Source organism: Pinus tabuliformis, chromosome 7 (assembly GCF_031772625.1).
Source record: "Pinus tabuliformis cultivar Carrire ecotype Pingquan chromosome 7, CPIR1, whole genome shotgun sequence".
Lineage (NCBI taxonomy): Eukaryota > Viridiplantae > Streptophyta > Pinopsida > Pinales > Pinaceae > Pinus > Pinus tabuliformis.
Window position 1 is genome coordinate 1,182,615,065 of NC_142293.1, and position 245,714 is coordinate 1,182,860,778.

The 245,714-nt window shown below is 39.2% G+C and overlaps 1 protein-coding gene across 1 annotated transcript; it reads left to right on the plus strand.

Annotated features, from left to right (window-relative positions):
* Positions 1–10,786: 10,786 nt before the first annotated feature.
* Positions 10,787–219,834, plus strand: LOC149251672 (uncharacterized). The gene is made up of 6 exons (XM_089453963.1): positions 10,787–11,224; positions 46,953–47,048; positions 112,121–112,224; positions 180,573–180,730; positions 180,844–181,032; positions 219,707–219,834. Exons 1-6 carry the CDS (start codon positions 11,072–11,074, stop codon positions 219,832–219,834), a joined length of 828 nt encoding a protein of 275 aa, XP_089310089.1. The 5' UTR covers positions 10,787–11,071.
* Positions 219,835–245,714: the final 25,880 nt, after the last annotated feature.

A 245,714-nucleotide genomic window follows, 5' to 3' on the forward strand; every position in this document is an offset into this window, starting at 1 on the left:
ACTCTTTTCATATGATTGATATGAGAAAATGGGAAAAATAATAGGTGTGACAATAGGAACAATAGAAGAAAATAGTTTCAGATTGATTGCAATGAAGATTGTTTGTAATTGACTATATTATTAGTACTCACATTTTATATCTATCAAAATTGTTACATTGAGACTTTGCACTCAAAATTTGTATTTCATCATTGAAGCTACTAACAGTCTCTCTCATCTCAACAAACTAAGGTAACTAAGCAAATTTTAAATTAAATTGACCAAATTAATCTTAAACATATTTAGCATATTTAAAGTGATCAAAATAATTAGATGTTCAACAAATTTTGTATGACCGCACATGACTGAACGAACCTAGATCCATCTTAACAACGGATCTATCAAGCGCCAAGAGGGATCATATCTCTCGAGGTGCAAACCTTTCCTCAAGTTTTGCACTCAACAAATAGGTTTGCACCTTGAGATATGATCCCTCTCGGCGCTTGATAGATCCGGTGTTAAGATGGATATAGGGGTTAATAACTCATATATATAATCAAACATACTTAAATTCTTAATAATTATTATTTCACTATAAATATATTGTACTATTTCTTTTTTTATATACGTTGATAAATTATCTTTTTTTGATCAAGTAAGAGTAGGACCTTCTATTAAACATAATACATAATTTACATGAAGCCACACCCACTTTGCGAGAGTTCCAAAATCAGTAGGGCAGGCAAAAATGTAACCACTCACCCAAACCAAGAGAAGCCATAAGAAACCCTGCACTCCTTGGACGACGAGTCCACCAATCAAGGCCCACGGATCGAGGCCCACAAAAAGCTACTAGTGTCCCACCGAGGGTCCACAAGGGACCCCACAACGGACCACCCAAAAAACTAACTTCCGGACTCGACGAAAGCTATAGGCTTAGTCCTCTAAACTTTTTCGGGTCCGAAACTTTCGAAAAACTTGCACGAATAAATCACCACTGTTGACTACTCCCCTCAGATCCAATGACCATCACGGATATCGGGTAGCCGAGAAGCGCGAGGGTTAGCCATCCGATGAGGGCGGTTTTCTCTCTCCTCTCGCCTCAACGTGTCACATGATGAGTGGAATCGAGGGCCAACTTCAAAAAACTAGAAACCATTCGGACCCCGCCCGATATACCACTTGTGGTATTGAATCCGTTGTTTCGTGGAAAAGCAATTACGTTCTGTCGCCAAGCGATGACCGTTAGACCAATCTTGCGGGCAAACTCTGAGTCAGTACCTTCACCATCCAACCGAAAGTGATCAGATCTTTGGAAAACCGCCAAGACCAAAGATGGTCAGACGGTTTAGGGTTCACCATCCTCCCTCCTGTCTCCTGAATCCTTTCAATATGTCCTGTTCATCCATAGTTCCATATATTTGGTTTCCAGATAGAGACAATCCTCCTGCAATTTTCCTGTAGGTAACGAATCCCAAGCATACCGAGAATCCCTATCCCTATTGGTCACTCCTTCATTCGCCAACCGATCCGCTAACATGTTTGCTTTCCTTTTCACATGGACAAATCTGACAGTTTTAAGGGTTTGCAGGTGGGAGTGGATACAGTGAAAGACCTGCAGGAGTTTCCAATGCTTCGACACTTTATCTGGAGAAGTTCCATTGCATATTTTCTTGGCCGCTCTAATGATCAATTCTGAATCTGCTTCAATGATAACATTATGTGAATCTGACTCCACCAGGATTTCCAAGCATTGCTCTAATGCCAGGAGCTCAGCCATGTTATTAGTGACCTTCCCCAAGTGGCCATGGAAAATTTTCTTTGTTTTCCCTGATAATCTCTTATGGCACCCACAAAGCCATCTAAACCTGGGTTGCCCTTAGAAGCTCCATCGATGTTAACCTTGAAGAAACCATAAGGAGGAGGCTTCCAACTGCTGGCCCCTGTATTTATTAAGCTCACTCCCTTTATTATTCCTTGAGGACTTATGGACTGGAGACCCAACTGAAGTATAATATTCTCCTCTTGAGGCAGAGGAGGATCCTTAGGAAGTGTCCTCAATAAGCTTCTTACTGTGTCTTTAAGCTGCCTTAGAATTTGATCAATTATATATTGGGGCTCGCGAGTTTTTTCTTTGAAGATCCGTTTGTTGCGCTCTTTCCAAACATTCCAAATGACAAAGCCTAGAACCAGAATACAGGCTTTGTTAATAATATCATTCCCTGAGAAGTTCTTCCTCCAGTTTTTCAAAGTGTTGGATATATTGAGACTATCCCTATCAGTTTGTCTGAAGATTGAGGCCACCCAGTCCCACACCCTAGATGTAAAAGTGCAGAGGTTGAGAAGGTGTTCAATCATTCCTCATGTGAGCCACAGAGGTGACATTTGGAAGGGCCAATGAAGCCTTTCTTTAGGAGATTTTCCCAAGTTAAGATCTTCCTTTGATGCACTAGCCAAATGAATAACTTTATTTTCATCCAGTGGGGGTTTTGCCAGAGCTTCTTCCAGACTTGATCAATATTCACAAAGTTAAATCCTGTGACTTCCTGTTTTGCCTCTTTGAGGTTAAAGTTACCTTCATTATTCTTTCCCCATATTAATTGGTCAGGTGAGGAGGAAACCAGTATCCTTCTATGCTCTAAGTCCTGGGTGAGAGCATCTGCCTTGGCCTTCAGAGGATTCTCATCACTGTAACCTAGATCCTTCCATTTCCTCCATTTTTCATTATTCCTTCCCTAGTCCCATAAATCTTTTACCAAAACCAAACCTTTGCTGTCTGTGTCACTCTTGAGAGCTGCCAAGTCATTCCTATACAGGTTGGGTTCCTGTTGCCAGCTGTCCTCCCAAAATCGAGCAAGGTCCCCTACTCGGATTTCCCAGAAACAGTGTTTCTGAACAATGCTTTTATTCTCCCAGGCAAGGTTCCAAATGTGGGAGCCCCTGATTTGTCCTGACATTCTAATGTGATCCTTCTCCTACCAATATTTGGCATACTTTTGTTTCCAAAGCTTAGCGCAAGGGGCATTCGACTCCTTGATCCATCTCCACCAAAGCTTAGCTCCCGAAACTCTGCTTAGAGTCTCAGGATCATGCAACCCCAAGCCGCCATGGCTTTTGGGCTTGCAGAGCTTGTCCCAGGCTACTAAAGCCCACTTCTTTTTCTCTTCCCCTCTGCCCCACAGAAAGTCCCTTTGAATGCTCCTCATCTGATGCTTAATACCTTGAGGAGCAGGGAGAGTTGAAAACATGAAAATGGGAATGGCCAGCAAGACTGCCTGAGTGAGCACCAGGTGCCCTACTAAATTTAAAGACTTGCATGTCCATTTTCTAACCTTGTCCTAAAGTTTATTTAAAATTGGTTCCCACACTTTCTTGCTTAGAGGTTTGTTAGTAAGAGGAATGCTAAGATATTTGGAAGGTAACTGCTCCCTTTGAAAACCAAGAATTCTGGTAATATTTCTCAGAATAGAAATATTAGTGTTAAAGAAAAATACTTTGGACTTGTTAAGGCTTACCTATGTTCCAGCTGCCATAACAAATTCGTTTAAGATATTTTTGATTGCTCTGGATTCCCTGACTGTGGGTATGCACTGCAACATTGTATCATCCACAAATTATTGATGAGTGTTTTTCGCTCCATCCGAGGTGAGCTTGATACCCTGGATTCGACCTTCAGCATTTGCCATTTTGATTGCCCTACCTAGCCCTTCCATCATGAGGACGAAGAGGAAAGGTGAGAGCGGATCTCCTTGTCTGAGTCCTCTAGAGGGTGTGAAGGTTCTTGATGGAGCTCCATTGAGCAGTATGGAAAAACTGGTCGTCGTAACTAGTGCCATAACCCATCTTATCCAATTTTGGTCAAAGCCATAGGCTTTTATAATTTCTCTTATATAAGACCAGCTTAGTTTATCATAGGCTTTCACTAGGTCCAACTGAATGATCATACCCGCTTGTTTGTTGCTTTTGAGTGAGTGTACCACCTCATGCGCTTGGATGATATTGTTGAGAATTTGTCTTCCTTCCACATAGCCTGTTTGCTCTTCCGAGATGAGAGAAGGTAGAAGGGGCTTGAGTCTATTTCTATCACTTTGGAAATGATTTTATACACCACATTACATATAGCTATGGGTCGAAAACCATCCAGAGTCATGGCATTTTCCTGCTTAGGGATTAAAGCTATGAAGGAAGCATTAAGAGCCTTCAGAACCTTTTTGGATTTTCTCGAGTCTTCCACAACCTCGAGGATATCCTGTTTGACTATTTCCCAGCAGGCTTTGAAGAAGTCTACATTGAATCCATCTGGGCCTGGTGCTTTTCCACTTTGCATTTCATTAATCACCTCACTGACCTCCTCTTCCGAACTAGCCTGTTAAGATTGTGGTTGTCCTCTCTGGTAACCAGCTTAGGGATATACTGGGTGAAATGATCAATGAACCTGGTTCTATCCTCCATTGGATCCTTTGCAATATTTAAGAAGTGTTGTACCAAGATCGATGACAAGCTCAATGCCTTGAGAATCTTTGATCTTTGTGATTTTGTTGTGTGCCCTGTGAGCCATAGTGGATTTATGAAAGAACTTTGTATTTCTTTCTCCCTCTTTAATCCATTGAATCCTAGATTTTTACCTCCAAAAGATTTCCTCTTGTAAGCATCTATCCTCCCATTCTTCCTGCAAAGATTCAGTTAGTTTTTGCCTCTCTTCGATGAAGCCCTCTATGATGTTGATCTGATTAATTTCCTGGAGCTTCCGCTCAATTTCTCTTTTGGCCTTGAAGATATCGCCAAATTCCTTTTTTTTCCAAGCTTTAAGTTTGGATTTAATGTGTTTAAGTTTCTGCTGGAGCATGAACATTTTAGTGCCCTGAATGTTCAACTCCTCTCTCCACCATTTATCAATGTTACTAGTGAATTTAGGGTGTGAGAGCCAGGCATTTTCGAACCTGAAAGGTCTATTTCTTGGAGTGCCCATGAAGGTAGCTTCTAGCTGTACTGGCCAATGATCCAAACCTCCAAAGGGCAGAATGGAAGCTGTCATGGCTGGTCCTGTGAGGAGGAGATCCTCTGAAACAATAAATCTATCAAGTTTGGAAGCCACTTGAGAAGCCCCTCCCCTTTTATTGTTCCATGTGAAGGTTCCATTTATTATTTCAGTGTCCACTAGTCCCATGTTCATAATGAAGTCCTGGAAGGCTATGGAGTCTCTACCTAGCTGTCTAGTGCCTCCTTTTTTTCTTCTGAAAGAGATCTTATCATATTGAAATCTCTTGCAACGATCCAAGGCATATTGGGATGTCTTGCTCTTAGATCCTCCATGGAGGTGAGTAGCTTGAGTTTATATGCTTGCTTTTGAGGTCCATAAACATTTGTAATCATATATATATCTTATTATCACCTACAGGTTGACACACCAAAGACAGAAGCATCCAGGATTCCAAATTTCTATGGATCCCACATCATGAGAATCCCTCCCGCCGAGTTATTTTCCTTAACCTCTAGATACTCATACTTGATTAACCATTTATTATGAACTTCTCTTATTTTATCCATCGAACATTTTGTCTCCTGAATAAAAACCATGTTTGGTTTTTCTTCTTTCGTTCTGTTACTTAGATTCCTTTGTTTCCTTCTACTCCCTATACCTCTGATATTCCAGGTTGTGAGCTTCATTAAGAAAGGTTAGTAAAGGAATAGCTGGTGAGATCTTTCATCTTACCTGAGTTAATTAATAGTTTTCCACATTTTTTTAGCAACTCATTCTGTCTTTTTCTTCCTGAGTTCTTTGGAGATTATGCCTGTGAATTCTCCATCATTTTGACCCCACTTGGCTCCTGGCTTTCATGGTTTCTTTTGACACCAGTTCCCTTCGATTGTGATCTCCATAGAAAGAGCTGTTGTACTCTGTCATAATCTTCTTTTGGCAGGGAGTCCACTCCTATGTTCTTTCCTTGTTCCAGAAATTTCTCTAGATCTAGATTTTCCCTATCTAGAATCTCCTGTAGTTCATGGTCCTCCGTTCCTGCCTCACTTGGAGTCATCTCATGGTCCCTACTGATCTCCATGCAGCTTGGTAGATCATCCTTTTGCTGGTTGTTTACTGTGATATCCTCCATTTCAACTTCCTTATCCTGCTCCTTGGTTACGTTCTCCATGTCCTGGACTGTCTCCATGTTCTCCTCTACTTCCTCTAGGATTTTGAAACTGTTGTGTCTTGTGTGTTTGTCCTCATTGATCTTCTTGTGTGGACGTTTACCCCCTTTCCCTTTGCCCCCAACCTTGGTGAAACCCTCGTGATCTCTATCCAAAGTAGTTTTCCCATTGCCTTCCATATTGTTTGTTGGGTAGTCTCTGAATAGATGGCCATGTTCATGAAATTTACGACACCTAAATGGTATGTGCTCATAGTCCACAGTTTGCACCCATTCTTCATCATATACCTCTAAAATTATCGCTTCTGGAAGGGCTCCAGATAGGTCCATTTCCACACATATTCGGGCGAAGGAGGTATATTTTCCTTTCAGGGTTGCCTCTGAGATCTTTAGAAAATGCCCCAGCTTGTTGCCTATGGTTTTCAAAGATTCTGGTAGCCAATAATCCAGAGGAAGGGAGTATAGTCTAATCCAAACTAGTACTGATGTGAATGTCTCACGTTCCGGGACAAAGTTCATCATCCATGGCCGCATGTAGAGTCCTGCCGCAACATAGAAATAAGGCCCCCCTTTGAACACTTTGTCTTTGTCCTCTAGGCTTGTGAACACCACCGTGAAGAAGACCTTAGAATCTAGATGTAAATGTATTTCTCCCTTTGGCTTCCAATGGCTCCTGATCCAGACATGTAACGCCCTCTTCGTCGGCCATAACCCCATGAACTTGCATATGATCGCATGTTCTGTCATATGGTCCCTGTTAGGTCCCTATACTACTAGTGTAACCCCTTATTGTTATTAGTACAACCCACTTATTATATTGATGTACCCATGTAGTGCCCATATTGTTACTATTGTGCCCCATAGAAACCCACTATTGTTATTATTGTGCCCTTACATTATTATTGTTATGTCGGCTCTGATTATGTTATGACCCCTTAGACTCCTATATATAGAAAGGAGGTCTTTTCATTTGTATCATCCAAGAATTGTTCATTTATGTAATGTAAAGGAGGTTGCCCCCTCGAAGAGGCTGAATTCTAAGGCATTGATCTATCTTTTCTATCTTTTCTTGAGCTGGTTTCATAACATTTGGTATTAGAGCTTTGGATTCTAGGGTTTCGCTGCTCCAAACAGGTCATCGTGGAATTTTCGCTATAACTTTTTTCTACGACGTTTCAGAAGCTAAAAAAAAAACCCATTTGAGAAAAAATCGCGCGAAATCTCGAGTCTGAATTTCAGAGCTTTTTGCGCTATATTTGCGGAGATATGATCTGAGGAAGTTGGTCTTTTTACAGACTCCTGAATTACATTCCAAACGGGTGACCTGGGGAAAATCGTCATAACTTTCTCTCTGAGCATCAGATTGAAATTTCGTAAGAAGGTACAGAAAGAGGACGGACTGTTGTTTATTGCATATATTTTTTAGAGCCAAAGGTCGAAACAGTGACACGTGGCACTTCATACAAGTTCGCTCTTCTGGAAAGGTCTATAACCAGGTCATCTTGCGAGATTGTGCATAACTCTTTCTTGGAGAATCCAATTTGGATCAGACTGGTGGCATTAGAAAGAGGACATAGAGGGCTACTACATGTCGCAATTTCATAACTTAAAGATCCGAAAGTACAGAGTTACAATCGTTTCAAGATCAAGCTCCTAAAATCAAGAAAAAGCAAGATGAGGAAGTTTGATGGCAAGGATTCGGTAAATTGGATACTTCGGATGGAGCAATATTTTGATCTACATGGTGAACCATTGCTACAAAAGGTATGTATTGCATCTTCATATTTAGAACCAGACCAATTTTTATGGTATGAAGGGCTTTGTTCTCGTAAACAACTTGTTACGTGGTCAATTTTCACGAAAGAAATGATAGCACATTATGAGGATACAAAGAGAAACACCTTCTTTGGAGCAACACCACAACAATTGGAAAGAGTAAAAGGGCTTTGTGACATAGTGGAAAGCAAAATTATGGAAACCAAGAAGCATACCCCTCACAACTATAAAGATGGAAGTGTTGTTTCTCCTAGCTTTCCACAACCTACCAGGGTTACACCACAACAATTGGAAGAAAAAAGAGAAAAAGGGCTTTGTTACAATTGTGATAGCAAATGCACTAAAGGTTATAAGTGTGCTGAGAAGAAATTATTTTACATAGAATATGAAGAGGAGGAAAAAAAAGATCAAGAAACATCAAAAGAAGAAGATATACGCCAGGACCCCACCCCAGAGAAAGAAGAAATGAATCAGACGATATCTTGTAAAGCATTGGCAAGAATTACTACTCCTCAAACTCTCAAGATAGAAGGACATATCAAGAAGAAAAAGGTGCAAGAAGTGAAAGATCACATCGAGAAAGAAGAAATGAATCCAACCATATCTTGTAATTCATTGGTCGAAATTACCACTCCTCAAACTATCAAGATAGAAGGACATATCAAGAAGAAAAATGTTCAAGAAGTGAAAGATCACATCAAGCATCAAGAAATGAATCCGACCATATCTTGTAAAGGATTGGAAGAAATTACCACTCTTCAAACTCTAGAGATAGAAGGACATATCATGAAGAAAAAGGTTCAAGCAGTGAAAGATCACATCAAGCATCAACAACAAGTTCTCCAACATTTAAAGGATAACGCCACTTCGGTGCAAAATCAAATGAAACAACAGGTAGATCAACATTGTAGTGAAAAATGTTTTGATGTAGGTGATTGGGTATTTTTATTGCTACATCTCAAGCAAGCTATTTATGAGAAGGAAATGTTGGCAATACTACATGCACTTAAAAAATGGTGACCTTACCGAATGGGAAGACTCTTCAAGGATGAGGATGTGGAAGCATTGTTTTGTGCTATTTCTATTATCCGACCAGATTGGATAAATGAAGCAAGGGATGAATGGAAGAAGGACAAAGAAGTATGGCCACTTATTCAAAAGTTGCAAAAGATCCCAATTCAAACAATATTGCCAAAAATTAAAGAGGAAGGAAAAATCATATTGGAACCTAGAGCAGTCACAGAAACAAGAACCCAACAGCTACAAAATCCATCAATTTCAGAGTATCTCATCAAGTGGAAGAACTTACCCGCTGAAGATTCCACATGGGAGGACAAGAATTTTATACATAAGCATCAAGAACTACTCAAGCGTTGAGGACAACGCTTTTTGAAGGAGAGGGGCATGTTAGGTCCCTATACTATAAGTGTAACCCCTTATTGTTATTAGTACAACCCACTTATTATATTGATGTACCCATGTAGTGCCCATATTGTTACTATTGTGCCCCATAGAAGCCCACTATTGTTATTATTGTGCCCTTACATTATTATTGTTATGTCGGCTCTGATTATGTTATGATCCCTTAGACTCCTATATATAGAAAGGAGGTCTTTTCATTTGTATCATCCAAGAATTGTTCATTTGTGTATTGTAAAGGAGGTTCCCCCTCGAAGAGGCTGAATTCTAAGGTGTTGATCTCTATTTTCTATCTTTTTGTGAGATGGTTTCATAACAGTCCCTATGCGCTTGTAACGTTGGATCACTCAATATGACCAGGGAATAATGCTCGACTTGGGTTTATAGACTCTCGTAGTCCTTGTGGAAGTCATTTTTTTACTGCTGCCTCCATTCTCCTTTTCTTTACTGGTTTGCTGTTGATTCTCTCCCTGATCTTGAAGTTCGTTTCTACCAAATGTTCCCTTGCCTCTTCCTTCTGAAACCATTTCCAACAATTTTTTGAGATGCTTCCCTCCTGCATCCTTACCTCCCTCTGTGACTACCTCACTGTAGGAGGGAGTGACACTCCCCCCTTCGCGTTCCGCCATGGAACCCTAAGACAAAACCCTAACGCCAACTCCAACCCTAGCTCTAGCCGCAGCTCTTGTGAGAGGGAATCATGAACATTCTATACATTGATAAATTATCTCTAATATGATTTTTCCAAAAAGATTTCCTAACACATAAGATATGAATCACAAAAAACTATATATATATATATATTTTTTTTCATTAACATATATAAATCTTTTTTAAATTTGCTATAATTTAAAAATTGCATTATTATCTCTCTCACAACATGGTATTAAGTATTCTATGTTGCTTTGACTTGCTTATGGTATTAAGTATTCCCTCTTGCTTTGACTTGCGTATTAGTTTGTGTTTGACTAAATTATTTTTGCTATTTATCCATAGTATTACATTATGATTCAATTTTTGTTATTTATTATTATTTAAATTTATTTATTTGTAAAGTGATATAGTTGTAGTCTAATTTTTTGTTTTAGATTTATTTCTTTTTTATTTAACTTTTTTATCTATTATTATTTCCATTTTCATGAATTTTGATTTTTTTTTTCCATATTAAAATTCATTATGATTATATTTTTTTTTAATATATATATATATATATATATATATATTAATAAAATAAAATAATATATATTTATATATTAATTAATTATATTAAAATTTGGTGATGATATTTAACAATATAATATTTAATTAATTATTTTATTTTTGTGATGAATTTTTTTATCTTTATTATTATTTAATTTAATTAAACTATATTTAACCTAAGCTATTTATATTTTGATTCCGGTTAAAACAACTCTTAATTAGTGTGAAAATTGATAGAGATCATGAGGAAACCGTAGCGGGAGGGATACGAGTGGGGCCTCCCGGGAAGGGGCAGCTCCACCATCATTGCTTTGCTGTCCCAACTTGTACTCGGTACTCTGTTATTAATACCAACATTGTTATAATAACTTTAAGTCCCCGAACCGATTCGCGGGGGCTTGGTCGTTTTGGTGTGTGCCGGGTCCGTCTGTCAGAGGCAGTGGAGCGGATCTGGACAGAAAAGGGGATCCACGTATTCAATTAGGAAACTCTCCTGTAAATGTGTTCTGCGACTTGTTTATTCATCGGCTACTCTCGTACAGAAGGATTGAATGGAATTGGGATATACCGGGGAAAACAGCGAAATGTCTGTCATTAAGTTTGCTGTGATGAAGCTCATGAAGAAAGATACGGAAAATCCCGATTTTTTCTACGAAATTCGGCCTGATTGCGATGACATTCCCAAAACTCGTTTCAAACCCAAGGTGCACTCTTCGAATCCAGCACATTTTTCGTATCTATTTATTATAACGTTGGAGGGCAGGTAGAGGGAATCTCTGAAATTTTCTAGATATTGGTTGTATTAGAAGCTAGAATCACACAAGCTTAGCTTGACATATTTCATAGTGCAAATGGGCTTTGATGAGCGTGAGAATTCATTTGAATCTTTGTATGGTGACCAAAATTGATTTGAATCTTTGTATGATAACGATAATTGATTTGAATTTTTTTATGGTGGTGTGGTGTGGTGTGTGTATATTTTTTATGATTAGAGGCTACAAACCAAATATCTGAACCAACTCTGCCAAATCCATGTCTCCATTGTGTTAATAGCCACGTAGTATGGTTGTATAATTACTCTGGTTGATGCATATCTAGTGTTTCCAGTACAATGCGTATGCTGTCATAGCAAACAGATCTCAAGTGCTGGACAGAAAACTTTCTTGCATATATAAAAAGTTTGGATTTTGTCACAGCCAGATACAATTATTTGATAAAGTATTTCCAAACATAACAGTGAAACTATTTGCAATGACATTATTAAATCTTTCTGAAATTTGAAGCTTTCTAGTTTTGCCCAGAGGCATATCCTATAGCCAAGATAGGGGAATCGGGATCCATCAACACTTTGTGTTTATGCGTTTGTAAAATTATGGGGCACTCGAAGTTAGTATTATTGAAGGAAAACCTCATGTAATCCCCCCTCTTTTTTCTAGATTAACTGGTGGGAAAGTGGCTGCTGAACTGCCAGCCACAATAGGAACTGGTAACCTCGAGGAGCTTTACTGGATTTGGACCTGTAACATATGGCCTCCCCATTGGCAACATTAATGGGGAACATGCCTTCGGTGTATGGTTCAATTGGTTGAGCCAACCCTTGGGGATAATAATACTAATTATATATGAATATCAGTCAATTGAGCTACTCCATCTTAATCAAAAACTTGATCCCTTTGGCACGTAATAGATCCGGGCTTAAGATGTATCTGCACTAGGATTGAGAATTGTGTTGTGATAAAACTGTTTCACTAGAGGAGTGATGCTAGCTGTGCATTTTTTTAATATGTCACTTTGGTAATTTGATCTGAGAGTCTGAAAGTCTGCCAGATCAAGAAATCTCATCCCATGAGATTCTTGAATTTGATAACGGTTATTTGACATTCATAGCAAGTTAATTTAATGTTAATGGTTGATCAAAGTACATATTTTACATGTCACATCGGAATTATGAGATGAACCATAACTGAAATCTAGAAGTCTTAAGAAAGGATGGGAATTATCACATGGAATAAAAGCAAATATATTATTGCTCATTTTGTGTGCCTACAGTTTGCTGTTTTGCCTATGTGAAAAGCTTCAGGAAACATCCACACTGACACTTTGAGCGATACTGCCTCCCGGTCTTTTTCTCTTTCCACAGAATTTCCATCAATTACGTGAATTGACATACAACTGTGCTAAATGGATGATAGAAAAACCAGCTTTATGGGATGCATTAAATGTTTAGGTCAGTATTTCATCATGCACTGTTGTCAGTATTGTTAATAGGTTTTCTCCATGTTGTCAGTATTGTTAATGGGTTTTCTCCATGTTGTCAGTATTGTTAATGGGTTTTCTCCATTATGGCTGAAAATTGCGTGCAATGCCGTGGGTTTTATTCCAAGTGCGACAGACAATGAATGACATTAATAGCAAATAGGAGTGGTGAGTCTTCTCAGGACAGAGCAGGCAAAAGTTAAAACCATCAGCTAGGTGGCTACATTTACCAGAGATCAAATTTTAGAGAAAAAATGTTTGATATTTATTCCTGTAGAGATGAATAACACCAGAAGAGCAGGGAAACCATGAATTTTGATGCCAGATTGCTAGAGATTTCCTGTTCATTAGTCGCAGTGTACTACACAGGGTTTTACATGGTAGGTTGTCAGATTAATTTACTGCTCATCCCTGGTCTTTCTTTTTGTGCAGACCTATTTATTTGTTGTAATTAGTTAGCATGAAAAAAGCTTTGGGTATTCGTTCTAAGCAGTTCTACCTAGTGGAAGTTGGTTATTTTCTTTAAAATTCAAGTCACATAAAAAGGAATCCCTTGGCCTGAAATCTATTCAGGAAATGTAGTTATCAAACTCCAGATTTTGTTAAAATGCACGGAGTGAAATTTAGCAGTCTTTTTTCATTGAAATGATAGATCGGCCAAGCAATAAAATAGGGATGAATAAAATACTTGCATACTATTTACGAGATTTTATCCCCAATAAATCGAGTTGCAGTCATTTGGTAGTGGGTTTCTTTTCTGAGAGCTTCTTGCTAAAGTGCTGATATTGTGTCTTTGATGTCTAATAGGGTTTTGATAGATAGGTGATTCTTTTGTTGCTGGTTAAAAGTCCATGGGTGGATTTGGAGCTCTCCTTGAGTTGGTCACATTTGACATTTAGAAACTAATGTTAATTGAGCATGCATAAGATCTCAAATTATGTCTTAGAATTCCAACATAATTTGTGTACTTGAGGGCGTGGGAAAATTCACACACTTTGGTTCAAAGGTTCCATAATTTATAAATTATTTCATGTTAGTTTTTGGGCTTACTCCGAAATTGTTGACAACATGCTTGAGGGTGCTTCATGTGATGTGGAGTGCATGGTGTCTTGACTATCTTTGGTTATACCTTAGTAGACATACACATTGGAGATGGCTTACTCATGGAATTTTGCACCTTGACTTGATGCCTACGTGGTGCACTTCCTTAGGAGGTTGGAGACTTGTGTGACATGGTGACATTGACCTACATGGAGTAGGAGCATTGGGCATTTAGGAGGAGGGTGTAGAGCCTTAGGTGCACGGGATCACATGTTGGATGCTTGGCTTGATGAGTGTTCATGGAGGTGTGCTAGACTTGGAGGAGCACATTAATAAGAGGTAGAGTTGGAGCATTTGAGGCCTTTGGAGAGATGCATTGGACCCTTCGTGTGGAGCGCTTATAGTGGGACCCTTTATTGATGGATGTGCATACCATGGAGCTTTCTAGGGAGGGGAGTCTTTTCATTCATCACATCACCTTACAAGAGCTAGAGTTAACTTGTCTCTTTCATTAGTACTTCTTCATTGTACTTTGCACTCTTGTCTTGTGCACTAGGGTTCTTGTTGATGCAAGCAAGGTGTTAGGATTAGGGTTTACCCTAAGAAGACAAGGGAAGCTTGGTTTGGGAGAATCCCTACAGGAGCAAAGAGAGCATTTGTTCTTGTGGTTCTTTTGAGAGGAGAAGGCTAGGGTTTTGTTGCTCTTGTGCACTTGCGTGATGCAAGTGTAGGTGCCAAAGAGGACTTGTCATTTTGAAATCTTGCTAGTTGTGGATTTTTGGTGGAGTGACCAACTTTGTTTGGGAGAGGTTCCTAGCTAGGAGGGGTTGGTGGCTAAGGTTTTGTAAGATACCCCCTTGGAATATCCCAAATTTTCCCACTGATTTTCTGAGTTTTGTTGAGTTTGTTTTTGAGGTGTTTCGTCAAACACTTTGCATGCTAATGGCTGTAGGTGTGTATTTGTATTTTTATTTTAAATAAAATGAACACAGTAGCACAAATTCACCATGAAAGTACTCCAATCCAACAGAACATGATTTATATTAAACTCAGAGAGGGGTACATACCACTGATAAGTATATGCCAACAATATAAAAGGAAATAAATAATGAATACCAGCAGGTGCATATAGAGCTGTAGATGACTGATAGGAAGTCTAGTGAGATACCAGCATTACAATAATCTTCAACAGTGACACCAGAATGTACTCTGCTCCCGCAATACAACACATGTAAACCAGGAGATGCCTCTTTACGTACAAGAAGTTTACTAGGCCAATAGAACAGGGAAACTCGTTTCTCATAGACAGCAAATTGACCTCCCAAGACTGGCTGTAACTCGTACTCAGGACACAACGAACTCAGCCCATGAACAGATCTCTGATAATTGCTAACTCGGTCAGCAAGAGATAACTGTCTCGGCCTCTGATGATGGCAAAACTTTCGCCCACAGAGTGACAGTCAACTTGGCCCTCTAACAGTACAGAACTTGACCCCCTTCTTAGTGCTGCTTTTGTCCAACAAGATGAAGCAAACTTGGCCCCTTTTCAGCAGTGGTAAACTCAGCCTCTTCAGCAGCGGGAGTTTTGGTCCTTATACCAGTCAACTTGGCCAACAAACACAAGAATATCTCGGCCCCCTTTTTTAATGAAACTCGACCTCTGGTGCAAGCAAAAACTCGGCCCCTCCTTCCCCAACTCGTTCCACAGATTTAGCTTGGTAACTCAGCCTGTAAGAGATATATAGAATGGGCAAACAAGCAACCCTAAGGCCGTCATTTCCCTTTTATTTATGTTAAATACTTGACCATTCAATCATCAATGAAATTTTTCTGATCAAACATACATCAAGGAGTTTATTTAATGCCAAGTACTCAACTACTTGCCAATGGCTAGACTACTGAAGCCAATGAATGAAAAACTGTTCCATAAAGTTGAAAGTGTCCCCACTTTCTCACACAAATGCGGGACTGTGGTGAACCACTCAGCTTGAGTTGGAAGGTGACCTTGTTGTCCCCACCAGATAAGAGAGCTTTGTGCCAAGACAAAACGAATGTGTGTTCCATGTCAAATAACATTTCTTTAGGCAGTGGACATTGCAAATTTGGAATGTTGCAAGAGGGATGAGATAAGGCATACCACTTCAGGTTGTTGACATTAATGACCAGATGGATGCCTCACTATGTTGAAGATCTAATTCAAATGCATTTTGGCTGACTTGGCAAATAACTGTATACTGACCATATCAGAGAGGATGGATCATATGCTGTTGTTGGCCCTTGAAAAGTTGAAATGCTGCTTAGGCAATGAAGCTAGACTTTATCCCCAACTATGAACTTTATACTTGACCTGCACTTGTTCAAGAGCATGTTGAGCTTGGTTGTGGATCTGTTGTTAGGTGTCTAAAAAGGAAGAAGCATGCTGCTGATCCTTTTATTGGTGAGGTGAAGCCTGGAGAGGAACATGACTAGTATCTCGTAAGGCATAACAAGCTAAAAATTTAAAAACCATAACATAGTTTGAAAGGAGAATGGAACATAGAAATGTGAACAACCCTATTATGGCTATGTTGTACAATGTGCAAATACTATCCCACCATTTATGCTTACGGTAGAATATGCAAAGGACATGAATGAGTTTGTGGTTGACCATCTCAGTTTGGCCATTCATTTGGGAGTGAAAGGTGGTGAAACTTATAGTTCACAACATCACAAATGGCAAACCGTTTTTCTAAAATCACTTAGGAACCAAGAGTTGTGATTAGAGATGATGGTGAGGAGGAGGCCAAGATGTGCCAAGACATGAGTGAAAAACAAATTGGTAGCTTTTTGATCCCGTTCTCCCTAGGCAGTGAATAAATATTGCTATCTGGGAAAAGTGGCATACGATAACAAAGATAACATTATCTTGGCAGGTGGTCATAGGGAGTCTATTGATAAAATCTGTGGAAATGGATTGCTAGGGCCTTGTTGGAATGGACAACAGTTGTGAGAGACTAAGCTTACAATTGGCAGATTTTGACATACTACAAAGATTGCAAATATGGAGGAAGGGAAGCACCTGTTTTTTCATGGTAGGCGAAAATAATAATGTTGCATATGATGTAAGGTTTTGGTAACACCAAAGTTACCACCATAGGTGGAAGCACATGTCTTCATGCAGAGGAGAAGTCTATCTTTTGTAGTAGGCACCCACAATTGTTTCAATTTCTATAACTAGACATCTCCAGTGGAGAAATCTAAAACTGATGGTTGGTTTACCTTGGTCAAAGATTGCAAATTTTTTAACATACGGCCAAAATAATGATCAAAAGAGTATTGCTGTTTCCATTGTTCATAAGACAAGAACCCTGATGTTGAGGATGGCGAGCACAAGATAAGTGCCCATTGTCACTGAGAGGAGGACGAATGAGAAATTATGCAGTTTTATTAGTGATGCTCGTTATCGATTGATTTAGTGGCCTTGACAAGGTACTTTCAAGGTGCTAAGGCGGTGCAACACAGGATAAGTGCCCATTGTCACCTTGGCACAAATCCACACTCTTTAAACCTAACTCCTACTAAAGGCTATGGGAGGCTTCCCTATTCTACACAAGAAAGATTTCACCAAGATAAGTAGACCATTGCCTAAATATATTTTTTGTGGAGAAGGTAGAAGTTAATGAACTATTTTTCCTATCTGGAAATAAAATTTACTACAGAAAATAATGCAGACCAGTGAACAAAATATCACACAAACCTCTAAATATTTAGCTTTGATATCGCTAAGAGGATGGGTGATGAATATCCTTACCAACAACAAGATGAATTTGTTGTTTTTCCCTTGGATAAGGGCTTGTAAGAGAAATTCCGTGCTGTTTTGTACTTTCAGACCTGCAAACTGTCAAAAAAACACAAAAAACCAGCAAGTTCAAATGTCTAATGAGGCCACTCACAAGTGTAAAATTACACAAGATCAATAGAGCTTAGGTGGCAAGTTAATAACAATAATAATTGCCTAGAACTTCAATTTTTTAAGCAAAATTAGAGTTTCTAGCAATATAGAAACCACTTATAGAAAATAGGGGTCAAATCCCCCTTAGGGTCAAAACCCAGAAAAATATTCCAGCAAGAAAATTAACCTTATAATGGATGGAATATGTTTATTTTTACTTTAGAAAAACTAATGATATGCTATGTAATTAAATCTGTAATGAAACATTTGATAAAGGGGTTCTTTGTTAAAAATATTTACTTGGACAAGCTCTTTGTATGGATTTTTTCACCGGATCTATTGAAAGTGTGGCTGTAACAAACTGCAGATCCGTGAAACTCTTGCAATACCCTCATGAAATATATAATTTAAGAGCAGAAAACTAGAGGGTAAAATATCTTTGGCTATAAAATAGATCTAATGTTAAAACCCCAATGATCTACTTGCTTGTAAGATAAAAATTCAAGCATTAGCTAGTATAAGAAGGAGGAAAATATTTTTGTATTTTTTTATAAAATATAAAATAAAAGAGATTTATTTATTTTTAAATAAGATGGTTGCTGTAGTGAGGCTTACCTTGTTGAAATGTGTAACTAGGTTCGGTCTTCATAATGCCTATTGTAATCATGATTTTATGTATTAGATGAAAAGATATATATTTTTATTATTATTATTTTCATTTTTGATGCATGGGTTTCATGCTCAAGGTAAATTTATTTGTAGGTCAAGCACCCAATGAGTGCTTCTGGGTTTGCCATAGAGTTATGAAGTCAAAAGTGTTGGGTCCCTATAATACTAGTGATTACCCCATTACTATTTTAGTTATACCCCTTATTTATATTGTTCTGCCCCTATTACCCTCATATTGTTATTTCTGTGCCTCATAGAATCCCTCTATTGTTATTTTTGTGGCTTTATATTATTATTGTTAGGTCGGCTGGATTATATTGTGACTCCTTAGACTCCTATATATAGAAATGAGGTTTTGTCATTTGTATCATCCAAGAATTGTTCATTTATGTAATGTAAAGGAGGTTGCCCCCTCGAAGAGGCTGAATTCTAAGGCGTGGATCTCTCTTTTCTATCTTTTTGTGAGCTGGTTTCATAACATTTGGTATCAGAGCTTTGGATTCTAGGGTTTCGCTGCTCCAAACAGGTCATCATGGCATTTTCGCTATAACTTTTTTTCTGTGACGTTTCAGAAGTCGCAAAAAAAACCCATTTGAGACAAAATCGCACTGAACCTTGGGTCCGGATTTCAGAGCTTTTCGCGCGATATTTGTGGAGATATGATCTGAGGAAGTTGGTCTTTTTGCAGACTCCTGAATTACATTCAAAACAGGTGACCTGGGGAAAATCGTCATAACTTTCTCTCTGGGGATGGATTGAAATTTCGTAAGAAGGTACAGAAAGAGGACGGACTGTAGTTTCTTGTATGTGTGTTTCAGATTCAAAGGTTGAAACAGTGACTCGTGGTACGTCGTACAAGTTCGCTCTACTGAACCAGTCTAAAAGCAAGTCACTGTGGGAGATTTCACATAACTCTTCCTTGGAGAATCCAATTTGGCTCAGACTTGTGGCATTGGAAAGAGGACGCAGAAGGCTACTACAGGTAGCAATTTCAGAACTGGATGATCCGAAATTACAGAGATACATCAGATTCAATATCAGGCTTCTATAAAGTGAAAAAAGGTGTGTAGTTTTTTTTAATTTTTGTGTAAGCTTGGTTTAACGAAATTCAAAGGGCATAGTAAAGCATTATTATCGGTAACTGATGCCCCGAGGAAAGAAAATGCAAACACCTAGTAAGGAACCTGAAAGCTCTAGCATGACTCATGAAGAAGAGGAAGAAATGCTACATGATATATCAAAATTACAAGAACAAGTGCAACAAATGTCACGCTCACAAAAGCTAACAGAAGCTAAGATAAGTGGCGTGGAATCTAAGATAAATGGCATGGAATCTAAGATAAAGGGCATGGAAGCTAAGATGGATGATTTGAAGATAGATTTGAAGAGAGACATAGCAGATTTGAAGATAGATTTGAAGACAGACATGGAAGAATTGAAGAAGTTGCTACAAGAAAAGGTCACTAATGGTGAAAAGGTAGTAAAGGAAACTCATGATGAGAACAAAAGAAATGTTAATCATGATTCCATAGACGCTAATGTTGGATCGAAGAATCACCATATTCCAAAAATCGATATGAGGAAGTTTGATGGCAAGGATCCCGCCACATGGATATTACAGATGGAGCAATTCTTCGATCTCAATAATGTGCAAAACGCACAAAAGGTACGTATGGCAACTGTATATTTGGAACCAAATCAGTTTGTATGGTATCAATGGCTTTGCTCTCGTAAACAATTTATCACTTGGGCAATTTTTACGGAAGAATTGATAGCACATTATGAGATACAAAAAGCAACACTTTTTTTAGCCAATTGATAAGTCTCAAACAAAAGGGTTCAATAATGGAGCACATTGAGGAGTTCCAAAAATTGAACATAAGGGTAAAAGATATTCCAGAGGAGCATAGGATTGATGTGTTCATAGGGTCTTTAAAGGATAATATCCAACATGATGTTCGCCTTTGGGAACCTGATTCATTAGAGAAGGCATTCAGGTTAGCAAGAAAAATGGAAAGCAAAATTATGGCAACTAGGAAGCATACCACTCACAACTATAAAGACGGAAGTGTTGTTGCCCCTAGTCTTCCACAACCTATAAGGTTGACACCACAACAATTGGAAGAAAAAAGAGCAAAAGGGCTTTGTTACAGTTGTGATAGCAAATACACTAAAGGTCATAAGTGTGCTGAGAAGAAATTATTCTACATAGATTGTGAAGAGGAAGAAGAAAAGGAGCAAGAAAGGTCAAAAGAAGAAGATATACTCCAGGAACAAAGCCTAGATGAAGAACAAATAAATCCGACCATATCTTGTAATGCATTGGCGGGAATTACCACTCCTCAAACCATCAAGATAGAAGGACAAATCAAGAAGAAAAAGGTAATAGTGTTGATTGATTCAGGAAGCACCCACAATTTTATTCATTGTAGGGTAGCAAAAGAATTGAATTGCTTCCTATATCCAGCACCAGAGTGTCAAGTGATGATTGCAAATGGAGGAACAATAAATTGCTCTGGAAAGTGCCATAATATCAAGCTATCCATGGGAGAATATGTATTGACTAGCCCAATGCTTTCCATTCCAATGGGAGGTGCTGATGTTGTACTAGGAGTCCAATGGCTACAATCCTTGGGTACAATAGCTTTTAATTTTCAAGAACTTTTCATCAAATTTTCTACGGAAGGAAAGGAAGTTGAATTAAGGGGTATTGCAGGGAAACCAGGAAAGATAATCAGCTCTAATGGTATGACAAAGCTTCTAAAAAAGGAGCAAAGAGGTGTAATTGCACAATTATGTTCGCTAGATGTTTCCACATTGGAATCATCTATTTCTCCAGATCTCCAAAAAGTCTTGGACAATCATTCCAAGGTATTTGAGACTCCCAAAGGTCTCCCACCTATGCGTGATCATGATCATGCTATTCATCTGATTCCAGGAAGTGTTCCTCCAAACATCAGGCCGTACAGATATCCCTATGTCCAAAAAAGTGAAATTGAACGTATGGTTGCAGAAATGCTAGAGGCTGGTATAATTCAACCGAGTCAAAGTTCTTTCTCAGCTCCAGTAGTATTGGTGCACAAGAAGGATGGATCATGGCGCATGTGTCCGGATTATAGGGAGCTCAACAAGCTCACTATTAAAGATAAGTTCCCCATTCCTGTTATTGATGAATTACTGGATGAATTGCATGGATCAATTTACTTCACCAAGTTGGATCTTCGTTCGGGATATCATCAAATCAGAATGAAGATTGAAGACATTCCGAAAACGTAATTTAGAACTCATGAGGGTCATTATGAATTTTTGGTCATGCCTTTTGGCCTTACCAATGCACCTTCAACATTTCAAGGTTTGATGAATTCAATTTTCAAACCATTCCTTAGAAAATTTGTGTTAGTATTTTTTGATGATATACTAATCTACAACAAGTCTTGGAAGGATCATGTTGAACATGTTGACAGGGTGCTACAACTATTGGAGGAGAAACAATTATATGCAAAAAGATCCAAATGTTTCTTTGGAGTCCAGGAGGTGGAATATTTGGGTCATATTGTATCTCATGAAGGAGTTAAGGTAGACCCTAGCAAAATTAAAGCCATTAAGGAATGGAAAATCCCCACATCCATAAAGCATCTGCGAGGATTTCTTGGGTTGACAGGGTATTATCGCAAGTTTGTTAAGAATTATGGGAGAATAGCAGCACCTCTAACAACATTATTGAAGAAAGATTCATTTTCATGGACTCCGGAAGCAACAAAGGCCTTTGAACATCTTAAAGAGGCAATGTGCCAAGCACCGGTCTTAGCTACACCGGACTTCACAAAAACCTTTATTGTGGAATGTGATGCTTCAGGAAATGGAATTGGTGCTGTTCTAATGCAAGATGAAAGACCCATTGCTTTTGAAAGTCGTCCAATCAAGGGAAAGTTTTTAAGCAAAGCTATTTATGAGAAGGAAATGTTGGCAATACTCCATGCACTTAAGAAATGGCGACCCTACCTAATGGGAAGACACTTCAAGGTAAAAACGGATCATGATAGCCTTAAATACTTTTTAGAACAAAGATTATCCTCTGAAGAGCAACAAAAGTGGGTCACAAAGATGTTGGGTTATGACTTTGAAATCATCTACAAAAAAGGGAAGCAAAATGTGGTGGCAGATGCACTCTCAAGAAAGGATGAGGATGTGGAAGCATTGTTGTGTGCCATTTCTATTATCCAACCAGATTGGATAAACGAAGCAAGGGAGGAATGGAAGAATGACGAAGAAGTGTGGGCACTTATTCGAAAGCTACAACAAGATTCCAGTACTTCTGATACATTTAGCTGGCAAAATGATTCGTTATGGTACAAAGATCGCTTATACCTCTGTAAGAATTCCCAGCTAAAACAAAAGATTCTTATGGAATTGCACACTTCTCCCTTAGGAGGGCACTCAGGATTTTTAAAAACTTACCACAGGGTTAAGAAGGAATTTTTTTGGGATGGCCTTAAATCAGATATTCAAAAGTTTGTGGCGGAATGTTTGGTTTGCCAGCAAAATAAAGTTGAAACAATTAAGACACCGGGTCTATTACAACCTTTATCCATTCCAAGCCAACGTTGGGAGGAGGTTTCAATGGATTTTATCACAGGTTTACCCAAGTCTGAGGGAAAGAGTGTCATCATGGTGGTAGTTGACAGACTTACCAAGTATGCACACTTTTGTGCATTATCACATCCATTTAAAGCCAGTACAGTTTCTACTGCATTTATGGAAACAATTCAAAAGCTACATGGAAACCCAAAGATTATTGTAAGTGACAGAGATCCCATTTTCACTGGAAATTTTTGGACAAAATTATTTTCTTGTCTTGGTACTCAGTTAGCTCATAGCTCATCTTATCATCCTCAATCTGATGGGCAAACTGAGATAGTAAACAAATGTTTGGAAGGATATCTTCGTTGCTTTGTATCTGATAAACAGACACAATGGGTCAAATGGTTGCCTCTGGCTGAATGGTGGTATAACACTTCCTTCCATACAGCAACAAAAATGACCCCATTTATGGCACTTTATGGGTATCAACCACCATCCATCACATCATATTTAAGAGAAAATTCTAAGGTTCAGGCAGTGGAACATCACATCGAACATCAACAACAAGTCCTCCAACTCTTAAAGGATAACCTCGTGTTGGCACAAAATAGAATGAAACAACAGGCAGATCAACATCGCAGTGAAAGAAGTTTTGATGTAGGTGATTGGGTATTCCTACGGCTACAACCATATAAGCAAATGTCCCTAAAGCAAGCTAAGAAGGATAATAAATTATCACCAAAGTATTATGGTCCGTACAAGGTGTTGCAAAAGATTGGTACTATGGCATACAAATTGGAGCTTCCTGCAGCTTCTCGATTGCACCCAGTTTTCCATGTTTCATGTTTAAAGAAGGTTATAGGTGACAAGCTCCCAATTCAAACAATATTGCCAGAACTTGACGAGGAAGGAAAAATTATATTGGAACCGGAAGCAGTCACAGAAACAAGAACTCGACAGCTACGAAATCGATCAATTTCAGAGTATCTTATCAAGTGGAAGAACTTATCCGCTGAAGATTCCACATGGGAGGATGAGAATTTTATGCAGAAGTATCCAGAACTACTCAAGCGTTGAGGACAACACTTTTTTGAAGGAGAGGGGCATGTTGGGTCCCTATAATACTAGTGATTACCCCATTACTATTGTAGTTATACCCCTTATTTATATTGTTGTGCCCCTATTACCCCTATATTGTTATTTCTGTGCCCCATAGAATCCCTCTATTGTTATTTTTGTGGCTTTATATTATTATTGTTAGGTCGGCTGGATTATATTGTGACTCCTTAGACTCCTATATATAGAAAGGAGGTTTTGTCATTTGTATCATCCAAGAATTGTTCATTTATGTAATGTAAAGGAGGTTGCCCCTTCGAAGAGGCTGAATTCTAAGGCGTGGATCTCTCTTTTCTATCTTTTTGTGAGCTGGTTTCATAACAAAAAGAGTCATTGTCATACATGTAAGACCCCTTTGGGCATCTTGTATTACGTAAAAGAAATTTATTTGAGTCATAAAAGACCCTCCAAGACCTTGTCAATGAGCTGCAACAAGTCAATCTAAATGAAAGATCAAGTCGGCCTCATGGAGGCATTTCGTATCCCTGGAAAGCCTATATATAAGAGGCATTTGACCTCATTTGGAGCACACATTTAGCACATACGAAGAAGCAAGAAAAAGAGTTCGATCTTAAAAAGGAAGAAGTCCAAAGGCAAGCAAAGTTCAAGAAGAAAGCTAGAATCAAAGGTTTTGGGTTTCTCTCTCTCTCTCTCTCTCTCTTAGGTGCAATGAAATTCTGAAGAGTTGTTGGAAGTTGAAGTTGCTAGAAAGTAGCTGGTACAAAATTGCTAGAAAGTTGTTGGGGTTCGAAGTTGCTGGGGTTGAAGTTATTGCTGAAAAGTCAAAGTTTATTGTTGTAAGCTGCACAAGGAAAGCTCATCAAGAAGGAAGGTTGACTTGGTGGTGGAGGGGTCTTTGTCAAGGGTCTTAGGTCTTGGAATTCATCATTTGAAGATTCTATAAGAAGAGAAGAATTCTTGTGGGTTTTCCTCTCAAAAGGAGAGGTTTTGGCCTTGGCTAGCAACCTACATTTTGTGGCCTCTTGTCTCTTTGATCTTCATTGTTTGGTAGCTGTTTGATGATAGAAAACACAATAATAATCAAGTTAAAAAAGAAGCTAATCAAGTTAAGTAAAAAGACATCACAAGCAATTATCAAAATAAGATAAATCACCTAATCTAGTTGCCCCTAGATTTATCAACATGGTATCAGAGCTAAGGTGACAAGTCAAGAAGAGGCAACTTGAAGATCACGTCATTGAAGAAGGATACATAAGGGCTGAGCACAAGGAAATCATTAAAGAGGACTAAGAAGCACCAAGGAGGAGTACTCATCTCAAAAGATCACATCATCATAAGGAGAAGAAGACCTCAATGACCCTACCTCCACTTAAAGAAAGAAGGACTACACATTTGAAGCATCTTGAAGTCTCCATATTCTATTGTTCTATATTCCAAGGAAGCAAGAAGAAGCATTGCCATCATCATCAAAGAAATCAAGGTGATCTCCCTCTCTTTGAAGAAAGGATCACATCTCAAGCATATTTGAAGAAAGACATCTCCAGAAGAAGTATTGTCATCTTCAAGGAAGCAAAACATCATTAATCATCATAAAAAACCAAGAAGGCATCAAGTTGAAGATATCATCATCATAGGAGCATCTTCACTTGACAAGTAAGTATCTCTATATTATCGCTGAATCTACTATCAAAATTACTTCATTCTACAAAGAAAGCATTAAACAGGTTGGATCATCAAATTTCCTTGCATGGAAAAAGGGGATATATTTGATCCTCATAGAGAATGAATTTATTGGACAAGTTAAGGGTCCAATCTCCAAACCATCACAAGAGGAAACTCAAACACTATCAAAGTATATGAAAGGGGAAATAAGGGCTCAAAGAATCCTCAAAATCAATCAAGGATTCCCTCATTCCTTATGTAGCAAAGTTGAAGGAATCGAAAAAAATCTATGATAAGATGGTAGAATTGCTCTCTGTAAGCACTGTAGGAGAAATTATATCATTGAGAACCGAACTATTCAAAATGAAGGTATCAAAGGAAGAAGGGATAGGCTCATACCTTATGAGGGTGTCACAAATAAGAGATCAACTACAAGAATTAGGAGAAATAATGTCCGATAAAGAAATGACCATCGTGGTGCTCAATGCACTACCTGATGAATGGGATAACTTTGTATCAAGTATCTATGGTCATTATTCAGTGAACTTTGGTCATTATGTAAGATTGAAGAAACTAGGTTGAAGGCAAAGAGCAATGTTGGATCAAATGAACAAGTTCAAGCATATGCTGCCATGGCCAGGAGAAAAGGAAAGTTTGGAAAGTTTGATCCTTGGAAAAAGAAGAAGATCAATATGTCAAAAATACAATGCTATGAGTGTAATGAATATGGGCACTTTAAAAGGAATTGTCCCAAACTCAAGAAGGACAACAAGAAGAGAAAGGAAAGAAATGAAGCCCATGTTACCGAAGAAATGGAAGAATCGGAAAAGAAGAAATCAAAGGAGGAGGAAGTGAAAGATCTCTACTATGATTGAGATAATCTCCTTCACTTAGTTGTTTTCAGTTATAGAAAACATCACAAGTATGATAGGATGCATTATAGCAGGATAGAGATGACATCATCATAGAAGCATGGAAGGATAACTGAAGTAGAAAGTCTACATGGTTGTAGCAATCATCCCGATAGAAAGAAAGTAGCTCATGGCATCTCCATTGAAAGCATATAAGGACAACCGAAGTAGCAATCTATATGGTTGGAGAAAGTCATGTAGCAAGATAGAAGATAAAGAAAACATCATACATCATCATCATCAAAAAGGAGCATTTGCAAAATAGGGATCATCTAAGATCCTCCACTAGAATCTTTATAAGAAGGTTCACTTCTACTTGGAAGAAGCAAGTGTCTCGCTGATAATCTACGATCCACCTTGTGTGGGATCCAATGATAAGGTATGATGATGAAGATGTGCAACATGTTGAGTTGCTTGAAGTACTTTCATCTTCAAACAAGAAAAAGGAAGTTGTTAGAAGGAAGTCTAGATGATTAAAAGAAGGAAAAGGTATGTATATATTTGATAGATAAAGTCATGTCATCATATGGTTGCAGATAGAATGGGTAGAATGCTCTATCTCATGAGCATGATAAAAGAAGAATGAACTCTTCCTTTAGAAAGATGCATGAAGGCATGTAGACAAGGTGCCTTGAACTCTTCTACATATTGATAAGATGAAATCAACGCTTGACAATCATGGTTCCTATGTTGAAGAACCATGTAAAGAAGATCTTGAGGAAAGCAATATGTGAAGAAAGAAATGAGAGTTTGTGAAAGATGCAACTATAGTCATGTAAGATAAGTGATCAACATCTGATAACAAGAAGGATTAACTATGAGATCTCCATGAAGAAGGTATGAAGACTTTGATAGGTATGTTGGAGAAAGAGAACCTTGGTAATGAATGTCTTGGAGATGGATTCATATATGTGCAGGATGTTGATGTTGCAAGAAGATGATGTCATGATGAAAGACCATCATAAAAAGGAAACTTTGATTTGATGTTCATTTTGATTTTTGAAAACATTTGGATGGGTTGTTACAGGGCTATCAAAAGAGGGTTGTAGAAGTCACCTACAACTAACATTCAAGAGATTGGATGAAAGATCCTAAAAAGAAACATGATGGAAGAGGTAGTTGTATAAAGGAAAGCCAGATGTGGACTAGAAGATCACTTTCCGATGAAGAAAAGGGTGACATGACCATTGGTTCAACACTATGGTTCGCTGAAGGAAAGTGATGAAGAAGATGGTCGATGCCCTACGAAGAAGATCTGGAAGATGAAGGCTCCATGATGAAGACGTTGGAGTTCATGACATCGAAAAGAGGATCCCTACAAGCAGCGGATAGTACCACCAGTATAGATCCATCTTAACCATGGATCTACCAAGAGCCGAGATAGATCAAATCTCATCGTATGCAAACCTCTTTTTGGAATGCAAAACTTGAAAAAAGGTTTACACGTCAAGAGATTTAAGCCCTTTTAGTGCTTGATAAATCCGGTGATTTTCTGTCTCTCTCCATATAGACCAAGTGTAATTTTTCATTGTTTAAATTGTATCTTTGAATAATTTATTATTATTAATATTTTATATTAGAAATTGAATGAGTTACACTTTTTCCTCTTATTAAGAAGTAACTTAATAATTTTACTTTTAATTACTTTTTCCTTTCAAGCATTGAAATATTTTAGTAAGGTAAACATTATAACACACATAGTACACACACAGATACACACACACATATATATATTGAAATATATTAGTTAATGTGGATATTTAAACAGTTTATTTATAAGAGAAATATCATTGTTTTTTAATTTTAATTACTTTATCTCTGTAAAATTATATTATTTGACATAGAGATCGAAATATTTTATTTATTATTAGAAAGAGTGAAAGTGAAGTACAAAGAACCAAGTGACCACAATGAAAATGTGATTATTAATGCTTTATAACTCGTTTAATTAAAACTAACCAAATATGTATAATCATTTATGTTTTTTATTATAGTTGACAATGTTTTTTCATTTAAAGTATTTTTTAAAGGACACGTGTCAACTCCAAGTTGATCACAGATTGAATTACGCATCGCACTCATACTGGATTGTAGAATGAGCCTCTTGGGTGAATGATCTCCACCAAAGAGTAGAGAGTTGCGGTTGAAAACAAGTCCCTCGTTGAAACTTGAGAGGGAACTTGGGCAAGTCTTTGGTTTAGAGGGAGCTTGAGTACATTTTTTTATAGAAATGAGTATATCCTCCCTAGTTGAGAGGGAGAGATAGAAACATCATTCTTTTCTTCATGTTATGAAGAATGGAGGATTGGGTAAGCCTCTGGTTTTTGATACTCTTTGAGGATGTGGTAGGGCATCCAATAGGTAAGAGTAGTCGAAGAGGAAATTCCTTGAGGATGTGTTATTCCAAGATAGGAATTGTCCTAAAAGGACATACCTTGTGAACATCCGGGTGGGGTATGTGCCTTAAGAGATAATGGTGATGGTGTCTATCAATCATTGTCTCACCAACATTGTGCTCTGATCTTGTGGAGAGATAGAGCTGCTAGTCACGACCTTGCTATGTAACAATGCTGGTTGGTATGATGAGATGCAATGAGATAAGTTGAAATAATAGCTTATAAGATGGTTTACCAATCCGACTCTTCTTATGGATTATGAATACCTCCCTAGTTAAGAGGGAGTGTTGAAATGTGTAACTAGGTTCGGTCTTCATAATGTCTATTGTAATCATGATTTTATGTATTTGATGAAAAGAGAAAAATAAATTTATTATTTTCATTCTTGATGCATGGGTTTCATGTAGGTAATTATATTTGTAGGTAAAGCACCCATTGAGTGCTTCTAGGTTTGTCATAGAATTATGAAGTCAAAAGAGTCATTGTCATACATGTAAGACCCCTTTGGGCATCTTGTATTATGTAAAAGAAATTTATTTGAGTCATAAAAGACCCTCCAAGACCTTGTCAACGAGCTGCAACAAGTTAGCCTAAATGAAAGATCAAGTCGGCCTCATGGAGGCAATTCATACCCCTGGAAAACCTATATATAAGAGGCATTCAACCTCATTTGGAGCACACATCCAACACACACGAAGAAGCAGGAAAAAGAGTTCAATCTTAAAAAGGAGGAAGTCCTAAGGCAAGAAAAGTTCAAGAAGCTAGAATTGAAGTTTTTGGGTCTCCTTTGTTGATTTCTGGTAGCATTGGATGTGCTCTAAGGCTCAAAATTTGTAGGGAGGCTAGGACCCAGAAATCGTTTTGGGAAATTCTGCCCGGAGAGAGTTTTATTAAAATAATTAATTATTTTTAATGAATGCCTAAGTCTAAACTTAGGAAATAAAAATAATTAAAAGGTATTAATAAAACTGGGTGTGAATCTTCTAGAAATAGACAGAGATCGAGTCAATATGTTCTGAGTCATTAATTAGAATTTAATTTGGGCCGTTGATTACTCAACAAAAAGATTATAAGGACTTCGATGGACATTTGGAAGACACATCGAGTGAGATCAAGAGATCGATTACTCAAGGGAGCAGCGCATCAGTTGCCAGAGAAGTCGTCGAGGAGATTTCTTGCAGTGAGGGGCAGGGATAGTTTTCTAGTTGGAAAGTTTCCTGATTTGGGGATATATTGCAGAGAAGGTAGAGAGAGATCCAGAAGAAGCAGTGCAGAGCTTTAGAGGGAATCTGACATTTAGCTGGGAAGTCGAGTTCCAGAGCTAGAAGCCGGGGTGTGAGATCAGAGGGCCAAAGGAACGAAGTTCCAGACAACGGAAGATCCATGGAAGAGGTGGCGCAAACCCCAGAGAGGCTGACGCAGATCTATGTAGGCTGCGCAGAGCCAACATGGGGCCAACCATCCAGGGCCTGGATCAGTGTCGGTTCACCAGTGATAGTGTGAGGTATTTCTTTCTAATTTTTCTGCCAGTCAGATTCTCTGTATCAGATAGGTAGTATGGCATCCAAAGATTGTATTCAGAAACTACTGCATAATAATACAAACCTTCAGCTGCTGCACTGGTTTTCCCGCATTGGGTTTTTCCGGGGACATTTGTCCAAAAGCAACGGTGTCAATTATGTGTGTGGTTATTTCTTCTTGCTCAGTGGTTGTTTTTGCATATAATTTAATTAGTGAAGGTTGCAGTCGTATTTACTTAGATATTCTAAATTTCTAAGTGAAATGTCTTAATTAGATTTAATTAACCAATTTTAATTATTCTTCTAACTTAGGGAAATGGGTTAATTAATCAGGATTAATTGAGACAAATCAATTTTGCTCTAGAGACTTCTAGAAGATTGATTTTTAGAAGTCAAGATGATATTAGTCATCGATTGGAGTTAGATCATGGCCGTTGATTTGTCAACGAGAGATTATAAGAGGAGAGAGATGGGGCCTCTAGAAATCATTCAAACAAGCAGATTTGCAGAGATAGCAAAGGCACAGTGATAACGTGGGAGACACAAGTAATAGAGATCAACAATGATTGAGATCATTTTTTCGGAGAGGGATTCTTCATAGTGATTTCCAAAATCTCAGTGACAAAGGGAGATAGATTAATTTGCAGAGACCGAGTTTTTCCAGCTAGTGCGAATTGGTTCAGTAAGGCCGAGTTTCCAAAGCAAGTGTGAATTTGCCAGTGTGATCGATTTGCACAGGAGAGGCTGAGTTTACCAATGAAGTTCAAAATTCTAGTGGAGGCCGAGTTATTTTCCTAGAGAGTGCGAGTTTCCAGAGAGATTGAGTTACTTGTTGCAAACACACCAGTTGGATCGATTCAAGGTCACAGAGAGGGGCCAAGTCGTTTCCAGGAGGTCGAATCAGTTTGCAAAAGTGAAGAAATTAATTTGTTGGAGCTTTGCTAGTGAAAGGTAAGCAGTTTCACCAGTTGGATTGATTCAGGGTCACAGAGAGGGGCCAAGTTGTCTCCGGGAGGTCGAATAAGTTTGCAAAAGTGAAGAAATTAATTTGTTGGAGCTTTGCTAGTGAAAGGTAAGCAGTTTCACCAGTTGGATCGATTCAGGGTCACAGAGAGGGGCCAAGTTGTCTCCAGGAGGTCGAATCAGTTTGCAAAAGTGAAGAAATTAATTTGTTGGAGCTTCACTAGTGAAAGGCAAGCAGTTTATGTAATTCTCAATCTGCTAAAGAAATAAAATAAACCCTCATCTGCAGAATTGGTGGGTTTTTCCAGGGACTATTTGGTCTAAAAATATTGGTGTCCAATATTTTGTGTGTGCAAAAGGGTGACATAGAAGTCAAATAGAAGCTAAAGGTGATGTGACAAGCATGAGGGTCCCACCAAACAAGAAACAACTCAGGTCAAAGTCAAAGGGGCGCATGTTGAGCTCATGAGATGTATGTATGGCCAAAGTTTCAATTTTTTATTTAGTCGAATGCTATGGAATATAGGTGCAAAGGTAAAGTTAGTGAGTGGGAGTGGACCCCACTCACTTTCCATAGTATATGCATAAGTCATCAAAGGGAAAATTAAAGTGCACATGCCAAAATAAATTAAAAAAACTCTACGTACAACTAGCAAAGGATAATACGCACATGCAAAAGTAAGTCTCCACGCAAGCAACAAAGATCCGCACAGATCCCAGTGAATGGTCAAGGTGATACGCTGTCAAAGGAATATTAATTTGGTGAGATTTTTTTTCCACTATACAGAAGGCTCACGCAGGCATATTAGACAGTCGCTGTTACATCCACTTGTACACTTGAATTTTCACAAAGGAACAACTCTAAATTTGTGGGATTATGTCTTATGTCTTCCTTTTACCAACCCAACATTACACTAGGTAGGGAGTTGAGATAATGCAAAGATCTCCAGGGTCTACACAACAGTCAGTGAGAAAAGAATGTGCCAGTTAACAACTCAACGCTGCTAGTCACCTACAGCCAGTACGCTGCCCATGAGATAGTCCATGCAAAGATTGAGGAATGATGTATGTTTGCATGGGACAGTCATCTTTGCCACTTGTGATTTGACCTTGTCATTGGGATTGTCATTCCTTTGCCACTTCTTGACGCATTTTTTCATTGGGATTTCCTCCCAAATTTGTATAAAGAGACCCATTGGGCTCTCATTCTTCATTAATGTTATGAGCTATTGGGCTCGAGGAAACTCTACTATTTTGTACACTTGTATTTTGCTAATAAAACAAAGACTTTGGGGTATCATTGGTGGTGTTAGCTTGGCTATCTTGAGGTGATTTCTTTCCATACTATTGTTATTGTGCTTCAATTTCTTATGCATTTGGTTCTTGTTAGATTCTATTGCCATTTGTTGTGCAAGCTACTTTGCATATATATTTGATTTGGAGTAGTATTCTAGGAGTGAGATTGCTAATTGATTTTTGGAGGAATCTTTAGTTTATTTCACCCACTGTTTTGCTTTAACTCCTTTTGTAAGCTAATATTTATCTCCAAGTGTGTAGGAAAATTTTGTTTGAATTGTGTGTAGGAATCCTTTTTGGGCATGGGAAAAGCCTCAAATAGACCAATTCACTCCCGGATTCAAAATTGCTCAAGACCCATTGATTTTCACTTCAAGACTTTCATCTAAAGAGAAGCAAGAGGGGAGTTCTCTTTCTCATTATCTACTTGAATCATTTATAAATATAAATTTCATACTTCTTTTGAATCTAGAGCTTTCAAAGATTACATAAGCTAATTAAGAGCAATTTTCTATAATAGACAAATATGGGGTTTCACTTCCATCACATAGTTTGGTTTCTTGTATATTAGTGTGTATTGTATTTTGTCTTTTTTGCATGCTCTCTCCAATAACATTCCTTTTGTTTTGCAGCCCATAACTGAAGTATTTGCTAACTCATCTTGTGACAGGTTTTGAGGAGCAATTTCTTGAGACTTCTAACAAGTGTTTACAAGACCTTTCACACACGTGGAGATCCAATATCAAGGGGCCCATGAGCACTTTCTATAGGGCTGAGTTTGCTTGAGGACAACTGCAAAAAATTGCTAGGCCGTGGGCCCATTTGAGGCTGATTTCTCTCTTTGTAATTTTTAGATTTAAGGAGGTTCCATTGGCTATTGTTGTTGCCAAGTTTAACAAGGAGGTTCTAGCTTCTATAGTTCCTACTTTGTAAAAGCTTCTCCTTCATCTTTTTGGCAACCTTCTAAATATTTTCTCCTCATTGTAACATCTAATAAAACTTCTGCTTTTCTTGTGGGATCTTGAGAATTTACCCGTGTCATCCCTCCTCCTCATTTAGAGGGAGGACTTTTCTTGCGTGGATTGACTTGCATTTCTATTTTAGTTCATTTGCATGCTCTTTTGGTTCACTAATCTAACTCACATAGCATCTGCATTTACTCTCATTTCAACTTGCCTTATATCTCTTAAGTATTTGAATATTGCAACTTATTACATTTCATGCACTTTTTTTGGAGCAAGCAAATACTTTTAAGTCTATTTGGCAAGTTTAATTTAACAATTTGTTTCTTTGGAGTACATTGCCTCATTATGTGATGTCATTATATGCTTGTTGCTTTGATCATGCATCCTACATTTTGAAACACTTTACTTTGAAGCAATTGACAATCTAGCAAATCATTTCATTCACTTACAAACAAACATTTCACTTTGGGCTACATTCCAATTGGCCTAGTTTCATTTACTTAGCATTTTTGGCTTACATGACTTATTGATACATGCTTCATTGTCAACTTGTGCTTAAGTATATTATTCATTGGTACATCTTTTTGAGGTATTTACTTGGAGAAAACTTGCAAATTTTGGTCATTTATGAAGCTTGTAATTACATGCCATTTACTTTTGCAAAGCTGGTGAGTAATGTTGGGAATAATTGAGGTCATTAATGCAATCATATTTTGAGCAATTGATTCATTTATTTTGAGGCATTTGTACTTTCCTTTGCAAACACTAATATCATCCAAGCATTTTATTTTAGGCATTTTAGTTTTAGATCTTGCACATCTAAAATTTACCTCCAAGCATAAACTTGGTTGTATAAAAATAATAGGGTCAAGATTTTCCTTAAAAAATCTTCCAATTGGTAAAGAGTAAGGTAAAATGTGTGACTCTGCTGTTATGAAGGTGACTTTCTCCCCTTGTAGGAATGAAGACACACATGGCTTGTAATTATCAGGGGAGGAGTATTGTTGATGAAGACACGTTCTTCTTCAGCCTCTCTTCCTTCCATTCACCTCAATATTTACCCTTTAGTTTAAAAATTTACCAAGGTAATTGCATCTAACTTTAGCTAAGTTGCATATCTTTCAAACTCGTTTACTTTAGAGCATTTTTTAACTTACTTGCAAGTTTACTTATCTCATGTACTTGTCTTGGTGAATAACTCACTATCCATTGAAGTTATCATTTTTGTTGTTGAGTATCTCATTTAGCAACTACAACTTCTTCTGCAAGTAATACTTTGGTTCATCTAATTTCATTTGCAATGCATTGCCCTTCAAATTGCTGTGTTTATGCTTATATTCAATGATAGTATCTTTACTTGAGCATCTATTTAAAGTGCAATTTGTATCTTGCAAATTGGTATTTTTTCATATAACATTGATTTGTTTTGCAGGACTACTTATCATCTCATTTTGAATATATATTTGAACAAGTCTTTACTATTTCTTTGAAACAATCATTAAGGGATCATTAAGGGATTGGTTTACATGTTTTTCTATTGAATGTTGTGTTGATTATTGGATCCATATCTTACATTGCTCATTATATTCACTAAGCTGGCTCATAATTTTGAAGTAGTCCCTTTAACTTAAGATCTCCTAACATTATTTCATTTAACCTTTCTTTAGGGATCACCCCCCTTAGTTTTAACTAGGGGAGATTTTTAACGAAGAGAGTTGGGAATTAGTGACAACCCCATCTCTTAGGGTGCTACCAAGTCACACCTTGTGGGGTTGAGGATTTTTCCCACACTAACCTAGTTGTTCAAGCAAGGCGACAACAATTTTTTGGCGCTGTTGCGTGGACAAGTCCTTTTGTACCTGGAATACGACTAACTTCCAGTTCTTGCATTTTGGATTTTTAGAGTTAGATTCCTGTTCAAGTGGCGACTCCACTTGTTTCATTTTCTACAAAAAATTCTGCTAGAAGTTTTCTTCTTGTAGACTTCTTGTTAATCTTGGACAAGAGCCTCTCTCTGGTGTCCATCTGCTCTTCCAGGGTCAAGTGAGCATGACATCATGAATGATTTGCTTGCCCCTTGTGATTTTACTGACATTCTAGGCCATTTGAATTTTATTCCAGATGAAGCCATTGAGGCTATTGAAGAGTTGCCTAGTTTTCTAGGTAACAATGCCATTAGGACCGAGACTCAGCTTAGGAATTTCCACATTTGTGTGAGCAAATGGTGCCATGATATTAACAATGAGGACATTAAAATGAAACTTTCATCTTTTCATTAGATGGCGATGCTTTGGATTGGTTCATAGACTTAACTGCGAACAATTTTGGTTCTCTAGAGTCAATCATTGATGCCTTTGAAGAAAAATATGGAGTAAAGAGAGATCAAAGCGAAAGCTCAAGCAAATGAAAATGATAAGGTTCTCATCAAGGAGTTGACTCAAATAATTAAGGATATGCAACTCAACCAAGCTCAACTCATTAAAGCCATGGAAGTCAACCATTCTAATTAGGTGACCTCTATTTAAAATCATTTGATTACATTCGAAGCAAACTAGGTTCAAGTAATTAAGAACATGGAACTCGATTAAACAAGATTAATAGTAGATGATGCAAAGGAAATGAGTACCATGGAGGTTAATTATTCTAATCAAATGGCTGCTCTTCAAAACAAGTTGCTTGCCATGGAAGAAAAACAAGTACAATTAATCAACACCATGGAAACAAATCATGCCAAGGAAACAAGTGTTATGAAGGCTAATCAGATCACTTTTCAGAGTAGGTTGGAGTAAATGGCAAGATTACAGGTACATGAATTTCAGCGTAAGACAAATGATGAATGGGAAAAGTACAAAGAAACAAATCATAAGCCTCCCAATCCACTGAAGCAATCTTCATCTTATTATGAGGAGGTCATTTATTCCATTGAAAAATGGGTAATTGAAGGCGACCTGGATAGAAAGGAAACTGAGGGGAATCAGGTTAATACTTATGAGATTGATCCATCACCCATGTCAAAGTGGATGCAAAATAGAAAAAGACAGGTCACAAAAGTCTTAGATATTTCAAATTTTCCATATGAGCATTTTCAAGACAAGACATAAGAGTTTACTTCGATCACATCAACATCAACATCATGGTCTATTAAGAAGAAAAGAAAAAACAGAAAGGATTTGGTAAATCTAATGACCATATACAACACAGTGTTGGGATGGGTCAAACTCCTAAGATATTCCAAATTGGACAGGGCACATAAGAAAAATAGTCCATGGATCTACCTGAAAGTAAGCAGGTTCTCAGCATGAACTTCATTGAGGACAACTAATGCCATGGGGCATCTTTGTATAGTATTTCTAACTCTTCTCCTTGTCATTTGTTTTAGATTTTATTTTCTGCTATTAGATTAGTTACTATTTCATGTCATTAGAGTAGTTTTGTTTCAACATGTTAAATTAATGTTTGATTTTAGTACTTGATTTCATATGATGATTTCTGGAGTGGACACTACTGATATATGCTTTTGTTGGATGCAAATTCCAGGTCCTTGCATGCTATCACTTCCTATCTAGCACGCATCCCCATGTGGAGCTAAATGTTGACCACTAAAGTTGCACTTATTTTTTTTTGAAAACTCCATGTCCAAGGATATGTCATAGGCTTCATGTACCATCAGAGTTTAGATATCATTAGAATTTTTTTAACTCTTAACTTCTTCTTCTCATTTTCTTCTATGTTGTACTCAGATTCTGCAAGCCTTGTGGAGATGATGTAAAATGATGCTAGTGTGATGAATTGAGTCATGTAACAAGCCTGGATAACTTGGGACGTTGTCGTCAAGTGAGTTTACTTTGAGAGGTTTCTTTTACTTGGTTAATTATTAGGTACTTTCGAGGACTTAATAATTAATTGAGTTCTTTCCTCCAAGCATAACCCTAAAGCTAGAGTGTGGCTTGATGGCGAGGCCTTGGGTGAGTTCTACTGTCTAGAGTCATTGTATATTACCATGCTAGATCACTCAAAAAATTTCACGAAATCTGACTAGGTCTAAGTAGGATTTTTTAATAATTAAAAATATCTTGTAAAACGAGATTTTTTTAATTATTTTCTATGTAATGATGTAAATAAGTGGTCCTGGGAAATGTCTTGGGTGTGTGATTACTCGAAATTCATCCTATGAGACCCAACATTATCCTAGGACCCACTTTGAGGGTCATAAAACAACTTTGTAGTCCCTAAAAATCCAATTTTCCTAATGCCAGTGGAAAAAACGAGGAAAAAAAAAATAATCGGATTTTTTTGTTTTATTTTTTAATTCTTCCCCAAAGTAAAAAAAGGGGTCAAAAAGGGTGACATGGAAGTCAAATAGAAGCTAAAGGTGATGTGGCAAGCATGTGGGGCCCACCAAAGAAGACACAACTCAAGTCAAAGTCAAAGGGGCCCACGTTGAGCCCATGAGATGTACGTATGGCCAAAGTTTCAACATTTGATTTAATTGAATGTTATGGAATATAGATGGAAAGTTAAAGTTAGTGAATTGGAGTGGACACTACTCACTTTCCATAGTATATGCATGTGTCACTAAAGGGAAAATTAAAGTGCACATGCCAAAATAAATTTAAAAAACTCTACGTATAGCTAGCAAAGGATAATACGCACATGCAAAACTAAGTCTCCACGCAGGCAATAGAGATCCATGCAGAGCCTAGTCAATGGTCTAGGAGGTACGTTGTCAAAAGGAATATCAATTTGGTGAGATTTTTTTGTCCACTATACAGAAGGCTCACACAGGCATATTAGACAATCGCTGTTATAGCCACTTGTACACTGGAATTTTCACAAAGGAACAACTCTAATTAGTGGGATCATGTCTCCCTTTCACCAACCCAACATTACACTTAGTAGGGAGTTGAGATAATACATAGATATCAAGTGTCTACGCAATAGTCAGTGAGAAAGGAATGTGCCAGTTAATAGCTCAACACTGCCAGTCACCTACAACCAATACACTGCCCAAGAGATAGCCCATGCAAAAATTGAGGAATGAAGTATGTTTGCATGGGACAATCATCTTTGCTACTTGTGATTTGACCTTGGCATTGGGATTGTCAATCCTTTGCCACTTGTTGATGCATTTTTTCATTGTGATTTCCTCCCAATTTTGTATAAAGAGACCCATTGGGCTCTCATTCTTCATTCATGTTATGAGCTATTGGGTTGCATTTTGCTAATAAAACAAAGACTTTGAGGTATCATTGGTGGTGTTATCTTGACTATTTTGATGTGATTTCTTTCCATACTAATGTTATTGTGCTTCAATTTCTTATGCATTTGGTTCTTGTTAGCTTCGATTGTCATTTGTTGTGGATCTATATGTGCAATCTACCTTGCATATATATTTGATTTAGAGTAGTATTCTAGGAGTGAGGTTGCTAATTGATTTTTAGAGGAATCTTTAGTTTATTTCACCCATTGTGTTGCTCTAAGTCCTTTTGTAAGCTAATATTTGTCTCCAAGTGTGTAGGATTTTTTTTTGATTTGTGTAGGAATCCTTTTTGGGCATGGGAGAAGCCTCAAATAGACTAAGTCACTTTCGGATTCAAGATTTCTCAAGACCCATCGATTTTCACATCAAGGCTTTCTTCTAAAATGAAGCAAGAGGTGAGTCCTCTTTCCCATTATCTACTTGAATCATTTATAAATTTAAATTTCACACTTCTTTTGAATCTAGAGCTTTCAAAGATTACATAAGTTAACGAAGAGCAATTCTCTAGACTAAACAAGTGTGAGGTTTCACTCCCATCACTTGGTTTGGTTTTTTGTATATTAGTGTATATTGTATTTTGTCTTCTTCTGCAGTTATGAATGGGGCTTTGCCCCCTTGTAGGAATGAAGGCACACATGATTTGTAAGGATTAGGGGAAGGGTATCGTTAACAAAGACAAGTGCTTCTTTAGTCTCTCTTCCTCGTAGTCTTCCCAATGTTTACCCCTTGGTAAGAGGTTGAAAGGAGAATCTCTCACCTAGAATAGGCATTTAGTTTAAAATTTTACCTAGATAATTGCATCTAACTTTAGCTATGTTGCATATCATTATAACTCATTTACTTTAGAGCATTTTTCAACTTACTTGCAAGTGTACTTATCTCATGTAGTTGTCTTGGTGAATAACCTCACTATCCATTGAAGTTATCATTTTTGTTGTTGGGTATCCCATTTAGAAAGTACAACATCTTCTTTTGCTAGTATACTTTGGTTTATCTAATTTCATATGCAAGTGAGGCAACAACATGCTTTATTTAGTTTGTCTGATTAAACCGAGAATCCAAAATAATGTTGAATGTGGGAGTTTTACCACACAATTGAATACCTTTATTTTAAAGTCTCAAAGATAGGTTACTAGCCTTATGGAACTTAGGAGGTTGGCCCCTTGTCACTTCACTAATTTTGCTCTGTACTTGAGACTGAGGAAAAGGTTGCTAGCCAAGGGGGCTTTCCTTATTGATTATCAAATTTACTTCATGTAGAAATGGGCGGAGGTAATGAGAACCTAGAAAAAATGAATATGAATAAGAAAAAGATGTTGGGTTTGGTGTGATAAGTGAAAGCGAGTCTAGTGCCTTCTCTATTTGGGCTATGGAATGATTTAAAAAATTTCAAGAGTGCAAATCAAGGACTTTAAGTAGTCAAGTGGCATGCCATACAACTCCTTAACTTGTTTCAACAATTGATTTTTCGTGGTTAAATCTTACAAAGATGTGATAGAGAGGGCCTGTTTGCATTCACAACTCAAAACAATAACGAATGTGACCCCTACCCAAAGATAACCTACAAATATACCTGATGAAGAGATATAGAGTGCATAATGTGTTTATTAGTAAAACAAATGATACAAAAGGAAGATGAGGCTTTATTATTTCCTTTGTCCTTCATATTTCTGCAAAAATTAGTCTTTGATGGTGTCTCCTAGAACATATATCCACACATATAGAAAGTAACATAAATAAAACTAAATACTTACATATAGAAGATGCCTTATCCTTCAAAATTTGGAGTTAGGTTGCTCACAAATTCTTCCATTAATTAGTAAAATTCAATCCAAGTTTCAAATGGAGAGAGATTAGATAGGTTTTAGCTCTCATACTCCTCATACAATAAAATATTGTTTGCTTTCCTAAATCCATTGATTCTCCAAGGAATAATAACAAGATATTACATTTCTAACCCCCTCAACAAACTTCTTTCTTGAAGTAGAAGTCGTTGAGATCCACTTTTATCTCTAGAAGAAATTATAAAATAGTCATTCTCCACAAGGAAAACAATATAATAGTACTCTCATCCTAACTAGCTCATTGATAAAGTTTCAAGAATAATAAACTAATGAGTTAGTTAAGGTGCTTCTCCAAAAATAACTAAAAGTCTTTGCCTCCGCAAATGTGCCATTAACTTCGAAGGTAAATATTTATCTAATGTAAGTAACATTACACCCCCTATTATCATGTTCTTTGCACGCCATATATTATGGATAAAAAGGGAGTGACCCATCAATATAATAAAGAAACACCTTGCCATGTGATCTCTACGATTTGGTCATGTTCTTTTGGGGCCTTTTGACTTTATGCCCAAGGTGGCTATTACCCAAATAAGAGTTCCATGATCAATCAATGTCTTCAAATTTTAAAAGTTGGCTTCATGCAATCAATGGTGATTCCACAGAGTAAAATGACAGTTCTTGATATTATCTAGAATATGAAACAACAATCTCCATACATTACTTTGACCAAGCCAAAAAAATTGACTAATGCAATGGTCCCTCTAATCCATTGATTCGGCTTGGTAGCCAAGGAAAGTATCTTGATTTGGCAACTTTATCCATATAATTGTGGACCCCAACATATTACATGAAGCAAATAGAATATGACTAGTGGCTCCATACCAACTTGTTTTTTTTATAAAATTGGCCCCATGTGCCACGTTTATAGAATGAAATGCTTGCTTGATGCTATGATCAATCAACCTCTTCAAATTTTAAGTGTGTCTTCATGCAATCAATGGCGGTTCCATAGAATAGAATGATGGTTCTTGATATGGGCTAGAATGCACAACAACAATCCCCATACAATACTTTGACCGAGCCTAGAAAATCGACTGGATGCAATGGTCCCTCTAATCCTTTGATATGGCTTGGCGGCTAAGGAAAACAACTTGATTTGACAACTTTATCCATGTAATTGTGGACACAAGGTATAACATGATGTAAATAGAATATGGCTAGTGGCTTCATACCAACTCAGTTTTTTATAAAAGCAGCCCCATGTGCCACATTTATCTAATGAAACGCTTTCTCAATGCCATATCATTTGAATTTCGAGCCAACGTAAGGAAAGAGAATGACCCTTGGGAAGGTGATTCCATTCTTTACAATGGACTTAGGCTATCTCATGGCGACTTTGTATGATGTAGTGGTTGACATGTCTTACAATAGGAGGACCCACGATTTATCCAATATAAAATGCCATAGTTGTAGGTTGTCTTCCCATGGCCCCCTCAAATATATTATGCTTTAGAATGAATGAGTTAGCTACTAGTTACAACCCATAACTCCTCCACTAACCCATCAAATGAATTGATAAAAGTTTTTAATAAAATATTATTTCCTCACCTCCACATATATTCCAAGGTTTTGCTCCATGGAAAGGTATGAGTGAGGAAATGAAATGGGATACAAAGGGGGCCATCCATTTAGGACGATATCATTTCACTTTTTGGCCATTTGCATGGTATAATTTGGTGCTTAGGCGAGTGATATGGAAAGGGTTTCCCTTTTATAACATAACCTTTAACATGTCTTTATCATAGTTAAAGTGCATAAGGGGGTGGTCCCATCCTAAGATATGATTTCTAACCTTTCATTATGCCTTCACAGTGGTCAAATTGGAAAAAGGGGATGGCCCTTTGAAACAAACCATAACTATCTATCTAAGCATTAAATGTAACCACGAAGAGCAAAGCTATGCATTGAGTTCAACTGCAATAGAAAACACTAAAGAAATCATGCATCACCGCCATGATGAAGATAATCCACAACCACAATCTCCAAGCAAAAAATGGAAGTTATGTATCATCACCTCATTAGTGTCCCTTTAATTTACCCTTGCAATGGTGTCATGTGATGAAATCACATTTTTTCGCTCAATGCCAATATGAGGGGTAACATAGCGTTATAGAGTGTAGTTTGTGACGAAAAGGATATAGGCAATTACATGATCATGTTAGAGGACAAAATTGCTAGTACAAGCTTTGGTTATCATGACCCTTCTTCCTCTTTAGAACACATTATTTTTTGATTCATCGACACTTGTAGATCAAGATTTGGGGCATGAAATACTTATTTTTCTCAGTAATCATGTTGAAAATGATGATTAAGTGGCTTTATAGGTTGAAAGGAGACATCGTTTCCTAATAAGAGTAATATTTGTAGCAAAAAGGGGGCAGCAGTCAATGTTGTTATTTCAAAATAACATGTTGAAAGAGTAATACTAATAACAACTATTGTTCAATCTGGACCTCAAGCAAGAAGGTAAGAAAAATGGGTATTTTTTGAGTAGTAAAGATAACAAGAAGAATTTCTAGGTCAGACACCTATCGAGGATGTTTTTGAGTTGGATTTTGCATGCGAGACTACTTGGGGCTATTGTGACCGTATCAGCGGTACATAGAGGATTTATTTGTGGAAAAGGATCATACTTTTTCTCTTTCTTTTTTGGAAAATTATTGTAGAGAACGACCATCAAAATATGTGCTCTTTTTAATCGATCAACATGCTCTTGAGTATTATGTATTGGGTATATCACATGATTGGTTATGCTTCTCCTCTAAGCATGAGTGGTCGCACAATGTTTCATGCCTCCATGATTTGTTATTTTAGTCATTTGATTATGATGAGTGTTCAGGTTCTTTTTTGAGTGAATTTGAGAATTTGAGCATATGAGTGACATCAAGGCCATAAAAAAAGAGAAAAAGAAAAATAAAAGGAAAAGAAGATAGTTCAAATTATTAGGATAGGTCAGTTCAGTTGTTCCCTTTTTAAGCTATTAGGTAGGTTGAGCCATTCTTTGTGCTTTTCTTTACAAGTCAAAGTTCATTTTTTGATATGAAGTTTTAAATTATTTCCCAGTGTTTGCTTTGATGTGGGTCAAGTTGAGTTTTAGGGGTGTTTATAGGTCATTAGTTTTCCATTTGGATTGTGAGTTTTCAATTTATTGAGTCATGTCTTTGCTTGGCGTTGGCTAAAAAAACTGAATTATTGCAAGTAAATCATGAATCATATTCTGATATATTTCTCATTTAGTTATTTCATGTTAGAAAAGGATAGTTTGGGATCCAAAGTTTCATGCTTGGTCTTTTGTATCATTGGTTATGTATTTAGTTTGAGTTTGAAGAGGTCGATTCATGTTGAGGATCGATACTTTGAACTTCAATCACATCAGTTACTTATTTGTAACATCCATATATGTGCTTGTTGGAGCGATTTATTATCACTTTCCTTCTAGTGGGCTTCCCCTATCAACTATGACACATCTTGCTCTTAGAAGCTCAGTGTCTTAGTGATTGCAAGCCTTATTAGTTATCCACCTTGCATTTAGCAAAGTTCGTTATCATTGGGCTTTGAATGGATAATTCCTATTATTGTTTGGCATTAGAACATTCATTCATAATGATAGGGTTGTACTCATATCTTGGGGCCCATAGGCATTAGTGGTAGGATACGTCGTGTCTAGCAAGGATTGACCTTAATAGTCCTTGACTAGATGGTTTCACCCATGGTTGATAGTGACTTTTTATTCACTCAGGAGAATTTGTACATGGCCATAGGCATTAGTGGTAGGATACGTCGTGTCTAGCAAGGATTGACCTTAATAGTCCTTGACTAGATGGTTTCACCCATGGTTGATAGTGACTTTTTATTCACTCAGGAGAATTTGTACATGGCTGGATTATAGGTTGTAGGTTGCAGTTTCTTTGGGCATTCTTAGCGTCACTTCGTTCATATATTTGAATCTAGTCCATGGAAGGCCTTGATGTTATAGAGATTTATCTTACAAGTTTGATTCATTGACAATTTTGGGATTCTCAACATTCCGTAGGGGATAATGTAATCTAGATGGATCCACTATTAACACTTGATTTGACCTTATAAATCCAGGTGCTAATTTACAGTTCTTTCTTAATGAAAGTCATTTGGGGGTGCTAATTGTTATAGAGTTCACTATTTGGTATTAATGGTTTGTCAGTAAATTACGAGGTCTATTGATTAGCTGGTCCATTGACACAACATTTGTTGAACTTGTAACTATGGTCAATCTTCATAATGTATATTTGGTCACTTGATGTACTTGTATTTATCATTGTAAAGCATATTTTAAATGTTAGAGTCAAAAGAAAATTTATTTTGAGTCAAAGTCCATTGTGACTTTTCAAAGAAGAAAAATTGAATTTTTGAATTGTAATTTTTGGCTCCAAAAGTTGTTAAGTTGGCCTCTCTCTAAGTCAAGTTGGCCCTGGCAGAATACACACCCATTCAGCCAAGACAGATCACTATATAAAGACAGTTCAACCTCCAATTGGGCAATTCACATCTCTCTCACAAGATAGTTTTTGGAAAGCAAGTGAAGGAAGGGAAGGACAAATAAGATGAAGAGGAAGACAAATTGGTTCTCTTTCTCTCTTTCATCAACTCATACGTGTGGATGTAGTATCTCTCTCTTGGTTTGCAGTTTTTCTGGGCTGCAGGGGCCAAAATTCTAGGGCAACTTGCAGCTGCAAGGAGGCCAGAATTTCTGGGTCAAATAAGGCAGAGCAAATTTTTGGATCAAATTGGGTGGCTTGACTTGGAGGGGAAGACCGGGTTTGACCATAGTTTTTGGGTGGCTTGATTGATTAAATATTTATTGTCTACTGCATAAACACCTTGTTGAATTTGTAACTATGGTTGGTCTTCATAATGTATATTTGGTCACTTGATGTACTTGTATTTTTTACTGTAAAGCATATTTTAAATGCTAGAGTCAAAAGAAAATTTATTTTTAGTCAATGTTCCATTGCAACCTTTTAAAGAAGAAAATTTGAATTTTGGATTGTAATTTTTGGCTCCAAAAGTTGCAAGTCGGCCTCCCTCCCAGTCAAGTCGGCCCAGACAAAAGGCACATCCCTTTGGCTAAGGAAAATCATTGTATAAAGGTAACTTGACCTCATTCTTCCACCACCAATTTACACTCTTTCAAGAAGACAAGTTCTGGGCATCTTAGCAAAGATCAAGAAGGACAACAAAGATGAAAAGAAGGATGAATTAGCTCTCTTCCTCTCTCTCTCTCAAGCTCTCACACGTGGATAAATTATCTCTCTTCTGGTTCACATATTTTTGCCCCATTTAGCAGAGCTGATTTGTACCTTGGGAATACCACTGTCCAAATTTGTCAAAACTTTGTTCATCCTCCAAATTTTGATAACAAAGTGAGTTTTTCTTTGTGAGTATCACAGATTTTTTATGTATGAAACATATCTTTTTAAGCTTTCATGTGTCATTGATTTCAATCTTGACAGTCTTTGAGTGATAGACCTTAGATTATCTTCTGCCATATTCACTTTCTATTGTTTTCTGTTTCTTTCTGTTTCTCTTTGACTCCATAAAAGGCACTGATTACGTATTGAAATATTTGGCTTTTGCATTTAAAACAAGTTTTTATATCAAAACATCAAATGCTGCATCTTAGGCAATGGCTGGTCAAAATTTTACATATCATCTTTTGAAATTTTACGTAGCTAGAGATTGTGAATTGAAAGTTACTTTTAGTGGTGTTGCAATCCATTGGGTTATTTATACGATACAGTGTGTATGATTAACCTGAAAGCTAACTTAAATGGTGATGAATCATGTCTGAGATTGGTTTTCTTATGATTTAATGTTTTTCACAATTGTTCACAATTTATTATTGACCGAGTGCATCATTTTTATGGTTTCTATGGGACCATAAGTAGTCTACAAACTAGATAACTGCGGACATTGATCTATTACCTAGTAATTACCATTTTATGCTGCCCTTAATTCTAATTTGTAGTTTGTTCTTACGCGGTTAGATGACTTTTTGATGACTGATGACTGATTATGTAGGCTGGAAAAACACTCAGTGAACGTAAGTGGCGTTCTGCATTTAGCGAAGAAGGCTACCTTGACATTGGAAAAGTCCTGTCTCGAATTCAGCGAGGGGTAAGATTAGTCTTTTTATTATCTTTCAAACCATGCTCTGCACTGGACTACATTTATACTGATTTTATAGGTAAGCATGTTTGTTGATTAATCACTGCTTCCACCTTTCTAATTTCCGAGTTTTTATTTTATTTATTACACTCTAACTTGACCAGGCATAAAATGGCTTGAGGTGAACAGAATGTTGGGAATCAGGGTTATTCATATATTTGAAGTGTCTATAGAAGGTTTTAATAGTAAATACCTGTCTCTTATAATCGCTATATATCCTTTGGCAAACAACGAAATGCTGTCTTGCTATAAATATCAAATTTGTCTCAGAAACCTGGCACTAAAGTAGATCATTCGATCTATTTTGGAATCAGGAATATCATTAGCAAATCACAAGACAAGAATGGTGCATGCACTTGAGAAATGGACCAAACTTATGTGAGACAGACTTGAGCTGCACTTGCTGTCTATCATCATGATTACAAATGAAGATTTAAGGATCTTTATAAGCAACAGTGAAAGCGACATGATCTAGTTCACTATTGTCAGTACCATTACAACCAGCGTCCAGTTCATGGCCATCATCGAAGCGATCTATTAATCCATAATTTTCAATGGACTTCTCAACTTAAAATTGCTTTACTAAGTTGGAAGGGAATTGCAAGCATTATAAAGTTTCTGTGGAGAGCAGATCTGCACATTTTTATCCCCATTTGATCTCTCTTACTAGTGTGGGTGAGATAGATGTCCTTCAATGTATTTCACATAATGAAGCTTCCTAAGATAAGCTGAATATCTGCATGGCAGGCTTCTCCAATTCAAGAGAAGCACCATTATATTTCCAGAGTAGTTGGATGCAACCATCTGCTTTATGTATTAATAATAGCATCACGCAAATACCAACACCATAATCTATTAGCTTCCGCCATCTGCACCATAAGAGCTGTTGATGTTTACATACAATGAGATGTCTTCTCAAGTTTAGCCAAACTTCATTAGGAACTGAGCTTCTTATTGTTTCAAAACTTAAATAAACCTCCCTAAATCTCCTCATTCTCATTGTGGCCTGCTTACTAATTTATGATCTAAGTGATATTTAACTCGAAGTAAGGCTGGTGCAAAAAAATTGAACTTTGTCCACAATTCGCGAACATGCTTGCATTCATCTTTAAGACTCCATATTTTTGTTTTTGATTTCTTATTTTATTCCATTCTTGCTTCTTGTAGACAAATGCTATGGAGCTTTATCTCCATTAAATTGTTCTTAGAATTGGATAAGGGTATCACACACATTCTTTGTAGCTTCTTCCCAACTTGAATAACCTTGTATACTGCATTCATTTTGAAAATAACTATTTTCAAAAATTTTGGAGTCTGTGCATTCATCCTTAAAACATTAATTTTTGCAACATAATTCAGTTGTCTTCTTTCACAACTAAAAGAAATAGCTGAGAATCTTGTTTCACCAACCAAGGGATACTTATATTTTGGTAAATTTACAATGCAGATTTGTGAAGTGATGGGTGAACATGAACGTAGTGTGAGAATTATAGCTTGGACAGCAACTTCTGCACATGTTTAATGTGAACATGTGAGAAGTAGATCGAGATATTTTTGAAAAGTAATTCTATTCTTGGAAAAAGTAATTTTATTTTGTAATTCACATTAGTAAAAGGAAAGTGGTAGCCTTATATTTAGCAGTTGAGTCTAAAATTTTATCTCATGCATGACTTAGACGATGAGAAATCTTAAAAATTGATTCTCTGCTAAAAAGATAAAGATAGAGGCTGCACTAAATAAATAAAAATAGGGCAAGGTAGATGCTTTCAACACAATTGAACAGTTGTAGAAAGGGAGAGAAAGCAGGTAGTGAGGAAAGAGATGTTTCTAGCAGCATGCAATCCTGTATAATAGTTCCATACAGCCATACAAAAGTTTGTACAGCTGTACCTACTGTGACGTACAGATCAGTACAGTCATATGTACAGTATCACATCTCACATGGATAGTCTGTATAGGTTGTCCTGGAGGTCGTATAACAGTTTTTTACTGTTTCTGATTTTTTTCAACTGGTTGTACAAGATCAGTTTAGAGAATTCTTTTGGTATTCATGCAGTGTTGTTTTGAAGCGAGCAAAGTTCCTTCTTCAGATTAATTACTCCAGAAGACTTGAAATATGAAGTTATCCATTGAGGATATAAATATTATATTTTAAATATATGAATAAGAATGATGATACAATGAGAGTGGGAGGCTTGCTTATATACCAAGCAGGTGTCTCTTCATGGAGAGTCATGTTTCATTTAGACATGACTCTTCAACCTAATTACTAATTAACTAATCATTATGTATGTTTATTATCATTTACATTATTTTATATTATTTCCTATATATTTGTTCATAACATTGCCTTCCTTCTCAAAAAGCTTTGTCCTCAAAGCTTGTCGATGAAAAAGGCTTGATCTCTTCTTCGGGTTCGAATGTCTTTTCGTCTCGGAACAGTCATATGATCTTCTAATTGACAAACAAAATTGTCGCACTGAGAAGGGATCAGACCATTCTAGATTAATCTTCTGCGGAATATTCTAATCATTGGTATTTTGTAACGACTTGTCATCATAGGACTGGTCACTGGATTGAGGTTACATCACTCTTCTCTGGAACATCAGTTTGTTGTTTCTATTTTGAATGGTCCCGATATGTAGCATGGTTGAGTTGTCTACTCTCATGATTCGGATCAGTGATCAAATTTGAAGGGCAGGTCTTAATTTCATTTAGAAGGGCACATATTCAGGTTGCACTTCTATAATGAAAAGCATAAAAAAAAAGAGCAATTCAATTGACAACAGTAAATTATTTTCAAATTTCTTTTTATTTTTTCACAGGAGAATGGTGGAACAACCACCCCATGGATGTTGCGTATAAGGCAGATCTGATATGAGCCGCAACTAATATATCGGATGCATTTACCATTAATGGATAAAGAGGAGACCTATATTCCTGCTCCAGTTCAGATAAGGATTAATTTTGTAGGAAATTTTTGCGACTAGAACGTTCAAGCCAATATACAAGTAGCTCAATCAAATTTAAGTTTATTGCATGAATGAAAAAATTCAGTAAAATTCTAAACAGGTTGAGGATTCAACAAAAGAGTGTACAAAGGTGTATATGTTTTTGGTATTTCCTTTTTTAATATGAAAACATACCAGGAATTGGGAATCCGCAAACAAATCAAATCCAGTATGTTAGGAACCCTGTTGAATGCTCTCCTCTCCAAGCATAAATCGTGCTTAAACCTTGCTTGACAGGCGTTTGTTGAATGATGAATCTATGCTCCTCTCCAGCTTAAATCGTCGTCAAACCTTGCTTTGGGCAGCCTTCAGGCACAACCCAGTGAAATTACAGACCTAATACATGGCCCATATTGACATCTAGTTGCTATCAATTGAAACTACCAAATGTAATGGTATCAAAGGGTAATTATGACATAATAATTAATAAGAACTTCCATCATATGCACAATTAGAAAAAACAACTCAAAAAGAAACTGTTGTTTTTGAAATGAGAGCAACTCAGAAATTGCCAAATGTAATGGTATCAAAAGGTAATTGTGACATAATAATTAATAAGAACTTGCATCATATGCACAATTAGAAAAAACAACTCAAAAGGAAACTGTTGTTTTTGAAATGGGAGTTTCTCAAATGGGATTTAAGTTTTAACATGAAAATAAATTTACAAATTCAACATTCCTAAAATTCTAATTTCAGAAAAAATGAAATTTAAAAAGAAGGTTGACAATTTGAGAGCACTTTTAAAAAAATTTTAAGATATTATTCCAATTTTTTTTTTAAATGACAAAAATCAATTTTTAAATTTTTTTTGACTGGTAAAATTTTCTCCCTACTTCTCTGACATGCCAGAGACCCTTTGAAGGGCTCTGATGTGTTCAATTTTGATCCCTGATTCGGATGTCGATAGTGAACTTTTTTGGTTTGATTTTCCCTTATTAAGTGTGTGAATTTTTTTTTATTTTTTTTATTTACTTTAGGTGACAATGTTGTTGAGTTGGTTACTGAATCTTTACTTGGGGTGTTTATCATCTGAAATGCAACATCTAAGTGCGTCTTTTCTTCAACTAGTTTTCATTCTTCTTGAGTTATGATATTCACTGGATCGGTATTCGTTCCTTTACCTTCAACTTGGACTGACGACTTCGACATTTCTTTTGTGATAAGTTCTTCTAACTTATTTTCCAATGAGTTCCTATCATCCTTAAGTTTTTTAATTTGAGTGAGTAGACTTCGATTATGGTTTCTGAGACGTAAAAGTTCCTCATTTTCTGAGTCGACTTTATTTTGGTTATCAAGCTTCTCAGTTTTTAAACACTTGATTTGTTCTAATAAGCTTCGGTTAAGGTTCTTTATGCATAAACTTTCCTCTTCTTTTCCTAATAGATTTTCATTGAGTTTCTTTTTAGAAATTTCCTTTTCTTGTTCTAATTGGTGTTTCTTAGCTTTACATTTTCTTACTTGTGTAAGCAGCTTTTGATTATGCTCCTTTAAACATGAATTTTCCTTATTTTTGTTGGATATGACTTCTTCAAGCTCTTTCTGCTTCTTCGATACTATTTTTGGATTCTCTTGAAAAATTAATTTTGAAATATCCTTAAGATCTTTTACTGAAGGCATTATCAATTTTGATTTCGTTGTCATGTCTTGGAACATGACCATCTTCTTCTTGTAAGGGAACATCAAGAATTTGTTTTCTGTGTTTAAAATGAACGTACCTAATTCCTTGAACCAAGGTCGACTGAGAATTATGTCAACCTCTTTGTCAAGCATAGTTATGACACAGAATTGAGATACGTACTCATAATGATCAATTGTCACTTGTAAATCATTAATTTCATATTCTTTTCTGCCAAAAAAATCCTCTTGTTCCCCTATATTTGGCTTTAGAATTAATAGTTGATTTGCCAAATTAATATTAATGTAATTAACTTCAATGTTTAGATTAATGGCGATGTTAATCTCTTTTTTTTTGGTAGGTAAGCACCCACGGGGGATTTGAACCAGTGACATATACAAGGAGTGCCGTAATAGTGCACCCATTCACCGTCAATCCAAAGCTCCGTGGGCTATTATCTCTTTCCTTTGGATAACACCCTTTTAATGTAAATAATTTAAAAGTTACAATTGGAATACTTTTATAGGAGAATCTTCTTTCTTTTATTTTCGAATTAGACTCCTTTTTTTTTGAGGCAAATGAACTACTTTTGTATTCGTTGATGAGATTTAACGTTTAATAATAACCCTTTATTACTTCTAATTACAACAAATGGAACCTTATTATTTCTAATTACCTCAAATGGAACCTTAGGGTGTATTATCTTATTAAATTTCACCTAATATATATATTTTTTACTTCAAATGGAATACTTAAGGTGTATAGGACAAAGGAGCATTATCCTAGAGTGGGGGTTTTATTATGAGACTTATATAGTATCGATTTGCACAAGATTTAATGTTTTGGAGTAATTATTTGTAGTTAATTAACACTAATTAGTATGTATACTTTTCGATTTAGTATTTGAAGGGCGTGATTCTTTGTTATATGATGTGACCTCTCAGTTCCCCACAACAATGATTACTCGACAACAATTTGATGACAATTTCTCAGTCGATAAATGTACAACGAGATTAATCTCTATACAGAATGTGGCCATTGTGGACGACGACTTTCCCACTGGTTGATAACACAATTCTCGAATTCAGATTTGTAGACAACTATCGAGCTGGAATCTTTAACGGCTGCACCAAATTCACTTGAGAATGTCGAGGAACTTATTTAATATTTGAACCCCTGACTTGTGCCCACGGTAGTTCGTAGTTACAGGTGTAGACGAATGCACATTGATAAGGATCTACAATGAATATTGCTAAATGTCAGCGATGACAATGTTCTAGTGGCTATGGCGGCAACAACCAACAAGTAAAATGGTTAAAGGGTCGTGCGGTGGTGTTTGGAGTGCTGCATCGATATCTATCAAGCGACCAATCGGACAGTCGAGCGGCGGTAGAGGTGGCGGCGGCTTTGAGTGTTGGGTATCTTATGGTTGCAGTTACCAGAGCAGCTGAAGGCTGATGACGTGCAGAGGTTCCGCTAAGGTCCTGTGTCTGTTTGTCTCGTCCAGTTGCGGTGGCTCAGGCAGCTGCAGCTTAGGCATTTGTTACTCGTGCCGACCAGGTAAAGTGCGTTTCTTTTTACTTGATTTTTGTTTTGTTTTGGTTTTTAATATATAAATTTTAATATATATTTTTTGCTATATAAATTTTTTATCTTATTTTTAATATATATATTCTTTACTATATTATTTTTTTATACTTTATATTTATATATATATATATATATATTTTAAATTTTTAATTCAATATATAATTTTGTATTTTATATTTTTTTTAATGATTTTTTTCAATGGCCAAAGGCCAACTGGCAAATCAGCAACGGAGAAATTCCAAACGTGTAGCGAAACGCTTCAATCTCAACGGCAACAATGTTGACGAAACCCTGATGGCCAAAGGCCTGGATCAGAGAGCCTGGTTCTGTGCAGTGGTTAGGCAGCCAGAGGATTGAACCGCTTTGATACCAAATGAAGCGAACAAAGTTCCTTCTTCAGATTAATTACTCTAGAGGACTTGGAATATGAAGTTATCCATTGAGGATATAAATATTGTATTTTAAATATATGAATAAGAATGATGATACAATGAGAGTGAGAGGCTTGCTTATATACCAAGCAGGTGTCTCTTCATGGAGAGTCATGTCTCATTTAGACATGACTCTTCAACCTAATTACTAGTTAACTAATCATTATTTATGATTATTATCATTTACATTATTTTACATTATTTCTTATGTATTTATTTATAACATGTTTTTTGGATAGTGTGTGGATGTTTTCTTGTGAGTTTTTTGAAGGAATGAAAAGCTGATATGAAAGATTAATTACATATGCGTTGGAAATTAATTTGTATGCTTTTGCTGTCTAAGTTCTAGATATTATGTGATTGATGTTGTGGTCTGAAATTTGATTTGAACATTTATTAAATTCAACAATCTACTCGTTTGATTGAGATCATAAGGACATTGGTCTCCTAGGGTTTGAAATTTTCACATGGTATTAGAACTTGATCTCTGATTGAGATTATTAGGGATTTGTAGTAGTAAATCTATTACTTGGAAGGATTAGCGGAGTGAGACTTTTGAAGTTTTTTGATTTGGGAGTTTGGGCAATAGAGCTCATATATGGAAGCACGTCTCTCGTGTGAGGACAGATCGGATGCTGCCTCGATTTCTTTAGCATGAAAGGTTAGGGTTACATTCTTACTAAAAGAGAAAGATCTCTGGGATATTGTCAAGGGTGTTATGACTCTACCTACAGGTCTATAACAATGTTTTAAAAATTAGCCGGACCGAATCAGAATCAGCTGCGCTGATCGAGCCGGACCCCTAGCCAGGCCGACTCGGTACAAAAACCGGTTCGGTGGTCAGTCTGTCACCGAACCGGTCACCGACTCAGTCGGTTCGGTAATAGATCCACTGACTTTGCCGAGTCTGACTTAAACCAGCCGAGCCGGTCAAACATGGCCAACGACATTTTTTTGGAGGGAATTTGGCTTTAGGTTTTCCTGAAGCCCATCTAATCTCTCCCAAGCCTATAAAAGCTACCCAACCCCCTCACATTTCCTCACAGCTATCTCATTGAATTTGTGTGAGAATTTGTGAAGAGTTGTGGAGTTGGTTTTTGAGCAGCAGTGAGGGGTCTTGGGCAATCATTGGAGCAAAAATGAGGAGCTTCTTGGGCAGCCATTGGATTAGCATTGAGGAGTTAGTTTGTTGGAGCAGCATTGAGGAGGCTAGAGTTTGGAGGTATTTTTTTTCACTTCTAAAATTTGCCTTTGTTTGTGTGTTTTCTTCTTTGCAAATCCGGAAATTGAAAAGAGTAATTTTTGTAAAAGAAATGAACATTGAAGAGTTGTTTTTTTCAGTTCTTTTCATTTTCAGATTTGTTTCCTTTCATGTCCAAGTCCAAATATCAGAAAATGACTCCTAGAATGAAAGATGCTGCTTGGGCATATGCTGAGATGATTGATAATCAAATGCATTGCAAATTTTGTCATAGAAGAATTAAGGGAGGTGTAGGGGGCATTCATAGGTTGAAACAACACTTCGTTCGTATTAGAGGCAAAATTGCTCCATGTGTAGCACCATCAAAACAAATTGGGGAGATTAGGAAGGAGTTGATAGTAAAATTTGAGAAGTTTGAGGAAGAAAAAGCTAGGCAAAAAGAGATAGAGGCTAAAATTGGGGGGAGTATAAAACACATGATGGCTGCCAACCCCAATTTTGATTATGAGGGCTCTTCATCTATCCCTTGCATTGATGCATCCAACCCCTTTTGCTATGTTCCTCCCTCTTTGGAGTCTATTCAAGAAAAGGGTAAGGGTAAAATGAAAAAGAAGGGTGATATCAAAAGTTATTTCACACCCTCCTCTCCCTTTGATGTTGAAATTTGATGACTAAAATGTTTACAGTGATCCCAACCTAGTTTTAATTTCACCTTATCACTGCTATTCAATTAAATGCCCTTTCCCATAAATATACATTCAACATATAGAATTCTGGAAATGAAATTTTCAGATTAAAACACACAGGACTGTCAACACATGCTGAAAATAAATATGGACATAAACAGCCCAACGACACACATAAAAATACACACAGATTTTTGGTCAACTTAGACCCAGGCAAAACCCCTTCAATATTCCCTGGGGAAAACCTGTCAGAGAGTTCTTCAAATTTATTTATCTTTCAAGTTCAGGAAAAATACATTTGCAGACAAAACAAAACAAGAAAATACAACTTATCTCTTCAGCCCAAAACTCCTTGCAAACTGTGCCCACTTTGCCTTGATTTCCATGCCCACTTGGAGCTCAAAATATGTACTGTACAAATATGACTGTAGGGACTGTACTGTACTGATTCCGTATAGACTGTACGGATTTCCGTACCGCTATACAGACTGTATGGATTTTTTGTTTATATTCCTCAAAAACTTCTCTCGAACGACGTGTAGCTCACAACATTAAACGCTGTTCGTACTATACCTTATGCTATTTTCTATGCCTCGATTTTCGTGCCCAGAAATCACTCCTTCAACTCGCTGCAACAAATTTCTCCTTCAAAACTTTTCTCCAGCTTTCAGCCTCCTTTCTCCAATCTGCCAATGAAGAATGAATGCAGTCTCTCTTTTCTTTTCCCCCTATTGTTTCCCTAAATGACTTTTGGGCAACCCTAAGATCTAATGTCTCAGATTCATTTAGATCAAGGGATGAGAATAAATGTGCATTTAATTCTCACTTTCTATTTTTTAACTCACCCATTAAATAAAGTACCCACATTGTACTTTATGTCTAAAGTCACTTTTCACTTTATAATTTAACATTGACTTTACCACTTATAAAGTCACACTTAGGAAAAGAATTATTTTGCACACTTTTCCCTAGGTAGAGACTAACCCAAGGGAAACCACTTGTCCAAGGTACATTAAAAATCAACACTCCCTATTACTGAGGAAAGTGTTTCTCACCACACCCATCTTGCCCCTGAAATGGACATGCTTGCCTCTTGGCAAGGACTTCGTGAGAACATCGACCACTTGCTCATCTGTTGATAAATACTCCAGCTTCACTACCCTCTTCTGAACATAGCCTCTGATGAAATAATATTTGATGTCAATGTGTTTTGACCTGTCTTGAAACACCGAATTCTCCGTGAGTTTAATGCAACTTTGACTATCATAGTCAATAACCATCGGTCTCAACTCCTAATCAAATAGGCCATACAACAACTTGCGAAGCCAAATGGCCTTACAACTAGCCTAGCTAGCAACCATATACTCAGCCTCAGAAGAGCTCAAAGAAATTGACTTTTGCTTTCGACTGAATGACAACACAACTGTTGAACCCAATATGAAGCAACACCTTGAAGTGCTTTTCCCTTCAGAAAGACAGCTTGCCCAATCTGCATCGTGTGCAACCTGCCAACCTCACTCCATCTCCCCGCCTATAGTCCAGACCATAATCAACAGTCCCTTGCACGTAGCGAAGAATTTGCTTTGCAGCTACCCAATGCACCCTCCTGGGCTCAACCATGAATTGGCTAAGTGTGTTCACTGCAAAGCATATATCTGGCCTAGCGTTGACTAGATACATCAAGGATCCAATAAGCTGCCTATACAATGTGGGATCCACCAAACTAGAATTTGAAGCATGAAGCTTCTTCCAATTGGTGATCATAGGTATAAACATGGGTCTATAGTTTGCCATGTGAAATTTGCTCAACACATCCACAACATATTGCCCCTGCCCCAGAAAGATATGCCCCTCCTCCCGCCACACCTCAAGCCCCAAAAAGTAATGCATCAACCCAATGTCCTTCATCTTGAACTCCATAGCAAGATCCTCCTTGCAACCACTAATCAGTCTCTTTGCCCCAATAATGAACAAGTCATCAACACACAACACAAGAATGAGCGGACCATCCCCTACAACAATGTAGTATAGGTTCGGATCTGCATCACTCTTCGTGAAACCCATATGCTGTAAGTAAGTATCAATCCTCGAATACTGAGCTCTCAGAGCTTGCTTAAGTTCGTAGAGTGCTTGCCTCAATCGGCATACATGGGTCTCCCGCCCAAGTACCTCAAAGCCCTCTGGCTGCTCAACATACACCTCCTCCTCTATAACTCCGTTCAGAAATGCGGTCTTCACATCCATCTGATGGATTTTCCAACCCATTTCTGCAGCAATAGAAATAAGGGACCAGATAGAAGTGTACCGAGCTACGAGAGCGAAGGTCTTGTCATAGTCAACTCCCTCTATCTGTGAGAATGCTCTAGCCACAAACCTCGCCTTGAACTTCTCAATGTTACCATTTGCAACATGCTTGATCTTGTAGAGCCACCTGGAAGTCACAACTGACTTGCCCTCAGGCCTAGGCACTACTTCCCAGACATTGTTCTTAATGATAGAGGCATACTCCTCCACCATAGCCTCTCTCCATATCTCCTGGCTGGCGGCCTCCTCATAGCTAGTAGGCTCAAAGTCAACAATGCTGGTAGCCTTGGCTACATAATTGCAAAACCGCTAAGGTGGCACACTCTCCTTGTTCACCCTCTTCGGAAGACCAACGGGCTCCGCTTACTTCAAGGTGTCTTGAAGCCACTTGGGCCTCCTCTTCCCTAAAGAAGCTTCCCCATAGGGAATCTCATCCTCTGCGCCCCAGTCTGGTGAACCTGAAGGTCTGCCACCTGACCCTGGTGTGTTTGTACCAACACTTGTGCTCGAAGTACCTATATTGGCACCTGTGCCTCTGTTAGCTGAAGTGCCATGTGAACTCTGTACCAGTGGACTCCCTAAAGAAGTGCTCGGTGAACTTGCCACTAGTGCCCCAGATGTCACTGACACTGAAGTACCTTCTGAACCAGTCGATCCAAAACCCAGAGGTCTTGCTCCCTATACCTAACCTCCTTGCTGAGGAGAAGTCTGTCACTCTCTCTCATCATACGCCCATGATCTCCGATATGCCCTCTCCTCCTTGAACTTCACATCCCTCCTAATCACCACTCTCCATTTAGAAGGAATGAAGATCCGATAGGCCTTCGAAGTTTCACTTTAACCCATAAAGATACCCTTCTCTGCCATGGGTTCCATCTTCGTCCTCTGCTCCTTGGGGATATAAGAATATGTGAGACATCCAAAGATACGAAGATGTCCCACGCGAGGCTTCTCTCCAGTGAAAGCCTCCTCCGGAGTCATATTCCCCGATACTCTGTGAGGACTCCTGTTTTGAAGATAAACATCAGTATTGCAGGCCTCAGCCCACAAAAACAAATGCAACCCCTGATCATGAATCATCGCTCTAGTAGCCCCAACAATAGTTCTGTTCTTCCTTTCAGACACCCCATTCTGCTGGTGGTTGTAAGGAACCGTGAACTCTCTCCTAATGCCCTCTTGTGCACAGAAGTTAGAAAACCCACCATCGGTGTACTCACCATCATTGTTTGACCTCAAGACTTGAATCTTCCTACCGGTCTGCTTTTCCATAAGAACTTTGAACTCTTTAAAGCTACTGAAGACCTCACCCTTGGTCTTCAGGAAATATATCGAAGTTCTCCTAGAGTAGTCATCAATGAGTATAACATAATACTCATAACCACCCAAAGACATATGAGACATATGACCACTAACATCAATATGAATCAAGTCTAGCATACCTGTAGATCTACTGTCCCTTGTTGGGAATGGTAACTTGGTGTACTTGCCCAAAGCACATCCTTTGCAGACCTCGTAATGCTCGACACTAAAATCAGGAACTCTAGTAGTGGTCTCCCTCAGTACTCTCGAAGCTCCATGACGCATATGCACCATCCCCCGATGCCATAACTTGCACAAGTCTTTACTGCTGGTGGTACTAGTGTTAGTGCTACTAGATGTGTTACTCACCAATGCTCCTGCCGACTGAAAACTGAACCTGTATAGTTTCCCAGAGCAGACTCCAATCACTTTGGCCAAAGTGATGGAAGCTCCCATGGGATGCATCAATACCTACCCTCCTGAGAAAGTGACGTCAAACCCCTTCTCCATAGAAGACGTTGAAATCAAGTTCTTCTTCATCCCCGGAACATACAAAACATCCATGACCTTCAAAGGAGGCAAAGACTCCCTCTCAAAGGTCATAGTGCCCACACCAACAACTCTCACTGTGCGGTCATCTCCTAGTACAATCTCAATATCAAGTGCCCACTCTGCAAGCTTTGAAAATAACTCTCGTGCACTTGTCATATGGTGGGAAGCCCCGCTGTCTATGTACCACACATCGAATGATGTACTCCTAAATGTAGAAGTAATAAATTCAAAATCCTGGTCAAACTGTGAAGCAAACTGCTCTACCTCGCTGAAGCTGCAATACCCTTCTTCCCCTTGTTCTTCCTCTCAAGAGTCAGGACACGTAGCAGCATAGTGTCCCATATTCTGACATTCCCAACATCTAACTTTGGACATATTTGTATCTGTTAAATTATGGTATGTTCTATGCTTAGAGCAGTTTACTACTTTTCTTCTTATTAGCCACAGATTAGCAATCACATATATATTAAGTAAATTGCAGATAGAACATTAAATGATCAACAGAAAACAAGCCAAGACAAGAGACACAAGATGTGGCGGCGAGCTAGGGACAAACCCCAATGCGGGGAAACCCTTTGATCAAATCTTCTTTTATCTTCAATAGTTCAGCAGAGAGAAATAGTACAAAATCAGAATTCTGTAATTTTATATCGGCAGCATCAAACCCTAGATCAACAAAGTCAAACTTGGTCAAATGAGTTGAAATTGACCTCCAATATGCTTGGTCAATTTTCGGTCAACTAGCCCTCGAATAGCCTGAAGAAACATCTCTTGAACAACCCCAAAAACACAGTCAAATTGTTGTTGGCTGAAATCAACTTGCTGCCCAAAACTAGGGCAGTCAATGTTGGTCAAACCCATGGACGGATTGCCTCGATTTTTGTGCCAAAATCTGCGGCTTGCCTAGGAGAAGCAACCACACCAAAAGCGCACCCTTGATGAGTCAACGCTTGGTCAACACAGGTCAAAGATGCCTTCAGCTGCCTCAGTCAAACTCGGTCAACGCATTCAACAATTTCTGCGTCATCTTTTAGCCTGCGTCTTCTTGCTTCCCACGTGTGAGAGATCCTCTTCCTTGTGTGTACCCAATCATACAAGGAGAGAGAGAAGAATGAGAGATGATGAGATGATTTGAAATGAATCAATCTTGCTTGTATTTATATGATTTGTGCCACACATTTAGTCGCTGGCCAACCTTGACCATTTGTCAAGTAACTAAAAATAAATTCATATCTCCATAAATACTTGTCGGAATCGGATGATTTTTAGATCAATCCTACACCTCTCGATAAGAGGAATCTAGGAAAAATATCAGCTGTCATAAATGAGGTGACCCACATGGAGTTTGGTCCTAGTTGCCAATTATAACACTCCCTCTCAACTAGGGAGAACTCCATCTGCAATCCGTTTGCTCTGCTCGAACTATGAAGAAGAAGAAATGATCGAGGATGTATCATACCATCCTCCACTGACCCGAAGTCAGTCTCAGAGTGTCATACCACTTTCATTTATCCCAGATCAGTACCATTGATCCTAGATCAATGGAGGTCATCCTAGCATAGGGAGTATGGTAGATACAACGATGCGTCCATCGTTAGTACTACTAATGGTCCCTAACCCTATTTCCCTACTCATTGATCAGATGTGAGGTACTTCCCACGAGTCCCAGACTGCATGGGTAGGATGCCTCGACAGGAGAACTGATCATCCTGTCCACAGGAGAAAGAATCATCCTGTCCAATAGTTTCCACGAAGAACTAATCATCCGGGCCCACAGGAGAACTAATCATCCTGTTCCATAGTCGCCAGGGAGAACTAATCTTGGCCCATAGGAGAACTAATCATCCTGTCCTAGAATCGCCACGGAGAACTAATCATCTTGGCCCACAGGAGAACTAATCATCATGTCCTATAGTCGCTACGGAGAACTAATCATCCTGGCCCACAGGAGAACTAATCATCCTGTCCTACAGTCACCACGGGGTGTCACAGGGGAAGGTTGAACCTTTCACCTTGTACATAGTGCACCACCAGGGGATGGTGAGTTGCCCTGTGGTTGCATGTCGCTCCAAGAAGTACCTCGCGCCCCCCTGGAGCTCCCAGAGCTCAATACATCATACTCGACCCTCATAAGAGGGTCTCTGAACGATACCAAGTTGTTCTCGAAAAGTCAAGAATTTGACCTTTCCCAGGGGCTACATCAAAATGTCGGCGACCTGTTCATCTGTACTGATATGTTGGAGCCTTATTGCTCCCCGCTGCACCATATCCCGAATATAGTGGTACCAGATATTGATATGCTTGGAGTGATCATGAAATACGAGATTCTACAATAAACGAATCTCGCTCTGGTTGTCACACAGGATCACGATGGTATCCAATGTAAATCCAAACAGCTTACTGAAGAGCTTTTGCAACTAGACCGCCTCACAAGAGGCGATACTAGTAGCAATATACTCTGCCTTGGCGGTGCTCAAAGCCACCGACTTTTGCTTCCTGCTCATCCAGGATATCGAGGCAGATCCCAAAGAGAAACAACCCCCGGAAGTGCTTTTTCGGTCCACCACACTGCCTGCCCAATCAGCATCGATATATCCATGTAGTCTCACATCTCCGACAGTGTATCTCAACCCATGAGTGATTGTGCCACAAAGATATCTGAACAGATTCTTGGCACCAATCTAATGTGAGTGGTGAGGCTCAACCATATGTTGACTCAACGTGTTGACTGCAAAACATATATCCTGACGAGAGTTCACTAAGAACATCAATGCTCCAATGAGTTGACGATACTTGGTAGCATTTCGTAAAACAGGTCCAGCAGCACTACTACTTAACTTCTTGAAGTCAAGCTCCATCGGGTTAGTGACGGGCTTGTAGTCCACCATATTAAATCTCTCCAATATCTTCACTACATATGTTCCTTGAGATAGGAAAATCTCCTCTAGCTTCTGCTAGACTTCTAGTCCTAGGAAATAATGCATCAGTCCTAGATCCTTCATCTCAAATTCAGAAGCCAACTCCCTCTTACATTTGTGAATGAGAGGGTCTGCACCTGTTAGAAAGAGGTCGTCAACGTACAACACCAGTATGAGAGGATTGTCATCTTCAACCTTAAAGTCTAGTGAATCCCAGCTTCATCAAGTAGCTATCGATCCTCTCATACCACGCTCGGAGTGCTTGCTTCAGCCCATAGATGGCCTTCTTCAACCTGCACACATGAGATTCTCGATCATGAATCTCAAATCTTTCGAGTTGCTCCACATAGACCTCTTCTTTGACCGAACCATGCAAGAACGCGGTCTTGACATCCATCTAATGTAGGTTCCATCCTTGCGAAGTAGCAAGGGCTATGATCAAGCAGATGGTGGTATATTGGGAAACAAGTGCAAATATCTTGTCATAGTCTATACCTTACATCTGAGAGAAGCCACGAGCGACAAAACGAGCCTTATACTTTTTCGTACTTCCATCAACTACATGCTTTATCTTGTAAAGCCATTTCGAAGTGACAACTGCTTTGTCCTGGGGTTTGGGGACCACATCCCAGACATCGTTTTTCATGATGGACTCATATTCCTCAGTCATAGCATCCTTCCATACTTGATGCTTGACAGCTTTTGTGAATGACGAAGGCTCATTTTGGATGATCGTGCTCATGATGATCAAGTATCCTTGATACCTGGTCGGCTTCTTACTTTCCCGGAAGGTTCCCCTGGGTGCTATGTGCCCTTCAGCATCATCAAGTGTCCCCCTAAGCCATGAAGGCCTCTTCCTAGAAGAGGAAGGCTCTTGCGGAGGGGGATCAATAGGATCCATAGGTTCTTCCACATCGGGCATCGTCTCATCTTCCTTTTCCTTTGGTTCCCTGGTGTCAGCTTCTTTAGATCCCCTTTGAGTAGGAAGATTGTCAACTTTGCTAAGAGCCATATCTTCGTCAAAGGTGACATCATGGCTAATCTCGATTTCCCTTTGACCAGCCACATAGATTCTATAGCCCTTAGTGTTTTCGCTATAGCCCACGAAGATTCCTTTCTTTCCAGATGCACCCAATTTATTCCTCTTCTCCTTCGGCACATGAAAATATACCGGACTTCCAAAAATTTTAAAATGAGATATGTCAGGTTTCTTACCAGTGAACATCCCTTCGGGAGTCTTAGAACTCAATGCTTGATGAGGGCATCCGTTTTGCACATATACGGCGGTATTCGCAGCTTCGGCCCATAGAAACTTCGGAAGCCTTTGATCGTGAAGCATAGCATGGACGGCTTCCACAGTCGTACGATTCTTCCTTCCCGCCACACCATTATGCTCAAGAGTATATGGTGTTGTAGTCTCCCTCTTAATGCCAGGCTCCAGCCTCTTTGCAAAAGTCATGGAACTCATTGGATTCATACTTAGTCCCATTATCGGTCCTTAAGATCTTGATCTTCTTTTCGGTTTGATTCTCGATCAAGGTTTTGAAGTGACGAAACAAAGTGAACACTTCATCCTTCTTTTTCAAGAAGTATATCCAAGACTTGCGAGAATAATCATCTGTAAAAGTGAGGTAATATAAATATCCTCCCAAAGAGTTCACATGCATCATACTAGATATGTCTTAGTGAACCAACTGCAATATATCAGAGGTCTTGCTTTGGCTTGAGGGGAATGGTCCCCTTTTGAGCTTTCCTTCGGCACATCCAGGACATACACCTTCTTGCTCTACTTGGAACTCGGGCATCCTTGTCACCATTTGTCTTGCAATGGGTAGAGCTTTATAATGAAGGTGAGCAAACCTCCGATGCCATAGTTCGGACTGAAGTGATGTGTCACAAGACATGACACCCAACGGACTTCCTCCGACCTGATATAATGAATCGACTCGAAATCCAAGAGTGAAAGCTTCCTTAAAATTCTTTTTCCATACACGTACCTTGCCATCGATGAAGGTTACCTTGTAGCCTTTGTCCTCCGTTGCCGAAACGGACACCAGGTTCTTTTTGAGATCAGGTACATATATGATTTCTTGCAAATGAATTATATTACCTTGATTCAATTGAAGAGTGACATTCCCTACACCTTTCATGGGATATTTTGCATTGTCCCCAAGAGCAATTTCCAGGTTGGTTTCCTTTTCTATCAGATTGGAGAGAGCTTCTTTGTAACCAGTGAAGTGCCTTGAGGCACCACTATTAATAAGCCAAATTCCCAGTGAGTCCAGGGGAGCAATAGTAGAGAGGGTCACTGGTAGACAATATTCATCTTGCTTATTGTTAACAACATTAGATTCTTACTTGGAGTTTCTTGCCTTCTTGAAGGGTTGTCCTCTTCCTTGATTTGCAACGTTTCTTTTACCTTTGCCATTGGACCTGCCATTCCTTTAATTGCCTTGAGAGTGATTTTGGTCACTGTCATGGTGTGAGTCCCTTTTTTTAGGGCACTCCCTCACATAGTGGCCATTTAGTTGCAATTATGACATCGCCCTTTTCTTCCACCCTTAGGTCCAGCCTTTCCTTTGGATTTAGCCCCAGAATTGTTTCTTCTTTGAGCATGAGAAGAAAAGGCAGAGGGATGTCCTTTAAGTGCGGGCATTTTTTGCTCTTCCATCCTTGTCTCTTCTTGAATACATCTAGCCATCAATTCCTCAAATTCTGGGATGGCATTATCATTGAGAAGAGTAGTCCAGTCTATTGTAGATTTCCATGAAGGTTGGTAGCTCGGAAACATAGGCCACTAGGCGCTTGTTGATAGAGTCTCGAATGATCTTCCTTGCTTTGACTTCTCCCTTGGACCACTTTCTTTTGGCAGTAGCGGATGCATTTGATGGAGGCGCAACAATATTGCCTCTCACATGGTCCAACACTTCCTGATCTTCTAAATTCAGATCGAGAGACATCTTCCATCCGTGATAGTCAAACTTCTCATGGAGCTTGTCTTTGGCGGGGAAAAGTGTTGAGGACCCCATGAAGTTTTTAGGATAGCCTTGCCAACCTTCTCTTCGGTGATTGCTCTTGCTCTTGCTCTTGCTTGGGCTTTGTCTTCACCTCAGCTCTGATACCATGTTAAATTATGGTATGTTCTATGCTTAGAGCAGTTTACTACTTTTCTTCTTATTAGTCACAGATTAGCAATCACATATATATTAAGTAAAGTGCAGATAGAATATTAAACGATCAACAGAAAACAAGCCAAGACAAGAGACATAAGATGTGGCGGCTAGCTAGGGACAAACCCCAATGCGGCGAAACCCTTTGATCAAATCTTCTTTTATCTTCAATAGAGAAATACTACAAAATCAGAATTCTGTAATTTTATATCAGCAGCAGTAAACCCTAGATCAGCAAAGTCAAACTTGGTCAAATGAGTTGAAATTGATCTCCAATATGCTTGGTCAATTTCCGGTCAACTAGCCCTTGAACAACCTGAAGAAACAGCCCTTGAACAGCCCCAAAAACACAATCAAACTATTGTTGACTGAAGTCAACTTGCTGCCCAAAACTAGGGCAGTCAATGCTAATCAAACCTATGGACAGATTGCCTTGATTTTTGTGCCAAAATTTGCAGCCTGCCTAGGAGAGGCAGCCACACCAAAACTGCACCCTTGATGAGTTAACGTTTGGTCAACGCAGGTCAAAGATGCCTTCAGCTGCCTTAGTGAAACTCGGTCAAAGCAATCAACAATTTCTGCGTCCTCTTTCAGCGTGCATCTTCTTGCTTCCCACGTGTGAGAGATCCTCTTCCTTGTGTATATCCAATCATACAAGGAGAGTGAGAAGAATAAGAGTTGATGAAATGATTTGAAATGAATCAATCTCACTTGTATTTATATGATTTGTGCCACACATTTAGTTGCTGGCCAACCTTGACAATTTGTCAAGTAATTACAAATAAATTCATATCTCCATAAATACTTGTCGGAATTGGATGATCTTTAGATCAATCCAACACCTCTCGACAAGAGGAATCTAGGAAAAATATCAGCTGTCATAAATGGGGTGACCCACATGGAGTTTGGCACTAGTTGCCAATTATAACAATATCTTTCTTCTTCTTCTTCTCCTTTCCCTTAGCCTGATGAGTCCTCTTTCTTAGCCTTCCCTTTGTTCTTCCCCCTGGATGTCAAGACTACATCCTCCTCATCTGCTATCTTCACCCAACCACTGCCAGTCTTCCGTATCTCATGTTGCACACAATCATCCCAGAATCTGTCCCAATGGGGAATATTCTCCCTAGAGGTAACAACATCTCCAAAGACCTCCCAAGACTTAGGAAGTCCTGCTACAACTATCCTGACTAACTTTGTGGGTGCATCTGCCTCACCAATAGCAGTCAAATCATCACTTACCTGTTTGACCCTACCAAGATAATGAACTACACTTTCAGCCTTTGTCATCCTAATGTTCTTCAATTGTTCTTTGAGTACCATCTTCCTGCTCTCATTGGTATTCTGATAGAGAGTGGTTAGAGCTATCCACATCTGATATGCATATGTGTTTTCTCTCACCTGAGGAACCACATGATCCTTCAGACTGTTCATCAAAATCCTTTTTGCCTTTGCATTATTTTTTGTGAATTCAACAAGTTCATCTGCAGCAGTAGGAGGTACAACCACTTGCCGCACTATGTCCCAAACTTCTGCCTCCTCAAACACTGTCTGAATTCTGTCCTTCCAAACGGCATAGTTGGATATCCGATCCAGTCTGTGCTCTATCCTTAAGAACATGGCCATGACTGCTATCCAAAATTTACAAAACCAAGAAAATGGAGAAATGAACTTTCCAGAACACCTTGCTGTCCCAAAAGTTTAGTTTGTGTGAAATTTCACCTTGCTGTCCCAAAATATCAGTTTGCTGCCCAAAAATTTAGCTTCTTGTCCAAACCACTGTTTTCTGTCCCAAACTACTATTTGTTGTTCAAATTGCTATTTTCAGCTTGTAACTCTAATACCATGTTGAAATCTGATGACTAAAATGTTTCGTACAATCCCAACCCGGTTTTAATTTCACCTTTTCATTCCCATTCAGTTAAATTCCCTTTCCCATAAACATACATTCAACATATAGAATTTTGGAAATGAAATTTGTAGATTAAAACACATGGGATTGTCAACACATGCTGAAAATAAATATGAACATAAACAGACCAGAAACACACATAAAAATACACACAGAATTTTGGTCAACTTAGACTTAGGCAAAACCCTTTCAATCTTCTCTAGGGAAAACCTGTTAGAGAGCTCTTCAAATTTATTTATCTTTCAAGTTCAGGAAAAATACATTTGCAGACAAAACAAAACAACAAAATACAACTTAACTCTTCTGCGCAAAACTCTTTGAAAACCATGCCCACTTTGCCTCGATTTCCATGTCCACTTGAAGATGAAAATGTGTACTTTATGGATACGACTACGGATTCTGTATGGACTGTACAAATTTCCGTACCGCTATACGATTTTTTTTTTCCAATTTTTTTCTCAAAAGCTTCTCTTGAATGACGTGCAACTCACAACATTAAATGCTGTTCATACTGCACCTTTTGCTGTCTTCTATGCCTCGATTTTTGTGCCCAGCTTTGCCCAGAAATCACTCCTTCAGCTCGCTGCAACAAATTTCTCCTTTAGAACTTTTTTCCAGCTCTCAGCCTCATTTCTCCAATCTGCTCATGAAGAATGAATGCAGTTTCTCTTTTCTTTTCCCCCTTTTGTTTCTCTAAATGAGTTTAGGGCAACCCTAAGATTTAATGGCTTAGATTCATTTAGATTGAGGGATAAGAATAAATGTGAATTTAATTCTCACTTTCTATTTTTTAACTCACCCATTAAATAAAGTACCCACATTGTACTTTTTGTCTAAAGTCACTTTTCACTTTATAATTTAACATTGACTTTACCACTTATAAAGTCACTTTCACTTTATAAAGTCATACTCAGGAAAATAATTATTTTGGACACTTTTCCCTAGGTAGAGACTAACCCAAGGGAAACCACTTGTCCAAGGTACATTAAAAATCAACATCTGATAGTGCACATGGTCCTCAAGCTAATAGAGGTCAAATGCAACCCACTTTAGATGACCATTGGAAGAAAGAATTGAGAGAAACTGCTTGTGATTACATAGCTAGATGGTGGTATGATGCTATACCTCCTTCAATGCTTCTCGTTCACCATATTATGAACCTATGTTTGATGCCATGTTTGTTGCTGGAAAGGGCTTTAAAGGCCCTACTATGCATGAGTTAAGGGGTTCTCTTTTGCAAAAAGAGGTTTTGTCCATTGATGAATATTTGAAAGATTTCAAAAGATCATGGGCAAAAACAGGATGTCCCATCATGTAAGATGGATGGACTGATCAAAGGAACTGTACCATCATAAACTTTCTTATTTTTTGCCCACAGGGAACCATGTTTATAAAATAAGTTGATGCATTAGATAAGGTGAAAGATGCACACTTCTTGTTTCAACTTTTGAATCAGGTTGTTGAAGAGGTGGGGGTGGCTAATGTTGTTAAAATCATCACAGATAATGCCTTTAACTATGTTCTTGCTGGTAAAATGTTAGAGGGAAAACACAAAACCATCTTTTGGATCCCATGTGCCGCACATTGCATAGACCTCATGCTTGAGGATATTGGTAAAATAGATTGGGTTAAGAACACTGTAGAGCATGCCAAAAGCATAACAAAATCTATCTACAATCACTCATGGATTTTGAACTTGATGAGGAAACACACAGGGGGCAGGGATATTATTAGGCTTGCCATCACTAGATTTGCAACTCATTTTTTTGACATTACAATCTGTGCTTTCCCAACATAGAAACTTGCAAAGGGTGTTTTCCAGTGATGAATTTAATGAATGTCAATGGTCTCGCAAACAAGATGGCAAAGATGTGAGAAATAAAGTTAATGAAGAAATATTTTGGAAAAAGACAACAAAGATTGTGAAGGTTGTTGAGCCACTGGTTAAGGTGTTGTGGTTGGTGGATTGGGAAAGATTGGCTATGGGCTTCATTTATGAGGCTATGGATCAATTAAAGGAGCAAATAAAGGCAACATATAAGGATAGAGTGGCTAAGTATGGGCCCATTTGGGAAATCATTGATCAATGATGGAACAATCAACTCCATCTCCCTATACATGCAATTGGATTTTTTTTGAATCCAAGGTATCATTATAAAGCTCTTGAGGCAAAACCTTTGACTAGGGAGAGGTTAGAGATGGATTGATTGACTGCATTGACCGCATGGTCTTTAAGGAGAGTGACTAGCTGGAGATACATCGACAAATCACTTGTTTGAGCAGAGCCACAGGTACCTTTGGCAAGAACCTAGCAAGGATTGCAAGGGAAGTGGATGAGCCAGGTAAACAAACAATTTCAATTTTCAAATTCTTATTTTGTTAAATTGTTTATAATTTGAAGGTTGGATATAATTTGTTGAGCTAACTCATTACACAACTATGTTTTTTGCAGCACAATGGTGGGAGGCATTTGGTAGCCATTGTCCTCAATTGTAGAAGTTTGCAATCCGTATTTTGAGTCAAACTTGTAGTGCTACTGGGTGTGAGCGCAATTGGTTTGTCTTTGAGAGGATTCACACAAAGAAGAGAAACCGTTTGGAACAAAAATGGTTAAATGATCTAGTCTATGTCCAATACAATCTCCGTCTAAGATGCAACTAATTGCTGAGCAAAAAACTTGATATAGATCCCATTGTGTTGGAAGATATTGATCCAACATCAGATTGGGCGGTGGAGAGTCATCGAACAGAGTTTGTTTCTGATGAGGGTATTGGGCTTGATTTGGATTTACAAATGGGGCATTAGTTGAACAAAATGTTCAGTTGAATGCAGATCCACTAGTACTAGGCCCAACCCCAAGTCCTCCAGTTGCAGGCACTTCCTCTACTCAGCCACGATGGAAGCGCATATCTCGTCTATCACAGTGTGCAGCGACTGTGCCTGCTAGTGCTACTAATTTTACAGTTGCAGTTGGAGATGGTGATGAGGAGGAGGAGCCATGGGTTTCCTTGTCTGATTCTAATTCAAAGTCTGAGCCAGATGATGTTGGCTTCTCTAGAAGTAGCCAGTAGTATTGGTGACTAGTCATGTTTTACTTTTGTTGTAGAGGCCATTTAGAGCCTCTTTGGTTATGCGTTTTTGTTTTGATTTCTATATCATGTATGTATTGGATAGTGCACTGGGTGCCATTTTGATATAATGGATATATGCATGAGCCTACTTTGATCATATGTTGTTTTCTCTCTATATTCTAATGCTTTGTGTTTGGAAACATGAATGAAAATCTTTAAAATTATGTTTTTTCATAAAAAAATAAATATTTAATGTATTTTTTACAACAACCGAGTCGATACTGAGTCGGAGTCGGAGTCGACCCTTGGCCGGTTTTGAACCCAAGTCAGAGTTTTAAAACATTGGTTTATAGGAGTTGGTAGCTCAGAACAAAATGGAAGTGAAGGTTAGGTGGATGATCTTGGATGCCATAAAGGACCATCTAATTCCTCATGTATTCGAGAGAAGAATAAGGTGAAGGAGATGTTCGATGCCTTAGTTATCAGTGTTCCATAATGACGTGTTCCCTAGGGTGGGGGATGCTCTCCATGTTTCCCAAGCTCCAGGGATGGGGGGACGCTTGGGGAAACGTTTCCCCAAGGTGGGGGGTGTGTTTCCCCGAAAGGGGTGGTTGTCGGTGTCACGCCTCAAAATGGGTTGGATGTATCCTTTGAATTTTGCTTGAAAACAATAATTTATGAGTGGGTAAACCTAATATTCAACTCTAAGGCCCTATTAATGCTATGTTATTAGTGGTAATTAAATTTTTAACATTATCATTATTTGTTTTAGGGGGTTTAAAAGTGGTTCCAACCCCATTGGATTTCACATGGAGAAAGTAGAATTTTAGATCCCACTCAAAATCTAGCAGACTTTACAATTTTCAGGATTTTAGGATTGGGGGATTGCAACATTTCCATTGGGTTCTATGATGTATGAGGGTATGAAAGTAGCATTTAGTCAACAACACTAGGCCATCTATGTACCTCGAAGTTGGTGGCATTCATCATTGAACTCCTTTGTCATGACCCTAGTAAAAAATGTGCCTATCACTCAAACAAATTATTGATTTGACATCTAAAATTTTTCTATTTTATTTTAATTCTCAGAGGGTGATACTGATGATGAGGATCCTAATATAGGTGATGTTTTTGATAATATTTAGGTCTTTGTTGTAGTATGATTTTTTTGGACTATAGAGGCCATCTAGAGCCTCTTTGTTGATGTATTTTTGATTCGAAGATGGATTGGACTTGGTGTTATATTGGTTATATGCATCCTTGCTATGTATATGAGAAACTTCACATATTTTTTATATAATGGTTTTGGGTTCATACGATTCCCAATTTTGCGGTCAACCAGTTTGATGACTAGTTAGGTTTTGATAACATTGGTTCATGTCGATTGTTCATTTTCGGTTTTAAATCTTGAGTCTTGAGTCTGGATTTTAATGACATTAGATTGTGTCTTTGACATACCACTTTTTATTATTTTTGAGTGAGGAATTTTAATTTACTATTCCAGTCATTGGACTTTAGTATCTAATAATCTACTATTTTGCTTGGTACTAATCAAATTCTAAAATAATGAATGAGGAATTTAAATCAATGTATACAATATTCTACTATTTCTATTTCATTGAATCATTTATGATGTATGGATCAATGTATTTCATTATTGAATTTGAATTGGAATCATGTTTATATATATATTTTGTAAGGTCCCCATCTGCTTAGGAGACACAAGGGGATGATTATGCTAGCCTAATTAAGTTCCCGTAGGCTAGAACAAGGAAATTAATCAAGGGAACACAATTTTCCTAGGAAAAAACCTTATAAAAGCTAAAAGGGAAAAGGGAACATGGATCTTCGGTTAACAAAAAGTCACTTTTCAATCATAAAGTGAAAAAACCCTCTAGAGTCTAAAGTGACTTCATTAAAATAGAGGGCAGAAAGGTGGCAAGAAAGTCAAGTGAGCTATAAAAAAGGAAAATGATGAGTCTCTCCTCATTTTTGCATTTGCTCACTTGAAAATTAGAATTTTGGAGAGCTCTTGCGGAAGAGATTAGGGTTTTTGGAAACTTTCACCCTGGTTGCTGGTGTTTTGGTGTTGAAATTATACACCCTAGTTAGTATTGGAGTGGAATCACTCAGATTTTGACATTGAGCTTCATTGTTGATGGAAAAGAAGACAAAAGCATAAATGGAGTAAGTTTTAAAAGTGTTATCAGTTGATTTTATGATTTGACTTTGGATCTTCTAGATTCTCATATAGGCTGAGTTTCTACCCTTACAAGAGGCCGAGTTTGTTGCACGAAGTCACTGTTCTATGAGGTCGAGTTCTATGATTCCAAGGGATAGTGAGTTTTGTTCTAAAAGGCTGAGTTTTGCTTGCAAGAGGGGCCAAGTTCATCTCTGTGTTGCTGGCCGAATTTGCACCTTTATTTGAGGGCTGACTCTGACCTTTTGGGGTCGAGTTTCACCTATTAAAGGAGGCCGGGAGCCTCTTCCTTTCCTAGCCAAGTTAACTGCGAGAGTTAGTCTGTTTGTGGGGCTGAGTTTTCTTGTTTGCTGGTCGGGTTCACTGCTGAAGAATATCTCTGTCCATGGATAGCTGAGATCTGATATTAGGGGTTGAGTTTGCTACGGAGCTGAGTCACTGTTGAAGGAGGCTAAATCCTGTGCTTTGTGGTTGAGCTGGACTCTTATACACAAAAGACAAATTTCAGAGTTATTTATATCAGATTTGGAGCTAAGCAATTGCTGGTATTATTGCTGAAGGAGAACATACATTGTTGTAGCTTACCTGAGTTATTTCCAGAGGAATCACAATTATGTGGCTGTAACAATTATCTATCAGTGGTATGTACACTTTTGGAATTTAATAAAGTTAGTCACTGCTGTTTATATTATCTCTTAGGCACTATTTGGTACTATGTATGCTTATATGAAATAAATTACAAAAAGTGCATCTACAACCATATGTATACAAATTGTTTGACAAAATACCACAATGATAAACTCAATAAAACTCAGAAATTTTAGTGGTATTTTCGAGATATTCCTAGGGGGTATCTTACAGTGGTATCAAAGCATGGTCTTGGACAATTGTGTGGTTTGAAGGGCAGTTTATTATTGAAAAATTATAGTTCCAGTCAATATTTTCAAAAGAGAAATTTATTGATTAAAGAATGGTCATGTATTTGTCAAAAGAAAATTGTAAAAGACATTTTTCATGGCCTTGAAAGAGGAAAAGAATAATTTCAATTAATATTTATTGGTTTATTACCCCACATGTGCTGAAGATGGCCTCTCCAAGATTAAGTCAGCCTGCCCAAGCGACACATATTCGCATGGACGAATCGCTATGAATAAAGCCTATTTGCTCTCCTCCAACACACAGTTTAGATCTCTCTATAGCTCTGCGGAACACTTCAGATCTGAGGCACATTATCCCTATAAATTCTTGCGGACCTGAGGCAATATACTCTCTATGGAACAATGCGGGTCTATGGCCTATATATTGTTGGAAAATGTAACTAGGTTTGGTCTTCATAATTATTCTTGTACTTGTATCATTATGTAAAAAGCAAAAAGAAGAAAAAAAGATTTTTATTTTATTTTATTTCATTAGATAAACATGTTCTTCATGCTTCAAGGATTCATTGAGTCAAAGTCCTATTTGGACTTCTTAAGGAAAAAGAAAAAGAATTAAAAAAAATACAATTTTGGTCAATTCACCTCAAGAAATGAAGTTGGTCCTCTTGGATGTCAAGTCGGCTCACTGAAAGGATGTCTTTTCTTATATGAGAACAACTATATATTGGCATGCGTCCTCCAATTTGGCAAGCAATTCGGTGATTTCTGTGATGCATTCTGAGGCAAGGGATATGCGAAGTTCAGAGGATATATTCCTGTGAGGAAAGGTGAGTTTTTTTTGAGGCCATATGTCTGCAAAAGAATGCGAGTTTCCTGGACTATATATCTGAGATAATGTGAGGCTTTCTGTGAAAGATAATTTGAGATGATGCGCTTTTCTATGGGAGATAATCTTGATAATGCGAGCTCTCTGTGGGTGTTGATCTGAAAATTCAGAGGGATTAACTCGGCTTCTTGAAGGTTGGGTTCTTGTATCAGTCTTGGGTCTTGGGTATCTCGTTTTTGATCTGATTCCATAAGAAGAGGATATTTTCTGGGTTTTCCCCTTGTGGGGGTATCTTCCCTAGCTTGGAGGCTATATCTTGTGTCTCTTGTTCTTTGTGATTTTCATATTTTTGCATTTTGGTATTTGCTTGATGAAAGGAAGAACACAAATGTAATAATAATAAGCCAACAATAATTTCACAAGTAATTATCAAGTAAGAGAAATCTTCACTTTTATCTGCCCATTGATTTCTCAAAATATATCTGTGGAACCTTGTGGATCTGACGCAATATACTCTCTATGGAACAGTGCGTTTTTGTGGCCTATATATCTATGGAACGGTGAACCTTGTGAACCTAAGGCAATATATTGTCTATGGAACAATGTGGGTTTGTGGAACCTTTCGGACCTGTGGCACAATATTTATGTGGAACCATGCGGACCTATGGCTCATTATCTCTTTAGCCTTTAGCATATGTGAGGGTTTGTAGCACATATCTCTGTGGATATGTGAAGGTTGTTACAGGGTTGACTTGGAATTTTTGGGAGGTCATCTTGATCGTCAGTATTTCTCTATGTAATCTTGTCAAAGATATGTTGTTTTGATGTACAAATTGGATTGAATTGGACATTCACTCGTAAGGAAAGGTTGCTGGGTTTTCCCCTTTGGGTTTTTCCCTAGTCATTGACCAAAATTCTGGTGTCTGTTGTTTATTGTCTTCTGTGATATTTACTGCTCTATGGATCTTATGGTTAATGGTTGTAATTTTCATGTATAACTGCTTAATGATTGGAATGTTCTAAAAGAAGTCAAATTGTATCGTTGGAAGTAGTTATCAGTTTGTAAATTGTTCTAGTTTTGTATGCTACTAGAAAATTCAAACATCGAATCAGAGGTAAGGTGAAAAGAGCAGTTTTAGTTCAAGAACTCTTTGCATATGAAGCTGAGTCAACGTCCCCCTCTATGTTCAGGCTGAAGTCCTAAAATATCAGAACCCCAGAGACCAAGAAGATTGCGAAAGGCTGGAATACTATAAGGTCAAATATCATCTTAGGAGATCTGTTGTAGAAGTTTTTTCTATGACTCAAGTCTTAAAGCATCGATCCACAAGACCTCTACAATGATTGAGTAGCCTTAGGAGATTTGAAGAGCTCCAGATTGTATCCAAAAAATTTGCCCAAACTTCTTGTTTTGGTCAATTTTTTAGAGGCAATTTTGAGGACATAAAGATGTGCAAGCTTCTGTGGCTAGAATCGAAAATCTCAGAATGTTATATCTCAGATTGACCTTTGTATAGGGGACCGAGATCTCCATAGCCAACTAGATTTGATTGTTGTGATTATCAAAAGGAAGAATCATTAAAGAAGATATATTGGGCAATCTTGAACTTAGAAGGTGTTTTGTCCAAGGCCGAATGATCTTAAAGGTGACCGAGACTGTGCATCTAGAGACTCTGTTATCTTTAATGGTCTCTCCTTGTTATGTCTAATAAGACTGACCTATTAGAAGATGCTAATACTCATTGCCAAGAAGAACACTTCACAGAAACCAAAGTTACTGGGTAGACTTCAAGAATAAAAATGTCGTTAGTGGAATGGAATTAGTTGGTTCAGTCATAAACAAAGCCAATGAAGTTTGATTGCACTGCCAAATCTCTAAGTTTGAAAATCTACAAGTCATGTTGAGACATGTTGTGATTCAACTTCGATAAACAAGGTTGATGATGTAAAGGTAGAAAAATTACTTGATGGTCCTGAATATTCCTTTGCTAGGGTGTGTAAATATTCTGGGCTTACAGTGAAGAAAAGGATCGAAGCCCTAGTCCAAGATCGAAGATTCTCTTCTCATTGCATTTATGAAAAGGATAAAAAATTGGAATTGAAGATAGGCTTTGAACAAACCACAAAATATATGATTTGAAGCTTAATATGTTTCAGATCTGATAGGCCAAAAATCTCAAAATTTAGAGGCCGAAATACCTCAGGAATCACTTGGTGAAATAAATTGAGAAACATCAGTCTTATGACAAAGGTCGAGCATCATTTGTTGAGCAAAAATTGTTGTCCTGTGGTATATCACTGAAATGAAGGTCGAGATTTTTGAAGCATATTCCTATGACAAGGTTTGAGTTCTCTTGTGATGAAAAGTCTAGTGATCTAATGCAAATTCTGGATGAAAGGAGCCTGCCTTCAAGTCACAGAAACTTTTTGATCGTGCAGACTCTAACCAATATGTTACAAGTGGACTTATTGTGGACAAGTGAAAGGAACCCTGATGAGCAGTTTAGAAGTGATTGTTCTTCCTTGGCTGAAGAATTTGAATCATACCTCAGTGAAATCCTTGTGAAATCCTTGAAGAAAAATGATATTTGCGAATTCTTTTGAGAAGCTGATCCATTGTAACTGTGGAGCTTGCAGCCAAAGGAAGACGAGCTTATTTGTATGCCTGATTTATCTTTGTGACATGCACAAGTCTTGTCAACAAGTAGATGAGTTCGAGAAGTCTTCCAATATGCCACAAGACTCTTAATTGTCTCCCTAAATTGAATATCTTGATCTATTCACAAGCTAAGGACAAAATTCTTTGCCAGGAGCCAACCTGATATCCCTCTGAATATTTCACAAGGGTCAAGTCCTCCTTCAAGTTTTGAAAGCAAAAGGCATTCTCAAGAAGATGAGCTCGTTAAGATTTGAAGAAAGCTTGTATGCAAGAATCGAATCTTTGAAGATCTGAAGTGACAAGTATCAATTTTTTTTGGAAAAACTTTCCTTGGAAATTGTCACAAAGAATTCTTTGCACTGGAAAGATACATTTCATGTACAATTGCATGAAGAGGCCATGTCCTCTTTCAAATTTAAGCACTAAAATATCTTTCAAGATAGATGTGCAATTGGTAGAACTCATGTGTTTAAGTTGAAAGGCTCGAATTCAGTAATACTGAAGCAATACTCAAGTATTTGAATATTGGAATGATGAAATTTATTGCTACGATGTTGTTGAAGAAGTCAAGCTATTTTGACTTAAGATGATTGATGACAAAATGTTAGATTGAGGGTTTGTAAACCCTAGTATGCAAATGGGTTTGAACAAGAAAGCTCTAGGGTCTTTGGATAAAACCCTAGGATTGGACGTTTACGCTAAAAGAAGAAATCCTAGCTCCTGCAAGAAAGACATGATGATGATGATGGGGACGAGGTTGATTTGCAAGTTATTGGGCATTTCTGCTAAAATAAGAAACCCTAGCTCCTGCAAGAAAGACATCATGATGATGATGAAGACGAGGTTGATTTGCAAGTTGGATGCAAGAAGGCTAAGATCAAGAGGGAGCCGACATGTTCTTAAAAGATAAGTATTTTGTATTTCTCTTTCTTGTTTATTGCTATTGTTGTTTCTATCAGTCTCTTGTCTTTGTATATCTTGCTTGGTTGTGATTGTTTCTTCCATGCCCTACTAGTGAGGATTGTAGGTACATGATGAATGCTGCCACAGTTATAGCCGCGGAGGGAAAAAATGGAAGAACTAAGCAAAGATAATGGAAACAAGACTTGTGTTGAGCTATGAACTCAGAGGGAGCAAATTTGATCTATGCCGAAAAGAAGTAAGTTGTGACTTCCAAGATGAAGATGGCTAGAAGTACCAAGCGAAGGATTACCTTAGTAAGAGGGAGAAGAATATGAAGTTAGACACCTTGTGTATGGTACTTTCGAATTAATGGTTGTTTAGAACGATATCAATCTGTTGCTAGAGATGAGCCTGTGATTTTGATGATCTATTTTTGACTGGGGCTGAGGACCTCTTTGTCTAGTGTAAGAGGGAGCTAATTGAAGGATCTTGGTCTAATGCATTACTATCGGGGATTGAAAGTGTGGTATAAGCCTGTTGAAATCTTTGTTGAGATCCTTCAGAAATTTGGCATGATGGACTGCAAGTCCATGGACACTTCCATGATAACAAATTTGAAGAAGCTGCGAGACTTTGTTGTTGAATTGTTTTGCTCATTGAACTATCTGTTGCATGGCTTTGCATATTCTGATTTGGTTGGATGTTCTAAAGACAAGAAGAGCACTTTTGGATGCCATCTTAGCCTGGATATCATGGACAAGTATTGTGCAGATCTCTATTGCATAGCACGACTGAAGATGAATATATAGATTATTGTTCAGCCTGTTGTGAAGCAGTTTGTCTTTGAAAGTTGTTTGTTGGTGTGTTTGATAAGGTGTTGGAGTCAATCGTGATATATTCTAAGTTATGTAAAGCTTTCTGAGAATTTGTTTTTTCATGACAGGTCGAAGCACATTGAGATCAAATGTCACTATATTCGAAATATTTTGCAAAGAGGAGCTACGAGGCTTGAATACATTGATGAGCAAGTCGTTGATGATTTGACAAAGCTACTATCCTAGATGAAGTTTGTTTGCTTTTGAGAGAAACTTGTAATAATTGAGAATTCCTCACTTGGAGAGAGGAAGCATTGATTGTATAGCATCATGAATCTTCCTTCGGCTTGGTTGAGAGACCATGGTTTATGGTTGGGATGATTGTTTTGGTAACTCCCTTGGGTCATTTAGTTTGATCAAGAAACCTTATGGTTGGGGAGGTTGGCTCTGAGGCTTGTATTGATCCCTTAGGTCATTGTGTTTGGCCAAGAGACCAATGGGCTTGGTCGAGGACACTAATTTTGAGTACTCTCCCTTGGGTCATTGCATTGAATGAGAGACGATATGGTTGGGGAGATTGACCCTTTTTGACATCAAGATCAGAATTCCTCCCTTGGGTCGTGGACTGAGAGACTATATAGTTGGGGAGTTTGATATTGAGATAGGATTCCTGCATTAGGTCATTGAGCTTGACCGAGAGACTGTTGCTTATGGTTGGGGAGATGGACCCTGTGTACTCTCTTAGGTCATTGAGTTTGGCCGGGAGACCCTTGGTATGGTTGGAGAGTTTTATTCTGATTACTCCCTTGAGTCATTGTGTTTAACTGAGAGACCAGTATGCTGGTCAGGGAGATTGATGTTGTGTTCTCTCTCTTGGGTCATTGATTTTGACTCAGAGATCAGTGGGATGGTTGGAGAGATTGACTTTGATCACTGTCTTGGATCATTGAGATTGATTGAGAAACCATTTCATATGGTCAGAGAGTTTTGCCTCATAAACGATATGGTTTGATTCCATTGTCAATTGGGTTCTGACATTGATGCCATTGGTTTTGGCTTGTGGGATGAACTTGATGCTATGAACCTTTCCTTATGATGATACTTGTACATCTGATCTCTTCCTTAGGTCATTTACCGAGAGGCTAGTGGATTGGTCGAGAAGATTGATCTTGAGAGAGAATGAAAATACCTCCTTAGCTAAGAGGGAGTGTAGAAAAATTATAGCCACGGTTGGTATTTTCAAAAGATAAATGTATTGTTTCAAGCATGATCATGTATTTGTCAAAAGAAGGCCTTGAAAATGGAAAAGAAAAATTTGAATTTATATCTATTGGTTTATTACCCCACAAGTGCTCAAGTTGGCCTCTCCAAGATCAAGTCAACCTACCAAAGAGACACATCTATTCACATGGACGAATCACAATAAATAGAGCCTATTCCTTGTCTTCCAACACACACTTCGGATCTCTCTATAGCTTTGTGGAACACTTAGGATCTGAGGCACAGTAGCCCCGTGGAACCTTGCAGACCTGAGGCAAGATACTCTTTGTGGAACAATGCGGGTATGTGGCCTATATATCTATGGAACCTTGCGAACCTAAGGCAATATACTCTCTGTAGAAAGCAATGTTTTACAACTCGGACTCGGACTCCGACTCGGCCGAGGATCGACTCCGACTCGGTAATGACTCGGCCGGCTCGATTTCAATGACTCGGTCGTTGTAAAAAATACATTAAATATTTATTTTTTTTATAAAAAAACATAATTTTAAATATTTTAAACATAATTTTAAAGATTTTCATTCAAGTTTCCAAACACACAACATTATAATATACATGGAAGACAACATATGATCAAAGTAGGCTCATGAACCAATCCATTATATCAAAATGGTACCCAATGGCAATAGTAAATACATAGTCAACTGTAGTCTGTCATACATGATCAAAGACTCAAGAGTCAAAACAAAATACAAATAACCAAGGAGGCTAGTAGCTACTGCCAGAGGAGCCAAGATCATCTCGACCAATCTCTGGATCATCATCATCAGAGTCAGACAAGGGGCCCCATGGCTCCTCCTCATCATCATCGTCTCCAACTGCAACTGTAGAAGTGGTGCCAGTACCACTAGGCTGTGCAGCAGATGCAAGCTGAGATAGAGTACAAATGCGGCTGCGCTTCTGTCGTGGCTGAGCAGAGGAAGGCGAAGCACCTACAACTGGAGTCCTACTAGCTGGCTGTGAGACTGAGGCTGGTGGATCGGGATCTGCATTCAACTGAACAGGCTGCAGTGGATGTTGAACATCAAGTTGATCAATCTCAAGATCCTCATCAGGATCAAACTCTGGTAGACGACTCTCCACTACCCAATCTGATGTTGGATCAATGTCTTCCAACACAATGGGATCTGAATCAGGTCTTTTGTTCAGCAATTGGTTCCGTCTGAGCCGAAGGTTGTATTGGACAAAAACTAGATCATTCAACCGTTTTTGCTCCAAACGGTTTCTCTTCTTTGTGTGAATCCTCTCAAAGACAGACCAATTGCGCTCACACCCAGATGCACTGCAAGTTTGACTCAAAATACGAATTGCAAACCTTTGCAATTCAGGGCACTGGCCACCAAAGGCCTCCCACCATTGTGCTGCAAAAAACATAGGAGTGTAATGAATTATGAGTTAGATGAAGGCTGAAGCTCAACAAAATTACAAATTATATCTAACTTTCAAATTATAAATGATTTAACAAACTTTAATAAAAAAAGTAAAACCATTAAGAAATTGAAAATTGAAATTTTTGTTTACCTGGCTCATCTGCTTCTCTTGCAATCTTTGCTAGGTTCTTCCCAAAGGTACCTGTTGCATTGTTGAAGGATGTGACCTGCTGATGTATCAGCAGTTGATCAGACTCCGATGGGACCATGCGCTCAATGCAATCAACCAGTCCATCTCTGACCTCCCCCCTCAAAGCTCCTGACTCCTTAGCTTTATAATGATACTGTGGGTTCAAAAAATACCCAGCTGCATGTATAGGGCGATGGAGTTGATTGTTCCATCTTTCATCAATGATTGCCCAAATGGGCCCATACTTTGCCACTCTATCCTTGTATGCTGTCTTTATTTGCTCCTTTGCTTGATCCATAGCCTCATAAATGAAGCCCATAGCCAACCTTTCCCCATCCACCAACCGCAACACCTTAACTAGTGGCTCAGCAAGCTTCACAATCTCTGCTGCCTTTCTCCAAAAAGTTTCATCATGGACTTTCCTTTTCAATTCTCTGCCTTCTGGTTTGTTAGACCAACTGCTTTGATTCCATTCATCACTGGAAAACATCTTTTGCAAGTTTCTATGTTGGGAAAGCATAGATTGCAATGTCAAAAAATGTGTAGCAAATCTAGTGATGGCAGGCCTAATAATATCCTTGCCTCCAGTGTGTTTCCTCATGAGACTCAAAACCAGTGTATGATTGTAGATAAATTTTGTTATGCTTTTGGCATTATCTACAGTGTTTCTGACCCAATCTAATTTTCCAATATCCTCAAGCATGACGTCTATGCAATGTGCAGCGCATGGGGTCCAAAAGATGGTCTTGTGTTTTTCCTCTAACAGTCTACCAGCAAGAACATAGTTAGAGGCATTGTCTGTGATGATTTGAACAACATTAGCCACCCCCACATCCTCAATAACCTCATCCAATAGCTGAAACAACGAGTGGCCATCTTTTACCTTATCAGATGCATCAACTAATTTTAAAAACATGGTTCCCTGTGGGCAGAAGACAAGAAAGTTTATGATGGTACGGTTTCTTTGATCAGTCCATCCATCTGACATGATGGTACACCCTGTTCTTGCCCATGATTCCTTGAAATCTTGCAAATACTCATTAATTGATTGAATTTCTTTCTGCAAACGAAACCCCCTTAGCTCTTGCATAGTAGGGCCTTTGAAGCCTTTTCCAGCAGCATGTATGGTCTCAAACATAGGCTCATAATATGGTGAACGAGCAGCATTAAAGGGGATATCAACATCATACCACCATCTAGCTATGTAGTCACAAGCAGTCTCCCTCAATTCTTTCTTCCAATGGTCATCTAAAGTGGGCTGAGCAAGACCTTTACTAATACTAACTTCAGGACCATGTGCATCTGATGGAGAGGAGCCTGAGTGAGTGAAAAAAATTTTGATAGTCCCATCACCCTTCATTCTACCCTTTCCCTTATCTTGAACAGAAGCAAAAGAGGGAGGAACATAACGGAAAGGGTTTGATGCATCAGTTTGAGGGATAGAGGAAGAACCCTCAAACTCATAGTGGGGGTTGGCAGCCATCCTTCTTTGTATCTCCCTCTTCCTCCCAATTTCAGCCTGTATCTCTTTTTGCCTAGTCTTTTCTTCTTTAAATTTTTCAAAGCTTTCCAGCAAATTCTTTCTAATCTCCCCAATTTGATCAGAGGGACATGCAGTAATATTGCCTTTAATCCCTGCCAAGTGTTGTTTCAGCCTATGAATCCCCCCAGGACCTGACTTAATTTTCCTATGGCAAAACTTGCAACACATCTCACTATCAACCATTTCAACATATGCCCAAGCAGGATCTTTTGCTCTAGGTGCCATTTTTTGACTAGGAAAACAATCTGAAAATGAAAAAAAAAAATAAAATTGATTCAATGTTCATTTATTTGACTAAAAACACTCTCTAAGTTATCTTGATATGCACCTAAAATTTACTAAGTAAAAACAGATTTATAGAGGTGGAAAAAAATACCTCCAGGCACAAACTGCCTCCTCAAGCTTGCTCCAAGAATCAGCTCCTCAATGCTGCTCCAAATGGCTGCCCAAGAAGCTCCTCACTCCAGCTACAATGCTCCTCCAAGACTCCTCACTGCTGCTCCAAAACAAGCTCAAGAACTGCTCACTAACTCTCAAAGAAGACTCTCACTCAAATGCATAAGACTGCTGTGAGTGAAATGAGAGCATTTGGCTGTCTTAAATAGAGTTTGGGAGGGGGAAATGGACCCCAAAAGCATTTAACAATATTCCATTACCCTTTGGAATCCACAAACCCTACTTAACTTTACCAAATATCAGCAAAAAAATGAATTTTTTTTATAAAAACCGCTGCCCAGCCGTCCTTTCCATGACTCGGCCGAGTCAATACGGACCCGGCCGGGTTGACCGAGTCAGCTATGACTCGGCCGAGTCATTGGATGACTCGGCCGAGTCATAGCTGACTCGGTCAGCCGAGCCGGGTCATGGGCCGGGTCATTGAGCTGGCTATTGAAACGGTCCGAAACGGCCGTTTCGGTTTCAACTCGGCCGTTTCGTAAAACAGTGGTAGAAAGTGTTGAAATTTGGTACCGGAGGACAGGTGGTTCCCTTAGGCTTTGATCTTTGGCCTAGGGAAAAGTGTCCAAAAGAATTTAATTTTTCTCCTAAAGTAACTTTATAATTTTTATAAAGTTAAATCTAATTTAAAAGTGACTTTAAGTGATAAAGTTACTAAGTCTAATTTTAAAGTGACTTTTATAAAGTCAATGAAAAATTAGAAAGGAAAAGTGACTTTGGAAATAAATGACTAAGTGGGTCTTTATTAAAGTGGGGTGAATTAAAAAATAGAAAGTGAGATTTAAATGAGCATTTAATCTCAGCCATTGATCTAAATCTATTTCAGCCATTGGATTTAGGGATCACCCAAAAGTCACTTAGGGTTGGGTTAAGGGAGGAAAAGGAGGAAAAGATCATTAATTCTTTCATGAGCAGATTGAGAGAAGGAGAGCAAGAGAGCAAGGGAGATTTCTGGACAGCTGAAAGCGGAGTTTCAGCAGCTGAAAGCGGAGTTTCAGCAAAGCGGAGTTTCAGCAGCTGAAAGCGGAGTTACAGCAAAGCGGAGTTTCAGCAGCTGAAAGCGGAGTTTCAGCAGCTGAAAGCGGAGTTTCAGCAGCCGAAAGCGGAGTTTCAGCAGCCGAAAGCGGTGTATCAGCAACAGCCGCGGTGTAACAGCGACAGCCGCGGTGTAACAGCAACAGCTGCGGAGTATCAGCAGCTGTGTATCAGCAACGGTGTAACAGCAACAGCTGCGGAGTATCAGCAGCTGTGTATCAGCAACGGTGTAACAGCAACGGTGTAACAATAGCTGAGAGCGGTGTAACAGCAACGGTGTTTCAGCAAGGCTGAGATAAGTTGTAAAAGTCTGTTTGTTGATTTTTGTTTGCTGAACATTTCTCCTACTGTAAAAAGGCATTTTCCAAAAATAAAGAAGAGCTCGCAAACTGGTTTTCCCCAAGAGTTGTAGGGGGTTTTTCCAGGGTCAAGTTGACAAAAAATCTCAGTGTTTAAATGTGTTTTAATGGCTGTTTATTACTGCTGATTTTTATTTCTGCAATTTCCAGCATTCTGTAAAATTTCCAGAATTTGTGTTTTCAGCAATATTTATTTTTTCCAGCTTGTTGAATGTATGGTTATGGGAAAGGGCATTTAACTATATGGGAGAGATAAGGAGAAACTGAAAACCGGGGTAGGAAATGAGAAATTTCTACATGGTATCAGAGCTTGAGTGCTGAAGGGCAGTTTGGGACAGCAAAAGGAAAAATTACAGTTGCTGATTTTTCACTCAGAAAATTCCAGCAAGCTGATTTTTTTCATAGACAGCAGTTTTATCTTTACTACAGCAGTGCTATTTTTCAGTTTTAGGACAGCAGGATGTCATTGGGATTGAGGGTGGAGGATAGGTTGGATGGGCATATAAATTACAGCATTTGGAAGAAGAGAATGCAGAGTATCTTTGAGGAGGCAGAAGTCTGGGATATCATGGTGCATACCACACAGAACCCTGTTGTTGTGCCTACTGATGCTACTCAGTTGGCTGCTTATAATAAAAAGAACAACAAGGGTAAGAGGCTGATTCTAGATGGAATCAAAGACCATTGCATTCCTCATGTGAGAGGAAAGAGCAATGCCCATGAGATGTGGACAACATTGTCCAATCTCTACCAGAGTACCAATGAGAACCGGAAGATGGTCCTGAAGGAGAAGTTGAAGAACATTAAGATGGGTAATGATAGTGCAGCTGGATATCTCACAAAGATTACTAATGTGAGAGATGAGTTGGCAGCGATTGGAGAGGCCATTTCACCCACTGAGTTGGTGCGGATTGCAGTGAATGGCCTCCCCCGTTCATGGTTGAACTTTGCTGATGGGGTTTGTGCACGTGAGACCCTTCCCACATGGGAGAGGTTTTGGGATGATTGCATTCAGACAGAGATCAGGAAAGGACAGCTTGGGGCAGCCAAGCCAGTTGAGCAGGATGAGGACGTAGCACTGGTGGCAGGAGGCAAGAAAGGCAAAGGGAAGAAGCAGGCTTCCACAAGCGGTGGTGGGGGCAAAGGCAAAGGTAAAGGTAAACAGGGGAACACACAGAAGGACTATTCCAAGGTGAAGTGTTGGAATTGTCAGAAGATGGGACACTATGCAGTTGTGTGTCTGGAGAAGAAGAAGAAGAAGGGGAAGAACCAGGACGTGGCAGCTTCAGCAGAGATTGAGGACTTTGTAGGTCGTTTTGACCGAGAGTTTGCGTTCACTACGTGTGAGTCCTCTAGTGCAGGATCACCTGCCACATAGGTTCAGAGGGAGCATGCTTTTCCCTCGATTAGTGGAGCAGCTTCAGGTATCTGGTATGTGGACAGTGGGGCTTCACGTCATATGACAGGAGTCCGTGAGTACTTCTCAGAGCTTTCAGAGAGTGGCACTGATATTGAGGTAGTACTCGGTGATGACAGAGTTGTTAGAGTAGTCGGGGTGGGGACAGTGACATTTCAGAGGGAGTCCAAACCTCCCTTGAAGGTGTCAGAGATTCTTTATGTGCCAGGGATGAGGAAGAACCTCATATCCGTCTCAGCTTTGGAGGACAGAGGATATGAGGTACTGTTCAGGGGAGGACAGTTGTTGATGTATCCTAGGGGCACTCCAGCTGATTCAGCTAGAGTGATAGGTGTACGCCATGCAACGGTGTACAAGTTTGCATTCCAGCCCCTTTTGGTATTGAGCAGTAGTACTGACAGCAGAGCTAGCAGTTCTGAGCTGTGTGAGATTTGGCACCGCAGGATGGGACATATGTATCATGGAGCCTTGAGGACATTGCGGGAGATCACTACAGGTGTGCCAGATTTCAGTACTGATAACTTTGATACTTGCAGAGGTTGTGCGATGGGAAAATTTGCCAAATCCCCTTTTCCCAGCAGTGACAGCAGAGCGACGGGGATACTTGATTTGATTCATTCCGATGTGAGCGGTCGGATGTCTCATGTTTCCTTGAGTGGATATGAGTACTATGTTGTATTCATTGATGATCACTCCAGGAGGACCTGGATTTATTTCTTGAAGACCAAGAGTGAGGTCTTCAAGCGGTTTCAGGAGTTTAGAGCTCTTGTGGAGACACAGACAGGTCGAAAGATCAAGTCCTTGAGGTCGGACAATGGAGGAGAGTACACCCTTGGAGAGTTTGTTGACTATTGTGCAGAGGCAGGCATTAGGAGGGAGTTCACTGTTCCTTACAACCCCCAGCAGAACGGGGTTGCGGAGAGGAAGAACAGATCCATCATAGGGGCTGCCAAAGCCATGTTACATGATCAGGGGTTGCCATTGTTTTTGTGGGCAGAGGCCTGCAACACAGCTGTTTACTTGCAGAACAGGAGTCCGCATCGTGCCTTGGGGCACATGACTCCGGAGGAGGCTTTCTCTGGGAAGAAGCCTGATATTGGTCATCTTCATATCTTTGGATGCACTACATACTCCTATATACCCAAGGAGAAGAGGACCAAACTAGAGCCCACCGCAGAGAAGGGTATCTTTGTGGGCTACAGTGAGACCTCAAAGGCCTTTCGGATTTACATTCCTGCACAGAGGAGAGTTGTTGTCAGACGGGATGTGAAGTTCGAGGAGGACAGGGCCTTTAGGAGGTAATGGGAGTTAGAGTATCTGGATCAGCCAGACCCTCAGCAGCAGTTGAGTCAGTTGCAGGGATCCAGTGGGCAGGGATCAGGAGGATTCGGAGGTACATCTATGAGGATGTCAGGTCCGTTAGTGAGTAGTGGCTCACCGAGCCAGAAGGGTGGTGCTCCGAGCAGCATGCAGAGCAGTTCACTAGGGAGTCCATTGATGGACAGTTCACACGGTGCCTCAGCTTCTACAGGTTCAGGTGCAGGCAGGAGGACAACCGACAGATAGTCAGGAGTTCAGGCTACTGATGGTGATGAGGAGGAGGAGTTTCATTCTCCTATGGGAGAAGCATGCTCAGGGAAGAGAAAGCCCAAGTGGCTTCAGGACACCTTGAGAGATGCCACATCTGTTGCTGAGCCGAAGAGGCCGGTCAGAGAGAGTAGACCACCTGAGAGGTTTTGTAGCTATATGGCGATGGTTACCAGCATTCTTGACTCTGAGCCTTCTAGCTATGAGGAGGCAGCTAGCCAGTAGGTCTGGAGAGAGGCCATGCAGGAGGAGTATTCTTCTATCATGAAGAATGATGTTTGGGAGGTGGTGCCGAGGCCTGAGGGCAAATCCGTGGTTACTTCCAGATGGCTTTACAAGGTAAAGCATGCTGCAGATGGCAGCATTGAGAAATTCAAAGCAAGGTTTGTGGCTAGAGGGTTCTCCCAGGTAGAGGGAGTTGATTATGAGGAGACCTTCGCTCCCGTGGCTCGATATACTTCGATACGCTCCATTATATCGATAACAGCAGAGATGGGTTGGAAGATCCACCAGATGGATGTGAAGACCGCATTTCTCAATGGATTCATACAGGAGGAGGTGTACATTGAGCAGCCACAGGGCTTTGAGGTGCATGGGAAGGAGTCCCATGTGTGCAGACTGAAGAAGGCCCTTTATGGCCTGAAGCAAGCTCCCAGAGCTTGGTACTCCAGGATAGATACATATTTGCAGGGGATGGGTTTCACAAAGAGTGAGGCAGATCCGAACCTTTACTTTATTGTGATTGGTGAGGAGCCTCTCATTCTGGTGCTGTATGTGGGTGACTTGGTCATTACAGGTGCAGAGAGACTCATAGAGCACTGCAAGAGAGATCTTGCGGCGGAGTTTGAGATGAAGGACATCGGCTTGATGCATTACTTTTTGGGTTTGGAGGTGTGGCAGGAGGAGGGGCATTTCTTCCTGGGGCAGGGGAAGTATATTGTGGACATCCTTAGCAGATTCCACATGGAGGATTGTAGACCCATGTCGACACCGATGATCACCAACTGGAAGAAGCTTCATGCTTCGGATTCCGAGTTGGTGGATCCCACATTGTACAGGCAGCTGATTGGTTCCTTGATGTATTTGGTCAACACTAGACCAGATATCTGTTTTGCAGTCAACACGATGAGTCAGTTTATGTGTGAGCCTAGGAAGGTTCACTGGGTGGCTGCAAAACACATTTTGCGGTACTTGCAGGGGACAGTGGATTATGGTCTGGACTACAGGCAGGGAGATGGAGTGAGATTGGCAGGATACACTGATTCTGATTGGGCAGGTTGTGCTTCTGATAGGAAGAGCACTTCAGGGTGCTGTTTTGGGTTGGGTTCAGCAGTAGTGTCATGGTTCAGCCGGAAGCAGCAGTCAGTAGCACTGAGTTCAGCGGAAGCAGAGTATATGGCAGCCAGTCTAGCTAGTTGTGAGGCTATCTGGCTTCGCAAGATGTTGAGACCTTCAGTGATTTACTGTGATAATCAGAGTTGCATTAAACTCATGGAGAATCCAATATTTCATGACAGGTCAAAGCATATCGAGATCAGATATCATTTCATCAGAGACTATGTTCAGAAGGGAGCTGTGAAGCTTGAGTATATTTCCACTGATGAGCAAGTTGCAGATATTCTTACCAAAGCCTTACCACGGGGCAAGCATGTCTACTTCAGAGACAAGATGGGTGTGGTGAGGAACACCTTCCTCGGTAAGAGGGAGTGTTGAAATTTGGTACCGGAGGACAGGTGGTTCCCTTAGGCTTTGATCTTTGGCCTAGGGAAAAGTGTCCAAAAGAATTTAATTTTTCTCCTAAAGTAACTTTATAATTTTTATAAAGTTAAATCTAATTTAAAAGTGACTTTAAGTGATAAAGTTACTAAGCCTAATTTTAAAGTGACTTTTATAAAGTCAATGAAAAATTAGAAAGGAAAAGTGACTTTGGAAATAAATGACTAAGTGGGTCTTTATTAAAGTGGGGTGAATTAAAAAATAGAAAGTGAGATTTAAATGAACATTTAATCTCAGCGATTGATCTAAATCTATTTCAGCCATTGGATTTAGGGATCACCCAAAAGTCACTTAGGGTTGGGTTAAGGGAGGAAAAGGAGGAAAATATCATTAATTCTTTCATGAGCAGATTAAGAGAAGGAGAGCAAGAGAGCAAGGGAGATTTCTGGACAGCTGAAAGCGGAGTTTCAGCAGCTGAAAGCGGAGTTACAACAAAGCGGAGTTTCAGCAGCTGAAAGCGGAGTTTCAGCAGCCGAAAGCGGTGTATCAGCAACAGCCGCGGTGTAACAGCAACAACCGCGGTGTAACAACAACAGCCGCGGTGTAACAGCAACAACCGCGGTGTAACAGCAACAGCCGCGATGTAACAGCAACAGCTGCGGAGTATCAACAGCTGTGTATCAGCAACGGTGTAACAGCAACGGTGTAACAGCAGCTGAGAGCGGTGTAACAGCAACGGTGTTTCAGCAAGGCTGAGATAAGTTGTAAAAGTCTGTTTGTTGATTTTTGTTTGCTGAACATTTCTCCTACTGTAATAAGGCATTTTCCAGAAATAAAGAAGAGCTTTCAAACTGGTTTTCCCCAAGAGTTGTAGGGGGTTTTTCCAGGGTCAAGTTGACCAAAAATCTCAGTGTTTAAATGTGTTTTAATGGCTGTTTATTACTGCTGATTTTTATTTCTGCAATTTCCAGCATTCTGTAAAATTTCCAGAATTTGTGTTTTCAGCAATATTTATTTTTCCAGCTTGTTGAATGTATGGTTATGGGAAAGGACATTTAACTATATGGGAGAAATAAGGATAAACTGAAAACCGGGGTGGGAAATGAGAAATTTCTACAAAAGTGCGGGTCTGTGGCCTATATATCTATGGAGCCTTGCAGATCTGAAGAAATATACTCTTTGCGGAACAATGCAAGTTTGTGGCCTAGAACTCTGTGGAACCATTCAAACCCGAGGCACAATATTTCTGTGGAACCATACAGACCTATGTCTCATTATCTCTGTAACATATGTGAGGGTTTGTGGCACATATCTCTGTGGATATGCGAAGGTTGTTAGAGGGCTGACTTGGCACTTGTGGGAGGTCATCTTGATGGCCAGTATTTGTCTATGTAATCTTGTCAAATATATGTTATTTTGATGTACAAATTGGATTGAATTGGACATTTTCTCATAAGGAAAGGTTGTTGGATTTTGCCTTTTGGGGTTTTTCCTTGGTCATTGACCAAAATTCTGGTGTCTCTTGTTTATTGTCTTCAGTGATCTTTATTGCTCTATGGATCTTAATGTTAATGGCTGAAATTTTCATGTATAACTGCTTAATGATTGGAATGTTCTAAAAGAAGTCAAATTGTATCATTGGAAATAATTATTGGTTTGAAAATTTCTCTACCCTTGTATGTTACTAGAAAATCAAATTTATAACAACAATTGATGAGTTTTGAAGACCACCCATACACCACCTATAAGAGACACTACAAGGTCAGAGAACCCACTCCAATCTCAGAGGAAGAAGAAATTCCCGAAAAAGAAGAGGAGGAAGAAGTATAGTCTGAAAAGGGTGAGACAATCATGGGAGATAGAGAGAACCAAGAATTCAATAGTTTGGTTGGCATCTTGAATGATCTGGCCAAGGGCCAAAAGGTGATGATGGAGTTGATGGGGAAGTTAGCCAATAACACAATAAGGGAACACCAAAAGAAACATCCCATTCATAGTGAAGGGTCTAATAGTGGAGAAGGCTGCCATGCATGCACAACCCTGCAAAGCCACCCTCACATATACAAGAAGTCGTCTAGACTCACTTTGCCACAATTTTTAAATGAGACAATTGTCGACCAAGTGGAAGTGGAGCAGGTTGATTAGGATTAGCCTTTTGGGGCATATTTGGTGGAATATAGGACGCAGGGGCTAGATTTTGAAGCTGCCATAACTTTCACAGATTTCTTCAACCTCAAGATGGTAAACAAGCCTAAAGGAGCTAAGAGGGATATGGTGCAGAACCAAGAGCTACAGAAAACATAGGCGAAAGTGTCTCTCTCATGTTTTGATGGATCCTCATAATGTTTAGCGTGATCATGGGTTCAAAAGCTGGACATATGTTTCTAGCTCAATCAGATGACAGAGACAAATGCCATTAAGTTGGCTACCCTACATTTGGATGGTGAGGCCCATGAATGGTGGTACCATGGGTTAGTGACTTTGGGTCATGCTAGCATAACCACATACGAGGAGTTTACACAAAAGCTCATTGAATGCTTTGACAAGAAGGACCCAAAGATTCATTTTAGAGAGTTGGCATAGACTAGCTATCCATAGAAATATATCTTAGAATTTCAAAGGCTGGCAGTGATGGTCACTGACATATTTGATGCATGGTTGGTGATGTTGTTTGTTGAGGGGCTATCTAAGCCTCTGCATGGTTGGGTTAAGGCTTATAAGCCTACCACTCTACAGGATGCAATCAGTAGGGCTAGAGACATGCAGGATGCTACTCCTAGAAGCAAATTTCTTCCCAAATCATCTTTCCCCCAGAAGAACAAAGAAGTTAAAACCTTCCAAAATGAGTTGACTGGGCAACCAAAGATGGATGAGGAGACTTGGAAAGAATTTAGGAGGAAAGAGCTATGTTTCAGCTGTCAGGAGCCTTGGTCACTAGGGCACAAATGTGTAGGGAAGGAAAAGGCAGGCAAGGCCCATTACATTGAGGTCTACTTAGATAGTGACAATGATGAGGAGGATGAGGAGTCGAGACTGGGACAAATATTGGAGTAGGGACATCATGCAATAGGTGAGGATACATCATAGGTTGGGGCTAAAGGCCCTATTATTGCATCCATGTCAATACTTCCTAGATAACCCACCTTCTATATCATAGGGTTCTATTGGGACAAAAGATGACAGTGTTGATTGATAGTGGGGCTTCCCACAACTTTATAGATGCAACAATGGTGGATTGGAGGGAGATTCCGACAAAGGAGTTTGATGGCTTCACAATAGTCATATCGGGTGGTCATTAGATGGATTGCACTGGATGAGTCCCCAAACTAAAGATAACCATGGGGAATTACACATTGATAGATGACTTCTTTGTCGTGGATTTACTAGATACCAATGTGTTACATGGAGTTTAGTGGAAAAAAGGTAGTTTTGTGAGCCATGCATTAATATCCACCCAAGATAGTGTCATCCCACATGGAGGCAATGTTGCGGCATGGGGACATAGAATGGGCAATTGAGTGTTATATTTATGACAGGAAGCCACCAGATCAACCTCGACAGTATCCAGAGGATATCTAGGCATTGCTCCAAAAACATCAAAAGGTATTTGGCGATATTCCTACAGGTAGACCACCAAGTAGAGGATTTGAGCATGTCAAACTGATGTTACTTCTCCTACTTGTTAATCCATACAAGTTATTTACTGCGTTCTACTGTAAATATTGAAGGAAATACAACTGCAACATTCACTAATTAAAATAATATGTCGAAACAAGAAACTGAATAGGAAAAGATACACCATAATGACACCGTTATTTTTGTACAAATGTGTTGATTTTGGTAGCATAAGATGTGCTCTAAGTTTGAAATTTTGCAAGGAGGCTTGGGCACATGTATTCCATAGAACCCATAAAGCATTTTGGGAAATTCCACCCGGAGATAGTTTTATTAAAATAATTAATTATTTTTAATGGGACCGTAAGTCTAAACTTAGGAAATTAAAATAATTAATGGGTATTAATCTAACTGTGGGTGTAACTTCTAGAAGAAGACGATGATCAAGCAGAATTGATCTTAGCCATTGATTAGCTTCTAATCTGGGCCGTTGAATGTCAATGAGAAGATTATTTAAGGAGGCTTGAGGGTCATTTGGAAGACACACAGAGAGAGTTCAAAAGATCGAATTTCTGAAGTAGAGTAATTGCCAAAGAGAAATTCAAAGCGAGCTTTTGTAGTGAGGGGCAGTGATAGTATCTGAAGGGAAATCCTTCTCGGTCGGAGAACCAAGAACCAGAGGGGATGACACAGAGCTACGCAGAGGCAACACACGCTGACACAGAGGCAATGCAGAAGCTAAAAGGAAGTCTGAGAATTTGTTGGGGAGATCGATTTCTGAGCTGGAAGTTGGGGTGTGAGATCGGGAGGCAGAAATCGAAGTTCCTGCGCTACAGATTGATTAGATGGAGGAGTGACGCTGTTCCTCGAAGGGTTGACGCTGAGTTGACACAGACACTGCATAGAGGGAGTGCAAAGGTAGCCAAAAGTAGCCAAGGGCAGTTATTCAAGAGCTGGATCAACTAGGATTTCTAGTGATAGTGTGAGGTAATCTCACAGATCTCTCCATCAGTGATATTCTTTGTAACTGGACTGCCGGGAAGGCATCCAGAAGTTGTATTCAGATTTACTACTGCATAATAATGAAACCCTTAGATCCGGGGACATTTGTCCAAAAATAACGGTGTTATTGTGTTGTACTTTCTTTCTTGCTTAGTTTCTTGTTTTCGCATATAATTTAATTAAGTTAAGGCTGTAGTGTATGTATTTCGATATTTGCCGTAGGAAACTGCAAGTAATTTGTTTAAAGGAATTTAACCAATAGGAGAAATATCATTAGTTGCTGCAGTAGGGATTCTAGATTTAGGAATTTTCACAAAAACTCCCTGGAAAAACCCAATGTGGGGAAACCGATACAACAGATCTGAAGGTTTTTATTATCAAGTAGTAGTTATTTCTGAATACAAACTTTGGATGCCTTGTTGGCAATCCAGTACAGAGAATATCACTTGACAAAAGAAATTAGTGATATTACCTCACTCTACATTGCAAGCCCCGGTTGATCTCACAACTGAACCAATGAGTTCCCGACTACCTCTACGCTGCCCTTACAAAGTCACTGCGTGGGCTTGCATCACTTCCTTTGAGGCACTGTGTCACCTCTATGTTGGATCAATTTGCTCTCTGGAGCTTCGACTTGAACCCTCCTGGCTCAGAACGTCAAACCCCCAACAAAATCTCGGACTTCTACTTGGAAGGCACTGCATTGCTCTGTGTGAGCCCTTCCTGGCTCTGTGTCACCCTCACTGGGCAATGGGCTGCCTCCTCTGCGTCTTTCGTTGCTTCTCTACTGCGTATTATTGGCTCCGTAGAAGATTCTCTAGCCAAAACTATCTCTGCCCCTTTGCATGATCACCGCGAAATCACTGCGCTGCTCTCTGGCTCAGCAATTCGATCTGACTGATCAAATCTTGGTGTGTTTTCCAAATGACCCTCAAGCCTCTTTAAATAATCTTCTTGTTGACATTCAATGACCTAGATTAGAAACTAATCAGTGGCTAAGATCATTTTTTCTTGATCGTCGTCTTCTTCTAGAAGTTACACCCACAGTTAGATTAATACCCATTAATTATTTTAATTTCCTAAGTTTAGACTTAGGGATCCATTAAAAATAATTAATTATTTTAATAAAACTGTCTTCAGGTGGAATTTCCCAAAAGGCTTTCTGGGTTCTTTGGAATACATGTGCCCAAGCCTCCCTGCAAAATTTGAGACTTAGGGCACATCCGATGCTACCAGAAATCAACAGTTCGGGTAGTCATAACCACCCCTACTGTCATCCCAAGGTATACAAGGACAAGATTGAAAGGACCATTAAAGAATTGTTGCGGTTGGGCAGCATTCGTCCTAATTCTAGTCCCTTTACTTCTTCGGTGGTGTTTTCCAAGCCGAAAGATAACACCTTGAGCATGTGTATTGATTATTGGGCACTTAATAAGAGAACAATAAAGAACTAGTATCCAATTTCGAGGATTGATGAGTTGATGGATGAATTGAAGGGAGCCAAATACTTCTTGAAGATAGATCTTCACTTTGGCTACCATTAGATAAGAGTTCAAGAACGAGATCTCTTAAAGACTGCTTTCCGGTCCCATTATGGGCACTTTGAGTTTTTGGCTGTGCCATTTGGGCTAACCAATGCTCCCGTTACATTTTAGCCTTGCATGAACCATGTGTTCAATAAACAATTGTAGATGCATTTATTGGTTGTCTTTGATGACATACTCATTTACCGCAGGACTTGGGAGGATCATTCGAGGCATTGGACAAGGTTTTTGGAATTTTGGAAGGGCAACAACTCTATGCAAAAGAGTCTTGTTACCGCTCAATCTAGCAAGGGTCCTAGGAGACTTTCCAAAGAGGCAACTACTAGACCAAGTGACAACAATGGGACAAGGATCCACTGTCACCTTAGGAAATTTCCCCTGCTCTTTACGGACTTTCACCGATGGGAGGAGTCCCGATATAGAGGAAATCATGAGGATAAGTCAATGATAGGATGTAATGTGATTCCTAAGGCCCATTCATAAGAGAGACTCAAATAATAGGCTTGCTTGCTTTAGAAGCAAGGTGAGGGGCTCTCTAAGAAAGGCTCAAGGGAGGTTTAGGCCTAGGGATTAGAGGTATTCCTTAACAAAGGATGTCCTAGACCTAAGGCTCTTTGGGGAATAGAAGGACCTCTCTTAAGGTCTTGTGAGGTAACAAGCATATGAAAGGTTGGGACCACAAGAGAGACCTAGAAGACCCAAGCAAGGCCTAGGGTTTATGATGATCATCAACAATAGGACTAGGTCAAGCAAGGATGAGAGGAAAGGGTCAAGAGAGATTAAATTCCTTTGAGTTTTCAAGCAAATAGACCCTTTGTAATGCGCTAAACTAAGGATACCTAGACCAAAATGGATTTGGGACAAGGGCTTGGTGTTTCTCACAAACCGACCGTGGGATTGGCTTGAAACTTGGAGGGCGAGTGGGAGACACCCCAACGTAGTTCCTTGCCAACTTGCTCTGCAAATTGATAGCTCAGAAGGAATTTGTTGGATGCTCTAGCTAGGTAGTCTAGAGTTAAGGAAGAAAAATTATAAAAAAGGGAAAAATTTAGAGTGATCATCAAGGATTGAGACCAGTGCCTAGCCAATTGTGGAGAATGGAGTCAAAGTGAAATTGATTTAGGATTTTCGCTCTTTCAAGGAGTCCTCCAACTTTGCATGCCCTAGAGATGCAACAACTAGGTTACAAGAGAAATTTATACTTCTTTAGACAAATTAATGGAGTTTCAAGGTGAAAGGTATTAACCCACCCCTAGGAATAGTTTGATCTTCTTGCCAAGATGAGTAATATATACAACGAGCCAAAGTGGTATGTGTTTATGAATTTCGCATCAATAATTAGGTGACAAACATAATCCAAGCATAACATTCCATACATTAGACAAAATCATGAAAAATATCACATAAGAAAGCACTTACATGACAAAAATATTATATCCATCCATTTGATTTGCAATAATGAAGCTCCAAGACAAGATAGCAAGCTTCCAAACATCAAAATGCATCAATTAACATCTAATTCATCCAACAATGGAAGCCAGAAACAAAGTCAGACCACAAAAATGATCAACTAAAAAATAGATAATACAACCCATGTCCATCCATGTGAATCCAAACCATTATACACTGTTATGTCCCTATAATACGAGTGTGACACCTATATTTTTATTGTTATGCCCCATAGAAGCCCACTATTGTTATTGTTGTGCCCTTCCATTATTATTTTTATGTAGGCCCTAATTATATTTAGGCTCCTATATATACCAAGGAGGTCTTGTCATTTGAATCATCAGAGAATTGTTCATTTATGTGATGTAAAAGGAGGTTGCCCCCTTGAAGTGGCTTATTATCAAGTTATTGATCTATCTTTTCTTATGTTTCTACGTTTTTTTTGATCTGAGTACATAACATTTGGTATCAAAGCTCTTAATCCTAGGGTTTTGTTGCTTCAAACTGGCCATTGTGGCATTTTTGCTATAACTTTTTTTTTCCATGAAGCTTTAGACCGTGAATTTTTTCCCACATCAAGGCGAAGTTTTGGTGAACATTTGGTTAAAGTTTCAAACACAAGTTTGCTATATTTTTAGAGATATGGTCAAAGGAAGTTAGGGCTTCTATATGTTCCAAAATTCATTCTGAAATAGGTGTCCCAGAGAAAATCGTCATAACTTTCTAGTCAAGCATTGGATTTGATTTCTTTAAAAAGTGATTGTAAGTGCATGAAATGTAGTTTTTCGGCTAGAAGTTTCAAGGCTGAAGGTTGAAACCGTGACACGTGGCAACGCTTACAAGTTCGCTATACTAAACCAATCCATAATAAGGTCATTGTGGGAGATTTGGCATAACTTCATTTCAAAGAATCCAATCTCAGTCCAACTTGTAGGGGTGGAAAGAAGACATAGGGAGCTATTTTAGGACAAAATTTTAGATCTTGGGAGGCCGAAATCACCGTGATACAACAATTTCAAGGTTGGCAATATCAACAAGCTCAAAATCAAGCTCTTAAAAACAAAAAAGGTGTGTATTTTTAAAATTTCATAACTTTTGTTTGAAAAAATCAATTTGAAGTGATTCAAAGGGCGTATTGAAGCATAAATATCATTAATTGGTTCCAAAATGACTCGCAAACAAAAAAATGATACACTTTAAGCCCCTAAAAAGCTCTACAATGATGTATGAAGAAGAGGAAGAAATGCAACATGATATATCAAAATTATGGGACCAAGTGCAACAAATCTTGCTCTCACAAAGAGCAACTAAAAATGAACTAGAAGCAATGATGAACGTTAAGATGTGTAATGTCCCCAATTTTTGGTTTGTCTTGTGGGGAGATTAGGAGGGATTTCTAGAGCTTATGTTAGCCAGGTCACAGGAGCAGGATTTCTAGAGCTTATGTTTCTCCCCACAGAAACATAGGAAGCTTTCAATCATGAATCATGTCTTTGGCTACTTGCAAGATAGTTTTGTTTTTCCTCCTAGTGACTCCGTTTTGTTGAGGGTTTTATGGAACAATGACCTCCCTCTTAATCCCAACCTCTCTACAGAAGTCTTTGAACTCATACGAAGTATATTCTCCTCCATTGTCTGTCCTCAGGATCTTGATCTTCTTTCCTATTTTATTTTCCACAAGAGCCTTGAAATCCCTGAACATGTCGAAAACCTGATCCTTGGTTGTCAAGTAGAAGATCCAAGTTTTGTGAGAGCAGTCATCGACAAAGATTGCATAGTACAAGTATTCTCCAAGATATTTCACCGTCATGGGCCCACAAAGGTCAAATTGAATTAAATGAAGAATCTCCTTATATTTGTTGCTGCTAGAAGGGAATGGTCCCTTGACATTTCTCCCACTAGCACATCCCAGGCATACACCTTCATGATGAATCTGCATCCTGGGTATCTCTGTAACCATCTTGCTTACAATAGGCAAAGCTTTTTAATGAAGGTGAGAAAATGCACAGTGCCAAAGTTTACATTGATTTGTACTATCTTGGACCAATGCTTGAATTGGCCGTCCACAAACTTTGTATAGGCCATCATCCCTGACACCCATTGTGAAGGCTGCCCTCATGCTAGAATTCCTTGGCCAAGCAAGGACTTTTCCATCAATGAATGCAACTCTAAACCCCTTTTCTTCTATGGCAAATATGGAGAAAAGATTCTTCTTTAGGCTTTGGCACATACAACACATCTTGTAGAAGAATAGTTTGACCATAATTCAAATGAAAAGAAGCAGAGCCAGTCCCTTTGACATCATGAGTAGAATTATCCCCAAGTAAAATTTTCAAATTGGACTCCTCAACCAAATTTGAGAGGACTTCATGATACCTAGTGAAATGTCTAGATGCTCCATTATCCACCAGCCAACTATCAATGCTATCCGAAGAAGAGCTAGAAAGAGCAGCAACAAGAACATATTCAGATTGAGAATTTGCAACATTATTAGCATACCTTGTATTTCTAGTCCTCTTTTGAGGGCATTGGGTCTCTTCAACACTTGTATGGGCAGCAGGATCTCTTCCTCTCCTTCTATCGTTGAAGTTGTTGTTTTTGCTGCTGGAGGGCCTTTGAGCATTTCTTCTATTATGGCAATCTCGAGCCATGTGACCAAATTTGTGACACCTGAAGCATTGGACTTTAGAGAAGTCCCTTCTATTATTATTGAATGGTGGAGCGGGCTTCTTTGGCTTCCCTTTAAAAGATCTTCCTTTTCCTTTCTTCACATTGGTTGCAAAAGTTGTAGGTTCTCCTTCATCTTGTTTTTGAATTCTCCCTCTTGAAATGAGCTTGGATTCCTCTTGAGTACAAGAGCCCAAGAGTTTATCAAATGAAGGAGGCTCCTTTCTGCTACTAATGCCTGAAAGGAATGACTTCCAAAACATGGGGAGCCCACCAAGGGTCATTTGCACACATTCTCTTTCAAGAACCATTTCTCGTTTTTTGGCAGTTTATAACACTTGTTTGGGGTATGATGGCACACGTTTTTCTTGCTGGAGTTATTGGCTCCCTTACTCTGTGTTTTTCCACACTTGGCAACAAATTTGTATCACACGTGACACAACACTCTCTATAAGATACGCTGGCCAGCTTTACCTGTCTTCACTGTTACACTCAAATTCGTTGGACACTTGGGCATATACCCTAGCCACTTAGCAATTCGTTTTTGCCTTGGGATTCTCACCACATTTGCCACTTGTTGGTTGAATTTACATTGGGATTTGCTCCCTTTTCTTGTATAAATAAGCCTTTTGGGCTCATTGTTGCCCATGGTTGGAAGCTCTATTCGTGGGTATACTCTGTCAAAATACTTTTGTATTCAATAATATTGAAAAGACTTTGGAGGCCTCTTGGCTTGTCTTGTGGTGAATAATATTTGGCTTATGAGGTAACCTTGTTGATGTTGATGTGTTTGTTTTTATGATTCTTTCCTTTTGCTTTTGTTTTGCATCTAAGCCCAAAAGGAGAATTGTTGTCTAGGGGAGAAAATCTACAAGTATTTGTACATTTTCTTGGGTAATGTTATCACCCCAAGAAACTCTCCTAGGTTGTATATCAGAGATGCTTGGGAACATTACAAACTCAACAAAAATGTTGGAAAATGGTGGATGAATGGAAGAAATGATGCATATTCAAGCCAAATAACTACTTCTACTATGCTTAACCCCAGACATGGGTGAACACCCCCAGACTACAAGGCTTTAGACCACCAATTACTCAAAGTTTAAGGAAAATGTGATGATAGAGAATACTGATCACACCAGCAAAGCACATGACCCTGTGATGGCCAGCTGCAACCAGTTAAAAGGTTTGTAATTCTATTTCCTAATGCTCAGACAAGATGACAGCTCTCTGGCACCAACTAAACAGAAACCTGCATACATATTCAATGAAACATACTAGATTCTAACACAGAGGTGAGATGACAGCCCCTCTAATGATAAACATCAAGAGCACATGAAAAAATGCATAACAGGCACAACCTGGAACAAAGAAGAAGTGGAAAGTGAGCAATTAACAACAAAAGAAGCTTGCATTAGCTGAAAATGAAGACTAGAAGCTGTAGGTGTCACAATAGTTGCAGTCTCCAGAAGTTGAACTTTACATCAAGATAACATTCATCAACCCTATTACATCTTGCTTTTGGGTATATATAGAGTTTGTTTACAAAATTGCTCTGCTGACCTATGCGTGGAGGGGTCATAACTGACCACCAACCACATTTACTATCAGATATGGTCTTTGATACAATTTGATTGTTTTAATGGACAAAATGACCTTTATGCTGCTCTGCTGTACTTCACGAACAAGTGAAATGCTGTGTTTATTTGCTCAAGGCTGTCCTTCTCGTCCTTGGCCGTGCTGCTTTTTAAATGTGGTTGCTAGGGGTTCAATGCACAGAGTACCGGATCATGGCTCCCTTTCTTCTTCGCATGCACATGACAGGCCCAAAACACGGAAAATGCATGGAAAATGGACGATGGGCAGGAATGAATATTGGTCGTTGGATGGCTCAGACGGACGGTCGAGATCTCTTGGCGGGCGGCGATGGGAAGACACAGAGGCGCAATTAATTATAAGCCGTCGGATGTAACAGATTGGATGGTGGAGATCGGGTTACGTGGGCTATCAGAAGGTATATGTGCGGGAATATTATAGGCCGTTGGATCTTGGGCGGGGATGATCAGAGGGCTATCAGAAGCCGGAGCTGCGCGACGGTTAACAAGCGGGAGGACGTACGAGAGAGGGCGGTAAGCGGTTTCTCCGCACCGCTCATGGGAGTTGGGTGGTTTTCGTATGCAGAGGAGCGATCGAGTATAAAAGCGCCGCGTGGCAGATGGGACGGCGGGGGAAACCATTTTCCCCGCTGACTAACATGCGTGCAAGTTACGGGAGCGAGAGCTACGTATGTCGTTGGATTGCGGCGACGGACGATCTGACGGCGGAAAAAAGGTAAAGGGTTAACGGGGGGTGATGTGACCGGGGAAAGCCGCGGGCTGGGGACTTCGTTTGCGCGCGGTTATATGGGTTCAACACTATAAGCACCCGGGGCTAAGCTGAAATGGGGCTCCGATGGATTTCGGGGGTTTATGGAGAAATTCAGAGCAAAACGGAGGAAAACAGGGGTGGCGGGAGTTATAAGGGTATAGAGCAAATGAAAAGGGGAAGGGTAAAATGAACTGTCGCGAGCTCTTTTCTTGCAAAAACACACGGCCACAGTAGTAATCTGATTCTCCAAGGGCATAAGTGCATAGCAGAGCTAACACTGGCTCCTTCTGGGGATGAGATCCTCCTTGTGAGGTCTCAAGGACCTACAAATCAATGCCTTTCCAGATGAAAACAAATTAGCCAAATTCCTAGTGCTCCATTGGGCATGGAGTCTATTTCGCCAATACAAAACTGATAAAAACCAAATATTTACAACTTTCAAGGCCAAGGACTTTAAACAACATAATTCTTCAGAAAACGCCCATTGACTGGGCCATCAAAAACTGCCTCTCTTCCCATACTTTTCAGTATGAAGGTGCTGTTCCCTTGAATCTGTGAAATGATGAAAGGCCCTGTCCAGAAAGCATCAAATTTCCCGTGATTGCCTTTCTTTTCTTTTAATGCATCCCACTTCAAAACCAAGTCACCAACCTGAAAATTATCTGTTTTTGGCATTTGCCTTCTTATCAAAGGCTTCTTTGATCTTTCTCTGATGTGCTGCAGCCTTTTCAACCAGCTGTTCTCTAATCTGATGTACTTCTGCTAAATCAGTGATCCTCTTTGCCATGTCTTCTTCCTCATTCTGCTCTTCTTGAAGGAATTTTGCCACAGGGAGAGTTAGCTGAATTGGAAATACAACCTCAGTGCCATATACCAACTTGAAAGGAGAATTCCCTGTAGATTTCTTAATGGTCACTTTGTCAGGCCACAGTGTATACTTGAGCTTAGAATCCCAATTCTTTTTATTGTCTTCCAGCAGCTTCCTAATTATCCTTATCAGGCTTTTGTTTGAAGATTCTGCTAGACCATTTCCTTGAGGATAATTTGAGGTGGAATGAACCAGATTAATACCCATTGAATCACACACATCCACCAATTCTTTTGCCCTGAAGGCTGCTGCATTATCTGTGACCAGTTTATGTGGACAACCAAATCTGCTGAAGATATTCTCAATTAAAAACTTCATGACCACATTATGATCAGCCTTCTTGGTTGGGACTGCTTCAATCCACTTAGTGAAATAATCAGTAGCTACTAATATCCACCTGTGCTGGCCACTGGAATGTGGATTGATTTCTCCCATGAAATCCAAGCCCCACTGTTGAAAAGGTCCTTTTGCCTGTATTGGTTTTAAGGGCAGGGATTTCAACTGCTGTTTTCCTTCAAATCTTTGGCACCTGTCACAAGATTTAACAAAAGAAAACACATCAGAAAATAAAGTGGGTCAATAGTACCCAGCTCTGAGAATTTTATGGGCTGTAGTTTTCCAATAGTGGTGTCCTCCACGCATGCTAGAATGAAATTGCTGCATAACTCCTACTGACTGTTCTTTGTCCAGACACCTCAAAAGCACTCTAGATGGATCCCTCCAATAGAGCAGATTTTCAATAATGCAATATTTAGCTGCCTTAAGCTTGATAGTTCTGGCTTGACCTTGAGTAAGTTTTGAAGGGATTTCTAGCTTCAGCAAGAAATTAATTATTGCAGAATACTAATCACATGAAGCTAGATTTTGTGCCACCGGCTGCTTTCTCTGTGGTTCAACTGTTTCTTCCTCTTCTGCCTGACCATTTTCTCCAATTGTGCACAGGAAATCAATATCCAATGATCTGCAAATTTCTTTAGCCAATAACTTGGCAAGATCCTGACCTCTGACAAGCTTGGTGGGCTTCAGTTCTATATTAAATTCTATCATCTTTGCAATCCATTTCGCCCTTCTTCCATCAGCATCAGGCTGTGTCAAGACATCTTTTATTGCAGTAGAGGGTACATATGCAATTATCTTGGAATGCAAGATGAAAACTCTGAAAGCTTTCAAGGATTTGATAAGAGCATATGCCTGTTTTTCAATAATATCACACCTCAGTTCAACATCCCTCAAGTTTTTGCTGAAAAATGCTACTAGATGTTCTGAACCTTCTTCATCTGCATGCAATAGAACTGCTGCAATGGTGTCTTCAAAGGAAAATGAGAATATATGGAACTCTTTGCTGTAGTCTGGACTTATTAATGTTGGAGCCTCCATAATGGCCTTTTTAATAGACTCAAATGATTTTCTTGCTGGATCAGTCCATCTTACCTCTGATCCTTTTTTCAACATGGAGGTCACATGCTTAACCAATTTTGCAAAATTTGGAATAAACCTCCTCACAAAATTAATTTTGCCTAAAAAGGATTGGATATCCTTCTTTGATCTAGGCACAGACAAGGTCTGTATTGCTTTTATTCTTTCTGGATCAATCTGAACACCTGCAGCAGACACCACATGTCCTAACAGCTTGCCTTCTTCTAAAGAAAACTGTGATTTTTTGGGATTGACTGAAATTCCAAACCTCCTGCACTTCAAAAACACTTTTTTTAAATGCTGCAAATGATTTTGATGGCTGCTGCAGTAAACTGTTATGTCATCAAGGTAGATAAGGACAAATTTATCCTTCTCTCCCACAAATGCTATATCCATAGTTCTCTGAAAGGTTGCTCCAGCATTCATCAAACCAAAAGGCATCTTGGCATACTTAAAAGTGCCCCAAGGAGTGGTGAATGCAGTTTTCTCTTGGTCATCTGGATGCACAACAATCTGATTAAAGCCTGAAAAACCATCTAAAAAAGACATTACTTTGGCTCCTGAGACCTTCTACAACAAATGCTCCATCTTCGGTAAGGGATAATTATCTTTCTTTGAGCATTTGTTTAAAGTTCTGAAATCAACACACAGTCTGATTTCTCCACTTTTCTTCCTTACCACTACTAGATTGGCTACCCATTTGGAATATCTGAGCGGGACTATGATCTTGGCAGCCAACAATTTTTAAATTTCTTTTTCAATCAGTGGAAGAAGCATAGGATTTATTGGTCTCAGCTTCTATTTAAAAGGAATGGTGTCTTTCTCCAAAGAGATTTTATGCTGAATTATCTTCTTATCATAAGTTTTCAGGTCACTATACTCCCAGGCAAACACATTAGCAAATTGCTTCATTAATTTGCAGTATTCAACACTTTGATCAGCTGACAGATGAGTGGACAAATTTACATATCTAGGCTGACCTGGACTTCCTATATCATGCTTACAAACTGCAAATTGATCTTCTTTTGGGCAGCTTTGTAAGGCACATCATTTTGGTCAAACAGTCTTTCTAAAAGAATTAAACCCTTAGGCATATGATTGCTGGGAGCTGGACAATGCTCTCTTTACCAATTCTATTTCTAAGTTGGGATTTGGGGTTTTCTAACAAGGCTTCATTATCTTGGTCAATTTGCGTTTCAGAAAACTCATCAATGACTTGCAGAAACCTATTTATCTCATCATCATCATCAAAAACTTTCCAATGCTGGACATTGTCAGGCAAGGATGGTCTATACTTCACTTGGACTTCATACACTAGTCTCGGAGGCATTGGAGGGATAAATAGACTAGCATAAACAGCAAGGGAATCAGCAAGCTGATTTTGGGCTCTAGGAATATATGAAATACAGAAATAATCAAAAGAATCTCTGGTTCTCCATACCTCATACCTGTATGCCTTCAGCCTTGGGTGCTTTGCCTGAAATGTTTTATTTACTTGCTGAATGATCAAATCAACATCTCCAAACACCTTCAAATTCTTGATTCCTCTGTCTTTAGCTGCATTAAGGCCCAACAACAGAGCTTCATATTTTGCTATGTTGTTTGTGACTTGAAAAGCCAGCTTAAAAGACAGCTGAATGCTTTCTTTCTTTGGAGATACTAGTACCACCCTTGCTCCTGCAGTCTCCCTGGAACATGCTCCATGAAAGAACATCTCCCAAACCTGATTTCCTTGCTCTTCTTCAGCCCGATTTGTTGGTTTCTTGATCTGCAATGAGGCCTTCTGAGAGGCCTTCGAAAAAAATTTCTTGCGAAAAACAAAACCCCAAACAACCGACAAATGGCTTGGAGAACCTCAAATTTCTTCAGAAAAACCCTGCAAATTCTCCAGTAAATTTTAAATTGCCCTGCATTTAGATTTGTCTAATGAAAACTCCGAATTTTTTTTCAAGATGTCTACCTGCAACTTGCAATGGCAAAAACAGAAAACCCAGAAGTAAAATGTGCAAGAAACAAAATTGAAAAACCCTAAATCAACTAAATAATTACAGAAATTACAAATTGAAGGCTCCAAGCAGCCAGATTTGTCAATAATCCATAGTAATATTTTCAAAATTTAAATTTAATGTGAGATACTTCAAAAAACCCTTCATGCATTCATAAAAAAAAATTCAAATGATAAGCCCGGGATCAAAACTGGTTGGGTTCCTTCAGAAAACGCAATCCAGGAGTTGGTTGGTTCAGCCGAGAACTTCCCCGAATGCCCGGTAATCTAATAAAAAGGGATTTCCTGCACAGCTTAAAATCAACCATTAACATAGAGGGAGAAAACAATAGTGAAATCCAGATCAAATGGAGATACCTGCCATTATATTTCAGAAATTAAACTGTCATTCAAACCCAAGAGATCAGACAAGATACCTGTGCCTAAATCTATCTTCATCAAGCTGTTATCAATGACTGAAAATAAACTTATGCAGAAAAATAAAACATCTTATAGCATTTCCAGAAGAGTAACACCAGCAAGATTTCAACCCCAAAGTCTTTCTTTATTGCACAGAAAATGAATACAAGAGAGCTTTCTTTAGCACAGGACTCTCAGATTGAATCTGATCTCAAATGACCCCTAACACCCTATTTAAAAGAAAATTTCCCAACAGCTAGTTCGAGTGATCCATGTCAAACTAATCTCGACCGTGGATGAGGATCAAAATCCTTTTTAATCTCATTCGTCGAAATTTTAAATGTATTTTAATATATTAAAAAATTAAAACTTTGCATTTATTTTCTCAAAACTTTGACTTATTATTATTTTATTTTATTTTTTCAAAATTTTATTATTTATTATTTTTTAATTATTAATTATTTTTTAATTTTTTTAATTTTATTATTTTTTATTATTTACATCTTTTTATTATTTTTACTGTTTTTTTATTTTTTTATTTTTGGATCCTCAAACTTAGCCCTTCGGAAAAATCACCTAGGACCTAGGACTTAGGACTTACGAGGGGATTAAAACATTTTCTAACCCTCAAGACACTTTACATCATGACTTTTACAATTTTACATCTCAAGGGGGAAAACCCATTTGACATAGAACCTCATAGACCACCCAGTTCTGCGACAACTATAATCTAGCAGATCAAACAATTTGTAATAACCTAGCCAAATAGTAAGAGTTATTTCCAAATTATTTTTACATAAACTCGAAGCACACTAAGGTTCCCCTAAGATTCTAATGACAAAATCCGTTCTAGCTTTGGGTTAGGCTGAAGGAAAACTCTGCTGATCATGGATCAGTGAAACAAAAAACCTTCCGGAACGTAGATTATCACTAGAAAATTAGGTTTGCCTAGGCAATTTACATACATGACTCAGATCTGCTAAGATTATTTACAATTTACACATGCAGACTGGGTTTACAACATAACATAATCGGGCAGATGATGACAATCGAATGGCATGGACACGTGACATGGCACTCCTAAGGGTAAGCATTGGCACCAAAGAGGGATGTGCTAGCCCTCCTAAGTCATCTCAATGATAACCATCCTCATCTGTGCTTTCAAAGAAGGCACCATCCACCAAAATAGGGTCAAGGCCAGCTAGGGGGCATCTTCAGTCCATTTGGGCATATCATCAAATAGTCCAACGTCCAAGCTTTTAAGTTTAGTGTTTTAGCATTTGGAGGCTCATCAAGGGGTGTAGCATCATGTGGAATCAAATCAAGGCTCAATGCTCATCTTTGGAGGGCCAAGGTTGGGGCCACAAAGTTAGGTTTGCTTTAAGAAAGGGGCAAAGAACCTATTGGAAGGGTTTGAAAAAGAATGAAGCTATCCCTTAAGGAATCTCTACTACATATGTGATACCACCTAAACAAACCTCTCAAGATCAAGTGAGATAAACTTATTTAGGGACAAAAAACCATTAAAGTATCATCGTGAAAACCTTGGAGTCACCCAAAAGCAAAAAAATTAAAAAAAATCGTTGTTTTTTAATTCACGGGCCACTGTCATCCAACCCGGAAGAGCTGTTAGCACAACTCGGCCGGCTCGGTAATACCCAGACTGGCCGAGTCGACCCGGTGAGGCCTTCACTCGGACCAACTCGGCCAAATCGGTTCCGAGCTGGCCGAATCTTAAAACACTGGTTGAGAGTGGTTCCAACCACATTGGATTTCATATGGATAAATTAGAATTTTAGATCCCACTCAAAATTTTGCAGACTCATCAATTTTTAGGATTTAGTATTTGGGGGGTTGAATTGTTCCAGTGGATTTTGTCATGTATGAGGGTTTGGAACTAGCATTTAATCAAGAGCACCAGTCCTCTATGTACCTCAATGTTGGTGGCATTGATTGTTGAACTCATCTGTCTTGACCCTAGTAAAAATGTACCCATCACTCATACAAAATCTCTATTTGACATGTTAAGCTTTTTCTATCTTATTCAAATTCTTAGAGGGTGATATTGATGATGAGAATCTCAATATAGGCAATGATTTTTGATGATATGTAGGTATTAGTTATAGCATGATTTTATAGTATTAGTTATTTGTCAATCTATTTTTGGTCAAAGGTTGGATTGCACTCGATGCTATTTTGATTATATGCACCCTTGCTCGCCATATGTATATGAAAAACTTTGCATGTATGTGTATAATGGCTTGGATCCATTTGGATGCACATGAATATATATGTTTTTGTTTTTTCAAAATACATACCAACCAACACTAGGAGTGGTATTGATGGAAAGGCATGAAACCATAGATAAAGTGGTTTCAAAACCTTGGATGCTAACTCATCCACTTTGGTTGATGCTTCTACATTCATTGTAAATTACTGTTATTGGTGCTTGTCTTCTTCTTTTCAAGACATTGGCTAGCATAGTAAGGCTTTGGAACTTTAAACATGTCACATGACAAATCCTTCTTACCATGGTTAGAAGAACATGCCTCTTCTTTCTTACCCCTCTTGGGTCCTCCTTTGGTTGCACCTTTCGTCATTTTCTTGACGAGAACTAAGTTTTGAACTTCATTGGTTGTAGTTTCTGTTCTTGTCTTGTGTTCTTATTGGATAAATGCATCCAAAAGCTTCTAAAAAATTAGCAGCCTGCAGGTGTTCTTGATCATAGAACCTTTTGCAAGAAGCTTCCATGGTGATGATAAACTGTTTAAGGCAATGAGCACTAAGTTCCAGAGGTGCATCTCTTCCATTAGCATCTGCAACATACATTTCTGATTGGTGAAATTTGAAGCTCCCTTTAGTTAGTCACACTCTTTGAGCCTTGGCATCTAGTTAGCTATTCCTGCAGTCATTGTGAACAGAACTTTAATCAAAATAGATCAGCCAAAGAAGCAGCCTATCACAGTTTCAATTCAACCCTCTTGAGCATGAATTCTTTTTTTTTCAATTGTTGGAGTTTCTTAAGTGTCACACACACTAACCTTCCACAGGAATGGATCTTCACCAATTACTAGAGCTTTCTGGTTATCACACCTATTGGAATCTTTTGCTCTCAACTACCTCTCTCAGGTAGATGAATTCTTTGTGCACTTGGATGGAAAATTATAGTGGTGCATCTTTGATACCGTGTCAGAATTTCACCGTTGACAACAGATCTGCATTCACAGAACATATACCCTACAACTGAATCTGAAAACTTGTGAAACACATTCCAAAACTTCAGATCTGCATAAACCAAAATGCTATATAGAAGATTCAAGAGTGTAGACACCGCATATCAATAGCGAGATTGTTATAGCAGCAAAAAACTGATGGATCTAAGAAAAGATAATTCTGAAAATCAGATCCGAATACTAAATTAGTTCAACACCTGCACAATAAGTAGAATAAAAATCAGATTTGAAAATTATATTGACATGGTAAATCAGCTCAGCACTAGCCTGACTGCAGGTAGAAATCAATTCTGTAAAATTCAGATCAGTGTACTCAATATGCAGCAACAATCACAAATCTTTTTATTACAGTGGAAAAGGAAGATTATGTTAACCAAAATCAGCTTCTTCCAAGCTTACAATATAAAACTGATCAATGTATCACAAACTCAAAGCAAAACATTATAACTAGAACACCTTAGCTATTACATCTCACTACTCTTTTCTCTAGCTTGATGCTTTTAAGAAACGCACCTCACCTTCCCTTTTAAAGTTTTATAGAACAAGAGAAGGGGGTTACAAGTAAAAACCTAGACTAGCTCCACCAAACAGAGTTCGGCCACAAGCGAAGTGCTCCATCTTGACAAGGTCCACCCAACAGAGTTAGGCCACAAGCAAGGTGCTCCATCTTGACAAGGTCCATATTAACCCTAACTCATGTGTCTTACATGTGCTAAGGGTAGGTGGTTACATGACAACTTGTGCCAGGCATGTTTCTCCAAGTAACTAACTGAAGTAGTGCAACCAACATGTACAAAGATAGGTACATGCTTACACATTTGCCAAAGTAGATACACACCCACACATTTGCAAAAGTAGGTATGCCCACTCATGCGAAGCACCAACTCCACACATTTTTATGGAACAACTTAAGCAGTGTGCCCGAGGCCACAATGGGCAAACTAACAAGGCACTCCTTGTTGATGCTCACTTTTGCTTATTCTCAATCAAAGCTTTTGGTTATTTGTGGACATTAACATGATTTATTCTCTGTTTATTCTAGGCTATCTTAGTTAAAGTGCAGTATGTTCAGAATCTTCAGATCCAAAAAGTAAAATCTAAAAATTTGAAAATTATCTATGAAATGTGGAAATTTTTGGTCTATAAATGGTATTTGTTAATTCCATGTTACTGCCATTGCCTGCATTCATGCTGGTCTCTTTGCTTTTAATGCTTATATGATGGGAGCTAATTTTCTTCATCTGGGGAAGGACAGGGAAAAGTTGGTTGCCACGGAAAGGATTTATATTCAGGAATATTTTTTGGATTAGGAAAATGCATAGCTTGGTAAAATCTGTGGTGCGTTCTGCCCACTAGCAGCTTCTTTTCTATGTCTGAAATTGCAATACATAATGATAGGGTATCACCTCGAAGATATCCTGCGGGAAGGTTGATTTATACTGCGGACTGTGGTGAAATCAGGGTGTTCATCCATCGATAAGAGGAGAAGTATGGGAGTTTTTGCTGGGATGCTTTGATCCTAAAAGTAGCTTTGCGGAGCGAAATTCTCTCAGAACACGTCGAAGGTAATCCATATTTAGCAACTGTATTGTTTCTGGTATCTGGTTTGCAAAGTAGATTTAGATGTTCAGTATCTGTTCCATCTCTTTCATAATATTCAAGTTTTCCCATCTTCACTGAAAGAGTTTCTTCCTTGCAAACATGCTGTAGCTTCCTGTGGGTGATGTAACATTGCTTTTGATTTGGTTTATTGTATTACCTTTAAACTAAGTCACCTGAAACGAGGACACGAGACACATAGGACATGAAAATACAAGTATCCAACGCGTGACACGACGACTCCCCGAAATAGGACACAGAGGAAACATTATATATTATATATTGAAAAATATAAAAAATTAGTGAATTACACTTCAAATATGAAATATATAAAAGATGTAGATGATCATGATACAAATTCAATAGACAACTAATGCATGTAACCAAAATAGCATTGAGTGCAAATGCAATCCATCTCTAAACCAAAAACACATCAACAAAAAGGCCCTAAATGTAAAACCCAACTTTTACAAACTTAATGCCTAGTTTTAGTGAATGTAAAATCCAATTTTCACCAACCTTAATGCCTAATTTCACAAGTAATTGGAAATTTAACAGATACTGAAGAAATTTAAATGCAGATAATTACTTGTAAATCTTGCTTGGGTTGATTTTGGCTGTTGTTGCTCCCAAATTGCACCAAACCAACTGTTTCCTCCCAGCCTACTCTGGGATTAACCTTTTCAGTTCCCAGATCTAGAAGACTCTGTATTTGAGGTCTTTTGTCCCCTGTGCCCAAAATTCCAAGAACAATTCCTCAAAATTCCTCCTCTGTTTGTGACTCTCTCTGTATTTCCTCCTCCCTTCCCTTCACTGGAAAGGCAAAATCGAGACCCCCTTCTATGTCATATCCCTTATCCTTATATTCCCCAAAACCACTGTCTCCCAGCATTTTCATCTGATCTATATTCCCTGCTCTCCGACACGTGGAAATCCAGAATGGTCTTTTTTCCCTTTTTACAGCCGGTCAATAACATTATGAATTGATTGAGTCGGTTATGTCCTTGTCAAAAGGTTTATTTAATTTTTTTTGTCATATGTACTTTGGACATTGTTATTTGGTTCCTTTAGTTGATATAACATATGTATATAATTAAATTTCTTTTAGTTAATAATTTATTTCCTTTAATTCCTTTATATTATATTTAATATAAAATATATAATTTCATTAATATTATTAATAATTAATAATTAATAATAATTAATATAATATTATATTATAGTTCCCATTTAGTTAATATAATTATTAATATTATAGTTACCGTTTTATTTTGTATAATCCTTTGTATTTACTTTTATTCTGAATAATATGTTAATTATATATTATCATGGTGGTATACATAGTAAGTAATCCCCTCAATAAGTTCATTATGTTATGGCGAGTTAGGTATTTACTCAGTATGTCAATAATTTATTCATTGCACTTTTCATAATTAGTTAGCACGTATACTAGTGCAGTGCATGCAATGCATGCATATGTAGCTATCATATGCATGTCTCGTATGCATGCTAATAGTCATATTCTATCTATAATCGGAGATGGGTCATTACACTAAATGGCCTGTATAGTCCAAAAAAGTTATGCTACAACAAATAACTAGTACTATATATCATCAAAATCATTGCCTATATTGAGATTCTCATCATCAACATCACCCACTAAGCATTAAAATAAGATAGAAGACACTTAACATGTAAAATTGAGATTCTGTTTGAGTGATGGGTGCATTTTTACTATGGTCATGGTAGAGGAGTTCAACAATCAATGTCACGAACACCAAGATACATAGAGGGCTTGGTGCTTTTAATTAAATGCTAGTTGCATACCCTCATACATGACAAACTACAACATAAATGTTGTAATCCACGCGATCTTGAAATCCTGAAAACTGTTAAGTTTGTTGGTTTTTGAGTGCGATCTAAAATTCTACTTTCTCCATATGAAATCCAATGAGTTGAAACCACTCTCAAACATCTTGAGTCATTTCGTGGTAATGTTAAAAATTTAAGTAAAAGGATTTTATATTTCATTTTCATCTTTTCACTGTAAGAATTTAACATTACCATTAAAAACATTAGTAGGGCTTGGACAAATCCACTTCCCAACACTTGGAAATTGGAATCCCTTCTAACATTGCTTAATTCCCTTAGCTGCACATCAAAACCTTTGAGAGCTCCAAAATTGTGATTGAATTGTGTGAGAATAAGACAATAAATTGATTTTGGGATTTTTTTTCACATGACACGTGTCCAAATTTCAGGACACCAGTAGGGCATGTGTTTGACACATGTCAAACTCGTGTCCTACGAATAGGACACAGTCAAACTCGTGTCGAACATGCAAGGTTTGCGATACATGGGGGGGTGGGGAAGGACATGTCTGGTGACTTAGCTTTTAAACCAATATTTCTTGAAATAGAGATGCCCAAATCCAATAAAGTTATGCCAAAATGTGATCTGAGCAACGAGGGAAATAAAGATTAGGGTTATGCCAACAGTTACAAAGCATTATATCTCTCATCCAACCTGAGGCTGCATTGTCCATGGGTGGCACGTTTGTTAGCATCCTTTTGTGTGCTATGATTGAAGGGAGGGAATCCCATTATCCCACCATCTGTAAACAATTGTTAAAGGGACAACACAAATTTGTGTTAGCCTGCTGCTAGTTTCCTTTTCTGCTGCCTGGGTGCAGCCCTGAATCCATTTCAAACAGTGGAGCAAAAGATTTGTTCAACACATTCCTAACGGTATTTATTGCACAAACATAGATAATTTCAATTAAGATAATTTGATGGATTAATAACAAGATAACAAAGTTAGTGCGTATGGACCTGTTGACCCTGCTGCCTACACCTACCTACAAGTCAGTGAGAAAAGCCTTCAACCCCACAAGGTGTGGTTGGTGGCAGGGAACTTAGAGAAGGGGCTATCACATTAACCCTGACTCTCTTTGTTTTAGCTATCTCCTAGGTTAGCTAAGGGGGGTGGTTCCTAATGAAAAGTTAAGTTAAAAGATGTGAGTTTCTAGGAGAGTGTTGTAGTGAAAATCGATTACTTTTAAGGATTTATGGGCAAATATGAAGTGAACAACTTGAAATAACAATACCAATCATTAATATGATTAAAAACCATAAAACCAATGCCTTATAAGGAATTTGCTCAACAATTTAAAGATATATTTGCTCAAAGTAAAATGCAATGCTCTCAAAAGAGAAAACAAAATAACTCTGAAATGTAAATAAGAATTGTTAGCACAAGATATGTAAGATACAAAAATGCTTTTGAGATAATCAACTTTATAAATCAAAACATGTGAAACATATCTCGCCAAAACCCAAAAATTAGTAATTAACTTGGACATGTAAAAGAAAGGAAGTGCTAAACCAAGACATCAATATGCAATTAGACTTGAAACATGAAAAGAAAGCACTTGTTTGAAATGATTACAATACTTGCTTTTGGAATAGACTTTGCATATGAAAACTCAAACTATCAAGAGACAAGTAAAGTAAATGTAATGGAAAGTGCTCTTGGTTAATTTTATTAATTAGCTCTACAACAAAATTACAATTTAACTCTTCAATCTTCAGACCTCACCCTCGCTCAATGATATGGATCTCACAGTGACGAGTCAATAGAGGAGTGAAGGATCCCTAAGATGTCTACTTCAACCAACTTATGTTGGAGGTAAAATTTTAATGAGGCTTGGGGCCTTCCTACACTAAAATGCCTAGATGAAATGCAAAATGTGTTAATTTCCCAAATTAAAATAATGATACATGCAAATGCTTCAAAGATATTGATTTGCAATGCTTGAAAATGAAATAGCGTTCAACATAAGTTGCAATTATAACTTCCATTGGAGGAATAAAATTAGCTTACAAGTGTTGCATGTGTTTCATCAATGAATTAAAATGATACAAGTAATTTGTTTGAAAGTAAAATTTGTTTCAAATAGACAATGACAATAAATTGCTCCAATATTCAAGATAACAATGTAGCATAAAATTGAAGCATGTATTCAAGTGCTCATGAAACAATTTACCAAGATAAATGGAAATGAATCAAAGTTTGTTAAGAATATAAAATGCTTGCATGTAAAGGATGAATTGCCCAAAGTAAAGTGTAAGCTTGTAGCTCCAAGAAACAATGAGAAAGAAAATGCAAAGCTCAAATGAAATTGTAACAAACTTTAACTTAATGAAATGTGATAGTGAGGTTGTGTTAATTCCCAATTAAAGCATGCATGTAAGTGAATGAAGTATGAAAACTTAAACCATGCAAATGTCAATCCACCCAAGAGAAGCCTCCCTCTAAATGGGGAGATAGGATACCATGGGAGAAATCCCAAGCTCCTGCTAGCAAGTTGATATCTTTTATTAATATTACAATGAGAAGAGGGCCCCTCAAAGTTCTCAACTATACTTCAAGGAGAGTCCTCACAATAATTGCTTGAAACTTGGACACTAGACCTCCTTTCTTGAGAAAGTAGTGACAAGATCTCACGAAACTTAGGCAAGGGAAACAAGGTGTGAGTTTCTTCCAAATGCCCACGGCTTAAAGAGGAAAATGGACAGCCCTTTAGTGAACTCGACTTGGCCAAAATAAGCCTCAAAAGGGCTCACGACATCCTTGGAAATTGAACCCCCAACACTTGCCAAAGGTCTTGCAAACACTTGTTAGATGTTGCGGGAAGTTGCTCTTCAAAATCTGCCACACAAGAATTAGCAAACAAGCCAAACAATGGCTGCAAAATAAGTTAAGTATTAATGGAAAAATCAGCAAGATAAAATGTATATGTACAATTATAATTTACAAAAGGCTACGCTAAAGAGTGAGAGTAAACTCTTGTCTTTGCTTAGCCATTTTCAAGCTCTTAGATAGCAAATGAAAGAAATGAAGTACAATGTTTTTTTTAAAAGAGATTTAAATTTAGAAGTTCTCGGCTTGTGTACAAGCTATGTGCCGAAATCCTTGCAAAACTACTTTCTAAGATAGGACTATGAAGGTTCAAAGAGAAAATGAGAGCTCTTTTAAGAATGTATCAAGAGTGGGTTGGTCTCTCCAAAGACTTCCCCTCACGCTTGATTCTGTAATCTCAAGAAGATGTTCCATCTATAAAAATTCAATCAAGAATTAGTGCCATATAGATTTAACAATAAACAATGATAAGAAACTCTAGAGATTTATTTAAAACCAATTAGAGCATTCTATACCTAAAGCATACTTCTAAATCAAATGTCAATGCAAGATAGCTCTACATTAGCAAATCTACAAGAGCATATGGAAGCAAATTAGATCAAAGCATGAGTAAAAGGAATTATATCAATGCTCAACAATTCATCACACTCGAAAAGGAGGAACACCTCATGAGTGAAACCCCAAAGTATTTATTGATATTTCTAAAAGTGTACAAGGAAGCAACGCTTTCGCAAGTACAATAGCTAGTAATAATATTATTACAATGTGAGAGCCCATGACTCTATTATATAGAGAGTTGGGAGCAAATCCCAATGAAGAATGACAATGACAAATGGCATTGGAGCTGTTAAACACACATGGGCAGCAAGAGAAAATATGAAAGATAAAACATGCAGTACAATTTTTATTGACAAATGATATACATTTATAGTACATTGTTTGACCGTTGGGTTTCACATCCCAAGGTCTCTTGGACTACTTAGTCTATTCAGCTTCCACACTAACCCATTTAGGATTAGGTGTCCAACATTCCCCCCCTTAATCCGAAGGGTTATGTATGAGTCCAAGAAGAGAGCTGTAATACAAAATGTGCAAAAAATGCATGGCAGCACTAGGCTGAATGTGCTCTATGAAATGTTGGTATAAAGGGCAGTGGTTTAAGGATGACCACCAACACTGGAACGCTTAGTGCAGTTCCCGGAACTCTTCCAAAATTGGCAAGAAGCTGAAGTCTTCTGCTAGAGGAAGTGATCCTATTGTTTTAAAGAGGGAAACCTTCAACCATGAAAGGGAGGCCTCACCTCGCATAAAAGCGAGAACTTCAACCTGAAAAGGGAAGTCTCAACCTGTGATGGTTTAAGGATAACCAACAACTCTGGAATGCTTAATGCAATTCCTGGAAGTCTTCCAAAACTGGCAAGAAGCTGGAGTCTTCTGCTAGAGGAAGTGTTCTCAATTTTGTTCCTGGAATTCTTCCAAAACTGGAAAGAAGCTGAAGTCTTTTGCTAGAGGAAGTGTCCCAGATTGCCAACTGAAGGCATGTTCAGGGGCATCTTTGTCTCTGGCTACAACTCTGAAACTGGCGTGGCAGGTTGTGGCTCAGGCTCGCTCGATGTGACTTTGAAGCTTGTAGATGACCATCATTTCTCCCCCTGTCAGATACAAGGTGAGATGATGGAGAAAACTCAACTGCAAGACTGTTCAATACTCTGGAACAAGTTCTGACATGTGTTTGGAATATCTTCTTGGCTGTTGATGCCCATTGCCAAGAAGCGATCCATCCAAGATGGATCTTTGTTCTTGCAGGACGTTTGTTTTTGAAGCATCTGTGTTAAGAATGGCTAGTTTTATGACAGTGCTTACATGGATGAAGATCAAAACATTGATCTTTCATATGGCCAACTCGGTCACAGTGTTGGCATTTCACGATCTGTTGTTGTTGTTGCTGTGGAAGAGGGGCAGAGTCTGGAACAGCGGAAGCTGAACTGTCATGAAGAGCAGGTGAACTGTCATGAATGAATCCAGCACTCTGAAACTGAATGGGCTTGGTGTAGTCTGGAATATGAAAGGACAAGTCCTTGTCATATCCAAGACCGGTTCTGTGCTTGTTGTGGACAAGCTGTTCCCAAGGTCTAATGATGGGCTTGGGAAGTGCAGACTGAGTTTCTGCATCTGCATGTACAACTGCTGCTTTATTTGAATGAACTGTAACATTATTGACTTGCTTCTGATGGGTTGCAGTCTCAATGTTCTGAACAGAAACATGTTTAGAATGATGACTCCTCTGTTTTAATTCTTCTTGCTGAAGCTGAGATTCAAGTTGTAAAAAGTCAATCTTTTCATGTACATCTTGTAAACAACTATGAATATCGGTGAGAAAATCCTTGCTGATTTTGACTATATTATCCATAGTAGAGAGTATTAGATTGTCCACTAACTCTAATATTGCACTGATTGGAGCCATTTCTAACCTCAAAAAATGGTAAAACAATGAGGAAAAGATGGACACCAATTGCTCTTTTATATAAACTTATGGCAACAACTTCAAATCAATTAGCTTGCAATAGATTCAACATACAAAGAATGGTGATATCCGGAAAACAGACTCATTCAAAAAATGAATTTTCTTCAATTCACCTGAGAATTTAACTTCCAACAAAGCTATAAGCAATTTAGGCCTCAAGAAAAATATTTTCCTAGCTGTGCACAGGACATAATCAATAATGGGAAAGAGAGCCTTAATGCCTTTTTTTTTTTTTGAAATAACAAAATTTACCATGCTCCACTCTTCAGCAGGATCCAACTACATTCACAAAACACATCATCACTAGTTCCTGCCTCTCAAGTATTTTGTTACAAGGTACAGTTGCTCAAGGACAGGCAGTCTAGCTGAATGTTTTAATTACATAATTACAAGATTCCCAACTGTACAATTACCACCGAAAATTTGAACTGAATGCTGCTCTTACTTTCAAGTTTTGACAAAAATCACTCTCAAGAAATATCTATCCCTACACTACTCCCAGTGCTCACAAACGAAATCCTGTGTACAAGAATACTCTCCAGCAAGTGTATGAAAGCCTCCTCATTGGCATGTGCAAAAATCGGTCGCATTTGGCGAGCTTGGTATTGAACAGCACCGCGTTAATACTCCCAGTGCTTTGATACCATGTTTTAAATTACTAAGAAGCAAAAGATATAGGTACAATTGTTCAGATATTATATGCACAAGTGAACAGAGAAATGATCCTTCGCGATGGAGGACCTTCTCTGTTACCCACAAGCCAAACCCTACACTTGAAGGAACCTAATTAGAGGGTTACTCATTCAATGGTCACTCTGCTTGGTTCTCATCGATAATCCCTCAATAAATAACTGCGTGAGACGAGATATATACACATACATAGTCACCCAAGAGCCGTGATGCCCTTCAACGATGCACTGAAGGCTTTCAGGGAATCCAGACACAGAATGTAACAATTTATCCCTTTCAGATCCCCATAATCTTTCAACACAAAGAAAACGGCACCGATTTACAAGAAAGAACAAGAACGTACCGTTAGAGGGAAAACAGTGTTGCTGTGATTCCTGCAACTATTTCTTCTTCCTCTGTCTTCGGTTTCTCTTCTCATTGTGTTGTATATTAACGAACATATAAAGAGCACAAACTAGGAGATTATTCAACACACATACCGGAACTTGACTTCAAGGCTTCATTGCAACGCACTGCCTTCAAAAGCTCAATGTACACAATGATGCTAGAGATTGTTCGAATGGCCATCAACGCAAGTTAATACCATTCAAATGTAGTTCAATACCAACTTGTATGCTGTTCAATACCAAAGCACAGTTCAACAACATTCAAATCCAGTAGATGCGCATTCAAATCCAGTCGATGAGCATTCAAAGCACAGTTCAACATCATTCAAATCCAGTCGATGAGCATTCAAAGCACAGTTCAATACCATTCAAAACTTGGACGGGCACAACGTTAATATCATATAAACGCACAGCGTTCAAAACCCACAGCGTTACCATACAACATTATACCATTTTTTAACAGTCTTCAAGCCACAAAAGTTCAGAGGTCAACATCTCTAATCGCCAGCGCAGTGAAGGAAGAACCAGGCATGTAAACGCCTAACCTAAAGCAATGTTACAGGTGCTAACAGTTGCAGGGGTTTCAAAGTGGTGTTAGTGAAGCCTCGACATACCTCCAGCCGAAGAGAGGGCAGTCCATAGAGTTACAAATGAAAGGAATTCGAGAATGAATCATTGAGTTATGGGGCAGAGCAAGAGTTTCCACGCACGAGTATGCTACAACACAGAAAATATGGCGAGCGTTAAACAGACAAGCTCAAGCGTTTCAATGTTAGGCGAATGTCAGAGGAAACAGAGAGCGCAGGTATAAAACGTCTATGACACTGACGCAGTGAGACAGCATTTGCAGCTGGTCTCTTGACAGAGGGTGCAGGCTTGACAGAAGCTGCATACAATATAAAAAACGTATATGACAGACAGACATGTCAGAACAACTTGGATAGCGTTGGCAGTGTCAGGCAGAGGAATCGTTCAAGTGAATATGTCAGACAGGGCGCAGGTCTGTATAAAGGAATATGCCAGAAATAAACTGCATAGATAGGCCATAAAACAAATGGCTCACATTAATTATGCAGGGCAGGAATACGCCTGCTCTGATACCATGTTAAACACACATGGGCAGTAAGAGAAAATATGAAAGATAAGACATGCAGTACAATTTTTATTGACAAATGATATACATTTATAGTACATTGTTTGACCGTTGGGTTTCACATCCCAAGGTCTCTTGGACTACTTAGTCTATTCAGCTTCCACATTAACCCATTTAGGATTAGGTGTCCAACAGGAGCCAATCCCAATGTAGAAGTGATTAAACAAGTGGCATGAGGTGACAATCCCAAAGAGAAATTCGAATTTGTTGAATGGAGCTACAATGCCAAATGTAAAAATCGAATTCTGGCAAGTGGACATCATTTTCTTCTTCCCTTATGTGCCAAATTCGAATTTTATGGTGGAATGACAAGTGTATATGGGTGGTAACCCATGTGGGGACAATTTCACACAAAAATCTCCACCAAATATTATCCCAAATCCTCCCAAATGTGCATTAACTTCACAAGTTTTAATTTCCAAGCAGCGTTTTCATTTAATGCCAGAAATTCGATTCTATTCTAGCACATGTCCTTTCCTTGATTTTAGGAGTCCACATCACCTTGGGACTTCACTTTGACTGCCCATAATTTTCCACCTCATTTCCACAACATTTAGCATGTGTGGATATTTATTTTTCTCCATTTATTTAATTTCTGGCTTAATTAATTGTTAGATTTCACACTAAACTTAGGAAAAGTGGGTTTTTAGGGTCCAAAACACATTATTAACCCCTCAAAGTGTGTCATAGTAGAAAGTTGAGGGTGAGAGATCTAATTTCGATTACTCATACCCCATACAATTTCTCTAGACTACATTTATTACAATTTAAATACAATTTTATTTGCAATTTTTGACCTGCGGCAAAATCTAAAAAATTAAAAAATGACTACCTAGACCTAATCAAATTCCACGAAATTTTTTGTGTGATCTAGTATGGTAATATACATCAACTTTAGACACTAAGATGTGTCAAGGGCTCAACCTTCAAACCGTCACTCCAACTTGGGGTAAAACGTGAGTGAAAAAACCTAGAAAATTATCGGCCTCTGAAAAAGAAGGGATAAGTAACCAGATAAAAAAAACACTCCAAGGTGTACTCGTTTGCTGATCGAGTCCCAACATCCTAGGCTTGTTATAGACTCAAAACTCATCATTACTAGTATCACTTATTGCAATTCCCCGTGGGGTGTGGAATCTGGGTACAAGAAAGATGATGAGAAGATAGAAGTAGAGTTAAAAAACTTTGTTGACTGACGATATCTGATGGTACAAGTGTCCTCTGGATCATCCTTGGGCATGGAGTCTTCATATAATCATCAGGTGCCACTCCAGTGGTCAACAGGACCTTTGGTTTCATTCTTGTGTAGAGTTTTAGGTTTGACATTCTAGATCTAGTTAGATAGTAGTGGAGAAGTCAATGCATGGTAAAGTGGCCAATTTTGGTGTTTAGTGGTTTTGTAATTGCTCATTTTACTTTAGCACTCATGTATGTTCAAAGGAAGTTGTAGCTGATATCTCAACCCTTGTCTATATTGGGAGTGGAGCCAAAATAGTGGTATTTTGCCCCCTCCTGCGATACATAGTCTAACTGATCGGGAATATAATATGAGATGCACTTTTCGAAAATAGAAATAAAAACGGAAAGAAATCCAAGTTGAAATTGCCTGTGATAAGAGACTGGATGACCTTCTTTTGAGAATAGCTGCGTTGCAACCAACATATTGTTGAAGAAAATGTAACTAGGTTTGGTCTTCATAAAGACATGATCTTTGTAAATGATGTAATAAAGAGAATAAATTATTTTTTGTATATCTTGTTGCATGGGTTTCATGAGCAAGAAATGTAATAAGTCAAAAGACTTCTTCTTGATGTCTTTAGGATTGTCATATGTAAAAGCTCTTTAAGAGCTTATGTAAATGTATACTAGTCTTCAACAATGTGTATCAACCCTCCAAGACCAAGAACAATCCTCCAAGAACAAACACACCGAAGTCTGCAAGCTATAACAACGAAGAAATCCTTATGTCGGCTCCAAAATGGATTGAAAGGAAATTATTGAATAAATGGAAGTCATGTCGGCTTGGTTAAAATGACATGTCGGTTCATGGTTCACATCGGCTCAAATATGTGGATGTAACCACTATAAATACCCTGTCAAGGTATCTGCAAATGTGACACACAAAACTTGCATTATCCTCTGATTTTCGATGAGTAGAGGGTTCAGGAAGGCGTGGTACCGGTCTCGAATGGGTTGCAGGTTGAATACATTGTATGGGTGCAGGTAGGAGTAACCTCGGACATGCCCCTGCACCTAGCCGCAGGCAGTCAAGGCTTCAGTTGAGACAGGGAGCCGCAGTAGGGTTTGGCTGTGCCTTGTTTTGGGTTTTAGGTGCAGTCATGATTGCGGATACATGGTAGGATCTCAGTTGGATGATTATCCTTGGCACAACAATGTCTCCATAACCCTGGTAAGCCGCAGTGATAATATGATCAGTCTCGGATCCATAACAATGAAGGAGCATGACAAATTTGGCATGATCACAGTCTCGGCTTATCGCAGTACAGTCAAGGTATATGTATATGATGAGAAGGATCTCAATTTATTAGATATCGCAATGATCCTAGATCTCTGTCTCGGCATAATTATTCTCTGTAGGGATCACAGTAGTCAGATCTGTTTATGTGTTTATCTCAGTGATCTCTCGCATACACACAGTCTTTGCACATATCTACATCACAGTTATGATGAGGGTAATATCACACTCTGACCTTGATTGAACCAGGTTTCTATTAAGCATAACAGTCACTCAGTAAAGTAATGATCTTATGAAGACAAGCTCATAATCATGATTATAATGGAGACAAGGAAACCTTATCTCTAGCATGGATATAAGATGGGATCATGATCTCTGATGATCCCATTCAAGAAGAACATCAAGTGAACATGCAGCAGCAGTATGATGACATTGGCATGGTAGCAGAGAAAAGGATGATCTCAGTAAGGACCTGAGATCTCAAGATGCAATCTCAGTGATGCAGCAGTGGTGCAGATAATGATCTCAGCAGTGTTCGAGAAAGAGGATTGATGTCTTGGTCTTGGAGAGGCAGATTGTGTCAAGGGTCATGGTCTTGGTATTCGTCAATGGAATCTCTATAAGAAGAATTTTACGTGGATTTACCTCTCCAAGAGGGAGAGGTTTTAGCCCTGGCAGAAAGCCAAATATTTGTGTTCTTGTCTCTTTTGTTTTTGATGGCAGTTTGATGAACTAAACACATACTAATAATGAATGGAACAATAAGCTAAGATAAATTGTTTAAATGCTTCACAAATTGTTATCATGTTAAAGAAGAATCACCTTAATATGAATGCCCTAGATTCTTCAACACATCGGTCTTTTTTAGCTTTTTAATCAAATTTTGTATATATGCCTAATTAAACTGAATGGTATTTCTAGTTTATCCTTTTCTCTGGAATAATAATTAGGTCTATCTGTCTCTCCCAATGTTGCAAAAGTTGGACTTGGAAATACAATGGCAAGGGTCTGAAAATTGAAAAAGTCGTAAAGGTCGGGAGAAAATAAAAAAAAATGGCAAAATTAATGAAATCTGGTTGAAAAACTAGTGTGGTTGGAAAACCCGCGATTTGGAGATTTTATCGGGATTTAATCTGGATTTTGGTAACACTGGTCTTTCCAACAAGTTGTCAGCTCGAACTGTTAGTTTATCATCACATAATTATGGTTATGTTGTGGCATTTTTTCAAAATAGAACTTCGACATTTTTGTTTCAAAATGTAGTGTACTTCTGAGAATTTTTGACCTTACATTAATCTTGAATGGTCAACCTTCATCATTACCCTCAATTTTATGGATTGCTAGACTACTGGTTGTGTCATATTAATCACCTAGTAAAATTTGGCAATGTTAATTTGTTCTTTTGTAGGGAAATCTAATATAGGATCTTTCCTGTTTAAAATATGATGGGCTTTTTTGAAATGTATCATTACATAGTTAAATATCAATTTGCATGTAGCTTAAGAATTGTATATGAAGTTCTCAGGATGGACACATGTGATTCCCTGTCCAGGCTTCAACAAAAAAAGTATCTTCAACTTTTCTAAAAATAGGTATTGTGGTTGAAAATTAGATTTGCCATATCGGATCTAAAAGTTCAGCTGCTTAAATGACTCATTGGCCTCTTGAAAAGTTACATAACAATGACGATTCCTCCAAGGAAGAAATGACAATCTGATAACATCCAAAGTATTAAAAACCCAAACTGGGATCAGAACCAGCAGAGGGTCAGACTGGGACCAAACCAAAATTGGACTGGGACAGGCTGATGATCGGGGATTAGCATATATGTCCAGGCTCCAACAAAAAAAATATCTTCAACTTTTCTAAAAATAGGTATTTTGGCTGAAATTTAGATTGCGAAATCAGATTTAAAAATACAGCTTCAGCTGCTTGAATGACTCTTTGGCCTCTCGAAAACTTACATAAAATGGCGATTCCTTAAGGAAGTAGTTCCAGTTTATCTGACAACATCCAAAGTGTTAAAAGCCCAAACTGGGATCAGAACTGGCAGAGGGTTAGACTGGGACCAAACCAGAATTGGACTGGGACAGGCTGGTGAACTGATTTCTGAACGAGTTAAATCCAAATCTTTAGACTACAAAAATGCAAAGTTTTCTGTTGTATATAAAATGCAAGCATGAATATAACAAAATGGCACCAAGTACGACACATCTCAAACAAAATATAAACTTTGATTCTCTGAATGGCCTCTGGACTCCTGGGGTCTGAAAAATATCATGCTACTGGCTACAATCAATAATTACATGTCATGATGATAAAAATCATCAAAATCATCTCCACTGCTGGGGATCGATTCTCATCTGCATCATTCTTTGGCTCATATCCTACAAAACCATGGTTATGTAAAATTCCTTTCCACAAAATCTCCTAGTTTTCAATAAATTTCTGAATCTATGTGAGAGTTTCAGTGATGCTTTTTGTCAAACAGTTTGCTATCTGTTAGCTGTAGGTGCACATTTCTCCAATATATATCCAATTAAGTCATTACAAGACCAGAAAATTAAACTCAAGTAGCTATATATCATTCACAAAATATTCAACAAGAAAGACACCACTGTCTAACACCATGTGGTGAGGAACTGACCATCTTTCATCAAAGGGAATGACCCAGAATTATGACAGGCATGAACTCATTCACATACAGGCTTGGAACTATTACAAGGAACAGAACTATTATTTGGAACCTGGTATGTACTTCAGCAAGCAGATCTGGAAATAATAGTTGATTCTGGCATTGGATATCAGCTCCCTACAGGCATATGCACGATCAGAATTTGAATCCCTATGCACAGCAGCTCAGCATGTCCATAAGATCAGGGACTCAGCCTCTATTTAACCTCAATGCAGCCCAGAAATATACTCTCCAAGGACTGATGGCAAATGCAGCAGGAGAGATTCTAATCTCTGGTTCGAATCAGCTGGACAGCCCCTTTTACTCTGCCCTTTTCTTGTTATGCCCCCTCCTCAACACTGTACAGTGAAACTGTGGCTCACTTTCAGTCACAAATATTGTCTTCTTGGGAATGGACTTGACCAGGAAAGAGAGAACAGCCCGTCCCTTTATTCTGACATGCAACTTAACTTTGGTATGGATGGAACCAGTGTTATTAGGACCGGTCCGACTGATTTGAGGCCAAAACCGGTTTGGACTGGTGACCTGAACCGTTTTGGCTGGTTCAGTACCGAACCGGTCAAGAACCGGCTGGTTTTGTACATTGCTGCCAAGGACTCTTTGAACACAATTATTTTTCATAAAAGCATTGATTTATGACAGGGGAAGCCTAGTATGTGACCATATTCCCTAATACTATGTAATTAAGTAAGAGTGACATTCTCATTTATCGTTCATTTTCGTCCTTTTACTTAAATTTGTAACATTACCATGAAATGACTCAGGATGTTTGAGAATGGTTCTGACCTCATTGGATTTCATATGGAGAAAGTAGAATTTTAGATCTCACTCAAAATCCATCCAGACTTAACAAGTTTTCCAAGATTTCAGGATTGGGGGGATTGCAACTCTACATTGGATTTTTTCATGTAGAAGGGTATGGAACTAGTATTTAATCAAGAGCACCAAGCCCTCTATGTACCTTGATGTTAGGAACTCCTCTATCATGAGCCTACTAAAAAAAGCACCCATCACTCAAACAAAATCTTGACTCGACATGCTATGCTTTTTCTATCTTATTTTAATGCTTAGAGGGTGGTATTGATGACGGAGATCCCAATATAGGCAATGATTTTGATGATATATAGGTATTTGCTGTAGCATAATTTGTTTTTGGATGCTAGAGTCCATGTGGAGCTTGTTTGCTAGTATATTTTCGGTTTAGAGATGGATTGCACTCGGTGCCATTTTGGTTATGTGCACCCTTACATGCTATATAAATGAGAACTTTTGCTTAATTGTGTATAAATGGTTTATGTATGTTTTTCTTTAAAATTTGAATATTCTATGTGTTTTTGGTTGACCAGTTTTTTGGTCCCGTTTTTTCACCAGTTTCTGTCTGGTTCTAATCGGTGCCTTGTCCGTGGTGTCTATCGATTCAATGACCGGTCTGGTTCTGGATGGAACTTCTATCCTTTGGACATAGACTTCAGCCCAGCAAAGGAAAAATGTAACTCACACTCCAAAGAAAGGAAACTCGTGCTACTAAACTCCAGAACTCTAGCCTACTTCCCACCTTTGTCCTCAACTTTTATCTTAGAAGATTCGACCCACAAAACAAGAGAGAAACTCGTACTTCTCCAACTGTGGTAATTACTTGTTATATATATAATAATAATAATAATAATAACACATAATAAATAATGATGAATTAGTAATTAGTTAATGGAGAGGTATGTCCCTAAGGACATGACCGTTCATAAAGGGACACCTGCCTAGGGTATATAAGTAGGTTCTTACTCTCATCTGTATCATTCTCATTCATACATTTTAATATATATTCTTGTATCTTTAATGGAGATCTTCATTTTCCAAGTCTTCTAGAATGTGCAACTTACTATAACAAACCTTGTTCATTACATTGGTATCAGAGCATTCCTCTGAGTAGACGAACTTTGTTCGTTACATTGGTATCAAAGCATTCCCTTGAGTAGACGAACTTTGTTCATTACATTGGTATCAGAGGTGTTCGATCCTTTGGCCGCTCAACCACTGCACAAAGCGCATTCTACGATCCAGGTCTTTGGCCATAAATATCGTCAACCTTGTTGCCGTTGTGACTGAAGCATTCGCTACATAAGTTGGAGTTTCTCCATTTTCACCAATAGGTCCTTGCCCATAACAGAAAAAAATAATTAAAAAAAAGAAAAGGAAAAATATATAAAAAAAAGATAATAAATTTATTTAAAAAAATCAAAATACAAAAAAAGAGAAGTCAAAGATTGAAAAAAAGGGTTTTACATATAATAACAAAAAGAAAAAAATTCAAATTGGAAAGAAAAGACATACATTATAGAAAAAAAAAATAATAATTAAAAATAATAATAATAATAATAAAAAAAAAAAAAAAAAAACAGTTTATATGTATAATTTCTTTTGAAAAAGATCTTGTAAAAAAATATTTATATAAATACATAAATATCAACCCTTACCTAGCTGACATCTGTCCAGGCTTTGCTACTGCCACTGTATCCCTATGTTGCCAACCACCAATCACACAATGAAGGCCCACGACGTCCATCCCTACAACCGCCTTTCATCCTCAAGTTGCTTTTCACCACTCGGGTGTATCACTCCTCCGCCTGTAATAGTTTACAACCACCACAGCTACTGCTCTGTCGTATTTGCACCCGCCTGGGCCAACTCTATCGATTGTGTCCCAACCATTGTGCAGCCACAACACCGCTCCCTATCACTTTGAAACTACCTGCTTGCTTGTGTCGCCACCATCAGCTCGACCGCTTGCGACCTGTGCTTTGTCGTTGCTTTGCTTCACCCTGACTGCCACTATCCATTGTACTATTCAACCATCACATGTTTGCCATCGCTATACATTTTTCTATACTTTTCCCTCTGTTAATCTGTGCGGTCATGAGCATATCTATACAGTCACAATTAAATAAAAATAAAAACAAAAAAAGTAAAAATACTTGTCTCTACCATCGTGTTTATGAAATTATCACGATTATAAATATTAAGTTTATAAGAGGAATTATCTAGGCAATTAATATTAAGGAAAAGTAAGGTTTAAAAAGGGCATAAGAGAATTCATCTCCACATTCAAAGGACCATTTAAAAAAAAGGAGTCTAGTTGGAAAATGATGAAGAAAAAATGGAGACCAATAAGGAAAGATTTCCTAAAACCTTTAGTAGATGTGTTAGTACACTATTTAAAGTCAAAGGATCACTAACAGGAAGAGATATTATGATTTCCATCAGTCCTACTGAAGATAGTAATTATTTTAGTCCTAAATGTGCTAACCAATTAGTGATCCTGAATCGAATATAATTGAAACTAATTTTGTTGACACAAGTGACAAACAATATGACATAAGTAATCTACAATTAAGTATTGGGGATTATATTTTTATCTCGCAATTCACCGTGAAAGCCTTATTTTTTGACGATAGTGACATTGTTTTGGGCTCACCCTAGATGGAAACTTTAGGGTCCTTAATCCTGAATTCGAATAAGAAGTTTTTGACATTTTCTTACAAAAAGAAAAAAATAATGCTATAAGACGTTACCTTGAAGCCAAATTCAATGACGACAGAAGACATACAAGATATCTCAAAAGTAATTCTTCAAGAAGTAAAAAGTTGATACAAAATATGCAAAGAGAAGTTGACAAAATCACCACTGACAAAAAAGAAGAAGTTAGTCGCCTCAAGGACCACAACGAGAAATTATTGACGCAAATTAAGAAACTTAAAAATGACAAGAAATCGTTGAAAAACAAAATAGGAGAACTCAACACAAAAGACGTATCAAAATATTAAGATATAACCACCCAAGTTGAAGAAAAAGGAACGAATACTGACCAAGTGAATATCACAACTCAAAAAGAGGACAAACTAGTTGAAGGGAAAGCATATTCAGATTTTGCAGTTCAAATGATGAAAAATCCAAATGAAGATTATGTAACCAAAGCAACAACATCAGTATTTGAAGTACATCAGGTAGTTGTCACACACAAGATAAGGGAAAATCAAACCACAAGAACTCCCTATCGACATCCGAATCACAAGAGCAGACAACTCAATCAATCTGCATATTTGTATCACTCAGATAAAAAACAACAAAAATTTGTTTCAAAGATTACTAATGTTAGTGCAATTCAATCTTCTGATAAAAGTTCACACGAAGTATCTAGTAACCGCAAGATTTCGCAAAAACATGATTTAGGATAGCCAAATCTTTTTTCAGTTCGACAGATATATTTATCGCTCCAAGGATCATATCAACTTGTATCAACGAAAATGACAGTTCCGAGACGAGAAGACATTCGAAACAAGAAGAAGAGATCAAACCTTTTCATCAATAAGCATTGAGGACAAAGTTTTTTGAGGAGGAAGACAATGTTACGAATAAAATATAGATATAAATAATGCAAATATAATAATAATAACACGTCATAAATAATGATTAATTAGTAATTAGGTAATGAAGAGGTATGTCTCTAAGGACATGATCGTTCATAAAGGGACACTTGCCTATGGTATATAAGCAAGCCTTCACTCTCATTTGTATCATTCTCATGCATACATTTTAATATATATTCTTGTATCTTCAATGGAGATCTTCATATTCTAAGTCTTCTGGAATGTTTAACTTGCTATAATGAACCTTATTCGTTACATTGGTATCAAAGCATTCCTATGAGTATACGAACCTTGTTCGTTACATTCGTATCAGAACATTCCTCTGAGTAGGCAAACTTTGTTCGTTACATTGCTTCAGATTTGGCTTGAGTTTTCTGCCTGAAAGATGATAAATGAAGAACAATAAATCAAAGATTCAACTGTTAACACCCGTTTTAGCTCAAATCTCTTGTAAACCTTTTTCTTGTTTGAATTTCGATTGTGAAATCTAAGTGTTCCACTCCTTGAACCAGTTAGAGTATCTAGTTTCAATAATGAAACCATGGCGACTAGGGTTTCTAAATCCTAAGCTTCTTCTAAAGAAAACTTTCCAAGAGTTCTTTCCTCAAAAATTCAAATGCATGAATGAGAAGGCTTCTCACTTTTTCTCTTTTATAAACTTATGGCCATTTTTGTTGCCTCTTTACCCTTTTAACTTTTATAGTCACTTTATAACATTTTCACTTTATAAAGTTAATGTGACTTTTCACTTGCCTAGAAAATGTCCCCTTTTCACCCCTTAGACTTTTATAATGTTTCCTTAGGCAAATTAAGTCCCCTTATTAATTTTTCCCCACTTTAGACTACGGGAACCGTATTAGGTTAGCAGACTCCATCATAAGCTTCCTAAGTGGTCAGGGACATTATTGGTTAATAGTGCTTGGTCTTACTAGTGGATATTTTTTCAAGCCTATGCATCCCAAATCATCATCATTAAATTTTGTCAGTTCAATTTCCACTACCCATTCCAAGGATGGATCATATCATTCAAGACAATGGGATCTGAATTATGGATTTTATTCAAAAACTAGCTATGCCGTAGTTGAAGGTTTTGCTACATGAAGACAAGATTATTCAATTGTTGCTTTTCCAAATGACTTCTCTTCTTGACATGAATGCACTGAAAGACAAGGCAATTGTGCTTGTTACCCACCAAAATGGGTAACCCCATAGGAGGAAAATTTTCTCCTACATTTAATAGCTAGCTGGTGACCAAGATCAAACAAGGAAGAAAGTTGACCTTGTCAAGCTTCAAGTACAAGAAAGGGATGAAGAGCTTGCCAAGCTTAAGAAGGAATTTCATCAAAGCAAAAGAAAGCATCATGAAGAAGTCATATCCATGACAAATCAATTGGATAAAGCAAAGAAACGAGAAAATAACTTGTCAAGCCACCTTGAACAAAGGCACAAGAGCTTGAACAAACTTGAAGCAGAGATTGGTCAATACAAGGAAGAGGTCTCCTCCCTTAGATCACAACTAGAAGAAGCAAGGAAACAAGCACAAGGAACTGAGAAGACAATGGAAGCATTGGTAATCATAGAAGGACATGTTGATGAAGCAGAAAAGGAGAAAAACACCATGATATGCCAACTAAAAGCAAAGGATGAAGAAATATTCAAACTAAAATCTGACCTCAACCTTCTCAAGGCCGAAACATGTAAAGCTACAAGGATCATGGAAGAAATGGAGAGCAGTCTAGCTAAGGAAAATGAAGAAATCTTCAGAATGAAATCAGATATCATCTCCCTTAAAACAGAAGCAAATGAAGCAATACGTATCAAGGAAGAGTTTGAGAAACAACTTGCTAAGAAGAATAATGGTTGCGAAAGATTGGAAGAAGAGATTGTCTCCCTCAGGAAAAAGGTTGAAGGGATGGACAAATTTTTGAAGAGATCTCAAGTCTTGGATGATATGCTCAACCATCAAAGATCCCCATTTGATAAATCAGGGCTTGGCTATGATGGAGAATCCTCAAGCAAGAATGATAATGCTTCAAACAAAAAGGATGTGAGGAAGAAAAAAAGAAATATTAATGCTTCCAGTTCCAGCAAAGGCAAGGATAAGAGTCAAGGCAACAATGAAGGAAGTCCCGTTCCAAGAAGAAATGTAGATGATGTCAAGGATGCAAGAAGCAATGGTTATAATCAAAGGATCTCAAGGTAGAAAGACTTCAGAAGTACATCAAGGAAACCTTCTTCTCCCAAGTATCAAAGTATATTTCTTGGTTATTGTTATTCTTGTACAAACTTTGGACACGTGGCAAAAGATTGTAGGGCTTATCACAATGATAGACATTATGGTCTTCGACAATCTCTAAGAAGCAATTCTGCAGGAAGAAATCATGAATTCTTATTAATGAACAACATAGAATGCTTCAAGTGTCATAACATTGGTCATATGGCATGTAATTGTAACTTGAATTGGGTTCCTACAGAAGCTAGAACCATGCCAGAGAAGAAAGTTACACAAGTATGGAGAAGAAAGCAAATACAATATGAAAATCTCCTAAACTCTCTAGCCAACAACACATGTTTTTGACTTGATGAAGATATCCTTGATATTCTGAGTGTTTGATGATGGGATTCTGCCAAAAAGAGACCATGCATATAGTTAGGGGGAGCCTGTGATTCTTGATCATTATTGCATAAGCTATCCGTGAAAGGGTCTTGCTGAAATCCTTGATGAGCTATATTAACAATCATTCTTTGATAAAGATCATTTCTCAGGAGCACTACAATGAAGAACATGATCTTTTAACCATTCTTTGGACTGTTGTTGAAGGTGTTTTCCCCTTGATCACTAAGCAAAAATTGGAGCAGTAGAGAAGGCCATCTAATGCTAGAGTAATATGTCAAATAACTATGTTGCTGGTATTACAGAAGTTGAATATTTCGACTCAGGGATATGATGTGAGAACAGGTAAATCAAGGACAGTAATAGAGGCAACCTTCAAACAAACAGATATATCTAGGAATGAAGCTTGAAGCAAGAGTAGTTGGCAGCATCTAACATAATTGAAGCATTGCAAAAAGTTGTCAACCAGTAGAAGGAGTTTAAAAGTCAGTCACGGATTAGATATAAAAAAACGGATGTTGTGTTGTCGAATATAGCTCAACAACTTAAGGAGAAGCACAAAGATACAAAGGAATCCTGATTTGAAGAAAGATAGCGAGAATGACAATTTCAGTGGCATTTTCTCTTGATTCGGACCGTGAAGGCCTCTTAATTCTGACTATGGAGACAACAGAATACGGTGTAGAAGCGTAAAAACTTGGACATTTGTTGTATGACTATTTGGAGTCCGTTTTGAAGCATTGAAGTGGAGCATCTTTAAGCATTGTTGAAGCCATGATGAAGAAGTTCTGAGACATGATGAGGGGAAAATGTGCTACTTGGAGACTTCATTGAAGATCATGATGCATTGTTGTGATCATCATGAGGTAAACTTTGCAAACTCTGTTGGACAGTATGAAGAATTGTGAAGACTCCTTCATATGAAGACAGGTTGTCATTGATGATGTAGCATGGAGACTACAGTGAAACTGTAGATTGACAGAATTCAGCGAAGAAGATTTTGGGAGCAGAGAATTAATATCAAAACATATCTAGACAAAATATAGCAGTGGGTTGGAGCCCAGAGGGTTGGTGCCCTGAAGGTTGGAGCCTCGAACAAACAAGGTAGGTGCCTTGAAAGATAGGGTCGGAGCCCTTGGGGTTGGTGCCTCAGAATTGGAAGGATTGGTGTCCTTGGAGTTGGTGCTCCTAAATCCAAGGTTGGTGCCTTGACAAGATAGGGTCGGAGCCCTTGGGGCTGGTGCCCCGGAATTGGAACGATTGGTGTCCTTGGAGTTGGTGCTCCTAAATCCAAGGTTGGTGCCTTGACAAGACAGGGTTGGTGCTCTAGAGGTTGGATCCTCACAAAAGACCAAGTTGGTGCTTGGCAACAGGTTGGAGCCCTATATATATTGTACTTGATTTATTGTAAAGATTATATTAATAAAAACATTTATTCCTATTGTTCATTTTGTGCTCTAAATATAATTGATTTAACTGGTAAAAATAACAATTGAAAAGAAATACCGATTCACCCCCCTCTCAGTGTTTCCAACATTAATAACATAACAGTTTGTTGTAATTACAATTGTATTATCTTTGTGGTGAATATCTCGTTGTCAAATCAAAGGTGAAGATCTCGGTGTCAAAGCAGTGGTGAAGATCTCGGTGTCAAGGCAGTGGTGAAGATCTCGGTGTTAAGGCAGTGGTGAAGATCTCGGTGTCAAAGTAGTGGTGAAGATCTTGGTGTAAAGGCAATGGTGAAGATCTCAGTGTCAAGAATGAAAGATCTCAGTGTCAAGGCAGATCTCGGTATCCAAACAATGATGACGATCTCGGTGGAAGAGGATTCAAGAAGAGGACTGTTAAGAGAACATGTGTCTTGGTCATGGAGTGGCTACTAGGTCAAGGGTATTGGTCTTTGTATTCATCAGTTGGAATCTCTATAAGAAGAATTTGTGCGGGTTTTCCTCTCAAAGGGTGAGAGGTTTTGGCCCTTGCTAATAGCCTACATGCTGTGTCTCTTGTCTATTTATGTTCATGCATTAGTTACTGTTTGATGAAGAGTACTAATAATCTAACATGAAGAAGATCCTAATCTGAGCAAGTAAAATGCATTCACAAACAGTCACTAATAGAAGAGAAATCATCTAATTCCAATGCCTTAGATATCTCAACATGGTATCAGAGCTAAGGTGCTAAAGTCAAAGGAAGGGCATCTAATCAAAGAGACACTCAAGTATCGAGTTTCAAGAAAGGTATCTAAGCAAGTCGAAGGTCATCATCAGGGTTGAAATTTTAAAGTCTGACATGTTAGAAATCCCTACTGCATTATCTGGTTTAATTTCTCCTACTTGTTCATTCCATTAACAAGTTATTTATAAATATAAATACCGTAAATAAACACAAATGTAGCCTTAACTCATATATAGATCAACAACTGAAATAACAGAGACAAACACACAAGGGACATCGTTATTTTTGGACAATCGTCCCCGGAAAAACCCAACGCGGGAAAACCAATGCAGCAGATATGAGGGTTTTATTATTATGTAGTTTCTGAGTACAACTAGGGTACCAGAAATGGCTCACCCAATAGAGATTATTCTCGGTAGTAGTACCTCTCCTCGGAGATAGATATTCTGGCTGATCAATCATCGGATGAACGATCCAACAACAATTATGGCAGCTCCTTGGCTGTATAGTAAAAGCTGCTCCAAGCTTCTCTACTGCTCTGCGTCACTCTGCAGGGACTGCGTCACCCTCTGTGTCTGCTTCCCAGCTCCAGTCTGCCCCATGAAAATCTGTCAGCGCTGCCTCTTGGCCCTGTCTCAGCTCAGCTAGCCTTTGTGCAGCTACTAGTAGCTCTACGTCAACCTCTTGGCTCTCTGCGTCAGCCCTCAAACCGTTTGCATCACCCACACTAGCCTCCTCAGCTTTTGCGTTAGTCCCAGCTGCCTTTGCGTCAGCCTTCCCAGGATTTGCGCTCTCTCTGGCACTATCCCTACCTCTCTGCTATGTACTCTCGACTTTCCGCTGAACTGTCCCTCGTTGCAACATATCACTAGTTCGATTCTCTCAGCAAACCCCGCTCTAGAAAATCGAACCGACTGATCAATTTGGTGTATCTCCAACTAACCCTCAAGCCTCCTCTTATACTTTTCCCGTTGAGTCTTCAACGACCGAGATTAAGTCCCTAATCAACGACTAAGATTAAATATGGCTTGATCCATGTAATTTAGAACATTCTCACCCAGTTTTATATTAAATACCCATTAATATTTTAATTTTCCTGAGTTTAGACTTAGGAACCCCATTAAAAATATTAATTATTTTAATATTTCTCCAACCGGGTGGAATTTCCCCAAACGATTTCTGAGACTTGGAGATCTTATGTGCCTTAGCCTCTCCACCAATTTTCATGGCTAGAGCACATCCAATGCTACCACAAATCAACACTCCCTCTTAGCGAGGAATGTGCTCTAGTAATGTTTCACCATGGAAACATCACACTGATCCTCCGCACCGGTACCTGTGCTGATGCTTGGCTTGTTGCCTCACATCATCTGCACTGTTGCTTCCTGTACTGCTGCCCATGACACTGCCACTGCCACTGCTACATCTGTACTACAGCTCCCTCTCAATACGCTGCCCATGCTGCCTCTAGCACTGCCGCTGCTAATTGCTGTACTGCAACTCAGTTACTAAGAAGTAAGTAGCTGATCTACCCAAAATACTGAGATCTCGGTCAGTTTGGAAGCCACGTGATGCTGAAGTTGTCACAGCTGCTATCCTGTGCTCCCTTGGTTGCCATTGCACTGCTGCTTACATCTATGTGCCTCTCGCACTGCTGCGACCTCCACTCTGTTGTCTTAGATTTCTGCACCCAAGCACTGCCTTGTTGCTCCACTACACTTTGCTCCACCTGATCACTGTCATCCTGATACTGTCGTTAAGGGCTCCCGTAGCCGGATATGATCCATGAGTTTGGGCACCTCAAGGGTCCTGCCCCTAGTTTGTAGTCCTCTTGTCTACAACTCAATGTTTCCCCACCTCTTCTCTAGAGGTGCATGAGCACTCATGGCACAATTGTCATCAGTCTCGACCTCTTTCTCCGCCTTAGCTGGAGCTGCCTTAGAATCAGAAGCCTCTCCCTTGTTTTTCTTCCTAGGACACTGGGATGCATAATGTCCCAGTTACCCACAATGGAAGCACTTCACCTTGGAGATATCCTTCTTCCTCTTACCTTGCTGTCTTGCAGATGCTAGAGCCACATCCTCTTCCTCCTCTTTCTTGATTCGACTTCCCTTGCCACTACTCCTCGCCTTGGTCAACCTCCTGATCTCTTCTTGGCGAAGAGCTGCTCACATCTCCTCCCAACCTAGAAGAGTAGCCCTACCAAAAATACTTTGGACAAAGGTCTCCCACCCCTCGGACACTGCATTCAGGGCAGTCCTAACCATAAATTCTGGATCCGATGTAGACCCCACAGAAGTAAGCTGGCTGTGAATCTCCTGCAACCTCAGAAGGAATGGATGTATCTACTCTCCCTTCTGCATCTGATACGACCGTAGTTGATGTTTCAATAGCATCTTCCGCTGCACGAAAGTTCCCTGATACAAGGTCTTCAAGGTATCCCACATCTCCTTTGCTGTGTTCTTTTCAACAATATGTGGTATGACATGGTCTTTGACCCCGTCTAGGATCATGCATTTCGCCCTTGCCATTGCATCCTCATACTTCTCATTCTAAGTTGGGTCGATCGAGATAGCCATGGTTCTCAAGGTAAAGTCCTTGATGTGATGTTGATCCAAGATTGCCAGGATCCTAGCCTTCTAGATGACAAAGCTGGAAGCCCCGTCCAACTTGTCCTGATCCCTTAGTCCATTCATTGCCATTTTAGCTCCTCTTCTGGACTACCTTTGAGTTTTGACTTCCCTCCTAGAAATCTCCCTGTCCTGATTTCCCTCTTGGAAATCCTCTGGCCAATTGTCGAACCGCTCCTCTCCAATCCTCCTTGCAACTGCAACTCAGATCTAGATTCCTTGGCTAGAAATCTGTTAAGGTAGCGACTCCCTCTACCTTGGTTCTGTGTCCTTAGGTACTGTTCTGCACTAACAGAAACAACACCCCACTAGCTTCTTAATCACAATCTACCCACAGCTCCCCAAGCTTCGACAACCGAAGAAACTGAGCCTTTCAGGCTCTCCGCAATCCCAACAACGACAGAATCTACTCCTGGCCACAACGTCGATCCTTCCTGGTTGAGAAAGATGACCGGGCATTGCGTAGGTCTGATCCCCCCTCTTTGCCTCTACGCTGGCCCTTCTCTTGACTCGATATGATGACACAAACCCTCTGTGTCACTTCTTCTCTGTTGCTTCTGCTCTGGAACAATGTTGTCTCTCGGAACAATTGCTATTGCTGCAAATTCTTTAGATTACTGTTGGTGCCTTCAATACTCCTTTATTCAACCTCGCTTTGACACCATGTTGAAATTTCTAAGTTTGACACGTTAGAAATCTCGACTGCATTATTTGGTTTAATTTCTCCTACTTGTTCATTCCATTAACAAGTTATTTATAAATATAAATACCAAAAATAAACACAAATGCAACCTTAACTCATATACAGATCAACAACTGAAATAATTGAGACAAACACACAAGGGACACCATTATTTTTGTACAATCGTCCCTGGAAAAAATCCAATGCGGGAAAACCGATGTAGCAGATATGAGGGTTTTATTATTATGCAGTTTCTAAGTACAATTAGGGTGCCAGAAATGGCTCACCCAACAAAGATTATCCTCGCCAGTAGTACCTCTCTTCGGAGATAGATATTCTGACTGGTCAGTCACCGAATGAACGATCCCACAACAACCATGGCAACTCCTTAGTTGGACAATGAAAGTTGCTCCAAGCTTCTCTATTGCTTTGCGTCACTTTGTAGGGATTGCGTCACCCTATGCGTTTGCCTCTCAGCTCCAGTCTGCCCCACGAAAATCTGTCAGCGCTGCCTCTTGGCCTTGAGTAAGCTCTACTAGCCTTTGCGCAACTACTGATAGCTCTGCGTCAACCTCTTGGCTCTTTGCGTCAGCCCTTAGACCCTTTGCATCACCCACGCTGGCCTCCTCAGCCTCTGTGTCAGTCCCAACTCCCTCTGTGTTAGCCTTCCCAGGATTTGCGTTGTCTCTCTGGCTCTATCCCCGCCTCTTTGCTATGTACTCTCGGTCTTCTGTCGAACTGCCCCTCGCTGCAACAAATCACTGGTTTGATTCACTCAGCAAACCTCGCTCTAGAAAATCTAACTGACTGATCAATTTGGTGTATCTCCAACTGAACCTCAAGCCTCCTCTTGTACTTTTCCTGTTGAGTCTTCAACGACTGAGATTAAGTCCCTAATCAACGACTAAGATTAAATTTGGCTTGATCCATGTCATTTAGAACATTCTCACCCAGTTTTATATTAATACCCATTAATATTTTAATTTTCTTAAGTTTAGACTTAGAAACCCCATTAAAAATATTAATTATTTTAATATCTCTCCAACTGGGTGGAATTTCCCCAAACGATTTTTGGGTCTTGGAAATCTTATGTGCCTTAGCCTACCCACCGATTTTCATGGCTAGAGCACATCCAATGCTACCACAAATCAACAATCAGAGTGAAAGATCAAGATCTACGTTCAAGAATAAAGCCCTAGATTGAAGAAGCAGTCTACAATAGCAAATGTTTTTGGATCCTCTAGTCATCAACAAGTTATCTACAAAGCAAGGTAGCTCGAAAGACTTTAAAGATGAAGATCACATCATCTTGGAGAATGTCAAAAACCTAGAAGCAATTCTGATTTGCACTCATTCACTACCAAAGTAGTTGAAGTATCTTGAAAGCGAAAAGGCATTATCATCATCTTCAAATATATAATGTATGTTCCCTCTTATTGAAGCAAGGATCCTCTCCTTGTCCTTGAAGAAAATCATCCGAGGAAGCAACAAAACATACATCTTCTTCAACCATCATCAAAGTGATCAAGTTGAAGATTTCATCTTCACTTGTCAAGTATATTTCATTCTTTAATCAAATTCGGTTAAATGACTTCGTGTTTGCAAGGAGATGTATAAGATGGTTGGGTCATCAAAATTCCTTGTATGAAAAAGGAGGATAGACATAGTCCTCAAAGAAAGTGAAGTCATTGAACACATCAATGAAAAGGTCTCCTTTGAATACATGGAAAGTGATTCTTATGAAAGGTCCCCTCATATAGCAGTATTGGATGCATCAAAGAGATAGTATATGATAAGCTGGTAGGACTATTCTATGAAGACGCAATAAAGAAGGTCACATAACTTAGATCAGATCTACACAAAATTGAAGGTATCAAAGAATGAAGGGATATCTTCATAATATCTCAACTGCGAGATCTGGGAGAGATGATAAGAAGATAATCATCATTATTTCTAAATGCACTAACTAATGAACAAGGTCACAAATATCCATGGGGATAAGAAAGTTACCTCTTTCAACAACTTGTGGTTTCTATGCAAGATAGAAGAAGACAAGTTGAGGATAAAAGTGTTGAAGGTTAAAGGACTCGAACATGTGCAAGAAGGAAAAGGAAGTTTGGGAAATTTGTTCCTCGGAAAAGAAAGAAGAGCATAGCTGACATTCAATGCTATGTATATAAGAAGTATGGACATTACAGGAAACATTGTCCTAAAGAGACAATATCAAAAGAGGAAGAGAAGAAGCCCATATAACCGAAGAAGTGGAGTTAAAGAGAAGAAGTCCAATAAAAGAGGAAGTAAGAGATCTCTACTATGCTGAGATAGTCTCCCTCACAAAAGGTCTTGTCATAGCTCCTAAATCTTATGTTATAGGATATGGCTATAATAAATAATAAGATGCATCATGGCATCATGGAAGCATTAGAAACAAGAGCTCGTGACATCACCATAGGAAACATGAAGGATGTCTAGAACAAAATCATGGCAGTCAAATATGAAGGATATAGCTCTTGGGAACCTCATTGCAAACTTAAGGAAAGGAAGAAGTCATCCAGGACAAGGCTCATCATACATCAAGTAAAAAAGGAAACATCTGCCAGATAAGGATATGCAAGATCCTTAAGATTCTTTGATGAAATCCTCATCGAAGGGTTCACCGATCTAGAGAGGAAGCAAGTGTTTCATCAGGAACTCCAACTTGTGGAGTTCATGGGATGATGGTATGATGACATAAGAGATGAAGCAGATCAAGGGGTTGAAGATCTTTTCAATCAAGGAAGCTGCTAAAAGAAGCCTAGATGACCTAAAGGTAAATGAGGTATGTATGCTTGTATTTAATATTATAATGTCATGTCGTATGGTTGTAGGTAACATGGATCACTACTTCTATCTTGAGAAGCATGATCAAGGGAAAAGGATCTCCTCCTCTGAAAGGATGCAGGAAGACATAGGTCACACTAGATGAAATCAACATAATATGGCCTCATATGAACTATGAGGTGGTTGACTACAATTAAGAAACTCTGATTGGAAGCTCCTGGGAATGGAATGTTTGAAGAAAGGAAGGAAGAGATCGTGAGGTATGAAACCATGATAAAGGCAATCAACATCCAAGAGACCAAGACGATTTGACTAGGAAATCTCTTGGAAAGATATAAAGACGCTGATGGAAGTTTGAAAAAGATGGAGACCCTTAACAATGGATATCATTAGGAGATGTGTCAACATGTATGCAGGATGCTGATACCTATACAAAGATGTCATGATGAAAGACCATCACAAAGGTAATTTTGATTTAAGTGTTCATTTCTTATTTTTGAACAAATATTTGGATAGGCTTATGCAGGGCTGCCAACGGGAAGAATCGTTGATGACTTCCATGAGGACCATATAGAAGGATGTAAGACCCTTCCATAAAATATGTGTTGTTGGGAAAAGTATCCATTCGGAATGCCCCTATCCCACTCTAAGGTGTGATAGTGCCTTAGCAACAAACAAGGTAAACTAATTGAGTATTCTTCTTTATGAAATGTAAATGAGGAAGAAGGATGTAACTAACCTGTGTCTTCCGCTAGTTTGTCGATCCAAATCACTCCTCTCTTCAGTAGCTCCCAACTTCTTGCTCCTCCACCGGCCCAGCTTCACCGAATTCCTGCAAGATCACAAGAGAGAGAAACTACACAAAGGTACAGATATACATTCATAAAAAGCTCAAGATCAGATTAAGCTAAACATGTAAGCATAACAAAACATCATTGGTACACAGCATGTAGGAGAAACTCAAATAGTTTATTGATAGAATAAGAAAGTCCAAGAGGAGATACAACCAAGTGAGTTCCGATCCAGCATCTACCTCCCAGCAAAGGAATCCCTTCCTCTCCTCCAACAAAGCATAAATCACCCAATGTACTAATCTCAATCTCAAACCAACAGCAATTCTCTGCAAAGTACAAAATTCCAGCCTCCTGAACCTCTGGGTGAGAGATCCATATATAGATGTAAGCAGAGAGGATGAGTCAGCTTATGTTTTGACTTGTGGCTTCTCTCTGTCAGTTCTTGCTTCCACTTGGAGGTTGAGAGCCTCTTACTCATCATTAGTCGAATTCATTGAGGCAAGTGTCATTGGAGAAGATTCTGGAAGCTTCCATGGTCTTTCCACCTCGTTGAATGAGCTTGCCATTTGTCATTTCCCGCTCAGCGCACCCTGGTAGTGCTTCCACCTGCGTTGCAATGCACCTAGCCAGTGTAGCCTTTGCATTTCAACGCAGGCAGCTAGTGGAGCCTCTGAATTGATCCTGATTTGACTAGTTTTGGGCAGTTTCTGGTGGAGAACTTCTGGGAGAAGCTGTCATTGGTTGACCTTGTTCCTTTAGGAGATGTAACAACATCTTTAGGGACTTTGGATCCCTTGAATTATGGACATTTCATGCTTATAGCTGTAAGGCACAAAAATGTCTATAACAATATGGCATGAAGAAAGTAGCATGACATGAAGCAAGGCCAGATGAGGATTGATGGATCACTTTTTGATGAAAGGAATGATGACATGACTGACTCGTGGATGAAAGTGATGGATGTCCTGAGCCCTATGAAGAAGTCACAGTCGATGAAGACTCTTGGACAAAGAAACTCATGACATCGAAGGAAGGAGCTCTTCAAGTAGTTGGTCGAGGAGTTGCTGTTGGTCCCTAATTAAGAGGGAGCCTGAAAGCAAGTTTCTTACTTGGAAGAAACTTGGAAATTCCTAAGCCAAGAGGGAGCTTAGGTACATTTCTTCCGTAGTAACGAGAACATTCCGTTATAGGAATTGATATGTCCTCCCTAATTGAGAGGGAGAGATAGACACATCATTCTGGTCTTCAACTAGGAAGATAGAATGGAGGATTGGGTAATCATCTGACATCCGATACTCTTTGAGGATGAAATAGGGCATCCAAGATAAGAGTAGTCGTGGACCAATATTCTTTGAGGACTGACTATCCAAGATAAGAATAGTCCAAAGAAGGTCATACTTAGTGAACACCCGGGTGGAGTATGTACCTTGAGAGACAATGATTTTGGTGTCTATGAATCATTGGTCTTGCCAGCATTTTGCTCTGATCATGTGGATAGAGCTATTAGTCAAGGCCTTGCTATGTGACAATGCTGGTTGATATGATGCTAAACAGATGGGTTACCAATCCGATTCTTCTTATGAGAAATTCTTCAGATTGAGAAGGACCAAGTACCATTTTGAATACCTCCCTACTTAAGAGGGAGTGTTAAAAAGCATTCACAAACAGTCACTAATAGAAGAGAAATCATCTAATGTCAATGCCCTAGATTTCTCAACAGGTTGGCGTTGACACTACTTGATGGCAGGGCATGATTCAGAGCCTAGATGAGGATGGTATTCCATTGAGAGACTAGGAAGGGCTTTTTGAACTTGAAGGAGCCCTAACAATGGAGAGAGGAGGCCATTGTTTTGATTGTTGGAGATCCATGGAGATGACATGGAGACATCCCCATCTAGATTTGGGATTCGAGAGGAGGATTTGAGGGACACTCAAACCTTAGATGATCTTGGCACTATGGCACTGCTTGAGAACTCACTTCATCATTAAATAGCATTGGAGCCCTAAAAGGGCGTGATGTCATCATTTTTTGAGGCTACGACTCACATGTGTGGGCATTTATTGCTTGTTTTATCCTAAAGCTAGTGGGTTGGCTTGTAACCCAAGGTCTAATTCATATTGAACTTGTTTTAGGGGCTTTCATTTGTTAAAATTCATTGATGTATACCTCATATAAATAGAGGTCACCTCACTTCTATTTTTCATCATTACTTGTGGAGAACTTGACAGTGCTTAGAGGTTTCTAGCGAAGGTGAAATAATCTTGTATACATGTAGAGATGTGATCTATTTTGGAGATTTTGCTTTTGTAGAAATTCTCTTGTTTTGGGGACATCATATTGGGATAATAATGGATTGGTTCATGCATTTCTTGTAAGTATTCCATATGTTGAATATGCTTTTATGGTTATTATATGGAATGGTTGTTGTTAGGGTTTATATGTGCTGGCTTTATTGAATAATTCTCTATGAAATCTTTGAAAGGGATTGTATGCATTATCCTAAAGAATGTGTGACAATCCCTTGAATGTAACTTCATGTTAAACTCTCTTGAATGACTTTGTCCCCTCATAAAATGATAGCCAGGGTTTTGAAAACTAGGGTTTTTCTTGCCCTTACTTCATACTAGGTTTTTCTTTTCCATTAGTAGGTCTCTCTTAGACTCCATCACCTAAGGGTCGAGCATTGGCCATCCACATAGGTGATCACAGCATAGAAAATCCTTTAAAATATATCTTTCTTTCTCTCTTTCCCATATTTTCGACCCTTCCATGCAAGAATTTAATCTAGGGCTGAATTCAACTAGGAGTGCATTGGCTTGTTGAGCGGTTTTACACATTGTTTGTGTCTCATTGCCTAAAAAACAAATATTTTCCATGGTAAATTCCTCCAGTTAGGGCTGACATCACAAACCCTTGGTAATTTTGCCCTAGGGTAATTCCTAACCTAATCCTAGGCTTCAACTTGGGGCTTATTGAAGGCTTGTTGCTCAAATTGTTGATCATACACATCTTTAACAAGATTTTTCTTGGTCTTGTGCACCTTGGTAAGTCTTTCTACTTGCCTATTTATTAAACGCTAGATAACAGGTGCCCTAGATAGGCCTTTGGAGGGCACGCTTTGCCTTGTCTTTGCTAGATTGAGTCTTGTCCTTAAGTTGAGTGCCATTCCTTAGCCTATCCTTGTCACCTCTAAGCCATGGAATTTGAATATCTGTTCAATGACCCACATAGAGAAGCCTCCCTTGTGGTGAAATCCCACTAAAGAGTAGGAGTTGGTGAGTTGTGGAGACAGTGGACCTCCACCTCATAGCATTGCCCCTTGGTTTGGCTGTTGTCTTGTAAGCCCTCTCACAAGACTTGCTAGATTTTGAGGCAACAATGCTAACACCTGTGTTGAGAAATCTATGGGCAACTAGTTTAGGTGATTTGTCTTCTTTGATAACTGCTTGTGATGTGTCTTCACTTAGCTTGATTAGCTTCTTCTTTCTCTTGATTATAATTAGTGTTTGTACCATCGAACAACTACCAAACATTAAAAATAATGAGACAAGAGGACACAAGATATAGGCTATCATCCAAGGCCAAAGCCTCTCCTGTTGAGAAGAAAACCCACAAGAACTCTTCTCTTTTTATAGAACATCAAATGACGAATTCAAAGACCTATGACCCTTTACCAAGTCCCTTCCAAGACCAAATCAAGTCACCTTTTTGATCAACTCTTCTTCCACAAAGTCAATGTTGGTCAAACTTGCTGCAACACTACAAATTTTGACTTCTCTTCAAATTTTCGGCCTCTATCACAAGTCTGCAACTCTTGACCTCCCTGTAATCTCTGTGGTTCCACATGTGTGGACAATTTAGGGCAGATTTGTGAGTCTCCTCTTCTTCGCTTGGGCTACTCATTCCTTGAAAAATTCAGCTTCACAAACTGATCCTTTGACACCTTGTTTCGGCCTCTTGAAGTGATTGTACTTCGGCTCTGCTGCAACAAATTCTGCCCTAGTATCTTCGCTCGTGTGAATAAAACTCTCAAACAAATTCTGCTATAAATTTTGCCCTAAAACAATCCTCAAAGATTCAGATTATTTCTTCTTTTATTTCTCTCTCCTTCGCTAGATATACTTGTGCTTCTAACGAACTTGATTTTTTGATGCACTCTACAAATGAGGTCGAGCTCTTTATATATAGGCTTCCTGTCATAACTTGTAGGCCAACTTTGTCACTGCTCCTAGGCTGACCTGTCATCTTCTGAAGGGTTGACTTGTTGTAGCACCATGAACTGGTCTTGGAGGGTCTTTGACTCTATTATGACTCAAATAAATTTTTCTTTACAATATGTAACATGCCCAAAAGGGTCTTCCATGCATGACAATGACTCAATTGACTTGTAGGCAAAATGACAAGCCCTAGAAGCACCCAATGGGTGCTTGACCTATAAATAATTTTTCCTTGAACATAAAGCCCATGCCTCAAGAATGAAAAGAATAATTTTTTTCTTTACATCAAATACATAAAATCATGATTACATGTCATGAAGACCGAACCTTGTTACATATTTCAACACTCCCTCTTAACTAGGGAGGTATTCATAATCCATACATGGTGCTTGGACATTCTTCGACTAAAGAATTCTCATAAGAAGAGTCAGATTGGTAATCGATTGCATAAGCTGTCTAATCAGCTTATACTAGAGTATTTCATCATATTAATCAACATTGTCACATAGCAAGGCCTTGAATAACAACTCTATCTCTCCACAAGATCAGAGCACATTGCTAGCAAGACCAATCACTGGCAAACACCATCATCATTGTCTCTCAAGACACATAAGCCACCTGGGTGTTCAAATAGGGTATGTCTTTTTAGGAGATTTCCTATCTTGGAATAACACATCCTCAAGGAATTTCCTCTTCGACTACTCTTACTTATTGGATGTCCTACCACATCTTCAAAGAGTATCAAAATCAATCTCAAATGCTTACCCAATCCTCCATTTTTTCTTCACAACATGAAGACAAGAATGATGTGTCTATCTTTCCCTCTCCTATAAAAGGAATATACCCAAGCTCCCTCTTACCTAGGGAATTGCCTAAGCTCCCTCTTAACTAGGGACTTGTTACCAACAACAACTATCTGCTCTTTGGTGAAGATCATGGTACTGTTAGCTGATTTTAGGCTCCTCCTTTCGATGTCATGAACCTCATCTTCTTCATTATGGACCCTTCATCTTCTAGATTTTTCTTCTTAGGGCATCGACCATCCATTACTTTCCTTTCAACGAACTATAGTGTTGAACCAATAGTCATGTCATCCTACTTTGCATCGGAAAGTGATCTTCCAGTCCACATCTAGCTTTTCTTCACATAGATACCTCTTCCAAGTCATGTTTCTTTCAGGATCTTCCATCCATTCCCATGAGTACTAGTTGTAGGTGACATCTACAACTCTCTTTCAATAGCCTTGTTTCAACAGAACCAAATGTTAAAAAAAATGAACATCAAATCAAGGTTACCTTTTAAGATGGCCTTTCATCATGACATCTACTCCTACAACATCAACATCCTGCACAGTCATAAACACATCTCCAAGACATTCAATGTCAAGGGTCTCCTTCCTTTATAGACTTTATCAGGGTCTTCTCAATGGAGATGTCATAACTAACTCTTCTACTCATTGGATGTTGATCACTTTTATGATCTTACGTGACTGTAGTTTCATTTATCACGAATTCTTCCTCCTTTCTTCGCATATTGTCCCTAGGAACTTCTATTCATAGTTCTTTCATCTTGTCAATTAACCTCATATTCCATATGAGGACATATTATGCTGATTTCATCTTATCAATATGTGAACTAGTTCAAGGTATATGCTTTCGTGCATCTTTCTAAAGGAAGAGATCCTTCTTCTTTGATCATGCTCATGAGATAGAGCATTCAAACATGCTATTTGCAACATGATGACATGATTTTAATCTATCAAATAAATGTATACCTCTTTTCTCCTTTTGATCATCTAGACTTCCTTTGGTAGCTTCCTTTCCTTGTTTGAAAGTACTTTAACCATCTTGACATGCCTCACTCTTTTGCCACAATACCATCATCCTCCTAAACAATGGATCCCACATAAGGTGGAATGTAGACCATTAGCGAGACACTTGCTTCTTCCAAGTAGAGGTGAACCTTCTAATGAAGATTCCAATGGAGGATCTTGATTATCCTCATCCTGCAAATGCTCCTTTCTAATAATGATGATGTATGATGATCTTTTTTTATCATGCTAGATGACTTTCTTCCAACCATATATACTACTATTTCGGTTGTCTTTTCATGCTTTTAATGAGGATATCATGAGCTACTTCCTTTCCATCATAATGACTGCTACAACCATGTAGACTTCTACTTCAACTATCCTTTCAAGCTTCTATAATGATGTCGTGAACTACTTCAATCATATGCTTCTAATATGATGCCATCTTCCAATATGTTGCATCCTATCATACTTATGATGCTTCTTATCTTGACTACAATCTTTAACCATAATAGAGCTCTTTTCACCTCCTACTTCTCCTAGCTATGTACCTAAAGACCTTAATAGTGAATATCCATCCCTTCTTCCTTCCTGAATTTCTTCTCATTAGTTTTTTCTACTTATTCGGTGATATGGGCTTCATTCTTTTCTTTCCTTTTCTTGTTGCCATTCTTAAGTTTAGGACAATCTCTCTTGAAATGGCCATATTCTTGACAACCATTGCATTGGATCTTTGACATACCGATCTTCCTCCTTTTCTGAAGACCAAACTTCCCAAACTTTCCTTTCCTCTTAGCCATGGCAACAAATGCTTGAATTTGTTCATTTGATCCCTCATCACTTTTTTCCTTTAACCTAGTTTAGTCGATCTTACATAATGACCAAAGTTCACTGAATGGGGTGGCTTCCTTCTTTCCGTAGATGTTTGATACAAAGTTGCCCCATTCATTAGGTAGGGCATTGAACACAATGGTGGTCATTTCTTTTCAGACATTATGTCTCCTAACTCTTGTAGGTGCTCTCTTATTTGTGACACCCTCATAAGATATGAGGTTATCCCCTCTTCCTTTGCTACCTTCATCTTATATAGTTTGGTTCTCAAAGATATAACTTCTCCTATAGCGCTTACGAAGACAATTCTACCAACTTCTCATAGATTTCTTTTGAATTCTCCAACTTTGCTACATAAGGGATTAGGGAATCCTTGATTGATTCTATAAGGATTCTTTGAGCCTTTATTTCCCCTTTCATATATTTTGATAGAGCTTGAGCTTCTTCTTGTGGTGGCTTGCCGATTGAACCCTTAACATGTCCAATGACTTCATTTTCTATGAGGATCAAATTTGTCCTCTTCTTCCATGCAAGGAAATTTGATGACCCAACCAGTTTGTTGCTCTCCTTGCAAAATGAAGTCATTTTAGTAGTAGATTCAGACATAGATATAAAGGTACTTACTTGTCAAGTGAAGATACTTCTTTGATGATGATTTCTTCAACTTGATGCCTTTCTTGATTTTGATGATAGTTGATGATGATAGATTCTTTGAAGATGACAATACTTCTTCTTCTAGAGATGTCTTTCTTCAAATATGCTTGAGATGTGATCCTTGATTCAAAGAGAGGGAGAACACCTTGATTCCTTTGATGATGATGGCAATGCTTCTTCTTGCTTCCTTGGATGACAATGTAGAATGTGGAGGCTTCAAGATGCTTCAAATGTGTAGTCCTTATTTCTTTGAGTGGAGGTAGGGTTCTTCTTGAAAGTAGAGTCTTTGAGGTCTTCTTCTTCTTGTTGCTTCTAGATGGTGTGATCCTTGAGATGAGATGGGTAGTCCTTCTTGATGCTCCTTAGATCCTTTCTCTAAGATGATGTGAAGACTAGTCCTTCTTGATGGTTTGACATCCTCTTTGATGTCTTGACCAATGTGGAAATAGTCGTGATAAAGTCTCGATAAAATCGACAAAGTCCAATTTTTTGGACTGACCGATTTTATCGACAGAGTTTTTGGTGATTTTTTCCCAATCGAAAAAGTTGGGATTAAATTGAAAAAGTCGAGATTAAATCGGGAGTTTTTCCAAAAAATCATGAGTGAGGTAGTTGTTGAAGAATCTAGGGCATGCATAATTACATTGATTCTTTCTTGCATGATAACAATTTGTGAAGTATTTAAACAATAAATTTTAACTTGATGTTTACTTCATTATTCGCATGTGTATGTTAACTTCATCAAACTGCTATAAAAAACAAAAGAGACAATAATACAAATGTTTTGGCTTTCTGCCAGGGCCAAAACCTCTTCCTCTTGGAGAGGAAAACCCATGCGTAATTTCTTCTTATAGAGAATCCATTGACAAATACCAAGACCATGACCCTTGACACACTTTGTATCTCCAAGACCAAGATATAAATCCTCCTTTCTGTTGTTGCTGAGATCACCCTCATTGCTGCACTATTGAAGCCAGTATCCCCGAGATATTCACTGTTGCTTCTTCACCATATCAATGATATCCATTGAGATCCTCACTGTGATCTCTATGCTTTCATTGATGCACTGAGATCTTCATTATGACAGTCATTACATTATGTCAACGAGGTCTTCATTGAAGTCTTCATCATGATGACTGTGCATTATATCTTCATCATCACTGAGACAATGATTCTCATGATGCCGGGACTATATCATTCCTTCATTATCAGTTTGCTGGAGTTTTAGTACTGCTTCTCCTTATAGATTGTAATACTGCTCCTTATGCCGAGACAGTGGGATATAGATCTGAGTCTCACTGTGGTGTATTCATGATCCCTCTATATCACTGTGATCATTACCGAGACTATATACTGTCTACTACATGAATACCATCCTTGAGACCAACGTGATCTCTGCATCCTCATCCGAAGCTTGTCTTGATCCTTCTATCAGAGATAGATATGTCGAGAATGAGATAGTGACATGCCTAGACTTTGCTGCTCTCTCCATGCGAGGATACCACCTTCAGATCATAGGTATGTCAAGACTGCTTTGCGAGATCCATTAACACACTATGCCTTTGTCCGAGATCTTCGCTGCTCCATTCAGCTGAGATCCTTACAGGTATGCCGAGATCACTTAGCTGTGCAATTGAGATATGTCTAGGTAGATTTGTGTACTTAAAACAGAGATGTCGAGAATGTCTAATCCTTCCATCATTGCAACGTCCATTATACAAGATTATTTTGCTCCATTTATGCGAGGTTTTGACTACACCTAAACCCCAAACGAGGTGCAGTCAAACCCTAACTACGACCCCTCTTCTCCATGCGAAATATCAGAGGCATCTGGATTTTCTTCATGTGATTTTTGTTGACCCTTCATGGGTATTTATAGTGGTTAGCCTCCTATATTTAGATGACATACATTCATGAACCGACGTGTCCTTTTATCAAGCCGACATAACTTTCATTTATGTATTTAATTCATATTTGGAGCCGACATGAAGTATTCTTCCTTGTTTTCGCTTGCAGACTTTGGTAGGTTTGTTTTTGAGGCATTGATCTTGGTCTTGGAGGGTTGTTACACAACTTTGAAGACTTGTACATATTTACATGAACTCATAAAGAGTTTCTATACACATGACATGACTCTTTGACATTTATAATAAATCCTAAAGACATCAAGAAGAAGTCTTTTACCTAGAGACACTTCTTGCTCATGAAACCCATGTAGCAAGATTACAAAAATAAATTATTTCCTTTTATTACATCAAATACAAAGATCATGTCATTATGAAGATCGAACCTAGTTACACTTTCTTCAACAGTAGTTTCTTTAACGACTTTTTATTTTAATTTTTTTGAAAAAATCGGGATTTTATTGAAAAAGTCAGGATAAAATTGAGAGTTTTTCCACTTCTTTGGTGATATGGGCTTCTTCTCTACCTCTTTTGTTATTGTCCTTTTTGAGCTCAGGACAATCTTTTTTGTAATGCCCATATTCTTGACATCCATAGCATTGAATTTTAGCCATGTTCTTTTTCTTTTTTTGAGGATCAAATTTCCGAAACTTTCCTTTTCTCTTTGCCGTAGTAGCATATGCTTGATTTCTCTCATTTGATCCTACATCAGTTTTTGCCTTCAACCTGTTTTCTTCAATCTTGTATAGTGACCATAGATCCTGGAATGGAGTAGCTTCTTTCTTCCCATAAATACTTGAAGTAAAGTTACCCCACTCCTCTGGTAGTGCATTTAGTACTACAATGGTCATTTCCCCGTTAGACATTATTTCACCCAGATCTTGAAGTTTATCCCTTATTTCAAATATCCTCATGAAGTATGAGGCTATCGCTTCTTCTTTTGATATCTTTAGCTTGTAGAGTTTTTGCCTTAGAGAGAATTTCTCTTGTAGTGTTTACAAAAAACAACTCTACCAATTTGTCATATATTTGTTTTGAAGTGTCGAGTTGAGATACATATGGAATGAGGGAATCATTGATGGATTCTATGAGAATCCCTTGAGCCCTTACTTCCCCTTTCATAAAATTTGCAAGTGCTTGAGCATCTTCTTTTGATGGTTTGGTGATAGAGCTTTTGACATGATCCATAACCTCATTTTCAATGAGATTCAGATCTGACCTCTTCTTCCATGCAAGAAAGTTTGAAGCCCCAACCAATTTGTTGCTTTCCTTGCGAAAAGACATTTTGAGAGATTCAGATGTAGACATAAATATACTTCCTTGTGAAGATGCTTCTTCCACATGCTGCCTCCTTGAATTTGATGATGATATAAATAATAGAGATAGTTCTCTTTAAGAGTAATCCTTGACTCCGCAAAGAGGGACATCACTTTAGATCCTTTGATAGTGATGTCCTTGTTGATGATGTCTTTATTGATGATGTTTTGATGCTTGATCTTCTTCAATGGTAAGGACCTTGCTTCAATGAGAGGGAGATTGCCTTAGAACTTTTAAAGACGATGACAACGTCTTTGATCTTGCTTCTCTTGGATGAATAGTCTTTAAGATACTTTGCTTTGTAGGTCCCTTTAACTTGATTAAGCTCTTTGTGGTTTTTTAAGGATCCCAAGACTTCTTTTGGTGTAGACTTCTTCTTCAATCTAGGTTTTTGACACTTCTTTGTAGATCTTGACTTTGCTTTGATATTCTTCGAGATCTGATCCTTGAGTGCTTGTGTGTCCCTTGATGAGATGCCCTTTCCCCAATTTGTCACCTTAGCTGTGATTCCATGTTGAGAAATCTAGGGCATAGCAATTGGGTGATTTCTCTTCTAATGATAACTTCTTGTGAATGCTTTTTACCTTTTTAGATTAGGATCTTCTCTTTACTTAGATTATTATAGTGTTCTTTTTCATTAAACAACTACCAACGTATAAAAAATAAAGAGACAACAAACACAAAATGTAGGCGATCAACTAGGGACAAAACCTCTCCAACTTGAGAGGAAAACCCAATCAAATTCTTCTTCTTATAGAGAATTTAATTGACAAATACCAAGACCATGACCAAGACCCTTGACCTATTAACGTCTCCAAGACCAAGTCACAAGACCTATTAGTTTAACCCCTTCTTCCTTGAGTCAATGATGGTCAAACTGCTTACTTCTCCCTCCTTGTTGGCTATCCTTGAGATCTCGGCTTCTTGGAACAGACCTGCAACCCTTGGCCTCTTCAGAAACCATAGTTGCAGCACGTGTGACGGATGCTGACCAAATTTTACACATTGTTACCACTTTTCTTTAATAGAAAGACTTCCTTCTACACTTCGGCTTGATGAATGATGTGTCTTCTCCTTTGATTCGACTTCTAGGGTGACCTTACTAGCCTTAGCCCTTATCTGCAACAAACAATACTAGATTCTCACACGTGTGGAGGAGATAGCCCAAAAATAGATAAGAAAATGACTCGGTTGCCTACCCCTTTCCTTCGCTCGGTGATGAGGCTTCTCTTTTGTGTTTTTTGCACTTCTTCTTAGTTCATATTCCTTGACCGAATTCTCTCTTCAAGTGAGGCCGAGCTGCCCTATTTATAGTGTTTGGTGCATCCAAAATAAGCAGACTTCGCTAGGTGACAAGGCTGACATGCCTTTCTAGATTTATTCTTAGGCCGTCTTCAAAGGGAGCTTGTGACGAGGTCTTGGAGGGTTAAAAAAATTTCTTTTACAATGAATTACATGCTCAAATGGGTCTTCAAACTTTGGCATTGACTCAATAGACCTTATGACATGATGACCAACCCTAAAGGCTCATAATAGGAGCCTCTACTATAAAATAAAATTCCTTGAGCATGAAACCCATGACTCAAGTATTACAAAAATAATTTTATTTTCTTCTTTACATCAATTACATAAAATCACAATTACACATGTCATTATGAAAACTGAACCTAGTTGCACTTTTCAACACATAAGTGAAGTATTATAATATTAAAATAATTTATGTCCCCTTTTTTGAAGACAATAATTGTGTGAGTGGAGTTGATGAATATCACATATATATAATATATTATATGGTGGTGTGACATTAACATATTAAGGAATGGTGATATATTATATGCCACATTAAAGTATTGTTGTGAATTCTTGCTACCTAAATGGAAGATACCAAGAAATATTGTGTCTGTTTTGGAAATCAAAGGCAGCTTGCATCTGTTTTGGAAATCAAAGGCACATTGTCTTTTTGATGATGCATTCACTCATATCAATAATGGGAGTAGTTCTCACTAGTAAAGAGAACTACCATTAGTGGTCTTGGAAGATAAAACACACCCTCATTTTCAATGAGTTTTGGAAAGGAATTTGTGAAGGAGAAGAAGACAATGCACATGCAAAGCCTACTTCAGATAAGGAGCTTGCCATCTGGGAAAACAAGGAAAACAAGGCCTATGCGTTGATTACAGCGTCAGTAAATGAAGAGGTGAGTTGTGTAGAAATTTCTGTTTTCCCACCTCGGTTTTCGGTTTCTCCTTATTTCTCCCATATAGTTAAATGCCCTTTCCCATAACCATACATTTAACAAGCTGAAAAAAATAAATTTGCTGAAAACACAAATTCTGGAAATTTTACAGAATGCGGGAAATTGCAGAAATAAAAATCAGCAGTAATAAACAGCCATTAAAACACATTTAAACACTGAGATTTTTAGTCAATGTGACCCTGGAAAAACCCCCTACAACTCTTGGGGAAAACTAGTTTGAGAGCTCTTCTTTATTTCTGAAAATTGCCTTTTACAGTGAGAAATTTTCAGCAAAAAAATCAGCAAGCAAATTTACAACTTATCTCTTTTCCCATGCTTCACAGCAAACTGGAAATTACAGCAAACAGGACAGCAATAAATGCTGTACGGTCTCCTCGATTTTCGTGCCCACTTTCAGCATTAAATGCTGCTGTATGGCCCTCGTTTTGCGTGCAGAAAAATCAGCAAACTACTCCTCGATTTTTGTGCAAACCTCTCCTCGAAAATCGTGTCAAAATCCGCCTTTCACTGTGTGCTGAATCAGCTGTACAAATCTGCTCAACTGCTGCCTTGGAATGTGTGCCAAGCTGCTGTCTCCTTCTCCTCCCTGCTCAGAAATCTCTCTTGCTCTCTTGCTCTCCTTCTCCCAATCTACCCATGAAAAAATTGAATCGAATGTGATCTTTTCCTCCTTTTCCTCCCTTAATATAACTCCAAATGACTTTTGGGTGACCCAAGTGACTTTTGGGTGATCTCTAAATCCAATGGCTGAAATAGATTTAGATCAATGGCTGAGATTAAATGCTCATTTAAATCTCACTTTTTATTTTTTAATTCACCCCACTTTAATAAAGACCCACTTAGTCATTTATTTCCCAAGTCACTTTTCCTTTCTAATTTTTCATTGACTTTATAAAAGTCACTTTAAAATTAGACTTAGTAACTTTATCACTTAAAGTCACTTTTAAATTAGATTTAACTTTATAAAATTCTAAAGTCACTTTAGGAGAAAAATTAAATTCTTTTGGACACTTTTCCCTAGGCCAAAGATCAAAGCCTAAGGGAACCACCTGTCCTCCGGTACCAAATTTCAACACTCCCTCTTACTGAGGAAGGTGTTCCTCACCACACCTATCTTGTCTCTGAAGTAGACATGCTTGCCTCGTGGTAAGGCTTTGGCAAGGATATCTGCAACCTGCTCATCAGTGGAAATATACTCAAGCTTCACAGCTCCCTTCTGAACATAGTCTCTGATGAAATGATATCTGATCCCGATATGCTTTGACCTGTCATGAAGTACTGGATTCTTCGTGAGTTTAATGCAACTCTGATTATCACAGTAAATCACTGAAGGTCTCAACGGCTGACCAAATAGGCCAAACAACATCTTGCGAAGCCAGATAGCCTTACAACTAGCTAGACTGGCTGCCATATACTCTGCTTCCGCTGAACTCAGTGCTACTGACTGCTGCTTCCGGCTGAACCATGACACTACTGCTGAACCCAACCCAAAACAGCACCCTGAAGTGCTCTTCTTATCAGAAGCACAACCTGCCCAATCAGAATCAGTGTATCCTGCCAATCTCACTCCATCTCCCTGCCTGTAGTCCAGACCATAATCCACTGTCCCCTGCAAGTACCGCAAAATGTGTTTTGCAGCCACCCAGTGAACCTTCCTAGGCTCACACATAAACTGACTCATCGTGTTGATCAGCTGCCTGTACAATGTGGGATCCACCAACTCGGAATCCGAAGCATGAAGCTTCTTCCAGTTGGTGATCATTGGTGTCGACATGGGTCTACAATCCTCCATGTGGAATCTGCTAAGGATGTCCACAATATACTTCCCCTGCCCCAGGAAGAAATGCCCCTCCTCCTGCCACACCTCCAAACCCAAAAAGTAATGCATCAAGCCGATGTCCTTCATCTCAAACTCCGTCGCAAGATCTCTCTTGCAGTGCTCTATGAGTCTCTCTGCACCTGTAATGATCAAGTCATCCACATACAGAACCAGAATGAGAGGCTCCTCACCAATCACAATAAAGTAAAGGTTCGGATCTGACTCACTCTTTGTGAAACCCATCCCCTGCAAATATGTATCTATCCTGGAGTACCAAGCTCTAGGAGCTTGCTTTAGGCCATAAAGGACCTTCTTCAGTCTGCACACATGGGACTCCTTCCCATGCACCTCAAAGCCCTGTGGCTGCTCAATGTACACCTCCTCCTGTATGAAGCCATTGAGAAATGCGGTCTTCACATCCATCTGGTGGATCTTCCAACCCATCTCTGCTGCTATCGATATAATGGAGCGGATCGAAGTATATCGAGCCACGGGAGCGAAGGTCTCCTCATAATCAACTCCCTCTACCTGGGAGAACCCTCTAGCCACAAACCTCGCTTTGAATTTCTCAATGCTGCCATCTACAGCATGCTTTACCTTGTAAAGCCATCTGGAAGTAACCACGGATTTGCCCTCAGGCCTCGGCACCACCTCCCAAACATCATTCTTCATGATAGAAGAATACTCCTGCTGCATGGCCTCTCAGACCTGTTGGCTAGCTGCCTCCTCATAGCTAGAAGGCTCAGAGTCAAGGATGCTGGTAACCATCGCCATATAGCTACAAAACCTCTCAGGTGGTCTACTCTCTCTGACCGGCCTCTTTAGCTCAGCAACAGATGTGGCATCTTTCAAGGTGTCCTGAAGCCACTTGGGCTTCCTCTTCCCTGAGCGCACTTCTCCCACCGGAGAATGAAACTCCTCCTCCTCATCATCATTAGGAGCCTGAAATCCTGACTGTCTGTCTGCTGTCCTCCTGCCTGCACCTGAACCTGTAGAAGTTGAGGTACCGTGTGAACTGTCCATCAATGGACTCCCTAGTGAACTGCTCTGTGAACTGCTTTGCATGCTGGCCGGAGCACCACCGCTCTGGCTCGGCGAGCCACTGCTCACTGACGGACCTGACATCCTCATAGATGTATCTCCGGATCCTCCTGATCCCTGCCCACTGGATCCCTGCGACTGACTCAACTGCTGTTGAGGGTCTGGCTGATCCAGATACTCTAACTCCCGTGACCTCCTAAAGGCCCTGTCCTCCTCGAACTTCACATCTCGTCTGACAACAACTCTCCTCTGTGCAGGAATGTAAATCCGAAAGGCCTTTGAGGTCTCACTGTAGCCCACAAAGATACCCTTCTCTGCGGTGGGCTCTAGTTTGGTCCTCTTCTCGTTGGGTATATAGGAGTATGTAATACATCCAAAAATATGAAGATGACCAATATCATGCTTCTTCCCAGAGAAAGCCTCCTCCGGAGTCATGTGCCCCAAGGCACGATGCGGACTCCTGTTCTGCAAGTAAACAGTTGTGTTGCAGGCCTCTGCCCACAAGAACAATGGCAACCCCTGATCATGTAACATGGCTTTGGCAGCCCCTATGATGGATCTGTTTTTCCTCTCCGCAACCCCGTTCTGCTGGGGGATGTAAGGAACACTGAACTCCCTCCTAATGCCTGCCTCCGCACAATAGTCAACAAACTCTCCAAGGGTGTACTCTCCTCCATTGTCCGACCTCAAGGACTTGATCTTTCGACCTGTTTGAGTCTCCACAAGAGCTCTGAACTCCTGAAACCGCTTGAAGACCTCACTCTTGGTCTTCAAAAAATAAATCCAGGTCCTCCTGGAGTGATCATCAATGAATAAAACATAGTACTCATATCCACTCAAGGAAACATGAGACATCCGACCGCTCACATCGGAATGAATCAAATCAAGTATCCCCGTCGCTCTGCTGTCACTGCTGGGAAAAGGGGATTTGGCAAATTTGCCCATTGCACAACCTTTGCAAGTATCAAAGTGATCAGTACTGAAATCTGGCACACCTGTAGTGATCTCCTGCAATGTCCTCAAGGCTCAATGATAAATATGTCCCATCCTGCGGTGCCAAATCTCACACAGCTCAGAATTGCTAGCTCTGCTGTCGGTACTACTGCTCAATGCCAAAAGCGGCTGGAATGCAAACTTGTACACCTTTGCATGGCGTACACCTATCACTCTAGCTGATTCATACATCAACACCTGTCCTCCCCTGAACAATACCTCATATCCTCTGTCCTCCAAAGCTGAGACGGATATGAGGTTCTTTCTCATCCCTGGCACATAAAGAACCTCTGACACCTTCAAGGGAGGTTTGGACTCCCTCTGAATTGTCACTGTCCCCACCCCGACTGCTCTAACAACTCTGTCATCACCGAGTACTACCTCAATATTAGTGCCACTCTCTGAAAGCTCTGAGAAGTACTCACGGACTCCTGTCATATGACGTGAAGCCCCACTGTCCACATACCAGATACCTGAAGATGCTCCGCTAATCGAGGGAAAAGCATGCTCCCTCTGAACCTGTGTGGCAGGTGATCTTGCACTAGAGGACTCACACGTAGTGAACGCAAACTCTCGGTCAAAACGACCAACAAAGTCCTCAATCTCTGCTGAAGCTGCCACGTCCTGGTTCTTCCCCTTCTTCTTCTTCTTCTCTGGACACACAACTGCATAGTGTCCCATCTTTTGACAATTCCAACACTTCACCTTGGAATAGTCCTTCTGTGTGTTCCCCTGTTTACCTTTACCTTTGCCTTTGCCCCCACCACTGCTTGTGGAAGCCGGCTTCTTCCCTTTGCCTTTCTTGCCTCCTGCCACCAGTGCTGCATCCTCATCCTGCTCAACTAGCTTGGCTGCCCCAAGCTGACCTTTCCCGATCTCTGTCTGAATGCAATCATCCCAAAACCTCTCCCATGTGGGAAGGGTCTCACGTGCACAAACCCCATCAGCAAAGTTCAACCATGAACGGGGGAGGCCATTCACTGCAATCCGCACCAACTCAGTGGGTGGAATGGCCTCTCCAATCGCTGCCAACTCATCTCTCACATTAGTAATCTTTGTGAGATATCCAGCTGCACTATCATTACCCATCTTAATGTTCTTCAGCTTCTCCTTCAGGACCATCTTCCGGTTCTCATTGGTACTCTGGTAGAGATTGGACAATGCTGTCCACATCTCATGGGCATTGCTCTTTCCTCTCACATGAGGAATGCAATGGTCTTTGATTCCGTCTAGAATCAACCTGTTACCCTTGTTGTTCTTTTTATTATAAGCTGTCAACTGAGTAGCATCAGTAGGCACAACAACAGGGTTCTGTGTGGTATGCACCATGATATCCCAGACTTCTGCCTCCTCAAAGATACTCTGCATTCTCTCCTTCCAAACGCTGTAATTTATATGCCCATCCAGCCTATCCTCCACCCTCAATCCCAATGACATCTTGCTGTCCTAAAACTAAAAAATAGCACTGCTGTAGTAAAGATAAAACTGCTGTTTATGAAAAAATCAGCTTGCTGGAATTTTCTGAGTGAAAAATCAGCAACTGTAATTTTTCCTTTTGCTGTCCCAAACTGCCCTTTAGCACTCAAGCTCTGATACCATGTAGAAATTTCTGTTTTCCCACCCTGGTTTTCAGTTTCTCCTTATTTCTCCCATATAGTTAAATGCCCTTTCCCATAACCATACATTTAACAAGCTGAAAAAAATAAATTTGCTAAAAACACAAATTCTGGAAATTTTACAGAATGCTGGAAATTGCAGAAATAAAAATCAGCAGTAATAATTTTTCATTGACTTTATAAAAGTCACTTTAAAATTAGACTTAGTATCTTTATCACTTAAAGTCACTTTTAAATTAGATTTAACTTTATAAAATTATAAAGTCACTTTAGGAGAAAAATTAAATTCTTTTGGACACTTTTTCCTAGGCCAAAGATCAAAGCCTAAGGGAACCACCTGTCCTCCGATACCAAATTTCAACAAGTTGACAAATTTCTCCATTTTCAAATGCCTTTGAAGCCTTTAAGAAGTTGAAGGAATTATATGACTCAGATTTTGACCTTGAAGTCATTCAGTTGATGATCAAGTTGTTCAATCTTGAGTTGAAAAATGATGACCTTCTTGTCTTAGCATTAGAAGTAAGATCCATTATGCATGACATAAAAGCCACTGGTGTTGAGATAGATATTCCTCTCATAGCTTATGTCAAGGCACTATATCCCACCTATTCACATTATCTCGAGTTATTGCAAGCAAGTGGCAACCTTAAGGTGATTACCTTTGACTCTCTTGAGAAGAAGTTTGCTGAAAGAGAGAAGGATTTTGGAAAGAAGACAACTCCTTAGTCTTCTAAAGAAGCTGTGTGCCTAGTGCAAAAAGAGAAGAATCATGCACAAGATTCTTCTAGAGAAAAAGGTGGCCGAAGAGGAAGAGGAAGGAAGAATTTTAGAGGCAAGGGGGGCAGACATTTCAAAGGAGAAAGGTCTGATCTTCGTTGCATATGACACAATAGAGATGGACATGATGCTTCGACATGTAAGTTGCCTTGGGACAAAATCAAGCAGGAAAGAAATGAAGGAAAAGGTAAAACACTTGACAAAGGGAATGGTAAAGCACTCGAATCTGTTCATTATGTTGTGGCACATTGCAACATTGGAGTAGCTGAAGACTTATTCAATGCTTCACTTACTTCATGGAAAGATGCTTGGTTGCTTGATTCAAAAGCAACTTGTCACATGACTTTCAAAAGAAATTTCTTTGAATGCTTCACTTTGTAGACAAGTCAAAACTCAAGCCATTAGGGCTTGGCACCATCAAGCTCAAACTGCCTGGTCTTCCAGAATTTCTTCTACATGATGTTCTATACCTCTTGGAGTTGAGGAGAAACTTTTTGCCTTTGGTCCACATCCACCAGCAAGGACACTCCATTCACATATTTGATGGCAAGGTTGAGGTCAGAAAAGCATCAGATCACTCTCTTGTCATGATTGGAATAGAAGAAGAAAGGCTTCTGAAGCTGCAAGGAACCTCTGCTTGTGCACAAAACTTTTCATACAATTCTCATTATGATGAAGGTACATTTCCATAAAGTCTTTTATGGCATGCTAGATTTGGACACTTGAACTATGACATCCTCCATTTGTTGAAGAAATGTTGTTATTGGTTTGCCTATGATTCATAGGAAACTTAAGCAATGTGATGCTTGTATCTTAGGAAAGCACAACACACAATGTTTTCATGATTTTCATTCCAGAGCACATGGAAAACTTGAACTCATTCATTTTGATTTATGTGGCCAAATGCATGTTCCTTCTGCAAATGTTAATAAATATATGATGAAAGTTATTGATGACTGCACCAGAATGTGTTGGGTTTATTTATTGAAGAACAAATCTGAAGCATTTGAAACATTCAAAAAATTTCATGGATGGATTGAAAATGATGCACAATGTCATTTCGACTCTCTTCGTACTGATAATGGAAAAGAATATACTTCAAATGAATTTGAAAACTATCTTCGCCAACATGGGATCAACCATCAAACAGCTGTACCCTATAATCTTCAACATAACGGAGTAGCGGAAAGAATGAACAGGACAATCTTAAATATGTTATGTTCCATGATGTTTTTCAAGAATGTTAAATTGATGTTTTGGGCTGATGCAGTTCTATTTGTTGTTTATATAAGGAATAGGTGTCCATCTCATGTTATAAAAAACAAGACTCCCTATGAAATGTTGTATGGCCACATTCCTTCGGTGGGGCATCTCAGGGTTTTTGGTTCCACCTATTATGCTTTGATACCCAAGGAACAAAGAAACAAACTCGATGCAAGGAGTCACAGATGTATCTTCTTGGGTTACTCAAATACCTCCAAAGCATATTGTCTCTATGATGCAGTGAATAAGAAGTTTATAATATCTAGAGATGTGATCTTTCTTAAATCTTCAAACACTGACAATGTTATTGAGCGGCAACTTGATTGCTTGGATATATTCAAACATGCAAAGTCCTTTCAAGAGTTTGATAATGAGATTCCGCATCTTGAATGGGGGATCCCTATACTAGATCAATCTGTGGAATCTTCTTTTGAAGCACTCTCTCCCCCGCATGAAGCTCCAACCACTAATGATACTTTGAGTGATGTGATTGACAAAATTGGGAAACTAAATCTTGGTTCAACCCCAACTCAGTGCGCTGAGCAGCCTGGGCCATCTCAGAAAGGTTCTCGAAAATGACTGGCAGAGACACTTGAAAGTGTTTTCCCTAATGAGGTTGGAAAGACAGGAACAAGAAGCTCAACTAGATAGAATGGAGGTGATGTAGACAATATTGATTCACTGGTTGATATGGATGTTTCTTATGATTGTGAACTGAATTTGTCTACAGATTTTGAACCAACTTCCTTCAAAGAAGCTGCTTCTGATGATGAATGGAAAGAAGCGATGCAGAATGAATATGATGCTTTGATAAAGAATGACCCTTGGACATTGATTGATCCTCCATTGGGAACCAAACGAATAGGCTACACGTAGGTCTTCAAAAACAAGTATAAAGCAGATGGCTCAGTCGACAAGCACAAAGCCAGGCTTGTGGAAAAAGGTTTTGATAGAAGGAAAGGGTTGATTATGAGGAGACTTTTGCCCCCACAACAAAATGGGTTACCATCCAAACACCCTTTGCCTTGGCAGCTCATAATGGTTGGAAAGTCCATCAAATGGATGTAATAACTACTTTCTTGAATGGAGAGATGAAAGAGAATTTTTTTATGGCCCACCCAGAAGGATTTGTTGTGAAAGGTCAAGAACACAAAATATGCAAGCCTGTAAAATCCTTGTATGGCCTCAAGGAAGCTTTGGGAGCTTGGTACGAGAAATTGACTGAGCATCTTCTGAAACTCAATTTCAAACATTATGATCTTGATGATGCAACTTTCTTTGTCAAGAAATTTGGCAAAACAATTGTATATCTTTTGGTGTATGTAGATGATCTTTTGATGATAGGGAACAATGAGAACTACATTACATCCATAATGAAGGAATTGAGGAAAGGTTTTGAAATGACAAATTTGGGCTATGTTCACTACCATCTTGGTATTGAGATAACCCAACATTTGAAGTTTATATTCCTCTCTTAGAAGAAGTACATTGGAGATTTGCTGAACAGGTTTGGCATGGCTGAGTGAAACCCTTTGCCTACTCCAATGGAACAAAACTTAAAGCTCACATCCAGTAAAGGAAAAGAATTTGAAGATGCAACAAAGTATAGACAACTCGTAGGAAGTCTCAACTACCTGACTACTACCAGACCAGACATTTCATTTGCTGTTGGAATCCTCTCCAGGTTTATGCAAAAGCCTTGTGAGGGTCATTGGTGTACTGCAAAAAGAGTTCTAAAGTACTTGAAGGGAACTCAAGACTTTGGAATCAAGTATACATAGGTGGATGACTTCAACTTGATTGGATACTCTGATTCAGATTTCGATGGCAATAAAGAAACTGGGGTATCCACTTGATGTTATGTTATGAGTCTTGGATCAGGAGTGGTCTCCTGGAGGTCATGCAAACAGTCAGTGCCAGCGAATTCCACAACTGAGGCAGAATATGTGGCAGCGGCTGAAGCAACGAAGGAATTGTGTGGCTTAGGAAAATTTTGGAAGATTTGCAGGAGAAACAAGTGCAATCAACTCCTCTTTTGATTGATAACACTTCTGCAATAAAGTTGGCCAAGAACCCAAAGTTCCATGATCGAACGAAGCACATCAATACAAAATACCATCTGATTCGACATCATATTGAGGCCAAAACAATCCACCTATGACATTGTTCCACAAATGAGCAGATTGTAGACATCTTCACCAAAGTGTTTGGAAGGGAAAAGTTTGAAAGATTCAAAATGATGCTTGGACTCACCAACATCCCTTCAGATTAAGAGGGGGAATGTTGAACACCTAATCTTTGGGATTAGGAATCCTATGTAAATATTGTAAATAGCAAAATAAGAGAAGTTGGAAGACGAAGAGACATTGGGAGATGAAACCCAATAGTCTCCCTCTCCTTGTATATAGTCATATTCTATTATTATGCAAACAAGTTATTTGTGGAGTTACTCCTGGTCTAATAAGATGATTTATTCCTCCGAATGCTATTTGCAAAAACCCTCAAGGAGACCATTAACCAAGATGTGGGAGGCCCACCTTTAAACATAGGATCATAACAGATGGGTGAGGGACCACATGGTTGGCTCAGGTGGTGGAGAAATGGCACATCGAGCTAGTTGGTGGTTGTTGGATGCCGACTGAGGACCATCATGGAGAAAGATTTTCTCCTAGGGATATCACCCACAAAATGATGGAAAGATTTTCTCCTAGGGATATCACCCACAAAATGATGGGTAACAGGTCTTGTATTAGCTGCCAAGTGCTGGGTGCGAGTTGTGGCTGGCTAGGCAATGTGGTCCAAGTGCATCATCATCTTTGTATGGCTGGGGCATGAACAAGCAATGTGTGGTGCTGAAGAAGCCCACAATGTGGCAATCAATGCTCTGTTGTGGTGGAGGCCCATGGCTCTCAACGCTCACCCTACAAGTGCCATTATGACCCTCTGAAGGGCTTGGATCTTGTATAGGGAGACCAAGTTCAAGATGAAGACCCACTTACAATTCTATATGAGATCCACTGCTTTTCCTCACATTCCAGTACAATTAATCATTAGTGAAATTGAGTAAATAAGCTTGCTAATTAGAGGCAAAAGTGGACACTTTATAGTGGCTTTAGAAAGTACATGAGTTACCTTGTGGTTTGAACCTCTAAAGGAGGGCAGGTCCATGGTTCATCCATGCAATGGCAAGTGTCATGTGAAATGATGATGGAACGAAGTGGGGCAATAGGGAAGGCTCCAAGCCACATGCCATGGTACAAGGGAAGCTAGAATGAGGGAAGCTAGAATGAGGGAAGCCTGCACCTTGGGTATATGGATGTAGGAGGGAGAAATCGTGGTACCTGAGTTACCCCGACATTTGTTTTTCCACTCTTCTTCATATGCCTTTTGCCTTTTATTGAATTTTCTTTCTTTACTGCTCGAGGCTCCAAGGGATGAGAGCGTGATGTGTATGATGTAGCTGTGACTACTGCATTAAGGTTGGGCAGTTCATCGCCCACCAGGGGTTGGGACAATCATGGGTTCCTTAATGATGTAGGGGGCACTTATAGGAGCCCTACGAACCAGGGTGATGTCCATAGTGATAAGGGGTAGAGCTCATGTTTGGCTTTTGCTCACAAGTTAAATTTTTATGTCCCGACCGTCTTTTGCTTTTCGTTGTACATTTCTTGTTGCAAATGGCCAAATTATGCTTTTATTTTTCTTTTAGTTGCATCAACCTCCGGGGCATCGTTCCAGGCCCTAATGGATAAACGTGGATCCAGATAGGAAAAGTGTGGAAAGGGGTTATAAGGAATGGAGGGGAGTGAGATATATGGTGTTGGGAAGCGGGACCACGTTGTTGAAATATATAACTAGGTTCGGTATTCATAATGACATATGTAATCGTGATTTTATGTATTTGATGTAAAGAGACAAATAAATTTATTATTTTCATTCTTGGGGCATGGGTTTCAAGCTCAAGGGAGATTTATTTTTAGGTCAAGCACTCATTGTGTGCTTCTAGGGCTTGTCATTGAGTCTGCAAGTCAATTGAGTCATTGTCATGTATGGAAGACCCTCTTGGGCATGTTACATATTGTAAAGAAAAATTTATTTGAGTAAAATTAGAGTCAAAGACCCTCTAAATCTTTGTCATGGTGCCGCAAGGAAGTCGACGTACATGAAAGATCAAGTCAACGTTCAGGAAGAATTCGTACCCCTAAAAAGCCTATAAATAAGAAGGAAATCAACCTCATTTGGACACACAACACAAGCAAGTTCGATCTCCTCAAGAAAGAAGATAGAAAAGGTTGAAAATCATGGATAAGAAGAAGAAAAGCAAAATCGAAGTGTTGGAAAGTTGCTGGGCAAGTCGAAGTATTGGAAAGTTGCTGGGCAAATCGAAGCGCTGGAAAGTTGTTGAGCAAGTCAAAGTGTTGGAAAGTTGCTCGACAAATCGAAGTGCTAGAAAGTTGTCGGGCAAGTTGAAGTGTTGGAAAGTTCCTGAGCAAGTCAAATTGCTGGACAAGTCGAAGTACTGGAAAGTTGTTGGGGAAGTGGAAATTGTAGAAGAAACTGCTGGGGTCGAAGTTACAGAAAAAAACCGCTGGTGTCGAAGTTGCTGGGGTTGAAATTGCTGGAAAGAAAGCTCATCAAGGAGAAAGATTGACTTGGTCTTGGAGGGATCTTTGTCAAGGGTCTTAGGTCTTGGAATTTTTCATTTGAAGATTCTATAAGAAGAGAAGAATTCTTGTGGATTTTTCTCTCAAGAGGAGAGGTTTTGGCCTTAGCTAGCAACCTACATTCTGTGTTCCCTTGTCTCTTTGATATTCATTGTTTGGTAGCTGTTTGGTGATAGAAAACACAATAATAATCAAGTTAAAGAAGAAGCTAAGCAAGTTAAGTAAAAAGACATCACAAGCAATTGTCAAAGTAAGAGAAATCATCTAATCTGCTGCCTCTGGATTTCTCAATACATGCAATCAAAATTAGATTTTTCCATGTAGTGCCACTCCTGAAGCTAGTAGCCAATAGAGGAGATCCCATGGGACTAAGATACAAGATTAAACACCGAGTTGGGACAAGGGAACAAGAGTACAGTTCGTTGAAGAAAGTGTAACGAGGTTAAGTTTTTATGACATTGTAATTATGATTTTTATAAACAAGAAAATGAATTTATTATTATTACTTGCTGCACGGGTTTCATGAGCAATAGGTTTATTTATTAGTAGCTTCCATCGAGAGCCTTAGGATGTCAAAATGTTAATGTCATGCTCTTCTTGAGCCTATGTGTAATGTATACAAGTCTATAGAAAGGTCTAGAAGCCCTCCAAAGATAAGCACAATCCTCTTGAAAAAGGAAACAAGCTAAACGATGTATAACACAGTCATGTCGGCCTGCAAATGAATATAAATGTCAAGTCGGCTCACAAAAGAAGACACAACACTTCACACTGTCATGTCGGCTCAAATACAGAGACATAACACCTATAAATATGCAGCTAGAGTCACAGAGAGACAAAACTTCGCATAAGCCTCTGCAACTTCGGATATCTCTGAAATCTCGCTAATAATTACAGTGATATCTCAGACAAGTAATGGAACAAGAATCTTGGATGAAGACAATGTTACAGTGTTTCGGTTGAAGGAGTCTATAAGTTTTCGGATGGATATTACAGGGGTACACACTCTCACAGTCTCGGCATAATAAGGAGCAGTGATGGCAGTGACAAGGATGATCTCGGTGAAAAGGGAACACAATTACATTCTCGGTAAAGATCTCAATAGTCTTGGTAACAAGGATGATCACAGTCTCAACATAATGATGATGGAAGGATCTCATAGTGACACACTATCTCGGCATACATTAAGGAGCAGTCATAATCCTATCACAGTCATGACCTCGTTCTTGATGAAGACATAGTCACAAAGGTTATGATCTCGGTGAAGGAACAATTATGATGAGACTGACATGATATCGGTAGATCTACATACAACTCTCATATACATATGAAGACCTCGGTGATGGTGCAACAATGATGATGATCTCAACAGTGTCAAAGAAAGAGGATTGGTGTCTTGGTCTTGGAGTGGCATAATAGGTCAAGGGTCATGGTCTTGGTATTCGTCAATTGGAATCTCTATAAGAAGAATTTTGTGCGGGTTTTCCTCTCCAAGAGGGAGAGGTTTTGGCCCTGGCAGAAAGCCAACATCTTGTGTTCTTGTCTCTTTGTTTTGGTAACTATTTGATCATGATGAACTAAGAAGATACACTCTAATAATAACAAGTGAAGATTGTGCTAATAAGAAAAAGTTAAAAACACCTCACAAATAGTTATCATGGTGAGAAGAATCTTATTAACCCAATTTGCCCTAGATTCTTCAACATAGTCCAAGTCCATTTTCTGTAGAAATTTCTCATTTCCCAACCGGTTTTCAGTTTCTTCTTATTTTTCCCATATAGTTAAATGCCCTTTCCCATAACCATATATTTAACAAGCTGAAAAAAATAAATTTGCTGAAAACACAAATTCTGGAAATTTTACAGAATGCTGGAAATTGCAGAAATAAAAATCAGCAGTAATAAACAGCCATTAAAACACATTTATACACTGAGATTTTTGGTCAACTTGACCCTGGAAAAACCCCCTACAACTCTTGGAGAAAACCAGTTTGAGAGCTCTTCTTTATTTCTGGAAAATGCCTTTTTACAGTAGGAGAAATGTTCAGCAAACAAAAATCAACAAACAGACTTTTACAACTTATCTCAGCCTTGCTGAAACACCGTTGCTGTTACACCGCGGCTGTTGCTGTTACACCGCTGCTGTTGCTGTTACACCGCGGCTGTTGCTGTTACACCGCGGCTGTTGCTGTTACTCCGCTTTCAGCTTTGCTGTTACTCCGCTTTCAGCTTTGCTGTTACACCGCTTTCAGCTTTGCTGTTACTCCGCTTTCAGCTGTCCAGAAATCTCCCTTGCTCTCTTGCTCTCCTTCTCTCAATCTGCTCATGAAAGAATGAATGATCTTTTCCTCCTTTTCCTCCCTTAACCCAACCCTAAGTGACTTTTGGGTGATCCCTAAATCCAATGGCTGAAATAGATTTAGATCAATGGCTGAGATTAAATGCTCATTTAAATCTCACTTTCTATTTTTTAATTCACCCCACTTTAATAAAGACCCACTTAGTCATTTATTTCCAAAGTCACTTTTCCTTTCTAATTTTTCATTGACTTTATAAAAGTCACTTTAAAATTAGACTTAGTAACTTTATCACTTAAAGTCACTTTTAAATTAGATTTAACTTTATAAAAATTATAAAGTTACTTTAGGAGAAAAATTAAATTCTTTTGGACACTTTTCCCTAGGCCAAAGATCAAAGCCTAAGGGAACCACCTGTCCTCCGGTACCAAATTTCAACACTCCCTCTTACCGAGGAAGGTGTTTCTCACCACACCCATCTTGTCTCTGAAATAGACATGCTTGCCCCGTGGTAAGGCTTTGGTAAGAATATCTGCAACCTGCTCATCAGTGGAAATATACTCAAGCTTCACAGCTCCCTTCTGAACATAGTCTCTGATGAAATGATATCTGATCCCGATATGCTTTGACCTGTCATGAAATACTGGATTCTCCGTGAGTTTAATGCAACTCTGATTATCACAGTAAATCACTGAAGGTCTCAACGGCTGACCAAATAAGCCAAACAACATCTTGCGAAGCCAGATGGCCTCACAACTAGCTAGACTGGCTGTCATATACTCTGCTTCCGCTGAGCTCAGTGCTACTGACTGCTGCTTCCGGCTGAACCATGACACTACTGCTGAACCCAACCCAAAACAGCACCCTGAAGTGCTCTTCCTATCAGAAGCACAACCTGCCCAATAAGAATCAGTGTATCCTGCCAATCTCACTCCATCTCCCTGCCTATAGTCCAGACCATAATCCACTGTCCCCTGCAAGTACCGCAAAATGTTTTTTGCAGCCACCCAGTGAACCTTCCTAGGCTCACACATAAACTGACTCATTGTGTTGACTGCAAAACAAATATCTGGTCTAGTGTTGACCAAATACATCAAGGAACCAATCAGCTGCCTGTACAATGTGGGATCCACCAACTCAGAATCCGAAGCATGAAGCTTCTTCCAGTTGGTGATCATCGGTGTCGACATGGGTCTACAATCCTCCATGTGGAATCTGCTAAGGATGTCCACAATATACTTCCCCTGCCCCAGGAAGAAATGCCCCTCCTCCTGCCACACCTCCAAACCCAAAAAGTAATGCATCAAGCCGATGTCCTTCATCTCAAACTCCGCCGCAAGATCTCTCTTGCAGTGCTCTATGAGTCTCTCTGCACCTGTAATGACCAAGTCATCCACATACAACACCAGAATGAGAGGCTGCTCACCAATCACAATAAAGTAAAGGTTCGGATCTGCCTCACTCTTTGTGAAACCCATCCCCTGCAAATATGTATCTATCCTGGAGTACCAAGCTCTAGGAGCTTGCTTCAGGCCATAAAGGGCCTTCTTCAGTCTGCACACATGGGACTCCTTCCCATGCACCTCAAAGCCCTGTGGCTGCTCAATGTACACCTCCTCCTGTATGAAGCCATTGAGAAATGCGGTCTTCACATCCATCTGGTGGATCTTCCAACCCATCTCTGCTGCTATCGATATAATGGAGCGTATCGAAGTATATCGAGCCACGGGAGCGAAGGTCTCCTCATAATCAACTCCCTCTACCTGGGAGAACCCTCTAGCCACAAACCTGGCTTTGAATTTCTCAATGCTGCCATCTGCAGCATGCTTTACCTTGTAAAGCCATCTGGAAGTAACCACGGATTTGCCCTCAGGCCTCGGCACCACCTCCCAAACATCATTCTTCATGATAGAAGAATACTCCTCCTGCATGGCCTCTCTCCAGACCTGCTGGCTAGCTGCCTCCTCATAGCTAGAAGGCTCAGAGTCAAGGATGCTGGTAACCATCGCCATATAACTACAAAACCTCTCAGGTGGTCTACTCTCTCTGACCGGCCTCTTCGGCTCAGCAACAGATGTGGCATCTCTCAAGGTGTCCTGAAGCCACTTGGGCTTCCTCTTCCCTGTGCATGCTTCTCCCATAGGAGAATGAAACTCCTCCTCCTCCTCACCATCAGTAGCCTGAACTCTTGACTGTCTGTCTGCTGTCCTCCTGCCTGCACCTGAACCTGTAGAAGCTGAGGTACTGTGTGAACTGTCCATCAATGGACTCCCTAGTGAACTGCTCTGCATGCTGCCCGGAGCATCACCTCTCTGGCTCGGCGAGCCACTGCTCACTGATGGACCTGACATCCTCATAGATGTACCTCCGGATCCTCCTGATCCCTGCCCACTGGATCCCTGCGACTGACTCAACTGCTGCTGAGGGTCTGGCTGATCCAGATACTCTAACTCCCGTGACCTCCTAAAGGCCCTGTCCTCCTCGAACTTCACATCCCGTCTGACAACAACTCTCCTCTGTGCAGGGATGTAAATCCGAAAGGCCTTTGATGTCTCACTGTAGCCCACAAAGATACCCTTCTCTGCGGTGGGCTCTAGTTTGGTCCTCTTCTCCTTGGGTATATAGGAGTATGTAATGCATCCAAAGATATGAAGATGACCAAGATCAGGCTTCTTCCCAGAGAAAGCCTCCTCCGGAGTCATGTGCCCCAAGGCACGATGCGGACTCCTGTTCTGCAAGTAAACAACTGTGTTGCAGGCCTCTGCCCACAAGAACAATGGCAACCCCTGATCATGTAACATGGCTTTGGCAGCCCCTATGATGGATCTGTTCTTCCTCTCCGCAACCCCGTTCTGCTGGGAGTTGTAGGGAACAGTGAACTCCCTCCTAATGCCTGCCTCCGCACAATAATCAACAAACTCTCCAAGGGTGTACTCTCCTCCATTGTCCGACCTCAGGGACTTGATCTTCCGACCTGTCTGTGTCTCCACAAGAGCTCTAAACTCCTGAAACCGCTTGAAGACCTCACTCTTGGTCTTCAAGAAATAAATCCAGGTCCTTCTGGAGTGATCATCAATGAATAGAACATAGTACTCATATCCACTCAAGGAAACATGAGACATCCGACCGCTCACATCGGAATGAATCAAATCAAGTATCCCAGTCGCTCTGCTGTCACTGCTGGGAAAAGGGGATTTGGCAAACTTGCCCATAGCACAACCTCTGCAAGTATCAAAGTGATCAGTACTGAAATCTGGCACACCTGTAGTGATCTCCCGCAATGTCCTCAAGGCTCCATGATACATGTGTCCCATCCTGCGGTGCCAAATCTCACACAGCTCAGAACTGCTAGCTCTGTTGTCGGTACTACTGCTCAATGCCAAAAGGGGCTGGAATGCAAACTTGTACACCTTTGCATGGCGTACACCTATCACTCTAGCTGAATCAGCTGGAGTGCCCCTGGGATACATCAACACTTGTCCTTCCCTGAACAGTACCTCATATCCTCTGTCCTCCAAAGCTGAGACGGATATGAGGTTCTTCCTCATCCCTGGCACATAAAGAACCTCTGACACCTTCAAGGGAGGTTTGGACTCCCTCTGAAATGTCACTGTCCCCACCCCGACTGCTCTAACAACTCTATCATCACCGAGTACTACCTCAATATCAGTGCCACTCTCTGAAAGCTTTGAGAAGTACTCCCGGACTCCTGTCATGTGACGTGAAGCCCCACTGTCCACGTACCAGATACCTGAAGATGCTCCACTAGTCGAGGGAAAAGCATGCTCCCTCTGAACCTGTGTGGCAGGTGATCCTGCACTAGAGGACTCACATGTAGTGAATGCAAACTCCCAGTCAAAACGACCTGCAAAGTCCTCAATCTTTGCTGAAGCTGCCACGTTCTGGTTCTTCCCCTTCTTCTTCTTCTTCTCCGGACACACAACTGCATAGTGTCCCATCTTTTGACAATTCCAACACTTCACCTTGGAATAGTCCTTCTGTGTGTTCCCCTGTTTACCTTTACCTTTGCCTTTGCCCCCACCATCGCTTGTGGAAGCCTGCTTCTTCCCTTTGCCTTTCTTGCCTCCTGCCACCAGTGCTACGTCCTCATCCTGCTCAACTGGCTTGACTGCCCCAAGCTGTCCTTTCCTGATCTCTGTCTGAATGCAATCATCCCAAAACCTCTCCCATGTGGGAAGGGTCTCACGTGCACACACCCCATCAGCAGACTTCAACCATGAACGGGGGAGGCCATTCACTGCAATCCGCACCAACTCAGTGGGTGGAATGGCCTCTCCAATCGCTGCCAACTCATCTCTCACATTGGTAATCTTTGTGAGATATCCAGCTGCACTATCATTACCCATCTTAATGTTCTTCAGCTTCTCCTTCAGGACCATCTTCCGGTTCTCATTGGTACTCTGGTAGAGATTGGACAATGCTGTCCACATCTCATGGGCATTGCTCTTTCCTCTCACATGAGGAATGCAATGGTCTTTGATTCCGTCTAGAATCAGCGTCTTACTCTTGTTGTTCTTTCTATTATAAGCAGCCAACTGAGTAGCATCAGTAGGCACAACAACAGGGTTCTGTGCTGTATGCACCATGATATCCCAGACTTCTGCCTCCTCAAAGATACTCTGCACTCTCTCCTTCCAAACGCTGTAATTTATATGCCCATCCAACCTATCCTCCACCCTCAATCCCAATGACATCTTGCTGTCCTAAAATTGAAAAATAGCACTGCTGTGGTAAAGATAAAACTGCTGTCTATGAAAAATCAGTTTGTTGGAATTTTCTGAGTGAAAAAAATCAGCAACTGTAATTTTTCCTTTTGCTGTCCCAGACTGCCCTTCAGCACTCAAGCTCTGATACCATGTAGAAATTTTTCATTTCCCACCCCGGTTTTCAGTTTCTTCTTATTTCTCCCATATAGTTAAATGCCCTTTCCCATAACCATACATTTAACAAGCTGAAAAAATAAATTTGCTGAAAACACAAATTCTGGAAATTTACAGAATGTTGGAAATTGCAGAAATAAAAATCAGCAGTAATAAACAGCCATTAAAACACATTTAAACACTGAGATTTTTGGTCAACTTGACCCTGGAAAAACCCCCTACAACTCTTGGGGAAAACCAGTTTGAGAGCTCTTCTTTATTTCTGGAAAATGCCTTTTTACAGTAGGAGAAATGTTCAGCAAACAAAAATCAACAAACAGACTTTTACAACTTATCTCAGCCTTGCTGAAACACCGTTGCTGTTACACCGCGGCTGTTGCTGTTACACCGCGGCTGTTGCTGTTACTCTGCTTTCAACTTTGCTGTTACTCCGCTTTCAGCTTTGCTGTTACACCGCTTTCAGCTTTGTTGTTACTCTGCTTTCAGCTTTGCTGTTACACCGCTTTCAGCTTTGCTGTTACTCCGCTTTCAGCTGTCCAGAAATCTCCCTTGCTCTCTTGCTCTCCTTCTCTCAATCTGCTCATGAAAGAATGAATGATCTTTTCCTCCTTTTCCTCCCTTAACCCAACCTTAAGTGACTTTTGGGTGATCCCTAAATCCAATGGCTGAAATAGATTTAGATCAATGGTTGAGATTAAATGCTCATTTAAATTTCACTTTCTATTTTTTAATTCACCCCACTTTAATAAAGACCCACTTAGTCATTTATTTCCAAAGTCACTTTTCCTTTCTAATTTTTCATTGACTTTATAAAAGTCACTTTAAAATTAGACTTAGTAACTTTATCACTTAAAGTCACTTTTAAATTAGATTTAACTTTATAAAAATTATAAAGTTACTTTACGAGAAAAATTAAATTCTTTTGGACACTTTTTCCTAGGCCAAAGATCAAAGCCTAAGGGAACCACCTGTCCTCCGGTACCAAATTTCAACATTTTCCGCCTAATCTGTCCACTAATCCATGTCCAAATGTGCCGAAGAAAAGCAAACATAAACACCCAATTACATAATTAAAAGTCATACCTTCGGGGTTGGAAGGCCTACCTTCAATCATAACAGATGAGCGAGGGCACATAATGGTTGGCTCAGTTGGCAGAGAATAGTGGCACATCGAGCTATGTGGTTGCTGCAAGTGGCTGTTGGTTGTGCGCTGAATACAAATCTAGGAGAAATTTTCTCCCATAGGGGTCACTCACTGGTGGTGGGTAACATGGCCCACTTTCACCATAGCCAAACTCCCCTCACTGATGGGAGGAGTCCCCGTAGGAGAGAGATCAACTATAATAGATATTCTACTATTAATGTGTGAAATGATCTTCCTGGAGGTCTTCAAGAAAGACACAACCTAGGTCTAAGGCTTCACAAGGAAGCAATTCACTTTCTCTGATGAGGCCTAGAAAAGAGGGCACAAGACCTAGGGTTTGATAAATTTGATGAGTGTTGGAGTAACCAAAGGTCAAGGTAGGAGAAATGGTCTCTTACAATGTATATCGACTATGTCAAGGCTCATGAAACCTTCAAGGATTATGTGGTGCCCATGGAATACTTGCCCATCGTAATAGTACCCATGGAATACTTGCCCATGGTATTCATACCCATGGTATTGGTATCCATATAATACTTACCCATGGTATTGGGGTCGCCAAGGATTATAAAAGGGAGCTCAAGATCATTCTATAGGCATGTCTGGATATCTGATAGATTGTTTACTTCGACTCGTAGAGCTTGCTTGAGGGTTTTAAACCTTGAGCATGATGTTCTTCGGTGGAGCAATTACCCACCCTAGTTGATTAAAATAACTAGTCGTCAGTGGTGAAAGACTCCACCCTAGTTAGTCTTAAAGGAGGAGCCATCCAGGTTTCTCATTGGGCATCAACGAATTCATTGGGGAGACCATTGTCAATCATTTATATCTTCATCCATTTGTGCCATCTTGTTGGTGTCTTAGCAGGTTCTCATGTATATTCAGATTGATCTTTAATATACTAAGGTTGAGTTGTTGCTTGTGCTTATTGTCAAATGAGGGTTTCATGTTAAATTTTGTGTGATACATCCTTACATTAATGATTAGGAGAAAATCATTGGCAATGTCATTTTTGCAATGGTTAAAAATATCATGATGGTAATTGTGAAGATTATTGCAAAATTTAGTTTGGGACACTATAATATATTTCTTTTATGTATGTAATGCTCATTTAAACAGTGAGAAAGATTATTCATAAGTTTATTAGGTTTAATCTAGTAAACATGTATTATAGTGCTAAGTTTACTTTAGTAAATATTTGAACTTCATTGTTTTTGCACATTATTGTTGGAATCATGATTGATGTTAGATGAAAATCTGTAGGCATTAGTCTCGGCTACAATTGCCAAAGTTAGGATCCAAGAGATGCAGTTAGTCCATGTTGCGAAACAAACATGGAGTGTTCAACACAATGTCTAACAATGTCCCTCCAATGCGAGTTGGGTGGGTTTAGAACTTGAGACCTGTCGTTCTGATACCGCTTGTTGGCTTCACAATTGTCGTTAGACCAAAACTTGTAGGCATTAGTCATCGCTACAATCGCCAAAGTTAGGATCTAGGAGAGGCGTTTATTCCATTTAGTGAAACACACAGGGAGCGTTGAACCAAATGTCCAACAAGTACTTGATCTTTCACATTGCAGGGCGACTTGGTCCAAATTGGTCACTCACCTATTTTATCTTATTTTATTGGAGACTTGGTCAAGTTTGATCGCTCTCGATATATAGATATTGGAGATTACAAATGAGTGTATAATTTTGGTAATTCTCTCTTCTAATTGTTTTCTTGTGCTCTTATATGCTAGGATCTTTCTTCCATTGCTAGTATTGTGCACATATCATTTGGTATCACAACCACTGTTGCATTTATCATGATAATATTGACAATATTGTGATAAATCAGAAGATTATCAGGGCAATGCTAATATCACCTTACTATATTAGTATATTGTGATATATTCAAAAACGATATTTTGCAAATATTTTCTGACATTTGCTGATATTTTACCAATTTTTTCTATGAATATATTTTATTGTTTTTCAGTTTGTTAATATTTTAAGGTATTTTTCCTACTATTGTCGATTAGTTATATATAGGCCCTCATTGACATGATAATGTAACATGGGTCACAACCTTAAGATTGAGGTCTATTGGAGTTTATGCTATTTTGGCCTTTCGGTGACTTTCCTCTCATCTAAATTCTCTTTGAGATCTGAACTACAAGAGGTTTGAGCAATTTCAAGGTCTGTTGACAACATGATTTCGTATCTCTAGGCCATTGACATGTACATAACATATATTTTGTCAAGCTCACTTCTTCATTTTTCGGCTTGAAAGCTCCTATAGTTAGGCTGCAAGTTCTTATTGTATGCATTACTCATTGTAACATGTAATGAATGTTCCTAGTGGAGTGCTTCTTGATATTCTTCATAAAAACCATTATGCCAGTAAGTGGGTAATTGTTGAAATTTTGATAGTGAGGACATCAAATTTCAACCTCCTTGGAAGAGATTTTTTCTTATATAGCACATCCTTGACTCCATATCCCCATAAGACAAGGAATTGGTCCATTCTCCATAATTTTCTCTTCTCAATTTTGGTCCTTTTAAGGCTAGGGTGAAAATCTAGGGCTTGCAGCAAAATTTTAGAGAGCAGGCTTTTTGGTGATTTGAGAACCTAAACATCAAGAGATAGGTCTAGGGTACCTAACCTATCAATTTAGTGGGCGTCCAATCAAGTTTCATCCATAAAATATCTTGCCCTAGGTGTTGCTCTAAGAAGGAAACCCTAGTTTCTTTTCCACTCAACATGAGGACTTTTTCGAGAGTTTCATGAGTCTTGGCTTAGTTAAATATTATTGTAAGAATATCACTGTAGGAAACCCTTTCCCTCGGGCCTTGACCTTGTGAATACCTATCAACATCAAAAATCTCAAAACCTTAGGTCTTGAACCTTCTTTTCTAGGACTTTTCTTTGAGAGCATATTGCTTCTTTGAGGTCTTGTACCTTTAGTGTGTCTCTCTTTGAATGAGCTTTAGTAGGGTCACTTTGTACCTTATCATTAGCATATCCATATTGGGTGATCCCTCCTTTACTGTAGCTCCTCCCATCTGTGAAAATCTGTAAAGGGCAGGGGGTTTTAACTTTTGCTTGAGGTGACATTGGGACTCTACTTCATTGTTTGCACTTTGTCTAGCTCTTGGGTTGTGGGGTTTCCCTCTATAAGACCTGCTAGATTTTGTGGTAACAATGCCAATATAATATTTATGAGATGGATCATTATGGAGCAATATTTGATGATTATGACTCTGAGAAGCTAATGCCACTTATGCACTGTTAGCAATCGAGACAAGTCCACTAGCTTCACATTGCCTAATAAAATAGCCAAGTGACACCCTCAGACTCCTACTCGAATTCTGTATGAGAAGTTGCTACAGATTTGTTCATCTATTAATTTATAGTTTCACCTGCGATGTACAGGTGTAAAGGCTATAAAAGATACAAACTAGCCTAATGTTCAAATAATTTGATGGTTTAACTGATCACATAGGACTTGTAAATGAACCAGTGGATATTTGTAGGAAATATCAAGTTGCTTGATCTTCACACTCGCTTAAACTGCTTTATTAAGAACTATTTTTTTCTTAATGCAACGACCTCTTTCAAACATAGAAGAAATATCTTATTGTTGTTTTACCTCATCTGTTTAATAGATACCTGAAGTCTGTGTGATGATTGCTGAACAAAAACGTTTTCAGACAGTGGACTATGGACACTGATTGACGATTGAATTTATATTGATTGTACCACTGTGGATATGCTCTTTATGTGCTGATGTGGTTTCCCTTTTGGTGTCACCTCTGACTAGTGTCCTTTTTCATCTTAATGGGTTTGCTTTTATTTCTGATGGAGGAAGCATCTTTGTGTTTCTGTCAATATTTATTCATAAATTTTCTTGGATAAGTTGGTCATCCTTGAATTTTCTGAAGTTTGAAAGAGGAATATTTTGCTTTTTTTTTTTAATCCATTGAATGGCTTATAGAGAATAATTGTCTTTTCTGCCCCTTTTATGGAGTCTTGGTGTCTGAGTCTGCATCTCTGTTAACAGAGAACAATATGCGAAGTTGAAAGCAGATTGCCACACAATGGATTCATCTGTAGGGAGTGGTGTTATTTTAACTACACCACGGATAAATCAGGATGGCAGTATTATTCACAATCCAGAACATCCTGAAGGAGGAGGCGTTGCTCGTGAATCTTCTGCAGGTACAGGTAGGCAGGCAGAGCATACATGTCTGAAGTAAGTGGGCACATTAGAGGTATTTAAGGTGAATGTTATGTTTATGTGCTAATCCGTAATGGCAAGAAAAATATTGCAGATAGTTATGCAGACTCCAATACATCTATGATAGAAGTCAATCTGAACCAGACAGAGGTGGAAAGTTTGGTCCAAGTGGGTAGAAAGCATGATATGGACAGAAATGGAGATGATTGCAAAATGGAAATAGCAAGTAGCATGCCTATGGACAAAGAGATCATTCAGTGGATGATTATTTTACACCAAATAGGTAATTGTATTCTGTTAGCTTTGCTTCTTCTTAAAAGTTTTAGGCCTAGAATATGTCCTCCTCCAACCTTGGAAGTAGTCACATGCCTTGTCTATAGACTTCAATTTTTACTTTCCTAGCCAATTCTATCTTGTGCATCTTTTAGGGATTTTCATTAAAAATCATAATGATATCTTGCTTTCTAACCTAAATTTTGTTTATTCTTGCTTAAATTTCTGTAACGTATGATATAGATAATGTTTCTATGGTATGGATCTAGTGCAGTCTGTTAGAATTTTATGAGACTTGGTGGCCTCGTAGAAGTATTGATAACTTATCTCATGATCATGTTCAAGTTACCTGCCTTGACATTCAGATCTATTTCAGAACTGTCAACTTTTAAATTTGGATCTAATCTCAAACTGGTGTGTGGAAAGGGCAATGCACTTGGAATGATAATGATGCAAGATTCTGTTAAGTTTAGGTATGTTCTATGCTTAGAGCAATTTATTTCAATTTTCACAGTTAGCTCAATATCTTTTCCAGATTGGCAATCACATCAGCATAAAAGTAAACTGCAGATAAGAACATAAACATAAATCGCAGAAGACAAGCCAAGACAAGAGGACACAAGATGTGCTGCTAGCCAGGGACAAACCCCAATGTGGGGAAACCCTTGATCAATTCTTCTTATATGTTCTTCAATAGTTCAGCAGAGAGAGAGAGAGAGATAGTACATATACATTAGAAGTCAACACTTTGACTTGACTAGATAAGAGCAAAGATCTTCACCATGTAGATGACACAATGCAGTTATACACCTGATACCAGGGACTGCAGCTCAGAGAGCAGCCTTCAATCTTCAACTGATTTGCAGCATAAGGTCCTTCAAGGTGAGACCCTTACATCATCATGCTGCAGTTGAACCAACCCATGACACTAGCTCTGTCCATCTTATATTACAGCAGCATCATACAGTCGTCTAATAGCTTCAGCAGCATGACAGCTCCATATATATATGCTAATGATCTGAGCACTCAAATACTCATACGAAATATTGACCGTGGTGTTATGGCCTGCGGCCTAACACACAGTGTTCCTTTGCTGCTCACAAGGAAGTCTGTACCTTCATACGGTCAGCTCTTCAATCTGCCTTCTATTAATGACGAAGTTCCACTAATGTCACTGAACATAGGCCTATATTAATCTGCCCTCTAACAGTCCCCTTTGCTGCTCCAAAGGTTTCCAACCAAGGTCTTAAACACAATGATTTCTCTCATAGAATTTACCGTTCATAACCTTCATCAAGTTCACAACCCTTTCTCCATCCAAGTGACTGTATTATTATCAACACAGTCCTAACATATGCTGCCTTTATAGACAGACTTCAACATATACCCTTCAGCACTCTTCTCCCTGTCATACAAGCCACTTTCAGACCTTCCTCATCTGCCTGAAGCTTGACGCTGTTGCTGTCCAAATCTGAGGAATGATAGCTGTGGTAAGACTCCTCCATGGCTGCGGCTGGGGCATGCTTGAATAGTCTTCTATTGACTGCGTTAAGGGGTCCTCTTTCCAACGTATAGGAATCCTCCTCTTGCTGCATAGAACCCTCATTGTCTGCGGATTATATCACCTTTGAGGACTGCGGTTAGGGCAGCATAGAGGCCTCCTATTTCCAGCGTATAAGAGTCTTCTTAAATTGCGGATGTAGGGCAACATCTAGTGCGGAATAAGGCCAGCAGTTAGGAGGTATATGGACTGTGATTAGGGCACAAACAGAACTGCGGCTAGGGCTCTTTTGAACAACATATAGGTCTCTCCTTAGGGCTGTGTATAGGAGCCTTTTAGTACAGCTGATAGGGTCTCTTTCTAGACCAACAATTAGATCTTTCCTTGCTGTGTTATGTAGGCTTCCTTCACCATTCTAGATCTCCATTCCTTTTTGCGTTTAGGGCTTCTTCATTAGGGCAGCGTAGATCTCCTTTCTCCATCGGGGCAGCATTATCCCTTAGGATCTCTCCTACTAAAACCCAAAGACAAGTAGGGAGGAAGAGATCCCAAGTGAGTGTGTAGAAATGCTTGAAGGCTACCTCTATTTATACTAAAACATTGAACACAAGTGGGGTTTGTTTGGTTGCTGGCCGACCTTGACGAATTGTCCCATAACACAAATAAATTCATATCTCCATGAATACTTATCGGATCGGATGATCTTTAGATCAATCCTACACCTTTCGATGAGAGGCAGAAAAATATCAACTGCTATTAATAAGATGACCCACATGGAGTTTGGCCCTAGTTGTCAATTTTAACAAATTCACCATTTTGTTGGGTAATGTCTTGTACCGGACATTCTTTGAAATTAAAACAATTTGGGAACCTTCTAAGCATGTAGCTATAGTGGCTGTGAGTCAGTTGGTTGCTTCAAGTAGCCCAATAGCTCATTGTTTCTCTTTTTAATTTGACCTTGTAAGTCACGCTGCCAGTCCCTATTCTTTCGAACCTCAGCTGTGTTCTATTCAATGACCTCTTGTTTTAACTCTTCTTTGTTCGCTGAGATTGAAGAGTGCCATATCCCATTAAAATATTAACCATATAAGCTATTTATACTTTGACTTAAAGAAGTACACCGATTCCCCATCTTTTCTGAAGTGCATTCGACCCTTGATTCATCTTGTTACCCACCACCTGTGGGTAGTGTATATGGGAGAAATATTTTCTCTTAGATGGTTCTCAGCCAACAGCCCCTTGCAGCCCCTAGATAGCTTGATGTGCCATTTTCTCCACCACCTGAGCCAACCATGTGGTCTCTCGCCCATCTGTTATGAATGTATGTTTGACGGTGGGCTTTCCGACCTCAGAGGTATGGCTTTTCGTTGGTATAGTTGAGTAGTTTTCCTTACTTGTCATGAGCAGTTTTGGGCATGAGTTAGCAGGGGGATTTGCTGGAAAGAGTGGGTTAGGTTTGTATTCTTGTCTCCACTGCCTGATTTTGTGGTTAACCTTGTATTCTAGTGATGTGGGATCTCCTTTACTGACTATTTGGCTTTTGGGTTGGCACTACATGGGAAAATCCCGATTTTGGTTGCGTGGTCTTGCTTCTTGATACCACCTACATCACTCGTGTTCCACTCATTTAAGCCCCATTCATCTATTTTCACATCCAGGTCCACATGTGTCCACTGGGTCCACATAGGGTTAGCCTCCACTTCCCCTTGTCCACACCTTGGGTTGGGCCTGGAACGATGCCTCGGAGGTTGATGCAGCTAAAAAGAAAGGAAAAAACATAATTTGGCCACTCTCAACAGGAAATGTACCACAAAATGCAAAAGATGGCCAGGACATACAAATTTAGCAAGAGGGAAAAAGCTAAACATGAGCTCTACCCCTTATATGTGGCCATCACCCTGGTTCCTAAGGGCCCTAGATGAGCCCCCTCCATTGTTAAGAAACCCATGATTGTCCCAAACCTTGGTGGGTGATGAACTACCTCACCTTAATGGGGTATCCACTGCTACATATTACACATCTTGCTCTCCATCCCCTAGAGCCCCAAGCAATTATGAAGAAAAATCAATCAAAGGTAAAAGGCATATGAAGAAGGGTGGAAAAACAAAGGCCAAGGTACTCATGTACCACGATTTGCTCCCTCCTACACTTATATACCTAGGTGTGGGCTTCCCTTATTATAGCTACCCTTGCACTTTGACATGTGGTCTGGATGATTCCCTTGATCCCCACTCCATTCCATTATTATATCATTTTCCATCTACCTCTTAAATGATGAACCATGGACATGCCACCCCCTTTAAAGGTTGAATACACCTAGTAGGGTCCTTGATTAACCCTCTATTGAGCTTAGAGACACTTGTACATGCCAAAGGCCGATAGGGAAGGGCATGCCAATATGGAAGGGCATGCCAATATCCAACACTCTGTCCAATCCTAGTTTTCCTTGGTAGCACAAACCATAATCACTAGTGCCACGCAAATACTTGAAAACCCGCTTCACTGCTGTCTAGTGCTCCTTCCTTGGTTTTGACATAAACCTGCTCAATACTCCCATTGCATGTGCAATGTCTGGTCTAGTACAGACCATTGCGTACATCAGACTATCGACTGCACTTTCATATGGAACATGGGACATGTCTTCTTCCTCTTCTTGTGTCTTGGGACACTGTTCAACAGATAACCTCACACCTACCGGAATAGGAACCTTCACCGGTTTACTATCCTGCATATTAAATCTCTGCAATATTGTCTCGACATACTTCCTTTGGTTTAACCAGAGCTTCCTCTTTTCCTCGTCTCTTTTAATTTCCATGTCCAAAATATTGTTTGCAGCACCAAGCTCTTTCATGTCGAATTTCAAGGACAATTGGGACTTCAAATCTTGGATAATTTCTTTGTCATTTCCAACCAGCAACATATCATCCACATACAAGACCAGATAAATAACACGGTCACCAATTAATTTAAAATACACACAGTGATCTGCTTTGCTTTTGGTGAAGCCAAGTCCCCGTATAAATGTATCAAATTTCTGATTCCACATCCTTGATGACTGTTTTAACCCATACAAAGACTTCTTTAACTTGCATACTATTTCTTTCTTACCCTTCACTGCAAAACCTTCAGGTTGCTTCTTGTAGATCTCCTCTTCCAGATCCTTGTGAAGAAATGTTGTTTTCACATCCATCTGTTCTACCTCAAAATCAAAAGCAGCAACAACAGATAAAAGTAATCTAATAGAAGCTGCCTTGGCAATAGGAGAAAAAATATCACCAAAATCAATTCTTGGCACCTGTGAATAACCTTTTGCTACCAACCGAGCTTTGTATTTCTCCACCTTTCCTTCTGCATTTGTCATCTTCTTAAACATCCATTTGCTGCCAATGGGTTTCCTTCCAGCCGACAACTCCATCAGATCCCAAGCCTCATTTTTGGGCAAAGATGCCATTTCATCAACCATGGCCTCTTTCCAGAGTTTGCCATCCTCTGAATCTACTGCTTCCTTCACAGTTCTGGGATCATCATCAGTAACAGATAAAGCAAAATTTGGACAGAAAGTAGATGGACTGTACCTTTCCAGCTGCCTTCTTTCTCGAACTGATCTTCTCACACCCGGAGTTTGTGGCTCTTCATCTTCTGATTCCTCCTCTACTGTAGAGTCTGATTCTTCCTCCTTAAGCTCAAACTCTATCTTCTCAGGTTCCTTTGGTTAGACTTCATGTTTAATAACATCTTTCACCTCTCTGAACACCACATCTCGGTTGTACACAACCTTCTTTGTTACTGGGTTCCAAAGCTTATAACCCTTTAAAGCATCCTTATACCCAATAAAGATGCACTTTTCAGACTTACTATCTAACTTGGTTCTTTTCTCCTTTGGAACATGTACATATGCATCACATCCAAATACCTTCAGATGTGAAAGAGAGGGTTTCTTACCAGTCCATACCTTTTGTGGAGTTTTATCCTCCAACGCTGATGAAGGAGATCTGTTGACCAGGTAACATGCTTTCTCCACCACCTCTGCCCAGAATTCTTGTCCTAACCCGACACCACTGAGCATGCTTCTTGCTCTTTCCATCAAAGTCTTGTTCATTTTTTCTGCAACTCCATTTTTCTCAGGTGTGTATGGAGTAGTCTTTTGTCGTGCTATACCACACTTCTTACAAATTTTTTCAAATTCTTTGCTGCAGAACTCTCCACAGTTATCTGTCCTCAACACCTTTATCTTCTTCTCTGTCTGGTTTTCCACGAGAGCCTTAAATTCTTTAAACCTGTCAAAGACTTAAGATTTCTTCTTAAGAAAATATATGCATATATTCCTTGAAAAGTCATCTATATATGATACATAGTACATAGACTTACCCAATGATGGAACTTTCACAGGCCCAAACACATCACTGTGCACAAGTTCTAATATATGTTTTGCCCTTTTACCACTAGAGGGGAAACTCACCCGATTTTGCTTCCCATATACACAATTTTCACAGAAATCAAAATACAGAGAGTTATTACTCATACCTTCTACCATACCTTTACCATGAAGTATTCGAAGGCCCTTCTCTCCAATATGTCCAAGCCTTTGATGCCATAGCATGGTCTTCTCTCTAGAGACCACTAGATTTTCTGCTCCACTTTTAGGAACCACAAAACTGTTGAACCCATCAACAACAGTTTTTGCAGCTTCTATAGAGTTCCAATTCGAACTCTCCGCATCAATACTAGTGCCCCCCGAACCATCTTGCAGGTATCCTTCTCAAACACTGTTTTTACACTTGCATCATCCAACTCGCTTACAGAAATCAGATTTCTGGCTAATGCAGGAATATGCAGAACACTCGGAAGTGTTCTAACCCTTCCACCTTGCAACTTCATCTTTACTTTTCCGCGACCAACGATTCTAGCCTTCTTGTCATCCCCCAAGAAGACATCATCGCCATCATATTTCTCATACTCGCAGAACCACTCTCTATGGGGAGTGATGTGAAATGATGCACTTGAGTCAATCAACCATGCCTCATGATCTACATGTGTACTTGAAGAAGCCAAGTACACATCCCCACCTTCATCTGAGGTGGTTTTCGCCTCTGCAGAAGGAGCATCATCAGATCCTTTTCCTTTATCAGGAGATTTAGATTTACAGTCCCTTTTGTAGTGCCCTTTTTTTGCCACATTTTCAGCACACCACCTTTACATGTTTTCCTGGAGATTTAGATCTCCCTCTAGATTTAGACTTCCCACTCGATGACTTATTTTTGTTTCTGTTCTGGGACCATCCTCGTGCAAACAAGGCATCACCATTCTGGCTCTCCATATTTTTCCGTCTCATTTCCTCCATCAGCAAGGATGAGACTATTTCATCAAACTGCAAGGCAGTTGCATTGCTACCTATTGCATTAACCAGACTATCCCACGAATCTGGTAGAGAACACAACAAACTGATGCAATTATTTTCATATGAAATTTTAATATCAACAGATAATAACTGACTTACCACAGTATTAAATGCGTTCAGATGCTCTGTCACCGAGTCTCCATCTTTCATCCTCAGGTTATACAGCTTTTTCCGGAAGAACAGTTTATTCACCAGAGACTTAGATTGATACAAAGTTCTTAACTTGTCCCACAAAGCCTTCGTCGTAGCTTCCCTTGATACATTCAACAATATTGAATTTGAGACACAATCGTATTGTGCTCTTTACCTTCCGATCCAACTTCTTCCATTCTTCATCGGACATTCTTGTTGGTTTAGTAGCTGGATCTACCGCAATTCACTGATCTTTATCCACCAATAGATCCTCCATCTTGAGTTTCCATAACTCAAAACTATGACCATTAATTTCTCGATCTCTATCTTTCCACTACTCGCCATCTTCTTTCACCACCAGAATCGATCCCGCAGATCTCCCACTGATCAGGGTTTACCGCAGGCCCGAGTGAAACCCCTCAGCAACAAAGGCGTCCCCTTGAAGCCAAAACAACTTTGATACCAAATGTAGGTTTTAACCTCGTACATAAATTACCTGCATACGAATTCTAAAACACAGAAAATAAACAATGCGAGAGCATAACACATAAAACACATATACATAGAGATTTTCCCCTGGATCCCAAAACGGGGACTACCAGCTTGATTTTTCATTATGTTCCTTTCAATTTTACAATACATATTTATACATGCCAAAGCATCTAATACCATGGACCAAAAACCATCGTGTTTAAAACCATGTGCGAAAAACATGCACAAAACCATAGGTAGGTCCGCCCAACCTAATATAGGGTCCAAAAAACAAAATTTTCTGGGGTGCTGCTCCGGACCCCATAGAGGGGGGTTACCTGCACCCCTCAAACCCCTTGTGACCCCCCGCTACGCAATCAACGCAATGAAAGGGAGGTTCTGCCCCTCCTCTAACCCCCCGGTTAACTACGTGGGCTAGTCGTGGAAAGAATATAACACAACCCAACATGACCAACCAGCTCCACAGTTGCACCATACACTTGGTAGATGCTCTAGGATGCCTCCCGCTGCAGAGGGAGGGATTATGTCATTACTGCAAACCTTACAGATGGTCTACATGCATATTTGATCCATTTGGAAACTCATGAGAATGTCTTTGTGCACCCACACTCACTTGGGAGCACCCCAGGTTCTTGATTAGAAAACAAGGGGCCAACCCCTTGTCCTCTATGTTTGGAGTTTATTTCTACATTATGGCACCCCTTGGACTTCATTAGGCCTCCTCAAATGTCCAACAACTCACTTTGTTGATCATTCGACCCTCTTGAGAGGGTTATCTTTACATTATTGAGTTATTTGGTGGGTTTGTCATCAAAAGTTTTGGTATTATGCACATTATTTTATTTTAGGAGCTAAATTAGGCCTAATTAGCTAAATCAAATTCATTAGGAAGTGTATAAATACACGTGTGATGAATCATTTTGATCATCATCACTTGGATTGGATATTTCTTTCTTGGGAGATTTTCACTATCCTTCTTGGAGGATGAAGTTGGATGAATTTTGATGTTTGGATCTCTTTATTTTTTGTCTTGAGGCTTCACTATTGGGATATAATGATGATTGGATATACTCTTTGTTACATGTTAGTACTCTTTTAATGTTATTCTTGTTACTTTCTTATGTCACATGCATTTCACTAGGGATTTTCGCTATACTAGGTTGAAATTTACTGCTTTTCTTATGCGAAATTTGTCTTTTTATATCTTTGCATCATGTCATGGGCCTTGTATGAATGAGTGAATATTCCTAGAGATATTTTATTGAAATTTTATCTTAATAAGTCATCATATATATGCAAATCGAAGTGTAAAGACCTTGAAGCAATTGTCTCATGCCCTAATACCATGCAAAATTGTTCTAGAGGCCTCCTTTACTAAGTGAATCCATTCCAAGCATTGAAATATCCATGACTTCATTTCTCCCAAATATTTAGGCACTGATCTTCCCCTGGTGATCACTCTAAAGCATATCTTTCTCAACTTCTCTCTTTCTTTCTAGGCCTAGCCCCAATATGTGACCTGGGGCACCAAATTTCTCACGATTCACCTAGTCAAAAAATTTGATCTCTTGCCCTCTATTGCACTATTGTGTCTCCTAGAAGCCGTCTAAATTTGAAGCAATTTTGATTGTGGGATCTTGAGATATTCCAAGCCCTAGCTTTGAGATCGATTCTTGCCCTTGGTTTCCCTTGGCTAGTAACTCCATTAGGATCATTGCATCAAAATTAGTGAAAATTCCCCTTTGATCCCCTTCTCCCCCTCAATTAGGTCAAGAACACCCTTGATTGATCAACTCCACCCCCTTGACCTAATTCTGGGTCCACTTGGTCCCGTGTGGTCCCACAACTTACTGAAGATAATTTCACAAAGACCATTTGGAAACCAAGTTTTCACAAGGGTTTCTAGGACTAGGTCCCTCCTTTACAAGTCTTATTTGCAAACCCTAGCCCTTGAAATCCCCTTGGCCCTTCTTAGAGAGCCTTACACCTTGCTTCTCAAGCAAGTAAACCATGCAATTGAGTCTCTCTTGTGAATAGGCCTTAGGGATCACTCTTTATCTCTTCATTGATTCATCCATCTAGTGATTCCCTTCATACCGGGTCTCCTCCCATCGGTGAAAGTCCATAAAGAGCAGGGAGCCTTTGCGTAGGTGACAGTGGGCTATTGCTCCATTGGTTCTCTTTACCTAGTAGTTTCGCTTTTAGGATCCCCTTCTAGGACCCCTGCTAGTTTGAGTGGTGACACATCTTATTTGCAATTTTTCCATTTTTTTAAACTTTTGATGTTCATCAATAAACTGACTGATTTGGATGGTAATGTATAGTGCCTAATTTCATAGCCAGGTGTTGTTAATTACCAAACACCATATCCTTTTGTCAAAGTTGTAAAATCTTCGGACATTGACATTTTTTTTTATGTTTTAATTTTGCTGAAACCACTTCAAGTTTTTAGCTCCATCCCGAGATACAAGTCACACCACGGGACATTGCTGGCTTTATTCGTGGCAAAAGATTACAATTCTCAGGTTAGTGTATTGTAAGTCACTATAATTTAATATAATTTATAATTCCAATTTCTCCATTATATTTTTTGATTACTCGTTTTATGTTTTCATTAATTTGTATTGCTACTAGTTTTCCATTATTATGGGTGCGTAGAAAATGTTTTCCAGAATCCATATATATATATATATATATATATATATATATATATATATATATATATATACATATATGGATTCCGGAAAATATTTTAATTTTGCTGAAACCACTTCAAGTTTTTAGCTCCATCCCGAGATACAAGTCACACCACGGGACATTGCTGGCTTTATTCGTGGCAAAAGATTACAATTCTTAGGTTAGTGTATTGTAAGTCACTATAATTTAATATAATTTATAATTCCAATTTCTCCATTATATTTTTTGATTACTCGTTTTATGTTTTCATTAATTTGTATTATTACTAGTTTTCCATTATTATGGGTGCGTAGAAAATGTTTTCCAGAATCCATATATATATATATATGGATTCCGGAAAATATTTTCTATATATATATATATGGGGGTAAATGGGTCTTGAAACTGACACTCTGAACAATGTTTACTTTATATATATATATATATATATATATATATGGATTCTGGAAAACATTTTCTATATATAAGGGGGTAAATGTGTCTTGAAACTGACACTATGAACAATGTTTACTTTTTTTCACCGAAATGTCAGTATTGCACTTTTTGTCTTGAGAAAATCCACAGAGGACAACTAATATATAAATAATTGAATAAGATATGAATTTCCATGTGATTGTGTACTTATATGCATTGACTAGTCACAATGGTTGATTGGTCATGATCCTTTGTTATGTTGTGTCCTTTAGGCTTTATTTAGGAGGAATCACTTTATTTGTTATTTGTTATGAAACCAGCTCACAAAAAGATAGAAAAGATAGTTGAACGCCTTAGAATTCAGCCTCTTCGAGGGGGAAACCTCCTTTACATTACACAAATGAATAATTCTTGGATGATTCAAATGACAAAACCTCCTTTCTATATATAGGAGTCTATGGGGTCACAATATAACCAAGCCGACCTAACAATAATAATATAAAGGCACAAAAATAACAATAGAGGGATTCTATGGGGCACAATAATAATAATATGGGGACAATAGGGGAACAATAATAACAATAAGGGATACAACGACAATAGTAATGGGGGGATCACTAATATTATAGGGACCTAACATGCCCCTCTCCTTCAAAAAAGTGTTGTCCTCAACGCTTGAGTAGTTCTGGATGCTTCTGTATAAAATTCTCATCCTCCCATGTGGAATCTTCAGCGGATAGGTTCTTCCACTTGATGAGATACTTTGAAATGGATAGATTTCATAGCTGTCGAGTTCTTGTTTCTATGACTGCTTCCGGTTCCAATATAATTTTTCCTTCCTTGTCAAGTTCTGGCAATATTGTTTGAACTGGGAGTTTGTCGCCTATAACCTTCTTTAAACATGAAACATGGAAAATTGGGTGCACTCGAGAAGCTGCAGGAAGCTCCAATTTATATGCCATAGTACCAATCTTTTGCAACACATTGTACGAACCATAATATTTTGGTGACAATTTATTATCCTTCTTAGCTTGTTTGAGGGACATTTTTTTATATGGTTGTAGCCGTAGGAATACCTAGTCACCTATATCCTTTAAGAGTTAGACAACTTGTTGTTGATGCTCGATGTGATGTTCCACTGCTTGAACCTTAGAATTTTCTCTTAAATATGATGTGATGGATGGTGGCTGATATCCATAAAGTGCCATAAATGGGGTCATTTTTGTTTCAGTATGGAAGGAAGTGTTATACTACCATTCAGCTCGAGGCAACCATTTGACCCATTGTGTCTGTTTATTAGATACAAAGCAACGAAGATATCCTTCCAAACATTTGTTTACTATCTCAGTTTGCCCATCAGATTGAGGATGATAAGATGAGCTATGAGCTCACTGAGTACTAAGACAAGAAAATAATTCTGTCCAAAAATTTCCAGTAAAAATGGGATCTCTATCACTTACAATAATCTTTGGGTTTCCATGTAGCTTTTGAATTGTTTCCATAAATGCGGTAGAAACTGTACTGGCTTTAAATGGATGTGATAATGCACAAAAGTGTGCATACTTGGTAAGTCTATCAACTACCACCATGATGACACTCTTTCCCTCAGACTCGGGTAAACCTGTGATAAAATCCATTGAAAACTCCTCCCAACGTTGGCTTGGAATGGATAAAGGTTGTAATAGACGTGGTGTCTTAATTGTTTCAGCTTTATTTTGTTGGCATACCAAACATTCCGCTACAAACTTTTGAATATCCAATTTAAGGCCATCCCAAAAAAATTCCTTCTTAACCCTGTGGTAAGTTTTTAAAAATCCTAAGTGCCCTCCTAAGGGAGAAGCGTGCAATTCCAGAAGAATCTTTTGTTTGAGTTGGGAATTCTTATAGAGGTATAAGTGATCTTTGTACCATAACGAATCATTTTTCCAGCTAAATGTATCAGACGTAGTGCAATCTTGTTGTAACTTTCGAATAAGTTCCCACACTTCTTCGTCATTCTTCCATTCCTCCCTTGCTTCTTTTATCCAATCTGGTTGGATAATAGAAATGGCACACAATAATGCTTCCACATCCTCATCCTTTCTTGAGAGTGCATCTGCCACAACATTTTGCTTCCCTTTTTTGTATATGATTTCAAAGTCATAAACCAACATCTTTGTGACCCATTTTTGTTGTTCTTCAGAGGATAATTTTTGTTCTAAAAAGTATTTAAGGCTATCATGATCCGTTTTTACCTTGAAGTGTCTTTCCATTAGGTAGGGTCACCATTTCTTAAGTGCATGTAGTATTGCCAACATTTGCTTCTCATAAATAGCTTTGTATAAATACTTTCCCTTGATTGGACGACTTTCGAAAGTAATGGGTCTTTCATCTTGCATTAAAACAACACCAATTCCATTTCTGGAAGCATCACATTCAACAATAAATGTTTTTGTGAAGTTTGGTGTAGCTAAGACCGGTGTTTGGCACATTGCCTCTTTAAGATGTTCGAAGGCCTTTGTTGCTTTTGGAGTCCATGAAAATGCATCTTTCTTCAACAATGTTGTTAGAGGTGCTGCTATTTTCCCATAATTCTTAACAAACTTGCGATAATACGTTGTCAACCTGAGAAATCCTCGCAAATGCTTTATGGATGTGGGGATTTCCCATTCCTTAATGGCTTTAATTTTGCTAGGGTCTACCTTAACTCCTTGATGAGATACAATATGACCCAGATATTCCACCTCTTGTACTCCAAAGAAACATTTGGATATTTTTGCATATAATTGTTTCTCCTCTAATAGTTGTATCACCCTGTCAACGTGTTCAACATGATCCTTCTAAGACTTGCTGTAGATTAGTATATCATCAAAAAATACTAACGCAAATTTTCCAAGGAAGGGTTTGAAAATGGAATTCATCAAACCTTGAAATCTAGAAGGTGCATTGGTAAGGCCAAAAGGCATGACCAAAAACTCATAGTGACCCTCATGAGTTCTAAATGCTGTTTTCGTAATGTCTTGAGTCTTCATTTTGATTTGATGATATTTTAAATGAAGATCTAACTTGTTGAAGTAAATTGATCCATGCAATTCATCCAATAATTCATCAATGACAGGAATGGGAAACTTATCTTTAATAGTGAGTTTGTTGAGCTCCTTATAATCTGGATACATGCACCATGATCCATCCTTCTTGTGCACCAATACTACTAAAGCAAAGAAAGAACTTTGGCTAGGTTGAATTATACCAGTCTCAAGCATCTCTGCAACCATATGTTCAATTTCACCCTTTTGGGCATAGGGATATCTGTACGGCCTAATGTTTGGAGGAACACTTCCTGGAATCAAATGAATAGCATGATCATGATCACGAATAGGTGGGAGACCTTTGGGAGTCTCAAATACCTTGGAATGATTGTCCAAGGCGTTTTGGAGATCTGGAGAAATAAATGATTTCAATGTGGAAACATCTAGTCAGTGTTGCGGGGGAGCGCCCCCCCCCTCGCTCCCGCTCCCGATCCGCGCTCCGGGCGGGAGCGACTCGGGAGCGGGTCGGGAGCGCGCTCCCGAAATCGCTCCCGAAAAGGGAGCGATTTTGGGAGCGCGCTCCCTAAAAAAAATTTCGCTCCTTGCCTTTTCGGGAGCGTTTTGCCTTTTTTGCATTTTTTTTTTGTAGTAATGTTCGAAATGCAATTTTTTTTTAAAGAAACAAATAGTTTTTGAGTGGGGCAACTTAATGATCAAGTCTAGGCCCTAGTATTGATATGCTATTCATGGTAATGTTAAATTCTTAAAGTAAAAGTGACATTTTCTTTAATTTTCATTTTCATCCTTTTACTTAAATTTTTAACATTACCATGAAATGACTCAGGATGTTTGAGAGTGGTTTCGTCCTCATTGGATTTCATATGGAGAAAGTAGAATTTTAGATTTCATTCAAAATCCAGCAGACTTATCAGTTTTTCAGGATTTCAGGATTGGGGGATTGCAATGTTTCCATTGAATTTTGTCATGTAGTAGGGTATGGAACTCATATTTAATCAAGAGTACCAATCCCTCTATGTACCTTGATGTTAGTGACATTGGTTGTCGAACTCCTCTATCATGACCCTTCTAAAAATGTACGCATCACTCAAACAAAATCTTGACTTGACATGCTATGCTTTTTCTATCTTATGTTAATGCTTAGAGGGTGATATTAATGACAAAGATCCCTATACAGATACAAAGGTAATGACAAAGATACCTCTGGATATTAATGCTTGGAGGGTGATATTAATGACAAAGATCCTGATTTTGCAACAAGACTAAAAAATTAGACATTTCTCGTGGCGGCAAGAGGCCCAAGCATAAGAAATAGATAATAGATTTACTTCTCTTTTCTAGTTTCTAGTAGCTTTTATAACTATTGACTCTTTCATATTTATTATGATATTTTTTTAAACAATATATGACAATTTAAGTTCGAAGTTGGCAATTATAACTCATTAGTAATGAATTATGAATATGATGCTTCATGAAAGTTGAAAGTTGTTTCATTTCATTTCATTTTATAACATTTTATTTCATGTTAGATATTATTTGTTGTAATGGTTACACTTAGCTTACAAGTACAACTTTGGTGATCAATGATGATAAATGTTATATATTGAATTTTGAAAGCTTGAAACTTTAAGATTGATGAATCATGAGACTCAATATGTTGTATGTTACTATGTTACTAACTTGCGGACGTGGTTGATGAAGATTATAACTTCTAGATGATTGTTGTTATATGGTTCAATCTATGCTTTTTTATGTTTTTTATATCTAATTCATCATTCTACATGTTTTTGTTGACATATATGTATCAAAAATTAAAAAATATATATATTTTTAAAAAATCGCTCCGGGATTCGCTCCCAAACCGGGAGCTTCTGAAAATGGTCGCTCCCGCTCCCGCTTCCGCTCCCGCTCCCCGCTTCCGCTCCCGCTCCCAAGTAACATTGCATCTAGTGAACATAATTGTGCAATTACACCTCGTTGTTCTTTTTTAGAAGCTTTGTCATACCGTTAGAGCTTATTATCTTTCCTGGCTTCCCTGCAATACCCCTTAAATCAACTTCCTTTCCTTCGACATAAAATTTCATGAAAAGTTCTTGAAAGTTAAAAGCTATTGTACCCAAGGATTGTAGCCATTGGACTCCTAGTACAACATCAACACTTCCCATTGGAATGGAAAGCATTGGGCTATTCACTACATATTCTCCCATGGATAGCTTGATATTATGGCACTTTCCAGAATAATTTATCGTTCCTCCATTTGCAACTATCACTTGACACTCTGGTGCTGGATATAGGAAGCAATTTAATTCTTTTGCTATCTTACAATGAATAAAATTGTGGGTACTTCCTGAATCAATCAACACTATTACCTTTTTCTTCTTGATATGTCCTTCTATTTTGATGGTTTGAGGAGTGCTAATTCCAGCCAATGCATTACAAGATATGGTCAGATTCATTTCTTCTTTATTTAGGCTTTGTTCCTAGAGTATATCCTCTTCTTTTGACCTTTCTTGTTGCTTCTCTTCTTCCTCTTCACAATCTATGTAGAATAATTTCTTCTCAGCACACTTATGACCTTTAGTGTATTTGCTATCACAACTGTAACAAAGCCCTTTTGCTCTTTTTTCTTCCAATTGTTGTGGTGTCAACCTTATAGGTTGTGGAAGGCTAGGGGAAACAACACTTCCATCTTTATAGTTGTGAGTGGTAGGCTTCTTGGTTGCCATAATTTTGTTTTCCATTTTTCTTGTTAACCTGAATGCCTTTTCTAATGAATCAGGTTCCCAAAGGCGAACATCATGTTGGATATTATCCTTTAAAGTCCCTATGAACACATCAATCCTATGCTTCTCTGAAATATTTTTGCCCTTATGTTCAATTTTTGGAACTCCTAAATGTGCTTTATCATTGAACCCTTTTGTTTGAGACTTATCAATTGGCTAAAAAAAATGTTGCTTTTTGTATCTTCATAATGTGCTGTCATTTCTTCCGTAAAAATTGCCCAAGTGATAATTTGTTTACGAGAGCAAAGCCATTGATACCATACAAACTGATTTGGTTTCAAATATAAAGTTGCAATACATACCTTTTGTGTGTTTTGCACATTATTGAGATCAAAAAATTGCTCCATCTGTAGTATCCATGTTCCGGGATCCTTGCCATCAAACTTCCTCATGTCGATTTTTGGAATATGGTGGGTCTTCGGTCCAACATTAGAGTCTATGAACTCATGATTAACATTTCTTTTGTTCTTATCATGAATTTCCTTTACTACCCTTTCACCATTAGTGACCATTTCTTGAAGCAACTTATTCTAATTTATCTTCAATTCTTCCATCTTATCATCCATGCCATCCATTTTAGCATCCACACCATTCATCTTAGCTTCCATGCCATCCATCCTAGCTTCTACGTCTTTCCTTAAACAATCCATCTTAGCTTCTACGCCTTTCTTTAAACCATCCATCTTAGTTTCTACATCTTTCTTTAAACCATCCATCTTAGATTCTGTTACTTTTTGTGCAAGTGACATTTGTTGCATTTGGTCTCCTAATTTTGATATATCATGTTGCATTTCTTCCTCTTCTTCATGAGTCATGCTATAACTTTTAGTTTGCTTACTAGGTGTTTGCATTTTCTTTCCTCGGGACATCAATTACTGATAATAATGCTTTACTATGCCTTTTGAATTTCCTTCAAACTAATTTTTCAAACCAAGCTTATGCAAAAATTTAAAAAAAACTACACACCTTTTTTCACTTTGTAGGAACTCGATATTGAATCTGATGTATCTCTGTCATTTCGGATCATCCAGTTCTGAAATTGCGACCTGCAGTAGCCCTTTGTGTCCTCTTTCCAATGCCACCGGTCTGATTGAATTTAGATTCTTCAAGGCAGAGTTGTGCACAATCTCCCAAGATGACCTGATTATAGACCTTTCCAGAAGAGCGGAATTGTATAAAGTGCCACATGTCACTGTTTTGACCTTAGTATCTGAAAAATATACACAGGAAACTACAGTCCATCCTCTTTTTGTAACTTACGAAATTTCAATCTGATGCTCGAAACAAAAGTTATGACGATTTTCCCAAGGTCACGTGTTTGGTAGGTAATTCAGGAGTTTGCAAAAAGGCCAACTTCCTCAGATGATATCTCCGCAAATATAGTGCGAAAAGATTTGAAATTCGGACCTGAGGTTTAGCGCGGTTTTGTCTCAAATGGAATTTTTGTTTCACTTCTGAAACATCGCAGAAAAAAATTTATAGCGAAAATGCCACGATGACCTATTTGGAGCAGCGAAACCCTAGAATCCAAAGCTCTGATACCAAATGTTATGAAACCAGTTCACAAAAAGATAGAAAAGATAGTTGAACGCCTTAGAATTCAGCCTCTTCGAGGGGGCAACCTTCTTTACATTACACAAATGAATAATTCTTGAATGATTCAAATGACAAAACCTCCTTTCTATATATAGGAGTCTACGGGGTCACAATATGACCAAGCCAACCTAACAATAATAATATAAAGGCACAAAAATAACAATAGAGGGATTCTATGGAGCACAATAATAACAATATGGAGACAATAGGGGCACAATAATAACAATAAGGGATACAACGATGATAGTAATGGGGAGATCACTAATATTATAGGGACCTAACATTATTATTATTATTATTTATTTGATGTTTAAACTTTATATATTTATATATGTGTTCATTACATTAGCTATGCATTGAACATGTTTTCTCCTTGTCATTTTATGGAAGAGCTAATGTTTTTGTTCTAGCTTGTACTGCCTTCTCATGATTCTCTATTCTTGAAGCTATGATGGTTGAAAACAGTGTGGAAAAAGTCCCGAAAAAATCGGGATTAATTCCTAAAAATGCGATTTTTTGGCCTAAACGATTATATCGGCCGACTTTTTGACGATTTTTTAAAAAACGAAAAAATCGCGATATAATTGAATTAATCCCGATTTAATCGGGAGTCGATTGAAAAAATCGTTTGCATTATAAAATTTATGGCCGCGGGCATAAAAAGCCGGAAATCGTTCATTTTAATTTTTCACTGTGTTTTGGCTTGTTCCGGATCCGCGCTGTGGAGAATCGAGGGTTTCAACTTTAAGTTTTCGGTGTGCATTTGCAAGTTGCAACGTTGCCAACTTGCCATTGCATTAAGAGTCAAGACTCAAGAGGAGCCCGCAAGCCTCAAGGTATGCTCAGAGCCTCAGACCATACGCTGTTAAAACTTAAAAGTTACGTATATTATGATTAATATATAATATATATTTCATATTACATATATGGCTATGCGCAATGCGCATTGCGGCCCTGCGGGCAGCGGAAAGCCATGGCCCATTATCCAAATAACAACGTATATGTATTGTGTACACTGTATATTATATAACTGTTCAGTGTTCACTATTAACAACTTATGAGTTATGACCATTGTAAGATACGGTGATACCCTCCTCGAGATATATTAAATAGTAAATACCCAATAAATTTTCCAAAGTTTTGTGTAATCTGTCTCAGACTCCAGAGAACTTTCATCGAACAGTTTGAGTGAGGTAGGCTGTAGGTATGTTTTTGTTTGTTTGCTAAAAGAGATACATATGTTTTTGTTTATTTTCTCAAAGAGATACATACACAGAATAAAAGTTATGCCAATAAGCTCAACCCAGAAATGCATATATAGTTATATTAAGTTATTAACTCAGAAATATATTGTTTACAATCCAATCTCCCACTGTGAAAGAACAATCTGATTATAATGAAAACACACAATCCTTCATTCAGCTTGATAACAAGAGTTACAATACACAGAAGTTATTAGGAACCTGGTGTTAACTCAGCAATGCAGACTCTAGCATATCAGTCCCCTTTTGGTGAAGGATATCAGTCCCACTTGAAGAATGCTAGCTCAGAAATTGAGCCCACAGTGTTAACATATAATAATAAATATATATGGCTTAAGTGTTCACTGTTCGAACTTCGGTGGGTCTAAAAATTTAAAAAATTAAAAATTAAAATTACTGTAAATTTGTAATTTAAATTTTAAATTTATTAATTTGTTTCTAAATTCTGAGTGCAATACAAATTACTAATTATATTTTGCTGATTTGAATTTGTTTCAATTTTTTTTGTGCCCAGGTTTAAACTTTAAATTCCAGCTCAAAGTTTAAAACAAAATGCCGAGGATTTTGGATTCTATGTGGGAGTTTGGTGAGCCTGATGCTACACCCGAAACTGGGGGGGTCAATAGAATGTATTTGACTTGCAAGTTGTGTGGCAAGCATATGTCAAGAAGCATCAATAGATTAAAATTCCATTTGGGGCAAATTCTGGGGCAAAATGTTGAACTTTGCAAAAACACAACTCCAGAAATCATCCGACGGGCCATTCAATCATTGATGGATAAAGAGGAGGGAAAAGACACCAGGGCAGCAATAACAAAACAACTTGTAGGGGGCTCAAGAGTGGGGGGAATTGAGAGTGGCAGTGCTTCTACAGCAGCATCACCTTCCTCACCCATGGGTACTCATCCTTCTATCTCATCTTTTTTTGTTCCTAGAACAACAACTGGTTCACAACCTGGGATCAGATCATCAATGAAAAAAAGGAAAAGGCAGAAGCTGACAAGTTGGTCAGTAGGTGTCTTCTATGGAGTGATGTTCTTTTCAACATTGCCAAGACAAACCCATTCTACCAGCCTATGTTTGATGCTGTTGCTGTCGTTGGCCCGGGGTACAAAGCCCCCACCTTTGCAGAATTGAGAGGGCCTCTTCTTCAAGATGAAAAGACTGAGTGCACTGCTAGATTGGCAGAGTTTAGGGCATCATGGGAGCACACTGGATGCACAGTCATGTCAGATGGTTGGACTGACCAGAAGGGTAGGACCCTTCTTAACTTCTTGGTTAGTTGTCCCAAGGGGACAATGTTTATGAAATTTGTTGATGCATCTGCACACATTAAAGATGCACGTTTATTATGTGAGTTGTTGGACATCTTCATTCAGGAAGTAGGCCCAAGCAATGTTGTCCAAGTCATAACGGACAACGCTGCAAATTATGTTGCAGCTGGCAAGATGCTTATGGAGAGGTATCCTAACTTGTTTTGGACACCTTGTGCTGCTCATTGCATTGACTTGATGTTGGAGGATATAGGTAAAATTTCTACTGTGAGGGATATTGTTGAATCATCCAAGAGCATAACAAAATTTATTTATAATCATTCATCTGTGCTTAGCTTGATGAGAAAATTCACCAACAACAAAGAGTTGGTGCGGCCTGCCATTACACGATTTGCCACTACTTTCATATCTCTTCAGTCTTTGTTGAATTCTATGTGGGAGGTGAAGAGCATGTTTCTCTCAGTGGATTGGCGTTCTTTAGCTATTAGCCGCAAACCGGAGGGAGAGGGCATATGCAGACTAGTTTCATATGATCAGAGCTTTTGGGCAGGAGTAGAGGAGGTGTGTGCCATTTCAGAATCTTTGGTAAAGGTTCTTCAGTTGGTTGATGGAGAGAAGCCCGCAATGGGCTACTTGTATGAGGCCATGGATAGGGCCAAAGAAGCCATCCATGCTTATTATGCAGATAAGGGAGACGAGGGGTTAGAGAAACAACAGGTCATATGGAGAGTGATTGATCAGCGATGGAACAATACCCTCCATCGCCCCATTCATGCTGCAGGTGTCTACCTCAACCTTGCATTTTCTTATGCTTGTGGTTTCAGATTTGATGCCGAGGTGATGGATGGATTCTTCACTTGTGTCGAGAGGATGGTGTCATCTGAGCAAGAACGTGAGGAGATTTCTAAAGAAATGGAGGTCTATAGGATGGGAGGTGGCACATTTGGTTTTAACATGGCTATTAAGAATAGGACGACCAAATGCCAGGTAAGCTTCAGTTTGTTTCAAACTTTCAAGTTTAAAATTTCAATGTTTTTGTTTTATGTTTCTCATTTTTCTTTTAACTTGTAGATGCTTGGTGGACAAGCTATGGTGCCAGAGTACCCCATCTCCAAAATCTTGCCATTCGAGTGCTCAGCCAAACATGCAGTTCCTCTGGGTGTGAGTGCAATTGGAGTGTATTTGACAAAATACACTCCAAAAAGAGGAACAGGTAAAAACTAAAAAGATTTCAAATTAAATTTTTTGAATTCGTTTGATTAATTTTAATATTTAAATTTTCTAAGTACTAATTTACAATCTATGACCCTAATACAGATTGGATTCCCAACGCCTCAATGACATGGTCTACGTCTACTACAATCTTCGATTGTGGGTGAGATAGCTTCAGAAACCTACTGATGTGGAAGCCATCTCATTGGACAATATTGATACCACCGCTACATGGAGAGTCGAGACTGAGAGGCCGATCTTGGACACGATCCCGGATTGGTTAGGTGTGGATCTAGAGGATGTAGCAATTGCAGAGGAGGGAGAGCCAGAGATAGAGGAGGAGGAGGCGGAGCAACATCAGGGTCAGGAGGCAGTAGCAGAGTTGGATGAGGATGCTGAGGAGGAGGTGACACCATCTAGGGTGGGCAGCAGTAGCGACAACGTAGCACAGAGGCCACCTCTTCCATCGGCTTCTAGAGGACGATTGAGTCCATTTCATTTTGTATCCCCAGGGGCAGGGTCTTCCTCCTCTAGAGGAAAAGGCAAAGCCATTCCCTATTCCCGTAAAAGGGGAAGAGGATCTCGTGACTGATTAGTGATTACTTGATGACTTTTAGATGACTCATGATGTACATTTATTATATTTTTTGTTGATATTTTGACTCTTGAGAGTTGAGACTCAGACAGGACTCAAAATTCAGGAGTTGATTCACTATTTTGATATGTGATGTAGCACAAGACTTCATATACATATTATATATTAGCTTTCTTTACATGTTTATGTGGAAATGCATTTATTTGATGTTGTGGATACTTTAGATGTTAAAAAAAAAAAAAAAAAAGAATAATTTTGTGTTTTTTTAATTTTGCCGACTTTTTCGAAAAACTCCTGACTTTGCCGAGTTTTTCAACTTTTGGACCCTTGCCGAATTAATCCTGACTTCGACTTTTTCCACATTGGTTGAAAATTCAAGATGATATGAGTTACAAACCATTGAGCATCACTATTTTATTTTGAAAGGGTCAGACCACACTAATTCAGTTTTCTACAGAATTGTGTGGCTATGACTTTTCTGATTAAGGGATGATAAGATTCCACACTTGAGCTTCTTTTCAATATAATAATATTTTTATTGAGCTTCTCATATTGATTTTGTCTCTTGTTAATTTGTTGAATTAATTGGTGACTTTTATAATTTGGATGATGATAAGGAATCCTTGTATCTTGTCTCTTATTTTTGGAAACATCATCTTTTGATACTTTTGATGATATATTAATTGATAAGATTTCATTTGGATTTGTATTGGTTCCTTTCTCCAAGGTTTGGATTTTTACATATGATTACTTATTTATCTCAATGGGGTCAGTCGTTGTATCTTTATTGATCACTGATTCCTTACTGCTAAGTTGCTTCAATGTTTCTTATTGCGACTTCTTTTCACTTTTTTAACTTATTAACCTATTTGATTAAGTTCTGAGTATGATTTTTAGAGCGAGAAATTTCCTTGTTTTTATTACAGACAACCTTGTCAATTTCTTTTACATATTTTGTATTGACTTCTGATCATTCTTAAGGATCGCCTTTGAGACATCTTTAAGGTGTTTTGATGAGGGAGCAACTGAATTTTATTTTTTATTTTTTATTTTAAAACCAGAATGAGAATCTATATTAAATAAAAATCTGTATTTGGAGCACAACAATTACATCAAAGTACATCATAATAGAGAGACTGCTTGCTGGTTGGCTTAAATAAAAAGAATCTTCTGGCCAAACTAAAACTTCAAAATGCTAGCTTGAAACTACATCGGAACTAGACAATCGGAAAGTGAAAAGTTTCCACAAAACTCCGAAAATCATACGAACTTTAAATTCCACTACTTGAACATAATGAGAAAAGGAAAAAACATCCAGGGCAAAATCCATTCCTATATGTATAACTGGTCCAATTTAGATTTGTGACAGGGGGCTGAGGAGAGCTGGCAGAAGTGCTTGCCAAGGAAGGTTCTGAACGATATTGTCCCATAAAAAGCTGGAGTTCTTCCAATTGCTGATGATTGGCAGAGATTTCATTCTCTGACTTCTGTATCAAAGTGTGGTGTTCTATCAGGATTTCCATGGGAGATGTAAGACTGGAGACCAACTGATTGTGATTCAATTGGAGGGCAAGAATCTCTTCCTGCATTTTTTGCAGCTGTTGCTGCAGAGGATCATATTGTGCTCCTGAACCACCTTCTAACTTCATGTTTTCGTGGCTGTGACCGTCTTTTCCTGATTTCAGTGCTAGGCTCGTCCTGAACAACTTGTTTGATGTATCATTTCTATAGTACCTTAACCCTATTTTTCAAACCTTAAGGAACCTTTTCAGTGCCCTAATGTTGTTGGAACACAATCTTAGATATAGTAGTACATTGCCTAAACTCTTGAGTAATGAGGAATCTCAATCAGCAATTACTTCCATCTAGCTGTTCCCTTGCTGATATCTCAAGTGAATGATACGTTTTAGCATTCTTTATAGCTGTGGGTTGTTTCCCAATGAAGCTTTTGATATCCATATCATTTGTCAATCTCTATGTATCTAAAGTAAACGCTGACAACAGATTTTTGAATTGTCATTGTAATTACTTACATGACATTAGCAGATTTTCAGGTTCAAAAGTAATTTTATTAACGGGGTATATAACTACATAATCCTAGCCTTCTAGAATCAACCATTCCATTTTATTATAGCTCCAATACCATAGCGCCACTAGAAAGTGCTCTGCATTATTGAACATTTCGACTTATATTCCGTGTTTCATTCAGCGTTTATTGTGAAGGATTTGTAAATTCACTCAACTGTCTCTGCGGCCATTTATAATAATACAATCACATTACTTTCCTTCAAGTTAGATCAGCAAAATATCAAAAGCAGCTGAAAAATGATACAAAATCCTATTAGTCACAAACGATATTTCTCATGTGACAGGGATAGCACCATTCTGCAAGATATACTCCGATCAATAATGTGTGTAGTAGTAATGGTGTTGCTATTGCAAATCATCCAACAGAACTTTGCAGATTGAAATTTGCACAACCTGGTCTAAGCAACATTAACTCTGCACTCCAACTAAATACACTACCAATGCCCTTTAATTAAGCTATTTTTTTGAGAAAATCAAGAAACAAGAGTTTGATTTCACTTACAGAGCCATGTAGACAGTAATAAGCTATACATTGACACTCCTTCAAGATATCCCTTCGAATTTAAATCCTTTAGTATCAACTTTAACAACCCATAACATAGTTTTGAAACTGATCTTTTATCTGTGGTATATGCTTTCATTCCTACTTATTTAACGCTAAACATAGGTATAACTGTTAGATGTGGAAGTCCAAGGATGTCATTTGGCAAGTCTTGTAACAATTGGAATCCAAGTTTTGAGTATTCTACAAGACCTAGATTTAGAGGAAGTAGTGAATGAATAATAACATTGAAAGAAGGCAGGAACCACAATATTTGAGGTGTCAAATTAGAATATATATATATATATATATATATATATATATAAAATCTAGGATATGCATAATTATGTTATAACATATTATTAGAAAACTATATAAAAACTAATGAATTGAACAAGAATAATTCTTCATTCAAATCAATTATTCTAAAGATATGTTGAACATAATGATATAGTATATACAAATACCTTTAAAACTAATAAAGTGACAAATAACACCTCTATATTACAACTATACCTTTGATGTTAACAATTATCTTATGCTTTAAAATTATAATCACTAAAATATCTTCACACAAATGCTTTAATAGTAAAGTAAATAGTTGAAATAATGTCCTAGATAATTTTACTAAAAGGAATTTATGTCCCTTCATAGAAAACAACATGAATGAAAGAACTCTAATTTTAATATTATCTCTCTTTTAAGGTCTGAATATATTAACTTTACATGTTAATATAATAAATTTCTACTTTAAAATACATTTACCATAGATTAAAGTAGCCGCATGATATATAAGGTTTTTTTTTAATACAAATTACATTTCTTTAATAAATTTATAATTTAACAAAAATATATATATATTACGAAATTATATTAATATAATTTGAAGCATAATACAATATTTTATATATCAAATCAATATTGAAATCAAGATAAGCACTTCTCATCGTTCCTCCACATTTTTTTGGGGTATCTCATCACTGCCATACGTCAACGGATATTTGTTCCATGGACTAGACAAAAGAAGAAAATTGAAGTGCGTCTCGGCTTTCGCTCCACAGGTCGATACTGTCTGGGCCTTGATGACACATGACCCGTGTTAACTTGATATAATGTAGAGGGCGGCCACAAAATTTTCTTCTGGTTACATAGTATGAATAGAGATCGAATAGTATGGAGGATGGCGAGTGGGTCTGTGTAGGTGGGTAGGGCCACATTTATGGAACAGGCATACGGAATGGCGGCGTCAGTCACAAACTCAAACGCGGCAGAAGGTTTAGCTGCCTACCAGGGATTCTGTAGTGTTCGGTGGTTGTTTTTTTGTGCTTATTCATTTCATTGTATTTATTATTATGGTTGTCAGGAGTAATTTTTCCAAAGAGATGTGTTCACTTGGGGTTGATTTAGGGCTTGGGCAGCTCATGTTTTTTTTCCCATAAGGAAAATATCGTAACTTCTATTAATGGAGAAATTACATTTTACAGATGCAGTTGCATTCAAGATTGTGGAACGGTTACCGTCTGGTATGGAGTCCTAACAGCTAATGCTGTAATATGCCTGTATAGGACTTTCACATTCCGGCTCTGCGCAGAGAGCCCAGCAGTTTCTGGTACAACTACAAAAATGTTGTACAAAAAAATATAACAGCTGATCATGTAAGCTACAAAATAACATAGATTATGTGTGGGACCAAACCCAGACCTATGGTATATCGTGAAATGGTCTGTGGTAGTATTGATGGGATGATCCATCAATGTCCTCTTGAATTAGCCAGCCGTCCCTTTGAATTTGAGTTGCTGCTTTGGAAAGCTGGTCCGCCTCAGTGTTCTGTTCCCTGTATATGTGGCTGCAGTTGAAGGATTCAAATGATGCTATCAGCCTTTTTGTCTCTAGGAGAATGTGGCTCAGAGAGTATGTATGGCAGTGTGCTGTATCGTTCAACCAATTGCAGACAATTTGTGAATCTCCGAATAACTGAAGATGGCTGCAATGTTTCTGTATGGCAAAGTGGATGATATGCTTTGCTGTACATAATTCAGCAAAGTTGTTGGTACCACGACCCAGATTTATCTGAATTTTATAGAAATGGGTATCGCTGAGATAAAGGAGCGCTCCTCCACCACAGCCTATTTCTTGTGCAGAGCCGTCGAAAAAAGCCCAGGGCTTCGATTTATCCAGGTTGATTTGTCTGAAGGTACGCGTGGTATTTTTTGGTACAGCTGTGGGAAGTAAATCAAAATCTGCTATAGTTTGTCTCAGAATGACAGGCCACTGTGGCTCCCTGTTTTGAAAAATAACCTGGTTTCGGGCAATCCATATAGCCCAGCAAACAAGTAAGGGCATGTTGACAGATTTGCCTGTGTGGGATCGACACCAATCGCTCCATGTATCCATGAGATTCTGTCCCTGCCAGGTCTTGAGGGATGGATAATGTGTAACGATGCTCTGCCAAAATGCTAATGTGGCCTGACAAAAGAGGAACAAATGTGCAGTGCTTTCCTCACCTGAACGGCACAAATGACATCTGAACGGCCCGTGGAATGCACGCTTCATGAGGTTGGTACCAGTTGGTATTTTATCAGCAAGGATGTTCCACATAAGGAGGCGAGTACGGGGAGCCGCGTCCAATTTCCAGAGCGTTTTCCAAACAGGGAGAATAATCGTGGGCTTATATGGCTCCATTAGAGTAATATATCCCAGCTTGGGCAAATAGGTGCCATGGGGTGCGATTGCCTAGATCAATTCGTCGTGGCCTTCAGTTAGTCGAATATGGGCCTGCGACAGAGCATCGGTATAATCACGCCATACTAAATGCCATTGATCAGGTAATTCTAATGAACGGGGAGAAGCCCACGCTTGATGCAGGAGGGTGGTGTTCGCCCTGTCCCCAATTTGCCTGATATGTGAGCTGCCATTGGCATGGAGGTGCGCTAATAGCTCGTTTGGTAACCTGTGCGAATTACCGCACCCGACCCACGGATCCACTCCGATCCTGACACTGTTACCCTCTTTGATGCGCCAAGTGATTCCATCCCTCAACAGCGGCAACGAATGGAGGACTGCTTTCCAGATATTTGAAGTATTTCTGCCCGGGATGTGTTGTAGACGTAACCAGTCCATGAGGTGCATTGGTTTAATGTATTTTGCCTGAGCGACTCGAGCCCATAGGCTGTCCGTGGTCAAGAGGCACCACCCAAGTTTGGCAGCCAACACCTTTGCAAAGTAATCGAGGTTTTTAATGCCCCAACCTCTCCAGTGCTTGGGTTTTGCTATGGTAGCCCAATTCACCCAGGCAAAATGCTTCCCTGTATGATGCCCATTCCATAAAAATTTTGCACATATGGTTTGTAATCTGTTCAGGATGCCCTGAGGTATCCATGCCAAGGTCATCCAGTATACAGGGGTGGCCTCAATGACTGCTTTGATAAGAGTCAATCTACCGGCTCTGGAAAGATATCGGTGATACCAAACCTGTAATCTTTTCTCCACCTTCGCTATTAACCACGACCAATCTGCAATCCGATAGCCAACAGGTTTTAATCTGTACCCCAGGTATTTGATGCGTTCAAATAATGATAAAGAGATGAAGGGGAAGCACTGAAGAGCAAAGGTATATTCATGTTGTGAGCAGCCAACCACCGTAATTGTGGATTTGGTCTCATTGATCTGCATGCCTGTGGCCTGTTGAAAGAGAGCAAAAATGTTCTGGAGAGTTGTGGTGTCACCTGTGCAACCATTAAGAAAGATGAGTATGTCATCGACAAACAAGAGGTGCGTAAGATGAAAATTCTCTGAGATGTTGATGCCATTGAGTTGATTCCTGTCTCGGGCAGATATGATAAGCCGACTCAAACCTTCCATGATGAGGAGGAAAAGAAGCGGTGATAATGGGCATCCTTGCCTGAGCCCTCGTTCAGAGGTAAAGAAGGATGTGGCTTCACCATTAAGAAGAATGCTGTAGGGCACATCAGAGATGCAGCCCATTATCCATTTTGTGTAGCTATAGGGAAAGCCGAGATGAGTCAGGAGAAGCCTGATGAAGAGCCAGTTGGCTCTATCGAATGCTTTTGACAGGTCAACCTTTAAAATCAGGCCCTTTTGTTTTTTTGTATGGAGAGTATGTAGGAGCTCTTGTGCGGTGGCGATGGCCTCATGAATCTGCCGATGATGGAGGAAAGCAAACTGTTCAGGGGATATGTGGCGAGATAAAATGGGCTTAAGACGATTGGCGATGATCTTAGCGATGATTTTGTATAGGCAGTTGCAGAGGGAGATGGGGCGGAAGTCGTTGTAGGATGAAGGGAGATTGGCTTTCGGGATGAGAGCGATGAAGGTGGATTTAATAGCTGATGAAATCCTGCCAGATCTTCTACTTTGCTCAATAATATTGAGGAGATCATTGCCCAGCAGATCGAGGAATGCAATGTAGAATTCGATGGTCCAGCCATCAGGACCGGGGCTTCTATCCTTCTTGAACCACTTAATGGTGGATTCTAGCTCCTCCATGGTGACTGCCTTAGTGAGCTCCTCTGTATCATCTTGAAGGACATATCTGGGAAAATGCTCTGCCACTCGCATGATCTCCAGGATGTTTGCCACACTGGGGGCCTTATAAATGCCTTTAAAGTGATTGATCGCTAAGCTGGCCAGGTTCCTTTGAGATGTAATTGACTGATTTTGTTCATCCTTGAGCTCCCAAATAGAATTGATAGCTTTTCGACCATTGGCGAACTTGTGATAGAAAGTGGTATTAGCATCTCCCTCGTTAAGCCAAATGGCCCTGCTGCGCAGCCGCCAGCTTTCCTCTCTGCATTTCAGAATCTGTGTGCGCTCGGTAACGAGGGAATTGTACTGTTCTTTGCTTCCTGTAGTAGTGTAGATGCCATCAGTAGAGATCTCATATGCTGCAATGGCTTTTTCAGCTTCTTTTAAAGTGTGATCGTCTCGGACCCGCTTCTGGTGTGTCCATTGCTTGGATAAGCGCTTTAATTCAGCTAGTTTCCTCACAAATCCGGCCGAGAGCTCCTCCTGATCACGAATTGGATTGTTTTGCCAATATTCGGTGACCAAGTGTATATAGGAGGGATCCTTTAACCAAGTAGAATTGAATTTAAAAGAGCTCTTGATTTTGTCATAGAAGTCAACTGTCTCTAGTAAGATAGGGCGATGATCGGAGATGCTGCCGGAGCCGACCCACTGCCTAGTGCGCGGGAGATGGTTATAGAGGGTTTCTTTAAGCAGGAACCTGTCTAATCTTCTAGCCAAGCTCTGATTCCCACTTCTGTTATTCGTCCAGGTGTGCTGTAGTCTGGCAGAGGGTATGTCTACCCAGTGATGCTCCTCCAACAGGTTGGATATGGTGTCCGAGAAAGGGTCTGTCAGGGCAGAGTGACCCCATGACTCACACTGACCCATTGTGAAGTTTAAGTCGCCACCAAGCATAATATTGTCCTCCTTCAATAGGTCAGATTCAAGTAGCGCACTCCAGAAGGGAGCCCTGCTAGAACATGGACCATAAACGTTGACAATACGCAGGTTCATTTCCATGGAGAGAACATAGATGTCCAGGCCTATGAAGCCCCTGCCGCCCCAAATGTTACAGATCTTGATGGCTTTGTTGAGGATCCCAATAGCTAATCCGCCCGATCTCCCTGATGCGTCAATAGCATGAAATGTCCAGTATGGCATCCAAGATTTGAAGGACTGGATGAGAGTGTCTGCAGGACAGAGGGTCTCTTGTAGTAGTATGATATCTGGTTGAGATATGGAGAGCAATCTCCTGAGCGCTAATTTTTTGGGGGAACTAGCAAACCCCCTGCAGTTGAAAGAGAGTACCTTCATGAGGGAAGAGGGACAGGGCCATGCTTTGCTCTAAGGGCCCAGGGGATGGTTTGTTGTCGCCCAATGGCAACTTCAGCGTCGGCAGTGTGTCTGGCTTTAGAAATACGCGATGGTCGACCACGAGATTGCTTAAAAGGAGCTGATATAATGTCAAGGCCGAAAGCATCGCCGCCTCTGTCTTTAGATCTGGATCTGAGGGCATATCGAGGGGAAATTGGGGGGGATGGAGCAAGGGAGGCGGATATGGATGGAGTGATCAAGGAGGGCGAACTTGGGGGAAAAGCGGGAGCCAGAGGCGGAATGGGGCAATGGAGGGAGGGAGGGGGAACCCCCGAAAGAGGGTTAGATCCATGAGGGCAAGGGTTCAGATGCGGAGCAGTATCTACAGAGGGAGATGTATGAACCGGAGGGGAGGAGGGATGAGGGATCGATGAAATATCACCCATCTGCTGAGGAAACTCTTGCGCTTGGTCAGGCAATGGACAAGAAGTGGGATCAATAGCGCAGCCTGGAGGGTCATGTGTACCATCAGTAGCCTGGTTATGCTCCGTTGAAGGCGCCTCCGATCCTTGCAGATCAGGGAAGTGAGGGGGAAGTTCAGTAGCCTCATCCTGTGGTCGCTGCTTACCCTTGTGAAGGAGAGGGCAGTCCCGGTATAGATGTCCAACTTGGTGACATCGGCGACATCTATACGGGATCCCTTCGTAATCAATAATCTGTTTACGCGCCAAGTCCCGCCAGTGAATAGTAATGTGTTCTTGAAGGCCACCCCTGGTGTCCAGATTGATGAGAAGACGAGCATAAGTCATCACACCTGTATGGAGGAAGGATCGATCATAATCCAAGTAAGAGCCCAATGCATTCCCAATTCTTCTGAAGATGTCTTCAGACCAATACTGTATAGGGAGGCCTGGGAGCCGAATCCATATAGGCCCAATGCCGATCAGCTCCGATTCGGGGTCAAACATGGGAGTCCAACGTTTAAGGAGGACTGGGGCATGTTGAAAATGCCAATGAGCAGATAAGACCCAGTCTGTGTGTTCGGCAAGGACAAATTTTATTGCAAACCATCCTCTAGCTAATATCTGTACTAAGGGGGGATCCCTCAGATGGTGTCCCCAAATATCAGATATCCAGGCCTTCAATCGAGAAACCGAGTATTTCCGACCCCTTATTCGGCCCACCAAGACTTTGTCGGAATGATCCATTATCTCACCCCACTGGACATCCTCCTCAAGTCTGAGAAATACTTCCTCTGCTTTGGATTTAAAACATCTGTTATTCCTTTCTGGCTTAGGATCCAGAGGTGAACTCCGCGCTCGATGCGGAGGCGAGGGGGCTCCTGAGCCAGAAGGAGGGACAAAGGAGGATGTGGGGATAGCGAGGCCGCCGGAAGAGCAAAACGGATCAGAGGGAGAAGGTTGACTAGGGTGACCTCCATGGAGGGGATCTGAAGACAGTGAAACGGAGGAAGTAATGGGAAGTGGTTCAGTATAAGCGAGATCCGGGACTGAAGTAGAGAAGGAAGGGGGGTGAGGGAAAGGGGGAGCGCATTCCCCCTCAGATCCGAGGGTCGCCGGAGAAAAGAGGTCATGCCGGGAAGGTGTAAGGATCGGATGAGTTGCCGGACGAGAGAGCGATGGATCCCCAATAGAAAAAGAAGCCTGGTTATACATACCTCGTAAAGCATTTGGGGTACGCCAGATAGGTACGCCTTCCAGAGGGTCGGCAGTGTAATCTACAGCTTCATAATCTCCCATGAGAACAGCAGGTTCCAGTGACAGTAGAGCAGAGAGCAGGTGTCAGGGGACTGTAGTTACAGGACGAGATCGTCCACCAGAAGTAAGGGCAGATGCGTCCAGTTGGTGGCGGGTCAGGGATATCTCGCAGGCTCAGAAACCTGCAGAAAATGTCAAACCCTAGCTAGCCATATCCATCGTCATCGATGCCCCTGCGCTCCATCGCTCCAGCCTCCGTTGAGAGAATATCACTTATGTAGCTCCCAACGAATTTTAACTTATCTGAGCTTGTTTATGAACTCTTGGGCAGCTCATGTTGAAACGCAAGGTGGTCCTTTATTTAACACGTTGCATAATTGACATTTAACTGCATTACAAGGTCGTTGGATTGTACCATTATGGAACATATACAAAATTGCGATCAATACAGATTACTCTTGGTTTATATTTACAGAGATACTACCTTGGAGCTCTTCAACAAAATAGGTCGGTCACATTTGTCCATCGAAGTTTTGTTCCTCCATGGAAAAGGCATTCAGAAGTTTGCCATGAATTTTTTTTTTTTTTATCAATCAATAATTCATTTCATCAATGCCACTTTAATTCACAAGATGCGAATCCAAGTAACACATTCCTAATCACTGAGCTAACCTATCAGCAAACTCCGAGGACACCCAACAGAAAGGTCAAATTGTGGTTCTGAGAGTAAACAAAATAATGTCTCTTGGAGAAGCTCTGGAAAATGGCGGGATGTGTGCTGAGGGCCTAATGGACAAAAGGAAATAGCGCTCCGGAGCCACTGCATGCGGGCATACTCCGTTGCAAGCTATTCACATATTTGGCAATGCAATATTTTTGGCCAAACAACGACCGTGGAAAGGTCGACTTTTATCTACTTCATAGGTTGTGGCTTCCATAATAAATGGAGGAATAACGACACTGTATTGTACTTTCATATTTTGCTATTATATCTTACTTCTGTTTTTATTTTATTTATCTTATTTGCTTTGTTGTTTGGGAATGGAATCTTGTGGTCTTGTCAGGACAGTATTAGCAGAATATGAAGGGGCTATGCTGGGAGTATTATCTGCTTTTCTTTATGGGCGAAGGGGTCAAATAAGAGTGAGGGTGATAATTCCCTCTCTCCCTTCTGGGCTTATTCAAGCACTTTATTATTTGGAATTGTCTTGACATATTATGTAAATGCATTTGTTGAGGATAGATTACACCTGATTGCTTCTTCTCCAAAGCATCTCATGGTGACTGCAGCTGTATTATTGTTCTTGAGGTGTTTTACAGAACATACTTCTCTCTTTTAGGCTTTCTGATATGCTCATCTATTCTGGGGCTAGGGATGTTTGGAGACGAGATGAAGATTACGTTGGAGAAGGTTTTCCAATCTTAAATACAGATTCACATTCTGGTCAAAATTATCAGTTTTAACAAGGAGGAAAAGAATAGAAAGGAAAATTTGCCTGCAACCTAAATTTAATTTGTGGATGCTTAAGCAAAGCTACAGAGATTAGTGACTTCTGGGGCCTCTAAGATCCCAAGGGTTTGAAAACTAGCTCTGATACCAAATGTAAGGACTGTTAGTTAAGATTCAACTAGATGGACAAATTTCTTGTAAAATTATATCAAATTAATTCTATCAAATTAAATGCAATTGCGTACTTGATTCTCCCATCTGATGTTGGTTCACGTTGCTCTGAGTTTTCTGATTCCGTTACCAAACCAACTGATTCCTCCCTGCCTATTTGGGATCAACCTCTGTGGTTCCTAGATCTAGAGGACTTCGAAATGAAAGTCCACTGACCCCCATGCCCAAAACTCCAAGAACAGCTCAAAGATTTCCAATTTTCAGTTCCAAAATCTAGCCCCTGGCTCATCCCTCAAATAGATTTATTTTTTGTTCCCATTCTCTATATTTTCCCCCGAAACTGATTTTTCTTCCCCCCTCTCCTTTTCATGCTCCTCTTCCGTCTTTATGTATCAATTCTTGGTGGTCACCGCTCCCTACATGGTGACACCTTCCTTTGTAACGTGTAACTCTATTTGTCCAAAGCTACACAGATATTGACATGTGTATATGATTTACCTTTAGGATTTCTTTATTAGTTTTATATAAATGCCCTTTTGATATTAATTTCATATTTTGATAATTTATTAATATTATGAGATATATAAATATATAACCATATTTATAATTAACTTAAATTTTACATTTATTTCCTTATAACCATATTTACTTTATACTTTTAAATTTATATCCTTGAAATTATTTAGGGTATTTTCTCCTTAATTATGGTGCATTAAGCAATATGTTTGGTGATGGGTGAGGGTGTAATTTCTATCTGAAGCAGTGTCGTGATATTCAACATTTATAGTTAATTTAAAATATATATAATAGTGCAGTACATGCAATACATGCATATGTAGCTATCATATGCATGCATCGTATGCATGCTAATATTCTTGTGCTCTCTATATTAAAGATGGGTCATTACAAAGAAGACTCACTCAAGGAAGGTCTATCTCTAGACAAGAATCATAGTAAGAGAACTAAGTGTTGGAAGAAGGAGGACGAAGTGCCGGGGAAAAATGTGCAGAAAGAAGGAAGGACTTGACTTGTGCTTGGAGAATACTCTTCTCAGAGGTTTAGGGTTTGGCATTGGTCAATAGAAGCTTCAATAAGAGAAATTGATGAAAGGGTTTTCCCCTCAAGAGAAGAGAGGTTTTGGCCTTGACAGAGAGCCAACATGTTGTGTTCTTGTTTTTATGTTTTGGTAGCAGTTTGATGAAGTACACACATATGCATTAATAATAATAAGAAGAAGATTAAGCTAACAAGAAAAGTAAAAAGACTCCACAAATTGTTATCAAGTAACGAAGAATCACACTACACCACCTTGCCCTAGATTCTTCAACACAGATGTCCCCCCATCTGGGGTGCGTGGGGTGGGAGGGGTGCATGCACCCGACCTTGGGTGACGTGTCCCCATGGAACACTATTTAAACTGAAACACTCCACTGTAGATGATTGCCTTACTCTAAGGAACATGATAAAGAAAGCATGGGACAGCAAAGATGAGGATTTGTGGTGTTGCTTTGTGGACTTCTAAAAGGCATTTTACATGGTCCCAAAAGAGAAACTGTGAGAAGGGCTCTTGGAACTAGGAGTCCTCGATGAATGGAGAGCATGGATGTACAGACTATATGACCAGGTCAAAGCCACAGCTTTAGCTGTGATATTGGGGTTAAACAGGGTTTCCCTATCTCCCCCATGCTATTAGAAAGCTGGATTGATGAGAAAGGAGGAGTGCACACAGAAGGTATAATTATTAAAATTTTATTAGATGCAGTTGATGTCATCATAGTGGCAATATTGCTATGCGGACTTGAAGTGCATTTGGAGGCACCTGAAAAATTTAAATTCATGAACTAGAACTACAAATAAGTCTCTACACTCCACTGCTCAAAGAAATGGATATGGTACTAGGTGTGGAATGGTTGATGCAGTTGGGAAGTTATACCACGAAAGTTGAAGAACAATTCATGGAGTTTAATTGGCAAGGTCAACACTATAAATTATATGGTGTTGAAGGTTTCACGAAGGTTTCACTCTCGAGAAGAATCAGTTACAATTAAAAAAGAGGGCAAAAAACACAATCAAACATAGAGGAATGGAAGCAAGGATAACATATTGTCAGCAAGTAAAAAGATTTCACGTTAAACAATCAGGTCAAAAGACTTAAGAGTATCATGCAAATGATACGCAGGAGTTTTACCAACACATAAGGCACGACTGGGGTTAAACCCCTAAAAACAGATAAACTTCATTCCACCATAGAAACATGCTCAACTAGAGAGAGTCCAATTTATTATGCTCTGAGGACAATGCATTCCTTAAGAGGACGACAATGTTATAAACATAATAATACTAGAAATATAATAAATAATAATAAAAATAAAACGAAATTTAATGAAAGGTCAAAGGGAGCATACCCCTACACCTCGTGAGCAGTCAATGCTTATAAGTAGACTGCCACGAGGCTCAATGCATCGTCATTCTTATCATTCTATCAATCAATATATTTTGTATTTGCAGAATATTCTGTCTTTGAACAGGCACTATTTCCTACAGTATGATATTTTATTATACTATAAATAAAATTATGTTGTGAAAATATGTATATGGACAAACCTAATGGCAAACCTTACCTGAACCGCTTTAGGAAATTTGGATTCGAACTAAATTTCATCATTGTGGAACTCAAACTCAAATCTGAACCATGTGACTTAACTGTACTAGCGAATTGAAAAAGCCAGACCTGAGACTTGACATGCCATATGGAAGCCAAACTTGAGACCACTCTTTGTGGACATCATTTATTTTCTTCCTTGCAACTTTCTTTTAGTTTAATTAGTTATCTTCGCCAATTCTTTAAAGTATGATCCTTTTAAAATTTTAGCAAGCCTTTTTAATAATAAAACATCTGAAATAAATAACTTGCCTTGCTCACATTCACAGGAACTCTATGTTGGAATCACAAGCATGTCCTCCACACTCTAATCTTCACATGTTCCAATACCATGTAAATAATTAAAAATGCAAATACACGGGAGGTGTGGAGTTTAACAGTTTATTGGATTGTTATTGGAGTGATCACCCTATATTCTACACACTTGGTTGTTTGTGATATCTAAATAACTACCATCACTAATGGTGCTTTATTAATCTAGTTGGTCACTTAACATAATGTAGCACCTATTAGTAATTACACATTTAAGTAATTCTATTAAACTTTCGGCTGCTAGTGTTGTAGTGTTAATACCCTGACATTCTTCGCTATTAGCTTACTAATATTTACTTATTTTCCTGGGTTAGAAAAGTTGTCCAGTTTCAAATGATCTATCATGTGGTTGTTTTTCCAGCAAGTACATCACGGAAATATACTTTTTTATGTTGCTATGTTTTTAATTCTACGATCCTTTTTGTTTTGAATTTTACATGTTTTTAGAATTATTGATGAAGGTAAAAATCTTTTGTTTCTGTTGTTGAGTTTATTGATGATTATTTATCTCTCCATAGTCTGGCAGCTTTGATGATATTTGAATAACTGCATGATAACCTGCCTAGAGCATTATTGGCATCAGTTCTTGTCCAAACAAAGGAATGAACTAAAATTCATCTCTGAGGTGGACATTTATAATGGTGTATGATGCAACACCCTAAAATTTATCTGTTCAATGCTTTTAACTCTCATTAATGTAAAAACTAAAACTACAATGAAGTAAAATTCTTGTTAGGTTCTATCCTAAGAACGAATCACATCAATACTTTTTCCTTCCCGAGTAGCATTCTCTTTTTCTTCAAATGATTATTTTATGCTTTTCAGTCTCTTTCTAAAATGACATCGTCTCATTCAGTTCTGTTATGTACAATTATGTAGGTTGCTAATCATGCTTGATTGAATTTCTTAGCTGATCAAATAATTGTTGATTGGATTTATTATGTGATTTCCATAGGTGGGATTCAGCTAAATATCCTATTGAGTAAACTCCACAAATTGTGATAACGCGGGAAAATGCCTAGTTAAGTTGCAAACTGACTTAGCAAATGCATAGGCAGAAAACAATTTGTGGTGTCAAGGCTGAATGAAATTAAAACAGTGGGAACTATTTTAAGAAGTTCTGAATATAATTTTAAAGTTACCCAAATTAATTTCTCATCATCTGAAATGTTACTGTTTCGATGATTAGTCTGCACTAAGTCCAAAATGTGCTACTTTCAATTACATCTCAAACTAGTTAGTTCAAAGTTGCATATGCTATCTACAATCTGAGTTTTGGTGGGTTTTCCAGTATCATATTTTCCCATATTGTATTAATGTGCATCTTTTCCTGGCAGGGGTAATTGTCCACCATCTCTTTGAATTATGATTCTGGATTCTTCATTAATAAGATAACATAACTGTACAGGTGTCTAAAATGTTTGGGAATATAGGACTTGTGAAGCATACAAGAAATAGTTTCTTATTGCAGGATGCAATAGTTTGGAAGGTTGTTAAGAATGCCATCTTTGTATGCCAGGTTTAGATGTGGTCCGTACGGATAGGACACTGAAGTTCTATGAGAATTCAAGCAATTTAGCAAAACTTTGGGATATTCTGGCAGTATATGCATGGATGGACAAAGACATTGGTTACTGTCAAGGTTAGCACGTACTGGGGACCTTTTCAATTCTTAATTAGGTGGACTACTTGTATAGTACAGTTTATGTTTGTCCTATGTTGTTTTTATTCCCAGCGGTCATATATCAAGTTTAGAATTGTTCATACTCTTTACACTTTGGTGCCTGCAATTTTAACTTTTCTATAGTATCATGAACATTTTTAATTGTTATCTCATAATGATATTATTTCCTTTTTGTTTATGATGGTGATTGTTAATGATGGTTTTATGATCTAGGAAGTTGACAGTGAATGAATGGAGATGGCTTATTATATTATTTTGATCAGAACAATATGACAGGATTACTTTTTTAATGAATATAAATGTGTAAGCATATGGCATAAAAACCTGCTACTTTATCCTTAGTTTGAAAACAAATCTATACACAAAATATGTCCTAAAGCTATAGCTGTTACAGGCCAAGCAAATGCAATGTTCCACCAAGTTTTGGAGATGTAGAAACATGGGGACATGTGGAGGGACTCTAATGAACATATTTATTCATTAGGGGGGTCACCTCCCTCCCCCCAAGGGGTAACAACTTCCAAAGGCACCATTGCAGGGGTGTTGTTCTGCTGATTGGCATGAGCTCTTATGCTCATAAGCTCCAGACTCAAACATTTCTCTCAGTTTCTCCTTCAGATATGAGATTGTGCTAGCTCAGGCATGGCATATCAGATCTCTTCCTTCACACCTCAGATGACGGATTGTACTTATGAATGGTATTCTATGCTTCATTGGTATTGCATGCTTTGGTTTGATACTTAGACATGGTGATATAACCTCCAAGTTATGTAAGTGGTAAACATTGAAATGAGATCTGTTACCTGCCAGATGTACCTAGTAGAGATAGGAAGAAGAACATCAAAGTTTCACAAGGCACCAGTAAAATTTTCAAGATCGGAAGTCATGGAGGGCAATTTTGCCCCTTCTTCTTTCTTCTTTCTGTATGCAAATTCTGTACCCCATGGGGGAATTGTAAAAAATGTCACTAGCATGATGAACTTGCGTAAAAGACTTAGCCCATGGGACTTGGTTATTAAGGAAGTTGCTCCAAAGTGTTTTTTTTTATTTAATTATTTATTTTTTCTTTTAAGGACAAATAATTAATTGAGTTTTTTCACTCACATCCTCCAAAGCTGGAGCGTGTCTTAATAACTAGGCCTTGAGGGTGTTTTCTAAGTCTAGGCTCAGCGTATATTACGATGCTAGGCATTATCTTGAGTTATGCGGAATTGCACTAGGTTTTTATAGGATTTTTTAATAATTAAAAATTTCTTACAGAACGGGAATTGTAATTAAAATTTATGTAACACATAAAAAGTGGTACTAGGAAGTTTTGTATGGCATGTAGGTACTCATTTTCATGCTTAGAGTACCACCATTACCTTAATACCCACTTTTGGGTGGAAACTATTAATTTTTCCTCAAGAAAAATCACTTTTACTCAAAAAACTGAGGAAAAATACGTAAAAATCAGGATATTAAATAACTGGGAACATGTCTCTAGTCAAATTGAGGGTCTCAACCAGTTGATAATGAGTTGATTATGAGTTAAAAGGAATTAACTCACAGTTTTCCACTTATCTCTTGTCTCATTGAAGCTCATGAGTTTGGAGGCCGAGTTAAACTCCCAAAGAGGCTGAGTTAGGCAAAGTCAAGATGCCGAGTTGGAGGACAAGTGGGATGACAGTTAGTTGGGTCGAGTTGGAGTTCAGTTGAGCGAAAAGTTGAGTGGTGATGTGGTAGAGTTCATTCGTCTTGAATAACATTCCCTCTCTTGTCGACTCACACTTGGGATTTATGCATCCCCACTTGGAGCTGCGTGTGCACACATGGAGGATATGCATACCCTCTTGGAACTCGCTCCCCCTCCTTGGGATCTTCACCTTCTTGGGTTTCATGTCTTCTTCTTGGGATATCTTCCCTCATTTCTTATAAATCAAAGTGCTCCCCTCTTGTGCAAGCTAGTGTGCAAGAGTTGGAGTTCTTGGGGAAGCTCTGCGACTATTGTATTGTTCTATCATTTGTCAATAATAAAAGCCCTTGGAGGCTACGTGGTATGTTGATCTTGTGTGGTTGCTTGGATCCGAATTGAGATATAATTGTTTATGTTGCATTGCTTGGAAATTCTCTGTTATGATATGCCTTTGAAGGGGTGTTGTCACCCAATAGGAATAGGCTATTCAAAGTTGGTTATTTGATTAGTCTATTTTCTTTCTAACATTTTGGAATCCTAGACCATATGTGCTTCTATGTTGACTGGCATATTTTCTAGATTTCATGTGTAGGGAACACCTATCTATTAACAAATTTTCTTGGCAAGGATTTGTGAAGTTTTATAGGCACCTCAAGTTGGAGAAGTGGATCACTTTGTTTAGATGCTCCACCTACTTCAACACATAAGAAGGAAATTCCCACCAAGCACCGAGTCTAGTCTCCAAGTGCTTTGAAGACCCCATTCCGTCGTTCTCTTCTTACATATAAACTCTAAAAAATTCACTCAAATCTCTTGGTTTGATTTTGTGGAATTTCATTGTTAAATGTAGCATTTTAAAGGCTTAATCTGCTGTTGTACTAACAGCAAGAAATCAGCCAAGAAAAGCTAATTAAAAGTGGCTTTTCTTGGTTGTTTTATAGTAGAAGTTTCATTTTATCTTCTTAGTGTTTCACTTCAAATTCTTTGAGCATTTCCTATTAACAATTGTGGGTGTTCCCAAGTGTTTTGAAGCATCTTTCACCACATTTTTCTTGTTGGTTTTTTGCAGGTCCTTGAAAATACAAGGGGAGCTGATGTCCCATTTTTTCCAAATTGGAGCATTCTAGTACCAGAAAAGAACCTATAACATTCCTCTTTGTAAAAAAGGGATTTTATAACCATTGTAACTTTGAAAACCACCATCGTGTGTTTATTCATAAGGGATACCCATAACAAGCATTGTAATCTTAAGGGAGCTTGAGAGTCTCCTACGCATCCCATCTCCCCTTACTCAGTAGGGGAATTGTTTCTACACAATCTAGCAGGGGTCCTAGGAGGGGTACCCTAGGGACAACTACTAGACCAAGTGACAACACTAGGACAAAGACCCACTTTCAACTCAGTCAATGTCCCTTGCTCTTTACGGGATTTCACCGATGGGAGGAGTCTTGGTATGGAGGAAATCACGTGAATGATGGTATCAATGATGAGGTATGAAGTGATTTCAAAGGCCCATTCAAAGGAGAGGCTCAATTATGGCTTGATAAAGGAATTTCTCTCCAAGAAAGACCTAAGATGGGAGTCAAGACTTAGGGCTATGAATATTCAATAATGATAAGTATGTCTAGGATCAAGACTTCCAAAGTGAGGCAAGATTTCTCTAGTGTAAAAATTTCTCATTTCCCATCCCAGTTTTCAGTTTCACCTTATTTCTCCAAAATAGTTAAATGCCCTTTCCCGTATCCATACATTCAACAATTGAAAAATAAATTTTGCTGAAAACACAAATTCTGGAAATTTTACAGAATGCTGGAAAATGTAGAAATAAAAAATCAACAAGTACAAATAGCCATTTAACACATTTAAACACAGTGATTTTTGGTCAAGGTGACCCTGGAAAAACCTCCTACAACTCTTGGGGAAAACCAGTTCGAGAGCTCTTTCTTATTTCTGGAAAATGCTTTTTACAGTGAGAAATATTTAGCAAAAAAATCAGCAAGCAAATTTTACAACTTATCTCGTTTTCCATGCCTCACAGCCAATTGAAAAACTTTCCAACAACAAAACAGAACGACAATAAATGTTGTACAACCTCCTAGAAAAGCGTGCAAGCTGCCATTAAATACGCTGTACGGATTTCCTTGATTTGCGTGTAGAAAAAAACCAGCAATCCAACTGTACGGATTTGCCTCGATTTGCATGCCAAGGTACAACCACTTGCTGTACGGATTTCTGCTCCTCGATTTCTGTGCACTTGCTGTACGGATTTCTAGAAAATCGTGCCCAATATCTGCCTTTCACTGTGTGCTCACTCAGCTGTACGGATTTGCTAAAATGCTGCCTTGGAATGTGTGCCAAGCTGCTGCCTCCTTCTCCTCCCTGTCCAGAAATCTCCCTTGCTCTCTTGCTCTCCTTCTCTCAATCTGCTCATGAAAGAAAATGAATGACCTTTTCCTCCTTTAATCTAACCCTAAGTGACTTTTGGGTGATCCCTAAATCCAATGGCTGAAATAGATTGAGATCTAGGGCTGAGATTAAATGCTCATTTAAATCTCACTTTCTATTTTTCAATTCACCCCACTTTAATAAAAACCCACTTAGTCATTTATTTCCAAAGTCACTTTTCCCTTCTAATTTTACATTGACTTTATTAAAGTCATTTTAAAATTAGACTTTAGTAACTTTATCACTTAAAGTCACTTTTAAATTAGATTTGACTTTCTAAAAATTATAAAGTCACTTTAGGAGAAAAATTAAATTCTTTTGGACACTTTTCCCTAGGCCAAAGATCAAAGCCTTAGGGAACCACCTATCCTCCGGTACCAAATTTCAACACTCCCTCTTACCGAGGAAGGTGTTCCTCACCACACCCATCTTGTCTCTGAAGTAGTCATGCTTGCCCCGTGGTAAGGCTTTGGTAAGAATATCTGCAACCTGCTCATCAGTGGGAATATACTCAAGCTTCACAACGCCCTTCTGAACACAGTCTCTGATGAAATGATATTTGATCTCGATATGCTTTGACTTGTCATGAAATACTGGATTCTCCGTGAGTTTAATGCAACTCTGATTATCACAGTAAATCACTGAAGGTCTCAACGGCTGACCAAATAAGCCAAGCAACATCTTGCGAAGCCAGATGGCCTCACAACTAGCTAGACTGGCTGCCATATACTCTGCTTCCGCTGAACTCAATGCTATTGACTGTTGCTTTCGGCTGAACCATGACACTACTGCTGAACCCAACCCAAAACAACACCCTGAAGTGCTCTTCCTATCAGAAGCACAACTTGCCCAATCAGAATTAGTATAACCTGTCAGTCTCACTCCATCCCCCTGCCTGTAGTCGAGAACATAATCCACTGTCCCCTGCAAGTACCGCAAAATGTGTTTTGCAGCCACCTAGTGAACCTTCCTAGGCTCACACATAAACTGACTCATCGTGTTGATTGCAAAACAAATATCTGGTCTAGTGTTGACCAAATACATCAAGGAACCAACCAGCTGCCTGTACAATGTGGGATCCACCAACTCGGAATCCGAAGCATGAAGCTTCTTCCAGTTGGTGATCATTGGTGTCGACATGGGTTTACAATCCTCCATGTGGAATCTGCCAAGCATGTCCACAATATACTTCCCTTGCCCCAAGAAGAAACGCCCCTCCTCCTGCCACACCTCCAAACCCAAAAAGTAATGCATCAAGCCGATGTCCTTCATCTCAAACTCCGCCGCAGGATCTCTCTTGCAGTGCTCTATGAGTCTCTCTGCACCTGTAATGACCAAGTCATCCACATACAACACCAGAATGAGAGGCTCCTCACCAATCACAATAAAGTAAAGGTTCGGATCTGCCTCACTCTTTGTGAAACCCATCCCCTGCAAGTATGTATCTATCCTAGAGTACCAAGCTATGAGAGCTCGCTTCAGGCCATAAAGGGCCTTCTTCAGTCTGCACACATGGGACTCCTTCCCATGCACCTCAAAGCCCTGTGGCTGCTCAATGTACACATCCTCCTGTATGAAGCCATTGAGAAATGCAGTCCTCACATCCATCTAGTGGATCTTCCAACCCACCTCTACTGCTATCGATATAATGGAGTGGATCGAAGTATATCGAGCCACGGGAGCGAAGGTCTCCTCATAATCAACTCCCTCTACCTGGGAGAACCCTCTAGCCACAAACCTCGCTTTGAATTTCTCAATGCTGCCATCTGCAGCATGCTTTACCTTGTAAAGCCATCTGGAAGTAACCACGGATTTGCCCTTAGGCCTCGGCACCACCTCCCAAACATCATTCTTCATGATAGAAGAATACTCCTCCTGCATGGCCTCTCTGCAGACTTGCTGGCTAGCTGCCTCCTCATAGCTAGAAGGCTCAGAGTCAAGGATGCTGGTAGCCATTGCCATATAGCTACAAAACCTCTCAGGTGGTCTACTCTCTTTGACCGGCCTCTTAGGCTCAGCAACAGATGTGGCATCTCTCAAGGTGTCTTGAAGCCACTTGGGCTTCCTCTTCCCTGAGTGCACTTCTCTCATAGGAGAATGAAACTCCTCCTCCCCATCATCATCAGGAGCCTGAACTCTTGACTGTCTATCTGCTTCCCTCCTGCCTGCACCTGAACTTGTAGAAGCTGAGGTACCGTGTGAACTATCCATCAGTGGACTCCCTAGTGAACTGCTCTGCATGCTGCCCGGAGCACCACGCCTTTGGCTCGGCGAGCCACTGCTCATTGACGGACCTGACATCCTCATAGATGTACCTCCAGATCCTCCTGATCCTTGCCCACATGATCCCTGCGACTAACTCAACTGCTGCTGAGGGTCTGGCTGATCCAGATACTCTAACTCCCGTGATCTCCTAAAGGCCCTGTCCTCCTCGAACTTCACATCCCGTCTGACAACAAATTTCCTCTGTACAAGAATGTAAATCCGAAAGGCCTTTGAGGTCTCACTGTAGCCCACAAAGATACCCTTCTCTGCGGTGGGCTCTAGTTTGGTCCTCTTCTCGTTGGGTATCTAGGAGTATGTGATGCACCCAAAGATACGAAGATGACCAATATTAGGCTTCTTCCCAGAAAAAGCCTCCTCTGGAGTCATGTTCCCCAAGGCACGATGCGGACTCCTGTTCTGCAAATAAACAGCTGTGTTGCAGGCCTCTGTCCACAAGAACAATGGCAACCCCTGATCATGTAACATGGATTTGGCAGCCCTTATGATGGATCTGTTCTTCCTCTCCACAACCCCATTCTGTTGGGGGTTGTAAGGAACAGTGAACTCCCTCCTAATGCCTGCCTCCGCACAATAGTTAACAAACTCTCCAAGGGTGTACTCTCCCCCATTGTCCGACCTCAGGGACTTGATCTTCCGACCTGTCTGTGTCTCCACAAGAGCTCTAAACTCCTGAAACCGCTTGAAGACCTCACTCTTGGTCTTCAAGAAATAAATCCAGGTCCTCCTGGAGTGATCATCAATGAATAAAACATAGTACTCATATCCACTCAAGGAAACATGAGACATCCGACCGCTCACATCGGAATGAATCAAATCAAGTATCCCAGTCGCTCTGCTGTCACTGCTGGGAAAAGGGGATTTGGCAAACTTGCCCATCGCACATCCTCTGCAAGTATCAAAGTGATCAGTACTGAAATCTGGCACACCTGTAGTGATCTCCCGCAAGGTCCTCAAGGCTCCATGATACATATGTCCCATCCTGCGGTGCCAAATCTCACACAGCTCAGAACTGTTAGCTCTGCTGTCGGTACTACTGCTCAATGCCAAAAGGGACTGGAATGCAAACTTGTACACCTTTGCATGGCGTACACCTATCACTCTAGTTGAATCAGCTGGAGTGCCCCTGGGATACATCAACACCTGTCCTCCCCTGAACAGTACCTCATATCCTCTGTCCTCCAAAGCTGAGACGGATATGAGGTTCTTCCTCATCCTTGGCACATAAAGAACATCTGACACCTTCAAGGGAGGTTTGGACTCCCTCTAAAATGTCAGTGTCCCCACACCGACTGCTCTAACAACTCTGTCATCACCGAGTACTACCTCTATATCAGTGCCACTCTCTGAAAGCTTTGAGAAGTACTCACGGACTCCTATCATGTGACGTGAAGCCCCACTGTCCACATACCAGATACCTGAAGATGCTCCGCTAATCGAGGGAAAAGCCTTCTCCCTCTGAACCTGTGTGGCAGGTGATCCTACACTAGAGGACTCATACGCAGTGAACCCAAACTCCCAGTCAAAACGAATTGCAAAGTCCTCAACCTCTGCTGAAGCTGCCACGCTCTGGTTCTTCCCCTTCTTCTTCTTCTTCTCCGGACACACAACTGCATAGTGTCCCATCTTTTGACAATTCCAACGCTTCACCTTGGAATAGTCCTTCTGTGTGTTACCATGTTTACCTTTACCTTTGCCTTTGCCCCCACCATTGCTTGTGGAAGTCCGCTTCTTCCCTTTGCCTTTCTTGCCTCCTGCCGACAGTGCTACATCCTCATCCTGCTCAACTGGCTTGGCTGCCCCAAGCTGACCTTTCCTGATCTCTGTCTGAATGCAATCATCCCAAAACCTCTCACATGTGGGAAGGGTCTCACGTGCACAAACCCCATCAGCAAAGTTCATCCATGAACGGGGGAGGCCATTCACTACAATCCGCACCAACTCAGTGGGTGGAATGTCCTCTCCAACTGCTGCCAACTCATCTCTCACATTAGTAATCTTTGTGAGATATCCAGTTGCACTATCATTGCCCATCTTAATGGTCTTCAGCTTCTCCTTCAGGACCATTTTCTGGTTCTCATTGGTACTCTGATAGAGATTGGACAATGCTGTCCACATCTCATGGGCATTTCTCTTTCCTCTCACATGATGAATGCAATGGTCTTTGACTCTGTCTAGAATCAGTCTCTTACCCTTGTTGTTCTTTTTATTATACTCAGCTAACTGAGTAGCATCAGTAGGCACAACAACAGGGTTCTGTTTGGTATGCACCATGATGTCCCAGACTTCTGCCTCCTCAAAGATACTCTGCATTCTCTCCTTCCAAACGCTGTAATTTGTATGCCCATCCAGCCTATCCTCCACCCTCAATCCCAATGACATCCTGCTGTCCTAAAACTGAAAAATAGCACTGCTGTATTAAAGATAAAACTGTTGTTTGTGAAAAATCAGCTTGCTGGAATTTTCTAAGTGAAAAATCAACGCGCTGTAATTTTCCTCTTTGCTGTCCCAACTGCACTTCAGCACTCAAGCTTTGATACCATGTAAAAATTTCTCATTTCCCACCCCAGTTTTCAGTTTCACCTTATTTCTCCCAAATAGTTAAATGCCTTTTCCCATATCCATACATTCAACAATTGAAAAATAAATTTTGCTGAAAACACAAATTCTGGAAATTTTACAGAATGCTGGAAAATGCAGAAATAAAAAATCAGCAGGTACAAACAACCATTTAACACATTTAAACACAATAATTTTTGGTCAAGGTGACCCTGGAAAAACCCCCTACAACTCTTGGGGAAAACTAGTTCGAGAGCTTTTTCTTATTTCTGGAAAATGCTTTTTATAGTGAGAAATATTCAGCAAAAAAATCAGCAAGCAAAGTTTACAACTTATCTCGTTTTCTGTGCCTCACAGCGAACTGAAAAACTTTCCAACAGCAAAACAGAACAACAATAAATGTTGTACGACCTCCTAGAAAAGCGTGCAAGATGCCATTAAATACGCTGTATGGATTTCCTCGATTTGTGTGCAGAAAAAAACCAGCAATCCAACTGTACAGATTTGCCTTGATTTGCATGCCAAGGTACAACCACTTGCTGTATGGATTTCTGCTCCTCGATTTTTGTGCACTTGCTATACGGATTTCTAGAAAATCGTGCCCAATATCTGCCTTTCACTGTGTGCTCACTCAGCTGTACGGATTTGCTAAAATGCTGCCTTGAAATGTGTGCCAAGCTGCTGCCTCCTTCTCCTCCCTGTCCAGAAATCTCCCTTGCTCTCTTGCTCTCTTTCTCTCAATCTACTCATGAAAGAAAATGAATGACCTTTTCCTCCTTTAATCTAACCCTAAGTGACTTTTGGGTGATCCCTAAATCCAATGGCTAAAATAGATTGAGATCTAGGGCTGAGATTAAATGCTCATTTAAATCTCACTTTCTATTTTTTAATTCACCCCACTTTAATAAAGACCCACTTAGTCATTTATTTCCAAAGTCATTTTTTTCCTCCTAATTTTACATTGACTTTATTAAAGTCACTTTAAAATTAGACTTTAGTAACTTTATCACTTAAAGTCACTTTTAAATTAGATTTGACGACTTTATAAAAATTATCAAGTCACTTTAGGGAACCACCTGTCCTCTGGTACCGGCCAAAGATCAAAGCCTTAGGGAACCACCTGTCCTCCGGTACCAAATTTCAACATCTAGGAACTTTGCAAGGTGAGCCTTCTTCGGAATAGGGTTTTCACTCCACTAGAGAAGCCTAGAATGAAACCTATATGAGACCTATGGTTTATGAGTGGGCGTGGGAGGATTCCTTCCAATGTGCTCCCTAGGCCAATATAGGTAGGGAAAAGGGTCTAAAATGATCAATTCCTTAAATACCATGTGCTAGAGACCCTTAAGAAGACCACCAACCAAAGACACTCAAGATGTTTTCTAAAGATGCAACTATGGCTTGTGTTTTCTCACAAACCAAATGTGGGAATTGCTCCGAACTTGGAGGATTACTATAGGAGACACTGTTGGTTTGGGGTAGCATCGAATGTGCTCTAAGCCTCAAATTTTGCAAGGAGGCTTGGGCACATGTATTCCAAAGAACCCAGAAAGTGTTTTGGGAAATTCCACCTAGAAGTGATTTTATTAAAATAATTAATATTTTTAATGGGGTTCCTAAGTCTAAACTTAGGAAAATTAAAACATTAATGGGTTTTAATCTAATCAGGGGTGGAACTTCTAGAAAAAAGCCATGGATCAAGCCAAAACGATCTGAGCCTTTGATTATGTTTTAATCTAGGCCGTTGGTTGTCCAACAGGAAGATATAAGAAGGGGCTTGAGGGTCATTTGGAAAACACACAAAGAGATTGAGAAAATCGATTTTCTGAAGTAAGAAGTTCTCAGGAGGAAAAATCGATTGAGATCTTTTGTAGTTGAGGGGCAGAGATAACGGCTTCTGAAGAGAGAGATTCTTAGCCGGAGATACATTAGCAGAGAGAGGCAGTGAGTGATCTAGAAGCCTTGATGCAAAGGTTGACACAGGGCTAGAAGGGCCATGCAGAAGCAACACAGAGGGAGAGAGAGGACTCTGAAAGCTGCAGAGGAATTCGATTTTCAGAAGCCAGGTGTTGGGGCGTGAGACCAGGAGGCAGAAATCGAATTTCCTGATCGACCAACCAGAGAAGTGACATAGCACCCAAAGAGCTTGACGCTGGGCTGACATAGACACTGCGCAGAGGCAGCCAGAAAAGCCGGGGGATAGTCAGTGATTGTGTGAGGTAAAACTCGCAAAGCTTCTGCCAGTATTTCTCTCTGTAACTGAATAACCCTGTGAGGTATTTAATAATGTATTAAGAATTTGCTACTGCTTAATAATAATAAACCCTTAGAGTTGCTGCCCAAAAATAACTGTGTCCTATGTGTTTCTATTTTCCTTGTTCAGTTTCTATGTTTCAAAATCATATTTAATTGGTGTAGGCTGCTTCAGTAATTTACTTAAATGTTTCATGAAGAAATCTGAAATAAGCTTGTAATGTTATTTACAATCTAGGAGAAGTAGATTCAATTGGTTGCAGTCAGATTCCTAATATTGTTAGATCTAGGAATTTTCATAGACACCAGTGCAGATTCTTGTACAAGTGGTTTTGCAAGATACCTCCTCTAATGCATTTTGTAGGAGCCTTAGTTTGACGTCTATGAAAGTGGCCAAAAATTTTGGGAAAGAGAAAAAGAGGGGTAAGGAGAAGGTGATCAACAATTTATCTTGGATCAATGCCTAATCCTTGGGCTATGGAGTCTATGCTATGTTGTGGGGGAGCGCCCCCCTCCCCCCCGCTCCCGCTCCCAATCTGCGCTTCGGGCGGGAGCGACTCGGGAGTGGGTCGGGAGCGCGCTCCCTAAATTTTTTTTCGCTCCCTGCTTTTTTGGGAGCGTTTTCCCTTTTTTGCATTTTTTTTTTTGTAGTAATGTTCGAAATGCAATTTTTTTTGAAAGAAACAAATAGTTTTTGAGTTGGGCAGCTTAATGATCAAGTCTAGGCCCTAGTATTGATATGCTATTCGTGGTAATGTTAATTCTTAAAGTAAAAGTGACATTCTCCTTAATCTTCATTTTCATCCTTTTAGTTAAATTTTTAACATTACCATGAAATGACTCAGGATGTTTGAGAGTGGTTTCGTCCTCATTGGATTTCATATGGAGAAAGTAGAATTTTAGATTTCATTCAAAATCCAGCAGACTTATCATTTTTTCAGGATTTCAGGATTGGGGGATTGCAATGTTTCCATTGAATTTTGTTATGTATTAGGGTATGGAACTCGTATTTAATTAAGAGCACCAATCCCTCTATGTACCTTGATGTTAGTGACATTGGTTGTCGAACTCCTCTATCATGACCCTCCTAAAAATGTACGCATCACTCAAACAAAATCTTGACTTGACATGCTATGCTTTTTCTATCTTATGTTAATGCTTAGAGGGTGATATTAATGACAAAGATCCCTATACAGATACAAAGGTAATGACAAAGATACCTCTGGATATTAATGCTTGGAGGGTGATATTAATGACAAAGATCCCGATTTTGCAACAAGACTAAAAAATTAGACATTTCTCGTGGTGGCAAGAGGCCCAAGAATAAGAAATAGATAATAGATTTACTTCTCATTTCTAGTTTCTAGTAGCTTTTATAACTATTGACTCTTTCATATTTATTATGATATTTATTTAAACAATATATGACAATTTAAGTTTGAAGTTGGCAATTATAACTCATTAGTAATGAATTATGAATATGATGCTTCATGAAAGTTGAAAGTTGTTTCATTTCATTTCATGTTAGATATTATTTGTTGTAATGGTTACACTTAGCTTACAAGTACAACTTTGGTGATCAATGATGATAAATGTTATATATTGAATTTTGAAAGCTTGAAACTTTAAGATTGATGAATCATGAGACTCAATATGTTGTATGTTATTATGTTACTAACTTGTGGGCGTGGTTGATGAAGATTATAACTTCTAGATGATTGTTGTTATATGGTTCAATCTATGTTTTTTTATGTTTTTTTATATCTAATTCATCATTCTACATGTTTTTGTTGACATATATGTATCAAAAATTAAAAAATATAAAAAATATATTTAAAAAAATCGCTCCGGGATTCGCTCCCAAACCGGGAGCTTTTGAAAATGGTCGCTCCCGCTCCCCACTCCCGCTCCTGCTCCCAAGTAACATAGAGTCTATGTGATTAGAAATTTGGCCAAAATTGTCTTCAAGGAGGCTAAAAAGTGATGCCCTAGCAACCACTCTTTAACATTTACCCACCCAAGATCTATGGACTTTCATGGAAGAAAAACAAGTTTCAATCCACTAGGAACATTCATCTACTTGTTATGCAATGAGTAACATGTGCAATCAACAATCTAACCTTCTTTACAATGATTTTCAATAAATTAGGGCACAAAAGAACTAGCTAGTTGCAATAATTCCACACATTAGACATTATTTCATGAAAAATCTTCAACAAAATCACTTACAAGATAACAAGAGATATATCCAATCATAGATCAAGAAGATGGCTCCAAGAAGAATGAAATTTTAGCTCCCAAATATATCGAAATGCATCAAGAGATCTCTAATAGACATCCAAGAAAAAAAAGCGAAATTCTTCAAGAGAAATAGATCCAAGTGTGATGATGATCTCTCACAAATGAGAGTCACTTTTGTTTATATGATCCTCTAAGTAGTTCGAATTAGCCTAAGATGCCCCTAAAAATATTTTAACATGCAAAATAACATAACTTTGGTGACAAGCCCACCAAATAGCTCATAATGTAACGAAGAAGCCATCCGAAGTGAGCCGAAAATGATAAAATGGTGACGTATAAGGGTTGTTGGAAGATAGTTGCAAGAACCGTCCCCCCCCAAAGGATCAGAGGCGGAATCGCGTCCCATACGGATCCGAAAATCAGATCCGCAGTTCCGCTATTTTTAGGCGATTCTTGGAAAATCAGATTTGCAGGGGCTTGATTTGCGGTTTCGGCTGCCTGGTCCGCGGTTCTAGAAAGGATCGAGTGCTGGTCTGTGGAGGTTCCAAAGCATATCCACTGCAAATCGCAAGAACATTCGAGAAGTGGACGGTTCACACGGTTTCGTGAGACTTTTTTTTGTTTTTGGAAATTTCGAATTGTTATGTGAGGAACTATGCTTTCCGAATACTCCGAAGGTGTCCCTTGATGCCTCCTAAACGCTTCCTAGATGCTCTCTAATGGTAATGTTAAATTCTTAAAAGTAAAAGTGACATTCTCCTTTATCTTTCATTTCCATCCTTTTACTTAAATTTTTAACATTACCATGAAATGACTCAGGATGTTTCAGAGTGGTTCCAACCTCATCAGACTTCATATGGAGAAAATAGAATTTCATATCCCATTCAAAATTCAGCAGACTTAACAGTTTTTAGGATCAATGGGATTGTGGTGTTTCATTGGATTATATCATGTATGAGGGCATGTGATTGGCATTTAATCAAGAGAACCCAACCCTATATGTACCCCAGCGTTGGTGTTGTTAATTGTTAAACTCCTTTGTCATGGCCTTAGCAAAAATGTACCCTTCACTCAAGTCAAAATCATTGATCAGGCATGTTAAGCTTTCTCTACCATATTATAAGGCTTGAATTAGGCTGTTTTATCAAAATTGGGCAATGGTCACTAATATCCCTATAGAATTGAAATAGAGGCAAAGGCTAGACAAGAGAAGAGGAATCTAGATTTTAGATGGTTGATGTTAGAATAATTAATCATTGATGTATAATGGATGCCATATCTATCTTGATTTATGTAAAAATATGCATGTTTTCATGTCTTCTACAACTAATTTTGTATTTTAGATGTTTTTTTAATATAAATGCAAAAAATATATAAATATATATATATATATATATATATATATATAGTAGACGCTTACGAGACGCTTCGCTTCCTAGATTTTTGGGAAATGACGCTTCCACGTCCTTGCTTCCAAAAAACATCCCTGCTTCGTGCAACATTGGAGCTTGGAAGGCCTAATCGAGTCCTCAATGTGCCAAGATGAAGAATAGGGCTCCATGAATGATGGTTAAGGGGCTTGCCCCTCAATCTTTGTGAAAACATCATGTGGTGCCCCAAATGGTTCTAGGGTGCAAGTAGTGGTCTCATGGGTCTCTTGATGAAAAATATGCTTGTAGACTGCTCCAAATGAGGGCACAAAAGATGGCGCTTGCCCTCCCATGTCTCTAGGATGAAATAAACCTCCTCCAAGCCTCAGATCAGCTGGCAAATCCTATATATACTGTAAAGCTGGCTAGGGGCACTGCTAGTCCAAGTGCATCATCTCTCATATAATGTGGGCAACGAACAAGCTGTTGAAGGTTCTGAGGCTTCCCATGGTATGCGGTAATGCTCTGTCACATGACAAAAACCCATGGCTCTCAACGCTTCCCTATAAGTGTCAATATGATCCTCTGGGGGGCTTGGGTCTTTTTTAAGTTGCCTAGCCCATGATGAAACCACTTGCCAATCCTTTATAAGATCCAATGTGTCTCCTCACCTTTAGATACAATAATTCATTAGTGCAATTGAGTGAATAAGCTTGTTAATCAAGGGCAAAAATGAGACTTCATAATGGGCTTCCCTTTGAAATTTGGGGCTTTAAGCATGTAATGGTGTTATCTCCCTAGGTAGTAGTGGCTAATAAACAACCCTATTAGGTGTTCCCATGCCATAAAGGGAATGACACATCCAAGGTACATCCTTCAAGTGGTAGGTGTCATGTGGATAATGATGAGGCGGCTTAGAACACAGGGCTCTCAAGGTCGAATGCCATGGGCTCAGCGGTGGTAATGATGGCAAAAATAAAACTTGTATTGCATGTTTTTATTCCTCTAGATAAAGTGGGAAGGGCATTGAGAATCATACAAAACTATAAGGACGATAGTGCTATCCATATTCCTCGACCAACACTTGAGATTACCCTTCTTCATAGAGGATTTGTTGAGGCACGTTGGTTAGAGCGTCAATGTGAGATGAATCGTGTTCACAAAAGATTTTATGAGGCATATGGGTTAGGGTTTCAATGCGAGGCTAAACAGTTTGTGAGACAAACCTTACCCTTTGAGATGGAACTTCTTGTTATAAATTTAGTGGTTCCCGAAGGTCTTGTTGACAAGATGCAATTAGAGGCTCAAGATTTACTTGCAAGAGTGAATGGTGATATTTTGACACATTTCTTGAAATTGGAGACAATGATGGATGATAATGTTGGAAAGATTATCGATTTAGAGGTTGAGAGAGGTGGTGTTCCTTTGAAGGTCTAGGACTTGCATTTTATAACACCTAATTATTTCTTGAAAGTAAGTGGTAGTGTGATTCATGCTCTATCCTACCAACATGCTAGGAAATTTTACTTTAATTGTGGTTTAGTATATGTTGCAGAACTAGGGTATATGTTGTAAGGAGTAAGTGTTCCTTGACATGCCATCATACTAAAATTTAGAGGGGAGTAAGTCACATAAGTTCAATATTATATAGTTATTCTAAGTTATCACTAGTGGTAGGAGTTTCGTTAAGATTTGTGAGCCTTGAAGATCATCATCGAACTGTTTGTTGCTATGAGTATTGATGGCCATGATTGATATGCAAAGCCCCAACTCTATATTCAAGACACTTCAACTGGACTATGGAAAAGGGGTCCTGCAATTTCCTCTTCAATTTCTTTAACTTTCAACGATACATCATTCCAACCATTGGTATCATCATCAGACAGAGAAGTTCCAAGGAAATAATTTGGTAACAATCTTAGCGATGGTTCCCAAACATTTGTTTTGAATGCTTTGAATATCATTGAGTCAACCCTTCTCATGGTTGAGACGAATATACCACCATCTGCCTTTATTAACAAAGTGCATGATAGGCATTTTTTTGGAACAGGGGTGGTTAGGTACATTCTAAAACAGTGGGAATAATTGTTGTTGATAAGTATGTGGTACCCGTTTCTGTATCATATGTTAACTTAGCATTTGTTGGTCAATGAATGGAGATACCTGGAGATGTTGTTTTTCCGCAACTTGTACATAATTATGCATTAGTAGCGTATGACCTTGTGCTACTAGTTCTAGCTGGGGTTACAAGAGTATGTGCAACTGTTCTTTTTCCTCAGCTTGCTCTGTAGAAGGGTGATGATGTCTGTCTTGTTGGATTGAATTAGAGTTCACAAGCTCAATCACACAAGTCCATGGTCAAAAACAAAGTGGCCACTTTGGATATTCCTCAATGTGCTCATGCCTGATATAGAGCTATGAACATGGAGGTCATAGAATTGGATACAAATTGTGGGATTACATTTTTTGATGTTCTAAGAGATAAGCGTTGGACGGTTCAAGCATTATGGGGTAGATTCTACGTAAGCAGATGGTCATGATGGTCATCTGCCCATGTGAGGAATTTTGATTTGCATAGTTAGTGAAGTGCTACATAAGATTATAAATGGAACTCCAAAAGGTCCAATTTGCTTATATTTTGAATAAAATTGTGTATGCCTCTTGTTCGTAGTTTAGAGGTTCAACTTGGCTCCACTTGTCTTTTATGTTGAAATTTGGCAGCTCAGGGAGAAATTCCCTCCTTTGGGAGGCCCTCCTCACTCTCTGGAGACTCTACTAGCCCATGGAAGAATTTAATTTGCGCAAGGAAATATATTATTTTTATTGTGGAACCACATCTACACAAAAATTACAAGTCGGCTTGCGCAAGGAAACTTGACCACATCAACCACATATAAATAGACATTACTTGGCATCACTTGGAGGTATCATCACACAATCATTTCTTCTCTTGATTGGTTTGACTACTTTTGAAATTGTAGGGTCTAAGCTCACACATTCGAAGAGTAGAAATTTTGTTGACAGTCTTGACTTGGGATTTGGATTTGTCCTTGGAGGTCAAATTCATGAGAAAGAAGGATGAACAATTTTGGGCACTTTGACCACATTTGACCGCAAATCTGAGGCAACTTTGATTGCAGGGTTGACCTTGCTAATTTTGAGGAAAAAATTTGTGATTGTTTTGACCAAGTTTGACTGAGGAAAAGAGGCCAAATTCTTTGCTGCCTTGATTGAACTTTTTGGAGCACTTTGAATGTTGACTGGTTAGCGCAGAGTTGATTGCTATTGACTTTGACCAGAAATTGCAGATTTGACTTTTGGGCTCATCTTAGATTCAATATTGGATGGTTTGTTTGGATAGTCAAGGCTTTGATCTTTGACTTGTTATTGATGTACTTGGATTATGTATCTCTTTGTTGAACGTTTGATGACAGTCTATTAAAAGAAGAATTTGGAAAGGGTTTTACCCCTTGTGGGGTTTTCCCTGGTCTTTGACCAAATTACAATGTCTCTATTGTTCTAGTTTGTCTTCTATTGTGCAATTGGTTCACTGTTTTGTCTACAATTGCTCACTGTCATTGGAAGATTGAATTTATTGGATAAAGTGATTGCTATTGAAAGAAGAAATTAATTAAGTGATTGCTATTGAAAGAAGAAATTAATTAAGTGATTGTCATAATATACACCATTGGAAAATTTACATGGTATCAGAGTTGAGTTGAATACAAGCCCAAGGAGACAAGAGCAATCACCTTTGAAGGAATCTAAATTGAAGAAGACTATTTGACTTGGTCAAGATGTCTTCCTCATACTTCAAGATTGAAGAGAAGTTGAATGACTCATCTAACTATGTTGTTTGGAGAAGCAGGTTAGATGTGACTTTGGATGAGAATGATGTCTTGGAATATGTTCAATGCAAGGTACCCAAGCCTCAGGAGAATGCTTCTTCTGCTATGAAAGCAAAGTACAAGAAAGGTGAGTTCAAAGCTAAGAAAATTATTATTGATTCTTTGAGAGACCATTTGATTATTTATATTTCAATGTTGAAGAAGTCTAAGGAAATGTATGATAAGTTGGTTAGGATGTACAAAGTCAACAACTCAAATCATATTCTATCCTTGAAGAATCAACTCAAGGACATCAAGATGAATAAGGGAGACACTGTGCAGTGATACTTCATGAGGATATCCCAACTCAAGGATCAATTGTTGTCTGTTGGAGAAGTTACTTTTGATAGAGAGCTGGTACTAATTGCACTTGGAGGTCTTCCTCCGATTTGGGAGACATTTATTACAACTATTAGCAACAATGACAAGTTCCCTTCTTTTGATGAGCTTGTTGGCAAGTGTACTCAAGAAGAGACCAGGATGATATCTAGAGGGAGAATTCAAAAGCATGAAAAAGGAGGACCCTCTGCATTCACTGCTGAAGACAAGAAGAGGGAAGGGAGAGGAAGACCTTCTAATTCAAAAAAGCCTGCCCCTGAATCCCAGGACTCTAATAGAATATTTAGAAAGGAGAGGTGACAAGTTGAATGCTTCAATTGTCACAAGCATGGTCACTATGCCCAAGACTGTCTCGAAAAGAGAAATGCTCCAAGGTCCTACAACAACAATTGTGGCTACAAAAATTACAGGTCTAGTGATAGAATAAGAAGAGAAGCTCCTACTAATCCTGAAGAAGGCCATTGTCATCTCAAGAGATCAAGGAACTCAAGGTATGGAAATAATGCAACTGCTAAATCTGAATATTTTCTTATTTCTACTCTTTCTAGTTCCTCTCCTCTAGCTTTGTTTGATAGTTGGTTGGTAGATAGTGCAGCCTCTAGACACTTCACTAGTTATCATGAAGTCCTCTCAAAATTGGTTGAGATGGAGACAAATTTGAAGATCATTCTTGGGGACAATTCTACTTATCCTGTGAAGGGGTTTTGTTTTGTTTAATTTCATTTGTATTTTGGTGAAATCATACATCTAAAGGATGTTCTATATGTGCCGAGATTGAAAAGAATCTTGTATCAATATCTGCCTTGGAGGACAAGGAAATAAGAGTTGTTTTTATGAGAGGAAAGGTTCTTACTTGGCCTATGTGGAATCTCGCTTGAGGGATGCATTCACTTTGGGATCAAGAATTGAAGCCCTATACAAAGTTAATGGAAGACCAATCCAAGCATTGGTTCATGATAGTAATCATCAGTGTGAATTGTGGCACTGAAGATTCACTCACCTTCACTATGATGCCTTGCGTAAGGTGAGGAGATGGTTTCTGGAATGCCTAAAGTTCAATCATATCATGATGGGGTTTATCTAGGACGTGCTAGTGGAAAGACGACAAAGGGACCATTCCCTTATAGCAAGAGAAGGACCAATGGTATTCTACAACTCATACATTATGATCTATGTGGACCCATGCCAATAACATCTCTTGGTGGCTAGATTTACTACATAATCCTTGTGGATTTCTTCTCTCGCAAGGCATGGATATTCTTCTTGAAGCACAAGGACCGAGCAATCGATATGTTCAAAGACTTCAAAGCCCTGAGAGAGAATCAAACCAGAAAGAGGATCAAAGTCTTCAAGTCTGACAATGGAGGAGAATTCATTTCAAATGAGTTCATTGAATTTTGCAAGAAAGCTTGAATCAAGAAGGAGACTATTGTACCTTACAACCTCAAGCAAATGGAGTGGCTGAAAGAAAGAACAAGACCATCATGGAAGTTGCCCGAGCTATGTTGCATGATCAAAAGCTGTCGAAGTTTCTATGGGGAGAAGCTACAAATACTGCAATCTATGTTCAAAATAGGACTCCTCATCAAGCCTTGGGTTATAAGACACACAAAGAAGTTGTCATAGGTATGAAGCGCGATATTGGACATTTGAGGATCTTTTGCTGTCCCGTCTACTTTCATGTGCCAAAGGACAAGAGGAACAAGTTGGAAGCTTCTGGAAAGAAAGGTACATTTGTTGGTTACTGTGAAAATTCTAAAGCTTATAGAATATATGTGCCTGGTCAAAGGAATATAGAGTTTAGCAGGGATGTGACATTTGATGAAGATGCTTCCCTTGGGAAAGCAAGGGACACTCCTCCCCCTGCCAATGTTGAGAATAGGATGATGCCATGGACATTTTTGAAGGCCCTTCCATGCTTGGGCCTGAGTCTGATCTTGCTAATGATCGCATGGAACCCATGGAATCCATGGACCCTTGGACCCCCTCTGTGTGATCGTCCTGCCAGGAAGAGACCACTTTGGCTTTGTGACACCTTACAGGATGTTGAGATACATGCTGCTGCTAGAGGATCCTTCAGGGAAAGCAAGAAGCCATGTCGATATCAGAGATACGTTATGGCTATGAGCAACATCATATAGGATGAACCACACACCTTTGATGAAGTAGCAAAAGAACATGTATGGAAAGATGCTATGGCCGAGGAATATGAATCCATCATAAAGAACAATGTGTGGGAAGTGGTTCCAAGAATCAAAGGGAAGTCTGTTGTGACTTCTAAATGGTTGTACAAGATCAAGCATGAAGTGGATGGAAGTATCAAGAAATATAAGGCAATGTTCGTGGCTAGAGATTTCTCCTAGAAAGAGGGAGAGGACTATGATGACATCTTTGCACTAGTTGCCCGCTATACTACTTTCCAATCCATGGTTGTTCTAACTGCTAGTTAGGGATGGACTATTCATCAAATGGATGTGAAGATTGCGTTTTTACATGGCATTCTCCATAAAGAAGTATATGTTGAGCAACCACAGGGCTTTGAAGTACATGATAGGAAAACTCATGTGTGCAGGCTAAAGAAATCACTCTATGGATTGAAGCAAGCTCCTAGGGCTTGGTATGCCCACATTGATAGTTACCTGATGAAGCTTGGATTTACAAGAAGCAATGCCGATCCAAACCTCTACTTCAACGTTGTCCAAGGTATGCTCCTAATTTTGGTATTATATGTTGATGATTTATTCTTGACAGGTGGAAAGCCTCTTATTCTTGAGTGTAAGAGGGATTTGGCCTCTGAATTTGAGATGAAATACCTTGGATTGATGTACTACTTCCTGGGCTTAGATGTGTGGCAAAAACCTGGTGAGATTTCCCTTTTGCAAGGGAAATATGTTGTTAAGTTGCTGGAAAGATTTGGAATGGTAGAATGTAAGTCCATGGCCACATCGATGGAGATGAACTTCAAGAAGTTAAGTGCAGAAGCTGTAGGACCTTATTTGGCAAATCCTCTAGTAGCAATAGTTGATTGGGGGACTGATGTTCCTTGTGAACACTCAACTAGACATATGTTTTGCAGTTAAGACTTTGAGTCATCTTATGACCGAGCCTCTACATGCACACTGGGTCATTGCTAAGCATGTGTTGAGGTACTTTCATGGGACTATTAATCTTCGATTGAGATATACTGTCGGAGATGTGAAACTACATGCATACTTTGATGCTGACTGGGCCGTAAATGTTGTTGACAGGAAGAGCACATCAGGGTGTTGTTTTAGCCTGGGATTTGCCATGATATCTTGGATGAACAAGAAGTATAAGTCTATTGCCCTTAGCATGACTGAGGCAAAGTACATTGCTGCTAGCATGTCTAGCTGTGAAGCAATATGGTTGAGGAAGCTCTTTGGAGAGTTGTTTGAGCAGGTTTTGGATACGACAATGATATATTGTGACAACAAGAGTGTGATCTGATTGACAAAGAATCTCGTGTTCCACGAAAATTCCAAATTGGAATCCTATTGCAGCAACTGGAAATTATTCTCCTAATTCTTAATTTTATTTAACAACTTATTTGTTGTTTGCTACGACAAATATTGAATATATCACACTGCAATCTACACAAATAAAATTGTGGAAGCATAAACGCTTGAAGAAATGCTAGCACACACACATAAAAATAACACAATTATTTTTGGACAAAAGTCCCCGGAAAACCCAACATGGGAAAACTGGTGCAGCAATTGAGGGTTTTAATTATTAAGCAGCAGTGAAATAATCCGAGTACAATTTGGATGCCAAATAGTGGCAATCCTATAGAAAAATACTGGCAAAAATCTAGTGAGGAATTTTCCTCACCCCAGAGGCAAATTCGGGCTCTGACCACAGCTCCAAGTGAGCCGTCCAAACTGCCTCTACACTGGCTTTGCGTCTCCCTAGCGCAGTCCCTTTTGCACTTAGTTTGAATCATCCTCTACTCAAGCCGTCTAGTCTGTTGTTGTTTGGGAAAATGTTTCTCCTGGCCCTCGGAACCTCTGTCTAGCCTCTGGCACTGATACTCGACTTTTCCACATCGATCTCCTCTTGTAATCCTTTGTTGGAGCACCAACGACCAAGATTAAAACTTAATCAATGGCTAGGATCATCTTTGGATTTATCTGTGTGAGTTTCTAGATGATTCTCGCATTGACTTAATTAATTTTGATTAATTTACCATTTTCCCTAAGTTTAGACTTAGAAAATATTTAAAATTTGGTTAATAATCTAATTAAGTCATTTTTAGGCGGAATTTCTAGAAACGATGTTTGGATTTTGGAGATCTCATGCAATGAAGCCTCGTCACAAAATTTCAAGGCTAGAACACATCCGATGCTACAAACACTAACAAAAGAAGGCTTTGAGACGAAACATATTGTGAATTGGTGCGTTTGTGTTGTTAACAAACCACACCTTGCCATCTATGTGTTGGGGCTTCATCATTCGAAACATAAAGTTTTCACTGGCTATATCCCTCATTACCCTTGCTTTGAGGACAAAGCAATTTTTAAGGGGATGGCAATGTTGTAGACATAAACATAATAATAATAATAATAATAATAATACTGATAAGTTATTTAGTTAATGAAATGTCAAATCTCATATACCCTTTTCGCCTTCTGACCAGTCAATGATATAAGTTGACTATCACAAGGCTCATTGTAATACCATCTTTTTCATTTTTGATTCTTATATATATATATTTGGTTGTATCCAATTAAATCCTTAAGTAATAAGTGCTTTCGCTACAAGTATGGGAGACCAACAATACAATGTGGTTCTAAGCCCTTACAAGCAACGTATAATAAGCGCTTGAAAGACAACACAAGTGAAGCACTTCACACCAATGTACATTTCATGCTCCTAGGTGATGCCATAGAGAATAAGGGATCCAAGATGATGTAGCTACACAAGGTAAGTCCATATCCCTCTATCACAAGCCTCTACGGACTCCATTGATTCTTCAAAGCAATGTAATCCACTAGCCAAATTACCCCTTACAAGTAAATTGTCACAACCCAAGCATCCCCATGTTGACTTCAAGCCTTTGAAAAGGAATTCAAGCAACCCCATGCTATATAGAGCCTAATGTCTCTCCTCTTGGATGCACAATACTTCTCCAAGGTAGGGGATGCTCCACGAAAACGAACTCTCTATTTGGCAAAAGGATTCCACCAAACTATCACAAGAAATCAAATGCCAAGGGGAGAAGACACCTAGCTAAGGTCAAGCAATCACTAATCTAACTATCTCCACAATGCAAGTCCATCATGGTACATTTATGATATTTGAATCTTTCTTTGACCATCTAGGGGTTGAACATACAACATGTACTCGAAGGCTCATGAAGCACACAAAACATGGTGTAAACACTTTTGGAGTAACCCTAGAGTCAAACACTTTTGGAGTATTCCAATGGTCCAAGGCCACTCCAGAGTCAAAGAATGGTCCATCGAGCTCTTCAACCAAGGAGGTCGAAATATTCTATGGATATGTGCAACAACATCAAGGGTTCAAGTTTTTTCTGGAGGGATCAAGCCACGGATCAAGCAAACTAGCCATTTTTTCCACTTGGAGGGTTCTAGCTCTATCATTTTCTATATAAGGGTGCTCTATGCTCATTTGTATCATGAAAAATCTTGAGCTCTTGGCTAAGTGAAGCTCTGTAATATTTCTTTTTGAGCAATAAAGATAAAGTCTTTGGGGCAAAACTATGGTGTTATTCTTCAATTATATGGTAATATCTTTCTAATCTATTGAACGTCATGTTATTACTGATGTTTTAATATTGTTATTTCCATTAGCTCGTGAAGATTCATTGGTGTAAAATTATCTTGCATCATTGTTTAGATCTGGAGAAACACTTTAGGTGGAGTAGATCTATTGGGTTTTTGTTAAACCCTTAGACTCCTCTTCCACTGTGCTATCCAAATCTCTGAAGATCTAACAAACCTTTTTCAAGTTTGTAGTAATTTATTATATTTGATCATACCTTGGATACTTGGGAACACTCTCAGTTGAAATAACCAACTAGTCAAGGCATAGAAGCTTAGGAATCCATAGTGGGATCATTCGAAGACTTATGAGTGGAAATAAGAAAGGGGTTTTCGTGCCATTTGCTCTAGATCAAAATTCTTCTATCTTTAAATCTCTCTCAAAAATTATTTGTAAAACCTTAATGAATAGATCTATGATTGAAGAGCTTATTCTTGTAAATTTCTAAATAGATCTTGTATATATTTTCTTCTAACCTTGTATACAATTTCTATTTATCATGTATATATTTGTGGGATTTTATTGAGTTTTCTTTTCAGGTCTGAAGAGAGGGTATCAATTTTGGCTTGGATCTACTTGTACATATTTTTGCAGGATTGATTCCATCGAATTTCAAGGAAAATCATTTTTTCTGAAGCCCCAATCTTCCTCCTAGCCTAGACAGCTAGGGTTTCAGGGCTAGGGAAATATTCGTGAGGCTGTCTAGCATTTTTCCTTGAGGCCACAAGTGTTTGAAATCCTTTTCTGCTTCAAGATCAAATCCTATCAAGGGTTTCATATAATTTTTTGCAAATCTTTCTTGAGGATTTCACTTGGGGTTTTAGCCATTTTACACTTCAGAACTCTCTTGTGATGGCTGCTAGCCTTGGGGGCTTGTTTTGGGTATCTAACAAGGATTTGGTTCATTCTTTGTGGCATTACTTGTTTCTCATAGGCAGTCCTTGGCTGCAAAAACTACACCTAGAAACCAACTCGACCAATCTTTA

Bases quoted from the DNA above. Each gene is read 5' to 3' on its own strand.
- LOC149251672 (XM_089453963.1), top strand. From the start codon at position 11,072: ATGGAATTGGGATATACCGGGGAAAACAGCGAAATGTCTGTCATTAAG. The intron at 11,225-46,952 runs GTGCACTCTTCG...CTGATTATGTAG, and splicing joins AAACTCGTTTCAAACCCAAG to GCTGGAAAAACACTCAGTGA. The intron at 181,033-219,706 runs GTAATTGTATTC...TTTGTATGCCAG, and splicing joins GATTATTTTACACCAAATAG to GTTTAGATGTGGTCCGTACG.